Here is a 223,677-nt window from a genome sequence, read left to right on the forward strand (position 1 = left end):
TTTATCTCGGGCAGATGATCACGATGCCGAAGAAAGAGACTGGTCTCTTTCTTTCTCGTTTTTTCTTCGATTCTTCGAGGTGCTACTGCCGATTTGCATAAGATCAGTTTAAGGCCGATTAAACTAAGGCCGATAGAATCGCCCTCGACTTCGGCTCGAATCGAAATCGCTGACTTTCAGCATTTCTTTTTTCTTCAATCACTTAACTTGCGAAAAAGTATGCTGCGAATTCGCCAACGATTTTTAAAGTTCTTTTTCTCTTCTTAATTTGTCTGTCGCTCAATATTTTGTTAGTCTCGTAAAAAATTTGTTAAGTTTCATGGAAGAGAAAGTCCATAAACTTTATTGATTGTTCTTCACTAATGAAAGATAAAAGATACGAATTTCATTGATTACCGATTGCAACTGCGAATTTGTTTGCACAATTGTTATCATTGATATAAATATGTCGAAATGTGAAGTAGCATCAGTGTCAGAATTATTAATCGCGGATTATAAAGCTGTTTAAGAAAAAATTGCGTCGAACATGTTATTCAGTGTAGGTTCATTTTTATTTTCAATAACTATAGTGTTTGTTCAGATTGTGCAATAGGTTATGCATAACCAAAAAAAATGTTTTTATATTGTATAAAAAATCTTAGAATCTAAAAATTATAAAATTAAGAAAGAATTAATTTAAATGATTTAAGATTTGAGATTTTATAATAAAAATGTATGTGTATGTGTGTATGTCTTTTCTAAGATTTGAATACACTAAATTTTAAAATATGAGATTTTAAAATTTGTGAACATATTAAACTATTTAAAGTTAATAATAAATTAATGATTAAAAAGAAAAAAAATAGTGTATATACGTGTATATTAAATATTAATAGAATAATAATTTAGAAAATTTATTTTTTTATTAATATTACAGAAATCTTGGGTAATTATGGTAATTATTGCTGCAATGATACTGATAGTACAAGCCAAATGGTTTCAGCCAAATAATAGATACGGAAGCCACGAATGGAATCCCATCAAAATTTAAATAATTGTTTACTTGTGATAAAATACTATAAGAATACTCCAAGAGAATAACGTTTCGAAAATGAAGACTAAACATGCAGCGATCTACAAAATATACAATGTACTTTTGAATTAAATACAAATTTACATGGATATTACAAAATTATGTTGTTAAATATAAACTTTGAAATTTATTTTATATGTGTTCATATTTTATTTTTACGTCAGATTACATAAATATTTTGTATCGATATGCATCATAAAATGTTTCCAGAATTTAAAAACATTTCTTTTAAAAACATTTCTTCTTTTTTAAATTCGGATTGACATTAATACGTTAACATTCTTTATCAGCTTGTGTGATTGGCTATCAGCTATCAAAGCGTTAAAATCAATGTCAACGCAAATATGTCGAGTATACCGAAATTTCGCAAAGAGACAGACATATGGCGATCGTGACATTGTATGCATATTGGACAGCTGGACAATGTGGAAACTTGTACTTGTATCCAAATGATTTACGCGCATTTCCGCGACATAGACTATACACACATTTCTTGCATATCTCCGCTTTATTCTGTTCCAATATGTTTTGAAAAAAATCAAGGCATTTCTTCATAACTTTATAAAAATAACGAATGAAATTCTCGATTAATGCGAAATTTTCATATAAAGCGAACATGTTAAATATCTAAATTACTTCATAAGTTCACGTGTCGAACCTAAATTTTTGCTGAAATCATAATTTTCGCACGGTTCTAGAGACTGTATAATTCAAATTAAGCCTCTTGAAGGATCCGGAAGTTACTCAAAGACCGCCGACGACGACCTCGAGCTACCGGTTTCCTCCCGAGATTCCAAAATGAGGCGCGGGAGAAATAAGAAGGAGGTAAAAGAAACGAGTGAAAGAGAGGAACCAGATGAAATACGTATGGAGGATGGAAAGAAAGAGAGAGAGAGAGAGAGAGAGAGAGAGAGAGAGAGAGAAAGAGAGAAAAAATCGATGATATCGACGAGAGGGAGGACGCCTTGTAGCCGGACATCGTACGTCAGAGGGTCCCGAGTCCGTGGGAACTCGAGATGCCTGTGAGTCCGACGACGGGGCTCTGCTCGGGGCCCCCCTGGGCCCGTGCCGCAGGTAGATAACGAGGAGCTGCCTAGACGAGTTGGGCAGCCAAGGGAACACGGAGTTACGGGGGGAAACAAAACGAGCGTACCAGCGCACACGGAGACGTGTGAGAGAAGAGAGGGCGAAAGGGTGGAAGAAGAAGCATCGAGCCCTCTCTGAGGTGACACCGCCGAAAAATGCCCGTCGGCATTCCTAGAGATTTTTTCGGCCTTTGTCGAGCGCGGGACTGTACGACGCGTCGCATCGATCGAATCGAGGTTTGATCTTGGATCATAACTCAATATCTTGCGTATCAAAATGTCATAAAGCGTACTTTTTATCTGATATTTGAGATTCATTTTTTTTTTTGCCACAAGAATTTAAATGGAAAAATGATTATTAAATTTATAAAATATTATAAAATATTCGAAAATATTCGCGCGTCTTGAATAAAGCAAATATTTGAGAAATTTTTTGATTTAGTTCCCGATTCAATAATGCAGTTGATTTCACGTAATTTTTCGCGAATCATTGTGCACCTGCCTCCTCGCAGGAGCGTTTTAATGAATGACGAACCCTAACGCGATACGCTGAATGTACCAAATGAGACGTGACCGGAAAACGAGGGGGATCTTGGGGTCTGCCCAAAACTCTCTTAAATGGAATCCACGTGCGCCTGGCGATGCACCCGCGTAACTATTGTTATGCTGATACGCTTTGGATAATCGCAAGACGATAAATCACTTTGTTGCTCTGAATTCTTTTTTAGCCAAACAATAAAGACTCTCAGTGATATTTATCCTTGAACCATTTAGTATTCTCACCTCAGTGATCTAATAATAGAGAATTATTGTACAAATTAATTAATTTTTTTATAATTTTATATTTAGAAATTAAATATCTTTGTAATTAAATGTAAAACTAAAGTTTTGTAAAGTTGCTACAATTATATTTGACATTTAATTACAAGAATAAACATATAAGAAAAAAAAACAGAATTCAAATTTCTAATAAAAGAAAATAAGATAATAAAGCCCTAAAAAGTTATATATTAGGAAATTTATAAGCTACTATTATTATTGTATCTATTATTGTTGTGTCAGTAAATTAAAATAAAAACGTATCTCATTAAAACAATGGAGAGCAAAATTGAAGGAACTCCCGCGTACGATGCGAATCTCGTTGACGTTAGATCCGTTTGGTACTCACCTCGTTGCGTTTTTGCTCTGCATAAATGATGAGCCGGAGTATTTTAATGAAGACATTCCGCAGCTGCTTGCCGGCTCCTTGGCGCACGACGAGAGAAAGAGGAAGGACAACCTTCTTGACTTAGATCTTATTCCTCATCGCTTCAACGTCGTATCTCAATGAACGAACAATACGATTATGAAAATCGCTTTTGCAAATGAATATTAAATTAATGTTTTTATAATTAGAAAAAAATATAATTAAAATAAAATAACTTAATAAAAAAAATAATAAAATAAACGAAAAATAACTTTTTTTTTACGGCTACAAATCTTATTATTGCATAAGTGTACAAATTTTATTATTGTATAAGTGATGATTATAAACTTTATCAATAAAAAATATTTTATTTTAATTGAAATATTTTTTATTTTAATTGTATTTGTATATTTCGAAATCTTTTAAAAATAAGCAAAATAATTTCATCGTGATATACAACGAGTTTAACGGGGATACCAGAAGCTTCCGGTCTTCCGTCTTTGGAAAAGATGTCCCGCAGATCGTACATAGTTGACCGGCTCCATTCCTCAGCCCTTGAGGATCGCGATGCCATGAAATGCTGAATCATGCTCCCTAATTCCTCGATGATCCAGGTTGACTATACGAAGATCTACCGTGATCGTTTCCGATCTATCGTGAAGGGGTCTCCCGCAGGGCAGGTAGCCTCTCGCGCCCGGGAAGGGGAGAAGGAGAAACGGAGACTTCTGTCAGCATGACCGCGATTGTATCTATGCGTTTATCTACGCCTATGTCAGCCACGAGAGATAGCCGAATGTCCCTGTTCTATGTACGAGAGAACATGCGGCTCGTTTATGTAATAGGGAATTCCTACCGTGGATAGCGCATTGGTGGTAGAAGAACGGGTGAAGGAAAGGCCCAGAACAAGGAGAGATCCTATATTTCCCCGATCATAAATCTATTTCGTGGGAGAAGACGCTGATATCACGTGGGGTCCAGGGTAGAGACGAAGGTATATTGTAGCCGATGGTAATTTTGGGTAAACCAGGAATTTCGATAAACTGAAGGAAAAAGCTTCTGATATTTTTATTTCTTCATTTTCATCCTCGCCACGTGTGAATTCTTATTTATGTTCGATACACGTATATCTGGCAAAAATATTTTAGAAAAATTCGATAAATATGAAAAATTTATCTAAAAAAAAAAAAGTCGATGGATGATTATTTTGCTAACTAATAGGATAAAGGATCAAAGTTACGCATATTTTAATTTTGTTTACCACAAAGGTTCTTAACTTATGCAGCTGCCGGAAATTTCGAACGTTGACATGTGACAAATGGTTGAGAAATTCAAAAAATAAAATTAATATTCATATGCACGGTCGAGCTATTTATTGCACTGGTGCAATATCGACAACTCGAACCCCTCGATATTATCCCCACAGGTTACGATAAAAGGGGAGCTCGTGTATCCGGTATTTAATTATTATCACGAACTGAGGGGTGATCCACGCAAGTGTTTGATTATTTATTGTGCAAATACCTAATACTTTCGATATTTCTATTATACAAATATTCAATAAGTTATTTCTACATAATAATAATATTCTATTTTAGATATAAATTTTCCAACAAAATATATACGGTATATTCAAATATTTATAAAATTTAATGGATCGATGGATCGACTCAAAATGCCGTTATTTTATCTCTCTTGCTTCAATAATGTTAATCATGATAATAAGAAAGAATAATTTGTAGATGCGATTTCAAGAGTAGTGATTAAATTATCGATCAAATAAAACATCAATTTGATAATAATTACTGTAGCTACTAGTATATTTCAGAGACTGGCAATAAATTTAGCTCTTTCTTCTTCCCTTCTTTATCTTTTTTTAGCTTTTTCATCTTGTACATATAAGGTGATTCTACTATTATCTTCTTTGTTCGTACCTTTTGAAAAACATGACATGGACGCTAATTTATACCACCAAAATTTATATTGTAAACTTGTAAGTTTAAATGTGTAATTTAATTATTCATACAAATTTCTTTTATTCAACTTTTGCTAACAAAATTATTTTAATTTAAAAAAAAAATGATCACCGTATATGTCGACCGTTTTCTTCTTATTCGAGAATCGAGATTAGACTCTCGGTTGCTGTATGAGAATTTATTTTGTTATATGCTGAATTTATAGGCGGCTACTGTTTATTGAAATTGGAATTCGATTAGAGATTATAAGACAACAACGAAACAACGTTTCATCGTCATTACAAGGCGCTTAACTACCATTCATAAAGCAAGACAAGCCAGACAAGATAGACACGTTACAAAAGATATTTCTTCGGCAAACACAAAGTTATTTCGTGATAGACTCGGCTTAAATGCATTCCAAAAATCACATTTCGAGATTTCAACGTTACATAAATCCTGCACAGGAGAAGATAATGAACTATTGATAATGTAAATAACACAAATAATGTAAATGTTTTCTTGAACGATTATAGGATTTTATTAATTTTTATCAATTTTAAATTTATTTTTAATAGTGATTGTTAAAATAATCAAAAATATAATTGACGAAAACATAAATATAAAATCTGTTTTTGTATTTTTTTACATATATAATACACAAAACTTTTGTTATAATAAATTTTAGTTTAATATTATTCTCTTACTGTATAAAATAGAATTATTTTGATTAGGTACATCTAAAAAAGATGATGAAAATCAGGAAGCTGGGGATTTTGCCGTTCTTCACGTGGGTTTCACGTGGCTTCCTGCCGATAGTTTTTCCGCGTCTAGCCGGGGCATATGTACGATTGCGTAAGAAAACACAGGGATCATACGAAATGGTAGAAGAAATGGAACAGACTGATTTATGTACGTTGCCGGAGCGACGTCTCGACCAAAGTCGACATGTTGAATTGCTGGATAAAACACACTCCCAGAATAACGCATAAGTTAACATCACTTTTATTATATAAATACAGTATATATCAATAAACATTTTCAAATTATATTTTAAAAAATACTATATTGATCGAATTTATGCATTATTTGTATCTCAATAATGTTTAATATATTGCAGAATAAAAATTATAAGATTATAATTTATTATTGATTGCTTATCTTGAAATATATAATTTTATTTGCAATGTAGATAAAAAAAAATTTCTAAGACGAGGCAATCTGAAAAACTGAATCACCTTTCATATTTTTTTTATATTAAAGAGAAAAATTTGTGTTTCGGAGCATTAAGATTGATTAATTCTTTGTAGCAAAATTTGACATTTGTTTTGACGCGATCTTACATCGCTAAGTCAATGCACGATAAAAACTCATGACAGTAATAACTTACTAAATGCCATTTATCTTGGAGCAAGCGCGGACTACGAACATATGCTTTACACGTGATAACGCGCGCGTCGATTATCTGCGCGTTTCCTCCTCAGCCGAAGTGACGAAGTTAATTGCTCGTTTTCTCATCTCGTTAGCGTTACTTCCGCCTGCGTCGGGAAAACAAATGCGCAAGTCCACGTGTTACGAGCTTAAAATTAATACTCTCGTAAGTTATTACGTTGCATGCAGAACATCAAGTTTTCTTGTAAAACAGACAAAGGGCAGACAAAGTGTCTCTTTGCGTACTTTCTGTTAATCGAAAATTTATCTCTCCATAAAAAGCATATGGAGCAAATATGGATAAAAGAGAACTAATGACTGAATCTTAATGTCGAAACTTTAATATTTAATGTTACAATTTACACAACACTTTGCTTACCTGCGTCTTTCAAAAGACAAGATGGAAATCTGCAGTTAGGCAGAAAGAGTAGATTGAACATTCTGTTCTTATTACGTGCTCGATTAACTTTCTCTTCTAAAGCACCACTAAATTTAACGGCGTGTAATTAACCCGCATGAGCGTAACGAACCGCGGAAGTGTAAAATCCTGTTTTATACAGTAAAAACCGCTTTTAGGAACTAATCAAATAAAGCTAATAATAACCATAAAATAAAATTAAAAAAATAAATTTATAAATTAACAAATCGTTAGCTAGAAAAATAATAAACATTACTTTCATTTATGCAATATTATATTAATTCACAGAAATAATTGCTTTCAGAAGTCAAGAAAATTAAAAATGTAAAAAAAAAATCCAAAAATCATAAAAGATTTAAAGAAACGTTGATTTTGATTAAAGAAAAAATAAGATCGATGGTAAATAGAAGAAGCAAATAATGTGATATGAGAATTATTTATTTAACAATTAGACAGGCGATAACATGAGATGGATACGATGTGCTTAATGTAGGCAATATGATTGTGATTATACCGGACAGATACTAAACGGTGAAGTAGCAGGTGGAAAAGATTTGAGAGAGATGAAGAGAGATAAGATATGCCAGGGGTGCAGCCAGGAGGCAAAGAATAATATAGTTGATTCGTCGGATAATAACTATTTTAATTCGCTAACTCGGGGAGATTTCAGAATATTTGCGGCGCTCATTGTTTATGATACATTAATAATAATAATAATAATAATAATAATAATAATAATAGTAATAATAATTAATAATAATATATTTATATATATATATATATATGGCAAGATCATTGGTCAATAAATACTTTACTTAAATCGGCAGCTAAATTTGCCAAATAATTATTTTTACATTCCGAGTAGCGATCTTAATTTGCATATAAAAGGTCAAGCTCTTCAAATTCAATTTTATTCTTATTAGACTTTCGAATCATTTAGATTGTTATCATTTAGACATTGCGTTTTAGTGAAACAATACGTTCATAAATTGAGACTTATTTTTTTATTTAAATAATAAACTCGAAGACACATATTAATTATTTGGAAAATTTAGGTGTGCCTCGATTTAGGTCTAGATCGCACTACGCTACTGTACCAGCCAAAGTCTCGGTCGCATTCTTATGGCCAATCTTTCTCCTCGACGCTAGCAGTCACTATAAAGATAATATAGTGCGCGCAAGTTTTCATCTAATACTATCTATTTTACGCTAATAGTAGATTCTTAAAAGATGTAGGTAACACTATGTACATGACAACGACGAGCACACTCGATCGTCATTTTCGCTTAACAAAATCCTCGTTCCGGTTGCATTCGCGTCTTCACGATCCGCATCGTTAGATCGTATTATTAAATTTTCTTATTAATGTCAGTCCTTCAGTCGTCCTCTGAATTTAAGGAAACCGCATGACTCCTGCCGATCTCCAACGCTCGGTCCTAGAACCAATAGAGGTCCTTGGAATCCTGAACTTGAGACTCGAGTCCTGCAACACGGAACAAGAAAGAGATGCTGTTGAATATAATTCACCATCAATCTATCAATATATTCATTCTTTTCGTACAATATTTACGACTTAAATTCTGTTGTATGCTACATTTCTTTATTTTTTAGTTCTATATCTCGTAGATTTTGAAGCAGCTGCTAGTTTTACAGTTGTCTGAAAGCAACATTCATATCAAGTAAGGCATCAATCTTATGCAAAGGCTCCTGGCACTCCAATAAGAGATCCTTAAACATTATACAAGTGATCAGCTGTTTTAAACTGCTTTCCGATCTGAAAGATGTCTCTTGTCTTTGCTTGAAATTATTTATCGGTGGTAATAAAAGAAGAGACAACGTTATATGACGGATGCGAGGGTGCAGAACTGGTGATGGCACCCGCTGAGCAACATGGACACACAAACCAATGGACGGACGAACGAATGGACAGATGGGGGGGGGGGGGCTTGATGTCACGAGACCGACCAGTTAAGATCTTATGTTCCTGGCCGAATTTATCTCTTATCTCGATATACACCGAAGAGTGAATCGGCAGATCATCGTCGCCGATAGTATTCTTAAATGTTGTAAGAAGACGCGAGGTTCAATCATCGAGTAGTTTCATAGTATAAACATTATTTCATGTAAAATATCATACCTTGCATAAAATACTATTCATAATAAAATACTAAAACCGATCGAATTCTTACATGTACAATCTAATAATTATTTAGAAAGTATAAATAAAACAGCAAATAATAAAAATATGAAATATATAAAACACATGGTGGAATTAAATCGGTGTATAATATTTAAAAGATACTTAAAAATATTTTCTTTTTAATTTTTCCTTTAATATTTTTTTATCAGATTAAGCGAGCCGCCCCGTTTTATTATCGTGCAACAGATCGACGTTTCGACATCGTGAATTGCCAGCACGTGATATGGGGGGATTGAGTTTGTATCCGTCGATGTGTCGGCACGTGTCGGCACGTGGACGTATCTACCTGCTTCAAAGTCAGCAACGTGCGACCTGTGATACGTCGCCATATTGGCGCACGCATATACGCGGGTGAAACACAAAGGATTCGTTCGTGTAAGTGATCGTCGGCAACGCGTGGAACGCGAAGTATTATTTGATCGAGAGAATCACCGAGCTGGAAAATGATCAAGGAAGGCATCGGTGGATAGGAAGGAAAACAGTCTCCGAAAATTATCGCGACAGATCGATCATCACGCTGACGTGTATGACGAATTATTAGAAATGATATATCTCTTTTTGCAGATTTCATAAGTAATCTGCTATTGAAAAAAATTATTATAAATTATTTACACATTATTGAACACTATAAATCATCTACTGATCACATTCGTGTAACACAAATATTTATTTTAAATTAAAATATATAATATAAATATCTTGCATAAAAAATTTGCTAATTAAAATAATGTTGGAAATATGTATGTAACGCTTTTAGCAGTAAATTTGGTAATAGTCAAATTGATTGTTTATTTTTCATTTTATATCCACATGCGCGCGCGTGCCATGCGTGAAACGGACTACTTTATATAGTATATCTTAATTTAGCTATTAAAAAGAATTAATGCTTATATGCGACTGATTATAATATACAAATTAAATGTGACTAATTAATTTTGTCTAAAATTTTGTATAAAAGGAGAAAATACATGCTTTCTCTGCTTAAATTATAGATTATCGTGGCCTTGACTTAATTTATTTAGATTGTTATTTTCTGCGATTGAAATTTTAGTAAGACGTGCGTAACAGTGAAATTCTTGGCAATTTCCAAGAGAACGTTTTGTTTCGCCGGTTTCCTTGGAGTTTGTATGCCTCACTTATTCTTTGTCGGTAGGATTAAAGAGAATTCCTTTGCGCGGGATCTCGCAATGCTCTTTGATATCGCGATATTGAATGTTGGAACATTCATAACAGGTCCGTCCGTCCGTAACTTCGTATTCACTGATTTGTGTGCGTTTGAGGTTTCAAACGGAAACAAAATCTTACCTTATATTTCTTAAGAATACTATAACAGTACAAAACGCGCGCTTCGCGCGCGCCATTTATTTTTTAATATTATATATTTGTATATAAAATATTTACATCACATATTATATAATCTTGCCACTAAAATCTCACATAATTACTAATCTTAACTAACGTTACTCCAAATTTTCATTTTCAAAATTTAATATTTATTCCTGTTCCTCCTGTGTGCAAAGCCCAATGAAAAGATGTATACCTTATATACATATAATTTTGTTATAAACGTTGAAACCGTTATGTTTGAGATAACGATACAATAGTACGCGGCCTTGGTATTTTGTTTACAATCGACAGGTATTGTATACGCGAACACAGCGCGTTATCATTCAACCACCGACGCTCGTGCGGGCGGGTAGCATTACGTATCGCTCCGCGTATCTTCACATTTTCTTTTCGAAACGAAGTCGCGAAGACGAATTCTAGATGACGTTCAGATCATCGATGCGTCTTACGATGCATGTTATAATAAACGTTGCTCGCGCAGTTATGAGTTTGTCGGATACGTATCAAAAGACGACTTGTTTCATTTGAATATTCCAAGTGGAGGAACTGACTCATTGATCAACGCTTATCTTTTGAAGCATAGTGATAATTTATTTTTGTAAACGATACGGGTATTATCTTAACATGATGGAAGGGTTGCGTACTCCGAGGGGTTTTCTTTAATGATCTAATATCGAATATCTTCAATATAAATTCTCTTAAAATGGATATATATATATATATATATGTATAAATTGTAAGTTTATTAAGAATGTGTTCGTTTTAGACGCTCATGCACTATAAACATCATTTTATTTTTATCATTCATATACGTCAAAGGAAAATAAAACAATGCTTATAGCACATGAGCGTCCAAACAAATGCACTCTAAATGAAAGAACAAATGTATGATAATGGAGATTTAGAAAGTTAAATATAATGATTATATTATCTAATGTTTCATTATCGAAAGATACTGTAACGCTTCGTAAAAATTAAATTTGATTTGTAATATGTGTTGAATTTCGTCGTAGCCAGACGTAGCTATTGCTGTTTAGTTGAATTTATGTGCCGCGGCTGGTACATCACGTGTTTATGAGCGCTCCATTATATCACCGGCGTTTGTAGGGGTGGATCGCAATACGCATTGTTTCGTATTTCTTCGCATTTCTTCAATGCTAAATAATACTAAATTATATGTTGTATTTTATGAATGTAAATGCTTCTTAACATGCGTGATTAACGACTTGTAAGCATATCGAAATGACGAATCTCTAACAAAGTATATACATATTTAACGTAATTTATTTCTTTAAATTTAAGAATTTTTATAAACGATAACCCCTCCAATGGGTACGGCCTTGACGTGGCAGAGAGGCTCAGTATTCCGAGGGATTCTCCAACGGAATCCCAAAGACGAAGAAGCTAACAGTACCGTTGCATCGTTATTAGTAACATTAATATTAACATTAAGTAATATTACTGTTATTAATAATGTAGTAACACAGCATAGTCACGAGTCGTTCAATGGCTCTTATGTGGCTCAGTTTTTTTAATCGTTTTTTTAACGATTCGTCATTTTTCTGCCGATTTTCAAGAGAATGAATGAACTGCAGCCAGTTCGTCATGTCGCGCGTTTGCTGTCGCGGAGTGCCGTACAAGTGATCGGACTAAAAGACTTTTATTTAAAATTAGTCCAGTCGTGCGATTATAATAATTCGCGAGTGTTTTTCGCGAGTGTCCTATGCTGCGAGGACATCCGACGATCCGACATCTTGAGGGGAGGAAGAAGCCCAAGAAAGGCATCGGGCACCGACGGAGCAACCTTGGGATAAATATATATTTTTTCTCAACATAAAATTAGTTTCACATTTATTTGAATTATTTATTTAAATTTCGATAATTTAAAACTTATAGTTTGGGACAGAAAAATAGTTTAAAGTTTTATACGCCTTTATATAAAAATCTTTTTTTGAAAATTATTTTATTATTTTAATGAATATCTAATTGAAAGACAAATATGTAGATTCGATATGCGTAAAAATTACTTTTTAAAATATCTATCATTTAGAGCGCTGCTATAATTTGAATGTTCTGTTTCTGTATTATAGAATCATCGTAGCTACGAGACAGATTCACTCCGCTGTTGCGCATCAGATCGGTGAGTGACATAATTTTTTTAATGAGGTTACAAATGATCTGTGAAACTTGCCTTAGATTATTTTTATATATTTAGATTTATAAAAGTATTGCAATTGGATCTTTACAGATTCGTTGCCCCAAAATAGATAGGCTTAAACACTTTGGAATATATATTTAACCCTGGTTTAATCTTAAGATATTTATTAGTTATATCTTTCTCACAAAAAAATAAAAACAAAGATTATAAAAAAGTGCTCATATCTTATATTTATGTAATAAGAACATACGTTTCTTATGTGTTTTTTATTTACCTATTTCTTCTCTTCCTTTTTACCAGGATTAAATATCTAAATCCGTATATACATGAAATTGATAAATACATGAAAGTTATATATGCATATACTATGTATATGTACATATATTCAGAAACTTTTTAATGATATTATAAATATAACACAATTATAGAATGATTTCCGCAATGACAGCCGCTTATGAAGTGCAGAGAGAACTAATCGACATAATGGAAAATCGACAACAATAATTTCGATATATTCGAGTATTGACTTAACATGCCTTTTTTAAAAATGGATGATAAACGCGGCACGCAACTTCCTCACGAAACGTGATTCTTTTATTGAAATTTATGTAAAAGTCAATCGTACTAGAGAATATAAATTAATGTTTTAACATCTATTATCTTATCCTAGTATTAGAACATCTATATAATTAGCGTAGTCATTACTATTAATAAAATAATTGAATAGAAATAAAAAAAATAAATAAATTAATATTACAATTCTGTTCTAAATAATCAAATTTCTTTTAAGATCATAAATCTTCCTCACAATTATTATTATTGACAATGGAATCTTATCAAGAAATGCGATAATCAAAATGGTCAAAATGACACGTAGTAATCCTTGCGACGTCGTTAATCCTTTACACGGAAATCCTGAATAGAAACGGCGACGTGTAATCCTCATGGGAGGACATCCTAATTCAATATACCCTGCGACACACCACAAATGCCGAGTAATGCGCCATAAGTGTCACCGGCTAGGACGATTTATGCGACCCGCGTACATATGCATTTTCCCCCGTACATGCGAAACCGATACAACTCGGGAGAAAATGGCGTGGCAAGGGACAGCTTGGTAAATGGTGTGTCGAATAATCCGGACAATATTACCCGATGTTTGCCATATTACCTCGGAATCACCCTCCGGTGTTTGCGATAAGATACGTATTAGGGCTGTCTAATTCCTGGGGTGAAATTTTGACACTCGAATATATCTTTGAAGATATCAATTTTAATTACACTTAATTTTTAAGTATAATCATCATTAAATCTCTGTTTATCTCTTCTCTCATAAAATACGGATAGTGTCTCCTTAAAAATTTGATAGGTAATATCCTTACATAAATCTTTTTTCTTATATAGTAATCATGTTTGATCTTATATAAAATAAAATAATATGATATGTTCTTATATAAATAATATGATATGTGCTTATTATTGTAAGCTGAAGATCTAGCGAACCAATCTTTTGTCTTTACCATACGAGTAATAAACTTCGTGGGGAACCTCCGTTTCATGAGAATATTCGAGGGAAGGGAAAAGCTGTTTCGACGTGTGCAATATTGCGTCCGACACACGTCGGGGATTCGGAGATTTGGAAGGTTTAATTTGTAATTAATAGTCGCTCATCGATGCATACGAGTTCAAGAGGGGCGCCGGTCGACCAGGCTTACAACGAGTTCAAGTATATTGGATTCCAGACGGTAAGGGGTCTGACCCTTCCCCCCATTGATAAGGGTCATCACAATGCTCGTCCCTTGCGCGCATCCCTCGCCGGTGAAGGGATAGCAAGGGTCGAGTTCTCACTTTTTGCAGAGCGAGGGTGTTCGATTTAATTTAATCTCGATGCCCTTGTTTCTGAACGTCGAGTACGCTCTTCAAGCAGTCGCAGGCGGAAAGGTGATCATCTTCGTTTTACATTCGATGTAACCGGAAACGTAAGAAGATCAAAGAAAAGCCTAATCCAGAAAACTGTACAGGTTATTTAAACTTGACACTTATAAAAATATATTTTTACATTTCTTGATTCTGACTTCAACATCTAGAAATATGTAGAAAATAATAATTTTAATGAAATTAAAAATCTCATCTTACGTCATCATATATCTTTCATATAAAAGTGTATAAAATATAAAAAATAATATTAAATATTATATTAAATATTATATTAAAATATTAAGAATCTCGAGATTTGAGACCGAAGGATTGAAAAGTATAAAAGACGGCTGGAAGGATGAAGAGGATGAATCTCGTATGTTCGCCAATGCGGCGACTCGTCTGGTTCGCTTCGTTCGTAGCGAAGCAGCAGAATTCGAGAGATCGATATAACCAGCAGCCCGCTCGACCACTCCCTCCGTTCGCGGGCTGACCAATCGAGGATGACTGGCCATCCCCGGCTGGCCCGAGGCTCTCTTTTCCCTTCTTCTCGTGCAACGGTGAATTACGTGACGTCACTGTACGACGCCATTTTCGAGGCGCGTGCCAGAAAGCGTACGGGAGCACCGACGGATTACGCCACGCGAGAATGTCTAGGATATGAAGAATAGATCCTAGACCCGAAAAGAAATTTATTATCTTATCTAAATTGGTTGGACCTTCAGAGTTTTCCGGATTCTAGATTAATTGGACTCTGAACTTTTTACAGATTCTAAATTTTTTTGCTTTCTTAATTTTGTCTCTTAAGTCTTATGTTATTTTCACTTCAATTGATGTTTATTTTAAATCCTGTATGTTAAATTTTTGTAGATTAAAACGTAATTTTTGTGTCTTAATAAAATCACCTTAAATTGCCTGAATTCAGATTATACAGTCTCTGGTTTGATAAATATTAAATCCATGATATTCTTTGAACTTGCATACCTTAGAGTCTGGTATCTTTGCTAAATGGTTTAAACCATAGCATCTTTAGATCCTGCCTCGGGTTCGCTGCATTCCGAACACAGTTCATTTATCAGAACGGTAAGAATGTTGAGCTTGTTTATCTAAAACCAGACCACAGATTAAAATCGTACGCGTGTCTATGTTGCGAATAAATAATTCATTTCTATCGCATGTTCTGAAGCCAATCAGTATCATGTTGAACACTATTCTTATTCAAAAGACGATTAAGACTTTTAGAGAAAATTAATTTATTTAAAATAAAATTAAAAAATCAGATTGTACACGTGAGGAAATAAATAATTGCTCTTGTTATATCAAATTTATCTATTCTCTGGAAGTCAATTAGTGGTATTTTCCCAGACTCGAAGTTGGTTTAACACGTTATTATCTCATGCACCCCAAGTGCATTTTAAATTCCATACATGTAACGTTTAGATCTTGCCGTTCGTCGCATATCTTCTAGGTATATTTTTTTCAAATTTATATAAATTTAATGCAAAACATTATTTATTATAAATTGAATTATTTAAAATGTTGTGTGATTATGAAAAAAATTGAGTTATTAAAGTTTAATAATTGAATATGCAATGGTTCATATTTTTCAAAAATCAATTTAAGTTTTCAAGATTAAACAACTTTAATTAATCAAAATAATTTGCTTAGCGATATTGATATCGTCGAATGATGAAATTCACATGACGGCTTCTCATGAGAAATAGCAACGGCAGCCGCAAAATAAAAGCAGTATGATGCACATGTGCGAAGACATCGCCATGTTAAGATACGGACGCGTCATCCGGTAATTGCGATTTATTTCTCTTAATCACTGCGTAAACGGCAGCCAATTTATGCGATTCGAGTTAATTTCGTGCAATTATATAATTACCGAGCGCGGCGGCCATCGCGCAGGCAGCGAACCTAATCGGTTTGCGGAGCAAAGCGCCGTAATGGCGGTACTTAAATTTAAAGATGCTTCGAAGACTTTGCGCGCACCAATTCACCCTCGCTGATTCAACTCGGCGCTCGTTTCACCCTCTATTATTATCTTTCACGAGTTCCTTGATCATGAGTTTCTGTCAAGTTTTTAACATGCATAAGATTGTTTTCACAAATTAATAATAATTAATTATGATTCATTGGTTTTTTCACTAAATTTTATATTTCATTAATTATGTTCATAAATTGTTGTTTTGTATAAATGTCATATATTTACTAATTATTGTATTTTATAAATTAATAATGTATTTATAAATTAATTTTAAAACATCAAACCTGTTCTTAGAATTTAATTTATAAGTGTTAATACTATAATAAAAAAAAGTTTGATAAAATATTCTCTTGGTTTATAAAATAATTTTGCTACCGTTTTTCTTAAATTTTTTTTTCATCTGCATATATAATATTTTGTTTTTAAAAACATAACATTAGCTTTATGACTTTTACTCTTATCCCATTAGATGTTCCATCACTCGAATGAGAGAGAAGTATAAGAAGGATGGTAGAGGGTTGGGATTCATTTTGCGGCACGATTCTTGGCGTATAACAAAGTGAGGGTACAAAATCGATACTAGACTTCCTTTCCCTTCTCGAGATGGATGTCACTGTTTCCGTGCTTGGCAGCCATGCCTTTCGTCCAAGGGAAACGGAATTTAGACAGCCTAGGATCTTGGCAGTCGTAGAAGTTAGATGAGATTTAGAGGATCTAAGAATTTATGTAGAGGTAAACAGATATCATGCAATTCCAACTTGTATTGTAAATAAAGTTCAAAGAGCGTAAAATTAGATCAAGAAATCGAAAAAAATATCAAAATTTGAAAAAGTGGAAAAAGTATCAAAAAATATAAAAAATATAAAAAGAATAAATTAGCAAACGAACGATATAAATTAAACGCTTATATGCTTTATTCTGAAAGTACAAAACGTAGCTGTGGAAACAAAGTTATAAAAATAAAAATAACAAGAATTCCAACACGTCGTTTTTCGAGTATCACAGAAAATTCCAAAGATCATAGACGCGAAATTGTGCGATTACATCAAGGTGAGCGGAAGGCGTGTAAGTTGCATCGGGGTGCAGACAGATGGGAGTGGTCTCTGTAATCACGATAGGCGTGGTTTTTCACGACTTACTGCAGCTGCATCCCGAAGGGTGCACATAGTTATGTGCCGTCGAATTCTGTCACTTTTATCAGAAGATAAATTATTCGATTGATTCGACAAAATAAGAAATTAGAATAAATATTCTCCTTTTTCAAATATACAGAAAATAAAGTACATTCGGATAAATTAAATGATTACATTGTATATTTTAAATAAAAATATAAATATTATCATATAATTACATATAAGTTAAACGCATTTTCAAATTATCTATCTTGTAATATTATAAAAAGTAATTCAGAAAAGATTTTACAACTGCCAAAGTAAATCTCTTTATTTTAATAATACGTATTGAGTCCGTATTTCGTAGAAAACCACAAATTCCTCAGCGACTTTTTTTCGCAAATAAAAAGAAAAACTAGACCACAAAATGGATGGAAATACCATTTTTCTGCGCATAATTTAACGCTATTTTTCTACCTCGCATAATTCACCGACAGAGGAGCGGCGCGTTCAAGGAACGAAGATACGAGCGACGGGATTCTGGCGGCGGCAGGAGCGAGATGTTTTGCGAACGCGTCCGCGGCTTTTTGTCCTGCGGACGATTTTGGTGGGTGAACGCCGAGCCGAAGGAGGACGCCGTATGGATCGCGGCTCCCATTAAGCCCTTATTAATTGCGAGCATCTGAGGGACCGACCGATCTTTCTTGCGCTACCTGCGCGCCATTCCGCTGGCCGTGCAAAGCTCGTCCTGCTGCCGCTCGACACAGTCAAGACACGGCAGGATCTTTGATGCGCCATCAATATGCCGACGATTCGTACGCGGATATATCAGATGAAGCAATGCGGACTGTGGCGGCGTGATAAATTAACAACAAGATTAGGGTATTCGAGGATACCTAAAATAGAAGTACTTAAAGCCTTTTTCTTAAATAATTTTATTAATTACTTTACTGCCCTTCAATGTCTACGAATTATAAAAGAAATATTTAGGAAGAATATTATGTTTAGCTGAGATAAGAAAAGATTATGATATTTCATTTGCTCACTAATTTGATAAAGATAGAATTTTACTGTACGATAAAATTCGCATTGAGATTTTAGTATTCAAAACTCCTTCTTTTCATTATAAAATTATAAACTTTTCTGATATTTTGTATTTTACTATACTAAAAGAAAACGCGATAGTCTCGCGACAGTTTCTCCAACGACGAACGTGAACTGCTATTTAAACTGATAGTTTCTTCTCCCTGGATAAATCATGTAAATAAATAACAGAGAGTTGCCGAATTGCTAAATCATATCTTATCAATATTTTGTATTATTACTCAAAATAAGAATCATTTAATATAACAAATTGAATAAAAAAAAATAAATAATATAGACAGAAATTTAATAGATTATCCTATTTTGTACGTGCTAATAATACTTTAAAAAATTAAGTACAATTAATGTTAATTTTTCATCAATTTATGTAATGTAATTGAAAATAATGTATAATCACGCAATTTTATTTTAAATTATATATATTCACAAAAAAGATTTATATTATAAAATAATTTACATTCGTTATCATATTTGTGATTATTGTAAAGATTAAATCAATATTTTTATCAAGTTTCCTAAATTATATCACCACAAAGTTTTTTATTTTAATAACTGATATAAAAATATGTCAAAAGTAAATTCAAACCAACATTATTTTTATCTTTTCATTAGGGTTTAAAAAAGCAATAAGTATGCTTTTTGAAGCATGTTACAAAAAGGCTTATAATAAATTAATTTATTATTGATGAAAAGTTAAACATATAATAATAGGGGTCTAAAACATCGTGCTGCTTTTTTTAAATACAAATTAAAACAGAAAATATAGTCAAAAATAGTTTAAGTGGCGCATTTGGCAATTCTCCCCCAGGAGAATTACTATTAGGACAAAATTAACCCCTCAGTCCGTTCGCCGGTTGGTGAAACCAAACATGGAAAAGTCTACTTACTTACCGGAGAGGGGTGCGTAGTGGCCGTGAGGATAGGGCGGCGCCGAGGAAGCGTCGACGAGAGACTGCGACGGCGTCGCCGACGTCCACTCCTTGTAGGACGCCGCGGCGTGTGCGTGATGTGCCGCGTGGTGAGACGTGTGGTGGCCGAGACCGCGTGCACCACCCAGCAGAAGACCACTGTAACTCGCCGCCGCTGCCATATTGTGGTGGTGGTACTCGTGCACGGCCCTGAAAAAAAAAAGGAGAGAAAATGCGCGAGAAAATTCGCGACGTGAGAAATGTAAAGAGAATGATCTGAGCGAATAAAAAAATTTGATATAAAAGGTAGTGTACTTTTCGAGTGAGTAAAATTAATTATTGATTACGTAGCGTTTTGGCGCATAGAGACGTACGGACGTATTGCATTCAAATTAACACGTAAAAATAGCGTCGCGTTTCTCAGCATGCCAACGTGATTACGATATGATTAGCGTGTCGTGATAAATGAAACGTACCTGAGTCAGTACCCGATGCCAATCTTGAAGGGATAAGATAAAATGTAAAGAGGAAAGTAAAAGAGAAAAGAGGCCGCGGAGAGATAGTGACGTTTTAAAAGCGAAAACGGAGAGCGTGGACATGTGAAAAATATTGAAAACCATCGGGAGCAGGTAACGCCGAGATCTTTAGCACTGATCCGGCCACTTGCATAAATTACAAATCTGTCACCGTTGCCGCAGGAAGAGAAGGGAAGGTATCGGCAACTGCTTGTCTTCTTTTCTCTCTCGTTTTAATTCTTCCCACCCCGTTTCCACATGTAGCATGTAACTCTTTCAAGTCAAGCGCCGTTTCTTCTTTTTTCACATGTTTTATTTTAACGATGGCATTTGCCCCTTAATGTCAAGATATATTCATTCAATACTGAACGTCTACATAGTGATGGCATTCAATGTTATCATGTTTTGAGAATGTAGAACGAGAATACGGATCAATGCAATTGTGTGAAAGAAAAAAAAAAGGAAATTATGAGAAATTATCGAATGATTAATTCGGCATGGTCTGAAGATCGTGTTTAGAAAATCCTCGTCTTGCTAATTAACGAGCTATGTAGCATTTAATGGCGCGCTCACTAGAAAAATTCCCAGCATGTGGTCTCGGCTTTATGTCTGTACGGTGTGACGAGATGCTGGAGTTACACGCAATTACTCGATGCGCGCCATCAAGAATCAATGAGACATGGATATGGCGCCGATATTCCGTCGCACAACATTGTAAAGAATGCCTATTAAGGAACGGGGGGGGGGGGAAGGAAGCTATGCCATTTATGTAAAACAGAGAAAAGATAGATAAGGAAAAAGAGAGGAAGAGAGAGGAGGAGGGCAGAGAGAGAGAGAGAGAAAGAGAGAAGAGATAGAAAAAAATAGAGAACAACAGCGATTGGTAGTACTGACCTGTGATGGTACTGCGGGTAATGCGGATGCCACGGATCCGTCGGGTACTCGTAGACATCACTGGGATGCTGACTATTCCAAAAGGAAGGGGGAAAGTTCCTCATGGACATGGGGGAGATATTTTCTGCAATAAAAAAGAACACAGTTTTACAGCAACGGTGCTTTTAATGGTCCGCGTGAGAAAACGTGCACCTTTAAGAAATTTCTCAAAGAAAATAGAGAGAAAGAGAAAGATTTCTTTTTATTTTGTCGAGGAAACTCTTATTTTGCTGCTAGAATATTCGAAAAAGAGTGATCGGAAGATTTTATCGATTGTTTACGTAACCCTTTTCGAGCGCGTTCGTTTTGGCGTTTCTCCGTTCTCGGGATTTGATCGAAAAATTTTTCACTAAAATATCACGTCATCTTTATTGTTCTCGTTTAGAAACGAGTCATGTGCTACCAAAAAGAGGACAATTTTTAAAAGAGGCAGAATCATGAATACTGTTGATACTAAATCATTTGATGAATATCAAGTGATGGATACCACCGATAATCCGTTGTTTCTGTCTCCCCCTAAGGGAAGATGTTCTCTCCCCCGGAAAACAAGTTCCAAGCGGTCACGCTTTCACCAGAAACCACTCGTTCTAACTAACGGAAATAAATAACGACATTGGCCGGCTAAATCATCGTAGTTTGTAACGGTGGAGTAAATTAGCAGCCGGTACGCCTCACCTAGCAGATAATCGAAGCGACTTAGTCGAAGATGAAATCGCGTGCGCGCGGGGAGGGAATTGGAGGGCATAAATCGTGGTCGACCTCGCGTTGGTCCACAACCTTCGGGTATACGTTCCGATTGGCCGGGGATGGATTAAAAAAAAAAGAAGGAAAAAGAAGAAAAGAAGAGAGGAATCCAACGTGAGCGAGGACCGCGCGAGAGGATTGCGGGAGGATACACAACAAGCTTCTGGCTTCGGAGTGGTCGCTTGTAAAACAACTGAGCGGTACCCTTCTACCTTCCGCCGATTTGATCCCGTGGGATTCTGCCTGCTCGTTTAGCGAAGTCCTTCGAAATCCGTGGGAAACGATACTGAATATTTTAATAAAGCTTCGTCAGAGAAAATCGATCGAAATTGTTGTCATAATCGCATTATGACTATGTTATTAATAATATCTCAATACGTCATATATGATCATGGTAAACATAATATAATTTATATAGATCATAATATACAATAATATATTATTGATTTATTACAATAAAAATTTCATTGTGCTATTTATTAAATTATCATTAAGAAAATAATGAATTATAAATTTTTTATTAAAGAAATTCTTCGACTTGATGTCGCGACACTGCATTTTTATGGATTACACTTGTCACAAATAGACAGACGAACAAATATCTTTTATTATATAGATTTTGACACGAAAGCAACGTTTTATGATGACGGTGACCAAACCGGTAAATCAACGTCGAAATATCAGGTCTTACATAACGGACGATCATAACGCATGGAGTTACGACTCCCAATAGCGTGGTAATAACACAGTGCGATTAATTAATCGCGTGAATTCGAAGTATCTACAAATGAGCTATAAATTAAATCGATTCTTGCTTATCAGTTGATGAATTTCTATTATGTATATACAAGCGGCAATCACGATAGTATCTCGATCAACATGTATATGCTTATTCGTTAACAGTATAATTATATGTGATATGAACAAGAAAATTAAATAAAAAATATCCCGCTGTCATATGTTTTATTAAGAATTAATAAAAAAAGGATATTTCAATAAAGCTATATATATATATATATAGATATATATATATATATATATATATATATATATATATATATATATATATATATACAGAGCTTTACATATCTTTTTTTAATTATTCGTTATTACAGTTTAACATATGTACTTTTATAATACATAATTAGTTAGCTAATTAAAAAATCATGTATTGTCACCGCAAGTATGATCCTTTAATCCTCGAGAAACGGGATATAAATGGGAATCTCGTGGGACCGTTTGCGGCCCCTCTCTCCTTTCCCGTCTAGTATCTGCCGGTCTCGGTTCGCCGACTGTCCTTTATTTATTAACGCAATTAAAGAAACAGAGTGTCGACCGTCTGCAGCCGGCTTTATTCTTTGCCGATGCCGCAACCGAAGAGAGAAAGGGTATCGCTCTACGTGGAGGAGAACGGGGGGGAGGAGGAGGGGAGAGAGAGAGAGAGAAAGGAACGGGTAGAAAGGGTTGTCGAAGCCTGGTTCGCCAATAAGTACCCGCGTGTTCCTTAGAACTTCAGAAAACGCCGACATTTTAATCGACGACTCGCGAATCTCAATACCGCTTTCGCAACCGTGTCTACCATTCTTAATAGCGAAATCAGTAGTGAAATATATTTTCAGAATAATATGATGTATGATTAAGACATAATTATTAATGATCCTCCATATTGCCATATCCGTTAACTATATCACAATAAGCGTTTTGTATATACTATTGTATATATAAAATTTAATTTTCTCTATAAGGATACTCATCAAAAATGATGTTTCAAAAGATTTCAAACTCTACCATTTTAAATTAAAATATTTATAATTGTAAAAGCACTTTACTAGAATATACATATTAAATCTTTGTATCATCTTTATTTAATTACAAGAGGTTTTATTACGAATTATCACGAATTATGTACCAACCCTCTCATTCGCACAAATAATGCCAAAAATAACCCTCCATTCTTCTATGCAACAAAACAATTTCTGTTTGTTTCAAGCCGGAACCCGACGTATTTTTTCAAGCCAATTACTCGAATTCCTTTTTAATTCCAAGAGTAATCTTTTCTCTCTATCTCACTTTCTACGCTTAACAGTTTCCTCCTCCTCTTCCCCTCTTTGTTTTCGCAGTATGCGCGTTTAGGCTCAAAGTCATTCGGCCCTTGTACGTACGTTACCCGGCATTCCGCGGCTAAAACTGTCTCTCGCGATGTCGCCTCTCCATACTCCAACCCCTCCTCCCCTCCCCGCCCCTTCCGCCTTCCTTTCCCTCACAATGTCTTTCCTCAGCGCTTCGCCATCCCTCTTTTCCCACAGAGCAGAAGCTCTTAATTTACCATTCGTACGAGTCGCAGGAAGTTAACGTACAAGCAGAAGAGAGAGAGATCGAAGAGAGTGAGGAAAGAGGGGCGAGAGGGAAATGGCGAGGCGTAACAATTAGGTCGTGTTGTCTTGAATTCTAAGCAGGCTACTGAACTGATCCTCAGCCGTACCGTGGTCGGGATAAATGTGGCCTTAAACGACACCGATATAGACGAGCTTGCCGATCGCTTGCCAAACCCGCTCGCGTGCTGACAATCTTCCCCCCTCGACCCCCGTCACTGATTCTCTCTCGCAGCCGGGACGTTCCCTTTGCTCTTTTCTCCCCACTGGCCCGCTCTGCCCTGCCCGCGTTTTAAGTCTCGGCACGAGAGTACGAGCGAGCTACAATTGTCACAAGGCTTGTTAGCCTTGTCGCTGCCTAATGGCGTACTTTATTACCCTCCTCAGAAACGTTTTGGCATCGCCTGACTTCATCGAGATCGAAAAAAGGATGGACCTCGAAAATTCGTGAGCGTCAATTTTAATCTATAGCATTTAAGATTCAAAACGTGTTTACAATCGTTGAACACGCATTGTTTTGAACGAGCGATCTTTTTCTAAATAAATTAAAGAGAGGGACAAGTTCATCTATAGCAAGACTCACCCTTTAATTTATCGTGTGCGAGAGCCCTCTGAAAGTGCTCCTCCACTTCCGATGCCGCGTCGCCTCGATAATGCGTGAACACGACGCAATTCGCGTTAACGTACTGCGCTCTGCTCTCGCCATCGTCCGAGTCCTCGGTGGTGGTGCCAGCGCCCACGCCTGCGAGCCGGTGTATTAATACGGAGGTGTTCACGCGACGGTACACATGTTGCTGTAAACCGAGACAATTAATCGTCTCACCGTCTGTCGATCTGTCGTCATCCAATGTTCGCGAGGGTTGCGAGGTGGTGGTTGCGAGGGGCGGTCGTGGTTGCGGCGTTGGCCTTGGGGACGCAGGACTCGGAGCGGACCCTACGGAACCCGCACTACTCGGTTGACCTTGAGGGACGCTTCCGCCGGCGCCACAAAGCTCGATACCGGCTGCTTCCAGAGACCTTTGGTGAACATTCAGCTGCAATAGGAAGCAATTAATCTCGCATGCAACATCATCGATTCTTAGAATTCTGCTATGTAGAGTTTTTGAAAAAAATTACAACACTCATAAGTGTATTTAAATTTCTTGATCTTATAGAATAATGATCTCCAAATTTATAGGTCGTGTCTTCATTCCGTGGATATATACATATTGTTAAAATATATTAATAAAATATTATTGCTTTCAATTCTTTTATATTAATTTATTTATGATTATATATATTGTAGTATAAAATTATTTTCACAAACTGTTAATATTTAAGAAAAGAAAGGAAAATATTATTTTCTTGAACAATTTTTTAAAATTATGTGAAACATTTACAAAGTAATTAAATATTAAACAAATAAATATAAAAATGTATGTAAAAATATTAAAAGTGTAATAATTTTTCTTTAAAATTTGCTTGTTGGATTAATAAATTTATCCAAACAAATCAAAGTCATTTTAAATAATTAGGATCATTATCTTATGTAAAAGTATTATTATCTATTTAGTAAAAAAATTTTGATAACTTTGGACAATATAATTTTACCAATTTTAGCTAATATAACAACTTTTGAGACAAAAACGATTCAAAATGCTTTAGATTGCAATGACTTTTTGTTTTCGAATTATGAATACCATTAAGTATGTTACATGTATGCATGATGATATTTGATGATCTCATTTTTAAATTTTTACAGATTTGCTTTTATAGATTTCAAGATGTTTATGAATTTAGATTCTCTAAATAATTAGATTTCTATTAATAACTTCGATTTCACACGATAAAATAGCGTTGTTAGCTATCTCTTTGGTGAAATGCAACAATTAATGTCAAGAGTGAAATAAAAGTAAGTGGTTAGAAGTGAATGAACTCTTATGAGAGATTTTCGTTGGAAAGTATCATAATTGCTTTTATGCGAATGTTGCACGCGATCGTACTGTTTATCGGTTAACAGGTTAACGATGCCAGTTAACCGGTTATTCATTTAGCACTTGACCAATCGTTAATGATTGCCGGTTTAATTGGTTGATTGATATACAGTTTGCATGGAGAATGATCAGCGTATTGATCGTAATGACGAATCAACCATATAAATAATAGTTAAAGAAGAGACGCGGAGAAAAGCGCCGAGAAATCCCTACAAATTTCGCACAAAAAAAAACACTAATCATAAATCGAGACATATATTCTGATATATAAATAAGAATATTAAAATCTTCTTAAAAATTTTAATCTTGGTTTGATCGAATTTGATGCAAGTGTTACTTATGCTCAACTTATGCTCAACTACTAAAAATCTTCTATACAAAAATTATAATATTCTTGCTTATGTGAGAATATATAGTCTTGATTTAAAACTCTAATCTTTTTTCTATTCTTCGGACGTTGAAATCCGTGTATATGACAAACCACAACAATTGCATAATTTAATTTAAAGTTTTTAATCGCTTCAAACATTTTTTTCAATAATTGTAATTATAACTTTTAATTTCAATTGTTAACACTTCCGAACTGTTCAATATTTACATCTGGGAAAATATCAAATTTCGACAGTAATATAATAACAATGTATTTTCTATGTAACATTTACATGATCGATATTCTAAATTGTCATCATACAGTTTTCTCAATTATTTTGTATCTTTTAAAATGTCAAAATTCCGTTGTCGTCGATCGACGAAATTCTCGAACGGCAAATCGTGCGAGCCGAGGAGAAGCGTGGCCGACGATCGCATTGCTCGCATGGCGCACTGATCGTGATGATGGGACGACAAGAGAAATACGAGCGCGTAAATACCGGCGCGTTTTAACGGCGATAGCCCGGATTTTCCGCGTGACATCGGGGCTATGCGTTTTCTCGCACGCTATAAAGAGAATGTCGACGACGGGAACGGCGACGAACGGCCCATTGACTTTCACGTTGTCCGCGCGCCAGAATTCGACATCGCAGTGGCCCACTAATTCAACCCTTTCAGTCGTTACGCACTCTTCCGCAACGAACATCATCTATGAGGATGATGGCACGTACAACATACTCGGTCTCTGAGAGCTTTTTTTGGTAAAAGTTTAATGAAAATTTTAAAATTATTACAGATTAAAAGACAAGTGATATTTTGATTCCCTTGAAATCGGACAGACATGAAGAAAGGGAAAAACAAGTTAAATTTGGATAGTTAAGTAGATTATAAAATCTCACGTGTTAATTTATTTTTGATTAGTCATTGGATTAATAAAGAATGAATTTACGTTAATGTCCAACAGCGACGTTTTATGTGGATTGACGCTTTTTAGTTAATTCCTCGATTTTACGAGAGCAAAAATGCGCGTCGATGTCCAACAAATCACTGCGAATCGTGTTTTTCCCGGTTACTCGTCAGTGAAGAACGATGAACCGAGTGTTTCGTTTGCTATCCCGCCTAACCAATTACGTGCATGCATCAGCAGTGCACGGAAATAAGCTGACACTGATGTATGCGCCGGTCCGCGGAAGAGTGCGCGGGACGAGGGCGGAGGAGACGATGAAGAGGAGGAAGAAAAAGAAGAACGACTACGCCCGCGAGAGATGCTATCGTTATCTACGCCAATAAACTCGGGCTCGGCCGTTTCATGCCGCAGTACATCACCGCCATGATGCACAAAGCGATGACGAGCGATGACCCGGAGAAGGTAGGCGTCGTCGAATGAAGGTATATTCGCTTGTCATCATAGCCTTTGCGCCTGCTGATTGGTAGGCGGTTCGCGATGAAAGGCGAAGGAGCTTTAAGCTCGGCGAAACACGTCTACATACACATCTATATACACGTCTTGCAGCGACTTGTGCGGTTTACTTTGCACGTTATTAGAGTTAGTGTCAGAACTATTAACTCGAAGCACTATCTCGCATTCGTGTAATTGTTTAAATAACTCATGGCATCGCCTCGTTTGGATTGACAATGCAATATGTGGGTTGATTAAGAATTTAGTAGTTAATATTGATTCACGGTTTCTAATCGGCAAGCCATTATAAAATTTTCATTAAGAATGTAATAAGTAGAAGATTTTTATTAGTACATCTTCTAGAGTCTATTTTATCATCTTATTAAAAATTTCATTTGATTGTGAAAAATATAAAGCAAAGAATAAAGAAAGTAGTTGTCAAGATTATACAAATAGAAACAAGGAATATATATAGAAAGATTACATTTTGATAAAAAAAAAAAAAAAAAAAAAAAAAGGGAGGGGTTTATTGAAAGCTCTAAGAATTTTTAATTTAACACCGTCGATGCCAGTTCGATTGCGCCGCGCGAAATTTACAGCTCGCGAGAGCGCGCAGGAGATTAAATCAAGGAGCAGCGGGTCTTCCATAGATTACCACGGTGGAACATCCAGCGCCGGTTGGCCGCACGACAATGTGGTAATTAATTGAAGCAAGACCGTCCCCGACAGTCCCTCTCTTCCTCTTTTGCTTTTTCTCCCTTCGCTCCACAGCCAACGAGCAGCTCTAGCCAAGAGAGCTGCTCGCGGTCTTTCAAAGCATTCCAAAGCGCGGGTCCGCCCGTTCCTCTCCACGACCACCGCTCGCTTCTTCTTCTTCTTACCCCCTCCCACCCGCCCGTCCGTCCGTCCGTCCGTCCGTCCGTCCGTCCGTCTCGCCCTTCCTGCCGGTGTCGAGTCATTTCACGAAAGGCCCGAGGCCGCACCATCTTTATTTCTTTCCCTTTTGTCTTATAGATCTCTCTACGATATATCGTATAGATCTTAGCTTCCACAGATCGTAACTTCTGATCCTAGACTTATTGGTCTCGAGAGCCTCTATGATTTGAGGTTCATTGAACTAAGTTTCATAATGCGACAATAAAAAAGAATTTTTAGACTTTTTAAGCAAAAAAAATTTGCTGATAATTGTATTAGAATATGAAATACTTTCCTTCAGAGATATAATCAGAGATCAAACTAACTAGTAGAAAGAGGAGACACTAAGAAAACATCCCAGTTTAAAGAAGAAGAAGAAACTTTCCCTTATCCTAATCTACAATTTTTGGATTTTACATTCTAAAATTTCCTTGAATTTTTAAATTCTTTCAAATTTAACTCCTACGTATTTTAATCCTTAATTTTTATAGTTAGCTCTCAGATTCTCAGATTCTTTGGTTCTTGAGTCCGGCGTCATCCTGCCATAAGTTGACACTATTTATCGCTTCGCACGAACCAGCCAGCAGCACGCCGAGGCGGGTAACAGGCGGAGTAATCCCTTGGTCAAACCTGGACCGCGCGTACGCGTTTGCATTTATATCGCGAGCCGGTGATATTATTCACGATGTATCTTCGCGCATTTGCAGCGAAGCGCATTAAGCGGATACCGGCGCGCGATTCTTTCTTTCTTTCTTGCGGCGGAATACCCTTATCAGCGGGTGGCGGACCGTTTACTCATTTGTGGACGTCTGGTAGCACTTAGCTGTTATTATAAAGCAGACTCCAACGGGAGATAAAGCGGGTAGTATACGCTAAAGCGGATGATTAGCTGGACCAGCGAGGCAGGAATAGCGAGTTGACAAGCGTTTAAAGTTTGAGTTAAGAGAAATAGAAGGCAAAGAGCGTGAAGTACTCTCGGGAGATCTCGGGCAGTCAGGATCGAGGGGAATCTGGACTGGAAATCTGGAAAGAATCGGTACTCATAACGAGTACAACTCTAAGTTATTCGGCATTCGAGAAATTTTGAAATATAAAAAAATATAAAAATTGAGAAATGTAGAATTTAGAAAGGACTTGATATCCGAGATATTTATTATATTATGCACAAAAATGTTGAATATTCAGGATAGCCAACAATCAAGATCAAAAGAGAAGAATCGCTGATAACCGAAGCCGATAACGTAATAAACCCTTCTCGTTACTTTCACACACAGCATCGATACATCTATAGGATTCACCACCGGGTGATGATCGATCAAATCAGGAATCCCAGGCATCTAGCGACATGGCATTTATCGCGAGACGCATTTGCAACTGTGGAGACGCGGAGGACACCTCGGTGATGCCGAAAAGAAGGCTGCCCAAAGTATCGCAGCGAGCACGAGCGCATTACACGCGTTTCTGCGTTATCTCTGCGAATGATCGACCAGCATTTTTCGCATTCGCGGAAAGTGCTAATTGAGACGAGCGGTGGAACTGAACCTCGAAGGAATCCCCATGGTTGACGCGTTTACCATCCGCACCGATGCAACATTAGCTGATAATGACCGTCCGTGAGAGTCCGTATAAATCGTTCAATTAATTAGTGCGAGGCGTAAGTATGATTGAAATGACGCGTTACGCCCTGGTTGGAATCCGGCTCTCTATTTATCGGCTTTGCGATTATCCCATCGGATGAAATTCATGCGACTGGCTTATTCGGAGAGTGTCAGAATTCCAGTAGTGATATTTTCCACGTAAGTCCACGATTTTGTCTTTTACGATTCGGTCCACTAAATCCAATTAAATATGTAAATATTCTATTAAATATGATTATGGTGGATAATAAATATTTAAAACATCAAGAAGGTAACTGAAATCTGTAGAATCTCAGATAGGAATTTAATCGTTAGATAAACAAAAATTTCTTGTTATTAATTTTTCAGATTTTAATTTAATGTCTAAAAGAAATATAGCGACGTCTGGTATGATCTTATTGTAATTTGTCGACGAGATTGCGGCATCATCCACCTGGCGAGGCCGCTAATGAACTAAACTTAAAAGCGAAGGCAGTCCGTTCGCTCGGCGGCGTGGCTTATCGATAAACGCGATTCCCGCAGTCGGACTTCTCTCATCTTCATGGAAGATAGGAGAATCGTGTCGATGAATGGCCATGTCTGGCAAACAAATTGCAAGATACGCCATAGCCGCATGGCAGCTTGTTACCGGCTCCCTATACCGTACCTCTCATCTCGTTCTTCATCCCTTTCGCCCTGAAATAATCTCCTTTGGTCTGTTTTTAGATTACCGTCCTTTTCTCGATCGAAGAATCAATACAAAACATAAAAGATACAAAAAAATATAACAACATAAAATACAAGAAATTTAAAATTCTGGAAATCGACGATTTATAAATCGAGACGAAGTAGTAAAAATCTACAAATTCACAAAAGAATCTACGATAAAAGAACATTATAAAAGTTATGAATTTTACTTAATTTTAATCATAAAAGTCTAAGGAACGTTAATACAAGTGGAGGTCCAGGTGTGGATGTTTCGATTTTCGATTTTCAAATATCCCAAAAAATCTAGGGATACTTAGCGGAACGACGTTGAAGAGCGCGGTAACTTTCGCAGGTTGCAGCTTGAACGTAAATATCGCGTTTTTATTGGACAATGTGCTCGACCGCGAACTTTCAATAAGCTGGCGAGGTACATAGTAATAAGCTGGTAATGGTCCTGGTCGGTGAGAGTATAACCCAAGGACGCTGCGGTAGGTAGCCGTCGTTACTGGACACCGTATCGGATCAGGCCTGATAAGAGAGCGCTAAAAGCGCTTCGCATTGCCGCCGCATCTCGGAACCTTCTCACCGTTTCTTGGTGTCTTCTCTTTTTTTTTTTTTTTTTTTTTTTTTTTTTTTTTTCATCAGAGGTCGACCTTCGACTCGACATTACTTATGTTTTTATCTATTCCGGAATCACTAAGCAGCAGCTAAAAGCAGTTTTTAAACGAGAGTTTTTAAGCGACGTCGTACGAAAAGAAACGAATCCATTAATCTTCATTGTCCTAAAAACTTCGGCCATTTAATTTTGATTTAATTAAAATCAAGGATAATAAAAATCTCGACTTCACATGTCCTAAATTACAAAAAGATAAACGCGATATAATAATGCGATACGTATTAATCTTTTTTGTAAATATAAATTACGTAGATTTTTAAAAATATATTCTTTCATTCGTGATAATTGGAGATAGTTACACATCTGCGTTTTTGGAATAATTGCGAGTAGTTTTCGCTCAGGAGCTAGCCACGGCGTGGCACGATTCTGAAAAACACGGAGAAATTACGAGAATGTGTGGATAATAAACTTGCGGGATACTAAGACGTAACCGTTCAGATTTCACGAATAATTCTCGTCGATCGTGTCGGCACTCGCGTTTTTCTGATTCATTATAGCAGCGGTAAGCCGGCACGGAGATCGAAGAACGCGATCCACAGCTACGCGGCTCGATTAATATTGAACGCTCGACGACGACGACGACGGCACGAGGCTACTACCAATCGACCGAGCCTAACTTTTCTCGCATAACTCGGAAACTTCTTCATCGCGTGCTGCAGATCAATCATTTTTTTCCGTGCATCTGATTACCCCCGATAAAAGATATTGGAAACATTCGCTGAATGTATTCTTGCTGCCTCGAGAAGTGGAAAATTTTTTACATCAATATCTATAATTATATTATCTTCTCCCAAATCTTATCATAAATTACAATGATGAAAAATTGTTGAAGTAATGGTCTTTAAAAGAAAGCACTGCAGAAGAATCTGATAGTTATATTAGTGATATACACGTGATAATGATACGCATACTGAATTTTCTGGGACTGCACTGACCACTTTTTCTTTTATTTTTTGCTCGATATTGAGGATGAACTATAGATACCGAAAGCATTAGGGCACAATTTGTCATTAGTACTTTTAGATCCACGTCTCAAATGCGGAATGCATGTCGCTGAAAACGGGCGCGTGCGCGCGGAATAGCGGACACCGGGCGTAGCAATGCGCGTGTCGCAAAGAATGGCGATCCTAGACTAAAAACAGAACAGCGCCAAGGAATGCAACGCATTGCGGCACACCTTGCCGCCGGCAGCTGACAACGGGTCCGGCATGGCTCGCACGGCGATGGACTTACGACTCGATCGTCACGTGACGTGCGTGAGATATGGCAAAGTCGCGCCGATAATTGTCGCATATCCCGACAATTCCGACGACTATCTTGTCGACTACTGTAACGTGTTACTTTCCGCAAAATTCTTCGCATCGTACTTGCAACGACAAGCATTGGAAGATTCGAATAATCAAGTTCGGCCGATTGGTAATTTAGTAGGCTGCCATATTTAATTTATTTTAAAATCAAATTTGCAATATATATTGATATGGTGCGATTTTATTCAATTACATATAATAAAAATTTTATTCTTGTTAATTTTTTAAAAAAATTTTTCACATATATGCATACGATTTGCCAAAGTTTGCCGTTCTGTACGTAGTACGCCAATACTTTACAATGTAAAGGGCAACTAGAGAGCTTGAGAAACCTGCACCGAGTAATGGCGTCCAGTTGCCAATCATAAATAACAGCTGGTCGCGTGGCTTCCGCGATTCTGCGAAGCGTCGGCACGGATTTCGCATAAAGGCGTACGAGAAGCGGTGATTAATTTTCGCGGACACAAATCACGCTCGCCAGGATCACGCACCGATCAATCGATCGGCTGATCGATTGATCGCTAGTGAGGTAAAACGAAGGTAACTGACCATAGGTGTCGACAACTCAAAGTTGCGATGCAATCGATATTTTTTAATTCGTTTAATTTGTTATCATTACTATATTTTAATAATCATAATACTTCTATTTAAAAATATAAAAAGTATTTTTATAAAAGACCATATTTAAGTTGCAATAACAAATTATCATTCGTTATTTATTATTGTTTATATAGTTTTATTAAAAAAAATGTGAGTTATTGCTACACACATTATATATACATTATCAAAAGTTCATAAATTATGTTATAAACTATGCCCACACTTTGTCTCTAAAAATCTTGTGTAAGAATTTGTTACTTTTTCAAAAGCGTTGAACAGTCGCCGCCTATGCTTCTAAGGGAAAAGAAAAAAGGCAAAAGGCGTCTCAATGGCGACACGAGTCCGCTCCGTGGAAACTGGCTCTCGAGGAAAACCTCATTCAATTCAATTCTAATGCCGCTACCACCGCGACAGAGCCGAGCACTCGATCTCGAGATCGCGGCCGGGAAGCTATTGTCCGTTTACGATCATTCCGAATGATGAGAGTATTCTCACTACGTGAAGATGAATTGACGACGAATTGTGACTTTCCAAAAGAAATTAAATTCCGAGAAATCGGGAAACCGTTACAGATAAAATCCGCAGATGAATATAACTATATAATTCTAGATATCCAAGAAATCTTGACATTTGGAAGAAATAACTTTTAAGGAATAGTTTTTAAGAAAATAGCTTTTAATAAATATTACGTTAAAATATTTACGAGGTTTAATATACTACTCAGAATGGCTCGTCTCGAAATTTGGCAATTGCTAAGCGCATGATTGCAGGCTTAAGTCGGCGACGCGTCTCTCATCGCTTTCATTGACATTAACGTACATTCATTACACCCACCGCGCTACCGACCGGCAACATTGAAGCTCGTCGACGTATTAGCGGAATGCTTATGATTTTACGAGCCTCTTTAATATGCGTTTAGCTTCCGCCGGTAGCTCGGGCTCGCGATGCCTCCGGCTCCTTCTCTCTCATCTCGGCTATCTCCGACCGTCGCCTCCTCGGCATGCCTCCGTACGACATTTTCTGCTTAACCTTTGAACCTCCGCGGCCGTCTCGAGTCCAAAGCGGCAAGCGCATTCCAACCAGTAGCGATCGTTAAAAAATCCGATCCAAGTGCCCGGAAACATCTATATCGATCCGAGACGGAAAAGAGCAACCCAGTTATATAGTAGCAACCATTGAGGCGTAATAGATGTGATATGAAAATATTAGAGTTATTATAATATAACCGAGGTTTAGCATTGAAATTATCATTGAATTCGGAGATTCTCGGTATCTTAGACTTATTAAAACTATATAAGACATGTACGCAATTTTTAATTTTCTAAATATGCTCGTTCGTGAAGATATTTTCATATCTTCTTCAAATATAAATATTGTTTAGGACATTAGCTTTTTGTTTATAGTGATGTGTAAACGATCATAGAAGCGATCCACCAAGAGGAATTGTGGACGAAATGCCAAGACTTTTCGCGGATCATTTTTCACTCTTATAATCGCTCGTCTCATCTCGGCTCTCGTGACATTGCACTAACTGACAATGACGAATTGACAGTCCTCGAGTCAATCCTTGAGTCATCGGATAGTGCCAGTGTCTCTCTGTCCGTCGCGTCTGGTGACTAATGAAAATGTCCTGCCGGATCAAAAATGAAATAAGAGAATTATACACGTATTATCTTTCGCGCGATTGCACATCGATTAACGATTAGTGATACATAAAGATAAATTTACTAGATAACAGCCGGTTTATCGAGTAAAAGATTTAATCATAGATATGTAATGAATATATTCGATTCTTAAACATAAATAAATCTTATAATAATAAAAAGAGCGCTTATAAATATACTTACTCGCGATAAAACAGTAAGTTTTTTAATATTTATAATTGTTTCAATTATTATAGATAAAATTTAGTATATTTATAAATAATGTTAAAATAAAAGATGTATCGTCTTAACATTTATATTTTATAAGTTATGTCTTGAAATTAAACTTCCGCAATTTTTTAGGCAAATCAAATATGAAAAGTGACCTGTTTCAAGTTAAAAAAAATATTCTATTAAATATGCTATTAAACAACAGCGTATGATTGCTACCGTCAGATTTGCGTTCTATGCACAAATGATTCCATCAAAAACGCATGTAGACATCCGGTGGCATTGCGGCGCGGCCGCCATGCTTTTTAGAGTGCGCAGACGCAACGTGGTAATTACCAGACATAATTGCACAGCCCTCTCTTTGTTTCTTCAATTATTCGTCTAGACTGGCAGTCGGTGAAAAGAATCTCTCGACCGAAAAAAAACGATATACGGCCGATAAATATTAATAATGTGCGTATGCATATAGTTGTAGAAAAATGTTAAAAAATTAATTCTTTCTCTCCTTTTCATTTGTGAATGATATTATTTCAGTTACGTGAGAAAATGCTAGGAAATTAATAGGACATTAGAGAATTAATAGAAATTTATCTTTATTATTTTTATTTATAAGAATATTATACGAATAAAAACTTGAGATTTTTTTAACCCATTTCTTCTTTTATTTTTTTCGAATACCGCAGTTTAGGAACTTCAATTATTTATTTCGAAACATTAATAAAGGACCGTTTAAGATATCAGGGAGAAATTTCAACAATGTTTATTTTTATCTAGCGTACAATATGCTAAAGATAATTTATTCAACTAATAACTATTAGTATTCGTTAATAACTTTCCAGCTTTCCGTGAAGCTCAACTCTTCAGATTCTTGGAATCCTGACTCTTTAGAATCCACCTTAGATCCACAACTTGTTGAGTCCTTGAATTCTCTCGGATCATCGTATCCTAACGTGCGCAGTAACTCAATGAGTTAATCTCCGATCAATTAACAGTGAATTCTGTGTTTGCGCAGGTACTTAGGTAAGAATTTCAATTAGTGGACGAGGGAGGCGGAGGGAGATAGAGGCGGGAGGACACGATCGAAGACCAAGACAATTAACGGAGAGTTCGCCGAACAGGATCGCACTTCCGGGTTTTAACGAATCAACTACGGATTAATCGAACTCGCGATTTTCCTTGCACGTGCACAGTTTCTTTCTTTCGATCAAACATCACCCGAGTTCCGTATCACACATAATTAAACCGTACACACGATAATTAAACCATCGCTGGTCTCTTTAATTGCATTTGTTATGAGGTATGCCGACATACTTTCATACGTGACGCGAGAAATATGTACTTCATATCTTTATATTTGCTCGACTTTTTCCTCTGATCTAAATATTTCCTACGCGATAAAAATTCTTTCTGTTCTTCTGCTCTTCTGCTCTTTATTACTAAAGCAAAAGAAGAATATAAAAATTAAAAGTTTTTCAATATAGATCATTTTTTTTATTTAGTCGTTCATTTTATTACATTATCGATAGCTGATGAAGCTAACAAAGTTGAGTCTGCAGCAGTATATTTTCTTACGCTTCTCACCAAACAGCCACTTCTACGAGAGGTAAGGATAAAGATGGCGCTTGGAGGAAAGGGTGCTTTGTGATAAGTTTTTCGGCCGTACGGCGAAAATGGGGAAATTCGTTGGTTGATGAAGCGCGAACGGAGGAAAGTTTATGAGCTTGGCAAGAGAGAACGGGCGGCTAATTTTTAAACAAAGCCTAATTTCCACAACTTCATAGCATAGTCTCGCGGTCGTTATTACTTGCCTTGGGATAATAAATGATTATTACGCCGTCGAGGGAAAGAGCAAGATGGGGGTGTGGAGGTTTCTACGAAGGTGGGTGAAACGCTTTGATGTTTTCTCGCTCGAGTGGAAGCAAGCCGAGCGACAAACTCTTCGATATTCGGACGATGAAGAGCACTTCTCTTGGGGAAGTCAGGAGGCGAAAGACCACGGCGCGAATGCTTGGGAGTCCTTCCTCCCATCTATCCCTTTAACAGCTGATTATCCCCTCTGTGTTTCTTCGCGATAAAACTTTCGGTATACGGTACCGACATTGCGCTCATTGTATTTTAACTCTTCTTATAATCCTACCGTTCTCTCTCTTACGAGGTTTCGTTCCGAAAATACACGTGTCTCGCTCTTTGTCGCAGATCCCGCTCTTTCTCTTTTTCTCGCCCTCCTTCTCGCCGACAGGTCGTCAATGAAATAGCTGCGCGACCGGCGCTGCGAGACACGCGAAATTGATGAAAGTATGCGCGCCGAGCGCATTCCGCTCGCGTTTGCCGTCGAGCGGAGCGGAGCGGAGTCCGCACGCGGGCACCTACGACGACGATTCTCCTGCTCTCTTTCTATCTCTACGCTGTTCTTTATTAATGAGGGAACATTCCCGGCGGGATTCGCGTCCCCGCTCGCGGCTGGTTGCGCGGGTCGCAGGAATCCCGCGCGCGGAAATCAACGCGCCCGCGTGAATGAATGAAAAACAGATGCGCGCGAGAACTCGAAAATCCACTCCCTCGCGCTCGTCCTTTGATCCTGAACGGCGCGGCGGGGCGAGACCGGCGGTGGGCTGCCTAATGCATTTTAATGTCGGCTTTCGGATACATCCAATTACGAAGCCGCGTTGCGAGCTATTCACGTCCGGCCAGAAATCTGCATCGATCACGTCCGGCAAGCTGCTAATAAAGCCGAATGCCGGCCAAGTATTTTGTCAAAGGCTTGACGCGCGAGTCGCGCGTATCCGTGTTGATTCACACTGTTGTTAATGCACGAGGTCTTTCAAACGGGAATTCCATTTGATTTTAACCGAGCTGGCATGCGAGTCTCTTCTCGAAGGGTATTTGAAAAGACGCAATTCGGATATTCCCAGATTAATTAGAGAATTATTAAAATTTAGAAAATCGAGACAGTTTATCATCGAAAATTCAACAAGTTATAAAAGATCGGTCGATGCGCATTTCGCTTTTCCCACTTAACTTCGGTAGTAAAGGGTCAAAGTTCCACGGCAAGAGACTCGACACTTCATCTTCCTGGAAGATAAACTGGAGGGTAGTACGAGGCGAGGACGTTGAAGAGCCAGGGAGAGAAACAGAAAGCGGACGCGGTTTCGGCCTTCGGGTCCCGCTGCGCAAAGATGTACGGATAAGGGAATATAAATGGGTCGTGGTCGCAGTCGCAGAGCAAATATAGACCGCCGTAAGACATCGGAAAAGGATTCCCGATGGGCCGAACGGGACTGAATAGCACTGGTATGGAAATGCGATCGGCCTTTAAACGTCGAACCACGCACAGCTATGTTAATTCCCGCGCGTGTTAGCCGAGGTGTAACTTCTGTTTATCTTTGTATCAACCAGATTTAACGAATACGAACGGACCACCTGCGAGAAACGAGAAAGCCAGCCGCACCATTCTCGGTAAAATGGTGTAATTTCCCGTCCACCTCGAGCACGCATTTTAGTCGAGAAAGAATTAGGAAATCTATTAATGGACCGCAAACAGGACAAAATGCAACGATCCATTAAGACAAAAAAAGTAAACGACTCTCAGATATCAATGTACATATATAGATACATATTCAATTTTCTAATTAAGAAAAAAAAAAAAAAATTTTTAGAAACAACCTTCACGAAGAAAAAGAACGTAAACGATAGTGATTATATTTGTCGACTGTTTTCCTTAGGTCTATCTACCTTTATTAAACATTCTAACGTGATATTCCAAATATTTAATAAAATTTCATAATATCTCGAATATGTGTGTACATGTATCTGTAACACGTGAAAAATGTGAGCTTATTTGATTCGTCTCGTACCCGGAGTTTCACACGTGCGCTCATTCATCGCTGCGAGCTCGGCGCATCTCGCCCACCGATCTGATCCGACGTGATGGATTCACTTCACTTCGCGTGAAGTGGAAACTCGAGTGACGGCTACGACCGGCAACTAAGAACGGAAAACGAATACACGGCCGTCCTCCTTTTTCTCGCGTGTCTCGTCGCTACACGGTCCAGCAAAGTATAACTTATGGTAAAAAAGAGCAGACTCTTCTTGTAAAGCAGATACTAAGCTAAAAGCCGACATTAATGATCCCATTTGTATGCGTGGCAAGTACTTTGCGATAATGTGAGATCGTCGAAACGCGTGATCTTACGGAATTGAATTTTTTCACGTGACGCTTATAATTAACCGATGTAATGATTCGTGCGTTGTCATTCATTAGGATGATCGTCTCTCTCTCTCTTTGTCACGTAATATTTTAAGTTTCAATTATTTGATTGTGAGAAAATGCAAGTAAATTCCATGAACGTGGAATCCGAGGAGTCTAAACTCCTAATGGAATGAAGAACACAAAAATGTGAATTTACGAAGGCAAGAATCTAAAAAAAAATCCAATCAAAAGTCAAGAAAGTCGAGAATCTCCGCATTTAAAATGCTGATGATCGAAGGAATCCAGCTTCCAAAGAATTCATATATCTCGCGGAGGTTTGTATCTTTTACAGGAATATTGACAAATTGCGAAGTTTCCCGTAAGAATTGATATTATAAAACGACATTCCTTCTATGTAGATGGTTAAAGATGAAGTACGCTATAAGTCAAGTCCATAACGGATTTATTAAGAAAACGTAAAAAATGAAAATGCTTCGCGAAGTAGGCAGCTGCTGCGACTATTTGAAAGGAATTTTGAGATTAGAGGGGATGCCGTCGTGGCTGATGAATCATTCCGGGCACGCGATTTCTGGCATTCAAAGGAGGCGTTAAGTGATTAAACGACCAGTTGTCATCGATGACATTAACATATTACGTGCTCCGTAGCTAGAGTTAATGTCTTGTATCCATCCAAACTGCCTGCCGTTTGCGCGGAAAAAAATTATATATGACGAAGGTGACAGTTCTTCGAGAAAGCGTTGAAATAATCGTCAGTGAAGAGAAAAGGAGATCTCGGCGTGATAAAAAGTGTTGTTGAACCAGTAGACATTTCTAGACTGAACATGTCTGGATAAATAACTTTCTCGCTAAATGCGAAATACGTAATTGTTACACTTATGCTTTTCGGATAGAGAGAAATATTAAAAAAAGATTGACTAAAACTTTATTACATTTGTAATTGACATGATAGAGGCAATAATCAAACTGTTGAAATAATGACTCTGTATAAATTTTGAGGTTGCTATTTTTAAATAAATCTGCCATTCGATGTTATGAGATGTATATACGATAGAAGATATATTGTATAGATATATTGTAAATATCATTATGTTATATCAACACTTATAGTATTTTTGTACTATGTTCGTGTAAGATTATTTTGTTAATGACATGTTATACAAGATTCTGATAATAAACAAGAATATAAAAAAATTATCTTCTTTTTTATATGAGAGAAAATAATGGAAGTTGTACGTAGTACATAAACGTTAACAATTTTATAAATAGAAAAGACATAATCTAAATTCACGAGTAGAGAAGTTCCGAATTAAGATTCAGTATGTTAAGCTTAAGAGTAAGTTTGCAACATGGTTTGGACTTAATTTGATGGAAAGCACAGTACGTATTAGTGTAAAGTGAGTTAATATAGAGGTCCTCCTTCTATGAGGCGCGAACGCTTCTCTAATTTCTCAGGATAACACAAACGCCGCACGCTGCGATGCGTGCAATTAAGAGCATACGCGAGAGGATTCTAGAAACTTGTGATCATCTAGCAAAGATACATACTGGAAGCTCATTTACATTCATAGATACATAATAGATTAAGAATATTTTGTACAAGAAAAGATTCAAAGAATTTAAATAAGATATTACTATGCGAGCATAAGCGTGACGCTGCGACATATGTCGAACATATTTTTTTATAATATGATGAGTATCTTTGAATTCATGATCCATTTTGATTTTGTTCATCTATTAATGATTCTTGAGCAATCAGAATTTTAGTTCATTAAATATAAAATGTAGATTACTGCGATTGTCATAATTATTTTACATAAATTTTTATATTTCATTGTACAATATTTGTATTTGTTTCATCATAGTCGTTAATTATTTGATTGCGCATAGATTCTGACGTGTACGTATGTAATATTTAATAATTCTGATACCTTTTTTATAAATAAAATTTCAAACATCCGAGACATTATCTATTTCAATATGAATGTTTTCTTTTTTTTTTTTTTTTTTTTTTTTCATAAGATACAACGTCAAATATAAAATCTTTTATGATAAGTATTTCCGTATTTATATACAAAAAAAATTCATATTGGAATAGATAATGTCTTGTTAAAGCAAAAATTGAAAAATATTATAGATGGAGTACTTGAGCAAATTCATAAAATTAAGTTGATTTATTGGAAACATTTGAAACATTTTATTTATAAAAAAGATATCAAAATTAAATACATACGTGAAGTAAAATATCGAAAATTTGAAAATATGGCTACAACTGCTAAGTGTAAATTCGTACGATTTCTAGAAACTCAGTGATATTCGCAGCTTAGCCTAGCCTGTCTTATCCATTTATGAATTTAAAGGAATCTAGAGGAGATGAGGTGACAGGCCCATCTTCCAAAAGTGATTTATGACGACGTGACTACTTACCGGTTAACTTATGGTGTTTACCGATTCAATTAGGGATACAACCGGCGGCCCCTTAAAACGAGATACATTTGTTTCGGCATTAATTTACGAAAACGGCCTGCTGTCATAACAAAACTATAATAGACCTTTGGTCGGTTGGCGCGCCGCCAGGCTTTAGTGGCCGCATAAAATGCATTGGAATGTTTGCCCGCCACATTGTCCTCGATCACATCGTAAATTAAATCTTCGAATTCATTTTAATCGCGATCTCGCGCATCTTAATCGCGACAGGTTGTATACGAGATCGTCTCTTTTCAAAATATAAATTGCGCGGATAAAATATAAATTACGTAACACGTAAATACTCGACGATCGTCACGATAAAATTTTTATGCATTATTATGTATAACGGCTAACGATATTTCTTTGGAAGATACGCATCAAGTAGATTTCTCAGAAATGCTCTTCAGAACTTTTTAAGAAAAGTTTGATAAAGTGTTGATAAAAGTACATGATCTTATTTACTATGAAAATTGATATTTATAATAAGGGTGAGAGTGTTTCGTAATATCATCATACTCAACTTCTATCATCGCGACTAAAACAAATGTTTCATTGTTCCTTGCAAATGCCCGAAACAAAATGTTTGTTAGTTTAAGCTGACAGAGCTTTAGAGCACGTCACGAAAAACGAATGAAGTGTCGGCAAGCACGCGGCGTTTTTGTAGCTAAGACAATGTCTGGGTATTCTTCCTTCAGTACGTCGACGCCGAGACGTCGAACAACGCGTCGACTCTATATTTACATGCCCCAAAGTCAGTGGCCCGCTCAAGTGATTCATCACGGAAACAGATGCTGAGGTCCCAGAGACGTTTCCAATGTTAAATTTTTCGGCCAATCCTTGATTTGCGAATGGATTCGAGGGAGACCAAGCTCTCCGGATCCTTTGAATCGTATCCTCGCATCCTAAGCTCTTTTAGAGTGACGTACATCGAAATTTGGCTCGCTTATGTACCACATATATCTTGGATCTTAAATTCTTTCGTTAAATTACGAATTTTCTAAACGTCATTCTGGACTAAAAGGCTTTCTTGAATCGAAATGGTTGATAGTTCTTGCTACATGACGATTGCGACTGGACAAAAATATTTTTGCCGAGTTAAGCATTCATCGGACGAAAGGTCTGCAACAACACGAAGACAGCAGCTGGTCGGCGATGCGACAAATCATTGGACAGCCTACACGTTGAGCGTCCCGCGCAAAACCGAGGAAGCACGTGCAAGCCGAACGCAGAAATGTGACCAGTGGCGAATCACTAAACTCCCTCTCTTTCTTTGTCTTTCCTTTTTGAAAATCCTTTGAACAAATCACTAAATTTATGAGCTCCTATTTGGATCTTAAACAACTCTAACTCTATCTACTTAAGCAACTTGAACTTCTCGGTATTACACGTTTAAAATTTCATTTCATTTCGTATCCTATCTTGTATTTTGCACGTTTGACAAAATAATTAGTTTATTTAATGATAATCACATATGGATTACACTTAGAGTAATGAACTTGTACTTATCAATCAAAAATTCGAAACAGCACAAAACTATAATTTAAAAAAATGTTTTTCATACGCAAGAGTGCTTACTCAATTTCAAATAAATGAACAAAAAATGAGTGATATAAATTATTATGTTACTTATGGTAATTTTACAGACTTTATTTACATATTTTTCAATATCGCTTGGCCAAATATTTTTCGCGAAGTTTAAATAAACTTGTCGATTGAGAGATAATTAATACAAAATTATTTTTCTTCAACATTACATATCGTTGTAAATTTTCTCAAATATAAAAATTTTTTTTATAAAAAAAATTTATATTATTTGAAAGAAGCATAATGAACAAATTTAGGGAATTTGTGGACTACTTGAATTTCATCAACATATTCTAATTTCACGAGCATTAGAATCACGACTTTTTTGTAAATAAACGGATGCTGCATTTTGATCTGCTAGTTTCAATCCTATGCAGAGAACGAGGAGCTATTAATTAGAAATTGTTCAGCGATATCTAAACGAATGATCGAGTCGCGGACGAGCGACACAATCGTCGGTATCTCTTTGATATGTCAGCTGGCCCGACCGAACCAGTTCTGCTTGCCGTCCAATCCAAATAATATCTGACTCAACATGTGTCACGTTGTAGTCAGCAGCCGGAAAAAGCCGGCAAAATGCTTGTCGATGCATCTGGCGATCGACGATTCAGTTCGATAATTCTTTTCGATTATATATGTAAAAAACAGAGAATTAGATTTATAAAATCCTATCATTATTTTCATTCTCATTAAAGACAGATGGTGAAAAAGTTTTAGACCAAGAACGCAAAGTCTTGTAATAAAAGTTAACGACATTAAGAAATAAATTTTATAAATGTATGAGAAGCAGTTATGTAGCGATTTCTCTATTCAAACTTTCGAGTTAACCAAAATCAACCAAAATCAATCGAGTTTTTCGAAAAGAGAAAAAATTCTTGGATTTTCTCCTGTCACAGATTTTCATCTTTCCCACAGAATATGCTGTATATCAGTTTGCGAAACGCGGCAGGTTAATACAATCACATTCCATTAGCATCTTGTAAAATGAAATTGCCCACTGAAAAGAGAGGAGGGGAAGTGCCGTGAAACAGAGTTCACGTCGGTGAGCGAAAATAGACAACTCGCCGACGCGGGCAGGCGGCATCGAGAGAAGTAAAAGGGAGAAATCCTCGGGAGGGACGAGAGAGTTCCGCGGGGTTAAACAGCCGGTATTTCAGTAATGGAGCCTTATCGTGGAGCTACTGCAGAAGTCCAAGTTCTCGTATTCGTACGGCGACGACAGAGTCGACGGTTCGGCTCGGTGGTCGGATACTCGAGCCTAGTCTGCCGAAGTCGAGTCGAGTCAACGGCGTTTATTAATTCGCCACTTACCGCGCATACCACCGCGGCTCGTTTCTTCCGATAGAGATGAGGAATTAGTCGCGTTTATCCCCTTAACTTACGTGGTTGCGTTAATCGCCGACGGGGAGGAGACCGCCATCAAAACTGCCGATGTCGTAAATATGAGGGACTTGGCGCGAGACATTACCAGCGTCTCTTCATATATTCTGTCGTGATGCGATTAATTGCTTTTTCTGATCTGCGACTAATAACAACGATTATTTTCAAATTTTTTTCACCATCTTTCACAATCGAACGGGTTCTCGCTACTCCTGAAGAATGTGTAACATTTTGATGCATTTTTATGCGTTCCTCGACATAGTAAATTTATCTTCCAACAATTTCTGTTCCGTTAGTAAATATTATCGCGTGTCCGGAAGAATAGATAGATTCCTGGATCTCTTACGAATCTCCTCGGATCTTTAGAGCCAAAAGGTATCTAAACGATGTGATATCATCATGTGTTTCATTTCGAATGCAAGGCGGGACGAAATCAAGAATCTGCGCTTTTAAGTTATAATAACGTACTCGGAGAGATAGCCGGAGTCTCTCTGGATTCCAGACTTCTGGCTTGCCTGGCGTTCGTAGCAGTTAATCTCACGGCGATGGATGTTTCGGCGGGATTACTGGGCGGCCGGTTGTCGTAATTGCGTTTAAATATACCCGAAGGGTATAGTCGCGAGATGCGCGTGAGGTAGAGCTCGCGGATACGAGGACACGCGGAGGTGCAGCGGCGTGATTTGTGGCTTCGGCTTCGTAACAAATAGACGCGCGGGCATTTTCTCGGACACCGGGTGCGCAAAGTGAACAAAGACAAATGGCCACGCCGCGCGACGCACGTGACTAACGACGAGCGGGCTGATAGCTGACGCGAGATTTTTTTCCTCCAAAAGATTCGATCGTCACCGATCCTTCAACCTGATGAACTGATATCCCGCGAGATAAGGATTCCAACTCCTTCGCGCGTGTTACAGATAAATGACAAGATTCAAGTAGCAAAGTTCGCGATTTGAAGAGTCGCGAGCTAGACGTGATCTTTCCATCGCTTGGTATATATTTGACTTCTGTGTGTGTGTGTGTGTGTGTGTGTGTGTGTGTTTTTCCTTTCTTCACTCGAGGCATCTGGAAATCCTGGAATCCAAGGATGCGAACGGCCGTGGAATCGAGGTTACGAGGATAGGCGATCGGCAAGATCGAAAGATTTCCAGGGTCTCTCTGGATTTTTTTTTTTTTTGCTATCGCAACGAGCGACCGCGAGTTCGTCCATGGACGAATGTCCATCTGTCCGAGCGCGATCTGCAATTCAATGCAACCGCCTCGAGCAGAAACGTATCCGCGCTTTCTGACGAGGAAGGCATTACTCCGACGGCACAAAAGAAAACGGCTGCCGCTTCCACGCGCGACACTTCCTTCTCCCTGCTTGTCTCTTCCGCCTCCTTGTCCACTCTTAATATTATTCCCATTTGCCAACAAAACGTGCAACTTTTAATAATCTCTTGGCAATTCTAAAATAAAAATCTTATATACACGATCATCGCTAATTAATATCGCCATGATACATAGCACAATTAACACATCGTCGTATTTTACGTTTTTAGAATATAATAAAATGATATTTTTTAATATTAGACACTAACTGTATAAATAACAGATTTCGAGTTCAATGATGATTTCAATCAGAAGATCACTTCATCTGAGTACGCAATTTATTAGACGAAAAAACTGTAGGAATCTGGAAGAAACGGATAGTATTCGCGAGTGGTTACGACAAAATCATCATAATTCCAGTCTTTGAACAGTTGGATCAGATCAGAAGCAAGACCGATCGCTTTTTGCCCAATGATTGTCCATCGGTGTTGTCTTTACCTGGCACTCGTGACACCCGATTCCCAATACCGGGACGCCGTTTTATCTCAGCCACGCGGTCGCCGATCTCGACTGTCGTTGCCGCCGCCGGGTCACGTATTAATTTTTTCGTTTAAACCGGTAAGGCAAGTTCACCTCGATTTCGCGACGATTCGGTGAAAGTTTTGCACGTCCCTTTTTAGCAGCGGTTGTGCCACCGTGACACTGACCATCGTTGGCCACGAAGGATAAGCTTAGATATTAGATTAACTCGAGATTAGAGTAAATCATTCGATATCAATATCAATTTCAGTGTTTCGCGTAATTTGTCCTGTGAAAGAAGATACCGGACAGAAAACATCTTTACAGAATTAAACATTACGTTTTTCTCAGAGATCGCCGATAATTAATAAACCTGGCAACTCCTTACTCATTTTTAATTTTATTAATCAGATAAAAATATCTCTTCTCGAACATTACTGTGTAACATTCTGATCGTTAAAGATTTATTGGAGAAGCTCGTTTATCCTTGCTACTTCTGCAATAAGAAAAAAAAAAAAAAAAAAAAAAATTCGCAGGAAAGTGAAATCCTCTATGAAAATAGATAAAACGATAAAATAATATTTATTACGTAACGTGTGTGTACACGGGGTCAAACTCGTTCGACGAGAGAGACTGGCAGAAACACCATTTTCCCGTTTAAGTGGCGATAAAAAAGTCAGCGACTCGAACTTCCAGATCCTGAATTTATCGAGACCTCGCAACACCCCTACTTACGGCTCTCTTTCTATCCGTACCGCACCGTTTGATCCTACCGCGGTCGAGGATGCCGTTGCTGTACCGGTCTGAAGTATCATCGTCGTCATGGCGAACGTCCCTCGATATTACCGTGCGTCGTGCGTCTTTTATTTCCAATTTTTCTTTCCTTTTACCTTTCATACATTGGCGTGCCACGAGGAAAAGTCCGTGTACAAACTACACCGTTCGTTTCTCAGCTTAAGCTACCAAGATTCTTTCAACGGATAAACGTCCATATCGAAATGTCCATCGTCACCGCGGATTATTAGTTGCTTAATGAACTCGGGATCTATATAATTTAAAACATATCTACGACGAACATAAGATACTCCGAATAGACATACTTAAAATCGTAGATCTTGAAATGTCACACATGTTTTCATAATTCAAGTATTATTACGGAGCGTGCCAAAACCACCGACGAAAAAAATACCGTCCACAAAAAGCACTGTTGCACAAATTTAAAATCTCTAAAGCGTTCAGAACTATAAATATATAAAAAGTAAAAGAACTTTGAAATCCCAAGTCATGTTTGAATTAACATCAGATTAGAATTCACTTGAGTAGCCAATTATATACATAAATATCGAAAAATCCTGACTCCTGGTTCCTAACTCTTCGACATAAATCTCCAAAACAGCAAACGGTTAACAACGGCTCATCAATTTTCGTGGCTAATGAGTGAAAGAAAAAAGTCGCGAGAGAGAGAAAAAGCAAAGAGAGAAGGTTTCGCCGGCGATGATGTCGATGCTCCCTGCTCGGCCGAGCACGACGGAGACGGCGATCGTAGCTCATAGCTGGTGCAGCGTGCGGTAACAGCGCCTCCTCGACTTCGACAGGGTCAGCCGGCCGGTCGGCCGGCCTGGCTGGCTTTTACGACGCGCGCTTCCATCGACGTGCGGATTGATCGTAATTAATTCGTTTTTCCTTCTCCAACCACGCTGCACGAGCACCGTGGCGAGATATCGAAACTTGCACTCGCGTGACCGCGCCGCGCCGCGGCGAGAATCTCTCGGAAGCGATTCATGCGAAGGGAACAGGAGGCGGGGAGGACTCCCTACGGTCGACCGCGTCGGAAAAATGTTGTTCATCGCATCGGTCAAGGGGTTAAGTAAAGACGTAGCGTAAGGTCTTGCGTGCCTCTCTGGGAACTCCCGATATACCGTGAGCCGCGCGGGGAGCGTTTAAATGTACCGCTCGCTCTTCGCTTCTTCTTTCTTTTACGGGCGAGCGCGCGGTCGTTCCGCGCCGCTTTATGGGCGAATTTTCTGCGTGGTTCGCACAATGGCGTAGAGCCCAAAACCTTGGGATCCTCCAGGAAACGCTCGCGAGAGAACGCTTGAAAATCAGTGATAAAGTTGATAAGAATGATGAACGAAATTTAAATTAGCTTAAATTTAAGAGAAGTTAAAGATGCGCGAGGAGAAGAGACGAGACGCACCACAATGAGTTATTAGTAATATTATTATTGAAGTTATCTATGGGATATTGATATAGTTTTTAAGATAACAGTAACTCTATTCTAAAACTATATGATATCTCGAAGTTTCGGTATAATTTTCAAATTTTACATTTATCGTTTACGTATGTCAAGCTCAATCAAATTATTGGTCCATAAAAAATATAAATTACTGCCGGAATCTTCGAGAAATGCCAAATTAGATTGCATAATAGCTCTGCTTTTCACTTTCCTTCCTCATTAATATGCGCGATCGTTAATCTTTATTCATCGATAATTTAAAATACGCGATTGTAATTCCGCTTCCTCGATTTATTACGATTTTATGAAATTTCATGGAATCAAGCACCGGCTTCCCGTTTCGTGATCAACAGATCGAGTTCCACTCAGGTGCCGGGATCGTTTCACGGTTTTAGAAATCGACGTCGCATTCTGCGGTGATTTTCCGCGACGGGTTGTATAAGCGTTTGCGACAGCGATCTCATGGGTGGAATGCAAAGACGGCAGGCGAAAGGGTTCGTGCTTTAAGAGTGCAGCAGGGACTGGCGCTGGCCGAGAAACTAGTCCCGGTGGAAATTTATTCCGGTGAAGCGAGAACAACAAATTACCGATCGGTAGTAGTCGATCTCTCCTAATACGATGCGACGGGAATGCCACAGCTTGAAACGCGGCGCGGTGTCGACACCGCGGAAGATTGACGACACATTGACAGTCCGCTGGAAAGCAAATCGACTATTCTGACCTCGTAATTAATTAATTTATAGGAGGCGATAGAGGCAGGTGAATCATCGAAATGTCAAAACATAATATACGGTATGTAGACTAATTTTAGGAAAAATCCTAGATATTGAAATGTAAAAACTTTCGATCTATCTTTCGATTATCGACTTATTGTATTGAACAATGTGTAACCTTCTGTTACTTCGTGCAACATAAAAAAGAAATGAATAGAGATAAAAAAGTATAAAATATTTCTTTTCACTTTTCGTCGTTATTCTTTCTCTCCGATAGAATAACAGATGGTGAGTCAGATTGATGAACGCGCCGATTGCAGATCGCAAAGTAGTTGTGTCCTTCGTTCGTTAATCGCGAGGAGAGGCACGGCACCAGCGCGGAGAGGAAGGACACGCAAGAAAAGGAGTGAGGAGAGGAGGAAAGAGAAATATAATAAAAGAAGCCATGGCAGGAGCCTGCTTTAGCCAGGCCAGATCCCGCCGGGACGATAACACGAGGACACATCGCCACCTCGGCGCGACGATCGTAAAACTTGGTCAGGTAAAGGCGCGGTCCGTTTGAGACCTGCTGCTAGGAGGACGGACAGGAGCTGGTTATAGGCTAGGTATTATAGTCCTGGACTGCTGTCGGTCTATCTCGCGAGGGTTGCGCGTCCCGTACGCGTATCCTTCGGGGTGGTCCTGGCGACGACATCGGTTCATTAATCGGCCAGATACCCGAGAAAAATGCGCTTTTACGACTACTCTCCCTTCCTCACTCTATCTCACCTTTGCTCTTCCTCTCTCTCTCTCTCTCTCTCTCTCTCTCTCTCTCTCTCTCGCTCGCACGCTCTATTTTTCCTTTTCTCGATCGCTGCTGATCACGATGTCCCTGCCAGTTTTGTGAAGGAAGCGCCCGATGGCTTATTATCGTTGTCGAGGAGATCTCAAGAAAGGGGAATTGAATAATTATACATAGGATTCGATTAACGCGACACTTAACGATGTCGTTTCGCTCGACAGTCGGAAGTCAACGCTACGAATTACATGAATTTCAGATACCCTGCATCTAAGTGCCCTAAATTCTACATGTTTTGAATTCTAATCGCCTGGAATCTATAAATTCCTCGAATCTTGGATATCTTGAATCCTTACCTCCTTAGAAACTGAGTTCCTCGGATACCGAATTCCCTCGATTTTGAAATCTTCGAAATAATTCTTAAATCCAATAATTTTTTTTATATTCTTCAATTTTTCAATTAAAAATAACGTATAAGGCAAGAGCATCACATAAGCTTCTTTAAACAAATAGAGTCGCATTTGATAGTCCTATTTTCGTTAACTGTCTACGTTCGAGTGTTGCGTGACATAACTTATGGTGCAAGACTTGCGCGTACGATGGTGCAGTCATGTGTGCGTTTGCTACGCTCAAAAGAAACATCGGTCGGATAACGAGAGTGCTAATGAAGGATAGCCAGGTTCTTGGGTGAGCCTCTCCTGAGACCAGCACCTGTCTCTCCTTTGGCATATACGTTTTTCCAATGAACCGTACGCGCTCCGGCTTCTGGATTCTTTTATTCGCCTAATTTCTTACGAATCTCCGCATTATGCGAGATGATATCAATCTATTAATTTCTACACTTACTTCATTCAATAAAAGACTACTTTTCCCCAAAAAGTACTATTTTAAAAGAAACTATTTGCATTAAATTTTTTTCACTTTCGATCGATGATAAATTTAAAGTTACTGATACCATGATATTTAAGTCTCGGAAATTGTTTCAATTTGACTTTTTTAATGTCTACTGATTCGAAGGAATCGTGCAGTTTTTGCGACGCCTCGTGCATCATTCTTCGCGAGTGAAGCCGAGTGCCGCAAACTGAATGCTCGTTCGTTTGCTCGACCAAGCGAGCGAGGGAACGATAAAGCACGGCGTTTTCGGTGCGTCTCGTGAGAAAACGAAGCGCATTTTTAACGCGCGTCACGTCGGTACGCGCTTTCGCACGCGCATGCACGCATACGCGGGTACGCGTGTATGCGCATACACGCGCGTAAAACGCTACGGCCGGCACACTGCGAAAAACACTAGCGCGGCTATTAATTCAGAGGCCGGAGGACAGAGAGAGAGAGAGAGAGAGAGAGAGAGAGAGAGAGAGAGAGAGAGAGACAGAGAGAGAGAGAGCGGAGGTAAGCAAAGAAGCAAAATGAGCGACGCTCCTCCCGGACTCGTTGGGATCTTAAATAAAAGGAAGGAAAGAGGTTTAAATAAAAGTAAATTCGTGTCGCCGCGGTCGCGTGAACTACCCGGGCTCCAACGATATGAGCCGCGGGTTCCCTTCGCTTCCCTCGGGGGAACCCCCTCGCAGAGAACCTGTCCTGTCCGACTGTCGGGATCGGCTTTCCTTACTTTGCTCCTCTTCGCTCGTATCGCGCGCGCGCTTAACGCTCTTGCCGGATGTTATCTCGCGATCGCTACTACGGAGAACGAGAGAGAAGGAGAAGAGAAGAGAAAACGTCGGGACGTTCACATTTCTACAATGTCCCCGGAAGATTGATAGATAAATGGACCAACAATACTTCACGGCTATATATCTTGAGGGAAGAAAAGTGAGAGAGAAAAAGAAAATTTTTTAAGGTAATTCTGATTAATTTTTTAATTAAATTTTACATAATTTCTTTTTACCAATGTACTCACATAGAGATATTAAATGTAAAAATTAGAAAATCTTATAATCTTCAGAACTTTTGAATAAACGAAATTTCAAATTTTTAACATCTAAACATCGATCTAAGAATTCTAGATTATAATTTATATATAATTATATTTATTTTATAATATACAAAAATTTTTTTATTTTGTAAGCTTCTGAGACATTTTTACTTACTGTCTATTTAAGTAGACACTTCTTTCTTTTTCTTTGCTCTTCCCGTTCCAGTCGATAGATTTTAGTGGTTCTCATTTACATATTGAGATTAAATGAGATAATCAGAATGTAACTATCCAATTATCCTTAAATTTATTTTTTCATCTCATATTGCTTTTGAAGTATTCAATGTGCAAGTGACACAGTAAAATCATAAAAATTTTAAATGTTTAAATTGTAATAATTCTAAATCTTTTTTTCCTTCTTTAACTTTTATGATTCAAATTTCATGATATTTCGCGACATTTTATTTTACAGTGGATGTTTCTAAATATATATTCTTCACATACTTTAAGAATATTTTTTGAAATATTAATTCACGGGTAATATCTGAGAGTTATTTTGTTATTTTCGAAATTTTCTCACAGTATTTCTCTCAGAATGCCTTCGTTTTCTTGAGAATATGCTTCCTCGAGAATATTCATGGTGCGCATCACTAGTTACAAACGGTTTAATATTACCTAAGAGAGCTCGGTCCTGGAAAAAAGGAACAGTTCTTTCCCACCAGTCCGGGAAAGATGGCAAAACGACGCTCGACACCCCACGGCGCACGGATGGGTGCACGGATGGGTGCACCGAGGGCAGGAGCACGCCTGACCTCCCAGCAGACAAATTAAAATGATGCACAGACGATTCCACGCGTTACTCGCGAAAATTTCTTCCTTCTTGCTTCTTGCTCGAAACTATTTCAGCATGCGCGAAACTAAGTTGAAATATTGTTTCGTCGACGGTGCTCTTCGAGTTGTAGGAAACAACACTAGGTGATATTCATAAAAAAAATTGAGAAATCGAAAGTCGAGTGATTCGAAAAGTCTATTCACTATATATTCGATATTCAAAGAACTGATTATACAAATATTCGAAAATCGGCAACCTAAATAAGGACTAAATAAATTCAAAAAGATTAAGGATCTAAGTATTCAATCTTTAATAATCTAAATCTCAGAGAAAGAATTTCTAATAAATTTTAAATATTTATATATGAACAAAATATGAAATCTTAAATTATAAAGAAAAAATGTTTTTCTTTTTTCATAATGTATTCAATTTATTTCAAATTTCTATCATTCTATTGTTAATCTGGTAAGAAGCTAAAATGAAGAGCTATATATTTGGAACAATAAAGTCGCTTTAAATTTCCATCATTGTACTGTTAATCTGGTGATAAGTTAAATGAAGAACTTTATATTTGGCGCAATAAAGTCGTTTTCTTGGCTTTAATTTATATGGCATTAAAGAATAGTTGTTCGTCGTAAAAGCGGACACAGTCGATGTGGAATACAAGCGAAACTTGTTATAAATGGCTGCAGTTTTTATCGAATGTGCCTAACTTAATGACTTACGTGGGTCTGTTTTTAATTGCTTTGGGCGATTTAAGTATCAGGGACAGGCGACCAGAGAATAAGGTTATAAAAATGTGAAGATGGACCACCTTTGAATTGCTGGGCATTCTAACGCACTTTATTAACGTCTTCGCACAATCTTTTACTTTAATTATTAGTGATATATATTTTGTATCGCAGCGTCCTTAACTTAATTAGCAACTACAACAAAAAATATCTATTCAATTATTTCTATCTTAGTTTTATTCGATTGTTCAATTTTATTATTTTAAAAAATTTATTATAAAAAATTTTTTATATTATGAATTCAATGTAAATTAACTTTATAAATTTTCATATTTATTACTTTTTATTTTTATCGCTATCAATTACAGATTTTGTTATTTATGAAGATTTTTTTATCGAGTTTTAATTTTCTATCTTGTTATCTCGAAAATTAACAAAATTTTCGGTAAGACGATTGACACTTTATGATTTCAAAATCAAAACAAAAACTCAACTTACCCTGTCATACTGATGCGTTGCTGTCGCCGCCGGGAAGGGTTGGAAAGGCGCCGGCCTAGCTGGGCTGTGATGGGCCGCGTGCGGATTGCCGTGGGGATGGCTGTGCGGGGCCGCATGAGGGTGGGTCGGATGCGGCGGCGGTGGCCGATGGGTCTGATAGAGGTAAGGATAATATTGATACATCACATCGGAGCAGCTCATTACCCCGCCCGGGCCCGACACCCCAGAGCTGGCCTGCAGACTTGCGTACCCGAACGTCGCACCACCCTTTCGAACAACACCACTTCTAAACTCGTCCTCCGTCGATCGAACCCGTAGTCGATTTAAATGTTCGAGATCATCCGGGGTCACTAAAGTCGTTAAATCATCATTAAGAATAATGGTGCATGCTGCAGCATACAGCGATAGCGAGGTAGTTCAATTATTGTCGAACACTTTCTGCTTTTTTGGACTTCTGCTTTATCTATGCTAATTTAATTTGAGTATTCTACATCGCTTAAATATATTAGGTGAACATTGTTGTTACTGTGCCGTTTGTAAAAAAAAATTGAATGGCGTCTATTATCGTTTTTTTTTTAATTTTTACGCAACGTTCGTTAAGGATTCAAGATTTATCCGACGCGAAAAATTATAACACGTATTTCGATAATGTAATACTATTGATTGTTTATTAATCACACTTACAATCCCTCATTTATCAATTGTTCATCAGTTTATGTTATCTAGTATATTATTATTAAAAGTGTTTAATCTTTCAATATTATCGTAAATACTTTGCGCGTTTTGCGAAGGAAGTAAAAGAGATGATTAAAAAAGATATTCACCAGTTAATCACAGTAAGATATTCTCGTCAGTTTCGTTTAGACAGAATAATTCATTTTTATTAAAATACATAGAAATGTACCATAACAAATAATAAATAGTTTATAGCAAAGAATTTTCCTCGAGAATAACTGAATCACAATAAATCACAAAACTACACGTTTGGTAATTTTTCAAGATAGCTGAGGCGAAGAAGAAATTGCATAAATTGATCGTTCTCCTTTTTTCCTCTAAATGTGCGTCGGCTGAATACAAAAAAATTCAGGTAGCTGTCATCAGTTGGATATGTCAAATTGTCAAACATATCTTTCGCTCAAGATTCCACGAAGTTGGACAAGATAAATGAAGGCATCTAATAGCAGTTCTTATATGACGACTTCCTCTTGTATTTCTCTTATCTTACTATTTTCAGTTTTCGTTTTTCAATCTTTCTACTAGTGATTAGTAATCCTCGTAAAATTTTTTTTCTCAGAACTTTTTTCTCATATATCTCCCTTCAAAGCTTTCCTTGAAAATTTAAATCAGTTGTCACCACTTGCGATGACATACACAATTTGTACCATACGTGACATTCTCTTAGTTCAACAAATTCCAATTGTCCACAACTTGCAACTTTTCGATAAAGCCGTACCGTCTCGATCAAGCTACTTAACTTTTACTAACACTTCATTCACACTTCACTTAATTACTAACAAAGACTGCTGTCACCGTTCTCGACACTTCATCTCACGTGTATACGCAGAATCAGCTGCGATTCGAGACAGACGCGCGGCTTGCTTCACAATATATTTCATCCGATTACCATCGATCTTTTCGTGATGATCCGGCCTATTCTCGATGATGTCTCTTTCAACTTTAATACAATCGCGGTCGTCCAATCGCAACGCGTTCAGACTCCTCAACGCGAGAGACAGGCGGCTTTCTTGAAGAACGAGAATGACCAGTTGGCAAACGAAAAGTGAGCCCTCACCCTCGCAACGTGAGCGGAGCGTGTCGCCGATGGTGGTGTGTCTCTCATGGGTGAACACAGACTGAAATCCCCCGTACGCGACCGTGTGTCACCCTCTCTCCCTAGTGCCTGTCGCTGTCTTTTTCTAAAGCCGTCCCTATCGCCGTCGTTTTCGAGCGGAGCGGCTGGTATTCTCTTTCCCCTTTACCGTCACCCCCCAACACGTTGGAACCGCGGCGACAGGATCCGCCTCCTGGCAGTGCCGACATCGGCCAATCGCCGTGCCCGATCGTCAGGGCCAATCGCACTTGGCCTGCCACTACCACGAGCTCTCCCCGTATTGATCCCACAATGAACCCGACTGCAGCTGTGGTATTAAGAAGTTCGTACTCGGGTTAAACCACCCCCGCCTAAACCTCCTCCGTTCTCTGCCTCCCCTCCTCCCGCCGGCTTCTTCGGCTTTGGTCTTCATCCTCCGGTACGACCACCTTCCTTCTATCCCGGGCAACCATCCCCCGTGGCGCGCATAATGAGTCTTAATTAACAGTTTCGCGGTGTTTTGGGAAGCTTAATTTGCCATGGCGAAAAGGAAAGAGAAAGAGAGAGAGAGAGAGAGAGAGAGAGAGAGAGAGAGAGAGAGAGAGAGAGAGAAGAAGGGGAAGGGAATAAGATGGCGTCTTCAGAATTCCTACGAAAATGTTTCTGTCATGGAAATCGTATCTTCACGCAGTACCGACTGACTGACTTATAGTATAATTTTAAATATATACGACATAGTGATCTTCAAAACAAATAAAACTTTAAACGTTATTATATATAGAATGATTAAAAGAAAAGAGGAATAGAGTTTATTAATTTTTAATGCTAAAAAAAGATAATTTATATTTACAAGTAGACATAAAAGTAAATATTTTTTTTCAAATAGTCTCAAAATGCAAAGAAGATTGGAGAAAAATCGCACGATTCTCTTAAGATTAATATATAAAATTTATTACAGAGTACTCCGCGAGACTTCTGCCGCCGCTCGTAAAAAAAAAAATAGATGGGACCAAGATGAATATAAAAGTCTCATACCATTTTGTGATATTCGTAATAATAATCGAGATATTAATTATTAAAAATCATCGTATTAGCCCGGCCCACCGGCAAATGCAAGCGCGCGATAAGATATTCCCGCCCGGCGATCATTGTTGATAGGCGCGTGAGGAATTGTTTACTTCAAACGGCAATAGCTACGCGCACGAGCCGCTTACTTTTTTACGATCGATGACAGAAGTCGCGAAACATCCTATATATAAAATCATTTTGGGAAAATATATTTCAAGATCGAATATCTTTATTCGGCATTTAATAATCACATACAGGCTGTACATATAGTTATTAAAATAAATATTATTAAAAATATTAAAAATATAAATATTAAATAATAAAATATTCTTATATGTATTCGATACTTATATATATATATATTCAACTCTAATCGTATTTACATAATTATATACAGATATTTTATATCAAAATATAAACTTTCGACAAAATGTCAAGTTTTTAAAAATACTTTTAGTTTGAGATCTTAATAAGCTAAAATTAAATATCTCTATAGTATCAAAGAGTAATTAAATTCTATCTCTCATTTATATTGTTTCAATTAGTTCATCCTCGATATCTTCAATTTGATTCGCTTCTCGTCTAAAACGGAAACCAACAGATCCGCCAACCATGGGTTCTATTCTACGACCGTTTGCACCTTGTTGAAGATCCACGAAACCATTAACGAAACCATTCTTGCCTAATTTTTTTTCAGCTTCAAAACGGAAGTGCGGCTTTGTGTGTCGACGCGCTTCTCTTCTCCAGCGAAATCCACCGAAATTCTGGGGGAAATGACTGTACGCACCTGGTGTGAAGGTATAAACATTCAAATAATCGTTTTCATCTACTAGATGCATATCGTTCAATTGAGTATTAAGCTGTGACTCAGATCCGGAAACAACATTGGTATCTTCACTGATATCGTCGATTGTATGTTTGTTGTCGAAGAGATGAAGATTTTCATCGGCTTTGAAGAATAATTGCGGAGTATCTTCTAAGTTATCCTTTAAGATCGAGTCCTGAGAATCGACCTCTCGACGAAATCGATGTGGGATCGTCTGAATAACATTTAATAAAACATAAAATTATAATTATAAAACCATATTTATAAAACTGAATGTATGTTTCTGATATTTTTAAATTGTGATTTCAAATAATTTTGCAAAAATATTTTTAAATGATAAGATTTTCGGAACAAAACATGACAAATAATTTTTAAACAATGATAAAATTTTTAAATATTTTATATAATTTTTAAATAATAATAGAATTTATTGAGAACGATTCGATGTATATAAAGCACAAAAAATTCATAGTTATGAATATTGGAAAACGTATAATTATTTAATAATAAATGAAAAAAAAGCAGAAAATTACGTATATATTCTGTTAAAACTATCAATTTGAAAAGATATTTACAAATATTTTGGTGTCAGTTGACCAATATTGTCCTTTCTTTTTGGCAGCTGTATACGCAATGATGCAAGATAAAGTCAAAATGAGACCAAGCAGTTTCATCTTGATTAGTAATTAAAAAAGAGACTGAAAAGACTAGTGATAAGTTGCACTGAGCACACACTGCGACTGTGTCAAACGAGAGAAGGCTGAATGCTTAAATACGGCTTTTTTCGTTTACGTCACATTCTCGCGGGACATTACCATCTCTTTATTTTTATAGCTTTTGTTTCGTAGCAGCAGACAGCTGCTGCGTTCAATGCCTTCGCGAAACAGAATGAGGGATTCCCGGTTCTCAATTTCTCTCTCTGAAGTGACACTTCTGTGTGACCTCCCGCTTCGATTACGTAGCTTGCTCAGTCGTGTTATTTTTCTTATCATTATCTCGCCGTTTCGATAATATATGCATATAAACATTTAAGCACATATTTACATAATTTTATATTTATAATATCGTTTATTTCTGTATATAAAACTTTTACAGAAAATAAAAATTCATACATTTTCTAATATTTATATCAAATGTAATTCAAATAAAAATCGGAACACACGAAGTCTCAAGTCTAATAACTTTTGTTTTTAAATATATAATATTTGGAATTTTACTTTAAAGATTGATAATAAAAACAATATTTTTTTTTTTATGGAAATATAAACATCTCACAAATACAAAGAATAGAGTAAAACAATGTCCTAAAAATTTTTTCTGAATATTAATATGAAAGCTAACAATAAATATATAATGTATAAAAATATATTCATAATAATGTTCATTCAATGTTATTTCTTTTATTCATGTCATTTTTTCAATTCGTGTTATATTTGTATCAGCAACTATTTACTTAAATTATCTAAATCTGTTATTATATCTATTATACCTAAATAAAAGATACATAGAAAAATTTGTACATGACAAATTCACATTTTAATCTACTTGTACATTTGTATGACATAAATGAAACAGAAAGATTATTAGTCATAGTATTGGAAGTACAGGTGTTATTTGTGTACAACTACTGCAATCGGAAGCTTGAGACATCAGGAAAATACATTCTAAAAGATTGGATAGTGAAAGCATTGCCATCTGCTGCACGAGGGTTTCCCGGCGCGAGCGTCACGTGAGCTTAACTTACAGGCACTCTGGATCTTTTACTGGGGTATTACCCAAAGAGATAACTGATGTAACAGGATTATTGGGAAATTCAAGTACATCCCCGGGAGACTGAAATTCGTATATAAGCGACCGAGACTGGGCGAAGAGGCATCAGAAGTCGTTTCGCACTTCAAGTGAAAACATTTCGTACTCTCACAGACAAATAGTGTCGCCATGAAGCTATTAGCTTTTCTCTTGGCCTTATCGTGCGCTATCGTATACACGAGCGCTGATTTGTCAGGGACGAAATTACCGTTACAATCGACTGGTCCGGTTCTACCATCACATGTAAGTAATTGATTGCTATTTACTACTGAAATAAACTAAAATTAAAATCTATAACTTTACTTTAAATGCGAGTTCATACTTAAAGCAACTCTTAAAATTTTCTTTCTTTGTTCATATTTGTATGAATATTAAAGTATGAGTATTGTATGAGTTGAGTATTAAAATATCTAAATGTTAAAAAATAACATAGTAAAATAAGCTTTAAATAACTCTTTAATGATTTGTCCGTGAACATTAAATATTACTTGCTTGACGTCTAGCGTGACGAACTGATGATACGTGACTATGCATTCATTATAGATTATTATACTATAATTATCTTGCATTTCTCATAACTTACAAGAATATCGCATTTAAAAATTATTAAATCAGTATTTCTTATTTTGAAAAGAATCTTTATAAGATACTTTTGAATGATTTCTATTATTTCTATATACATTTGTATATATAACAAACATATTAATAAATAAATATCTTTAGAAATATGCTATTTAGAAATATATAGTAGAATTTTCAAAGATGTTGATCTTTTTTTATATAGGAATCGCGTTTCCCTCGACAAGCTCGTAATGATCGCACAACGGTGGACATTTACGCTGGATTCAATAAAGTGCCTGGACAACCTCTGAGTGGTTCAAAGCGTCGACCTACTTGGGATCTTAATGTTAATCATAATATTGCAAACAATGACCGCACAACTGTAGATGTCTATGGAGGAGTGAATAAAGTACCTGGACAACGAGCACAATCGCATGTTGGCATCCAAGCTGAAAAGAACTTTGGCAAAAATGGTTTCATCAGAGGTAATGGTCAACTTCAGTCAGGTCCAAGAGGTCATGGTGTCTTTCCTTCAGTTGGTATAACTGGTGGCTTCCGATTCAAGAGAGAGGCCGAACCTCAAGGAACTTCATTAAGCTTTCACGGAACGCAACCTCTGAGTGGTCCAATGCGTCAACCTACTTGGGATCTTAATGTTAATCGTAATATTGCAAACGATGGCCGTACAACTGCAGACGTCTATGGTGGATTAAATAAAGTGCCTGGACAACGAGTGCAGCCGCATGTCGGCATCCAAGCTGAAAGAACCTTTGGTAATAATGGTTTCATCAGAGGTCATGGTCAACTTCAGCCAGGTCCAAGAGGTCATGGTGTCTCTCCCTCAGTTGGTATAACTGGTGGCTTCCGATTCAAGAGAGAGGCCGAACCTCAAGGAACTTCATTAAGCTTTCACGGAACGCAACCTCTGAGTGGTCCAATGCGTCAACCTACTTGGGATCTTAATGTTAATCGTAATATTGCAAACAATGGCCGTACAACTGCAGACGTCTATGGTGGATTAAATAAAGTGCCTGGACAACGAGTGCAGCCGCATGTCGGCATCCAAGCTGAAAGGACCTTTGGTAATAACGGTTTCATCAGAGGTCATGGTCAACTTCAGCCAGGTCCAAGAGGTCATGGTGTCTCTCCCTCAATTGGTATAACTGGTGGTTTCCGATTCAAGAGAGAAACTGAAGATGTTGATGAAATAGAACCCATTAAAGAATATTAAAAGTTCCAGGCTTAAAATGGCTTGTATATGTAGATAAATTTATGAAAAACTGTCGTTTAAGATAATTTTTCTTTAAATTATAAACTTATATTTATTTATATTTAAATATGTATTATTTGTCATATTATATTTACGATATTTGAGACTATTTTGTGAAATATATAATAAATGTATATTTGGTGATATTTTTTAAATAAATAAAATTTTATCAAAATATTTTCTTTTCATACTTATATACTTATTTTATCCACTTTTCAAAAATTTCAAGCTTAATTACTTATTTCAAAAGTGTGTAAGACCCAATTTCATAGAATAATTTTTGATTATATTTAAGTTTATTATGTTTTTAAGTACATTATGTGTTTAAGTACATTATGTTTTTAATTTTTATTATTTGCAGAATAAACTGATCATAATTGCCGAAGTGGCATCTAAGCAAACACTTGACCGTATCAAATTGTATCCAATGTCACCAAACAATGTCGAATCTTGCGTGTAACTTGCAGGTTCAAACGATGAACAAATCCAATAAGTCTCGACAAGCGTGACAAAAGCATCTAGTTTTTTCGTAAGGGATCTGAGAACACGACGATTAAACATTTTCGCCTGTGCACTAGGAACAGCAGTCATTCTGCACGTGGCCACTTGGACAATGGGCGGATACAGGGGAAAGCAGGCGATATATACCCTCCTGGTATCTAATAGCTGGGCATTAAATTTGTCAGTGATATTGCCGGAGGGAGTCGCTCTTGCCCTTGCCCTCTTCGGATCATGAATGGAGCGGGACAACTGAAATATGCCGCCGCTCGTACTTTCATCCCCTCATGATGTCGCAAGGGGTGCAGAAATAAATGCTGGACAATAGGAAGCGAATGTAGAGACACCGCTCGCATATATCCCCACGCTTTAAGATGTTCTTTTTCACCACATACGAGCTAGTCGAAAAATTAGCACGATCTACTTGGTGATGGCGTCATACTCGAAAAATGGATAAAGATTTAAAACTGTAAAAAGACCTCTGGAAATTTATTTAACTTATATTTTAGAAATAAATATTAAAAAATTTCAAAAATCTCTAAAATGTACGAGTATTAAAATATAAAAATAATAATAAATTATAAACAACAATCTTCTCTTGTTCGTTGAAAATAATTTTACAATATTCTGAATAAAGAATCTTTTAAGAAAAATGAACAAGTCTCAAATCTCAAGAAAATAACTTCGCGATAAAGAGCAAGTATTAACTCTGGCCTCCAACTCGATCCGATTTACAGTATCCTCAGTAAATAGTGTTTGAATTGCATATCGAATTATTTCAAGAAATTTATCCGAACAAATCGCCGAAGAAAGACACCGCGATCCAGGGATGCTGCGAACCGCGTTTTTTGATAGATGGGCAGCGGCGGTCTCTCGCCGTCCCACGAAAGAGGATTGTCAAGAACGTCGAAATAGCAAATTAGGAAATTCCAAGAGAATCCATCTCTTTTTTTCTCATTCCCACGATTTGTCCTTACCTTTAATCTTCTTTTGTCATATAATGTTTTTTAGAATTAGATTATAATAAACGCCATATAAATATTTGATACATATATTGTCATAATCTAATTTAAATTTAATTTTAATAATAAGTAAAAAAATATTTTTAATTATTTTTAATACATCATTTTTTTATATGTTAAATCAAACACGATGATTTCATATATTCCTTGTCAGGATTATCGGTCAGGATTAAGGATTAACAAGGCAATAAATATAGATTAATGTGGTGATGATATTAGGGAATGAATGTAATGAGAAAAGACAACTTGGAGAGACAGCTTTATTGTTGCAACGACTAACAATATATCACTAGTACAACAGTAGCGCTGATTCAACCATGAAGATTGCGAGTCACTTATAATCTCAACCATGGCGTGACAGGATCGATTAATCATCCGTGCTCTCATTAAAACGTCCAAAAGAAAAGCTTAACATTCAAATGCAATACGATGGTGAGGATTTTTGGAAAAAAAGAAAATAGAATCCTCAAAATATAATTACAATTCTACCAATCGTAAGATGCATTCTCATTGTGATGTCTTTTGTTCCTCGTTACTGCTCTTTGTCCCTTGCTTTTTTTCCTTTTCTTCATCTTCCTGCTCCAAATATTTGTCCCATTTCTCTAAACGCGCTTCAATTTCCGCATCAGTCTCTGTAATTCTGAAGAGTACATTTCGATATATTGACAACTACATTTTAAATCTCAAATGAATGTATAAATGAATAAATTATGTATAAATTGCAATTAATATCTGCAATCATTATATAATATTTATGCTGATTGACTCAATAGGTTTTATCAGTAATGAATAATTTGAATATAACAAGACATTCAATTTCTATTCAATTAAACAGATGTTAAGCGAAATATGTTTCGATAACAATACATATAGTACCATAATAAATTATATTTTTTATAATTCTGTTTTTTGTTATAAGAGTGACGTATAAAATATGATACAGGAATGGTTGCACAAGCCTGATTCAGATACCTGCATCAGCAACTACCGGTAGTATTGGCCCTCAAGCCGGTACGGTAGGAATCAGCAATGGAGTAACTTACTTGTACTTGGTCTTGCCGTCCCAGATCTCTGCCGAGATCTTCCTCTGACTGAACCAACGGCCGTTTAGAAGCTGCACGCAAGCTTGCGCCTCAGCCGGTTCTCGGAATGTAACTTGCGCTACTCCTTCGGGATGTCTCTGAAGAGAAAAACAAATACAGGATGATCCATAGACGTGCGAACCAAATATCACATTCCAAATTGTTCGATTGTACTGAATCAACAATTCTATTGTCTCAACAAATTGAATTGTTTTGTTAGATATAATATATTAATGTTAGAAAATACTTTAAAAAATATTTAAAATAACTTAATAAAAATTCATTATTTTATAAATTCTATACTATATTGTTACATAAATAATTTTATACTACAAAAATTTAATTAAAATTTACTGTATTAATTTACTGTAATTAAAATTGTTTAATTTCCTGTTGCTGAATAATCTAGACTGATAGATAGATCTACAGTCCAATTGATTTATAAGTATTTTCATATCCGCGATATTTTTTTTATATATTTTATACAGATTTCTTTGTAGGTTGCATTTAGTTATATACAATCCAATATTTAATAAAGCAAAATTTATACACAAACAAATTTATAAACAAATTAATCTGTTTTATTTCTAATATCAATAATTTAAATTATATACTTTGTTTCGTCTCATTTACAAAAAATCGCAATAATTAGTTTAAAATTTCGTAAAATGAATATCCTTTGATCCCTTCTAAAAAAACCATATTTTATTTTACAAGCTCGACAGCAAAAGGCTATGATTCACCGAAAACACATTGGCGGTAACACGTGCTCCAAGGGTGAGAAAAAATGAGATGCCTATGGTAAATTAGGTAGCAGAACATGAAATGTCACGCCTAGCTTTTAGAGTAAATCTTATTTCTCATTTAACATCCAAGAGAAAAAAGAGATGTAATAAAATTAGAGATTATATTGAGTTTCGTAGATTTCTTTTTTGCTTTATAAAAATTGATCAGAACAGAGTCAATTACAGAAAATTTGCATTCATATAATCTTTTAACATATGTTTTATATCAATTCACATTTAATTGTGTAAAAATTGTGACATTTTATTTAATAAAATAAAATCTATATATAAGTCTATATATATCTAATATAACTAATAATTAGTTATTTTATTATTTTATTTCTAATATCAATAATCTGACGAAAAAATCCGTCGCTAATGCGACGCAGCTTCTAAACTCATTCTTCTTTTCTTACAAAGGAAAGGAAAGGAACTTCGCAGAACTTATATAATATTTTTTAGTATTATATAAAATACGAATAAAGATTGTTGAAATAATATATAAATATTACTAAAGAAAATATTATAACAAGGAACTAAAATATAGATACAAAGTATGAGGATAATAAACATAAACACTTAAACAAAGAAGAAAAAGAAATAGAAATCAGTAAAAAAAAGGGGAAATACACGTCGTCACGATGGAATGCGCTTTGACATTGAATAGTTTCACGGCTGAGGCGTAAAGACTGGGAGTGTCTTGCCTCTCGTCAATTTATGGGGGTTAGGGGCAACCCTCTTCGAAGGCGTTTCTTTACTCGTCTATTCCGTGAAATTCAGCTGCTAAAAATACGGTGCTTAGAGGGGAGCCGATCACTTTGAACTCGAAAGAGTGACGACAATCTTAAATAAAAAATTATCTACAATTCATTTGCAATACATGATTTCCCGATAGCCATAGTAAAGTATCATAAGAAATTTTTAATAATCGATATACAAATACTAATAGTATTTATAAAATAGAACTGGGGAATAAAGAAGATAAAAAAACTCACGTCATAGATAACAACTTTTCTGACATCACCGCATTTCAGGCACTCGGATCTGATATCCTGCTGGTATTCCAAGAGCAGCTGGACCTCTTTGTCGAAATCCTCCGGTGTAAAAAGATTCTTTATGACGACGACCCTTTCGCATTTCAGCGGTTCGCCCCGCATGCGCTCCGGTCGCCAATCGAACAATCTGCAAACAAATGAATGAAGGCATAGAAATGATGAGACACAAGCATCGCGTTTAGATTCATCGTAAATGTTGCCTTTGATTGCAAGTCTATGTGCACATAATCTTATCGATAAATAATTTCTAAACTATTAAGAATTTATTTTTAAACTAATTATTTTTATTGACAAAGATATCAGTGAACTGATAGAACTTCTACATCTCTCTTCTACATTCTCCACGCGATGCAGTATCGACTCACTGCTATCGTTGGAGGAAGTGACATTTCTCGAAGATCAAAGATGCCGACAAACGTCGCTGATACAGCACAAATTGCCGGCACAGTACCGAATAATCGATGATCGAGAACAACTCGTCAAAGCTGTGTGTAAGAATAATCGCGATGATCGATAGATCGTGGCTCACGATTCTTCTTCTCAGAATTGCTCGAGAAAATGATGTCGATGGGGAACGTTTATACTGCCAACGTAGATTCGCAACGAGTGTCGAAAGAGCGTGCTGCTGCAAAGACTACTTCCGGCCGATAAACGTGGGCCCGCGCGTTCACCAATAACTGGTTTTCACAAAGTTCAGGGCGTTGACCCTGCGCACGCGACCTACGCCGGATAACGAGATGCTGCTAACGATGAAGACGACAGAAATGCGTCACGATTGAGCAATACAAATATGAAATATGATGAAGCGAAGATATCGGAGAGAAATCAATTTCAAAGATAAATCACGTAGAAAGAAGCGATATATCATAAAACAATATCATAAAACAATGTATTCAAAATCCCAACATCATGTTATCATTATAATCATTTTTAGATTTTATTAGGTTTATTATTATTTTAATTTATTTCAAATCTGCACGAGATCATCGTAAATATGTGTGTGTGTGTGTGTGTGTGTGTGTGTGTGTGTGTGTGTGTGTGTGTGTGTGTGTTAAATAATATGTGTGTATAATAACTGCATCTCTTCTTTAATCACGCAAGAGATATTCGATATCGCTTTCGTCACTCGTGTGAAAGAGTTATTATACAATGAAACGCGCGCGCGTTTCATTGTATAATTACAAAGTCAATGTCATTCAATGCAATCATACGCTTCGATTAACGGGTTAAGTCGCCGCAATTCTCCCTGGAAGTGCGCAGTGCCCGTATAATTTTGGGCTGGCCTGTATGCAGCCTGGCGGACTAAATGCGGGTAATCGCGACGTGCGCAGCTGCCTTTGCCGGAACCGCCAACGCCAAGCAGTCTGGCGGCTGCGAACGCGGAGCCGATGGCAGTGCAATTATAAGGAATCTTTACACACACCGCAACACGTGTTACGAGACACGCATCGCGGAGATACACCGAGGGGTTTTTTTTTCTTAATTATACGGTATCATAAAATCACGCGAACAACGCGCTTCGTGATTCGAAGGCATCTCCTCTCGCGCTGTCTTAAATCGAGCTCCTTGCGACACGCGTTGCATCGCGGTGCGTAGAAACCTTAATAAGATGCACACGCGGATGCACCGTGGATGAAACGTATCTTGATCCTCGGGGTATATACACCGTCTCGCATGGACGCGAACGAAAAGAGAGATGAATGGACCGGAGAAACCGAGGAGAAACGCGATCATCTCGATTTTGCAATGCGAATCACCGGGCACGGTTATGGAGCGTCTTGAGAGGAAGTGACATCACGCTTTAAGTCAATGCGTTATGGGACAAGCGAATTTTCAGGGATAAATATCTATTTGACACAAATACATACAGCTCTATATATATATATATATATATATATATATATTCGAATGTTAATTAATTTACCTGTTTTAACGCACGCATAAAGAGATTTAGTCATGAAATTTATACAAACTTACTTTTCTTGCATTTTTTTCTGTCGGTCCTTGTCCTTTTTTTTCCGCTTCGGTTTCAACGCGGGGTCATATGCGCCCTTCATCTGAAACTTTGCTCTCTGAACCGACAACGTTTTTCCCCGGATTTGCGAGCCGTCTAAAATTTTCAGCGCCAGATCCACAGACTCAACCTACAAAAACAAATATTAAATAACTGAGAATAAGTTGCGGTATAATTAAATATTATCCGAGATTCAACGAGTAGAAACGTCGTGTTATTCGGAAAATTTTTGTGCATCTTGTACCAAAAGTAATTAACGCAGGACACAAAAGAGGCGGCGTTAATAGGCTGCAGTTCCTAGTTATTGTGTCAAAGTAATGGAGTATTGTTACCTGACAATGTGTTCGTGATAAAGTTGATGATAAGTCCTTAGCAATATTCACGATCAATTTAAATACGTTTCATTAGCCGGCTACGCCCATAACAATCACTGATTTTACGCCGAAAAAACAAATTTCAACTTACATGTAAAAGGTTTGGCCATGGATTATATGAAGTGGGCGTGCTCTCTATTCAGTAGCCATTTAATTAAGTCGATCGGACCTTTTACGCAACTTGATTTTTCGAACGAATTTAGTTTGCATAATTCAAATTTTTTTCAATTATTACGAAAATATCAACTCGCAAACAAGTGGTTCACGTAAAATATTTAACGCTCTTTCGTTTTCTTCGGGAATTGTTTGAAGATACTTTTAAAAACTTTCGCCAAGTTTTATTATGTGGAAAAGAAAAATATTGGATCTAACTTTAGCAGTCATCTAACTTTAGCAAAAGAAATAGAAAAATTGTGCTTTTAAAGATCAGAAGATTAGAGATTAGAAAGCTGAAATTAAACATGATTTCTAAATTTAAGCCGACAGGGCTTATATCGCCAAAACTAAGTTATATTTCTTGATGGCTTCAAAGAAATTTCAGGGGCTCTTGTATATGGACAAGTCGTAAAAACCTAAATAATTTATCGTTTACCTATATCTGAGTGCTACACATATTTAAGTATATACGTATAAACGATCGACTATATCCGCAAACATTCTAAGAATTATTTTCAGCCGTTACGCCATCGTTCGTGTTTTAAGCATTAGATATGTCAAAAAGCGTATAATATATGTATCAGAAATAGCGAAATCGTTCCAGCGGCCAATGGTGTCACGCTTATTTACAAAACCCGTAAAACATGAGCGGCTTAGCGCCATTTTAACCGTGACTTCATACCATTCATAGACAGACCTATAAATAGAACAGGAAGTACGTATTTGCCATCTGTCTCTGTTCTTCGAGGAAAGGTATAATAAAGGCAAATAAGAGTATTTTTTTTATACATAATGGAAATTTCCGGGGAAGAGAAAGGCTTGACGAGATAAAATTCTGCCGTTCCTGAATTGGTGGATGAACACGTCGGGACATCCTGCATAATGCAACGGCTGGTCCTTGTTTTATATGCGTTTGGCGTGATAATACGCGATGAAGCAACACGTGACTAGAATGGCGACTGTCTAAAATATGCACACGGAGCGATGTCGTGACGACGGATGACGTAAGGATCTCCCAGACAAGTCTCCCTTGTAACGATGACCTAAAAAATAGGTTCCCTGCTATGCTCGATATCTCGAGGAGATCAAGACACCGAGAGGAGAATATTCTGGGAAGTATTCAAAGGCGTTCATAATGATTTACCGTCGACCCACTTAGGCGAAATTCTTAGATTCGAAACGATCCCCGCTGCCTCCTACCCTCCTGCCCTACTCCAAACCGCTGAAAATAAGGAATAATTCGAAATAAAGAATAATTCCTCGTGAAATTACTACAGATCGAAAATTTACGGCTGTTTCGTATAGCCGTATGATCTTCGTTAAGAGAGTTACGCAAGGAAAAACATAACGGCTACGAATTTTGATGCTTGTTATTCATCACTCATGTAAGAATTTTAGATTCAAGGATATCCGACACGAGAAACAAGAGTCGCGTAAACACACCTTAAGAACCTGCAGACATAAAGGGCCTCGCCGTTCCTTTCATGCATCATCCTGTTCCATTCATGCAACACCCACGCGCCAGACAGCTTCAAGGCTCCATTCTTTTTCTTTTAACACGTCTCGCTTTCGCGTAGCCCTTAACTGGTGAGACGCGAACGGAAAGCGACGTGCCTGTTGACGTCATCATCTCCGCACGGGACTTGCAAAAGTGATTTCAACCAGGAGATCCCCTTTACTCGATACCTATCGCGTGATCTGTCCCACGTCACGAGATCACCATTATTTCTCACCGCAGCTGTTGCCGTTAAATTCTGATACACGCCAAGGTATTTACGCAACGTCAGGGAAGTGGTATCACGCAATTCGTAATAATTATTTTCCCGTATTAAGGTCAGTTTCTCGGAAAGGCCTGATTTAAATAAGAATTCCGCTAAGCAAGATTAAGGAGAAAGCACAGTTACCCGTGCGTCGAGCAGATAACGCGAAATGAAATGGTAATCTGCACGGTCGACACGGTAGACATAGATCATCGTTGTTGTTCGCGCGTAAACGCCCAGCGGTGATTAAAATGCCGGTTTCATGGATACGATTTCAGCCTTTCCAGACCCGTGACTCGGCCGTGATAGTTACCAATGGGATTTTTCGACTTATTGTCAGACCCCTCGGCCCACCCAGATGCAGGCTCCCGCGCGGTCATCTCGCAACACGGCCACACGTTAGATCACTGCAATTACAGCATACCCTCTCGCATCCAGTTCATGTTAAATTACACGCGTCCTCCTCCAGTCCTCGGCGTAACACACGTAACGCACGTCGCGGTCATCAGCGGCGCAGTCACACGTCTTGGAAGAGATATTCTCGGACAAGGATATTCAAATTCATCGTGATCTTTCCACTTGTTAACATTTACAAGCGGCGTATATAAATGTCATAGTTAAAGTGTGCGTCCATTAAGGATTTTCGCATTTTATGACTGTCCGTCTACGTGCTAATTAGTTCTCTAGTTTCCCTTCAGTATAGTTACAGTTACAACGTACTAAGAATACATAAATTAGACAATTACGTGACTGCTTGCGAAGGTGCTTCCCGATAAGATAAGCTTCTTCGAATGCAAACAACGCGGTGTGATTTCTTCAATGACTAATGCCCGCGATTAATTTTACCGCGTTATACGTGGTAACATATCGAAAAATTCAAAAAATTTATAAAACAATTAAACGAACAATATCAAACTGCATTATCTCGGTAAAAAACAGTAAAAAACACTTTGTATTTGTGTTAAAATCGGTCTTTGTTAAAATTTTTGTGTTAAATAACCTACATATTTATATGTAAATTTAACACATGTCTACTATGTTAACTCACCTTAACAAATATAAAATGTAAAATTATTAAAATGATTTGAGAAATGTGTTAAAATAACACAAAAAAAATATTGATTTTACTCTGTAACAGGAGTGGGGATGACTTGTTATTATTCTTTGTGTAGTTTCGGCACAGTCTTGAATTTTGATGTCTCGACATGTTATTTTATCATAAAAATTATGTTAATTGTAACACACAATTAATTTCAAATTAAGATCAAGAGTACATTTCTTTTTTGTTGAAATATTAACATAGTGTCGGTGTTATTATTTTTAACATATCCATATTATGTTAAATTAACACAAAATTTTGAGTGGACCGTTTGGGACATGCGATTTATATTAAATTCAACACATTTTTTTCCAACAGTGTACGAGATGCTGAATGCAAAACGATATATTTGTACAAGATAGCATCTAATATATCCATTTATCTACGTGTAATGTTGATTAATGATAGACGACAAGATTTCGAGGCGCCATGGATCATCATTATTGCGAAATGTCGTGTTTCTAGCATGCTTCGGAATGAATACTGACGTTCCCTCTAAACAACTATAGTTAGCCGACGTCTATTATCATTACTGTATTGGCGCCCGGCCAAATTTCTCGCCGAGATGCATTAAATACTATGGCCGCGCGCGTGACGTGACAATTCATTAAAACATTCAAGAGCAGAGTTAGAAAAAATATTTTCCTTCCGGAAACCTTTTACCTAATCGATTGTATAAATAATAAGGAAGAGGCGTCTTCATCGATCATCTCCGTCGCTTACAGCACCTGGCACCGTTAACGACACTTTAGTACACTTCATAGTCCTGCATATTTCGCATTTCAATAACCGCAAGTTCCATAAGTAAAGAGACAGGTTGAAGTGCAAGGCTAAGGAACGCGCTGAAGAAGATTCGAGACTCACGCTCCAGAGGAGAAAGAAGCTGGTGACGACAGAAGATCATTTCAAATTTCGTTTTGAGACTAAAACTAGAAACTAAAAAAAAAAAAAATCTTCCGGTGCACAGCCATATCTCACAGTCTTCATAACTCATCCTGTTATTTTTAGATGCACGAAGGAACGAAGGCTGAATGATAAGATGTGCTGAACGTGTTGATGTCGCGTTGATTTAAAGACAGCGCAAATGAACGAGAACGTGGTATATGGAACGCTGACTTAACCGAAGGATCATACTGAATTATCATCAAAATGATTACAGTTGGCGCTACGCCTACGCCACTGACATTAAAGATCGCGGTTGTCCCACTAATTTGCATCGCATGAAATTCCCGGGGATGAGTCAGCCAATTACACTTGATGATCGCGCATGTAAGTTTCATTACACTGTGGCCGATTTACAGTTACAGTCTAACAACCGAACGTAACATCGCAAGAAGACGCGCGCGCGACGAATTTTTATGGTCTCATTTGCCTCACGAAATCACGACGCCAATCGGGGAGGTCCTTAAGCGTTATAACGAGAATTTGTCATCGTGTGAAACTTTCTGACGGAGAGAATTTAAATCGGCACATTAGACGGCAGACAGGAAGAAAATGTAATTTAAAATCGATAAAACGTCCCTCATTTGATATGCGACGTTCATTATAAAATAATTTTCTACTCTTGCTAGATAATATATCGCTGTATCTTGCAGCTTTGCAACTATCTCGAGTGGTTACCAGCTAGCACCAGCCGGCTTCCCTTGAGAAGCATATTTCGGGATACGTTTCACTTTGCAGATAAACGCTACGGGAAGCTGCAGGATGTCTCTCGAACTAAGAGTAGAGACTTTTGATCGACAGATTGTGCTGAAATTAGAACAGAATAATTTTCTGTTCTAACAACATAATGGATATACTACAGGCTAATAAAGAGTTCGTTTGATTCTTATCAAAATACCATACGGATTAATTCTGATTAACGAGTCGTTCATTTAATAACCATTTCCTTTGACTTACGAGACGGGCGATGCATGCCTGCATGTCGCTTCGTTTTCATTGTTTCCAATCGAAATTACCACGACGGCCACGACGGTAAAACCGTTTCCATATTAGGCGCAGCGTATTTCCTAAGAGACGACACTACACGTCGTCGGCGCATATACGCGCGGCACATTTTGCAAAACCGGTTTCCGGAATTCCATAAGAGATCTGAAGTGCGCACGAGCGCACGCGGGAGCGCTCGTAAAAATCGTCATTTTGTTTCCCGCCGTATTTGCGCCGCGCCGCGGGTGAGCTCGGCTCGGCGGTACAATTAGGAACTGTTAACGTTTCGATATTTAACTAACGACAAACGTCGCGGAGATTACGATTTCACAAATTGCAAATTCGCGCCGGCGAAGTTGCGTTTCTCCGCGACAAAAAAAAAAAAAAAAAAAAAAACATGAATGGATATAAACATCGCAGACACCGAGACGTCTGCTTTCGTCTTTCCTCCGCCTTTCAACGCGGCTAAACGGCTGAATGAAATGTTATTTAACTCTTTCTCAGAAAAATAAACGAAAGCTGATCTTCCCTCGCAATTTTATTCCTCAAGGCATATCGAGTATCCCACTCTTGCAGCAATTTTGATGATATATGATGCATCTGATCATCTCGTTCGTTCGAAAGCGTTCGATCGCTTCCTTTTGCGGCAAATGCACGTAAGAGAAGAAATCTTCTTACTTGTAAATCTAGTCGAGAGAGCCTCACTGAGACCGAGTTTCAGACACTTTGATTGCAGTGGCAAATGACAATTTACTGGCTTTCCTTTTCACACAATATGACGCCGCATCATGATTAAAGTACATTTTGAAACTCAATGTACTTTAATGTCTCACAAGTGTCATACAATACAAAATCATTTTAACTTAATTTCACTTTTCTAACTGCTCTTGTGGCCTTGAGAGAAATTTAGAGATGCACGTAACGTATGTCGGAGCGGTACGTGTTCTTTCCCCAATATGGAAACTTGATCTAGAATAAAATTACCGCTGTCTCTTCATTTATATTGTCAAGTCTTGAAATATTAAGAGTAAAATTTATTAAGGAAAAAATAAAATACGTTTTGCCTAACTTAAATAATTGTCTCAGATTGTAAAGAATTTATGCTGGATAAAAGATTAATTTGTAAGCTTACCAGCGTAAAAACTTGAAAAAATTTACATACTGATAAGATTATTCATGCGTGAAAAAAATGACTTAACACTTCTAAATGGCTGACTTGACATAACATTATATTACGTAACCGTATGGCGACGGTAATTCTGAAGCCATAAACATGACCACTGCATCTACATCTCCATAATGCCTGATGCAATATCTAGAATTACTTGAATCTGTCAATCGTACCGTTGTGATTTCAGGCATGCAGTCATCAGCCCACCCCAAATTGCAATTCCACGAATTGCAGCATTCCCGGTGTACCTTTCAAAGCATCAGGAATGCGCAAATGAATCGCCATCATAGTAGTTTAAATGTAACAGTCCTCCCTGTCGTCACTCACAAAAACATGGTCTGCATCTACATGATGGAAAAAGTTAAATAAAATTCGTGCTTTGATGTCACGAGCGTACAAAGTATTCTTTAATTCCAACATTACACGCAGTATTACAGTATTTCAGTATCGTATATTACTCAAACGCGACCGAGCCTACATTTAATAATTTTATCGACGTCATCTATTATAAATTATAAGAAAGCATGTCTCTTTATAATGATCGCCATGTGCATAAAAAATATGCAAAAATAACTATTTCTCGTACGAAATAGGGAGAAAAATGTATATTTATTTAAATTATGCAACCGCGATAGTGACTGAGGGCGTCGTACGAAGTGCATAATAGTTATCACGAAATGCAGTCGGTGCATTTTTCAGAGATAAAGTGGAGCACACACGTTTCTGACACACGCAACGCGATAGTCAGATTTTCAGTACGAGCTTCATATTTTTTCCCGAGTGTACCGTATTCAACATATATTTTTCGCGCTAATAAATCTTTCCAATATGATAAGCCGGTATAAGAATAATTAAGTTTAAGATTTGTGAAATCCAATTCGACGATGGCAAATTGTGCTTTTAGCCTCGCGATATCTTTGATTGATTTGCTGACATTTCCTGCTATTCTTGTTACTACATTCTAATCAACTCCATTTGAACCTTAACTCTCCAAAAGATACTATCAGACAGATAGACGTTAATACGCCCAATTGGCAGCTTGCCATTAAACGGAAACGCTCGTCTGGTAGATCTCGTCTCGATGATATTTTAGAAGTGGGTATACGCCCAATTTGAGGTCGTCACACTTTCGTGTACTCTTATATATATGTACTTATATATATTGTATGTATAAGAGTACATGAAAGTGTGACGGTATACTTACACACACACACACACACACACACACACACACACACACACACACACACACACACACACACACACACACACACACACACACACACACACACACACACACACACACACACACACACACACACACACACTGCACCGTTAATTATATTATACATAAAAATCAAATTTATAAACGGCGTAATTACGTTCTCTTACTACTCAATTAATTACAAATTATGAGTAATCACTGAACTGTCATCCAGACATAATTCAATGATTAAGTGGAAATATTAAGAAGCGATAGACAAAAATAGCAAAAGTTATTGCCGAATAATTCTTCCATATAACTCGATTAATTTTACGTTAATTCCAAGTAATGGTTGTCATAAATAACGGACGAGTCTTTGCGTACACTGTGTGCTCTTTGCTTTATATTCTCTCTTATATGACTCTGCACCAAAAAAATAATATATAAATAATATATAAAAATAATATAATAATTCGTCGGTTCCATAGTTCTATTATTTACAAAATTTTCATCATTGATAAAGTGCTCCCGGCATCAAGTGATTCTGAAACCTTCTCTTACTGTTGCAAAGTTAATGCTTATGCATTCTAACTCCGTTTTACGATAGTGATATTGAGTGCAGAGTGTTGGCACTTCAACGTTGTTGACGCGCAGTTTCTCAAACATTTCGCGAGTTGTCGACGCGACTACGTTGCGTTTGTTCAACAATTTCTGGATCGTTAACGCGCAATTATCGTACGCTCTATGCGTATCTAAGTTCCTATATCCTTGAATCTTAAAACATTTAGCGAACATTATGCAAAACGTGAACAGAAATCATTAAATTGTACGCCATGTAAGATTCCGCTATTTCAAAATCGCCTTACAAATCAAGGCAAACGTCAGATAATGAAGGAATGCAGACCTAAAATGATACTGGTCTAATTATGACATTTTCGCAAAGTATAAACGATGGAAAGTCTGGCGTACGAAGGAATGCGGCAAAAATGCAGTTGTTACATACAGTTGCCTGAAAATGAAATATATTTCACGAGAAATCTTTTTGCGAGAATGCCAATCCTACAGGCGAGTAATAAAATAAGCAGAATATACGCGAAAGCGCGAGTAATCCGCAGCTATCTCCGTGAATAATATGAACCGCGTACGAAACGTACTCGCGTTCAGGCAAAATGGAGGTAAGCCAGACGGATTCTCTGTATGACGGATTCGTAGCTCCTTGGAATCGGGAAAACGATCGCGGTGGCGTCTGGCGATAGGGGAGGCGCGAGAGAATTCCGCTCGTAAACTCGGAGCGCGCGAAGGTACGCGCCGAGCGGAATGGAAGCGGCGGCTTCAGTCGGCCGCGAACCTCCGCCGAAGAACGGTCCCCATTGTCGGGATCAACAGACGGTCCGGGGTATACCCTGTTGACCGCGACCGAGAGACACCTTCGATCTTCGAAGAAAGAGGAACCGATCCTTTTCCTCCGCGCGACCTCCGCAAATCTGCGGAAACGACCGATCACCAATGTGCGAAATCGGAAGCGGGGCGAGGTTCAAAGAACGAGAATGAGGACGATTCTGTATCGCGGCTTCTCCTTCGAGTATCTCGACGAATAAACGACGTGTAAAGTAGACATGTGGAAGTGCTGGGTCCTGTTTCTGTGTGTCGCAGGTAATTAATTTAAAGTGTGCAAAGTGATTTAAACAGATTACCTGGACGATCCCCCGACGAGAGGGACGGTCCGGAGTATGGGTGAGTAGGTAAACATCCCGAGAGATTAATCTCGGAGAAATGGGTAATAAGAAAAATGATCATGCACTTATGAGACGTGAATAATTGTCGTTAAATATTTGCGAAATGAATTATCGCGCAAAAAATGTATACGCAGGCAGAGTGCGCTCGAGAGTAATTTACGATGAATAGCGGTATGTCCGGGAATCGATTGCATTGAAACAACAAAATTACGCTAATAAATGCTCATTTAACGGGAGAGGATTGGTGCCTCCCTCCTACGATTATAATTCCCACTACTATAACTATACAATTTAGTATTATTATATAATTAACCCGTATTTAACCCCACGGTTAATCCATCGATGCTCAATGTAATTTTGCTTATTACCGAAATGTGGGCAACATCAACTGAAAACAATCTGTTGTACTGAAATTAACTTAATATCTATTATAATTTCGCAAAAAATTTAATTTTAATTAACTCGTTCACTACTTATTAATTAATATAAATTGCTCGGAAACTGGAACAATGCTTTGCAAACTTGTAATTAAAATTTGAATTATGTTTAATATGATGTAAACGTAATTGTGAGTAATTGTAAGTGTGTGTTTTTCGATGCAGAGACACCATTGAGTTGTCTATTAACAGTTGCACGCTTTGCTAATTGGCAGTCTAATGACAGCTCCAATATAGATCAGCAGTTACGAAGACACAAAGTATTATTGTTATCGGCATTAAAAATTTACACGCTAATATCATCAATAATGTAATGATTTTCAATTTTTGGTCTGTTATAAATAAATATGAAATTACAAATATGACGGCTATATAAAAAACTAACAGTAGCTAATCTGTGTTACATAGAATTAATCTGACATTATATTCTTAAAACAGATTTCCTATTTTCAGAAAAATTTTCAGAAATACATTACTCCGACCTGACCTTATTTGATTCACATTTTTGTCGAGAAAGTTGACTTTAATGTTCTAATAAAGTTTAGTATAAGTAAAAAAATCTTAAAAGAAATGTGAATTGCACTTCACATCAAACATACTCGAAATTTCTGCATGTAAGATTAAACGACTTGCTGGTGAAATGTTGCGCAGACAGTTTCGGGACGCGCATATTTTACCGTACGTGTTCCGATGGAAATCGCGAATACATTAACGATCGAAACACGTGTCCTCGTCCGATAGACATGTATTTTCTGAACAGATGTAGCGATCTATTTTCGCGAGATTGAATCTAGGCGGAAACGATACCGTAGAATCGAATCGTGTCGTTCGAGAATAGCTTCGATCGCAACAATCGTAAAATGCTTACAGTTGTATAAACTCAAAAAACGCAAAATTGGAAACAACACATAGTATGTAGCTCGCTATACTAAGAAATTCCACATCACTAGTCGTATAATTTGATAGAACTTTATTAATAAAAATAATATAATTACTCAACAGTTGATTATACTTGAATAATCATAGTCGTTGCATGTCAAGCATAATTTATATCCAACCATACCTGATATCAACTTTTTCTTCGTAGTGAATAAAAATTAATTGTTAATAAAGGTTAATTGACCAATTATCATTAATATCAGATCATTCGCGAAAGTGGTGATAAATTCTGGAAATATGAGAAGAATGTCCACCCAAGCACCCGAGGTTTAGCCTTGTGCCATAAACGTTGTATGAATGAAAGTGCAAGTTGTGGGTAGACATACACCATAAATATAATTCCCTGTCGCGACTATTGATATCAGTCGATTAGAGCTTGAAAATATCGGATAACTCGCGAGACCTTTCTTCGAAGGTTATAACATGATCATGTAACACTATCGATAATGGGTATTATAACGAGAGTTATCAACTCCGACTACAATTTTAACGTAACTTCACTTTAGCTAGAGTCAGCGTACATTAAATGTTTATGCAAGTTTATCAAGTATGACTCATGATATTTGCAATTCTTAAATATATGAATATTTACATGTTAGATATAGCTATCAATAATAAAAAAAAAAATTATATCTATTTCATATATTTTTTTGTACTCTGCATTTTCTAAATGAAGATATTAATAATTTAGAAATATTCAATAATTCTAAGAAAAATAATAATTCTAAGAAAAATGATGATCTCTACAATCGCATATTTATGCATTCATAAATAAAAAAATAATTTTATGTCTTTTACTTCTCGCGGTTAAATATTTATGGGAAATAAACCGCCGCTATTTCCACCGATATTTTCTGCCGCTAACGCAAAGGTTATTTCGATATCATTATCAACAGTTTGCGCACCTGTGATAAGAAGACGCATATGTTACATTAAGAAGGTACATATGTGCGAATTGACAAAAAAATGTATTATTTCTGACATTCACAAATGTAACGTAAAAAAACGTTCTACCAACTTGTAATAAAGTTATATAAAGACTCCATTTTAAAATAAATTTTTATATAAAATGTATATCAAATAAAGATATCAAAATATAAAAAAAAAAAATCTCATTTTAATATTTGTATCAAGTTGTCGTTATATCACTTTGCGAAAAAACTAGAAAACTAGAATGAATTTTTGCATTAGAGATTTAAATGAGACCTCTCTCGGAAACCTGAATTTCCTGCCGAAATGAAATATGCAACATACGCGCTAGCCATCTCGTTTGTTATGTCTCGCATTTTAAAGCAAGTCGTATATCGCGGTGCCCCAAAGCTGCAACAAACTTTAGCATAGTTGGCAAATCCAAGTGCAATTGGACGCAATAGAAAGCGCAGAAAACTCCGGCACACTCCGGGACATTTTGTAAATTTATATAATAACTTTACAATGTTTTTAAACGAGGAAATTATTAATATCGTAATTACTTTAATTATTTGTATTTACGCGAATGAGGCTTTCCGCCATACGATTACAGAACTCGGGTTCAAATTGGTGCATGCGCAACACTACTTTCCGTTCGATGACTAACTCGATCGCACTAAAATCGATCGCACTATAATTAAGAGGCGTGGAATTGTAGACAGTGCTACTGGTTTTTATTGTTCGTAGAAACCAGTTCTCGCAGAGTTCTGACGTGTGTAAATATACGTTTAAACGCTTCGAAGCAAGCTTTCAGTGCAATCGCTATTGTTTTAATGCGCGCTCCAGGCATTAAGTAACCGATTTCTAGTACTGTATACCCATTTAAATTCGCGGCCTACATTCTTGCACATATGTAACTTAAAGTCAAAATTCCGCAAGCAGCAATTACATATACTTGCACTTGAAATAATAGAAATCTAAACTGTTTTTCGAATATAACAGCGTTTGTAATCATTCGCGCTTTTTTTTTGCTATTAATTTAAGTGATAAAACGAAAGGCATAAAATGGCAATTAAACAAAACAAAAAAATATTAACTCGTTCAATCTTGAATGAAAAGCATTTTTACGTACGTTGTTTTCTTCTGAATGTTTCGTAATCTTTCGTGTACGCTTTCTCTTCTTTTTTATTCATTACAAGATAATTAAAAAAAAAAAAGAACAACAACAACAGTAAAAAAAAAATGGTTAAAGTTGCTTTCCAATTCATTAACCTCGCGTCATTTATTATCGAGGTCAAAACTGATACCGTGATACGTTACGTTATTCCGATTTAAGTAGATCCACGAAGGCCTAATATCACCTTTTCACTTACTTCAATTTGTTTATCGTCGTCGATTTACCAGAAATTGCCATGGGCAATTGGATACGTGCTTCAATAAAAGCGCACGATTCTTTCACACGTAATTGTCGTGCGAACGAGAATGTATTTTCCATATTGGAGGCCTGCGGGCGGAAAGGTTAAATCTCTGGTATTTATTAATAGTCATACGATACTGGTTGTGTATCATAAATGGAATTTATAGTGACATGTGCGCTGTGGAGGTTGATCTACGCGACGATGACTCACGATAGATCTTCGAGTAATTAATTGAACAAGAATGTCAAACAATTATTGCCAACGTATCGCTGCCGCCGCGCTGCTTACACATGTACTTTCGTAATAGCGTAACATTAATATGAGATGATAAACGTTGGCACACACCGGGAAATCCTTCCGCTATGATCTTTCAGAGAATCTTTCATCAAGTTACAAATTACGAATTTTTCTCGAATCGTTAAATCTTCTTGAGAATTTATATTTATTTCTCAGCTCGAAAATTGCAAAATCCCATTACAATTTCTTGAACCATTTGTATTTTGCAATCTCCGTTAACTGACACTTTAATCTGACATCTCAATTACAGATAACAGTACCTATTGTATGCGCACATCGGTATCGCGTATCGTTATCATAAAAAAAATTGTTCCATTTATGCCGGTCTGTTTCATTCAACGGACCTGTCACGCCCTAAAAATTTCAATCAATCAGATCGTCAAATCTTCTGCATGCAGATGCAAAATTGTAACAAAGATTCGCTTTCCTTTCACGATAATAAGACATCGGTGCTCGTTTCCATTGTTTTTTTGTGCGATAAGTCTACAGAAATGTATATTTGAGATGAATACAAAGATGAGTACAAAGATAAAACCGTGATTTATAAATTTATCTCGATAGATTACAGAAGTCGGACGATGAACGGGCGTGCCATTGAAATAGGGCACTTATATTTCAATGACAAATTTGAGAATGTGATAATGTAGCGGATCTGTTGCCAAGATAGAGAATCAAGTAATCTATTTCATGAGACAATGCTCAATAATATATCTCAGCTATGCAACAGCGTGGCGCCTAGTCACGCGTGAATCACAGACGCCATTACATAATATTTAAATTCCGTTCAAGGCCACAGAACGAAAATGTATTCACTTGGAACGAAACGCATCAATTATGTGTTATAAATTATTACAAGTAATTATACAAGAAATATGCGTTTCAAAATATCGGCGATTTACCGGAATATGAAATTCCTATCAAAATAAAACTTTAGTTACCAAAGAATTCTAAAGGAGGAACGGACCTTTGTGAAGTTTGCACTCCATTTTCAATATAATTTACAAAGCTCTAACTCTCTTCAAAGAGTTCTAAGTTGTCTGACTACGTAAAAAAAAAAAAATGTTGCAATTTCATGAGAAAAAATAAAAATCAGAAATATAATAAGCGTCAACTTCATATTTTTATTATACAATAATTAATTAATAATACAATTCTTTTTCATGATCTAATCAGGGTTATGTTGAATGAAAAAGATCAGAATTATCTGAGATTTATATTTCTAAGATTTGTAATTTTTTTTTTTTTTTTAGGTTTATCCTCGGCTGTTTCGGAGTCGTCAAGTCGTTTCGACATTAGTCCTTTGGCTAATCGCTCTACAACATTGCGACAGCATGAACCCGTGAGAAGATTCGCATGTCCCGTGGGATTCTTTCGGCTGAAACGATTCTGTTATTATCTGAGCGCCGGCACAGCACCATGGAGGGACGCGTATTTTCACTGCAAGGATAGAAATGCCACTTTGGCAATATTAGACAGAAACGGAAAGGACAAAATGTTGAGGAAATACTTGATGGGCGAACAGTTCAGTGAGTATCAATTATTTTCACTTCATTTGATTACACTGTCAGACAATTCTGCTTGAATTGATGAATTTTGATAGCGAAATTGGAGCGATGGATCGGCGGAATTTTCAATTGGCAACAGATGGCCTGGGAATGGGGTGTAACAGGTGAAAAGATGGTTTTCCAGAGTTTTGGAAAAATGGAGCCCGGAAGGTCCAAGAAGTATGCATGGCACTGTATTATAATGGATCCCGCGTTAAAATATAAATGGAGTGCGAGAAGTTGCGTGGAACGGAAGCATTATATATGCGAAGTGCCTGCAGGTCGTTTAGGTGAGAGGTGCATTCGAAACATCCAGTAGAAAAAGCTTTCGTATATAAATTTACTGATATAAATGCAACTGAATTCACTCATGATATTTTTCTCCTTTCCAGCCAGAAGACGCAAAAAGTCGGATCCCTTCGCGCCACAAAATCAAATATTAAAATCTAGAAAGAAGGGCAAGAAGTATTTAGACGGACAGAGAAAACGAGATGGAAGAAAGAAGAATCGAACAAATTTGAGAAGAAATTGGACGAACCAAGGAGAGAATCAACAATGGGCCCATGGTGTCAAATTGGGATCGCGGCCACCTTCTAAGTACCAATACTATTATATTAAATTACATTTAACATAAAATTTATGTTTAAAAATTTTTTTTAATATTTTTAAGACTACAAATGTATAGTAGTTATAAAGATATTTAATAATTTTTCCAAATAATTTTTGACAGTATCAATATGCAACCTAGAGAGCGCACACGACATCGCTCGAACAGAACCCATCCACAATCAACCGGATCGAAGGTTGCACAAGTAATGCCTCAAGAGCGAGAATATGGTGCTTTTCTGGCCAACGGACACAATAGTCATCAATCCCGGAACTTAGCGGATATGAATGACGTTTTTTCGCAGTTCCACAATAAGATTAATGATTTTGCGCGCGAAGAGGTTTTGTTAAAGTCGTAAAAAATTCATTGTATCGATAATTAGTTATAATTGCAGCCTCTATTTATTATAGTTCTGTTACACAATGTATACAGCTGAGGGAAAAAACTACTTAAAAGAGAAATTTTTACAACACTACTATTCAACTGCCATCGCGATTTTTTTATTATAATATTATAATATTATTGACGGCTGCAATTATAAAAATAAATTTGTCAAGATTACGAATTATTATTACGATCAAAATTAATCGAAGTAAATTCTTTAAGGTTCCTCTAAATATTTCGAATAGAAAATATAATCATCTATTAATTAATAATCCTATTATTATAGTCATCGCATTCGATACAATATCTAAATAATCTCTGTGTACTTATAAATATTCTCTATATCATTATAGAAATTCATCGTCTCTCTATAACTATCTTTTTCTAGTTCAATGATTATATCTTGCTAAGCAATGTCTTGCACAATATTATTTAATTATAACATGTGAGTAATCTATGAAATGGAGTAATTTACGAATCAATAATCTCACATTGCCGATGCATGTCATCACTTCGCGCAGCAATTCTCGATTAAAAAATATAAAAAGAACAATTTTGCTGAAGTATCAAATTTAATCAGATATAAAGCTAAAAATAATTTTGTTGAGCCATCAAAGTATTTATGCAGAACATTTAATTAGTAAATAAAATATCAAAAAGATTTATATTATTATGATGCTTAAATATTTTAGACAATTTTATTTCGATTCAACAAAATTATTTCAGATCTGTCTGGCTAAATTTTTACATACTTCAATAAAACTGGTCTTTCTAAGCAATTACAAATATCATTCAATAATTAATTTCAATAATTAATTAAACTGTATTAGCGATACTTATTCACGATATGCTAATTTTTTGTAATTTTTATAAATGAATTGCAATCACGTACACATACATACACACGTACAGATAGTGACTCAAAAAGCAAAATGAAACTCTTAAAGTATCTTTATTTTTTGATCCACTCTTGTGTTCGTTATATTTTTTCATTGCTTCGTCTGTAAATATATCAATATAAGACCATCAATATACTCTGTATTTAACGATGTACAATAAAATACTGATGTATGAAGTTTTACAGTACGATCAATATTGCAAGATCAAGAGTAGGTCAAGGATGCACTATATTAATAAGATATATACAAATTAAATTGTAAAACATACATTCCTACCTTGATGTAGGTGCAGAGGGCATCCCCCTTTGGTTCCCCATTGCCATCTTTGTATAGCTTAATCTTATCCTTTCCCCTTTCATCTCTCGCTATGAGACCACACTTGTTAAAAAGTTGTGTGAGCTCCTCTATAGTAATATCCAAAGGTAGTCCGGATACATAAATAGCGGTATTATGTGCCTCATCAACCTCAAACCAGGTTGGTGGTTCCTGAGCTTTCCGTTTAGCCTCTGCTCTCTTCTGCTCTTTTTCCTCTTTGCTTTTCTGAGTAGGTAGAAGTTCTTTCGATTCTGGCGATTTTGACTGTGGTATGCTGTTATCCGTAAAACCATAACTCATTTGATACTTGGCCATAAAATCCTCATCAACTTTTGGAAACCAGGCATTCTTTTCTTTGTCCCAGAAGTATACGCTGCCATCATTTGGATCAGTATACGTATGGGTATCATTTTCAAAACCAAAAGCACCAGCTTCAGACCCAGAATCTTTCTTTTCTATTCCGTCAGAGCTGTCCTTATTTTTGGGGCTCTGATTATCATCTTCCTTTGTTATCCATTTATTATTCTCTTGATCAAATCTGTACGTAATGTTCGTTGCCTTATCAGTATATATATACGTTTGCCCATCAAATTCATAGTTTTTCATAGGATCATCTTGTTTCTCCGCTTCCTTTGTGTTTTCTGTGACTGACGGAGCGTCAGCCATCCTTAATAGCTCATCAAATCAGCCCTTTAATGACCGACCTTGAATACAAAGAAGAAAAATTTAAACATATATTGACAGTATCATAACTATGATAGTAAGCACAATATAAACATCAACAAAAAATACAAATTTAGAAATTGCACGCATGCCTTTATAAAATATAATATTTCTCTCTTTCGCGGGCATTTTGATATAGCTCGTTATTTAATTTTCAGTTCAATAAATCAGCCACAACGTATGATTCAAAATACGAAATAGAAATTTGGAAAAATTAGGTTATAAACGTGACAGGAACTGAGAATGGAAGAATTCTCGCGTACCTACCAATATTCCTCGCACCAGCGAGTTCCACAATGATCGTTGCACCAATTAACAGGTAATACGCGAAATTACAATAATCAACACTGACAATAATTACAATCTTATCAGGCAATTGATAGAAAACCAGCCTACGTGACCGACGCGCGATACGCTTCAGACGCGACTGCAGCAGGTGTCACGTGACACTAGCGCTGCCTATACATCGAACGTGGTATTAACGTGTAAAAATTTGGCGAACTTGATGACCGTTTCAAGCAGTTGCAGACATCTACTTAAGGTCACTTGTCTCAAAAATATTATTGAAATAATGTTTCCGCGTTATTATTGCAAATAAAATGTATGCGATAATTATCAATTTTTTTATACTGCATGTTGTTCATAAATATAATTCACGAAAAAAAAAAAAAATAAATAAATAAGGAACTTTCGTGACTACGAAAGCTTATAATCCGATATCTATAAGACCGATATCTTCAGCGAATATTACATGGGCGGATCGATGTAGTACGCTAAGTATAATGAACACTATGTAATAATGACATAATTGTATAACTATGTATCAGGCTGTTTTCTACTCGTACTTCGGCAGCGAAGAAATACAAAAGAAGCTGAGAAAACTAAGGCTGCGGAAGCGAGGCCAGCCGCTTTTCAATGCCGCTAAAGAAACGCGTCGTGGCGCGTTCTTCAGCTTTGGCGAAAGGTAGTGGCGCGTGTTGCTATTAGAAATTGATTTCTAGTTGCTAGGATACGTGACTTGAAAGCGCCAGCACCGGCGAGCATGCCTGCTTACCTGGCTGTCAGTCGGCTGCAAGTTGCGCGGCGCAAGGTGCAAGCATGGGCCTGCCGGACATAGAGACCATACCCGGTAAATTTGAAAAATATATAAAGAAAAGAAAAAAAAATAGAGAAATTACGCACGCACGCACGCACGCACGCACGCACGAGAGAAAGGGAGGAGGACTGTCGCGCATAGGACACGCGTGACAATATCGCACGAAACCGTTACGCACTTGCGAACTCGTCGATGTTGTGTATTTCCGGACCGCCGTAACGCCGGCCGCGTAATATAATCGATTCCTCGAACGGGCACAGTTCCCCCTGGCATTATTAAAACCCCCGTCGACCGTGTACCCCCTCGTTTCCACGTGTCGCGAAGAAACGAAAATCGATACGTTTCCCTCACTATCGAGCGATCGCCAGTGTATAGTCGCGAGATTCGCAGTTAGTCGCTCGATGATAAATGATAATTGAGTTCGTTGGAATTAAGGCTTGCGATCAAGGATCGCGAAAGTTGTAAAAATGTACATACGCGGCTAAAGTTGCAAAATTCTTTACGTGCACTGTGCACAGCTTATAGAACGAGGAAGTACCTGCAACCTGTGCGCTTCGCAAGCGAGAAATTTCTTTTCCCTTGCGAATCAATGGGGCGCTTTAGTTTACTCGCTTAAAAGCTTGCAAAGTCTCTTATTTAATTGGCAGAGCTTTAATTTTTGCACAGCGTTGAATGTTCTCAATAGCGGACAGTAGTAGCTTAGGAGCATGCTGCTACCAGCACAATCCGGTCGTTAATCGGCTAATGCCACCCATCGGGAGTCATATGCGCGTATTCATATCATTAACTTAACTGGCCGGCGTTATCGCACGCTATTATTGCAATTCGATAAATGAGTTGAGACAAAAAACTCTTGTTCGCCGGGATGCTATTTAACTCGTCTAATTAAGCTCGTGCGATAGTAGTAGCGCACCATCAAATTAAATTCGATACGTAATAAATAGTGCTAAAATTAATTAAATGTATAACAAAAATTATCTTTTCTCCTTGTCTTTTAACAATATTTCTTATAAACATATGATATTCATATGCATGTCATCGTTTACATACGTTTTCATTTTCTCGCGCAAAAAGTAAATGACTATAATTGCTTGTATTTTTCCTGTAATTACATTTCTTTGATGCGTACAATTTGCCACTGTTTGCTTTTGACCTAGTCTTCGTGTATTTTGAATGTTTTACATATGAATGAATCGCTATTCGCGTACAATCGCTATTGACTATTAGATAATATATATATATACTTTGTATGTGTATGTCGAGCAATTTGGCGGCTATTAATCGACCTTTGGGTCAACAACCTCAGAAAATATGCAAACTGCTTGAGGACTATCAATCCTATGTAAACAGAATACGTTTTGCTTTCGCCTCTTCAGAATTTTATAATTCTTTTTACGATTCTTCTTATGATTTTTCTAAATCGCAAAATTATGACATTAGTGATATAAATAATAATTGAAAAGATGTTTAAATCAAAGATTTAAAAACAATATAAGATGAGATTTAAAAACAATATAAGATTGTTGCAATGTCAATTAAAAATGTAATATAAAATTTAAAGAAGCGATAAACTAAAAGAATAAAATATTCCAGAAAAATTTAAATAAAATTTGGAAACTAAATAATTTGCAAAATTAAAAATATGAAAATTTGAAAGTTTAAATTTTAAAAAGATATCTAAAGAATTGAAGAAATACTACTACTTTGAAAATTTAAAGATTTAAGTATTATAATTGTACCTTTTATTATGATTTTATGATGTATAAAAAATTTTTAAGAGAATAACTTGCAATGAGATAGTTTGCGTTGCTTTCCGACGAAAGACAGATGCGTTAATGAATTATGCAAAAGGTCACTGTTTGAACTTTTGATAAGCAAGACGTAAGCGTAAATCTCGAAGGATTTATTGCCAGTTTTGCGTTATTGACCTTTATAAAGGGAGACTGAACTACCACCGTTAATCTCGTGTTAAGATGGCATTCAGTGTCTTAATCAGTTCTTTTTACTTCGCGTTAGCTTTAAACCCAATTTATGCTAAGGCTATGCAACGATAAAATTTGCGCTCAATTATATTTTGTTATCGTAATCAACATACTCATAGTGTTTCAACCGTAATGATTGGAAGTAGAAAATTCTGCGAAAGATTTGGACAATTCCTAGTTCCTTAAAAAATTATTTCTGTATTTATTCTAAGGATATTAATATAATAATTGATTATGTTTAATAATTTTTTCTTTTTGCTCAAGATATCTTTCTAAGGAAAATTTTAAAAGTTAGGCTATCTGTATATATGTATATTACCATATACGTGATAAATCTGAAAACATTAAATATATCTCTATTTAAGTCAGAGATTAAAGATTGCTACAAGTGATTTCGCATGCAATTACGTGCAATATAGATATATTTAAAACGCAGTTATAGCTTTTTTAGCAGTTATAGCAAGAGAATAATATACAACAGTTGCAATTGTACATACTACGGGTACAACATTATAATAATTTTCCTACGGGAATAATAATAATAAAAGTAGTATAATAACGATAATAAAGATATAAATTTGGATATAAATTTTAAATAATTCTTTTTCTGAAAAAGAAAACTTACGTAATTATTATTTTGAAATAAAAATCTAAATGCAAGATTTACTAATCAAAAAATTTACGCATTTTAAAGATAGGAAGCTCGATTCATCTTACCTTCAATATTTAATATATCGATCTTTACACATTGTAGAGACTGGGGCGGTGTTCACGATCGGCCGTAGCAGATTTGCGGACAACATTGCGTCGCATTTTTTCATACGCAAGGATCCGGTCATCATCATCGAATGTGGAGATGAACACTCCGCTGTTGTTTGTCGTAAGTTTTAAGCCTGATTGCCTCATCACGTAGACATACGTAATTAATCACTGAAAAGTCAACGATTCATGTTTAATTCAGTGTAACATAACTCAATACACTCCAGTATTGGATTTAATTTAAACTGTCAAAAATTCAAAATTTGAAATTTAAATTAAACTGAGATTAAATCCAGTTTGAATTATAAGAATCATCATAAATTGGATCTAGATTTGGATAAATGAAATATGCTAGCGCCAACTAATCCTTCAAAACTCAATTCGAAATGGATCTAACTTATCGGAAGACAATGATTCTATAAAGGAGAAAGTGGTAATACAGTCCGAATAGTCTGTCTATTGAATATCGTTAATCAATGTTGTCAAGTGTAGCGTTGAGTTAAATTATGTATTTGTAACGTTACATTGTTTGCAGACAAAGCATTTATTAATAAACAATGACAAGACTACTTTTGAGCTTTCTCTTCTTTTTGTTTCTTCCACAATCTTTTTTCAGTTGCAACATATTGACTTACTTTTAATTGTGCATTTGCATGATGCATTTGCATTAAATTTTTATCGAGAAGACTCTGTTTAAAATAGCAAATTTTAATTACTGCGTTATGAAATTTATAGAACACTTTATAATGCGAGGCTATATGATTCTGTGTGATTTACAGCTTCTGTAGCATGCAAAGGGTATATACAGTTCAGCTATGCTTACATAGGGATATCCACTGTCCAGCAAATCGATATTAAACACGCAATGGTCGGCGTAGCCGACTTTGTTGGTGTTATTAGTTTAACGCGACTTGAAAAAAATATGTTATAGTGTTGCTTCGCATATAAAAAGGTGCGCATTAACGAAAATAAAGAAAAGCTATAAATAAATGATATAGCATCTAAATTTGACAGTTATTTCTTAGACGTTAATATTTCAGCTTTTTTTTTATTTGCGACGCAAATTTTGTTTTGTTCATTTTATTATTATTTAAAAAACATGTTTTTATATTTCTCCATAATCTTTCCATAATTCTTTTCGTATCTCGGTATTAACTTACACTTAATTGCAGAACTATCTATTTAATACTGCAATTAAAATTATGTAACTGTATGTTTATTCCTCGTGCATTCACATTTCTAGATACTCTTAGATCTTAAATTCCTTGAGTGCTCCATGTTATGTAAGAGTAGATATCATCTTAATATTACAAATGGTTGTTTTAAAATTATAATTTATTAAATATATTCTCCAATTTCACGTTTTCAGACTCTGCCTTCTTTTCTGATTCTAATTTCTTTTTTTATTCCAGAAACTGGCAGACTCTTTGTTTTTGGCAGTAACGATTGGGGTCAACTAGGTTTAGGCCATAAAAATCACATCAGCAAACCATCGTGTGTAAAAAGTTTGTAATTTATTACAATAGTAAAAAAAATTAAGATATTTATAAGAGAACCATGTTTTATAATATCAATTATATAAATAATATTTTAATTAATATTAAATAGCACTATTTTATATACCGTTACATATAAATTCTAAAGACATGTTGATGTTTCCCAAAGCTACTCTACAGATTTTGTTGAAAATTTATAGTCATTGAATGTCAAGATTAATTTTTTGCATAAACTTGTTCTTTAATTAAACGTTACTAACGTTAGTAATTTTAATGAGAATATGTTTTAGTTCTAAAACCGGAAAAAGTCACACATGTGGCATGTGGGCGAGCGCATACTTTAATATGTACAGGTGAGTAACAATTAACATTTCGGGATATATTATATCGAAATATTTCGGTAATATATATTTTTTTTTATAACAAAATGCTAAAATTTAAATTTATTCTATCCTATGTATATAATATTTATGTTATAAAATATAAATTTATACTATCTATATTACTCATTTTCTTAATATAGTCAATATCGAAAGAGTTTAAAACATGAGACGTGAAAAATTAGTTTTTGATTAAATAATTGATTTTATAATGACGAAAACTATAGATCATAAGTGCGTGACATCTGAGACGCCTTTTATATGTACGTATATACAGTCGTCATTAGCAGAAAGGTATTAAGCGAGTGTGCCGTTTCTATATGTCTTTGCGTGTCATGAACTTCGGTGAATATTTGCCGAGTCATTCAACTTCAAACTTGTTCTCGTTCGAAGGGATCAACTCGATAAGAACTCTTTTAAATGGCACGCCACTTCTTTAGCTTTCTAAATAGGAATTCGAGATGTTAATTTATTAATCGATTGAAGTTGCTTTAGGCAAACAGTTTGCAAAGATATTCCTATAATTGATTCTATCAATCCTGTTTTAATTAAATACCTATCCGTTTAATTAAATATCTGTCAATAGATTATTAATTACTTTCTGTTGAAAAAAAAAACAAACAATATTTCTTAATTAATAAACACATTGTAGATCAGATATCTTTAAATGGAATTTTCCAGGAGCTCAAAAAATCTTTGCGTGCGGTAGCAATCAAGAAGGGCAATTAGGTCGAGAAAATTCCGTGATAGGTGACAGTTCCAGTTCTCCAATCTTAGTCTACGATTGCGGACTCGCTGGACCTAGGATTGTCCAAGTCGCAGCGGGATCGCATCATTCGATGGCTCTGACAAGTGACGGAGGAGTTATCGCATGGGGAAGCAACTTGGAGGGACAATTGGGATTGTCGGGAATTTCAGGTTTGGTTAACAAGCCTACCAAAGTTCCCATTCCCGAACCAGTAAAGGAGATCAGCGCGGGATATTATCATTCAGCCTTCTTAACAGGTAATGTAATACTTGATGATAACATTTATTCTGACGTGAAATGATAGTTATATAATAGCTTGGATACGTATATACAAATAAATAGAAATATATTCGTGTTTTCCTTCTATGAAATATCTTTTCTACAATCGTTTAGCATAGAAAAGTAAGAAGTAAAATATCTAAGATGTTAATCTAGAAAAAAATAAAATTGGATTCCAAGAATCTAAGTATTTCGGGACGTCACAGCACGCTTTCCACAAGATAAAATCACTCTTCCGCTGCGATTTACTACTGGTTTGTCGTGAACACGAGAGGTTGTAAAATACATTAGCATGTATTTGTGTGTGTAATTTGGCGACACAACTTGTTTCCAGAAAGCGGTCTGGTTTATGTTTGCGGCGAGTCGGAAAGTGGCAAACTCGGGATCAACGTCAACTTTTCTACGCAAGTTGCCCCGAAGCAGATGCAATTGCCGGAGCCGGCACTTCATATCGCATGCGGTGGTCATCACACACTCGTGTTAGCAGGTTGCGATCGATAGATTTTAATATCGATTTTTTTTATTTAATACTTTGCAACGTATTCTCTGGCCCTATTCTAAAAGGCTAAAAATTCTGACTTTTCTATAATTTAACATCGTAGATTATTATAATAACGCAGATTTTTACAAGATCGATAAAAGTCGTGGTATAAATTTTTAGAAAATGGCAGTATTTACTGTTCTGGCAGTAACGCTAGTGGACAACTCGGTATGGGCACAAACAATAATGAAATACAAACGCCAAAACTTCTTCCACGCGGGGCTCTTCAAAATGAAAAGATTATCAAAATCGCGTGCGGTGAAAGTCATAGTGCTATACTTACCGGTAACTAAAAACTCAGCTTTGATTATCGTATTCTTAAATTTTTTAATCTTTTGTTAATAAATTATGCTAATTTTTAACAATAGAGTCCGGCAAACTCTTTACATGTGGTGACGGCCGACACGGAAAACTTGGTCTGGAAGAAAATGAAAATAACGTGCACGAAGTAACATTTGCTGCCAAATATCAGGAACTTTTTGTTTCAGATGTAATTTTGCTTATTTAAAGAATAAATATTTATTACATCTTTATTTTACATCTTTATTGTTTGTTTACTTTATAGGTTGCTTGCGGGGGATGTCATACGATATTAGTTGGTCGAAGACATGAGATGGATTATCAATCACAACGGCCGTCTGATTCCATAGTATATTACGCATAGATTTATAAAAAATAATTATTAACTAATTTTCTCTTAAATTAACAAAATATAAACTTTGTGTTGATTTTAGGAGCAAAGAAAAAACTCTTTACCTCCTTTAAAGCTTCCTGTAAATATGCAAAATGAACATCGAATGGACAATACAGAGAAATCAACAGATGAGAAAGATAATTTACATCATGATAAAAATAGTGAAACATCCAAAAATAATGACATTCGAATAAATTCTTCAGAAGATTCGCCAAAGGAAAATACAGATATTGTCAATAACGAAGAAATTTCTCCGAAAAATGACGAGAAAATTGCAAGTCCTAAACTATTTCCAAAAACTGCTTCATTAGAAAGCTTGAAAGAAAAAGACCAGGTTGACAATAATGAAAATCATGATAATGAAAATATTGAAAGCAAAGAAAGTAATGAGAGTAAAAATATTAATGAAAATAACGAAAGTCAGGAAAATGATAAAAATATGAAAATGGCAGCGACAATGGCACAGGATGTTAAAGAATCATGCACGGAAATGGCTTCAAGAATAGAAGAGGAAGTGGAACAGAAAACAATGACGAATCCTATATTACCACCAAAACCACCAAGACTAAAATCTGCAAGTATCGAAGATACGGATAATGAAACAGAAACTTTAAAAGAGAGTGAAGAGAATAAAAACGAAAAAAATAATGAAGAGACAGAGACGAGCAGCGAACAAACTTCAAGTGCACAGACGACTGAAAAGTCAAAATCAGCGATTTCGAGGGAAGTTATGGAAGCTATTGAAAATTCGATAGAAAAGATCGATGAGGGTGAACATACTGAAGAACCAGAGAAAGCGGAGATGGATGGTACGCAGGACGATACTGATGTGGTGCAATCTCCGGCGCCGCGAACAGGTTGGTGAAACAAGGTCTCTCTTTCGTGTTTTTTCCTTTCAAAGATTAAATAACAGTGGATCAATGAAAAGCAGCGATTGGAGTTTATCCCGTAAAAGAAAATGTTAATTTTTTATTTAGCTATTATTTTTAGAATGTTTAAATTTGCGAATAAAAGTTACACAATTAATTATTGTCTTCTAGCTAAGATGGCAAAGTTATTCAAAGGAAAACGACAACAAGAAGCGCAGAATGGAACTAAAAAGACAAGCAGTACAATAAATCTGAAATCTAAGGTACAAATAATGTGAAACATATATATTTTACAAACAATATATTAAAAAATATGATTTTTTGATTTTATAATTATATATTTAAGATAATTGAATACATTTTTTTTTCTCTTTTTAGTCAAAAACATGCACAATCTTGTGATCGAGAAAACTTCGCAGAGGGATTATAATTCATTATATTTTTATAAAATACTTACGATATATTCGTCGCTGAGACCAAAGTATATGGAACTGGAAATCTCCAAAAAAAGAATATATATTCAAATCAAGTCTTTGTTAATGATTGCATTTACATAGAATGCATCAACATAAATCTTCTACATTCTTTTACATATTGCATCGATTTTTCTTTCTCATTTGATTTCGTCGGCAACGAAAAAGTTTAATAAAAATGCTATGCTTGTATCAATATGTTATTATTAGGCTTTGTAAATATGAGTCACGCATAGACAAATTGATTCCATATAACATACATTTCCGAAAGACTCATAAATTTACATATTATAGCATAAAGTAGACGAGAGCTGAATGTGTGATCAATGTACAGTGATATCTCTGGATAAACATATTTTATTAAAGTCCAATTACAAAATTCCGTTCGCGCAATAACAAGCTTACCCTATAATCATTTTTCATTTTTATTTTCATTTTTTTAAATAGATTAAAAATATTAAAAGTGTGGTCGCATTCCTAAATCATTCGTTTGATTAATCGTCAAACCGTATTATAGCATATCGACGTCGATTAACGCATTCGTAATCGTGATTATCTAAATTTACCCTTTCGATATTCTTTATCTATAGCTAAAACTGCGCTCCCGTTTGTTCAATCGAAATTAGCTTTACGTAGCTATATGTAGCGCTAAAGCTGTTGGTGCAACTGACCTTACTTCTAATCGTTGTTTCACCATACGTTGGTGGCGATGATATACTTAACATACGATCACTAATATTGCACTAGATTTTATGGCCGAGTACGAGTGGGACGTTGAGAAGAAGCATCGCTTTACGCGCAATCTTGCCGCGATTCACCACAAGTGAAAGTTTCGTCCATTCAGATAATTGCCAATGAAGCTTCTCCCTTCATTGCTCTATATTCAAGTGCATATTGCATATCATATATAAATAAGGACGGAATCACAGACATAATAACATATTTAACTTGGGATCTCTTGCGATAGTCAAAATTACCAGGAAATTCCTGATTACGGGGTGTATTCATAAGCACCCGTAAAATCCCAAAAGTTTAGTTTTTTCTTCCATAATAAATAATGGAGAACGCTATTGTATTACAATTCGTTAAAACTATAAAATATTATAATGATTGTATGTTACTTTCACTTCTGTGAAAGATCATGAATACACATATATATTCTTTGGCGAATTTGAATTCCATTAAAAAAATGATACTTTCATGGGTTTCAATCGAATAAGTTCATCGTATAAAATGAGGAAGACTTTCTACATACGAAATATAAATCAATTTTGGCTGCATGTATTTCGTAATTGGTTAATTAGTCTTCTTGACCGTCAAAAGCGAAACTTTGGTGTACGCAGTCAAACAAAACACATTTTATATTACATCATGCTGCATCATACCGCGCAGATGTTTATCCAATATTTTTAAGAATAATATTACCAATTAATGACACCTAGCTTTATTTTTAAATAAAACAAATTATCACGTATTTAATGAAAAATGTATCAATATACCTAAAATTCCTGTAATTAATCATTATTAAATATCAAATATTAATTTTAAACAGTCGAAATCCTTAGCTTCAATTTAAGAGATTTCTAAACATTTTATAATAACTAATGCCAAAGTTTCTTACATTCTATTCTATTTACAGTCTAGAAGTGCAAACTAATATACGCAGTTTATGCTTCTATTTGGTGAAATTGTAAAGCCGAGAAAACCCTAAATTATATAATTGAAAGATTCGTAATCTTTCAGTAAGTTGCATGAAAAAAAGATTGTATAGTTCTTAACATATATACTTTATTGATAATTAAAGTCTTGATAAAAAAATTCTTGCATTTCTTACGCAAGTCTTTGAGTCCTGTATCCCTTTAAATACCTTAAATTAACACGTTAATTAACAATCCAGATTAATTAAATTCTGGATTACTTAAATTCTAAATTTCCTGGATCTTAAGTGCCTTGCATCATAAATTCTTTAAATCCTAAATGCCTCTTAGATCTTAATCGCCTTAATTCCTGAGATTCCTGAATTCTGTCTACGCAATTCTAAATTCTTTTGATAATCGTCGAGCTCCGATTTACCAGAACGTAATAAATAATAAATCGTTACATTGCTCAATGAATTTTGTTACTTATAGTTCCAAGATTAATTCGCTTCATAAGGAATCGAGACTAGGCGTCATTAATTGTCATATGTTATTCACTCTTGAGTACACTTAGCACTTTTAATATTACAATTCACATAAAAAATAATATCCATTAGATCTCTATAACGTCTTGCTTCTCATCAATATCGTTGTTGCTTAGTAAAATATAAGAGTCTCGACCAGACAATAGTCGGTGCTGGCCATTTATCAAGAAGGATGATCCTCTTCTGATAGTCCTTTTACCGAGCTCGATCGCCTCGTGCGCCAGTACCGGGCTATTGTATGCCTTCACGAACACTGTAACGATGATCGTCAAACCGACTAGAATCATGCCGTACGTTATGCAAGGCACAGCGATATCGGCGAAAGTAGTCGCCAAGTAAATCAACCGCCTAATAGATGGTGTGAGCTCTTCTATGCCTTCCTCGAGCCACATGATTGGGAAAACTATATCGGGAAAATTTGAAACCACTGCGATCTTGGGCTGTCGTTCTACCTTCAGATTCATCTGGGCGCGAACCTTCGCTTCAATCGGCACTCCTAATTTCTAAGAGAATAAAAAAAGGGAATTATTATTATTATTATTATCTTATACGTATCTCAGACGTTATATTTTATGTCTCTAGTTATACTTCTATTATACTTAAATAATCCAGTTTATTTATTAATTTATTCATTAACTTTCCATCCATCCTAATCATTAATCTTTCGTTTCGAGCATTTGTCATTGTCAATCTCAATAGACACGCGAACAATAACATCGTTTTTTTGCTAAATGGCAAAAAGATACATCTAGAACTTGTAGGATTTTTTCTATGTTTTACGTACTGGTTGGATTTTGAAATATGTTTCGTGCAGTTTTTCAACTGGCTTGAGTCCATCAACGGCGTCTAACAATTTAGGATCAGCTTTGTAAAAATGTGGAAACGAGAGATAAACTGGCGCACCTGAAATAAAAAACAAGACGTATCATCTTTTAATTAAGAGTTCAAAAAATATCCATAAATTCCATTAACTTTATAAAACATAAAATACTTACTATATTGGCATGGACTAATATTTTGCAAGCCTTGCGGAGGGCAAGTAGCGATCCCGTCCGTGCAGAAGCATTCATCTTCCGTCGGCGCTGTTTCATTTGGCCGCCCAAAAACATCATCCGACGGAGTATATAAATCCGCCTTGATGCCCGTTTTTTTTACTGGGCCACGGTACTGCAATGGCAGTGTCCTGCAGAGATCCTTGTCCCAGACGTGAACGATATCTGCACCGGTTTGGTCCCGTGGCGGAAAGAACGATCCTGCAAGGAGCATTCGAAATTTATTATTATGATGAAACTAAATATTTTATTGCGTCACAATATTAAGCATGTTACTTGCACTAAGCATCTTACTAAGAATAAGTAAAACTTTTATATACCATTCTTTAAAAAGAAACAAACAAAGACTTACCTTCTGAAGCCGTAATGGAGTTACACGGTGCGTTCGGCCAGTATGGCAAGTGATCGAGCCCATTCAATCGATTTATTAAACCAAACTCTTTCATACCCGTGTGTCCAGTGAATATTGTAGATATCTCGCTTAATGTACCGTTTCTCTATAATCGAGATTTGATTTGTTAAATGAATAATGACTTAGCACACAATAAATTATTTCGTAACATGTAATGGACTTATTTTGTACAAGGAAAATGTCGAATCAATGTCTTTGAAAGCGAATTACGTTCTAACACTCGATTGCGTAACACTTACTCCAAGAAGAAGGCCCATTCTGCTCATGGGCCGTCTTGTTTTGGGAAGAAATTGATGACCAAGAGTAACTAACGGATCGTCATATCCAAAGACTAATTCCTGCGCAGTTATAGACACGAAAGGTTTCATATTCGTTGTACTCAAGGCAATAGACATTGCTAGTGTAATGAAGTGAGGGAGACTCTTGCTTTGCGTTGTAAGTGTCTACAAAGGAAAAGTGTACTCGTTTATTTATATCTTTTAATTTTTAATAAAATTTAGTCGATACTTTATTAATTATTTTGATTAATAGAATTGCACAATTAAGCACAACTTTATTACTATATCGTAAACTCACCAGTAAAGGTATATTCGGTACCATCACTTTAGTATCTCCATCTTCAGACATTTCAGGCACAAAGTTCAAAATTTTTTTGTGCTGGTAACTAACAGTTCCATTATTATGAAACACGATGTTAACTTTTTCCATATCCTCTCTGCAACAAATATTATCTTTTTTATTAAAGCGATCATTATCTAGCAAAGATTTATGAATTTATCATCTGTAAAGTAGAATCGCAAAGTTTATTTTTTTACACGCGCTTGTAGAAGCGCATGCGACAGTTTCAAATGATAATGAGTGTTCACGTAACTGAGAGACATTAAAAAAACAGATTTGAATACATAATTATTCGTAAAAAAAAATTCATGTATTAGAAGTTGATCTTTAAATTATACTTTTCAATCGTCTCAATAGAAAATAAATAAATGATCTTACCGATAAACGAACGGACCAACTTCCTGGAGTTTCGGTTTCTCATTGTACTGCAAAAAACCCTCTGTGTTGGTTACGTTAAATATGTAGACTTTGGTCAATCGAATTACACCTGGCTTCTGCCAATATTGAAAGGAGAGCGAACCATTCCATAATCGCAGTTGCTGAAAAAGTGGTGAACCAATATTATTTTTTATATTTATCAGCACGTATGCGATTTCTCTCACATTAAAGTTGCATATATACGTTTACCTTACGTTCAAAGTAATTTATTATGATATTTTATGCAAAATACTCGTTAATCAATCTAAAGAGAAATGCATTCGGAATTTTATAATTTCAGAAAATTGGGTTATTAGCGATCGAACAACATTATTTCTCGTATTATTCATTTTATAGAATACGTAAACATTATGATTTTATTAGTTTCTTGCATTTTCAACGTTTCACATTATTGGATTCATATAATTTCTGGAGAAATTGAAAATAAAACAATTAAAACAAGTTCATACTGTTGAGCCTAACATTTTCTCGAATCATTGGAATAAGACACTTTCAAGATTTTTTTTCTAAATAGATTTTTATTCTATATACTGTTTTTCTTAATAGAAAGGAAATATGTGTGCGGAAAGGGAAAGTCATAAACGGAAACGAATTTCCATTAATGTTGTGAAGGTTGTAGTAATTAAGCATCAATTTCAAAAGACACATAGATTAATCTAATCGCCTTTCCGGAAATTAATTTAATCTCACGAGTAGTTGAAACGTTAGAACTCATGAAGTAGTTATCACAAAGAAATCATAGTCTGAGAAATCATAATTGAAGTCTGAATTTAATAATATTAATTTTTTGCTAATCAATCGAAATTATATCAATAATATTTGTCTTTAAAAATTAAATCTAATTTATTATAATTATTGATAATTTAATTAATTTATTTTTTAAGATATAAATTTTAAGATATTAGAAATAAGTTATGTATAAGTTATGTATAATAATTCAGAAATTTCAGGAGTTTAGATGAAATCATGTAAATAATTATTTAAACAGAAATTGCAATAATAAATTTGATTCTTAATTACTGACAATCACTTGCACTTGCAGACATAAATTATTTGCAGACATGACATACTGGCATAATGTGGTTTTGTATAATAAAAGAAAAGACATTCACGAAAGTATTTACTGCAGATGCAAATACTGCATAAACGCATAGTATAAAAAATATTAAATATTCATTACACGAGAGACTTACTTTATCTAAATGTGTGCTTGCTCTATCTAGATATAATCTCATATCATTGTGGACTTTAAGAGTGAAACAGAATTTAAAAAGTGAAAAAATAAAATATGCGTCGAAATAATTTGTATTAACGGTTTGTAAAATTATGTTTTAGATATTCAATATTATACATTGATTTATATTTCAACAATTTTTCGTTTTTCTTTAAAATAACAAATATGTTTATTGCAATTTATAAAATATTTTAGAAACATAAATGAGAGACATAAATGGCAGACGATTATTAACATATAATTTTAATGATATTGATAAAAATTTAAATGTGCTACAATTTTGTAAAGCCACAGTGATTGAATTATATATTTATCAGAAATCGAACGTTTGCGAATATATGTAAAGTTTCATACTTACTTTCAAGATGAGGTAATCGACCCACGGTATGCTACTGAGCACTATGCCGATCACAAGTGCAAGAAGACCTAGACAGATTGCTGCTATCCTGCCTGCAAAAAAAAAAGTGATAGTAATGTTAACGGTGCAGGTGTCAAAACGCACGATGTTAAATATACGCATACTCAATGCATGTTTGCGCAAACGATTTTTTTTTATGGATGTCGACACTATAGGTATTTCTCATAGAACAAGCATTGACCTACATTTGAAAATTAGTGCCGAGTATCAAGTATTACTGATATTGTGTGTGAGGAAAATTTACACACACAGCCTGCAATTATTAGTAGCACTTTTCCGAAAAACTTACATGTGTTAAATATGAAAAAGTTTTTACAGCAAGACGATGTATAATTTTTATTTATTCTAATATTATTAAAAGTTTTTTTATATTCTAAATGTAGTAAATTTCTTATTAAAAATTATCATTTTAGATACAAAAAGATTGCTTATTTAAGATAATTGTATAAAGTAAGTACTGTTTTGTAAAGTTTTTTAATGATTATGTATTAATTTTCTATATACATGAATAAATTAAGTGGAATAAAGTAAAAACGCTTAGTTCGTACGAATAGTACGTAAATAATCTGGAAAATAGATTACAAAACAAGTTTTTCAGTAGTAATATTTCTGAAATTTTAGAAGTAGGAGATCTCAGTATCAAAGTACTTAATTTATGTTATCTTTAACTATTGCATAAAATAAATAGATTTGTGTGTGTGTGTGTGTGTGTGTATGTGTGTGTGTGTGTGTGTGTGTGTGTGTGTGTGTGTGTGTGTGTGTGTGTGTACATATAATAAGTTTATATGTTTAAACATTTGTTTACTAATTAAAAGATTAAGCCTTAATGATATTTTTATTATATGACCAATTTTTAAATATAATTGCGCTTTATTATATATATAGATATATATATATATATATATATATATATATTGGAATATATAAATAATTTTCAAAGAATCCTACTTTATTCTCATCTTATAACGTTTCTTAGAATTTTGCGAAATAATTAAATGATTATTAATGTAATACTTTCAGTGTTGACATGATATCGCAAAATGTGTTGTTAATAGACGACGTCAATATTTCTTGCGACAAATTACGTCTTCTTAATATGCAATAAAAATTACAGCAGTTGTCCATACTTTTTTTTTTTCTTTTAAAGTCAGTATGTCGACATGCATTTTATTTGCCTTATCATCAATTATTACTAATCTCAGACTAAACTTTTGCAATTATTGCAAAAGTAAACACGTAAGTGCAAGACTAGTTAATTGATATTAACCAATCAATGTTTATATAATTTTTGTTTCACAACGTTTATTACAAAATTTTCAAAATGATGTCTTTGTCAGAGACTGTATCACCCATGAGATAAACGCAAACTGTTATGTAATTGTTACGCGAATAAGCATCATTGAAAATTCTTCATTACGTACAAGTCGGTCAGCATGCTTTCACTCCCGAATTAAATGTGGGACACTAATTATGTAATTTTATTGCCATTAGCCGTGATGCATTGCCACACATCATATTAAAGTGTAATATTATGAAAAATATTCTAATATATTACTTATTTACAAAAGAAAGAAATAATAAAAACACTCTTATCCTACTTAATTTTTTTCAATCAATTCTGTCCTCGTAAATAAGTCTGTATTTTCTTCTTCCCTTCTCATTCCCTTCCTCTTTCTTTCGCTCTTGTTACAAATAAAAATTAAAGTATCTAAATCAAAGAAGCAACAACAATGTTAACGATACCGCTCATTCTTAATTTTGTTAATGAATACAAACCTTCAGAATTTTGTTGATCCAAAAATTCGCCCGTTGGCATTCAACAACCTTGAGTTACACAATATCAGAATCACATTGGCGTGTGTCAACTGCAAGTGATTTATCCTGAAGGGCACCACGTGACCACAAAGACATTTTAGGCAAAAAAAATAGGCTAGATCAAGATTGCTTTTCATAATTCTCCTTTTAACCTTCACATTCAGCAATAATATATTCTACCAACATTTTATAGTCCTCGAATCATTACTTCGTGAAACATCCGTTTGTCATTACTCTCAATTTGTCAGTTAATTATTTTTTTATTTAATACAAATGTTTTCTTTGCAACATAGTTTCTAACTCGACATATTTACTTCATATTTACTAAATGCATGTATTATTATTATTCTATTGACTCAACTATCAATTTACGGACTTATTTTCTCAGAATTTATCTCCCAGTACTAAAAGCCTAATTGAATAAATAATAATCTATTTCACAATTTATATTCTTCCTACTAAAAACATTTACTGTTCACACATACATAGCATGATATCCGCGTTTTCTCTCATGATTTCTTCATCAATTAGTTCGACACGATATCGATGAATATCACTCGGCAACGTTATCTCGCTACGATCATAGTTTTTATTCACGTAACTTTTGCAAAGTTTCTCCTGATAAGCAATAACTTAATTTTTCTACAAGGTCTGAAATTCAATAAAAATTAACATTTATTTTCTATAAAATGAATTTTTTATTTCATTACAGAAGAAGAATTTTATTAAAGAATAAGAAAAAAAGAACAAAAAGTTTAAACGCACAAATTTAATATGCAATAATATTAATGTATAAATACTTAATGTATAAATACTTGCATCATAAAATGAATTATATTGTGATTTTTACTTAATATTTTTCTTAAATAATTAACTTCAAGAGATTAAAAGATGCAAGATCGCCTATCGTAAAGCGATTTTGTAGAAAACACAACTATCAACAACCATAACGTATCGACTTATGGACCTAATAGGAATCAATTGTCGGTACGTGTGATATCATCGTAGGATTGCATAGTGCAAATAAAACTTAGCACGAAGGCAATGAGCATCGCGATTGGAAGGATCAACATCGCAAACGCAACGTTTGTTCGGCAATTTATAGTTCGCATACCATGGAGAGAGTGCAAAATAACTTGCGCTGCTCACACAAAGCTACGGTACGTGGTATTTGTTAACCATGAGTGGTATAAATTACCTCGAACCGTTGCGCAACATATGCGATCTCTCCTTTCTCAGATGCCGGCTACTGACCAGACACGTTGGCCTGAAGTTCGATTTCTTAATTTGACCTCGAGAAGATGTGTGCGCCAAAGACGCACGCCGATCTCGCTTGGCTCGATTTCAATCTTGTGGCAAATTTGGTGGCCGAGTAGTAGTCTACTTGTCAATCAAACGTTAAATCGTTTTACTTATCGGCACATTCGAAGTATCAAGACAGTATCAAGATAACTATCCAAAAAGAAGAATCTAAAAATTTGAAACTGCAATTTTATACAAGATTTATACAAATTCAAAGCTTTATACTAATTTAAGTTGAAAAGAAAAAGTGCATGCTGTTTACGATGCTAAAGATTAATTATTGTTTAAATAGCTATGCTATTGGAATATCAGACGTTATTCTATTATATACAGTATGAAAAAAATTGATCGATTATCGATTGTGATCTCGATAAAATCATGAACAATTTTTGAACGGCTCGTGAGATCAAATTACAATTTCTTAAGAATGTAAAATCATGCAGTGCAGACATAAAGGATCGCCTTTAATCACAGTGGTGCGATAAAAGCCAATTGAATATCACTTATCACTTATCTACTCTAATTACCGGTAATTGTACAAGCGATGCTTAACGGCTCATTGTTTCCCTCTTTACTGAATGTAAGAAGTCGTTCGTTATACTCGTTACATAACTCCCAGTTAACTTACATCGTAATCTTCGCAGACTCTGGTCTTTACTGTCTGCTATTACTTTACTGCTATTACTCTACCAATTCCGCGTATCGGAAATGATGTTATTGATAAACAAAATTTTTTATTATAATTTGTATAGCACATATTTTAAAAAAAAATAACAGTAAAGAAGATTTGAGAATCTTTTAAAAAGGACATGCAAATTCGAGAAGTAGAAAATAAACCTATAAAATATTTAAGATTATCATAAAATAAAGATTATTATAAAATATGAATAATCTGAGATTTCTGTGAAATCTAAACACTGTGAAATGTAACTTGTGAAATGTAAACATTGAAGATTCATTCTAAAGCATCTTTCTGCGTTTCTAAAGTTCAACTTTTACGATTCTTCTATCGCTTTGTTTTCTCAAAGAAATTTCACACTTTCTTCTTCAATGATCTAAAAAAAGAATTGTGCCACACAGAAAAAAAAACTCAATGAATTTTTTTTTCTTTCGTTAAATTTTGTTCTATAAATCTTATCACATTGCACAGTAATAATACAGATGCAAAATAAACTAACATTATTTCCGGTCCGTAACAAATTTAAAAATTCCCGACGAGTGGATACGGACTACGAATCATTTGTGCGAATCATCTGTTCATCGCTATTACCGACCATTCATCTCGCATGGAATATAACCACTATAATGTAAATTACATGATCGCTTCCTTCGCTACGAAAGCTGAAGCCTGTGGTTAAAGTTCGATACCGAGCGATCCCCCCCTTTACTGCGTTCTGCAAATTACCCGCGAAGATGAGAGATAAAAGGCATAGAGCACAAGAAAAAAACATCTTGTTAAAATTCTGCATTAATAAAATGTTTTAATAGATATAGCAACATATATCTTTTAATAATCGATTTGTCCCATCGTAATTTTCATATTCGCATAATTTAAAGCGAACCGTTCCCACGTGTCACTTACGAGACAGGCGAGAAGACATCTCGAACGTGCCCGGAAGATATAGGATAGCGCGCGCGCGTGTGTGTGTGTGTGTGTGTGTAACAACACACACCAGACATTAACCACACATAACCAGATATCAACATATTTTAATCGGCCGCGGATCGACGTCCGCGTTCCTGCAGGTTACAACGAGTAGCCGCACGTAACGTCGCGGATGCGGTAACGTCGACATCGCGATTTCGGAGCCGCAGCATCCACGCGATGCAGGCATGCATACCTGCATGCGTACGCACGCCATGCACAGTTTCTCTCGATATTTCCCCGCGTTTACCAGCCGGCTCAAGTCTACCCTCCCCCCCCCCTCCCCATAAGAGCGCAAAAGCGAAAATTCACCTCCCGACGAAGTGCAATCGCGATTTTGCAACGACTCGAGCTCGACTCGCCGCACTCGTCACGCCGCGAACACCGTACAGATGCAGCTGCATGCTTGCGCGAGAAACCATGTTGTCGTTGCTAGAAAGTCTGCGAAAAAAGCGGACAGCATCGCCCGATACGGAAAAACTTAACAATTAAGAGTAAGATCAAGTTCAACATGTACTGAAAAATCCGAGTCAAATGTAACAATGGAGTTTATCTTCTAAGATTACAGAGTCTTAAGTCAAGATGTCCATAAGAAATAATATCTCACATATTGCTTATGCAAAATAATCCATCTTTTCTAGTTATTTTTAAATTTTACAATAAATATACCCCGCAGGATTTGAAATATACTTACGAGTAGTTTCTGTTGAAAAGAATTCAATTTTTTTATATTTATACTCGAATTTTAAGAATAAAATTGTCACAATTAAAAAAATGTAATGTGTAAAACTTTAAGTTTTACCTTTATTCTGTATTTTTAATACATTATATTTTAATACATTATATTTAATTTCAACGATTTGATAATTTTATATTTGTAATTATTAAATATTATAATAACACAAACATAATTTTGACTTAAAAAGACGTAAAATTTCCAATAAAATAGATACTTATAAAAAATTTGAATATTTGATCCGGATGTGAATCCGGATTTGGAATTATTGCTTTTATTATTCAAATAAGGAGAATGATAGAATCATATAATCGTGGAGAATTCAAAACTAATATATACATAGATTATTCGCAAACCTTGTAAAATATCATCGTATTAAATGATTAATATCATTAATATATATATATATAATGTATGAAATGCCCTTGATAAATCCTTCTTTAATTCGCTGCACATGAGTTTACCATTCTTCTACTGAAATTTCTATTAACGCTGCAATATCATGAAAATGCTTATGCATTAGAGACTTTTCTTTTTTACAAGCTACTTAAAAATTTCGATTTATAAGCAAGAATTACCAAATAAGGATTCCTCAGCGTCACACAGACTGCGCGTACTTGATACTATCAGAGCATAACGCATGATTCTCTTAAACATAAAAACTAGTAGCCGCAACATGGGTAACCTACATATCGTTCCGTCTATTTTATGCGCCATAGCTTTTTTCGTGTAATACAAATTCTTGAAACGAGAGACATGGATGATTACTTTGATGAAGATCGAATTCGCGTATCATCGTCGCGCAAATCATCGTCGCGTAAGTGTCGGTCCACAATAAATATTTAATCTTTAAGCCGTAAGAAATTGATCAATCATAGTCGAGTATTTTTTTCATATTCGATTATAATTGGTCAATTTCTTACTTCTTAAAGCTTAAATCACCTATTGTGGACCGACACTAAAGATTCTGTAAAGATTTGGAAGTTGGGATATTTTCAAGCAATGGCATGCGTAACAACCTATATATATCACTTTCCAATTGCGCCTTGCTAAATGCCGGGAATGTTGACCGAAACGGAACATTATGTTGCATTTCGTTCCAGTTTAAGCCGATGAATTGTTGTCAACATTTCATTTCGATGAAATGAAATGAAATTATGTAAATAATGTTTTCCAAAACAAGAGTAATAAATTGGTTTAAACAGAAACAAAATTCCTACAAAATTTTTTCTTCTCCTTCAGAAATAAATTGTTAATATTTAATTGTTAATGTTTAAAAATATGCGTTATATAATATACAGATCTCACACAAAATTTAAATAATATTTGCAAAAGAAATACGTATTACTAAGAAATAATAAATCGGTAAGAAATAACTACTACTAAGAAATAACAAATAACAAATTGGCTTGCAAGGAAAGGAAAATTATTTACCGACCAATAGAAATAAAATTTATTGACTACTTGCACTTTCCTTCTCGGCAACACTCACTTTGCTTCGTTTGATTATTAAAGTTCCATTCGTAGCAGATTTACGCATTTAATAAGAGCGCGTAAAGGCTTTCCCTGGCGTATAATTTTGCGCAATCCTATTAATGCCGCGATAAAGAAAAAGAAATGGAGTCATTGCGTGCACGCATTTCACGTGCACACTTGACATCGAACTCTCCCTATAATTCTTAAGTACGGTTGGAAAACGATTCCTTTGCTCGCCTATCATGCATGACGCGAGAAACATAGCATTTGTGCTCTAAGATTTTGTAAATGAAAGTACAATTGTAAAAATAACACTGCGGACAACAGAATACTATTCTGCGGCAGCAGAATAAGTCGTTTTCCAATGCACTTCAAGACTTACATGTCATCGACAGATATGGCTTGCTTCTTTTTTCTTAATTGCAAAATAAATTTAGAAAAAAGTTTGCATTATATTTTATTGCTTTTTTAATGTTTTAATTAGAAGCTAAGCAAAATTTTATATCATGCTAATTAAAAATAATTAGCTGTATATAATAATTAAATTTATTTAATAACTAATTAACATTAATTAACATTTTTTTGTATAAACTTGAAATATAAATACAAATTCCAAAATAACCTCGAAGAGCAATGGAATTTATTTTATTCACAGACAAATGTTTAGACATTAATCAGAAACTCTTTAATAAAAATGATGTTATCCCTCTTATAAACGTAGACCTTTTTAAACGTTTTTTGAATTTTTATCTGAATTTTTCTAAATTTTTATAAGTCTGATTCAAATAATTTAAAATCGAAATGTAAAATAAAATGTTTATAAATAAGGTGTCGCAAAATGTCACAGAATAGGAATTCCCAATTAATGTTTAAAAAAAATATTACGTGTGTGGATTATATATATATATATATATATATATATATAAATTGTAAAAATATAAGAAAATATAAGAATATAAGATATAAAAATATAAGAAAATATTACATAAATTATTTGTTTATATGTAATTAATTTCATCAAATAATTGTTATATTTTTTCTTAAATTAGAAGCTTCTCATAAGTCGTATATTAATATTGCAAGAATTTATCAGTATCATTATGCTTACAGTATTATCGAAGTACTCTTTTTTATGGATTGTTATTGATGGATTTTTTATTAATGAGTTTAGTTAGATTAAGGAATGAATAAAACTTAATTGATATTATTCTCAGAATTTACACAAGATAAATTAGGGAAAAAATAGGGATACGTCCACCCGAACCCGCAAATTTATGGATTTGTCACGATTAATGGATCCATGATATCATACTATAGCATACTTTAGCTAAATTAATTCTTTGATTGTGGAAGGCGAATCCGTCTGATTTTATAATTAATATGTCATTTTATATGATAATAATGAAATCATAAATATAAATTTTACTCGATTCAATTTTACATTCAATTTTACTCGATTTTTGTGCACGTATATATGTAATGTGAATAACATGATTATATAAAAAAAAATTGTTTTTTAAATAGAATGAAGATTGACGTTTAAATATTCATTGACGTCACATAATCTAAAACGATTCTTCTAATCACAGATATATCGAAACATGATTGACAATTTAAGAAATCTAAAATGCAAATATCTAATAAAAAAAATTTAAGTTATAAATTATTCAGTATTCTAAGAACTTTGATAGAAACTCCTATGATATATCATCTGTAACAATTCAAGAACATCATCTGTAACAATTTAAGAAATATGCTGACGTGTCTCATGACATGTCTTATGACATGTCTTGTTGGAAAAAAACAAAATTACAATAAGAAATAAAGCATACAAAATAAGTGTATAAGATAGTAAGAAATGTGAATATAACTTTTTGTAGTTTCGTAGTTTTTTTAGTTTTTAGTTTTATTTGTTTGAATATTAAGATTCTCTTACAGTAGATATTGTCAAATCCGTCCAAAAATGAAGAAAAAAGAAAACAAAATAATCAAGGGAAAAACTAATATTCGCTTAAGAGGGTGATAAAAATGGAAAGAATTCTGCAATCACAATTGTAAAACCTTTCACATTTTTCTTTAATAATACGTCAACCTAGATTACAGTCTCCGACCTTCACTTTGATCCCGCCCCAGAATATCATCCATTGAATATCTCCTTAAATTTCCTTAATCATTAGAATGTCTAATGCACCGAACTAATGCTCTTTACGATATCCAGTTCAGACTGTACTTGTTATATATTGATGCAAGTCACGCAAGTCATATATATGTCTACAAGATGCTTTTAAAAGGTCTTATTTAAAAATCTGTAAAGAGTACACAGCATTTTCTTTTTTATTAAATTTATTTAAGCAATGAAGAAATTAAAAAGAAGCTTAAAATATATTTGTTCTGAATTAATATGTTTTTGGTGAAACATTCCAGAAAGGATGGAATAAAAATTTATTTGCACATTGAAGTTCATTGTTATGATATTTCTATTTTCAATTAAATCATAATACACATTATCGACGATGATTGCCAAAAAAGAGTTCTTCCAGCAATATCATTTTTTACTTGCGTCGTTGTCTTAAGAAGTCACTTGATCGTTGCCGATAGCAAAAGAAGAAAAAACTTGACAAGCATCATGAGATAGCAATCAGGGTGTTAATTACTTGCGTCTTATTACAAATCATCAGTATCACACTTCTCGGAAATGATCTTGTTTTTATTCGTTGTTATTCGCTCATGACTTTATGCTAACAAACTTTTTGTAGAAATGAGGAAGCAACTGAGACAGTAGTTCCAAGATCGAGCACTGATTTTTATCACTTGCAGGTCAAGGAAACTAATCCTATTTAAATTGATTTGCTATAAATTATGATCTTCTTCATTAATATTCGCCTCGTGAAATGAACGTAATGTCTGAATTCGCTGTAATCATAGTGAGTATTACAGTCATAAATGTCTTAAGATATTTTTTGCCTTTTTGCTTTTTATAAATATTAAGATAGTCAATAAAATTTTATAATTTTAAATAATTATACTCGATTTTATCTTAGAATTATAAAGTACAAATCAAATCTATGATATCTAACAAAAATTTTGAATTTTTTTAGCATCTTTGAAAATTTAATAATACTGTTTAGGCAATGATAGATAAAAAGAAATTCAAATCTATAAAATGTGTTAATCCTGTGTTATAATTTTAAAATATGTTATAATCCTGCATTTCTATTGGATGTTTATAATCTGTGTGAAATGCTCATGCTTTTTCTGAATTTTAAGAGTCGAGTAAAAGGAATTTCAAATTTACACATCAGCGAATCTAATTAAATGAGTTTATTAATAATTCTTATTTTATAGCAAATTAAATTTATAGTATAATTTATAAAAGTATAATACGAATTTAATTAGGTATATTGAATATATGATTGTGGGCGTTATTTATACACATATAAACTTAGGAGATTTGTGACGCTGAAGAAAACTAATATTAGTTTTTACGTAAAAAATAACTTTTGTAAAACAAAATTAAAAGATATTTTGTGTATATATATATATAAATTTTATTATAATTTTATAAATTTAAATAAAAAATTTGAAAGAAAATTAAATTGTATATTTTTTTATTCTATTTTTTGTTTCGCAAAATATTAAAAGAATTATTTTTTGCGAATAAATCTTTTAAGTTATATGTTTTGTGTTATATGTTATACGCTATTTATTATATACACATAGCTACTTCCTTCTTTCCGAATAATTACTTGACTTTTAACTCTCTAAGATACTAAATTTCTCAGTTCTCAACTATTACTTATATTACTTACATCATTCAAATAGTCATAGATCTTAATTTTAAGACTTTAGACATGAAGTAGCTAGTAGTAATTTTGAATAAATCTCGGCTTCTTCGTATATTTTTATGTTGTACTATTATTAGTCATATTAGTTAAAGCAATTTAAATCTTAAATTATTTAGACATGAGAGTATCGACTACAGGAATTTCCGTTATATGTTATCCTCGTTCTTACACTGTCATTGTTATTAATGATTGCGCACCAAAAGATCGTGTGACGTAACAGTCGTTCATTTTGGGCAGTTCTTCTACTTATTATCTCATGGGTTTGATTGCTTAACGATTACGTTGTACGTAACACGTCATGAAGATGCGAGGACATTCATGGCGTCGATCCGAAAAGTATGCGTTTACGTATCGAGAGAGTGGGCCAGCATCTACTGGCAATGGACCACGACTGGGAAAACGAACAGGGCCGGTTTCATTTTATTTGTGCAACCCTTGGACTCTGGACCTGATTATCAACTATCACATATATATGTATTTAACTACTAAAGTAATATTACTCAAGATATATGTATGTATATCTTGAGTAATATTATTTTAGTGTTTAAATTTCTCCTATTCTCCTTTATATAAGATATACCTTATTACATGAATCCTCTCTCTCTCTCTCTCTCTCTCTCTCTCTCTCTCTCTCTCTCTCTCTCTCTCTCTGAATCATGCTACTAGAATCGGGCAATTTTCTTACAATACAAAAGTCAAAGAAGATAAAATTATAAGGTGCATAAGTTTTAAGAATAGAATGTTACATCGATCATATCCGAAGTATATTATTCCACATATTGCAATTTTCTTCACATAGCTATTGACATTTTATCTCTTTCTTTTTTTCCTATCAGTCAGTTTAACACACATTCCAATTATCCGATAGTCTCAGGTGGATTTTTAATTTTTACATTCAAATATTACGAGCAAGAACAAAAAATCAAATTATAGACTTACTAGATTCGATCAAGATTGAAATGGAATTTTACAATCATTTTTTTCTGAGATTGACAAAGAGATTGTCTTTTTGATCGACGCCTGAAGCCGGCCCTGGCCGTGGGTGAAAGTGATCTCAAAATCGCCAAAGTGACCAGCCCCTTTTGCGTTGTGTCCGGCAATGTCTGTTCGCGCCGGTTATACTTCATGAATAATATTTGCTGCATCGTTTTGCAACAGACGCGTACGAAACACGCGACGATGCGATGTATTTGTTGTTCGGGCAGTTTTGTAACCCTGACTGCATTCCAGGGAAAGGAATTGTCTCAATCAAATTGAATGTAAAGCTATACAAATTGCGAATCTTTTCGCAACGTACTGAAAATATACACGAGTTCCTTTCAACGCGTCAACGCCCAATCTTGCAAATTTATCGCTATTTTAGTAGCAGAAAATGAGTGGAGTGGAAGGTCCATGAGTAGAAGATCTGAAATTTTTGAGGTCATAGTAATCTACAATCTAGATGCGAAAAATCATAGAATTTAATGATGCTAAGTAAGTATGATATCCTCATTGGCATAATGTGTTAATCCATTGATTTGACTGTCACGAACTCAACAAAACGACAAAAATGAGATTGTTTTACAGAATTTTTAATACATGAGCTTGTGCAATCGCAAAATTACGCAAAACGGTTGACTCTGTTCGCAGTCTCCGGTTGGTTTTTTATGGTATTGCACATAAATTTCTTAATCCTAAACAACATTTTTCGCCAGATATAAATCATTTAACATCACGGTCAACTATCACCGCCCATCATAAGCATCTACTGTAATATATAGTAACCTTTCTAATTAAATCAGCTTTGCCTTATTTGACTTCAATTTAATTTAATTATTTAAATTTAATCAATTTTTTATGCTTTATGAAAATTAGCATTACTCTTCTTTAGATTATTTACATTTTTAATTAATTTAATAATATTTCAATAAATAAATAATATTTAATAAATATCTTATTTTTTGTGTTGATCTTGAAAATGTTAAAATGTTGATCTCTGAAATGATGTTTTTGGTTATCTGTTATGTAACTATTCATTTCTTATTATCAATGGACGGCAATGACTTGCCGTCTTGCAACAGGTTACATCAAGAAAGTCGTTATGACAATGATGAAAAATTTCCACACACTTTTACTTTTAGACAATTTGTTATTAGAATAGGAAACAAATCGTTTTGAATGCGTATCATGAAGTTCTCTTCAATCATTGAAGTGCTGTTGTCAAAGCTTCATTAGACCTGTCACGCAGAAATGACGCAACGTTGAAATGTTATTTGTGCGCACGGGGATTTTCCGTGAGATAATTGTATATTTAAAATAATGAGATTTTTCTACTCATACATTATAGACCTTGTAAATTAGCATAAAAATAAATATTAATATTTCAGACTCCCAGAATTATCAAATTTTAGACATTTAAATTAATATGTTTGTTAGACTGTAGTTTGCTTGATGATTTGAAAATATAAAGCCTAGTCTCATAATTCATTAGAAAATATTACATTTGTTGTCCACTTTGCCTCAAACATTTATTATATTTGAAAATTGATTAATGCCTAAAAACTAGTTTTTATTTTACATAAAAACACATGTAAATTGTACAAAACCGAAGAATTTTATATCTACTTAAGATCTATTTAAGACGTTAGGTAAATAAAAACTATTTGATCTTGACCGCGTAAGTACCAACGCTTCTTTTTCCCTGCGGCCTTTCGTCATTGAATTCGAACTTTCGTGACTTTTCGAACGAGCACAATGGCCTGACGAAATTGCTGACCTTGTATTGCCAACCATGTATAATAATGATAAAGATTTTATATTCTATGTAGGAAGTCTATCAATATATGAAAGCTTAATCATATGAAAAGGAATTAGAAAGCTAAAGTTAAATTATAATTTTTGTTGGAAAAATTTCTAAATGTTAAATTGTCTCATTAAATAATAGAAGAATACACAGAAAATTGGCACGCATTTAAAAAATACTTAGTGTTTCCTTCTCAATGTCAATGTTGATTAGCATTAATAATTTATATTGATAATAGATCCACAAAGCTAATCTAACTTATTAATTATTTTCCTTTGATAATGTGAAAGATCGCAGGATATTTATTTGAATTTAGCTAAACGACTCGAGCACCATTTTGTTAAAAAGGTTTAGTAATAGTCAACATTGTCGTTATACAGGAAGAAGATACTGATAAAGCACATTCTTTATAGATGATTTACTTGTAGAAATCAGTATAGAAAGTATTTGATTTCAATACGAGGCATTTACTATTGCTCTCTCGTCCTCAATAAAAATTTTTTTATGCGTCAAGTTTAAAAATCATATGTATAATAGTACAACACAATATGATTATATTATATAAAGATTTTGATTATGTCAAAACTTATTAAATTCTGAAGTTTTTAATAAAAATATTTAAAAGAAAACAGATAAATTACAAGAATTTTAATAAAACATGAGATAGTATATAAAATGGCTGTACAATATAGATCTACAATTACGTTTTTAAATCTTATAATAACGCATTTCCGATGCATAAGAAATAAACCAGTCACTACAAACAATTAAAAATTTATCTCCTTGATCTTATTTTTATGTTGAGCTGCCAAGTAATTCTAACATTTACATAGAATAGATTGTTGTTCACACATTTTTATACTTCTTAGTTTACATAGATAAATTTACATATGCAATGACTTAATTCAATCCGCGGCCTTTCTTCAGTTATATTGAAGCTTTCATTATGAAGATTGATGTAATTTAGTTGATGTAAGTGTGTTAATAACTTCCGCCATAGAGGAAAATAGCGCGATTTTCTACAATAATGAAGACCCATGACCCATAATCTAAGTTTGAACTTGATATTCGCATTATTCACTTTCTCAAGTGTCAAGTACAACATACTAAGATTTTCAAATTAATTTTTAACAAAAATTTTTCCAAATTAATTAAGAAATTATTTTAATATTTCTTAAAAAGGAGGGTACTCAAAAGGAGGATACTCAATATCTCGATTATTTCTTATTAATGAAACTTTGATTATCACGACTTTCTAATTATCAGCGTTGAATATCCGGTTCACCGATCCGCTCATCTAGGATTCGCCTCGCAAAACTTTCAATCTTTGCCTTCATGATGCCTTTCATGATTCCTTTCGAATCAGTTTTCAATGATTCAAAAAAGATTATGTCATCTCGATGATAGATTCCCATATGCGGAATGCTTCTTATCATCACAGAAAGAACATTGATTAGTCCGACGCGATAAAGTGAGTAGAATAAATTAGACAAAATGTGACGTAGTCAAGTGCCACATAAAGCGGCCTATGATGAGAGAGATAGGAAAGGATGAGACCACATGTTTCTTCACGCGACACAACGCGGTCAAGCTCGAGCTCACGCGATGCGATAATAGGATATGTATGCCTGCCTATATAGACACCAACCTGTATATCATAGCTCCATTTAATGACACGGTCCCGGCGCATTGCAAGACGAGCGTATTAGAAAGTCGATAGCCGCAACGACGGCCGTCCGGATCTATGAATGTGGCATAGTAGTGTGGCATAGTAGTGCCTGGCTATGGTGCATAACGATAACAGATAAATGATTTGCGCGGTGTTCACGACGGTACATTGAACGATTTATCACGCTTCTTCAATCAAAAGATTTTATTCACCTTTCGTCCTCGATCGGTACAGTACGTGTGAAAAGCCGTACGGTCTCAGCAGCTTACTTAAAGGTTTCGGCGGTGAAACGTTATGACTCTTTGATCACTCGGTATAATGAGCAAATTGATCTATGCGAAGATTTCGCAGGCGAATACTGTCGATTTAATCGATTAAAAAATCATTAATGGCAACACAGGCAACCGGTTCTTCTCCTCTTTCTATTTCTTTTTTTGCTTGTTAATATTTTTTCTTCTTTATCTTTTTGACTATCTCTTGAGCGAAATGATTGCATAATTTGATCAATGATCAATTAGTAATTTAATTCAGATTTGCTTAATTCATGTCGATGATTATGTGCATAGATACTACATAATTTATTGTTAATTAATATTTTATTAATATTTAATCATTAATTATACATAATCAATCTAATTGATAATTAATTATTAATAAAATGTAAAAATTTTAAATAATATAAAAAATAATCTGTAGTCAAAGAAGCGTTTATTGAAAAAAAAAAAAAGATTTTGGAAATAGAACTGCTGGTTGAAAAAAGAGATTTTGGAATAGTAAGAAGTTTTAAATTACATAAGAGCGTGCATATCTCGCGTGATTTAAAGCGTGAGTGAAAATCATGCTGCGGTCGCCGTTCATACCACGCATGGTAAAAACAAGACAAACAGAAACTTGTATTCTCTTGCGGAACCTAACGGTATAGCAGAATGAAGGATGCACCAGACACAGGATGAGGACGTTCGGAAGAGGGAAGAGGGGACGGCATAGAAAAGACATAGAAGAAGTTTTCTTCTTTTCTCTTCAAGTACTTTAAAAGCTTTAAACACTTAGTTCTAATAGATAAGATCATATTTATGAAAAATGAAAAGTATACTCGAAATAAAAGCATAATGCATTCAAACATAAAAGAATTAAATTTGCACATTTAAATATACAAAGCATCTTAATTGAAAGAAAGTTTCTCTTGCTTATCAACTTCAGAAATTTCAACGCCAGATAAGATACTGTCAGAGAGACTTTAACGCTGGATAATATTACGTTTCATGCTTCTTTCATTTTTTTTCCTCTATACTTACGAAATTATATTGAAAATTTTTTCTTTAACAAATATTTCTATAAGTTACTTATATTTTTACAATTAATTTTAAAAAATTCAGTTTCTATGATTCTTTAAAATAGCAAGCTGTTACGATGGAATGTCAGAGTAAATTACGTTGGCGATAGTAAAGCTAATCGAAGTGATGCGTAGTGCATATAACTGTGCTGTACAACCTGTCCTCTATCACTTGTGTTCCACTGACCCACTGCACTTAGGCCTCCATTATGTTGTACATGGTATTTAACATAAAGATATATGTACAACATGTTTCCTTGATATCAACAAATTATATTCGACAAATTCCGCATCATTTTTTCATAGAAAAAAGATTCATAACAATTTTATCTCAAATTTAATTTAATAAAAAATAATAGAAATTTAATGTATTTTATGCATTAAATTTCTTGCATTTTAATGTATTTTATTACCGATGTATTATATTACATTTCTAATATGTTGGTTATTTACAACTTTATAATCAATAAAAGGAATTTTTTATCTTTTAATCGATTAATTTTTGTACTAATTCAATATTGATATTACTGTTATCTAATACACGTTTAATATGCAAATGTTTACATTAATTTTCTATCTTGGAATATCTATTAACATTATCATTCATCATCAGTATCATTTTCTGATATTCAAAATAATGTTAAATATTCTTCCTATTCATAAAGCAGAAGCGGAACAAAATCTATACGGAATAATGAACATCATGCATTCTAATGTCCAATATTTAAGTGGTTTAATAACGGCGGTTAATTATAATCAACATACAATTACTACTCATCATCAGAAACTGGAATTTAATCAGTAACATTACACGATACATGAACAACGTTATTAAAATTACAAGTTACAATTACTTAAATCATGGTTCTAATAATCACTTTTTCTATTATAGATTTCGATCTATATTTGTCTAATTAATATTTGTTTGCTCTTAAGAATATGAATAACGATAGAGATATATCGCCTCTCTTTCATAGAAGTAAAAACAATAATAAAAAAATAATAATAAAATCAAGTACTATATTTAAAATATTTTTGGAAAATGTTATATTATTTATTTACCAAAAAAATTGAAGAATTATGAAAAGTATCTAGTTAAGTTTTCATAAAGAAAAACGCAAGTACAATTAAAAACTCTAAATGTAGATTTCATTAAAAGCAGCAATAATTCAAAGATATCACGTAATCTCTCAGTATCATTTTGAAATTTCTAGCAATTCCATATGATTTATAATGTCAGTTTATAATGTCATGGTTTATAGTCAGACAAAATATATAGTACAAGATATTTTAAAACTTTTCGCAACTACTAATTTCTTAGAAATTTTAAGAAAAATTAAATAAAATTTTTCAGATGCTTTTTATCTTGTTACTCATTTTAGAATTAAAGAAAAACAATTTCTTCTTTTGACGTTAAGCAAACATATTGATGACTCTTAAAAATTATATTGAAAAAAAGTTTAGAATCTGAAGTAAACACTTATAAAACTCATTATAGAAATAATTATGAAAATATCGAGAATTAAAAACGAATCAATTAAAAAATAAGAAAATAATCAACTAGAAAATAATGCGACAATCGTAAAAAACTTAGTAAGTAATGAGATTACTTACTAAGATGGAAAGATCAAGTACAGCAATTTCTTTTCATTCTCTCACATGGCTTTACAAAGATTGAACATGAAATATAACAGGAGCTATCGCGACCCTAATCGACGCGCTATAATAATACGAATTACCTCAAATCTAACAATCAGCAACTCTTTGGTTTAGTTTATCAAGATAACAAGAATATTTCGACTATCATGTAACGAGAATTGGCTGGTCGACCTTGTACGCAATTCTAATTATGCATGGTCTTTGAATGTGGTGAGAGTTGAGGTTTGATATAACGGCTCTCACTTTGATACTAGTTATTCGTGAACGATAATCGTTGATATAAGGTGATCGCTACTACTCTTTAGTAAAAACAGCACTAAGGAAAACGCCTTAGGCTAGTGATATAAGCAAAAAATAATGTAATTAAATATAATTGTATCACACACATAGACGTACACTTTTAATTGATTAATAAAACGCTAAAAATAATTTTAAGTCATATGTTTGCTTTTTAAAAATATTCCACAAAATATTCTATAATAAAATTTATTTATCATATTATTTATCATATTATAAAATAAATATTTAACATATATTAAAATGTTTTTAATATCAAGAATTAAAATTTTTTTCTATATAATAATTAACAGAGCAGACAAGAATATTATGTGTATATATTCCGATTTTATCGAGAAACTTTTAGTTAAATAAAGTTTATTTACATATTGTTAATATTCTTGAAATATTCAATATTAAAAAATAAAAAATTATAGTAACATAAATATTTCTTCTTACTTTAAATTTACTTTTGTCATTAAAGAATTCATAACTAAAATTAATGAAAATATTGTATTTTAACAATTCGTATTTTTAATTTGTTTATATATTTATATTAAAAATAATTATATAATATTTAATTTATATTTTCATTGTCAATGTATAAAGAAATAACTACATGATCAGTTTTGCTAATAAAATTAATTGAATAATTTTTTTAGAGAGAACAAAAATAAAAGTGAAAATTAACTAGCTAGCAAGAGAGAGAGAGAGAGAGAGAGAGAGAGATAAGAAATAAAAATTTATGAATAATTATCTGTTGTTATAGTGAAATCGAGTATTATTCAACAGTATATAATTTTGCTGTACTTTTTGAACATTTTATCATAAAAACTATCATAAAAACAATAAATAAAATTAAATAAAATCTAATATTCCATGTAATATTTAAAAATGTAAAATATATTCCATCACGTTTATTTATTCACGTTTTCTACTTTTGTATAGCTTTAGAAAATATCGGCAGAAATTAATAAAAAATATTTAAAAAATGATAAATAAAATTTAATTATTTTTCAATGTTTATTGATATTTTCGAAGCACCCGGTATGTACTTTCATAATTCTCACCATGAGAAGAAACTTTGTCATATATACATCGTAATCCTTCGACGATTAAGATTACTTGCATATTCGTGCAAACATTATTAGTAGAATACTTCACAGAGATCAATTAACGCTAAATTGACTACCTTTTCAGATAATAACTAATTAAGGAAAGTGTCGAGTGAACAATGGCAATTTACTACTCATGCTGTAATATTGTTCCGGTCTGGTTGCCGGCACAAGTCCAGCATAAGCATCTAACAACATATTATCGTTAGTCGCGGCAGAAAATTGCAGTTAAGACTCGCGGTTTAGAACGAATTAACCAGAATACGAATTACGTAAGAGTAAACCTTGTCGCTACATAACATTTTATATTTCAAGATTAAGTTCAAGTAATTAACACTTCAATAGGTTTAAGTAAATAGTATAATAAATAATAAAAAAGCGGAGAAAAGAAGATAAGAGAGAAACTAATTAGAATCAGTGATTTCGAATAGAAATTTCCAAACATAATAATTTTCGACTTTAAATGTAAAACTTATTAAAGCAGTTTATTATTAAACGGAGCGATATAATGCGTAAATGTGTAATTACTCACCGTGCCTGAGTTTTCCCCTTCTAGAAATTAGGAAAGATAGCGGCCTCGGCACCTTCTCAGAACAAATATTGTCACCATTGTCAGTTCTCACACCAAAAAGGGCGTTTCTACCGACCTTCATGTATTGCCTTCCCATCGCCTTCGGGGACCTCGTCCCGAACAAGGACGCGATGAACTTCATTTTTAATCGTCGATCGACTCACGTTTTAGAGGAAAACAATCTTTTCTCCGTCGATCGACAAAACAATTGATCACACTCAATGTAACGCTGACGAAACACTCGTTGATTCGGCTCGATGATATTATTTCTATTCAACCGAACGTTTCTTATAAATAATCGCTTGCACAGAAAGCGCTCGTTGTTTCAATCGCGCTTTTATTCGAATCGGTTTCTTGATAGTCTTGGGACGGTCAATTTCCAACTGATGAACGAGACCGTCGATCGTCAACCGAATAAAAGTGGAATAAAAGCGGATAATTGGATAATCCGCCCGAGATAACTAACTAATTACTGTATATTTTAATTGGCGGTTGTAAGCACGTTGATCCAAGGTGAGTGTCGTGTCTACAGGAGATCATCATCAACATTGTTATCATTATCATCATTAGCATCATCTACTGTCACTGCACCGAGCATTGTTCTCGCGGTGAGCACGCATCTGCGTCGTCATTATTGCCGGCGTTATCATCACTACTGCCTCGTGCACGTCATCGCTGTCGTGCCGATAGCGCGATTTCGACAGGTACCACCACACCACGTGTTTCCCTGCGTTCGTATTACGCACTGCACTTTCACACCTGGTCCAGGTAAGACGCAAGTTCCCCCAGCTTCACTTTCACTCGACGTGGTCTCGCCGTCGGTCCTTCATCCTTGGCTTCAGCCTGAAATGCGAAACCGAGTCAAAATTAAAAAATGGGAAGAAGAAGGCGGGAAAGAAACCGTCGATCGGATCGCGAAGAGTAGGATGGTGACGCGTCCCGCGATGTAACTTTTGTCATCGGACATTACGTAAATGTGCAAAGTGTGCATTTATGCCGAAAGAATTTTCAGCGCGACATGGGTCAATATTAAATTTGCTCGATCAAAGTTACGAGAAAATCATTCGAATTTTAACCGCGCCTTTTTCCTACGAACAGTAAATAAAAATCAAATTCCTTCGTTCGAAGGAAATATCTTTTTAAATATCTTTTTACGCGTGAAGGCATCGTTTATAATTTAAGCGTTGTATATTTTATTAAGAATATATTGTTTTAATACATATTTTACACAAATAATATCAATATTAAAAATTATAAGCAAACTGCGAGCATTGGTTTTCTTATCATAACAATAAACGAGAGGTATGGCGGTATCAAACGGAAATATTCAGTAAATATATATTATTCATCGATAAGAAAAGAAGATTTTTCCACGTAGTAATTCTACAAAAAATTGATCGATAATAACAAAGATTCTAGAATGAAACATTCCCTGTGAGAATGCACGCAAATACGAGTAAATAAGATATCACGCAGAATAGAGGAGCAGAATAATTATTCTGAGCATGACAATTTGCAAAATGTATTTAACGTATGTTTAAATGCAAATATATTTAATATTTGCATACAGATTTGAATACACTTAATTATTCTTGTGTATCTGATTTACGTCACATATTAGCAAAAACTTTTTTCTTCCGTTGCGAGTTGATATCAATAATATATTCAAAGACAAATTAATTCTGCACCACAACCACGGTTGTTATTATAGATCAGAAAATGCTAAGAAATTGAGAATATGATATTGCGAAATAAATATATACGGCAATTATTATATTCTAATATATTCTGCACTTGCTCACTTATTTTGCCGAATTTTAAAGTCTTCCATAAATAAGATATTGTTTTACATTTAACAATATATTACATTTAGTGATATATTTTAATATATATTTTAAAAATATTATTCATATAAATGAATCATAAATTTTTATTCTTTTGGCATAATTAATTTTAAATAGATAAAATTTAACATTTAACTTAACCATATAATATTTGAGATCTTATTAAAAACAATCTTTAAATGCATCGTGTACATTCAGAGCTGCACAAACATTATCGACTTTTGAGAATGCGAATAATTTATGAAGGAAGATGCTACTTTAAAATTATTTCTACGATACATAAATACCAGGTCATTAAATGATACCTATTGGAACAGTTAATTAAGCAATTATATTGCTGACGCAAGCAATTATCATAACCGTTTTATTCATTGTAACTGTTTTATTAAGAAAACACCTGTGACAGATTGCTGTAATTATAATAATGAAAAAAGATCAAGAGACAATATAGTATCTCAAGTTCATGCGCAACAAAATCACATTAAGAAACTACGTCAAAGTCGCAAAAAAAATTCAAGCTAAACAAGTACTTGCACTGTAACACTAAGGTACGCATTTCTATGCACGTAAATGTAACCTTGGAATTATTTAGAAATATAATTTATGTATCTCATAGTAGAATGTTTTCTCTTATTTTATTCTTGACATGTTACGTAACTTAATTTAATTTTAAAAAGATTAGTCAATCATTAAATTAATAATTTCAAGGGATCGTCCGCCAGAATATTTCGCCAGAATCAAATTTATTGCTCAGCATTAATAAAGATAACTCTCTGTAAATGACATAAGATTAGTAATACATAATTTGAATAGATGAATCGTTAAAAACATGTAAAATATATTCCATCACGTTTATTTATCTACTTTTGTATAGCTTTGGAAAATATCGGCAGAAATTAATAAAAAATATTTAAAAAATGATAAATAAAATTTAATTATTTTTCGATGTTTATTGATATTTAAATATTATCGAAAAACATACATATGATTTTTCATATGATTTTTCTATTACAACATTTTCTAATTTTTGTTTGTTGTTTTTTTTTGTTACTATCATTTATATTTGTCACTTTTTCTCAATCGAGAGACACAAACTAGTATAACGATTATATTAAAAGAGAAAGTTAGAATAATCTGAAAAATCTGCTATATATCGCCTTTTTCATTCTCTCACACTAAAAAGATAAATATTTATAATCAAATTATTAAAATATTTATTTATTTGATAAAATATAAAATAAACTTTTTTTATTATCTTATTTCATAATTTTGAATTTAAAGTTAATATTAGCTTTCTTCTGTTAACTCTGTAAATTGAAGACTCTAAAAGAAATAATTAAAGAATATAGATATAATCACATTAAAATTAAGATATATTCCTTAGAGGGCAAGGAAATAGCATTAGCTTCAAAATATTACCATCTAATTTCTTGTTCTGTTACTGCAGACTTGTTAGCAAATATTAAATTCTGATCTTTTCGTGGTAGGTAAATTTGATTAGATATTCTTCCTTTTGGAGGCTTTTAATTATCGATTATGAATTATTCTGACTAAAGTGTAAACGGAATAAAGAGAGAATTCTCAAAGCAACAAAGACGTCCGTTTAAAATCGCCGAAACGACAAGAATTCACACAAATTCGTTAGCGCATACATCTTAAATTTCTTCGACAAGTGATTCTTACAGTAAATACGATGACGCAGGTGTAACCGTCATCGTAAACAAATGATTAAAGAAGCTTCCAAGAACATAGACAACGATTTTTTAAAATGCATGGAGGCAGCAGATGTTGATATTAGCAAATCTCTTTAGTAGCTTGACATTAGCGAGTATGCATTTCTTTCTCGCCATTCATTATGTTTGATTGCCATTCGCTGAATAAGCCATCATGGTTAATCAGACTATGCAGATCATGACATTTTACATGAATCAAGTGAACGTACATTACACGCGTATAGAAGTCTCTAAATTGCCACTTCGTTTGGCAAACTCCATAAATTAAGGGAGAGTTACGTAGAATTCCTCCAAGGCCTCCGAAGGTGGCTAATGGTCACGCACGTCCGCTATAAATGCGAGTTGCGCCGGAGCGTTTCGGCTACGTTCGCATAAATCTGCTACTCTTTCTTTCTTTCTCTTTAAGACATGAGACATTATATACTGCGCACGCGGAAAATGATATACGCGAGCGTAAACGTAACCGGACGGACTTTCTGTCTCGTGTCTACAAGGGCGATCGAGAACGGGATTTTCGCGCCACTGTCTCTTATTGCTTAATACGATCTGCGTTACAAAAACCCGTACATTATTCAGCTGGTTTTTGCCGTTTTTGCGCTTAATACGTCAGTAAAGTGGTTCGATAGCTTTAATTATACCTCCGTGGCTTTTAATATTGGAATTTTTATTATTTGCACTACGATCGACATTGTGCGTAAGAATCCTTTCGAATAAGGATAATACCAAGGATTACGGCTGAGCGAGGACGACTTACGCTTGGAGAACTCGTTACAAAATAAATGTCGCGGGAAGAATCGCGCGTGAACAAATCCGGTCGTGCGGATTATTTTAAAAGACGGCACATTTGTTCCGTTAAACGCGTTCGAGTATGATCGCGTTTTTCATTCCTGCTTAACATACCATCACGGCTGTCACGTGTAACCGACGATTGCACGGCAAAACAATGATACTTTGCGGCGACAACGTTTGCGGTTGCAGGTAGTTGATTAAGCTTACGTTTCCTATCGCGGAACGTAATTACCGATGTATATGTGTGTGTGTGTGTGCGTGCGTGCGTGCGCGCGTGTGTGTGTGTGTGTGTGTGTATCGTTAATTGTCGATCTCATTATCGGTCATATTCAATGTTAAGCTATATCATCAATGTGACTTTCGATCAAGGAGCAAAGAACAAGGTAGTAGCTCATTAAGTGTTACATAGGAGAATGTTAATATCTATTTCTAGAAAGTGAAACGAGCGGAATTTCTAGTGTTAACGGAAGGTTCATTGAACGTGCAGGGAACGCCCATGGCATGGTAAATAATCTTAATCTTCGGTGAGAGTAATCCTTTTCTCCGGGTTAAGGTTTTAACCTTCGTTGCAGATAGATTTATCGAATTTATTGAACGAGCTGTTTACTCGGCGGCATTATGAAAACTTGATTTTCGCGCAAATATTTTTCGTACATATCGAACATATTACACAACAGTTAAACGTAATAAATTTATTGTTTAACTGTTATTATCTTCCTGCGATCATACGTCATTTTTTACCGCATAGATCTTTCGGAACCAGATTAGAAGACTTTTTCTTCCTTTTGCGTTTTTCGCTAGCAGGTGAGGTCGTTCTCCTTTCTTTTCCTTTCTCTTTGTCAGACTTACTTCCAATCTTTCTTTTATCGGTAAATAATGGTAATGACCTCAAACACGACGACAACGATCATTCCGACTGTGTGATAGCGAAAAGGAAGTCCGATAGCTGCCTTTCCACTTGTGAATGCAGGTAGGAGTAGAAACACGCGTGACGCACGCTTCCGTCTGTCTTATTGCGCGCGAATGTTAAAACTAGATCAAGCTTTCACGATCTCCCGACATTACCGAAAGAAGTGAAACCACCCGGGCTGATGTGCACAGATGCCCTGACCACCGCTCTGTTACGCTAAAACTTGCTCGGCCGAGCATGCAACGAAACAATCGATGATTCTCCGACATATCGCAAGACTTTCGCCAGGAGATCGTGGAGGAAACTCAATCTGGCATCCACAAATTATTATCGTTGCTTTATGACAAACGTCCTTGCCCGGTTTAAGAATTACATAATGCAACTCTTGTCGTTACGCGCTGCCTTCATGTATCTTCGATCCCTTGGCATTCAAGAACTCTTTTTATTGTACGAATCCTTATTATTATAATAGTATACCTTTTATAAATCGTTTATATTACTCATACATATAAATTTATGTGTGTGTGTGTCTTTCTTTATTTTATTTATTCTCGGTTATTCAAATGAAATCGTGGGTTTATGTAAAATTTAATTTTCGCATTGCTTGTCTTTAATTCTTTTTAATCTTTCATTAATTAGTAATAGATTATTGACAAATATAAAATACTTTTTTAATATGCCACGCTGCCTTTTTTGCGCATTAATTGTTTAATACACTAATATTTGTTTTAAGTATATCTGTATTTATTTTATATGTGTATATTAATAGTTGTAAACAAAATAATGTTTGCGTATTATCGGAACTTTTTATTGAATATGGGAAACATTTATTTAAGTCGCATTTTCTTTCAATGCTAATAAGATTTACTTGTATCATTTACTCTGTTATTACTTGTTAAAAAAATTTTTTGCATAATAAATTACTTGTTTATCGATAAATGTGTAATTTTTTGCATAATAAATTACTTGTTTGTCGATAAATGTGTTAATATAGCTTTATTAGTAAAGCAAAAACAATCTGTTCATTAAACCATTAATCTGTTATACTTTGATTTTTCTACCTTTATACATATAGTAAAAAAATATCTTTTGCTAGCAAATTATAATTAAAAAAATTCTCAAAAAAACTATTTTGCAATAAATAAAAATATTATAAAATTCTATAAAGTTAAATAAATTTCCAGTTTTTAATTTATATTAGTGATTATTCTTATCTTTTAAACAATAATAGATCTTTTGTCTCTGCGATTTTCAATTGTAATCAGAATATTTCTTAATAATAATCATATGTAATTATGATTTGGCTTGTTTTAATTAGATCATTATTTTATGAAGAATATTACTGTGCATTTAATTGCAGTCGATAATCAGGCACTTTAGAAGAGCGCAAAAAATCTTTTGGCTTATGAGCTATAAACGCACCAATTAAATATGAAAATCATACACTAGATAATTAAAGGTTTAAAGAGAAATATCGAGAGAGATGCTATTTAAAAAATTTCCAATCAGTTAGTGCATAATGTGCACATTTTTTTTTTAGAAGTTTGATAAATATAAACAGATTAGATAAAGTGGCATTTTCCTATTAGAAAATATTAAATACGTTAATATTTATCTTTTAATTACATTTTTATTTATTAAACATTAATATTTATTAAACATATCTACGTATCTTCGCTTTATACATATATTAATAATTTTTGTAAACACAATAATGTTTGCGTATTATCTAAAATTTTATTGAGTACGTGAAACTTTTATTTAAGCCTCATTTTCTTCCATGCTGATAAGATTTACTTATATCTTTTACTCTTTACGACATATTTAGCGCTAATTGCGTGTTAAGAACACCAAAGTAAGTATTGATGTCTATTGACGTTACTTCGAAGAAGTAAAAAGAATACAATAGAAAATCTTATTTGCCCGGGAAATATATTTTCTTTCATTCAAATCAATTTTTAAATTCAATCAATCAATTTTTATTAACAAAAGCTCTTTATATATTAGTATACCTATTTCGCGCAATCTTTAAATTCTTTCTATTAAAATACTGTTAAATCCGATAATCGGCTTTGTTCTTTCCATCTAGGCGTAATAAAAATTAATGTGGATAGGAATGGAATCGTTGCGAAAAATTGGGCAAAAATTATTCGGTAATCGCGTCCAACACGTGTGCGCACAAGCTTCGCCTTTTGCCGACGTTAAACTGCTTTCACAGGATTGCTTCAAATTTCGAAATGATCCGTACCGACCGTATTATCTTGAGCAATATTCCTGAAAAGCAATACTTCTGGCTAAGGAAGAACTTTCCATTTTCTTTTTACGGTGCGAAAAACATCGTGCAACTTTAATAATTAAAATTCCATAATCTCTGCTGAAATTTTATGCACTGAATTGTGAACGCATGATAGTAGAGAGTGCATGATAGCTATGGTATTTCCTTATCGAATTTTGATAATTTTAATTATGATAATCAATGAATTATTAAATTGTGGGGAGAACATTAACAAAGCATTTGCTGTCAAATAACTTCCCAAGATTCGCGCCAGATTCCTGAAGTTATACTCGCTCGCTCGCCACGCAGATAATGACATAGCGAAACAACGCGTATGAACAATGCAAGGTAAAGAGGAAAATAATGATTGCCCGTTCCGCATTGTCGAACAGTGCGACGAAGAGTACCTTAAACCGTTTTGCGTTACCGCAAAATAAGCGGTACAGGATGCAACAGGTTTGGTGTTTCGAAACGTCTGATAAAATTTTCAAATTTGAAAATAATTTGGACGTCCAAATGATTAGTTACGCAATTGTTGGAACACTACCTTTATTAATTCGTACTCTCTTGCGGTTCTAACTGAATATGTACAATTTATCATTGTATGACTTTGAACTTTTGATATCAAATTTTCACGCAGTCATTGTACCATGTTCTTTAATATTTTTAAAAGAGACACATTAGCCATAAAGATGAGATAAACATTTTATCTACATTCATAATTTTAACAATATCTCCCTGATAATTAAGTGTTTTCGACAGTCTCTAAACTGCAAGTAAAAGAACGTTCTGACAAAGCGAAAAACAGAGATATGACAAGAGTATTTCTAACATATTATAATATGACAAGAAACAAAAATTATTGGAAACATAGCTTAACAAAATGTAATCTTGCATGAATAATATATAAATAAAAAAAGTTATTGTACGACAAACATTAATTAGTAAATGTATTAATTATCTACGTTAGTATATATGCGCAATTGATGATTCAGATGCACACTTTGTCAAATTCCATAAGAAAAGAAATATATATATATATATATATATACAAGAATTAAAAGAAATATATACAAAAATTGATTATTGCAAAAAATATCCCAATATTACTTGATTTCTAAATTTTTACACAATACACTACAAAGATTAATTTGCAAATTTATAAATTATATCTATAAAACTCACCCGTTAAATTCTTAAAAAAATCAATTCTGCAAGTCTCAAGAGATCATGTGTTTTTAAAATCGGACAATTTCTAAAAGTTTCATCTTCTTCTGTGTAAATGATGTAGTGTGTCTCGATATATATTGAACATTGATTCTAATAATGTGAAAACTGTTGACGAAGTTTCTATTCTCCAAGGACTCGTTTCCGCGATGCTTCTAAGTGGTACACGAGAAATCGGTCAGTGCTAAGCTTTATGGCAGGAGCTGTTAATGTTAAGTAACACGATTACTTTTAATATCATGTTAATAATCAATCTACGGACGATAAATCATATTTTCACAAGAAAGATTTCTCGATACATTATGCTTAATTGTTATGGCTAATTTATCTGCTCTGTATTTAAGTATGTCAAGTTTTATATATATATATATATATATATATATATATATATATATATATATGCATAATATCTAGGTCATATAATTTTAATGCGTTACATAAAATCATACATATTTTATTATTACATACACACACACACACACACACACACACACACACACACACACACACACACACACACACACACACACACACATATTGGTTATATTATAATCTCAGGATTAGTTTGTCTTGTTTAAAAAAAGCAATAGATATATAATAATTATATATTTTTATATTAGTAATCAATGTTCAATTATGCATGATTAGCATATAATAATTTCATTTAGATAAAGCATTATTTTTGTCATGAACAAATCCTTTTCTTTTTCTTTATAGAGAAAGGGAAAAAAGAGACAGAAGAAAAGAGAAAGGGAAATAAAGAGAGAAATAGAGAGAAATAGTAGTTCAAAGGTTAAGATTTTTATATAATGTTAGATTTCTTTGATTCGCTAGATTTTTTTATTTATACATATTTTTATTTTTTATTAAATTAAACTTCTTTTAATTTTAATTTTTGTATAAAATCTGCAAAATTAAATTTTATCATCTTAATCGACTTAAGAATAAATATTTAAAGCATTATTGAAATTTTGAGATCAAATTGTGATGTTGAGATTTACTAAAGATACACATCAATATAAGTCGATACAATCGTAGATACATGTATAATCGAGCATAATAACGAGATTTACACGGATAAATGATATTAATGATTTGGAAAAGAGATAATTCTGAAATAAATTTTTTTTAAGGCGATACATTCTATAAATAAATCCATTATGTGATTATATTATTTGCTTACTGTAATTTGAAAATACCATTTAATAAAATTGTTGTAAAAATAAAGATTTTTAATTTTTATCTATTTTTTTAGCTTTTTCAATAATTGGAAAAATTTTTAGTTTTATTTTTTCAATCCTTTTACTACCGTATTAAAGATTAGAATGTCTGATTCAATGAATTAAACTTCTTTTTTTGTTACATTTGCAGATTATTTCGATTTTATTATATATTTTTTAATGCGTACAATACGATATTACATGACCGTGTTCTTGGGCCACATTCTTCGTCGCTTTCGGATGACAAATTATTCATATTTACTTACATAATACATGCCCAATCGTCGTCCTCGTCGTTTTCGCCGTTGACGTCTTCGTCGTTGTTGGATGTTCCTCGAGTGCACGCACAACCGGGTTCATTAACTGACCAGTAAAATCCGTCTTTATGTAACTCACAAGTTCTCTGAGAAAGAGAGTTGGAAGAACAGCGAAAGAAATACCGGACAGATTTCTCTATCCGGTTCTCTATCAGATTTAAATTATATGTCTTGATCCCGGTCAAGATATCTTCGATACCCTCGTTTTTTCCTCAAAATTAACAATCAATTATGAATGAAGTCATCGAATGTCAAAATAAACACAGAATGTCATTCCATTCGCTGTCTGTCCCGACACGCCGACCTTACTAGGTCGGAGAATATCGAGGCGGTCAATAGATCAAAGAAGGCATTTGTCGATTTATCTAAAGACAATTTGAAAATGATCGAGAATTTGTAACGATCATGATAGTTTTTTAAAGTTCACTTTTCGTAGACGCATCACAAAAGAACGTAACTTTTATTTTTTTTCTCTCTCTCTCTTTGACAAAAATGAAACGACTTGCAGTAACCAGTATCAATCACAGTCGCGATTGCACTCGATGCGAAGATCACTCGTTGCGTCTTCGCGAATAAATCCTGTCGGGCGGTCGCAAGTCCCCTTTTTAATTCGCGGATCGTCGATATAGAAAAGAGAGAGAAAAGAAGAGAAAGAGAGAGAGAGAGAGAGAGAGAGAGAGAGAAAGAGAGAGAGAGAGAGAGGGACACAATAATGGATTATGCGGATTCTGAACGAGGGACAGAAGAAGGAGATAAAGATAAGAAGTAGATTAAGGAAGGAGAAGAAGGCAGGAGATTGATAATAAAGACAAGGCAGCTCGACGTGACGTTTGGTTGTACGCGCGCGGTCCACGATCTGTCGAATAGCGAGCGAGGAGATAGTGCGATGTCGTATTACCGCTAGTAGAGACCACCAGGTGCCCACCGAGTACCCATCGAATGTCGGTGGTAGGGAAAACGCCGCGCCGGGACTCGGATAGCGAACGTATGTGAAACGCCACCGGCTTAGTCGATTTCGCGAAGAAACATCGGTGGACGATTGCATTTAACGTGTTTTGCATACTCGTACCGGAATGTCTTTGAAAACTTCATGACAGTTTCTCACATACTGACATTATGACAATTTTTCACGTAGATAGAAACTTCAGAAACTTAAAATACGCTGTACTTAATAACTTTGAAATGTTAATCAAATTTCTAAAGTTATATAATATATAGTTCACCGCTACACATGTATTAATAAACATTAATTCTAATTAGAAAGTAACTGTCTTGTTATATATATAATAATAAAAGTATCATTCCTTAATGGATTAGCTTAACGAACAAACATGGCTAAAAAGTATAATATTAAAGCGCACATCAAATTTCAAAAATTCCAAATATCCACTATAGTATTTGAATTTTATCGATAAAAATGATTTATAATAAGTCTAATTGACTACGAGTCATTTGGAGGCACTTTTATCAATAAAAGTAGATTCAGAATTTTGGATCTTTTTATTTTAATTCTAACTATTTCATATACATTTTTATACATCATTGATCAGAAATAATTTGAATTTGAAGATAATTCCATTCGAATAATAATAAAGATAATATCAATCCTTCCATAACCATTTTTATAAGACTAAATTATTGAACGCTTTCGCAACAAATTAGAATTGACTTACTACTTATACATATTATTGTAAATTAAAATACAAAATAGAGGAAATCTAATATTTTTTAACAATGTGATATATTTTTTATTTAATAAACCTGTGTCTACAAGAGTTGCATTATAAAATTATTTCTGAATGCTACGTGCAAAGTTAAGTCTATGCTGCTAAAAGCATAGCGCATTTTGCGCTGCTAATTTTCCTCGCAGGTCACGCTTGCTGCTGTTATGCGTATACTCTGATTGATCTGTTGCAGTTGCAGTTTTTTTGCCGTTTCATCTCTGCGATGATAGATCTCATGTTATTTCCTCCTCGTATGAGTATTCTCGGCGCATGCAATATATTTATAGCATAAACAAAGTAGTAGTTATTATCTTTATTTCAACTTTTTGCCACGCTCTACCTTCATGTTGAAATCAATTAATCAATTCCTCGTCGCAATACTTGTGACTGCGATCCGTGCAGAATGATGTTGCAAGCAACGCAAGAAAACCGGAAATAGAACACGCTTCGTATATTCACCGCGAGAGTCTCGTGATTATAGTTTTCAAGGCGACTGAGACGATCGTCGTGCGAGTCTAGGATTAAGGGCAGCGAAACCGCAGAAATGCAATTGAAGGTAGACGAGTTATCCAGGAAAAATCCAGGATGTCATTTGTAATCACATCAAATGTTACGTTGGGATATTAAAAATTACCTATGTGTCGCGCTCAATGTTAAAACGAATAGAACGTACGAGTATAATATCGAAGACAAGTGTCTTGTACACGTAAAATATGAAGTTGCAGCGTCTTAGAAATCATCTCGGAATACACTATGAGAAAAGGTCGTAAGTGCATTTCCCCGTGAAACGTGTTATTTACAATGAGAGGCGATGATGAAATAACAGTTTTGTAAAACATATTGTTTGTTTCGAAGAAATACTAAAGATAAATACTAAAAAATAAAATTACTTATCTCACAATATAAGATTCGATGATTATTCAAATGCTCAAAGTGCATTTATGATCGATAATCCTTACGTACATTCGATAACTCTTTATTAAAAAAAACTTTCATCAATTAATAAAAGAATTTATAGATCTATAGTTGCTGAAAATTAAAAAAAGTTTATTAAATCATTCGCGTGTGATGAGAAGACGTTATTGCTACAGAAAGACAATGCTCGTTATGATAATGAATTACATCCCGTCAAACCACTTTAATGATAAATTAGCAATTCAAAATCTCTTAAAGAACTACTTGAACGACTTCAAGAAACACATCTTTTTCCTCAATATAAAAGTTGATATCCTCAATACAAAAGTTCAAAATTTATTATAAATAAATGACGCTGTACATGGAATAGTTCATAAATCTATTTTATGCAAACATTAAATGGCAAAGATACATCAACCATTTTATCATAAAGCAATATATTTTGCTCTACAAATAAGACAATATGACAATAAGACAATATGATCTATGCTAACAAAAAAGTTGAAAATAAAATTTTTTATCCGTATTTCATCAGGTAATAATATTTCATTAGAAACATAATTATATTGATGATGTGTTTAATGTGTGTCATTTTTGATGTGTTATAATCTATGATGAATTTATCTAAATTATCTAAATTATTATATTCTAAGTCTTATTATTTAAATTATTCAATTTTATATCGCGTCAAGCCTCTCTAAAAAAGATGTCTTAAATATGCTTATCGATACTGAATTAATTATAATTATAAAATTAGTTTAGCAACAAGCAACAATAAAGTGTATTTATTAAAATTGTATTTGTTTAATAAAATTTTATTTAATAATACTTGCACTATTATAAATTAAAAATTTAATAAACTTATATACATAAATAAAAAATAAAAAATTATTTAATATCATTGTTAAAACATTACCTTATTATTAGTATTATACTTATAATATTATATAGTATTATATTTAATTGTTATTCATACATTTAGATACACATATTTGGTATTATAGATAGCATGATTTATAAAAATAAATGAAAATATTTGAAATAGTAATTTTATTGTTAATGTTTATTTCATTATATGCATTTTAGCATATTTATTTCTCAATTTAAATAAAATATAAGACGTATCCTTGCAAGAATTCGATTCATTGATAAATATCTCTATATGAAATATTCAGATTATTAAAAAATCTGTAATTGTGTCTAAAAAAGATGTATTGTTAGTATATTAAATAAATTTGGCAAATATTTCAGAATTTTAATGGTTAAAAAAAAAAAATTGCCAATAATATTGCAATAATCATAAAACCGTAAAACATAAAATCACCAATGAAATATTGTGTAAAAAACGATATAAAATTTCGTATGTTAAATTTCGCATATTTGAAAAAAATTAGTAAAAAAAAGTATCGATTATTATCAGCCATTATTTTAATTTTTTTTTTTGCAAAACGAACATTTAAATATTAGCATTTCTAAAAGAGTTGGACGTTTATATAAAATATTTATGCAAATAATATGTCTATAATATATTTATATATCTATACTATATGTAAATAATGAGTAATCTATGGATCATTAAAAATTCGCATTTTGTTTCATATGTTTTCAATCATTTACATATAAAGACAATTTTTAGGATGTTACATTCGCAATGATACTAAAGTTATTTTTTCCATATGTATGTTCCTCTAATAAATAATCAAGTATAAATAATAAATAAAACTTTTGCAGCAATATGTATGTGATATATTATTGCATTATATACATGCATATATATATATATATATATATATATATATATTTATAAATTGTTTATACAATACTATAATATATTAAATTTATAAGTTTACCGTACATATATGTGTAAACTTATAAATTTAATGTTATAATATTAACTTTATAATTTAATATTATAAGTTGATTAATATTATAAGTTGATTCTTCAGATATATTTTGTATGAATTTTAAAAAAACTTATAGTTGATAATAATCAATATAGTCAATACTTTTCTATTATTCGAGTTTTCGTAGCACCGACGATTCCGACCATCAGATACAATACGCAAATTTAAAAGACATCTTAAAGATATATTTTTCAAGAAGCTTCAAGAATCTTTAATAAAACATATTTTTGAGGTATTTCATGGTTTTTAAAAAGATATCTTAAAGTTATTTTTTATGACATTCTTTGGAGCTTGTACAACTATTTACATTATCGACTGTAATATTTATCGAAAAGCAAAACTTACCGATTGAAATACATAATTTAAGAGAAGTTATGAGAATGTCATACCCGCATTTTAGTTAGTATCCGTCTATATATAGCATGTTATCCATCGAAAGTTTCCGTAGACATGGCTACGTAGTTCAATATACGCGTTTTATGCACATAGAGGCGCTGGTAGACGGATTCTAGCTTAAAATCTAAAATGCGGATATAATAGTTCGAAAGTTTCTCATTGATTTATTGGATAATTCTAGTCTCTGCCTCGTATTTTTCTCTTGTGTTGTGTTACACATTGTGAACACATTTTCATATCATTATAAATTTTTATTTTGTCATAAAATAATTTAATTTATGGGATCTGAAAGATGCCACTAATCGAAAAATGAGAAGCCCCAAAAACGTCATAAATCGAGTCATAAGTGTCGGTCCACAATAAGTATTTAATTTTTAAAGAAGTAAGAAATTAACCAATTATAATCGAATATGAAAAGAATAATCAACTATGATTGGTCAATTTCTTACGATTTAAAGATTAAATATTATAGACCGACACTAAGCATTTTAAGGATAAAGCAGGATTCAGAATTGATCACATCGTTAATTGGTCAATTAAATATAAAATTTTTTCATTGGTGGTTCACTAGAAAATTCCTAAATCAGCCAATGTGAGTGGACGTAATCAATCTCAATATATCAAACTGAATGTATGCAAATTAATATCGAAAATAGCACCATATAGGTTTTAGATTGAAAAATAAAATTTAAATAAAGTTATCCTTTACTAATAAAATTCCTCCATTTTAATCAATATAGTTTAATTTTGATCTCGGTTGAATTCATTTTCTATCTTTATATAATTCTATAAATTAAAAGAAGATAAAGGATAAATTGAACAGAGATCTATATTGATGGAAATAACAATAAAGCAGCCTAATTTATTAACCATTTATTTTAAAAACACCTTTACGCGTAACTGAATTCCAATTGAATATGTCCACTGTTTGACCATGTTGGACACAGCCACTTATAGCAACCGATGTTTAGGAATTTTCCAGTGGACCACTAATCAGAAAATTTTATATTTAATTGTTCAATCAGCAATTAGTATATTATCAATCCTTTTCCTAAATTTTATTTTATGTAAGCTACACAATCGACCAATCTTATTTCGAAACACAATTCACTACTTTTCTGCTGAACATTGCTAGTTTCTTTTTTCTTACTCAAAATTAACCAATCACAAATTCAAGGAACGTTATGACATTTTTCACATTAGATGATCAATCGATTTTCTGTATCTACGTATTATGTAAATCCATCTTTATGTACAGCTTGCAGTAACCAGACTAGTGTAGTATCGGTTACTATACTTACTGCACGTATGCTGAATAGTGTGCCTTTCTCGTCTTCAGAAAGTCGTTTGTATTCATATTCAGGTTCGCGTGTCAGATTTTTTGCAAGCAATATTAATAGTAAGCAGCTGGTAGGTGTAGTTACAGTATGTCTATTGTCGATAGAATCTGTTATTACCAACGTAATTTAGAAACCTGCGGTGATAACGAGGATCGGGTATGTACATGATATTTGAGTTCAATAATCCACTTAAATAGTATGCAACTGTATCCTACATAAACTCGATTATTCATAATCATGGATCAACTAAATAGTATTTGTTAAAATCACTCTTGTAAAAATCATTTTCTCTATCACACATATTGCCACGTTTTTCTTTTTTAAGGTCTTTTTGCAAATAATATCTTTTTTGATAAAATCTTTCTTTATTATTAATAACGTGACGATAAAATACAAATTAAATAATACGATAATATAAATATATATTTAAGATACATGTTCCTAAATTATAAAATATCTCGTTTCTTTTAGTTTTAGAATAATTATAATAACAAAAATAATTGCTATTACGAGCCATTTAAATCACAGAAATATTTTCAAATGATAATTGCCCATAATTATATTAAATATAAGTATATTTTAATTTCTTTATATATTTTTTTATTATTTTATATAATTAGATTCTTTTAAATTTTTTAAAGAAAAATTTAATTACTGGCTTGGACATGGGAATATTCTGCCATGTTTTATTTATAATTTGTGACAAGAATATAAATTTTTTTCCACAGATATTACATTGCATTTCAAAATTGTACAAGCTACCTGTAACAGTGCAGCATCTTCAAGAGACGGGAGTAGGAAGGACAGTGAATAGTTTCAGAAAATATTGTGACCCTGTAGGTAATGCTGCTAAATCTCTAGTTTGCAAATGGAAGAATATGGTGGCAGATGATAGAGATTCTAGTGATAAAGAAGATGAGGATGAAGCTCGTGAAATAGACAGTCCAGATAGTCCTGAAAATCAAGCTGATAAAGGCTCAAGATCAGGTGATATAGAAGAAAGTGATTCCTTATCAGATCAATTATCAGAATCAAAATATACGCATAGACATAAAGAAAGCAAGAATAAATTATCTACGCATAGTGTAGTACATTTGTCTAAGTTAAAATCAGAAGAAAAACAAGAAATGCATGAAAAAAGTAAACCTTCTTCCAAACATCATTCACACGGTGAAAAAAAATCCAAAGAATCAAAAAGCGGTAAAACTAGTTTAAATAAAGAAACTCATAGTTTAACAAAGCATAATCATAGCAAAAATGATGATTCAAAAAAGATTAGCGATAGCAAAACTAGCCAGGTTAATGAGGATAGCAAGAAGAGAAAAGTAAATGACTCCAGTTCCTTAATGAAGGAAAGCAAAAAGAGGAAACTATCAGATAACAAAAGTGATGATGAAAAATCTCAATTATCTATTTCGGAACATAATCGTTCCCATCTGAAATCTGGAACTCAAATAGAGGTGAAAAATAAAGTAGAAAATAAACAGCTTTTAGCAATTAATGATAAACAGAATATTAAATATAACATGTATTTGCAGGAAAAATCTAAAAGCAGTTCTAGTAAACTTAAATCCCATGAATCAAGCAAAACAAAGGACAGCAATGAGAAACAAAAACATAAAGAACATACTAGTCATAAAAAACATAATACAAAAAGAGATTCTAGCCATCATTCTAGCAAGGATATTTCGAAAGTCAGTTCCTCTAGTAGTAAGGATTATGTTAAGAACAAAGACAAAGATAAGAAAAAGGAATACAAGGAAGATAAGAATAAACATGAGAAGACAAAAGAGACAAAGATTAAATTAATCCAAGAAATAAATGGTGATGAAGGAATAGATTGTAATTCTGGTGTGTTGAAAAAATAATTTAATATCATATTATTCTAACGTTATTCTGTGTTATGTAATAATTTTATTATGTCAGAAAAGTAAATTTATGGGTTTGTATCCTATATATATGACAGCTTTTATGAGAACACTATATATATATATATATATATATATACACACACACACACACACACACACAATTTTAAAAAATTTTAATAAATTTTTAAAGTTTAAAAACAGTAAATAATTTATTTGAAATTATTATTTCTGTTTAATTATATTTATTTCATACTTTAATTATAATGTAAACTATTCAATACATTCAAATTGTGTTATTACCTTTATTATATTTTTTAAAGTTTAAAATAAATTTAGCAATTTATTTTATTAAATCCGAGTATTATTAATTTGTAGTTTTTTGATAGAAATGTGTAAAATTGTATATCATATTATTTAAAATATTGTCAGAAGATTGCGTACATCATTTATTTTTGTGCGCTTGAAACTTTTTTACACAGCAAACAAATATTATTTTTTACAAATATTATTTTTTTAAGTATATAACAAATAAATGACAATATATAACTGAATAAGCGCGTATTTTTATCTTGAACGGAGACGCAATAATTTTCATGAATTAATAATTATCAAATTATTAAAGATAAAATTTTTAAGTGAAGAGAAATAATTTAATACGAATTTTATAAAAATTTTTTTATCTTTAGCTTAAAAATTTCTCTTATCGAATTCAAGTTCAGATATTAAATACTATATTTCTAGATAAACATTATTTTATAGTTATATTGACTAATATTAAGCTATTACATATGCAGGATATTTGAAGAAATCATAAAACACAATTAAGCTTTGAATAATTTAAAAAAATATTTTTGAAAAACTGAAATAATTAGCTTATCAGACATAACTCGGTAGTATCATATTTTTTTATTTATTTTAGGTGCAAGTTTTGCAGAAGCACTTGGTATGTGCTCCATACCTCAGCCAAAAAAACGTCAAAATAATTTATCTAATGCAAATCCTAATAGATTAATTAAAACAGAAAGGATGTCACCACCCGCTAACAATAAAAAGATGCCACCTGTGAAAACTGAGCCGGAATGTGGCAATAATTCAAACGTAATTTTTATTAGTTCATTATTTAAATCTAATGTAAAAAAATTATTTCTAAATTAAAAATTTGATTACAGCCACCATCCCTTTTAGCACCCAACTTAAAGTTGGAACCGCTAAATGTGGATCTAGCGTCTACATTACCTGAAATCAGTCCCAATTATAAACCACTGCCATATATTAATCCTATACATCGTAAAGAAGAATCAAAGCCTGTTGATGACATCATTTATGTCAAGAATCAAAGGTAGGCATGCATTTTTTACAACACAGATGCTGAAATATTTTATTTTTAATATATTAGAAATTATATTTAATAATATTAATTATATATATGTATACATATTATTTATTCTTGTCCCAGAACAAAAGTATATTCTGGTAATAAAGTTGGTTATACAAGTGTGCCGTCATTGTATGAAATGTGCATCAGAGTGTTGATAGAAAATATTGATGGTGAGCATTTTTACTTATTGCATTGAAGAAACTAAGCACATCTTCATAGTTTATATTTTAATGATATTAAATGTTTTTGTTATTAGCACTCGAATTTACTGGTGGCGTACCGTATGATATATTAAAGCCAATCCTCGAACGTGCAACAGCTGATCAATTATTTATGTTAGAGCATCATAATCCATACCTCATAGAAGATACAGACATATTATGGCAATATCATTGTAATCGAGAATTTAGAAATAATGAGAGACAAGAAATGGAGTCGTGGCGTGAAATGTACATGGTAAGTCAATTAAAAATTATAAAAGAATAATAAAAAAGTAGACATATTGATATATATTAAACACATACAACTTATCTTATTAATATTATTAATGTTATGTAGCGTTGTTTGGACGAAAGAGAAGCGAAACTGAAAACACTTACTGCTAATATCAAACAATCTATAGATAAATCCGTCCCAGTAAGATCGACTAAACTTGCATATGTAGATAATGTTGTGAAACCACCACGGAATGTATTAAAAAAACAGGCAAAGTATGGGACAGCTAATGCCACTCCTGCTACCGTCTCCAGTGTAAAGAAAAAGTTAGCTGGTGGAGGTGCAACTAATAATGCAACAAATATTGCTGTACCACCACCGCCAATGTCTCGATTTAAAGCATCAAGTATGTATTTATTTTTAAGATTGAATTCGACTATAATTTGGTATTATTTAAATTATGTTTGACATGTTATATTTATTTTAACGAATAATTTTGTGTTTTTATTAGCATCAAGTAGTATGAAAAAGACGAAAGCACCACTCATGGCAAAGGCATTGCAGTTAATAAAAGGTCGTTACAAACGGTAGTGATGGCAGTAATATTTCACGAATATTACAAATCCTTGATCATTTAACCCTACGATTTGTTTATTTATCGCTATAGCTTATCAATTATTTTATTACGAAATAGATTCCGCACATTTTTTACGTAACATTCTCTTTAAATATTCGTGTTCGAAGAATCATGATTGAGGACTATATTCGCGTATAATAATTCAAATAAATAACAACAAAACTAATTGCAATTGAATACAAAGGAACTTATTGTTTATTCATTCCAGTAAAATGTAATACTTTCCAAAACGTAAATAAGTCTAATAATCATGATGATTTACAAATTTACATATAAGAAATCATATAAAAAATACACATATGAAACATATAAGAAATTTATATCAGCTGTACAGAAGCTGACAATAAATTTTTCCTTTTTCGAGGAATTTCTAGATCTTGAAATCTATTTAATTAAAAACTATAGACATATAGATTAAATAAACTTTTAGGTTATTCTATTTTTAAATCATATTTATGGGCTTGTACATGTTTTTAGATTTTCAATTTTTAGATTTTTTTTAATTTAGGAATGTTTTTGAAATTAAATTTTGAATTTACTTTAATAAAGCATTATGATTGTATACTGAATCACGCGATAGCGTATTTTAAATGTTGCTGTGATTTTTCGATTTCATTAGTTACATTTTTACTGCATAAATTCTGTAAATATATTTTGAAAAGGTAACGAAGAGAGAATAACAATTGGCTATATTAATAATCAACTGTCATGTAAATGATGTATGATTGTGATATAAAAAATTCTTATTTGACTAATTCTGATATTATAAATTTAATAAGAGTACAAATATATAAGATATCTCATTAATTTTATTTGATGTTTGTCGTCGAATAAAAAAATACCCTGAATTCTAAATTGATTTCTATGTGATACATCTATATGTATACACACATATACCAACAGATACGCATATAGAACTTTTTGTGCACGTGCGCGCACGTGTATGTATGTAATTCTTTTTTTTTTATCTAATATTAAATCAGATAAAACAAAAAGTTATTTTATTTAATCGTAAATTAATAAATATGAGATATCTTATATTTCTGCTGGAAATACTATGCATACAAATTATATTAAATTTTTTATTTATGTATTTAATCAAGTTTTTATATATCTGTATTTTTATCGCATTGAATATAATCGAATAATATTTAATAATACATGAAAACTTAAAATTAAACACATCTAATTGAAAACGATAAGAATATAGATTTTATTTTTATTCTCATCTTTTTTAACCTTTAATATTTTCGCAGATTGATGTATTTCATATATGTAAAATTATATCTTTAAAAAAATTGTTCCTTTTATATAAATCTTAATAACTTTTTATTTTTAATAAAATGATTTTATTAAAATATAAAATGTTCAATTTATTTATTTTGACTATATATATAAATAATCTGAATAAATTGTATACTTTAATATTACGATAATTTAGGTAGAAAAATAAAAGAGCATGATAACATATTATCATAGAATTATCACATTTTCTTTCAACAATAATAACAATAAAACAATTTTTTATATCACTCTTTGTATCATATAAACCTTTAAGGTATAAATAAATTAGAATATCCGACTATAGCTAATTCTAAACATTTATTTAAAGACAAATTTTATTAGAATAACAAGTATTTTATATAGTTTTCTTCCTTTTTTTGTCTCAAATTAAAGCTTAATTTTTTAATTATGAACTGTTTTATATCTATTGATAAGTTAATGTTTTAGTTAAATTAGTGTTTTAGTTTAAAAGATGGAATAAATTATCATTCAATAAAATTTATTCATCACTATATCAAAAACTTCTAGCTATAGAATATGTAATAATTCTATGTATTTTAAAATGTATGCATAACGTATATATTTCATATTTAAAAATATAAATTATGTAGATTACTCAAGTCTTTATTAGTGCAGTAAAATAATAAAATGTTTACATTATAGGTATAGAACAGAAATATAAGCTTATATAAATTTGTTCATATTTTTTCTTGTAAGGTATACTTTTTAGCTGTAGTAATAATTACATGCATGTAAATTATATAATAAAAATATCAGTTTTATATTTTTGTACAATACATTTTAATTATATCAAATGATAAAGATAGTATAAAAGTATGTTAATATAACCAATATTAAACAAATATAATCCTTAATTAAAAATTGAACATTACAAAAAAATTAATGAATATATTATTGAGAATATTAGAATTTTATATTAAAAATTGATTCAATAAAAATAATCTTATGCAAGATCATTTGTTTAATTCCTATTGAAATATTATTATTCCTAAATAGCGTAGAGAAATATACAAAATATACAATTTATTTATATGTAGATGTATATGTAGATACATAAATAATATTAATATATTAAAATATATTAAAATATTTTATTAGAAATAAATGTAAAGAAATTTTTATGGCCAAAAAATATTGGCTATTCTTGGAAGAATGAGAGCAATACCAACAGTAGAAAGGAGATTTACACTATGATTATCCAAAATCTGTCTACCGCAAATGTGTTTTACACCTTTCCCAGGTCGCTCCACTATAATACCCTTTTCATCTATTCCTAAAAGTATGCATTAATTATCACATAAAATAAAATGACATCTATTTAATTTGATACTAGGGATTATTTAAAAACTTTTCCAGATCTAAAACAAAAAAAAACATAAAGTTCAAAAGTACATTTATACTACCTGAATATTGTAAAGTTGCGCCAAGAATAGAATCTAAGATGCTGCCAAAGAATCCTCCAAATGTCGCGACGACTATGATGGGCCACTGTGGTGCTGCTAGTTGCAGTACGGCAGTATCAACGGTGTTTAATATCATGATATAATATGAAAATCCAATTACCATACCACCAACAATAGAACATATTAGTCCTATCCAAGACACACCACCATTTGTCCCTTGAGAAATAAAGTATAAAAAGTTCATACTAATTCATCAATCTTTTATTAATCTAAATTAACTATTATTAAAAGAAGTTAATTTCCATTAGCAATTTGCAAATCAAATTTGTGTGTGTGTGTGTGTGTGTGTGTGTGTATGTAGGAGAGAAGGGAGGAGAGGAAAAAGAAAGATTGAGAAAACTCCTTTTACTGTCAAAAAATTTACCTGCTTGCTAATATCCCAAAAGGCCATTATTCTTACCTCTTGGGACTCTTCTCCTTGTTGTAATAAGGAAAGGATCATTCGTGCCAATTACCGTACCAAGCTCGGAAGCCCAGGTGTCACCATTACAACATGCAAGTGCTCCTATGAAACATAAATTGTATTTTTGCAATAGCATTATGAAAAAAATTTTTTTAAGAGATTAAAATATTGATCATTACCTATTATACCAATGGATAACCATGAGCTTCGATATTCCTTATCAAAGTCAATTGGCCGTTCTCCACTTCCTACATCCAATAGATATAATAAAGCTAATTGTGTGGCCATGCCACCATTACACAAAACCTGAATCCAGTTCCGTTGGCCACCTTCTTTAAAATCAACTTCGATTTTCTTTTTTTGTGCAGACCGAAATTTTGTCACTTTTGATCCCGTGATGAAGAATGTTATGAGAGCGGTCAAATGAGCAAAACTTGAAAGTGTCAAAACAAAGCCTATAAAGAATCCTAGAAAAATAATTAATTATTTATAGTATCTTATCCTGATTTAGCATACGAAAAATGTATAAACAATCAAAACATTTTCATTTTTTATATCATTTGATTGCTTAATATATATTCTATATTTTCTTATACAGAACTAAAATTTCTATGAATATTTTGTTACCAAGAATTCCACCGCTGACATCTAAACTTTTCTTACGTAAGCCCCAAGATATAAACAGAAGTGGAATTACAATTGCAGCCAACCATCTCCACGGCGAAATTACTGAGTGTCCTAAAATAAAAATAAAATTTATTAAATGTTAAGAAATATTATCATTTAAATTTAATTACAGTTACACGTGCTATCCCAAAACTTCCGGATATCGCTCTTTTAAGAGCAGATTCTTTTTAAGCGGAATATTTTACGAAACGAAAATCCTAATGCGAAAATATCGAGGCTATAATAAGTTTTAAATTATTATTAGCGATTGGATTTATTGGAATCATAAAGTTGATATTTCGCGCGCTCATGCATGATTATGACAAATAGTAAAAGTGATACCACGAATCAGACTCTTTCAGTTGAGATCTTCATACAAATATGCAATGACATTTTTGTTAAAAAAATTATGTTTGCTTTTATACGGATATCCATTTGTACATATAATTAACATCAAAACATATCATAAAATTCATCAATTTACACTTGTAAATAATATTCAGTTCACTATTTTAATTGAAACTGACAGATGTTTCTTATAGTCTATTCTTTGAACAAGAAGTTCATAAAACAAACTTCTTTAATATTTTACGCATTAAAAACATGTGTTTTTTTGGTGCAAAAGTTCATTATTAAAGTCATATCAGTCATTTTTTTGGCAATTTTCATATTTAATAATGGTTTTGTAAGCCTTTTAAAAATAGTGGACATTTTGGGAATTCGTGTTGGGCGAACAGCAAAGACATTTGCCGAACAAACGAATAGACAGCGCATTAAAGACGCAAATCGTTACATGAGCTTTTCATTTAAAGAAACCAAAACTGCTCGGCAATTAGAAAAACAGACGGAAAACGATTTCTTTAAAGAAGAGGAAACATACATTATACTTAAAATCACACATTAAATCAATACTCGCACATTACTTTTATCTCACATCGTCGAAAAAATATCTTGATATGAGTCATATTTCATTTCATACTTTGTATTATGAAAATTGCAAAAATTATAAGTTATTAGACACGGTTATTAGCATGATTTATGTATAGTTCATTTTTCCTCTTTTTCTTTCCAAGTTGGAAAAAAAAGAAAAAATGAATCATACAAATTCAGTTAAAAAGAAAGAACTAGCGTCATTTCTTTTGACATAAAAAATCGATAATCACGTAAAATAATCTTATTTATTAAGAATAAATATTTTATATTAACATTGACTGATTTAACAATAAAAATTATAGGTCATTATATTTTCTTTTTTTACAAATATTCCGTTTTTCGCGCATTTCGCATTTCGCATTTCTCATTTCATAATAGCGACAGAAGATAATCTTGTAATCCTAAAATTTTTGGAAATAATCAAGATAAAGCAAAAAAAATATTAAATCTCATTTTAATTTATATAATATCCATGCAGAAAAAAAACAATGGAGCAATAAAAAAAAGCAATAAATAAGTGGTAAATTAATAATAAATTTCATAATTATATAATTAACGGTGACGTTTATTTATAAATGTTTAGCTTGGAAAACAATATATTTATGCAAATTCATGTGTTTAGGATATTTACAATCTAATCTATAAATTCTAATTAGATTCTTATAAACTTTTTTATTTTTAATTTAATACAATTCAATTTTAAATATATGATTATTTAATAATTGCCAAAGCAAAAAGAGAATTGTCTGTATTTTACGAGTCTGTTCTACCAATAGCAATTGTTTTATTGAAAGATATATTTATTTTGATATATTTTGTAATAATTTTCATTGTTTTCACATATCTAGACTAGCATTTTTATAGTCCTGCCATTGTTGTAGATAAAGCTAATAAATTAGAAAGGAAATATAAAGTTAAATTAGATAAATTAGATAAATTAGAAGATAGATTGAAACACGCGGTTTATATTCTTTTTCATTTTATTTAATAGAAAGATGTCGCTCTATTCGTCTTCAATTGACAGTGATAATTTATTATAACAAAATAAAAGAAATTAACTATATTATAATCTTCTCTCTCTCTCTCTCTCTCGAGCGTAAATTGTTAAAATATTTCAGATTATAGATGAAAAGCTTGGTTAGACGTATACAGGGTGAGACAATAAGTTATTGCCTCATTGTGCATATTGCTGATTTTTACGCTTGTGGTGTCATTAATTCAATTTCGACGGGAATCAGCTAATGGCGCATAAAAAGATATAAGCAGTAAGCGAATTAATTAAATCAAATTGATTAGATCAAATTAAAAATTATCGAAAAAAATTATCATTTTAAAACTTTCTGATTGATCAGTTTTCTTACTCCTTAAATTTTACACAGCTTATGTTTTCCTATAGTCTATTAGCTTAAAATGCTATAATCGACGCATAGAAACTTTCTTGCTTTCACCAAACTTCAGATACATATCGATTTCACTTGTCATCATATTTCTTAAGCACACCTTTCATGAGTCTTCTTTTCTAACCTAAAAATCATGCTCGCAACTATTGTTGGTTGCAGAAAAATATATCGCGATATGATGCGATTCAATTCAGAGCTATTTTATATAAACATTCTCCGATTTAACCTCCTAACTTTTACGAATACATTTAAGATCGTGCATAACGTATACAACACCTTCCGCAGAGTCGGTAGTGTTTGGCCAGAGTATCGAGTAAGCCACGTTCACTATCCAGAATAGCATCGAAATCGGAATGGCGCAAGCACTCAAAAGTACTGGTACCAGCACGCCAGAATGCCGGCTTTCCTTGCGGCTTCCAAGAGAGATCATCTCAAGGTGCACTAATCAGATCGCGACAGGTCGGTTTAACCACTGGAAGGCTGCGCTTTCCACCGGGATATCGAATTCCCTCCTCGAAATACGTAATATATCAACACAAAATATGCGCGCGTGTCTTTCTTCATAGACAGCAGTTTGACCCTCCGACACGCTTGAAGCACGTGGATGGAATAAAACGGGACAAGATGCAAAAAAAAACAAGGATGGAAGGTCAACATGGAATTTCGAAAGAGACGAACAGCGCTATCTGTTATGACTTTGTCTTTTTTGACCGGACATTTTTTTATCTTTGACATTTGCCGTTTCATTTCGAATCGAAAAACATGACAGTTGTATTTATGTAGTATAAAAAATAGATCTATAGAAAAATTTTATACACGCATACATATATATATATATATATATATATATATATATGTATACATATATACATGTACATATATATATATATATATATATATATATATATATATATACACATAAAGATTTGCATGTGTGATTTGCATAATATATTTTCCTGTGATATAGTAATCGTTCTCTTTTGAATCCGACATTCTTAGATCAAACGCATTATATTTTGATTATTTTTATGTTCAATAGCTTGATGTTTTTAAATACTGGTATAGAAATCAATTATAAAAATTAAATATATGAGTAATCAGATGTATCCGATAATTTTGGATCATCCTATACAGTTTCTTGATATGAAAGATGATCACTATAAGTTAACCGTAGGCTGGTAGAGCAGATTATATCGAATTGAAAAGTCACTTTTAAAAGTCAATATTATTTTATAATATATATATATATATATATATATATATATATATATATATATATATATATGGACAAAATACAGAAAAATTCATATGTGTAACATAACATACAGATATCTGAATACAGGATGTTATATTGATAAATTCTTTCTAAAATCTAAATTTAACAGATACAATATTGAAAGAAATATATGTATGTATGTATGTTTCATAAATTGGCAAAATATGAATAAAAAATTTGTGTACAATTATATTTTGGCTATTTACAAACATCTTTATTTTTGCTTTATACAATACAAAACAATGACTTAAATCTTAGCATAATTCTGTTCTCTCTTTACTGTACCTTAGCTTTTTTGTGTTATATTTTACTAGACGTATAAAAGATGTAGAGAACTTACAATAAGAATGGATACAAATTTAATAATTCTAAAGATTATATCGATGAATATACAAAAGCTACTAAATTTACTCAATTAATTATAATAATAATACGATTAAATGAAGTGTTGTACAAAATTTGAATAGTCAAAAATTGCAGTCAGTTACATATTTATATACAAAAAAAAAATGAATTACGAATGAATATTACATAATGACGTTCGTTGCGCTATATTGTCGCTATATTTTCGTTTTGCTAATTTAAAGAATTATAATAAATTATAGTAAAAGTTAATCGCAGCGCGCGAGTAAGCATGTACACTGTGAGCGATTTAATTATTGTGATCTTATACGTATATATTCCTAGAAAAATATTTCTATATTATGTTCAATCAACAATATTAAATATTAACATTTTATAACTGCCAAACCTTTTCAGTTGAGCGCAATGCACAAGTTACAAATCATTATAGACTATTTTTTTCAATTAACTGATTTCTACTGCATTGGAATCTTGCATAGAAAAGATTAGCATTAGTAAATCGCGCAACAGAATCATCGATATTTAAGTAAACAATCAAAAGTATATATTGTATTACATATATGCGTACGTTTGAATTAATCCAAAAAAGCTGTCTTTTTGAACCGCAAAAATCTTAGAAATCTTAGAAATCACACATTTTTTAGGAAAATAATTAGAAAGCATAAGATAAATAAATATTTTTATGCTATAATAAGGTTGCGCTGAGTATAAATTATTGAAAAGTAATATTTGAAAGACAAATCTTTAATCTTAAATTAGCAATCTTTAAATAATTTTAGATAACGCGAGGTATTACATGAAATATATTTAACAATAACTTTTATGATAACAAGTTTAATCTACAGCAATCTACAATAAGAGAAAAAACTGAAGTTATTTAAATAGATTCTCGAATCGTCCCCGATTAGATATGGATATGAGTCACGTAGAAACGAATTACCTAATTCGTCTGAGTTATTCAATACAATATTTTAAATTAAATGTGATACTAGTTTGTAAAAAGCAAAATTATTGCTTACTCTATTCTACCAAGGTTATAACAAATCTTCATAAATTTTTCTCTTCTTCTAGATATAAATATTCTACAATCGGAGACCTATCTTACAATATATACAAAAATATAACAAGGCTGTAGAAAAGTTAAGCATGGTTGCATTTTCTTTGCGACAATCTCATAGCGCTTATGTAGATAACAAAAACAATTTTTCTTATGTGAAATTATCTGAAAGACTTGTCCTACAAATAACATGATTTATGAAAAGTTCTAAGTTTTCCAGATAAAAAAGAGAGATAACGGGCAATACAATTCTCAGAGACTGCTGTAAAAAAGATTCTTACGTTATTAGACTAATCAAATCCTTTGTACTTGTCAGAACTCGCTTGAAACGAGTTTTTACTTACAGATTTCTTTCTAAATAATATTTAAGGGAGTATTATAAATGCTACTTAAACGCGACCAAAATATATGTATATTTTCTGTACAGCGAAATGTGTAGATTTATTGACCATTGTTAGAATGATATATATAAGTAGTGAAACGCGTTATTTATTATATTTCTATATGGATAATCAACCATTAGGAAACATGTATTTTAGAGTATCCACAGCGACTTCAATAAAGAATTATGAAAAACTATATGAGTATAGAACAAAGTCAAAAAGCAAAATAATTTTGACGCGAAGTAAATTATTTACGACGATTGATATTAAATTCTAATCCATACTGACTAAGAATCGCAGATTATGATAATTTGATAGGAAATCTGAGAACTGTAGAATTTCTTACAACTTTTATGTACAGATGGATTCTAGTGTTTCTGGCATCATCTGCTCCCATGCTACTTGTTCTGCGTGTCCATTCATTACTAATTCTTCAGTGAGGGAAATTAGCTTTAAAAAAATTTTTTAAATTAATTTTAATTAATTTCAATTAATTTGTGCATATTTTTGCAAAAATATCCTTAAAACGAACAAAAGTATCTGTAAAGAAATTTTCAGAGATCAAATAATAAAGTACTTACCCCGTAATTTTGTATAATGAAATAAATATTCGCATAAATATTACTCTGAATGCGGCCTTCAATCTGAGCCTGAGCAACTCCCTTTGAGGAACAACTTTGTACCACATTGTAAGCTTCTGACGACCATTTACCTAAAGAGTACGAACAGTATAAAAGTATAATTACATACTGAAGATAAATCATTTAAAATAAATAAACGTAATTCGTAATCTGAAAAAGAATTTATATAATATCAAATATAATTACCATTCTTTGGCTGAATATTCGCTAAAAAAACTTCAATCGCTTGAAAAGGCAAGCTTAAAAAATCGATTAGCAGTGGCTTACAGTGTGAATTACTAAGTTGCCAATAGCCACCATAATCAAGTAGTCGTACTACATTTTTCTCTCCAGATGGATCTGGACGTTCAATACATCCTCTGACCCACTTATCGCTCCAATATACAGCCACATAATCGCTCTCTGAAAAATAATGTATATTTCATAATTCAAATATCTTGATTTTGCTTCTTTTATTTTTCAATGCATATCATTCTTACTGTTTAATATATCCGAAACTGGTATTGATTCTTTGTTATACCAGTGCGTCATTTGATCTTCTAAATTTTGCAAAAGTGGAAATGATGGATGAGTCGGCAGCTGAACAAAGAGCCAATTTGGCTTAACAATATGAGAAATATTGATGTCATTATTAACTCCATCAATCAGAGATAAAGGCCGTTGTATGATATTAAATGCGACTTTCTCGTTTATCTCGGATACTGTAGAGATCTCCGCTAATGTTATTTGCGGAAACCTTTTTTCCGGAAACTTCTGTCTCACCATTTTAAGCGCGACATTAATGCCCTCAACACTTCCTTGTATCGAGCAAATTTTATGATCGCCATCGCAGGGGTGATCATTGACATATATGCCGACATTTGCCTTTGAACGAATACTCTGTAAAAAACTACCATGACGGCCTATCAACCTGCCCACTAAATGTTGCGGTATAGCAAAATCATATGTGGTTGGTGCAGTATTTTCTTTTCTGCACCCGTTGATACTTCCACCTATAAAAAATAAAACTGTCATTTTTTTTAAATCTTATGGCACATTAATTTTTCTTTTAAAATGCTCAACAATTTTTTTTTTAAGAACAAGTAAATGAATATGTAATCGCAGATAATTTATATTAATATTCACCTTTTCCGCTATCCGTGTTACTTCCTTCGCTCCGGGCTTCGTCTGTGACGCTGCCATCGAGAACTACGGAAACCGGGCTATGATTGGCCGAATCTCTTTCGTCGATCTCTTGTCCCTGGGTTTTCATGGTGTGATCCTCAGCTTGCTGCCCATCTTCCTCATAATTATATTTGTCCGCGGTATATTTTTGCCCAGATGGCTCCGTCTCGCAATGCAGCGTCTGCTCCTTCTCATTGACGTTATGAAATATTCTTGTCACATCGTTCTTCTTAGAGGATGCGCTTTGACTCATAGCGATCATTTCAAAGTAACTCGAATTCGGATTGCTGCCTAACTGTACATCTGTATTACATATTGTCTCATCGTCTGTGTATTTCATCTGACCGCCGTTACAAAAGGATTGCGTTGAATTTTTAAAAGGGATATCCATGCTCTCGCTGACCTTCCTTGGGACGCGAATTAATTCTTCCTGTTGCGCGTACTCGCAGCAACCAATTGAGGATTCTTGATTGATTTTCTGATGGGTGTCGGAATTGTAGAGACTAGTATCAACCTCCTTCGCATCATTCAAAGTCTCTTCTTTCACACGATTCGAGTCCGCAATCATCCCTCCTGAATCATTCCATTGAAGTTCACCTCTGTCTATCCGACGGCGTTTGTACCAAAATAGAGCGACGACAAGTGCGACTGCCGGGACTGTCCACTTCACTAGCTGTACATGACTCGAAGAATTCATAGTGCGAGTCCACGGTAGCTGCCGTTACTGGAAATTCGCTGATACTGAAATCGAGATGGATACCAATAGCTCTTCAGTTTTTGCCATTTTAATCAATACTTAAACGATTTATAAAAAAGTAGCTATTATTTCATATAATGAAATAACGATACATAATACTTAGACTCTATACAAATCAATAAGGATATCTCAATCTTTTATTTAATTGTCTTGTTCATATATTAAAACATAATAATAGTTTGTTCTGCTTAAAGCTACGTGAACACCTGCTGATCAGCAATTAGCACACGGAAACAATCTGTGTAAGACGAGACGGCGTGCCGACGCGGAATTCCATAAATTTTCCGAACCAGTTATATCAGAAGTCTTCATAAAATGTGTTAAAAACAATAGCTCAAATTTTGCAACATTGATATTTGTCATATTATATATGCCATATTTTTCATTTTATAACATTAATATCAGATCCATAAATATTAAAAAAAAATCTATTAATACTTTAAATTTCACAATTTTGATCTCAAATTCATAATCAGTGATCATAAATATTTATAAATAAATGATTTATATGCCATTCAACGAGGGGAAAAAAAAAGAAAGAAAGAAAGAAAGAATCCTTTCATAGCATAGAAGACCACGAGGCAATATATTATCTCGAAGTGAGTGTCACATCTTATATGTTACATGTTAAACATACTTTTTTTCTAGAGAGAAATCTAAATGGTTTAAGAAAAAACCGACCTTTCCAAAGTTGAGACTTAATTATATTTACTGTAAAACGTAGGCAAGTTATATAAAATCAATTGTTTCGATATTTTCGAAATTAATAACCTATTGTTGTGCTCTTAATAATTAAGCCTTAAATTAAATTTCTAAGAATAAATCACATACACCGAGATTTATGTAATTTTCATGAATTATATATTTTCTGAATTACATATCTCCCTTTTTTTTATATGATATTCCAATTTCTACATTTCTATGAACTACGTTTCTTAAAGCAAAATCAGATACGATCTGACTTACGTGATTTAAACGATGTTTAGAATTAACTCTTAAATGCTCGCAAACAAAGTGTAATATTCGTAGAGAGACCTAGAGAGAGACCTTCAAGAGACTTGATGTATACAATGAGCAGTAAGTGATACGGCACAGCCTTACAGACTTTAACTTGTCAATACGATATACACATTTAAAGATTATGTATAAATTAAGGATTAAATATTAAATTTTAGATTATTATTCGATGGCAAAAACAATGATCAAATCTCTCGCGATGTCAAATATTCGAAGTGATCACTGAACCTCAGATTACATCATCAAAGTGATCGAACTTCTTATATCATCGTTAGCGTTATGATCTCATGAGGATGCATGTAAAAATATAAAAATATATGAATTTTGAAATTATGGCAATTAAAAGTACAATATTTCGTGCTATTTACTTACGACAACATGCGATCGGTCCATGATCGAACGTCTCCAGCTGGTCGCGATAATAACCGAATTCGTCCTCGTGTAATCGAGATTTGCTATTATAATCATCAAGGAAATATCTAAATAGACTGTAACCCTCGCGATGTCCTAAAGCGAGTCCCGAGGCAATCCCGCACCGAAATTAATTAGAAGTGATGAACTGACGTGAAAGTGCGATCGATGCCAGCATGGCTGGAGTTATACTAGCTGGCTCGCGGATTTTCAACACGTGGTTCACGCTGAGGACCAGTTCGACTGGAACCGTTCGCCGGTTACGCAGGCATGATCGTGTGATGGCATTCAACATCGTGATCAAGCTCCTCCGATAATATATAGGGCCGTGCAAAAGTAGTACGTGTAAAAACTTCTGATAAACTGGTAAAATTTTCTTCATTTTTTTCGGGCAAAATGAAATTGCCTCCCTTAGAATATCAAGCCGTTTTACACGTTAAATATCGAGTTTTGTATTTTCATTAATGATTTTACTGTTATCTTAATAGCGATATGTAAAAGCCGATACGATGTATAGACAATTCAACAGAAACAAACAAACAAACAAACAAAAAGTTATCGCGTTCAAACGAGCGCGACATAATATTCTCATATCTATAATATTTTCATTCAATAGAATATGTATAAATATGTGATATACCTTATCAATACATATTCTGCATTTTAATTGATGAAACTGATAAACAAATTATTTAAATTTAGAAACATTTTGCAAAACTACAATCTGTAATTATGGCTTACTGACGCGATAAATACTTGCAATACGATGATTCAATTGATTCTAATAAGAAATCATTAATCATTTTTCATTAAAAGTTATCAGGCCGATATAAGTTAAAGAGCCATCCAAATTTCAATATAATTAAATATATAAAGATGCAATTTAAAAGGCTGCGATCGAATGGAATGACCGATGGAAATAAGCTTTCACGACTGAATACACACTGGCAGATCAAAAATTTTTTCAGAATAGTAATTAAGTAGACAATAATATATGTAAAAAAGTGACAAAGTGGAACCTTTAAAATTATTATTAATTTATTATAAATTTGAAAATTTGAAAATGATTAACTGATATTTATGTCTAGAAAAACGATACAAAGAATACAAGTCTCAATTGCTTTTGAAATTAAAAAAATCATTAATAACGAATACCAAAATAACATTATAAAATAGTGTAGTATCATCATGCAAAGAAAAAAAAGCATCAAAAGAATAAAGAATTAAGAAAAGAGTAAAGAATTAAGTTTACAAGCGGAAACATTCTATATAAAATAAATTATAATTTTGCTATTGAGAAATTGCATCATTACATAATCAATAAAACACATTCTATTTTTTTTATTTTTATCAGTACAAAAAACAATTATAGTAATTCATCAAAAATTTTTGCATTAAAAGAAAAAATAATGTTTTTTGAGTGTTTTATAATTATTAAAAAGTATCGAATAGTTTTATTAAGCAAATTTCAGTAATTCAGTATCTTAGTCAATACATAATTTGTACAAATACATTTTTCTAGAAAGAAGAATTTTAAATTAATTTTAAATTAAATAAGAAACATCTGTTTTATTGTTTATACTGAATACTTATACTTTTTCAACAATTACTGATTGTAGATCGTTTCTTTTTTATTTTTATCGAGTATTTTTATATCATTATTTAAATTTTATTCATTTCTTCTTTAAGCACTGATAATATATTCAAATTTTGAACAAAAAATTCAGCAATATATAACAGCTCAAAAGAAACATGCTAGCGTTATAGGTCAAACAACGCATACTGGTTCAACGTGCTCTCGGAATGCTGAACCTGTGCCGCGTGAAGCTAATGAAATAACCGGTGCGAGTCAAGCTTAATAAAAGCATCAAGAGGAAAGACGGAAATTGTGGTAAGTTGATAAAGCAAATCTCGGAACTCATCTCGTAATCTTCAACTTCTCATCCAAGAAAAGTCGTACATCCTTAACGTTTTATCCGTTTATATTGTATTATAAAAAGCGAAAGCGAAAAAACTAATAATTTTGTATTATAGTTTGAAATATTTTCTGAAAATTTAAATAAAAAAAAAAAAAAAAATTAATAGCCATTAACAAAGTAGATATGGAGTCAATTATGGAGTCATTTCTCTATTTTTTAAATAAGACTATTAAATATAATTAGCTGTTAAATATAATTAGCTTGTTTTCTACCTCGATAATAGTCATTCAGTGTCTATAAAAAAAGTGCAAAATAACCAATTGATTAAGAGTTTGACTTGTGTAAATTTAAAAATACACCAAATATCAGAACATTTATTTCAGAACATTATTTCAGAATCTGAAATATAATTTGCCATTATAGATATACAGTATAATTTTCTGTGTTCCTAAAAAAGCGATCTTTCCGAAATTATGCGCGGATTGTGTGTAATTCTTAATGTATTAATTCTATATATTAATAAATTTCAAACGAAAAAAAATATTATAGTTAGTCTTCATGCATACATATGTTAAAACTAAATTAAACAAGATTATGCTTAAATTTATCCTAGAACAATTTTAATAACATTAATACAATAATATTAATACAATATAAACAAAAAAGGCTAGATAAAGATATACAGATAATACTTTATTAGTTTAGATCAATACTGGTTTTATATTACTATAAAAAAAAATAAAGTATGAAATCTTAATACGATATAAAAATATAAATTTTGAAACATAAATTAAGAACAGAATTATAGACATAACAAGAACATAATTATAATATAACTATAAAATAAAAGAAAAAAATCTCTAAGAAAAATTGCATAAAATTGCAACAAAATTTTTTTTACAATGTTATATATTATGATAAATTTAATAGCATAAACTAAATAAAACTTAAATATATAAGTGATCCAAAACAATTAAAATCTCATTACAATCTCATTACTGTGTAATTTTTAAATAAAAATTTAAAAATACGTAATATATATCGAAATTTGTAAATATGAAAAAATTTATGATTATTAAAATTATATCTAAAACAATTCATGTCTTAAGAAAAGAAAAATATGATATAATCATGTAGTTAAAAGAAAAGTTAAAAAAAAAAATATTAGAAGAAAAACAAAGATACATAAAGAGAGAATTTTGAGAGAAATATAGTTAACTAAAAACTTTAAAACTTGTTTTTTTCAATGATAAATCTGATTGTTGTAGAGAAGAAAGATAAATAAAATATAACATATTAAAATATATTAAAAGATAATTTAAACCATAAAATGTAAAAAAGGCTTTACCTCTCATTAAAATAATCCTAAATATGTTCTCCAAAAGAAATATTAGCAATAGTATATCTATAATCATTGGATATAAATTCAATTAAACATATATGAAAATATAAAAAATTATGGAATAAATTGTCATGAAAATATAACCCAAAATAAATAACAAAATTGAATAAACAAAATTGAATATTCATATATTATTAATATAAGCATTTTACAACATCAATAAATGTTCAATTTTTTTCTCTATAAATATTTTTAATAATTTTTAATAATTTTTAATAATTTTTATTTTTCTATTTTTGACTATTTTTAACTTTGTCAGCAAAATAACAATAAGAGATGATACATTCATAATCAGAAGATAATTAAAAAAATTAAGAAACAAAAAAAATTTTTTTTAATGTTTAAAATATTATCATAAAGCAGTACAAAGATTTTTTTATTGAATATATGTAGGAAAGCATAAAGTAATCTACACAGAAACAGGATATTGCTTGCATACAAAACCGATGTTCACAGCCTACTATCTATATATAGAACATCTAATCTTACGTACTGGATACATGATCTAATAGACAATATCCATATATTTCTACTATAAGATATATATAAAAAATTGTATCAAAATTACACAGAATACTTAACAATTTCTATGTGCGAAAAGAAAATGAAATAAGAAAATAAGAATTTCTTGACTCCAAAATAAAATACAAAATAAAATACAAAATAAAATACAAAAATAAGATAATAAATAAAAAATTATATAATATCATCTATGCACAACATTCTAACAACCACAAGACACAGTCAGGAAACTTAATTGAGTAAACATATAACACCTTTTCATGTATATATATATATATATATATATATATATACCATAAAGTGTAACCAAGAGACAAGATGAGGTAAGAAAAGGAGAAAGAAGAGGGGAAAAGAGAGAAAGGGAAAGGGAGGGGAGAGAATTTGCTATTACACATATCTGATTAGATGTAAAATCTGCAACATCTGTTCTCGATATTTATGCCGCTCATCGAGCTCCCATTTGTCGCTGGCCGCACGGCTAGTTGTATCTTGCTCGCCTTTGATACTTCTATCTTACATTTATACTTCTCGACCCATATGCAGCCAGAAGAAAGATAAAAGGCGATCGCCGCTTAGAGGCAAGCCGCAAAGGAAACGGCACGAGGCACGCCGGGATTACTTACTTACTGATGTTGTTAATGTTTTGCGAGGCTGCAACTGTTTTGCGATTAATCGCACACTTTGTCTGGAGGCCTCTAAGAAGACTTTCGGCGTGCCGTACGACCAACTTGCGGCGAATTTTCTGCGATCACACGCCACGTGCTAGCAGTGTTTCTCCGAGTAACGAATACCGATATGGCGACAACCCCAATACGTCCGATGATCTTTCTTGGTAACTTCCGTGCCTCGCCGCTTCGAGCGCAGTCTACCGGCCGCTATACGCGAAATCTATAAAAAGCAGCGACCAATTGTCTGCCGCTACTTCTATTCTTTCTGGAAAAACGAGAAACTGATCGTAATATAAAAAAACGGTTGCTACATGAAATAAATGTTCTTCTCCAGCATTTCGCGTACATTGATATGGATAAAAAAAAAAGAAATGAAGAGAAAAGCCGATAGATGATCTAGGGAATTTTCTAACAAGAAACAGAATTGGCTCATTATCTCTGATTAGCTTGAGTAGTTAATTAACAATTGTTAACTGCAAATTAATTACCACATTGACTTTTGCTGTGCGGTAAATATTGCCGCGTCCTGTGTGCAACCATATTCCATTTTATGAAAATTTTAGGATGTGTAAATAACGCGAACAAACCTGATATTATCCGATTGGCTGTCTAATGGTGTATTTTTTAAAGTTCTATAATTTCCCTAGTCAATATCCTATATGATATTGAGTTTTGTAGAATTAGACTTTAATATCTAATATAAAAAGTTTATATGAAAATGTATGCATACATAAATATAAATGTGATATATTATATATAAATATATATACATATAATATACATAAATATATGTACATATAATATACATAGATGTGCACAAGTGGACATTTTTCTATTAGATTTTGTTTGTTACTTTAGCATCCCCTTAATGATTATTTCATAAATAAGAAAAGAAATTGAAAACAGTCTCCTTTACCTTGTAATAATTATCCAAATCTACTCATTCCACTAATGCCAACTGAGAAAATACATATAGACTACATCACTTCCGTTTTTTGTACTACTGGTACATCATTTTTGGTGTATATCCATACTATTTTGGTATACCGACAGTGCAAAAGAGCTATGTAGTTTATATCCACTTTCTTAGTTGGCGCTAGTGCGCAAAAGATTTAAGAAACTTGCAATCATTGAAATAGTCAAATGTTCGAGTTTAAAATTTTAATGACTCTTAATATGAATAATTTTAAACAAGTAACCAAACAAGAAAGACTTTTTTATAATTTTATATTTTTTAATAAATAAATGTTTTTGTAATGTTTTATATTGCATTTGTTTTCTAAATGTATATATGAGCTATTATTGGAATGCATTTATATTTATCGAATAATTTATGATAAACTATTTAATTTATATTTTCTAACAATCAAAGATTGTACATCTTCTTAAACGTTATAAAAAAACCTATATAACTGCTTTCAAATTCTTTTCTATATAATATTTATTGTACAATTTCAATCTTTTTCAATTGATAAACATGTATCACATGATTTTCGTATTTAACACAAGATGGTGCTCCAAGAAGAATCTTGTTTAAATTTCTTCTTATATGGAGTAATGCATTTTTCCCCTTTTTTCTCTTTTTTTTTTTTGCTTGCTCTTGTAAATCATTTATTTCTTGCAAAGAATATAAAAGCAATTTAATTAAATTATCTCAAAATAATACATGTATTTTGATTCAATATCAATAATGAAATTAATATACATTCATTATATTTATAATAGGGATATTTACGATTACGATAACAATGACAGTGAGCACAATTATGATGACAGTGTAACAAATAGCATATAAAAGAAATTGTATTGCGTGCGTCTGTGTATAAACAATAAAAGAGAATGTATATGTAATAAGTTTGAAATTCTATGGGCATAACGTTAGACTAGCGCAGAGGAATGTACGGAAATATCTATTGGTCTAGGACTCGAAGACCTTCGAATAGTGCATGCGGGGTCGTTTGATGCGGGGCGTCGAGACGCAAGGTTACAGCGGTCGTCGGGTCAGCAACACCACGGCCGTCCCTCCCGCTTTTCCCTTTCCACCCTGACCGCCATCCCTCGTCCTCCCGCCGCCCTCACCACGTTCGATATACGTCTGCCCTTCCTTTCTAACCCTCCTCCTCACCGGGAATAAGAGAGAACGAAAGCAAGAGAGAAAGAGAAGAAGAGCTGCCGCCCTTCCACCCGTCTCCCTCGTTGTCCTTTATTTGTCCTCACTAGTGCCAGGGCGTGCCATCTTCGCGAATCTACCGAGATTCTTATTAATAGTTATTGCGACAAGGAATCGTCCTTATTTCTACATAAATACCTCTCTCGGATATTTAAGAAGGAAAAAGCGCTACAACAGATGATTTATAGGCGCAAGCGTTTATAATTTGATAAGTAATCGTAACTTAATCAATAAACATTTAAGTAGCAATAAACATTTACGTTTTTCATATTTTAGGTTCATACTTTTAATCCCTTTTCAGAATTGTATTTAATTCTTTATCAAAGAAATTATTCCTACAAAAAATATATTAATTAACAAATTGTAAATTAATGATTAGTAAGAAGAGATTTTTATTATATCTTTTATATTTTTTTTTTTAGAAATGAATGAAATGAATTTTATATTTGAGAAAAAGAGCACATGAAAAAGAGAAAGAAGGAAAACGAAAAGAGAGAGAAACAGATTCCTAGTTCAATAATTAATTATAATATATTATAATTATAATAGATAATTTTTTAAATTGTATAAAATTATATTTATTACTATGGACGCCATAATGAATCGTAACAATCGGCATCACTACCGCGATGTCGTCGCATTATTTTTTTTTATAACGTTGCCCTTCCATCACGATATTTTACCACCACTTGCACAGACCAATGCGGTAGTCGAGTCGCTTGCAAACAGCCTAGTGGAGGGGGTGTCTGGGTCACCCCCTTTCATGTTAGTCTGTCTGTCTGGCTGGCTACTTTCCTGGGGTTCGCAACCCCTGCTTGCCAAACGTTATACGAACCATGACACTGAAATGCACCGATTGTTTATGGATACAAAGTCTCGTCCATAATAAACATTTCGCATATTCCCTGTCTTGTTAAATAATTTACCTTATTTTAAAAATTAAATTAAACTCTTTTATGCTCCTTTCATTGAAAAATAAATTCATTTTAGTTTCGATTCCATCACAATTTTTATTTTGCATAATAAATACTACATTCTGATAGTTTTCAGTATGTAATTTTCAGTTGATTATTTTACATATTATAATAAATATATCTCTTTTTTGTCAACAATCATTAATCTCAGTGAGAATGAAAGGGAAATTCGATGCAGAACTGATCGCTTTCATGCCAACGCGCGGACGATCACCTTGCACTCTCTCTGACAACGTCTATTAATTCTAATTAATGGAGAAAGTGTAAAGAGCAATTTTAAAATGTTATGCTGCAAAATAATGCATGACGGTTTTATATTTCAATTACTTTTAATTCTATTTCGCGTGACGTCATCGTATCGAAGTTGATTAATATGAAAACATTGATAAGTATAATGTTCATAATTATTAGTTATAAATGGACTTCACTTTTTTAAAAAAACTTTGCTGAAAAAATGCATTTAAATTTTTGTTTAAATTAAAACAACCGATACTAGGATTTCAACATTTATTAATCGATTAATTGTAATGATAAATTATGAATTTTTTAAAAGAAGAATCTGATCAGAATGAATTGCACTGAGAAAAAAAGTCGAAATATTTAGAAGCAAATATTAGCTTGTGACATCTTTTCTATATTTATTGATTATAAAAAAATTTGATCATAATAATAACAAAAATTTGATTGTGATGATGAATTATACATTTCAAATATATATTTCCGTAAAATATATTTAATTCTTCTTACCAATCGCAAGATGATTTGCTATATATGAAAGACATTTTTTTTTATTTTGCTATATTTATAAATAAACTTTATTTCCCATAAATAAATTTTTAGGTATCTTTTTCTTGCAATCATACATCTATCTTAAAACTTTAAAATTTTTGTCTAAAATATTTTTTTGTATAATATCAAATATCAAAGAAATATGTTTCTATTTAAATAGAAAATATTCTATTATATATATTAGTTTAAAAATAGAAATAAAGAAATAGATTTGACGTATAATTGAAAATTATTATATTGATAGACAACATTTAAATTAAAATATAGATAAAAATCTTAAAATAGAAATAAGTTAAGGTATATAGAAAACAATAATCATATATTAACTTCAAAATACTTTAAAAAAAAAGTCTACAAATGTTTTATAATAATAATGAAAATTAATTTTTAATTTTATTTTTGGTTTTGCAATCTAAATACAGAAATAAATAATATTACATGGACTAATATGAGTAAATGCACAATAATTTCTTTTACAAATGAATATGTCGCGTTTATCGTGCTTGGACGGTGCAACGGTTTATCAAGCAGACGACGGGGTTGTGCACCCTCGTTCCATCGACTATAGTATAGGGTTATGGAAGCAGCTATAGCTACTCGGTGGAGGGAGAATCGTCTGCTGGAGGGGGTGTCTGGGTCAATCCCCTCCAGTCTGGGGGTTCGCAAAACCAAACGCATTTCCCGGGGTTCGCAAATCCGTGCGTGCGCGATGTTTCGATTGGAAGTCTCATGACACATTTTTGATCGCCGGTAATGTTTCATAAAAAATGTTACTTGTCACCAGTAAAAGATACTTTTAAATTAAATTTTATTTTATTGTATATTAAATATGTAATATTTTCTAATGCATTTGTTTAGACCTGCCTCTTCTGAAAATTACCTGTTCATTAAAATATGATCACACAATATTAAATATATCAGAAATATATATTAAAATATAAATGTACTGCATCATACATGCATTCTTATAAAATAAATAATACGAATATAAGATAGTACAATGATTAAGAGATTATATAAGAAAAAATAATATCCATAGAGAAATCGATAACGAGAAAAAGCCAAGTCTCGAAGCTTTCTCAAAGTTTTGTTATTTGACTAATGTTAATCAATATAACAAATATTAATCGATGCAGCATATGTCTATTTCGACGTCAATCGCATTTTTCTCGATTGATTCTATTCGCTATTCGTTCAGTTTTTCTGGGAAATGCATAACACCCGTTTGCACCCGTCAAGTAGTAGTCAGGCGTCTACGTATGCACATAATGCACGTGCTTGGAGAAGGTACACGCATTGCAAGTAATAAAACTCGACGAAAATGAGTCGACGAGCATAAAAGTGGCACAATTGGTTCAGTGGGGCGGTGCCCCTGCGGCCTTGGCTCGGGACAGTGAACCCCGTGGCCACGCGAAACGCGTGCAGCACGAGTGCTGCACACGGTGTCCCATGCACTCTATCTCCCTCCGCCCCCGATACCACACCGTGCCCTCCTCTTCCCTCCCTCTTCCTCTCCCGCACGCTGCAGACCTTTTCCCTTCGTCTCCCGCGCTGCACCCGTTTTGCACATATGCAACGTCCATTCTCGGGCGTTTGTCACTCGCCGTAATGCTGTCAGGGTTGGGTAAAATAACAATCCAGCTAAACATTGGCCTTGGTAATCTTGTTAATTTTGCTTGATTTTTTCCTCTTGATACACTTAAAGTAATTTTAAATCTCATATACTTCATTGTAATATATTTTTTAATATTATTGATACAGATATCACAAATACGTACATTGAAGAAAAGGCCGTTATTTTCTTTTTGTTAAATTGTGTTTTTATTTTAAATAAAATAGGAAAGGCCATCTTGCTAAAAATATTTCTAGACTTTTAATATTGACGACATAATTTTATCATCCTATTACGCAAATAAATTCATTAAGAAATACAATTAGCAATGAGCACTTTCATTGAATAATAATTCTCTAAACAAGCATTCTCGAATTTTATATTCTCGAGAAAAAATGGAATAAGGAGTCGCTTACTGAAAATCTGAACGGAACGTCTAGCTAGAATGAATCGAATGGAAACATTGGAAAAGATTGGAGACTGGTAGCAGACATGTCTTGATCAGAGGAACATTAGCCATCTCTGGAAGCTGGCAGACACGTACACAGGACGCGTCTGAATGCATGTATGCGCGAACGTTGCCACGCTCTACAAAGTCGACGAGCAAGCTAGCACGCGGAGAACATTCACCCTGACTGGTGCATCGGCCCTTTGCAGCGTCTCTCAAATGTAAGCAAAACCGTCAATTGACGTCCGAGGTTTCTAGGTAAGGTCGTCAGAGTCACGAGTCTGACTACACATTTAAAACTCGTATCAGACACATTGAGAATTGAAGATTGCGTGTTACTTAAAGATTAGAATTTTTTTCGACCAACTAGATAATCTTAATTTTAATCAGTTATAGTCTTAATCGACTGAATGTTCTAATCTTCAATTTTTTATCCGAAACAAGCTTTACGATACACCTGGCTATCACCTCGCAATTAAATGTCCAGAGTTTTTACAAGCGTTCCGAAGATATAAACAATCAATAATAATTGGTTCTTCATAATATCTCTTTTCTAAAATCATAAATTTATAATGTCCGTGTAAAGATTATCAGAACAAAGAATTTAACAAATTCTAGATTTCTGAAAATTGAAAATTTTTAAATCGGGGATCTAAGACATTCGAGAGAGAGAGAGAGAGAGAGAGAGAGAGAGAGAGAGAGAGAGAGAGAGAAGGTCTAAAAGGTATTCATTTAAGAACATTCTTTTAAAAACGAGAATTCATGCGTGATGTAGGGCGAGATGAATAAAGAGATTTTCCGGCTACATCTAATGGGATGTATTAACACCCGTTTGTCGGACACTGTTCTGTTCGCCGTCGAGCGGCAATCCCTTGGAGATAATCGGCGAACGTTCTTCGGCTTCGTGGTCCCTGCATTTCTTCCCGTCTCCCTGCGTTCGTTCCTCTCTTCGCCTCTTCGCCCGAATCCGATCCAATCTTTCTCCCGGCTTTCTCCGTCTTGCCCTTGCGCAGCTGTTCGCGCGCGCGGCGCGCGTCTTCGCGCAGCATTGGGCATTGCACTCGGCGGCGCTTCTCGAGGGCGGTCTCGCGGGTTGATGCACGCGGAATGCAGCCGAAGGCGGCCGACGTGCACCGGGGACGACCGAAGTGGGCTACCAGCGTCGTGCTTGCAGCTGCAACGGTCATCTCGGGTTCGATGCACTCGCACGCCCAGGCTCTGTGCATGCACGATTCTGCACGAATGACTCAGCCGGCCCGGCGCACGAGGAGTACGACCTTGACCCGGCTGCACGTAGGTGCATCGCACCTTCGCGCTGATACCGAGAACAAAATGTGTCGCCATCCGCACTTATTATTACAAATTTGTAATTTGCGAATTTTTCTAAATTATATTTTTCACTCTATTTCTTTCGCTATTATATCGTTGGTTTATTGCAGGTCTAAACTGACTTTCAGAATTAATTACACATCACGTTATACAATTAAATATTGTATCACACAATCCGTGTTAGGTATAGTTGCAAAAATCTTTTATTGCATATTAATGATTTATTTAATGTCACGTAAACATAGATATAATGCCTTATTCTCGTGTTATCACGAAAGAAGCTAATGCGGCTCGTGTAACCTTCGCAAGAGGTGGATGAGCGAGGAACAATGACATCCACACAGTAAACATCGTAAGAAAGTAGTATATCACGAAAAAATATTAAAAGTCAATGCGCGATATATGACATATAAACACGAACGGATGTTTATCACGAACAACTTAATTTTTGTTGGTTGTCGGAAAGAAAACCTGAATGCTAGCGACGCGTGTCCTCCCATGATCAAAGGATTCGCACTTAATGCAGTTAATTTACGTTTTTGCATAGTTCAAAGTGTGTTGTCCCCAATGGATCAGTTCAATGTCCGTTGAACGAGAATAACATAAAGAACGAGAATAACATAACTAAAAGTAGGGATGTGCGAACTATTCGCAAATACGAATCGCATCGAAATTTAATCTGATGATACAAAGCGAGTCCGATCCGATTCATTTCGAATCAGAATCTGTAATTCAAATTTAAACTAAATTCAAAAATTTCGAATTTTCAGGAAATTCAAATATGAATCACCTATATATCTTAATCATGTTTCCCGTTAAAAAAAAACAATGCAGCTATTTTCTCAAAAATAAAGTAAGGTTGTGTGTATTTGATTTCACGTATGATTTGAATAATAATTATGTTGTTAATTAAAAGTTATGTTATTCGATTAGATTCGGATTTGAAAAAAAAATGAGATGCGATTCACTTCGTCGCATCCTTGCATTTCTCTAACTGAAAGGTCCTTATATGTATATACAATATATACACACACATATACATACACACAATCTGTAATATATACATGTATCTATATATATCTTTTCAGAGTATCTTTATAGAACAGACAGTGTCATCGACACGCCACGGGGTGTATCCATTGTAAAGGTCAACGCATCTATTGTGGATAACCTCATTGACCATCGCGCTTGTCGATCACGGAATGTTTAATTCGTTTTCACAAGCATACAACACGTTCGTGCATTTCAATTGCGTCTACATCGGTCGATACGCGCTATAATGTCGTTCGCATTTTGATCAGCCTATGTATACAAGAGTTAAAATATCTGTTTAAATTTTGCAGCTGTTAAATTTCATATGAATCTTTATATAATCTTTATAATCTTCAAATTTATAAAACTTTGTAATGTCTTCTGTATTAATTCTTAATTGTAAGCATATTTCTTTAAAATATGATATGATATATTTGTGATATATATATATATATATATATATATATATATATATATATGTGATATATATAGTTCTTACATCTTTTAAATACATTTAATTAATTTATCGTATAAACATTATCAGAAAAATTTAATATATGATAATATTTAACAGTCCTTTTTTATCGAAAAGTTTTTCTCTTAGAGCTTATGTTTCAACTTCTATTTTGTTTCCTATGTTATTACATCTGAAAGAAGGTTATCGGCACACATTATTAATATTTTTTCTTCCGATTTCTTTCCATGCGTGTATTTATATATATATATATATATATATATATATATATATATATATATATATATATATCAACGAAGGAATATATTTTGGTCCATGGAAGTTGCAGCACCAACGCGGTGGCGACGCGCTTTTAACCTTGAACTGATGAACGAAAGCAGTCACGATTGGACTGCGATGTCCTGAGTTATTTCTGGAACGTCACCCTCTTCTGGAGGACGATGCATCTCGCGTCGTTGATGCGTTTCGTGTGTTTTCATCTAACTATTCTGTCACACGTTTTCTTTTATCGAACACAATGTCTCTTAGTTTTCGAAATATGCCAAGTATTCATTAGCTCGATACCATAGAAAAACAGTAGCAGATTTATCTTTTTTTATGAAAAATAATTCAAATTCTTATTTTGTATAACATAAAGTAAATAAATATAAGTAATATTTAGATATCTAATAAATATTATAGTACCTATATCCATAATAAATATTGCAGCATTTCTATGTATTTATTTATTTATTTATTTATATTGAATTAATGTTTCTTTCAATTATAATCATTTGATTACGATTTAGTAATCAAATTGTATCCTTGCTTTACTTGCCAATTGATGATAAAAAGTTGTGTGAGAGAGAAATGTTTCATGTAGTTATACAATGGCATAGAGTTATATCGAAGAGTCGGCTGTCTTATCGTTCAAACATTTTTGTGGTCGCGCATTCTACTGTCCGAGTGCAATGTATCTACACAGGAGACGCAAACAGCGAGATTCTTCCAGGGGTGCACGACCTGGCTGGCTAGATACCACAGTTTAACTTTGCTCACTGTCTTTGTTCATGAGGACGACACCCTTTGCGCATAGAACGCTTACCTTCTTGATTTATCTCCCTTTGATTTTAGCAAAGGCAAATTAGTAGTTTCTACATAATTGATGACTGAGAAATCTAATCTAATTAGAAATAAAAACATTTAAAGTTTAGTAGACTTCTGCAAAATTTAAAATACAATAGACAATTATTGTAAAAATTATCATAACAATGTTTAAAAATACGTTAATCAATTTATTATCAATTTATAACAGAAACCTTAATTTTATTCTATTGAATATCAAGTTCAATTTGAGTCTCGAAAATATAAAAAAATTAACATGCTTCAATGATCAAACGGTGATAAAAGCTTCTATTTTGGAAAATAGAGAAATCCAGGTTTGAATCTTAGTTCAGATAATTCTTTACATAATAAGATATATTTTATACAGAAGTTTTAATTGATATCGTTAATTTGATTTGTCGAGGTATTAGAGGAATATATAATTCTAGCTTTGGCTAATTATGTTGCAAACTCGTTAAAAATAATGATGTGTAGTGACAGAAACAAAACCTCTATTGAATTTATATATAAATTTTAAAAAATAATTATTAGACATCAAGTTTCAGTTATGACTGAAACTTGAATATGCCAAAATATCATGTATATTTCTAATTAAAACACGATCTGTAAACGTTTATGTGTTTGTTAAGAAATTTAAGTTATGTAAGATTGACAATTTTAAGATATAATGGATTTATGAACATTTATCTATAAGACTCAAGAACACGAAAGTTCGACTTTACTGTTGTCTCGCCGCTACTGTTTCCATATGTTATCAATGAGTTACGGTTTAAACGGCGCCAATGCGGAAAAACATTCGTCGACGTTTACGATGAGAGCCGATTTCATTTTGGAACAAGGGCATTGGTGCCATCGTGACTACTGCAGCGTAGTGCCGCAGCATCCACTATCACAAGAAGAGTCGTCGCGGTTCTTGGCACGGATACAAGAGAGTTGAATGCACCGTCTAATTTTACGTGCGTCCGCGCGACAGTGTTTTCCTCTAGGTCTAGAGCAAATGCCGTGTTTCTCCACCAGATGTTTTTTTATCAAAAACATAAAAATTTTTATTTACGCTAATTTATCAATATACATTATCCACGATAAAACGAGAATTTCTAGAAACAATGGCATGCCTTTTTTAATATTTATAATCACCCATCCGATCGTTAAAAAAATAAAATAAATGCGTGAGAGTTCGTTCATGATTGCAATAGCATACTTATATATCTTCGCGTAACTTCTTTTGATTGCACCTCTTTGACTCCTTATTGGAAAAACAAAACAAGGAAATATGAAGACAAAATGCGAAAGAAAGTTTTTGAATATTATTATTTTTATATTTTAATTTCGCGTATCATTATATTTTAGAGAATAATTTCTATGTAGCTTTTATGTAGCTTTCAACATTCTCTCTCTTTTCTCTTTTTCTTTCACGTAAAATAGTCATAAATTACCACACCGAATTGTAATGCAGCGATTAACGAATCGCAATTAAATCAATTCAACAAACATAAGATATGTAATCATATAAGTTTTTAATAAAGAAAATATCCATGAGTGTGTGTTAAACATTTGAGTTATCACAAATTGCAAAGGTAGGCAAATAAGCATTTCCTTTATTTGATTTTTAAAAAAAAAGTCCAATCGTTCGAAAGGGTTAATAGAAAATTGGCGATGTACTCGATCATCACTTTGTCATCGCGCCGACCGCAGTCTCGTCGCATCGTCTCGCTCGTACAAGTGACGCCGACAGAGACATCAGAGGTGGAAGTCGCCTCCCCAGGCGGCCGAAAGCCCTCGTCTGGCTTCTGGAAGGAGGTTGTAGGGTAGGGAAGGTAGGAGGTTGAGGTCGTCGGCGCTCACGGGAACGAGGCATTGACCTCTAGTGAGTTAGGATGTCTGCCGGTATTGATTCGTCGGCGGCGATGCAGCGCGGACTCGGGGGCGGCGAAACGAGAATACGGGAATACCGGGACGCCGCGGGTCGGATAGGACGGGCGGGAGGAAGGGGTGAGAGGGTAGGGTGAGAGGAAGCTGACGCCTCGGAGGGACGACATTCGGTGGCGGAAGGGAACCTAGGGACCTAGAGGACTAAGGGGATGGCGCCGTCGGGGAGCAAGGCTTCCCGGACCAAGAGGACTCGCAGTGAGGGACGGAAAAAGAGAAGGAGGGCGCAACGTACTGGGGCAAACTTTCCTCTCGCTTTTCCGTAGCCATAACTCCCTCGTTGTCCGACTAGCATGAGCAAAAAGGGCCGCGAGCTTGCAGACAGGGTGGTTGCCAACCTGGAAGACCCATTAACCCTTTGAGCCGAGCTCCCTTTGTCAATATTCTTTTTTTAAAAGAATATATTTCTTTTGATTTTGAAAAGCTTACTCACTGTAACAGTGGTTTGGTAAAATCGTAACATTTATCGTAACATTTTTCTTATTCTTTCTTGGCATTTTTTTTGAACATCTATTTATAAGTTTATCCACGGAAATAATATTACAATAAATAATGGCTTATTATCATTAATTATTCAGACAAATATGTCTACTTAGAATATATTTTCCTCAATTTTATCTTTAATTTATGATGATAAATAGTATCAATTAAATAATTAAGTCAAATAGCCGTTACTTTAAAATTAATATTGGCAATTGTTAATAGCTTCCTGGATGCAATGCGACGCTTGTTCGGTGTGCGCGCCGGAGTGGAGGCAGCATGCGAGGAAGTTGTGTAAAGGGAGGGAATATTGGTGGGATGTCCGGAGGACACGGAGGACGAAATTCTGCAGACAGGATGGCGGCACTAGGGCGAACTTTCGCTCTCTCACACTGCAGTGCCACTATGCCATTGCCACGTAGAAACGTTAGCCTATTTTGAGTGCTTAGTATAATTAAAGGTATGATAAAGATACATATTTTACAAACATTAAAAAGTCGTTTAAACCATTATTATTAAGAAAGATTTCTCATTATTTAAAACTTATAAAACTGGAAAAGTATAATAATTTTAAATCACCCAGCAGTCAATTTATCACTGATGTCAAACAACATTAAATATTTATTAAAATATATCATAAAAAATACATATGCCGTACAGAAATACGAGGTAAACATAATATTGAAATTTTAAATGAATTGAATCTTCTTATGCAATTTAGAATTTAAAAAAAATCTTTTGTAATAAGAAATATTATTAAATTGTTGCTGTCTTATTAATATTTGTTAAGATTATTGAATCATAATCGACATTATACACTTTCTGTTTTCCTCATATAATTTTAACAGTAAAAGTTTTAATCGAGTAAATTCGTAGATCGCATATTATTTCAACGTGATAACATGATATGCGCAATGTTCGTTTTACGTGCACGCGATGTTCGGAGGCTTTGGCCAGCTGCTGGTGTACACAGTCACGAGGTCATTAAGCTTCAGGGGCATTGGCCAGCAGTAGCCATTTTCGAATGCATCCCCTTAACCGCATAATGGGCACGAAAGTACAATTTTCTCCCGTATAATTCCGGCGTGTATGTATAGATATGCACGAAAGACTTTTAACGCGGCGTGAAATAAGCTTATTAAATATTCTAAAAAGTTCAATTAAATTAGATCATAATTTAATAACTTGCTGCATACAATGTAAGTTTTAATGAAATCGCCATTTTTTTTCGTTCACAGATTTTTCTTTTATAAGTTTCTTGAATTCCTGCAATATAAAAAATATTATTTCAAATTTATTCCAAAATTCTTCCTTTCTTTCATACGTGGAAAATAAAATTTCTGAATTAAAACATTAGAGAAAAAAATTAGAGATTTTTATTAAAACTTAATGCATTAAAGATTAATATATCTTTTCCTGAAGCCTGAAGACAATAGTACCTCCTACGCATTGCTCATGTAATCTTACGCTGCCATAATAATAAAGCGCTGATTCGTGGTCGCAGCTTATTCCAGACAATCCGTCTAGACAGACACCCTCCAAAAACCCACCATCTTTTCTCTTTAGCCTCGGGCTTCACTACGTCTTCGTGGATGCATTCGCGTATACATTCGTCGACCCTTCGTTGTCTCCCCCTTACTCTATTGTCACTACATTATTATTCAATTCCCAAAGAATTCTCAACCGAAATAAAATCGAAAATATGCAAATGTTACCGTTGAATTTCTTTTCATCTACAAGTATTGAAGATCTAAAACATCCTGTATAGAAATAGTAATTTTCAATATTTCACACACCGTAAGGGTGCAAAATACAAGTTTTGTAATACAATTGCATATAATAAAATATTTATAAAAATGATAAATTTCTTAATTTTATAGATTTCTTATGTTCCGTATTTTCAAAAGAATAAATGAGAAATGTTTTACTATTAACATTAAGTAATTATTATTACTGTAAATTAGGTAATAATCGGAGCTAATATATAATGGCTAGTTAGAAAAGATAAAAGCTTTTTTACGACAAATTATACAGCTCGTTCTATGAGACGCATCTCATTTCTCTTGATTTTATTGGTGATTCGCCCATATTTCTACAATACAAGATGCCTAAAAGCAATATAAAATTACTTTTTGTTTAAACATATGTCCTCATTTTCTCTTTTTAATAATAGTATTGTTTTAATAATTTAACGTAATTTTAATGAGTAAAAATATTCACTAAGTTCACTAATTCTTTGAGCAAAGTCAACTGGGAAGAAAAGGATAGAAATGTCGAAGCGTAAAAGAGGGAGGGAGAGGGTGTGGGATTGAGTAGTCGAATGGTACTATTCGTGCAAAAGCCTCGGCTGCGTTTCCATGTGAGGGTGCAGACATGAAGGGGTGAGCAACCCCTCGGTGTCTGGCACATAGGCGTAGTGCATCGCGTATACAATCGGGTAGTGACCGGGTCAATGATACCTGACGAGAATAAACTTTTTTCCACACCTGTCGATTCGTACTAGAGACACAGGTGCACTACCTTGAAAAAAGTCTGAATATCTAGCTATCGTAAAATAATTTTATTTTTTATACTTAAATACAAATTATTTGTATATTCATAACAATGTAACAAAATATTAATAATTTTAAATAAAATATTTGAAAATATCAATAATTGCTGATAAAATTTCAAAAATAAATTAAATTAATAAAATTTCAATTCTAATTTAATTCTAATTAATTTTAATCTTTTCGGCTCGACTTATTAAACTAGCCATATTTGAAAAAATTTTTTAACATTTACATCAAATTTTTTTATATAATATGCTGATGTTAATTTATAAAAAAAATTTTTAATTCTTAAATCTTTCTCTAAATTTTTCTATTAAATATAGTTAATTTAACTTTAATTGTAAATAATACAATAAGTTAAATATAATATGTGATAAATTTGATGAATGTATCGTAATTTCTCTCTCTCTCTCTCTCTCTCTCTCTCTCTCTCTCTCTTCTTCCCTTTAAAGTCAACGTACTGTAACCATCTATACCAGTTCAATGTCTAGACAGATTGACTAAAAGCATTGGTACCCTATCAAATTTTGAACATGCCTACAAGCGGATCTTCTCGACCCTGTTCTCGAGCAAAGTCCGCACTAAAGGGTGTTTCCAGCAATAGAGGGGGTTGTTCATGTCTAGGTGAGGTTCGCCGTTGCGCGCGCATCCGCGATGCAGCGGAGGTCATCCACCTGAAAGGTCGGGGTCACACTCTTGGTCGTCGCCGTTTGTGAGAGAGGGAGCCGACAGGAGGGCAAATCAGGGGGGAGGGGAGTTATATTCGCGCGGGGGTGGCTGTCGCGCGCGATCGGCGAGCATGTATATGTGTGGGCCTGGTTATCGCCATAGCAACCCCTGCGTGCAGTCAAGGCTACACCACGAGCTCTTTTAGCGGGGGTGTAGCACATTGTGCGCCGTCGTCTCGTAAGTTCGATGGGAAGTGGGGGAGGTAGAAGCGACAATAGCGATTCGTAAAACGTCGGATCACCCTTGGCGAGACTTCCAACCGCGACAAGAATCCGGTCACGTCATCATCGTGGACGTCACGTTAAATCCATGGATGCATTTTCCGGCAAAATCTCCATCACGGATGTCGCACATAACGCACATTGTGTCAATTTTGACACTTATTAATGTTTGTACCGATATTCATATTTGGCGATAATTATATTGCCCTTCCGAGGCAATTATGCTCTACGCAACGTAGATAATTAGTCAAAATAAATGGTCGCAATCTTGATATCGGATTTCAAGCCATCAATTATCATCTGACCGTTATATGATGAAGTCAACGATTTGCGTGTATAATTTCCGATGAATTAGTTACTGCACTATCAACTGTGATATCTGGAAAATCAAACCGGAGATAGTGTGAAGTAAAATTACATCGACTTTCTGTCAGGAAAGATCGATTCATTGTCACGGCGATGCATTCGCTATCGGTCGACATGCAATCTGCATGCAGAATGTTGCCCAAGAAATAAAAAAAATATGATTAGTCTATATGCATAATAATGATTAATTCATTTTTAAGATATGTGTATGCGCGAAGGCATTTCTACATAAAAGCGTATTATATTTTTCATCAAAATTTTTACACATTTCGTAAAAACGAAAATTATTGTTAAAACAACGGTCTATTGTTCCTTTAAATAATTTCGAAACTTCTTCAACATCTTCATTTCCGTCAGCAGATTATCATTTTTTCCAAAGCAAATGCTCGCTACATCGTTATTTTTACAGGTTATTCCAAGCAACTCGTTGATAAAAAGTTCAATGCCAAAGCCGGAATGTGATATTGGTATCATACGATGATTTGGAAAAGTAAATTTTTGTGCAACTACAACGCGTCACTTTGTGGTAGGTCGGGAGTTTACATAAGCTCCGCCTCCATTCTTTATACTACTCCGAGGGTAGAAATATACATATTTGAAATTTCTACCAATGAGAATTGCCTTTAAGAAGTAATATAATGAGATATTTAATTGAACATTCCAACGGTAAATATATTCACATGTCTCTTAGCTCACATAGCTCACGATAATATTCTTCATTAAATTATTTATACATTGTTCATTAAACAAATAAAAGTTATAACTTAGCGTTTAAAATTTAATGTTGTAAAATACGGAAGTATAAAAGTCGCCCGAAGCTTAAAGTTAGATACATTCAGAATTTAATGAGACACTGTGTTATCACACTGTCAGAGATAAATTCCTACGCGTGTAACTTCCTCGTAGCATATGATCTATCGTTACGGTAGAAGTAATTACTGGTATGAACCTTAACGATTCGGCTAAAATTATGTAAAACGTTTGTATATTTCTCGCGTCGAAGTGAATATCTTGTGGACCATCGAAGTGAATATCTTGTGGACCTGAACTATATAACAAATAAGTCGCACTTGCGTCGTACTTGTCACTGCTCGCGAGATACTTGATACTTAAAACAGATGAAGGCCACGAGGTTAAGGAAACAAAAACATTGATATGAAATGCATCCATGTCTGTAGATACGATATCAGTCGAGCCGTCCTCTAACCGTCCGCGTCTTCGTCAATGTTAACACAAATTATCGCAGGTGATACGACACAGCTTACGCCGACGTCTACACGACGCTACGGTTTCGTAATCGCGCCGGGGCAGTTATTTATTTTTCCCGTTTAACATCTTCGTCGTCTCATGTCTCGAAACCGACTTATCCATAGATTATCTTAATCCCATCATTCAATCCGTTATGAGCGCGTTTCAATCGATGACGCGCGAGTGCTGCGAAAGAAATCATACTCTGATCAAAGATACGAATCCGATTAAAATATTCGCTAAAATCATAAAATAATTTGATACACTTTACACTTCGTAAATAGCTGTATTTTTATAATAGTACGTATATATTTAGCATATAAATGGAAAATATGAAATCGTATTAAATCATGCGTAGTTAAAATCTTGCAAAGACAGTTTGTGACAGGTCATGGTTTGCTACCTGTCAGTCAAAAGCTTATCAACTTTCCAGCGACATACTTTCCTTATATTAGTTATATGTTATCGTTGCACGAATTAAATTCGATATCTTATCTTTATGTATTAAAAAAAAAATATATCTTATCTATTTAATTTATATAATCACATAATTTAATCTAATATCTGGGTTAAATAAGATTTAAACTGAATATTTAATTTTCTTGTAAAAAAATTCAATCGCATAATATATATGTCAATTTCAAGAAGGATTATTATTTTCGACAATTCTTTTAATAGTATATTTGCTTCTTGTATAATGACATAATTATACAATAATAATCCGTTTGATCGTTAAAAGAATAACAAATATGTTGTTTACAATATAGCTATTTTGTGTGCTAATTTCGATGTACCGATAAATATCGTGCTTTCTCGAATAATGGTATTTAAGTGGAAAAAGATACTTTCTATTGCGATTTACGGATACCGAGAATAGAATAGATATATATCGTACAGTAATTGTAGCGAAAGCAATAGTACTGTTTCTTTTTCTTTCAAAATGCTTGCAATAATGTACAAGGATATTCATTGCGATCAAAAGGATTCATATCACAATTGATATTTGAAGAAAATGGATGAGTTTTGAGCTTATTAATGTATATACGTTATTAATGATATAAATCGCCGAAAACATTAAAATCCTAGATAACCTTTCAGACATCAACCCTGACTTTATTGACGTTTTATCGCGAAGAAATTTATCGCGCTCGCTTTTTTATCAAAGTTTCAAAATTTTATTTTGAAAGTGAAACAACTGCTTTTAGTAAAATTCATGGATGCTGGAATAAATTTGCGCTATTATACTAAATGATATTTTATCTTTATTTCAACTTAAAAAAAATTCGATATCTCTCTCTCTCTCTCTCTCTCTCTCTCTCTCTCTTTCTCTCTCTCGTCATGGTTCTCATTTTTAAATTAAACTCGAAAACGATCGATTAGCCGAAGGCAAGCTAAAGGGTAATCTTACCCAAATTGGTCGCATGTAAATGATTCGTTGTCTACAGAAACAGCAGGCCTAGGTAGCGCCCACGGCGAGCTAGGTCGCTAACTCTTAGGGCCGTGAACAAAGACCGGTTCTCATATGAAGGTCACTAGTTCAATGGCGTCCATATGCACGCGGTGAGCTCCTTCCCGAAGGCCGTTTCACTTTCGTCGAAGGCGACCAAAAACCGTTTCGGTCGGCAGCAACTGTACATGTCTTTCTCGATCTCTTCTACCTCCTCTCCCTGCCCAACATCTTGCCACGGTTTGCCATGGATGCCGATCCACTTGCACTTTCGAGCAAGTTTCAAGGCTAAGAGAAAGAGAGATGAAGAATTCACTGGTTTCGAATCGAACCGAGTTGACCTGTGCAAAGGAGAAAACATAGTGTGCGTGTGCGTAGAAGTAGGTCATAGTATCATATATATATATATATATATATATATATATATATATATATATATATATATATATCAACGCGTTCGTAGCTGCAAGCTACGTGTAATCTTTTCAAGTCTAACAAAAGACTGGTTGATTAAGTAGAATAGCATCAAATTAAAAATTAGAATCTTTGCTAATTAGAATGTTTAATGGTAATAAATTATACGTTTGTCTTTCTGAATTTTTTTCAGATAATTGAATTTTTAGATTAGGTTCTGACATCAAGCAAATTGGATTTTTGGACTTTATAGATAATTGAGTCTTAAAATCATAAAGTTTTCGCGCATGCTTCTTGTATCTGCTTAAATTTAAGACATAGCGAATGGCATAAATTGAAAATCTCGTTTAATACAGAACGTATTGGTTTCTCCACCGATTTGGTCTTGGTGAGTGATAGCGATGAAAGTCAAAGCATGTTTGTCATGATTCGCGCAAAGAGAAACAAAGTTTCACTTTCTTGAGCGGCTCTCACATCGCTCTCGACGTTCGCTGGCCTCGTGACGACTTTTCATGGACCCCTGTTGATCGCGATCCGGTTTCTAAAACTCTCGCCGACGCGATTCGCTTTCGTCGGGTGATCGCCATTGGCGTTTTTTAACGGAGAGAACGAAAGTGGAGAACGATCTGGACAAACACTTTGAAACGTAGATTCTTCACCAGTGAAGCAATAAAATTGTATATCTCATTTAGTATCACTTATGTTTCCTATCTTCGATTTTACTAAGATCTAAATCGAAATGTCCCATAATTTGAAAATTGAAGTATTTATTAAAATAAAATTTGCAAAGGCAAGGATTTGCTTTCGAATATTAAAATAATGATGTATTATTGCGCGACTTTAATTGTTTGATGAATATTGCTATCGTCCATTGAATGGAATATATTGAATCCAGAATGTATTTGTAAGAATAGAACGAAGGACTGGTTCAAGTTCACATAGTTGTGGGGCTTCAAAAAATGTTCCAGATTATTGAAAAAAATTTTCCTTCATAACATCAATAAAATCCACAATATTTAATAGTATATATATTTATTGCATTCTGTATAAGACATTAAAAGGCAAGATAAGCAGGACAAAGGTTATATATTAATAAGAATGTTGCAATGTTATCTCGTTTTTTGTCTATAATCTTTATATAATATGACTGCTTCATACAGCTTTAATAAGTAAAAGAAATATTTTTGTAGACTATTACTGTGGAAACTTTTAATTCTCCTCGTGTAAACTCACATGGAATGATAAAAAACACGCGGAGAAATTCCAAAGATAACTCGAAAACGTGATCCTAATATCTTCTTTTTTTTACCGTTGAATTTATCTTTCTTTCTCATTTATTTATTTTTTTGTACTTCACTATTTCTTCATTCTTTGCTCAGTCTCGGTTCATTATCGTTTCCTTTCATCTATCTACATATTATGTATCTATATGTATACACATACAGATACAATATGCATAAACACGGCACACATACACGTACACGCACACAATTATCCACCTACGACGACCTCTTTTTCTGACGCGCGATAAGCATCCTTTTCCTCATTGAACCCCTCGACTCTCCAGCCATTCTTTCTCTATTCTAACTCATGCGCGCTATAACGTGCGTCTTGTCCCTAACCTAATACAACAGAGTCGCGCTGAGCCACGCCATGACGACGACCGTGCGTTCAGACCGGTTTGATGATTCAGGTTCATCTAGATCTAAACAACTACGAGCCCGGCCACGTAATACGCTACACGGGATTCTCTCTCCTCACATACCTATGACAATGACATGGTACTTATGTACTTCCTCGTGAGAATAGTTTTGAAATGCCGCACGAGGAGAGTCACGGCTGGCGGATTTGGGCTCGCCTTGAACTTGATATTTGCATAAAAAAAGAATTCCCCTTTTGTTGACTGGAATTTACAGCTAGCTACATACAACGGCGATTGATTTAAGGCAAGTGTCTGGCCACCGTCTGGAGCGATTTTTAATTGTTCGTTGTTTCAGCTTTATTATTTACACATTTTAGTTAATTCTATTATATATTAATTACGCCTAATCTTAAATTGAAACTTAAGTGATCAACTTAAGATCAGCTTACTTAGACTTACTTAGAATGATGTGTAATTGTAGATAAATGTGTCATAATTAATTGACAAAATTAGAAAAAAAAGAAATATATATTCTTCTGTTCTTCAACATATATATTGCTTCATCGCATTTATATTTAGTCATTTCTTCCGGAAGCCCAAGTTGGATCACCGAACAAAGATACACAGCACAGATAAAAAAACCTTCGATTCTCTTGTTCAATGAGGCCTTGACCTTCGTCGAACTGATTTAAAATGTACAGTGAATTTACCATCTAAAGGGATTCTCGGCCGAAATTCAGAAGGGTTTAATGCTCACACCATTCTACTTATTATGTCCTATTCTTCTGCGACGCGACTCGACTCGAGGGGAACTCGTCTTAGAAATTACGGCTCGTCCTAAGAATACAGAGACACGACGGATGTCGCTGCACGATGCATGTCCGGTTTAGCTCACAGTGACGAAAAGTGGAATTGGACATTAGGCATGTTTAACCCTTTAGTGGCTCCTTCGAAGCATGCTCAATTTCAGTGTGAATCCTTTATATTGAGTTTCGCGGTGGTTAAAAAGCGGATCTCGTTTTAACCCTAAAATATGATACGCGACCAACGTTCACGAGTGTATGCAAATTTATTATTTCGACTTACATTTAATTTGTTATTTCTATTTAAGCGTTCTGTATTATTTCCGGGACAATTCATTACTTTTCTTATAACTTTGTCACATCATCAATCTTTCTTGATACGTTTTTGAACCTGAATTTTTTCATACTCTCAATAAATAAAATCGTAAAGGTCCTCATAAACTGAAAATCATGTGTACATTTAATTAAATATGTAATATGAATACAAATGCATAGATTATCGAAATTAAATGTGAAATCAGAAACAATCGCTAATGATCTTGGGAACGTTCTTCGCTAGATACGCCATTGCACCGAGATAGATGGATGGTTATAGCGAGTGCGTCGAAGCGGGATGCGGGGGCTGATCGATAAAAGCGGCAGTCGGGTTCACAAGCCTCATTCAAGGACAAGGCCATGTGATAGCAGACGCGCAACCACGGCGCGCACTGAACCACCCCTGCCTATCGCTGTCCCAGGGGCGGATTAACGCGCGACTCGGCCCTCCGTTGATACAACAAAGAATTTATTCTCATCATCATAATGCGTGGCATCCGTCTGAATATAGACATTTAAAACATTCCTAAGCTATAAGGAAAGATAGTTAGGAAGTCATCATCCAGCTCATATGCACTAATTATCTGAATAAATAAAATAACTATGTCGCCATTTCAACAAGTGATAAAATCCTCCAATTAATCAAAAGTTAATTTCTCTAATAACTGAATGTTAACATACATTTCACATAGGCAAGCGAGCACTCGTTCCGAGTGCGAGAAAAGCGGATTTAATGACAAGAGGTTATATCCGGGGGTCGCGTCTTTCGCGCATACGGAAGGAAGAGAGTCTCGAGTGGCGAAGTACGAGAAGTGCGGCAGAGAGAAGGAGGCGAAGGGCGAAGTCTCTCTCGGAGGGAGAGACCGTGCTGCGCGTCGTCTGGCGTGTGGGGTCGTATCGCGAGCAAACCAGCCGCTTTTATACACGCGCACGGATAGCGCGCCGGCACATCGGACGCTATAGGTCGAGAGCGTGCACGCTTTTGCTTGCCGGCGGCTATAGGCTGCCCGTAGGGACGAGAAAGAGAAGGTGAGGAAGAGAGCGAGAGAGAGGAGACCGGATCGGAAGAGAGGGAAAACGGCGCGCGCGAGAGGAAAAGAGATGACGGCGCCCGTCGCGCTTATGCACCACTGAATCCGCGGCGACCGGCACACTCTCACTTTCGCCGGCGCCGATGACGGTTCTCGGGGCATCGTCGGCCTAGCCGCTATCAGAGCATTGTGTGCATCGCGACAATCGCGCATACGTAATCCATCGTGCATACGTATACACGCACGCCAAGTCGCGCGCGCTCGTACGCGCGACTCGCGTGCGGATTTACCGTGCGGTTTTCGTCCGTGCCTGTCCGATCGGGCGAACCAGATAAGCCCTCGTGCGCAACCACGTGATAGCATCTCCGTCGCGTCGTCGGCACGGACGTGTCGCACGGCTTACGGGTTACGCGTCTTGTTTTGACAGCGTGATACCGTGGCTCGCGCGAGACGGGGGTTGACGCGCTCGCCTTTGTACCGGCGATAGAGCGTAGACGGCGGAGGCGCGGTCCGTCTCTCTCGCTCCACCGCGCACGAGGGTAAGAGACACGGGCTGACTGTGAGTGGGGCAGAGTGACGCGCCGGGAGGGAGCGAGAAAGTGGTGGGTGCGTGGGTGGTAGGAGAGAGGGGAAGATCGGCGCTGACTCTCGCGAGGGACGCGTGTGCCGAGAACTGTTGTTTTCGGCGTAGACTGCTAAGAAACGTTCATTCACACGATCGACAGTCCCGAAACGCGCGCGTCCGCTCCACTCGTTCAATTTACTACATCTCGCCTATGTGACGAATTCGACGATTCATGCACCTCTTTTTTTTTTTTTGTACGAATCACGAAAGCGCGAACGATAACGAGCGAAAGCTTCCGCGAACACCTGTCACGCGCCACTATGAGACATTGACCGTGACACTCGACAAACCGGCGGGAGTGCGCGCGAGAGAGACAGAGTGAATACGTGACTCTATTGGTTTCAGGCGAAGTCGATCCTGATCGAACGAGTAGAAGACGATGACAGGCTGCACTTGTAGAAAAAAGTGACTGAATCCAAGTGTCTTCTATATTGCTATATTGCTATGCTTTGTTCTTGATGGATCGAGAAATAGAGTGAAGTGGATTAACAGCAAGCATGGTTTACGGTGCTCGGAAAACTGGACTGTCACTCGACGAAATTGACAAGAGCGAAAAATATATCTGTGACGGGAAGTGACTGGTACAAAGTGTTCTCCAAATTGGATCATCGGCTAGTGAACTTAACCGAGAGATATAAAGTGCATCGGTGGTGAAATATAAACCGATCCGAGGTGTTTACCGAAACCGCTATCGGTAGGGAAAAAGATTAGAGAGGAATGTCTTTATGAGACTCGGTCAGACTGATCAAAGTGCAAGTAACGTAACTTAAGTGCATAGCACATGTATCAACGTGTTACGCGAGTAAAGTAAAGTAGCAGTAAACCGCAACCTTGACTTCGCCCTCGAGAAGCGTTGCCTTTTGCGTGAGCCTCGTGTAACCCGCGACAGCGCGGGTTCCTCGTAACGAAGGTGGCTCACACAACCAGAGATAGAGCCGCCGAACTGCAGGCGGAAGTGCGCAGCGCCATAAGGGTGCTACATGGCTGGTGCCCCCGGCCACCGCAGGGGCACGCGCGGGGCGAAACGGTGTTGATGTCACCGCAGTCTCAAATACGCGGTAATCACGGAAGAAACGGTGGCCCGCCTCCACCGCCACCCGCCACAGTCGTAGTCAGTTCGACCTCCAGCATGAGACCGCCGCCACCACCGCCGCCTCCCAGAGCAAGGACCTCCAACGAGAGTAAAGGCCATCACGAGGAACCCACCAGCTCTATCCCCGATCTCGGTGAGAAATCCTAGCCTCTAGTTTTGTTTTTCCATTCTCTCTTACATACGTCTTGAGGAATATAGGAACTTGGGCTCGAAAATAAAAATGGAAACTTTTCAACAACAATTCTTTCGGTTCGGACTTCTTTTTCAAAAGTAACTTTTAATCTTTAATCATTTAATAATTTTGTATATGCGTTGCAAATATATGTAGATAGTTATTGCTAATTTGCTCTTTGCGATTTGCAATTCCTTACTATCTTTGAAATTTTTAAAGAACTTTTTTGTATTTATTAGATATTCAGTTGTTGTTCTAAATTTGATACGTGAAAAAAGAAAATCGATAATTACATTAAAAATGTTAAACATATAATAAAATTATCTTATCATTATATTATTGTATTGATATGTACATAATGATTTTTCATCGACGTCGAGACATCGATGATACGCATTTCGTGAGTGCATCCACACTTGGTTTACGAGCAACGGCTTACGCAAGCGTGGCTTATGTACTGTTTCGTGATACAAAACTAGCGAGATCATCGAGTCACAAAAACAATTTAAAAAAGGACAAACTTCTAGGAGATCCGGACAAAATTTGCATACTGCGATGCAACGATATAATACGGCTATAAATTTTAAGGCGTCGACTGGTCGGATGTAGACGAGAAATTCTTTGGCGGATAGCCATCTCTCTCTCTCTCTCTCTCTCTCTCTCTCTCTCTCTCTCTCTCTCTCTCTCTCTCTCTCTCTCTCTCCTCATTAGATTTCGCAGAAGCGTTTTATATTCCAGTTAATACGACTGTGTTTACGGTGGTAAGGTTCATTAACGATAAGTCCCGCTAAGCACCGTTGTCTGCTCGTCGCAGTCAGATGTAAAGTGAACAAAGAAGCGATGAGGAAATTAAAGAGAAAATAATGCCGACGAAAAATAGATTATGTCGAATCGATGACCAAAAAGTATTTATACGTTGAATAATAAACAAGCTGTAAGGAAACAACCAGACAGTAATTTTCCTCTATGGTAATTTAATCCCGGAACATGTTGATTTGTCCTCGTAAGTGAGGTGGCAAATGACCAAGGCTGTCTGTGGCGAAAGGATTATGACGCTCACATATTTCTTTTATATTCCGCATCGCTGTTGACTTGAGTGGCTTTGTTGGCGAAAGAAATCGGCACCCATATCTGCGTAGACCAGAATTCGGCAAAGTTCGAGGACGCCGGCGGCGGCCGCGATGTCTACGATCTACATATGTTAATACGATGGTGAAATAAAAAAGAGCCGGCTCTTTAAAAACCGTCCTAAATATAAATTCGACAGTGACGCAGAGGGCGGCCTTGACCGTGAGAAATATTGAAAAGTATTCCGAAAGACCGTCGACACACATTATGCAACATATACATATCAACATTCTTATCTGTACGCAGAGACATCAGTAATCAAACCGAACGTAGAAATTATCCAAGTTGCATGCTAGACCAATCGAGAAATTGAATGTGCGGATACAAGGGCAAGATAATTTCATTTTTAAAAAAAGCGTTATGCGCCATTAATACTGGAAACAAAAGAAGAAAAAATCGATGACCATCTGCGATCTGCGATGAAATTTTAAACTTATCTGAAACTTATCTGAACTTATCTAAAATTAATAAAATTAAAGAATTGAATTCGCGCGAATCTCACACTTATCAGGAGCTATTTAATGTGACAGCACAATCCGCGCCTAATATGTATTAATTTTGTCGACTTGGCATTGATTTAAAATATACAGTGATTTTACAATAATATTCATTATTCTTCGTCGTCGAATCGATGGATGACAGATAAACGGTGGCGACGTCGCGCAATTATAAAAATACGTCAAGCGATCTTGAACGGGGCCACACGTTATCATGGTGACAACGTGCGAGAAATGATAGCGAGAAATGATTTCATGATGGTTAAGTGCGATCGTGTGCACGAAAAAATGCTCTGGTGAAAGGTGTCATTTTTCTCAAAATTTATAATCATAATATATAGCGTGCTCTACAATTTTATTCTATATAATTTTATGTATATTTGATCTTGAAAAAGTTAGGAAAAGTTCATATAATTCGTAAATTCGAAGACCGAAATTAAAACTCAGATTTTTATTGCAAACTTTGAATGATTCTTTAAAGGTAATAATATTATTGCTGACTCAAACGGTTACTCAGGCAAGGAATTTCAGGTAGAGACAAGAGAATGCAATTGCCGTTGTTGATCTCGAGTGGGTCAAGTCGTTATGTTTGAAAATAGTCTGTTTCTTATCAACGCTCTGTATTATCTCCTAACTTGAGGCCAAGGCTCGGTGACGTGATGATTCGATGTGTCATCATATATTTCGACAGACTTAGTGATGAGGGCAAGGGAATTTTTCCACTGAACAGGAAATATTCTCTTCTGGAAAAATGAAAATACTGTTCCCTTCAATATTTATTTCATTAAAAATTTCTTCTAATTATATTTTTCTCTTCTTTATCTCTTTCTCTTTTATTCTTATCTATTATTCTTCAAAGTTAAAGATGACAATTTCTTTTTCCGTAATACTCTTTTCGTTTCAAATGACAAATCTTAGTCGGCTAATTAATTAAATCATTAATTACTTCCATGTTCAATATTTAAATAAAATCATCGTATAAAGTTATTGTTTAATAATTTATAGGACAAAAATGTAGCATAGAAGCTATATTTCCTGTAAGAAGCTCAGAAAAAATTAATCGCGCGTTCGGACATTAATATCGAAGGGTGTGCACCTCGCTGCACGTCGCAACGTGTACCATGGACGCAGACACCCCTCAGTCAAGGTTTGTCTGTGTGTACATGTATAGGTATATCGCTCAAGCACGCGCGCAACATGTGCGCGTCAAGTGCCCGCGTGTGGTATGCGCTATGATAAGAAGGGCAAACACAGTTGAGCCCTAAGGTCTTTATTCTTGATCCTCGTAGGAGGAAAGCTTGTACTTTCCTCGGAAACAAGCTGATATGCTGATAAACTTTCTCCTTATCGGTCGTGTTTAATGAACTTGAAAAATAGTTATAATATCTAGTATGTTACATTTATTATCTTTTACAAACTTTACCTTGTACGTTGAGTCGTTTATGAAATAAATTTGATGCTTTAAAGTTAATTATACTTATTAAATATAATATAAATAATATAAATATAAATTTAATTATATATTTAATTTAATTAATTTTATATACGTTCTTTATGTGATAAATATTAAAACGTTGTAAAAAAAAAATTATTTTTATTAAAACAAATTTGATAAAACTGCAAATGTTTTTTTCAAAAAATATAATCCGAAAAAATTTTTCCACTACGATTCTTCAATTATTTCGCTGACTGCTTCCAGATGTTTTATTTGAAGTCAGTTTTTCCTGTTGACGATAATAACTCAAGAGTTTAAACAGATTTAAGTGATTACGTTTTTCGGTTGATTACGATTATATATGATATAGTATTTTTACTTTTTATCGTATCTTATCATCACATAATGATGAAACCAGACAGACAAGATGATTGTTCCAATTTTTTTAATTTTAAATGGAAAATCAGTATCTGCATATGTAATATGTTGTTTAAGTAAAAGTACGTGTTTAAGTAAAAGTTTACTTTAGAAATATAAAATGTTATAATATAGATTTTAATGTCATATAGCTTTTTATGCGCAATTTGATGACTGTGGTATTCAGTTTTTATATGCGCGTATGTATTAAAAGTTCCTCTCAGTTAATTAATAAAAAAATCTTATTTTCACTAAACTTTTTTCATTAAATGTATCCAACAAATTATTTCATTAATTATTTTTAAAAAAACTCAAGCAAGTCCGTTTCAAGGATTAAAATTTTATCATTTGGAATAATGTTTTATACAAAAATAAAATTCATGCAACACATTTAAAAAGTTAATCAATCAAATATTATAATAATTATTCAATTCTATTTAGTTGAATAGGAATAAACTAAAAATAGGAATACGTAAATAAACGTGTCTAGAAAGATGTTATTCTTGTACCGATTCGATGCGTGTCTCCCCCCCCCCCATCTTTCTCTCATTTTTCACTCTCTTACTCTCTCGCTCTCACGCGAGTTACTCCTCAATTGTTCCTTTCCGATGCTATTACCACTATCATAGTACTCTCACTGTTAAAGTGGATCGAAAGTGGTAGAACATTGATCAAGAGTAGTCATTCGAAAGGTTCGCCGTCTCGTAATGATCCTCGTATGTAATGTACCCTAGGCAATGTAAAAGAGGGTGAAACGACCCAGTCATTCTTTCTTCCTCCGTCCTCCTTCACAATCTTTATTGCATGCAATGTCGTATCATCGGTCGTGTCCCTCCCTTCAGTTTTTACACGGGGGTGTGTTTCTGCGAAAAGTAGAAATTTTGCATTTGAGGGGAGAGTTTGCGTGAGGTGCAACTCCCAGGTACCTAGTCGAGACTTTCTGGCGCAGTAGCAGACTTCCGGTTAGACTCACCAGAGGTGAATGTACATGCATCACTTTAATTGCTACTCCGCCATAATCGCTTTCATGTTTTCTTGCCTACTGCAAGGAGAAAAATAAATAGTGCGAAATTTTGTTCAATCTTATCTATCTTAGATCTTATTTATCTAAATCCTTTATTGCATAATTATTGCTTCAAAGTATATGAGTATTTGTAAACAAAATGTTACATAATCATTATAATTGTATATTGCTATTTTATTGCAAGTTTCTTCGAGATATTTGGACTTGAAAATTTTTTTTTTATAATAAGATTATTAAATCTTATAGAAGCTATTTAAGTTTGGAACTCGATTTTTATTCTTTTTTTCTTTCAAAAATATTCAGTGATACATTTAGTAGAGAAAAAAATTTCTCAAAGAAAAATTGGTCAAAATCTAGATATAATAAATTAAAATGTCCAATCGTAACTAATTAAATGCAAAAACAATTTTACCTGAATATTTTTGCGAGAAGATAAACGGAAACATATCGCGATCGCGATCACTGTGAAGGTTGAGTTCGATGATCGACCTCCCCCTCCCCCAAGTTTAAGGTCCCCAGCGATCCTGCGCAAGGGATCTATCAACAACAGTGGCGGCATAGAAAGGAGGGAGTGAGGGCTGAAGAGGGGTGAAAGTACCACCTCTACGCGTTTTGCAGTGGTGATAGAACCATGCGATAGCGTTTTTACCCCTTCCTTACTGCATCGTCGCATTCGAGACGGCGATCGCATAGCGTCGATGAGGCACCTCTTTACGACAACCACCCCCGCGATTTCCCAGGAAAGGTGCCGTTTGGCGATGCCATTGCACTGCACTGGGTGAGGGTCATTACTCCGAGCAAGGCGAGCCGGTGACCTCGGCGCCAACGCCCGCGATCGATCCAACCCCCGTCCGACGGGGGTGCAATGCACTCGACGTGCGCTGCTGCCTTTTGCGTTAACTCGTCTTGTAAGTACGCTCGCGAGGTAACTAGGAGCCCCTAGCGTTTGTTTCGGGTAACTACAAGAAAAAGTAACCCTCCAAGGGTTAATGTTCTTGATAATCTTATATCATAATTTACTAATAATAAATGTATTATTACACGTCATTTCATTAGCATTAAAACTAGTGCAAATATATATAATCTTTGACATATAGACATCAAAGTTTATTGTACATTGTCTCGATCACAAAAATTTTCATTTTCAGTGAAATTCTTTTCTTGTAAAAATTGCAAGTGGAAAGAAACATTACTTATAAAAATAAATCTTACTTCTTCGTTAATATATAAATATACAATGCACACAACGCATAATCATATTATCAAATATTTTGTAATAAGTCTTGGGTCTCGTTTCATTCCTTTTAAACGAATGTAAAAGATCGTCACGTGGTTATACTGTTATATAAAATTACTCGTGTAAAAAGTTTCGCGTTACGTCGCGCATGTCGTGTTCTCGTCTTACCGATCCCGACAGATGCATCTTGGCATTTTGTAAACATATCTCCACTATAGCCTCAAGTTTTAGGCTGATGCATGAATTGCATAAATTTGTGAGCCAACAGAAAGCTGCTAACGTTATAAAAATCTGTTACGTATCCGCATTTTTGTAAAAGAATTATGCTTACAAGACATTAAGAAAGGCAAAAAGAAATAAATCATACTGATCGAATCTTTTACAAAATATCTCTTAAAAAATAAATTAATTTTTCTTAATTTAATTAATTTTATTATTTTTAATAAGTAATTAATTTTATTATTTTTAAAGTTGAATTAAAGGATATAAATCGTACTTACAGCATGTAAAAATACAGATTGCACGGATCTCACGGTTTCTGGCATTTTAGATCATGTCAAATTCTCTCATTGAGTGGCATGGGAACGAAGGTTTGTTTGTTTAGTGGTGACGAATCTAGAAAGCCTGAATAAGGAAGGAAGTAGAAGAAAAAGTTAATCTATATTCTCTCGTAAACTTTGCCCTTTATACATAGAAAGTCACAATTTAGTCAGATTTTTTTAAGATATAGACTTTTTAAATAAAAAATTTTTAAATAAAAAGGAGGATTACATTAATACATTTTTTCATGTTACTTACATATATCAACTGATTATTGAGCATATATAAAAAAAGTAGTTTTTTGCTTATAAAATATTCAAATTTTTGAAGTCACAATAAATAGTGTTTGAATAATATAATAGTAAAAAAGGGATACATCTGAAACCATACAAAAAATGCAGTTGCTCTTCATTATATAAATCTCCGGAAATGATTCTATGGAGAAATGATAAAAAACATAGAATAGATCGTAAAAAAGGAAATGGATTTTTTGTTTGTTCGCGCTATGGTCTTTTCGTTATACTTATTGTCACGCGCACACCCTTTCGTGCCAACCATTACGCACGTGCGCGCAAGATTCTCTTATCGATATCCGGTGTAATCAATCTTGAACGATACATGTCGCGAAAGGCTCTGTGAAAGGCATATCTCTCGACTGTTAGAGGAAAAGATAGGATAAATAACATATTTATCAAAGCTCACTCGGCTATCATCATACTAAGTTTAACACCGAAAGTTAGATCACATTCTCAATTTATGATAATAAATTATGAATTATCATAATTAATGAGACATTATTAAATCTGTAAATTTTAGACGTTTAAGATTACGTTTAAGATTAGATATTTGACATATGTGGAATCTAACGTCATTTTTGGGACAGCTGATCCTTCAGGCATCAGATGATATTTGCGAGCGTTTGGCAGTTTGGAGTTTGTGTGTCAATCTCTTGACCTGACTCACAAAATTCAGAAAAAGGGTTCGACCAGATGCAAATCTATCAATAGAGATTCAATCCTATGTATCCGCTTGCGTCGGATCTTAGTCCAGCTGTCAAATTCATGCATAAAGAATGTTCCGTCATCCTGACGAGAATTTACGTAAATATCCACGAGAAGCCACCAGAATACCGAGAATTAGTCATCATCGTCAATTTTGAAAAGGGTTGATCCAGCTTGACAGAATGCATCTGCCGTGATGTAACTTCCTAGTTCGCACATACATAATACACGTATTTCGAAAAATAGACTCGTATTGCCCTTTGTATGGCAGAATATTTTAGAAATAATAAATATCTATCTTACACTTTTTATTTACATTCTACGACGTCATACTTCAGTTATTAATTAATTACTAACGACTTTAATTAGAAGAAATCTAGACAGAGAGATAGAGAGAGAGAGAGAGAGAGAGAGAGAGAGAGAGAGAGAGAGAGAGAGAGAGAGAGAAAGTAAAATATTCTACCGATGACATGATGAAGTTTGAAGGAAGCCGATCTTGGGCAGCAGCGGTTTCAGCAATTAATTGGACATGAGAAGCCCGTACCGTGCCAGTTAAGGGTTAATAATGCGATTTTTAGAGCCTCGGCAGATCTCAAAGAGCATTGGCCGTCGTAAGAGGCCACGGCGGTGCATCGGCCTGTATATCAGCAACCGACGGCGGTGTGCTAGTGCGGTTACGCGTTGTGTCGGTGTGGCTGACAGAGCGGTGCTGCGCGCGATGCAATCTGCGCTTCTCCTCTCAGGCCTATCTCCCCCTCTCTGCGCCCATCCTCCAGACCCGTCTCGTCCTCCTCTAGCTCTTCGTCGTCACCGCGCCGCCTGTATAAGGGCTGCGAACGGCATGCGGGGAGGCGACGGCAGGATCGTCGCTGGATGAGAGTTAGACGGAGGGAGGGGCGGGGGGAGGGGGGAGGGGGGGTAAAGGGTGGAGGGACTCTCAAGGTCCGCGTCGTGCATTGATCCTACTCGGTCACGGACCCGACTTCTCTTTCTCTCTCTTTTCTCCCTGCTTCTCGATGACTATTTCTTCCTCTTTCCGTCCACTTCCCCGTCTGTGTCCTCTTTCTCCCTCCTTCTCGCTCTCATCTCCTCTTTCCTTCTTCTCGCGTTTGCTCTCTCGTTCCCTCTATCTCTCTGTCACTCTTTTTCTCTTTCACTCTTTTCCTTCCTTCTTTGCACCCCGATCATCACCGAACCCTTTTGAAGGGAATACGGTCTGTCTACTAACTGAAGGGCTCCGCTTTCGAGTCTGAGGATCTTTGTTTTCGGCTCTTGTATCCGAACTTTCCGCTTATTCGAATAATGTCCTCGAATTTCAACAAAATGTTCCACGAGCTGAATTGAGGTTTATAAACAAAAGACTTTGCTTTTTGAATGATGTGGCTTCACATAGTTCAATTAACGACTCTACACTTCTCTTTTTTTTCTTTCGTAAAAGAAAGAAAAAAGCTTATCTAGTCTGCTTATCTAGTTCAAATATATTTGGAACAGGTAACATTAAATAGATCTTACAAAGTTCTATAATTAGTCAATAATATTGCAAGAAAATTTACGTTATCAATATTTTGCTATTTTTGTAATCTTATACATTTTATTTTCTATAAGCTATTTTGCTATTTTTGTAATCTTATATATTTTATTTTCTATAAATAAGTTCAAAAATTATAAATTGAACAGAAATTACTCGATCCATTATAATGGCTACGATTGCTTGCTTGCTGTCAAGTTGAACATTGCATGTCGAAGTGTGCAAAAAGAATTGCACGAGACAAGAACGCGATTATGTCCGAAAGAGTCCTGTTGCGATAACTACGCGGGTAAACGAACCCGGTTCTTCTTACATTCTCATTTTGCTTTATCTGTGTATAGGGTGATCGAGAAGTCACGCTATCAAGTAACGTCTAACATTAAAATGTGCAGTAGTAGATGTGATAGTGTTCTTAAAGCAACCTATTAACTGATATAATGTTTATAAAACAACATAAAATAATATAGATTTATATATAATCAGAAATATATTTTGATATATTGTGCTATTTAATTTTCCCTGAATTATACGAAATAGTTTATAGAATTACGAATATGTGAGAAGAGAAGAAAATTTAATATATGGGAACAGTAATTTTCCTTTTTCATTATATTCCATTTAAATTTCAGATATACTTTCAAAGGCACATTTTATCAATGTGACTTTGAAAGCTGATATAAGATAAAAAAGGAGAAAGGATGAATAAAAAGAGAATGTATATAAAAGTCGCGAGATATCTATCATGATATATTATTATTAATTGTGAATTAAATTCAAGATAATAAATTCTTTTTGTGAAATTTTATTCTATTCTTTTCCGACATTATTTATTTTTGTATTTGTATTGAAATCTTTGTGTCCGAAATTCCTAATAAGATTATAAAAGGATTAAGTGTTTAATTGGTTCGAGATTTCTTTCGTTAAGTGTAATTCGAGGAAACATTCAAGATCCCAAGATATTCAAGGTTGTAAGATCTCGAGGGATAGTTACCAAGGAAACGGTTGTGTTTATCGGTCCCGACCTTGGCCACGCTCGCGTAACCACCCCCGTCGGTCAAAGAAGAAGGTGGATCATCCCTTGTCGGTTACTTTCCTCATCCTTTTTTTGGTCAGGCAGCTAAAATATTTTCTTTCTCAAAAAATTTTACTTTTCATCGAAGAGTCAATCTCCTTGTGCGATAATGCAATTAAGATTAAACTAATAATTCGTGAATATCGTGGAATGCGATGATAAGGACAAAAGAAAAGAATCAAATTCATTATCCTTTGTTTAATACAGATGAACTGAGAAGAGTTCAACTAATAATTTGCATAACTTTTGAGAAGTTTTAAGTTTGTTTGCTATATATATATACATATATGTATATTGTAAATTTTTTTCTTTTGAGAATTAGATGAAAAAATTCAAAAATAATTGTTGTATGATATAACTGTGTGGAAATGCATAAAGATATTCATACATTACATTTTATGTTAGTTAATTTGCAACAATTATTAATTTTTTTTTATGCAGAATTAATCCTTTGTAGTATTCCATTTGTCAGATTCGGAAAAAAAAACTTTTTTTTACAATAAAATTCTACAACGAATATCTTTTTAAATATTAATGATCAAAAAAATGTAAAAATTTCCGATAATGCGATAAAAAATATTGCATATTGTTAAACGCATTTCTATTCTATTTACCTATCAAACATATAAATCTGGAGCAGATTTCTTGCTATTCATTGTACGCAATTCTGAAATTCAATGAGCAATACGAAGCCCAAAACACATTTGTGCGCGATCAAAAGAAAAAGGGTTCCCGAATTTACGAAATAAAAAGTTTGAAAGGGTACAAAAGTTTACCTGAATCTTCGGCAGCTGGTTCAAAATACTCGCACATCCTCCTCGGATAAAACCAACAAAATTTTCGTATGTCTTCCCATTCTTTTTTCTTTTCCGGAAAAGAGGAAATACGAAAAGGGTTATAGGTCTATTTTGGGATACAATACAGGCTAACCGTCATTGACGTTTTGAGCATATATCTCTTCTCATGTTCATTGATCACGTGAAACTCAATATGTCTACCACTCGAGATTTTTTAAAATCTAATTCCCTTAAACTAATAATTAGATCAATCTATCATTTTTTACGAAAATTTTAAAGATATTTTCAAAACATCGAAAATTAAATGATATGTCTGTTATAATTTATATTGTGAAATTTTTATATTATGAATATTTATATATTGTTATAATTTATATTATATGTTATGCTATAATTTGTATTATAAAAGCAGAAAATCTATTGTAAAATATTGTAAAAATAAAAATTCTAATGTTTTACGTAAGTCCGATTTCGGCACTGTATGATATGCAACAATTCGTTGTAACAAGGTCGAATTTTTTCATGGTGTAAATTAATGTCAATATTTTGTAGTAAACTGAGGTCAGTATCGTCCTTCGTAACAAATTAAACGATCGTAAACCAATAATGCTATTTAAGCCTCGAATCATTGGACCTTCTCAGGACTGATTTACGAGCAGCGTAATTCACAGAAGTGCCACCAGTAACCATACGAAAATATGACAGCTATTTGTATACAAGTAATCTATTCTTCTCGTATTTTCAATAGAGATCGCATAGCTTTTGAGCGAGTCATTTTTTTTTTTAGTTTAGAACCAATGTTACGAGAAATGATCAAAAGATATGTAAAAAAATATCAATATTAATAATATTAATAGTATTGTCAATAATAGTGTCAATATTAAACTTTCAGTCGAAGTAATTCTTGATACATGAGACAAAGAGAGAAAATGAACGAGAGAGAAATAGAGAGAAAAAGAAAGAACAACGAATAGAAGAAATGACGAGAGCAGAGAGGCAAGACGCGCGGGGGAGGTAAGGCAGGCTGCAAAAGTGCAACGTTCGAGCAAGGTTCGCGCGATGCCACTGACCCATTAATACATATAGAGCCTGACTGCACGTCGCAATTTGCATCGGTCGGTGAGACACCATTTGAATTGCTAAGACTCTTTGTGACGGTATAATACGATGACGGTTTTGGTAACGCACGATCGACGGTATGCATTGCCATACTTATATTGGATTTCTCTCATCATCTGCACCGTTCGTCTTAAAAGCCAACCATCGTCACGTTTGTGAATTTAAACAGTGAAAAAAAAGTCCGACGTTGACTTTTAAAATGAATATCTGAGTATCTCCATGACCGAGTATTTCTGATATCTTAGATTAGGATTGTCTACTATGTTTGTAAAAAAAAAGGTATTCAAACTGACGCGATGAGTTGGAAGCATCGCGATTATCAAATCATGATCGAGAAACTAAACTTGGATTCGTCCTCGATTGCCCGCGTCGGTGTCCGGTAACAGTCGATCGGGCAGGCAGTTGCAAAAAGTATAAGCGAGAAAAGGGGAGAGGTAACAGAGAAAGGGGGAGGAGGAGGCAAACGATAGAAGGCTGTACGAGTCGTTGAAGGTCCTCGACCTACGCTGTTAAGGACAGAGACCCCATCTAGGGACGCCCTTTTGCTTGCTTTTTACTTTCGCATGCAGCTTTGCGAAATTCCGCTAGTTTACGATAAACTAAATCATCAAATTTTTTTTAAGAGATCCGTCTCTGCTTATAATTTACGATTCCTATCATGAGACCGGAATTTTATACTAGCAATTATATATATAAAACTAATTTCAAATATATATATATATATATGCTACATTTTTCTATGCAGCAAATTAAGTATTATGTTAAATTTTTTTCAATTACATATACTTGTATAATTTCGAATCTGAATACAAATATTAATATTTTTCATTACTACATATCTACTATGTATCTAATACGGAGTTGTTATGCTAAAAACCTTTAATATTGCTAGAGCTACATTTACTATCAGGAGACTCAAAAGGGTTAAAACAAATCGATCACTCGGACGGAGGTACCGTAGGGTCTTCGACCTCTTGTCGTGCGGTGAAGGTCCGCGGATAACCTACTCCTTGGTTACTGCACTCGATGTCGGTGACCGGGACGTCGATCCCTCGAAGGAGGCGAAAGACCTCCGTGGACTCTTCGGGACCGCGAAATAGAGGACTACGGAATTCACACGGTGTAATATAGAATGGAAGGGCACGCGGTTAGCCTGCAGTACTTTCGAATTCGACCTCAAATTGACGATATGCTCCAAAATTCGTGGAAACTCATAGACTTTAATAACAGCGTTTTTAGACTTAAGTAAAAGTAACGTGAAGCTTTTTATTTACCTAATCAGATTTTGTAATTTTGTAATAATTTTGTAATAAGCTGATCACTTAAAATAATTTATAGTCCAAAAAGTGCGAATTTAATGTTTTTTCTTCTTCATAATCAAATATGTTACATATTTAATAAATCTATAGACTTTTAAACCACAAAGAAGAAAATGTTCATTTCCTGTTTCCAGTATTTTTATAAACGATGAATTTAAAGAAAAAAAAAGATGCTTGCGAATTTGCTGTCTATGGCATGCCCTTCGATTCTCATTCAAGGTCCACAACGGGGGTGCAGTGAACATCGGCTCTTCGGGGTTTCCATAGCGACCGCCACCAAACTACCCTTGCAACGCCCACCCGAGGGCTGCGTTTCTACTTTCCACCCTCTGTCTCGACCGATCGAGAGCTATCGCGCTTGCAATCGTCCTGAGAGTAAACCATATAGATCTTACAACGAGACATCGCCCTTATCAGAAATGATGTATCAGAATTATTGTTATCAAAATTTCCTTACTCAAGAACTTTAATTAGCTGCCTACTTTTATTCATTAAAGAAAATCTGTATTAAAATTATTCAAAGAAGATCGTATATATTTGCATAAGTTTATATGTATGAATATATTTACATACATAAATATATCCGCAAAACAAATGTATATTTCTACGTACTTTTAGATTTATTTTTAAATCAAAGAATTCGATATTAATAGATAAAATATTGTATATATTTATATATAATGTCTGACGTAAGACACATAAAAATGTTAATAAATATAAGACATTATATATGTATAATATGCGTACATACACATATATAAATACATATTTAAAACATGATTTTTCAAATACACTTTATTTACGATCTTCGTTTTAAGATGTTGAAGTCCTAAGCTAAATTGAAGAACGGTGAAGAAAACACGTCAGTCAATCCGATGTTCTCATCCCACGCCAGCCTGAATGTTGCACTTTATCGATTGGACGGTAGACGTGCGTTGCTATGACTACGCGAATACACCGTAAAACTACCTTCGGCCCTTGCAACATTCGCCCTTGCGTGGTACGCGACTTTTATAGGGCGGTTTACGATGTATTCCCGCATACTTGCGTTGCGCGACTGCATCGGCAGGACGAAGGGCCTGATAATGAACAAAGACATTGATGCAAGCTTACGTTGCTTCCAGTCGAAACAACCTTGTCAAACCTCTGTAAATCAACCCTTTCTGTTTTAATATCTCACTTCGAAGTAACGCTTCCTATATATACATACACGCGCGCGCGCTCGCGCATATATATATATATATATATATATATATATATATATATATATACGTACACCATTTATCTAATTTAAAACTATGTCATATTGTGGAGAATATCTTAACTTCCATTTTTAGAAAAATTAAGTCAGAAAGATAAGAAAGTACTTCAATGAACATCTTTTCATGAAAAGACAATTTTAATAAGTAATGTAATTAATCATGCATAATTAATTAAGTAGAATGAACAATTTCGCATGGAAAGTCACGGTAAAGTGACTTGACAGTAAAATTTGGAAAATTATTTGTCCCAATTTTCAAAGTTCTCCACTTTCCAGACAGGGTGACGCATCTCTCTCTCTCTCTCTCTCTCTCTCTCTCTCTCTCTCTCTCTCTCTCTCTCTCTCTCTCTCTCTCTCTCTCTCTCTCTCTCTCTCTCTCCCCCCTCTCCCCCCTCTCCCCCTCTCCCTCTCTCTCCCTCTCCCTCTCTCTCCCTCTCTCTCCCGACTCGCGGTCCCTCGCGACGTGCAAAGCAAGGGTCGGTTGACTCTCGTCACCATCCCTAAAGCGTCTCGGAACAAAGACGATTCCTAATTCGATCGTAATGCTTTGTTCGTTCCACTTAGAGACACGTGCGGCGTATTTCGTTTTGAATTTTCCAACCTTTCGTCGCTCGCTATTAATCATACATTATACCTCACCCAATTTTGTATAACGTCGATGGACACTTTGTTCTAAATTTTTTTTTAGTAAAAATTTAATAGACAACGCCACCATTTATCATAATCTTTGTAACGTGCTTTTATATTTGTACTAGTACTTTTAGGTAAAAAAATAATGTAAAAATACAGCTTATATATACCGAAAATTCTGCAGAATATCATTCAAGAATAATAAATATTCTGAATAAATTAATAAAACAAGTAAAAATAAGCAACAAATTAATAAAGTCGATCTGTAAGAGCGATACCGCTATCAGAACGAGTTTCTTTCCACATTATGATGGTGCTTAGCAAGCATTATCGCCATATGTGGGCCTTCGTCGATCGGCAAAGATACCGGAAGAGAGGGCATCGGGATTCCGGGGGGGTGATTGCGCGGGACAAGGTCGTCGTTACCCTGACAACGGTGTAGTCGACGGCACGTGCTGCCTCCACCTCGGTTCCTCCTCGTCTACTGACCCCAAAATGTGCGCGCGACGATCACTTTGGACGTACTCGTGGGATTTGGGTTACTGTCACGGGTTAGATAGGAAGTGGCGGAGATAAAATATAGCAAAGGAAAATATTGAATCGATTCCCATCTTGCGGATTTATTGATATTGCGATGCGGCAGCGTTTCGTAATATTGCGCCGGAAGTGTACGGCAACACACGACAAGATCCTCTCGCTACTCCCAAAGTAATCGCAAGATATTAATCTATATACACTCAACTAATTGGAAAAATAGATTTAAGAAAGGGATCTACGTTCGTTTCGCTAAAGGTCCGATGATAATGGAATGACGACCCGCGTGTAATCGATCAAATGCTTCTGAAGAAAAATATAGCTGAGTAACTCCCCTAGAGTATTATATACTATGTACTTTTTTCCGCATTCAACAATAAAATAAAGGTACTTTTCTTTCAATATAATACAATCTTCATACACGTAGTTAGAATATGTTAGAATATTATATTGAGAGAAAGAGAGAAAAATGATTTTATTTGCAATGAAATCTTAAGAGAAAAATCCGATCAAGAGACATGTCGAGAAGAATTGCTTCTACCAAAGAAAAATGAAATCTGCGTTTGTCAAGCAAAATGTGAAGGTGAAAACGTTCGCGGGATAGCTGGGGTTGCAGCCGATCTTTTTCTTTGTCTTGGGCTCCACGTGTCGCGCAATATTTCGGTGGGGCAACGACGTTTCGCGGACAAAGAGCCTGGTCCTCGTGATGTATAGTCGTTCGGAAGCCCGGAATCCGGCGAGCTCGGTGAAGGCTAAATGGGGTGAAGGTCTCCGGGGTTGAGAATCGTGCCGGGACTTTAGGGGCGGTTAGTGGAGAGGAAGATCGAACTTAGCTGGGTCGGGGGTGGTGACGGCGCGTCCTAAGCTGGCAACTCGTTTCCGGATCCTACATCTATTTACGAAAAGGCTGGATATAATCTCCCGTGTTTCCGATTTTACTTTCTCGCCACGTATCATGCTCGCATGATACTCGGCCTACATTAGAAGATTCGATTTGCAGTATATAAAAAGAATAATAATAATAATAATAATAATAATAATAATAATAATAATAATAATAATAATAATATATTTTGAACACATACTGTGTGATATGTTAAAATAAATCTAAAGCGTTGTATTTTTCGAGTAAAAAGGAAAATAAAGTTCTTTTTGATTGTGTTTTTCAAATCGAAATGTTAGATTACAATTAGAGAATGATTGCTGATTACTGATGACTCTGTAGTACGAATTAAACTTTATGAAGATATCCCTAACCTACGGCAAGCGGTATCACAGTGTCAATCGCATGTAGATGCACGTTTCCCCTCTATAGTATCCAACGCTTGTCACAGGATGATACCATTGCATCGCTTTAGCAATATATTTGTAGGAAACTATATGGGTTCCCTTCTCTGTCGTAGTTATCCGCCCTCCTATCATTTCCACTTTTGCCCTATCATACTTTATGCACGGACGCATGCATGTAACTGCAAGCATATAAACTCAAGGGATGTATCAGGGGTCAATAACCCTTACAAGCTAATGGTATAAATATTATATTTCTTGCGATATTAGCCTTATTTACAACTTAAAATATCTTCTGCTGCTATAATATTTATAATCCATTGTGCCCATTCGATACCAGGTAAGGGTAAGCAATTAAAGATATAAATCGACATCCAAATTTAACAATTTTTTTATAATTGATATTTTGAAAATATCGAATAATAATCGAATAATTACTATATTGTACAGATATTTGCGCTTTGCATGCTCATATTAGCTTTGATTTGATTTCTTAAAAAAATTTCATATAATGTAGAAGTATTACAAAATAAAATTATCTCGCTTGTCAATGTCACGCTCATGCTAAAAAGTAATCGGAAAAACCACGTGGCCGTTCATTCGTCTGGCATACACGTGAAACCTGTTGCTGCGTGTGAAGTGACAGTAGTATGCACGTTGAAAGGCAGATGTCGCCCAGCAATACGATGCTAGCAGACTCTATTGGATATATTGTAAAGCAGAATAGTCTGGCGAGCTTCTCACGCGTTTTCCCTTCTTTCCGCAGTCTGAACTGTACTGCCACCTACTACTTCAATCGACCTATCGAGAGAGAGTAGTCTGCCCGCGCGATACGGAAGTTATCTACTTGACTGACTTCGGTCAGTTTGATCGTGTGTGTCTTTGATCTTTACCAGTTGCGCGAACAATTTTCATACTATTCAAAACATATATGTCGCCGTTTTGTTTACGGATGTAAACTTAGCGAATAAATATAAAAAAAAATATGTAATTACTCTAATTTAACTACTCTTATATCATACAACCATTTATTAAGCATTTTTTTTTTTAAATTATAAGTAGAGTGAATGTTATATTATGTAATTCTTTCAATATATAACGGAAGATTAATTTGTTTGTTTTATCCGTTTATTTATTTTTCTCCTCACAGCGGTTCTTCAGATTATAGATTAAATTATTTTATGTGAAAAAGATTGGAGATATTGTCGTTTTAAAAATAAAGAGCATCATTCATCAAAAGTTTCTTCATAAAATTCAGTTTAATTTTATTAAAATCTTTTATTGATTATATAATTACATAGTTTTACATAGTTCTTTCGATCTTTGAGCACATTATGGTAATTTCTTTCACGCCAGGTCAATGCGCTCTCATACCGTACTCTTTTGGTATTGTTGACGAAGTGAGAGGGTAGACAGTACGGATTAAGTATCCTTACCGCAAAAGCATGTTGCGCAATTGCATTGCTGCGAATTGCGTGGTAACGGCATACCACGCTCCGCGCCTGTGCGAGTCTCATTTTAGCTAAGCGTACGGCCCTTTATAGCTTTGCTATATATCCACAATCACGAAGCAAGTTGTAAAGTGTAAAATGCGCAGGACATTTATTCAAATCGTATCGACTTTTACGATAGGCATGATGCAACTTCATCAATAATTGGAGAGCGATTATTGAATCTTAATTATTTTAATCTTCATTATTTTTAAAACTAAAATATACTGGATATCTTAATTAATTAAAACCACACACACACACACACACACACACACACACACACACACACACACACACACACACATCAATTACTTATACGCGTGTATATGTATAAGTATTAGTTTTAATAATTAAAAATTGTTAATATAAATATAAACAATTTAAAAAATTTTTAATATATAATATTAATTTATTATTGAAAAGATATTTGAATATTCATAAAAACTATAACTATTCAAATTGTAAGTATTTATATATAACAATTATTTAGTATGTGTAGCTACTTCTTATTTTTTTATTGTTGTATTGTCTCATGTTTGAAATTTATTTTGCATTTAATATTCATAATTCTTATTATATGGAATAAATGACATGCGACAATCTTAGCGTTGTTTTCTCTTTCTTTCAATCACTGATACGATCATTCTTACATTACACTACTAATACAGCTTCACTGTACAGTGCGCAGTTAATAACGTGAAAGTTGATGTAAGGCGCGATAGAATTTTCACTTTACACAAGAACAATTTCTTTTCTTTTTCCTTTCTTTCTCATCTTCTTGGTGTTCATACAAGCATATTTAAATTTATTGAAGTTCATCCATGCTTTTGAATCTTTTCTGTCTTCCATTTTGAATTTTTTAGAAAAGAATAAAAGCTTTTTTTTAAACAACAGAAAAATGCAACATTCAATTAAAAACACTAATAGATTAATTTATGTAATACTGCTTACGTAGAAAGAGCTTACTACTTTAACTCTAAAATGTTACAAAACAGTTCTTATTTAAGTAAACTATCGCAATATTTATTACCACTACAGCTTATTATTCTTGTGATATTTGAGTAAATATTTAGCTGCATATTTATTTGATATTTGGAATTTCATTCAATGCGATATCAATTAATCATTTCGCGTGGTTGGCGCATGTCTTGTATTGTGATACTTAATCTGTACGTTGACAAATAAATCCCAGGCGATTTAGCTAGATCTCGCAGACGCGATTACAGGATGCATCCGCGAATCTCATCTGCGTAATGCGATGCATGCAATTACTCACGACACGTGGCGACTCGAGTGATCATTTCGTTGATCAACTATATGGATTCCGATGCATTGGTGTGCATACGATATCAGTGCGCCGGCTGGTTTGTCCATGCTTGTGTGATGGTATTTGCTAAACGCGGCTGTGCGTGTGTGTGTGTGTGTGTGTGTGTGCGTGCACGTAACCGATTCTCGCACACGAGCGAAGTCAAAGTTCAGTCACTCCGTAACCTCCTTTCGATCGAAACTATTACACACTAGCCAGCGACTCTCAACCGGTCGGATTTTTTTTTTTTACTTTCATTCTCGTTAAGCTTCGCAATATCGCATCGGCAATCGTTAAAACGCTTTTACCGCTTTGTTGCAACCGTTTATTATCCCGTGACGTGACTTAAACGAGACGTATATCACCGAAATATCTTTCACATATTCGTACGTTCTCGAATATATCCGTTTCTATCATATCCCCCCTCTCCCCCTCCCCCCAATCTTGACGATTGCCATGGTACGTGTAATCAGACAAAGCGTCACACCGTAAATACCGTTGTTTCTTCCAGTCGCAGATTTATCGTATTATTGAGAGCGACCAAATTTTTACTCCGCGTTATAAAATCAAATCGTGCAGTTTCTCAAAGATGCCCCTCCCTCATTAGGTTAATATACCTGATGGAAACGCTTTCACTCTCTTTCGCTTTCGCGGTGAAAACAGTAAAACGTAAGCGACCGTGCGGCCTGGTTTAAGCCACAAGACGTAACGGATGAATGTATGTTGCGGAATATGACGCGTACGTGTATCACGTAATGGAACAACTTACTTGCAACATTCTGAGCAGTTAAGATACGCTCTTCATCATTAATTTGTGAAGCTGCATAATCGAAGATGCGAAGATCAGTCAACCCAAATACAGATTTAATCGTGACACACGTTTCACTGCGGCACTAAGAACGTTAATCCGAACGTTAATTCGTTCTATAAATTGAAATGATTTTATCGGCTAGGATTGATATTATTGGGATACAAATTACTATCGCCGATTATGAACTCGATGTGCAACGCGTTACTTTAATGCAACGAAACAGGCGCAGAAACTTAGAAAATAGACACGAGTCAGTGGCACTATCGATGACGAAACCCATCGCAAATCACGCACTAATAACAAATGCGTATTCCAAATTGTGCCCTGTGCGTAAATTTGTAACGTAGCTTAATCTCGCGAGATTCTATCCCGGAAATTGTGCAACTTTTGCAATCACAGGTTACTCTTTCGCGTTGTCCGTTGTTTTATTAGGAAATAAAACTTTACTTCCCAATTTCGTCATTTCCAATTGCATAAGGAACGATGTGTAGAGTGACATAATATGCAAGATAATCGGATAATTCGACGATTTAATATTTTTTTTACATTCACAGTTTAGAATGTTTAATCGATGAAATCAAAAGGGAAGTTTCGTTAATATTTATTTTTTTATATTCCAGAAAATAGAAGGAACGAATATACAGAAATCTCCGATGATTCACGTTTTCGTAAGACAGCAAAGATATATTGACAATGTTCAGCCTTTTAAAGTTATAGACAAGTACAAGAGAAACTCGGTGCATGCATGAAGCACTGTCTAAGTATCTGTTTTTCAGGTAATGCTCAAGTTTATGACGTTTAACGTTGCCTTCGTCGTCGTCGTCATCGTCGTCGTCGTCGTCGTCGCGATCGAATAAAACCACGTCTCCTCGCGCCCATTATCGGAAGAACTTAAAATTCATCGTGCCACCCCACCTTTTATCGATCCGATCAAGGATTGATAGAGCTCTCTACAGCCCCGTTACGTTGGTCGGAACGCGGTGCTGGAACGCGCGAAAGTAAAAGTAGGCGGGCAGCACGCGTTGAACTGCTTGAAACGCGTCCTCGAACGGTCGCTGCACCACGAGGAGTTACCCCGGCCTCTGTGTTGAGCAATCAGTCCGGTAACTGTAGTTTCAGTTTCGCTTCGACTCTCAGAAATTTCTCGAATGCTTTTCGAGATACATCCCAAAAAATTTCAACATCGTAATAATAACGAGACTTTGTTGTAGCAAGCAGTTTCGCACGGTAAGACTAAAGAGATTCGGGTGCCTTTAGAAATTTACTTTCCTCCTCGTAGCCTAACCGTTGAGACGCTTTTAATAAATTAAATTTTCATCAAGAAATTTGAGAATTTAGCTATTTGCCAGAAAGATCCGTATTAATTTACACGATTGAGTAAAACGATACAAATCGACCGTTACATGTTTTCTAAAATTGTATATATTTTTCAAGATTCAAGATATAAGTTTTTTAAATCGTGGATTTCTTATCTCCTTCTCCCTGCCTCTTTCTCTCCCTCTCTCGCTCTTCCATTCTCCCTCTTTTCCTCCTCTCTCTCTCTCTCTCTCTCTCTCTCTCTCTCTCTCTCTCTCTATCAGATCTTCTAGACCTTGAAACGTTTACTTTCCGACGATACCATGAGTGATTGCCGTTTACAGCGGAGGAGGTCCTGTTGGACACACCGTTTCGCGAACAGTATCCGCGCACGGTGGGAGCTTATTCGGTCGTTGGATTGCGTTGAGCAAGCCGAGAGCGAGCAGCAGTCACCTCGATAGCGAGTGTTGAACCCGCGGGAATCTAGGCCGGCGCACTGACATACCGCGTATACGAAAGGCGAGCGTATTAACACACGCGAGTCGATATGTATGTATCAGGCCAATACAGCGTGCACGTATATACGATATGCGCGAACGAATGGGGATGGCAGGACGGTCAGATTTTTAGAAATGGATAAAATTTCTGATTTGTTTGTAAAAATTTCAGACGCGGGTTAGGCCAGCTGTCATACAAATTTATTATCTGCCTTACGTTTCCTCAAACTCTCCGAGATATATTGATAAACTTACACAGATCACTTCGGTCACTCAAGGCTGAATTGATTAATCAGTCGTTAAGACTCGGTAATTGGGATGAATTAATGGTCAACTGCATTATGAGCAAGCAAGTTCGAGGCATGCTGAAGGAGAGTGCGAAGAATAGCGAATGTACGTGTGCGTGATGCGTGCCAGTAACGCCGAAAGTGTCCCACTAACGCGAGAGAACAACGACCTGGCGAGTCTCTCTCTCTCTCTCTCTCTCTCTCTCTCTCTCTCTGTCCCTGCTCTCCTCTCCTCGTACCCTGCCCTGTCCTCTCCGTCCTCCGCACTTTGCGTCATCAAACGCCTCTAATAACGCACTGTCGTTGTCGCTCGACTCGATACAAACCCGACTCGTTTCATTCGCGAGAATCAGCGAGAATTTCGCTTTGCGCTTTGAGAACACTTTCATTGTGAGAGTAGCATCACACGAAGTATGGAGTATGATATTTATATGAAGTGAACATATGAAGAGCGAAATTATGATTATTTTGGAAAAAAAAAAAAAAAAAAAAAAAGCGAAAAAAGTACGAGTTCAATCTTTTTCGTATGAAAATATCTGTCAGTTTAAAATTGAGAAATCAATGCGTCTAAATGATTTTTGGTAGTATAATAAAATCGAGATATGACGATTCTCGTTTGCCGATTGGTGTATCATTTGCGAATCGGTCATTAATCCGAGAAGTTGAAAAGCATTTATTTCTCTTATCAAAGCGCATTTGTCGAACGAGTCACTCTCCCTATCATCAAGGTAACAGGAAATCACTCGTCAAAAGAGTTTGACCATCACGATCGTAAGTCGCGATTCTACTTAGAAACGCTTATTCCGGCTTTCTCAATTGGTGGAGGGTAGATTCATGGTGTTCGATCGACTATTATGAAACGGCGAATTCATGCCGGAGTATAGCGCGGACGTCGAACTCGTGTCCGTTCGAAACGGCGTTACGAAATCAGGAACTTTCGAGTCCACGTGTGTGTTTGTTACACCACACTGAATTTCTAAGAATATAATCTCAGAGTGACGATTAGAATTATTAATTTTACGGTGCAGCTGATTATCGCGAGCGTCATAACGCAGACCGTCCCGATCTTGCGTCAGATTTCAAAATCTTCAAAGTTATCTTTCGAAGCTGACTTAGACGCTTCGATTTCTCAGACGCTAAATGAGAAAATGAATACCGCAAATATTTATCACTTCTGAAGCATTCTATGTGAACGGATTCTGTTCGATGCATCGTTTGAGCTCCATCTGCGCTAGAAAGCACCAAGGATAAGTCCGCCCACGAACAGGCGAAGCAGTTCGTAGTCGCGAAACGGCAGTGTTGTGAAATTCATTAGCAGCTGAATACAGACACATAGACCTGATCATGAGAGATCCAATCTTGTTGCTAAAACTATTGCTTAGATAGCGCAGGAGGAAATGAATATCATATAGGACAACTCATTAAATACTGCCCGCCTTACGCATTTACGCATTCACGCGTAAATCCGGAGAAAGAAAAGTAAAAATATGCGTAATATTGATCTCGATAGAAAAATCATATTCCCTTTACTACAAGATATTCGCTCTATCGATTACGAGATGTTTAAACATTTCGAATTTAATAAAGTGTAATTCGTCAGATTATCGAATCACCTTCTCTACTGTAAGAAACGCCATGTACTTTCGCTAGAAGAATCGAGGATTGAGAAATTTCGCAATTAAATTTCACTTTGGAACTTAAGTGCCGTTTTCTTGCGTTGCAATATTATTGGTATCGTTTATTGTTCTCGTTATCGGTCATTGCTTCTATTTTACGACACAACTCAAATATCTTACAATAACAGATCATTACGGCGAATATTCTGGAATTATACAAGTACTAGAACGGCACAAGTTATATTTTGCCGATATTAATAGTTTTATCACTACAATTGAGAGTTTTCTCAAACTTGAATCAGATGAGAAAGTATTTGCAATAAATCATTGGTAATATGTAATTTTGTATATCTGACACTTTAATAATACGTAAATATTATCTTTAAATCTTCTTTGTGCTTGTGTATTTCGTGCTTTTAATACAAATTTTATTTTACATAAATTTATAAATAATATATAAATTTTATTTTATATAAATTTTTATATATTTTATAAATATAGACAAATACATGACAAAAAAATAAATTACTTCTAACGTTTGAGATATCGTCATTCTAACAATAAAATATTACTAATTAAAAAACCTAATTGAAATGGTATTTAAGAAACTCTTAAAATTTGAAATCCTGAATATTCAAGAATCTTAGCATCTGATTTTTTGAAAATTTGAGAATTTGAGAATTTGAATTTAATAATTTTTTTCTCATTTTTCAAAACGATTGGAGTTAGTTTTGCCAAGGTTTTCAGGGGAAAGACAAGTCAGCTGCCTTTTGGTATAGCGAGGCTGTGAAAGCACCCTAAGGCGCAAAAGCGAACTGTGCAGCCAAGCCGCTCACCCCGTCCTCGACGACGGTGGTTCGTCGTCCGCACGCGGCCTTCGGAAATGGGGACGTTCGCTAGCAGTCTCGTGGATCCGAAAGAGGAACGACGATAGCGACACTGAGAGTCAGAAAGAACGAGTAGGAGATAACAGGAATGAAAGAGAAAGATATATATCGGACGGAGAGACGTGAGAAAGATGAGAAAAAAAGCAAGTTCGCAGTTTCGTCGGATATGGAATATCCTCGCACAAGGGGACAATTTTCGTTTGGCATTTCGTTTGCCAATTATTTCTCAAGGGAAAGAAAGAAGACGGAGAAGGTAGAAGAATATAAATTTGACACGTGTACACACATGATATATACACATATCCGTTTCTCCTTCTACGGAGCAGAGTGCTGCCCGCCTTGCCATCGGGGCGCAATGCACTCTCGACGAGACCTTGTCCTGGCCAGTGGCTTTCAACGGATTATACTGTTTTCTGAGGCGAAGTGTCGGCGACGTTATGCGGTTACGCATCGCGTGCAATTTAAATTGTCGTTTTATACAATCCAGGGCGTGAATTATGACGCGCGAAACCACGTCGAACGGATTCCGAGATCAGTAATTAAATCGTCTAAAATGAGATATGGATGTTAGCATTAATTGTGTGATGAGCATACATAGGTCTGTGATATTTGTACCCCCTCTTTTCCTGTCCCACCCCTTCTTTGCACTTCTTCCACGATAACTCGCTACGAATAATTTTTATGAATACACAACATGGCTGGATGGCGTAAATATATTACGCGACAAATATGCCGTGACAGAGTAACGACTCGACAGGGACGCGGGTGTCCGAATAAATCAATGGCGACACCGAGGCCGAGATGGAAAAGTAGGGCTGAAAAGCTGTGCGGAAAGAAAGAAGTTTCCATTTTTTTGTACGAGTCACGGTTGCGACAGCGCAAGTCGCTGCGACGCGAAAGTTGTCTTTCGCCTTCGCATTATCGCATTGTCGATGACGTTCGTCCATGTGCGTCTGTGCCCGATGTCCTTTCAAACCCCTTAATCGTAAATGGAATATGCGCCCCCGATTTCGAAGGCCGATCGGGCAATGCACTCGGTGTCGGTCAACGGAATGATCTGTTCTATCGTTCTTAAGGCACTCTCACACCAAATCGCTTTCTTCTCGTTGGATTCTCCTCTACTAACTTATTCTTATTTTTATAATTGTTAAAATAGCTTAATTAGAGCATAAATTGCATTTATCTTTTATCTATTAAAGGATTATAAACCTTATTTATCTCTTTAACAGTTATGAGTAGAGATGATTCTTTGTATTCCTTAAGCAAGCTTTCAATAAATATTCTTTTATTATTTTTTTTATTAAAATATCAAACGTATATTACAAACGTGTAAAAGCATTTCTTGACTAATGAGTAATTAATGAGTATTTAATATTAAACGCAAATAACTTCAAGTCAGTCAAGATATCATGTTAGATAATATCATATTATGTTTACCTCTCGTTATTCTTTTTTTCTTTTCTTCATCTCAATCAGTTAGTCCATATTATAGTTATATGTTGATATTCAAGAAAACATGTATCGTGCAACTGAATGCACAGGTTGACTTGGCTGGTTGAGTGAGTGAGCGAAGATGACGTCAGAGCACGGTTGCAGCGCCCTAGATCGAGGGAGGTCACCGTGTGCCAGGCCGATGGCCCGCCGAGGTCGTACCCTCGGTCTCTCCGCGCCGAGTACGCTTTTCGTCTAGCCGTTTCTAGGCTAGGTTGGGTTACGTCTCCAGAACGTGGGAGGCCGTTGAGTGCAATCTCGGAAATCCGATATATCATCTAGTGTATAATGCTCTAGGTCATCCAGATACTCCGAGAAGTCCTGGCCACAAAGTAACTAAAAAAACGATCGTTCTACTCTCCCTTATCGGGTCTAATATCATCATCTCTGGATCTGGAATTTTTCTGAATATACGATACCCTATGTATAAAATTCTAAGAAAGCCAAAGAGTTTTCGAAGTATTTTACAATTTACCGGGAAATTCTGAGAAACTCGAAAGAGCAAGCGAAACTTATGGATAAAACGGGGAAAAACTTGAATTATTAAAGATTCGGGGATTTTAGTTAAAAATTCAACAAAGAATTTGATTTTCGAAAGATTAAGCACCGTCTAATTTAAGCTCGTTCGCTGTATCTATCTGTAGCTGAACGATCCTTGTCGTAGGTTACGTATGTACGCGTTTGTATTTATAATAAAAAGAATGCGCCCTGCCTTGCGAAGACGATCGTCATGCACGATTCGCACGTGGTAACCGCGGTAAAAAAAGGGTGAGGAGAACCTTCTGCCAGTAGAACAACGTACCGCCGTGAACTCTCGGCGACTCTGTGCCACCGCGGAATCGCGTGTCACGTACGTCAAGTGCAAAGATGCATTCACTGCAGATGCTCGCCCGATGTCTTCAATCGATGTCATAGATCGCTGCGATCTGTCCGCGTTTGCAGTTTACGAAACTGGCGAACGATTCTTTATGCTTGTTCACGTATTTTTGCGATTAGAAAAATTACTCACTCATTTGTTGATTAATGATGACTCATGAAAATTTAATCAATAATCTATCCATATTCTTTATAAAAAAAAAAAAAAACAAATAAATTATATTTTATTTTATTTTGCTAATTAAATATAGATATTTCCGGACATGCGATTGCGGCGGGATCGTATATATAATTTGTACTTTTGTGACTTCATATACACATTTCGCTCTTCCACGCATCGATTGCTATTCGATTGCTGGAAGCGCGATATTTTTGTCAAAGCTGAAATTATAACGTCACATTATTAAATTGATGATCAATTTAATATTACCGATGCCAATAAGTGTCTTACAATTGAATTTATTGCAAATAAATATTATATTTCCTATTGTAATGATAGTTCATTAACAGCGCAAAGACACAATTACATTACCTTGGAATCCTACAAATTAAAATCCGTAAGGCTTTAATTTTCATATCGACTGCATGCAGGCGATGATAGAATTCCACTTATCCACTTTAGTATATAATTATCGGAATGTGCAATGCGCGCGGGAGAGGAAAGAGATCATGACGAAACGTAATTGAGCTATCTTTTTTCCCTACTGAAGTTACACTAGAATTTACGCGTCACTTATAATGACGCTCGACATATAATTTTCCCAGAGAATGGGCGCTGCCAAGTATTTGCTTGTATATCTCTACACGCGTGTCTCAAACTACACAGGTCGCATTAGCATCAATTTAATTCCTTGAGCGGGTGTGACGGTATACAAAGTGCAACCATTTGTCATTTGGGAGGTCTTAGAATCACGAGGCCATTGTTGCGATCGTATCCTTTCTCTGACTTCGCTTTTGAATCATGGTCGTCTCTATCGTCATGGAATTGATTATTAAACTTTTAACGAAGGTATATTCAATATAAACGAAATTAAAGACAGAGAGAGAGAGAGAGAGAGAGAGAGAGAGAGAGAGAGAGAGAGAGAGAGAAATTAAGAACATAATGCTCAGAAGTACATAATTTCAAGTGCGTACAGTAAGTGAAATATAATTTTAAACTAAAATAAATTTCTGCGATTGCAATCGCAATCCTCGCATGCGGCGTTTGATTTATGAACGATCTAGCAATTTCCAATATAGAAACCAGTCGTCTCTTTTTCCTACTACGCTCTACATACGCTGCGGATATAAACGCTCGGATTAACTCCTTCGTCCAAGCGAAACCCGTCTTGCTTAATTTCATTTTCTTCATACTCACTCTCAAATGCATCATTTGTCTGGAGTGTAAAATATTTTGATTTTACAACGTTAAATCGTGTAATATTTGATCTCCACGTACAATTATATACGTTGAAGAGACACTAATAAAAACATTTATTATATAATTAATAAACCTTACTTGTTTAAAAAACAAAATCGGATATGTGAGAAAGCCACAATTTATAAATTAATAAATGAACTGTCATAAATCTAGCAATATCTCGATGATAAAATATTGCTACTAAAAATATTAACAACATGTATATTTATATTCTAATTCTAAATGACCTATGGAGAAGTATCTGTATTTGCGGGAAGTTTCAATAAAATCTGCTTCAGATATCATTAATTATCGATAAGCCGACGAATATATCGCTTCGTTTTCATTCAATCATCAGATGTATAATCGCATAATTCTATCTTTAATATCTACCCTGTATAAAAGGCAACGGGGGTATTAGCGGAATCAAGCGGTACCATATTAGTGAAGTCTGGATGCGCAAAAATAGCAAAGGGTCACCGGCCCAAAGTGCGAATCTCGCCGAGAAGAGCTTGGCGATCAATTGTTCGAGCAGATCATGTTTACCTGCGCACGCGGTTACATTCCGTGACGAATGAACCGCGTATGCAATTTCGATGCAGCCTGTCCTAGTGGGCGGACATTCACCCTCACTAGTCGAAGATTGCCGATCAGAGGCGAGGCTTCGCGAAGCTTCTGAGGATTGGCCGGGTACTTGGTTCTGTTGCGAAATTTTTTTTGTCTAAATCTAGATTTAGAGCTTTTTTCGCGCGTTCCTCTCGGCGACGTGGCAATTGTCGTCCTCAACGACAATATATACGCCTGCACAACTTGTCGCAGAAGTCAACCGCAAACCAATCGCATATCGCCTTTTTCCCTTTTCTTATTTTTAAATATCATTATTTCTAAGATCGAATCTGACCGACGGATTCTCATAGCGGAAAAAAATGCACTTGACTTACTTCTCGCTTTGAGGCCTTCATATAACTATAATTAAATTTATTAGAAACCTTTTGTTGCAGCACACCACGATCCTTGCATCTTGCATTTAGATTTTATTGTGTATCTCGGACTAAACAAAGATATGCTACGACCCGCCTCTGAATATTCCAACACCGCGCTCTCGGCTCTGGCGCGATCGACCTCGACGACGGAGAACGGAGGACGTTGCACTTTGACCGTATCTAATATAAGATACTGCACGCGAGTATAAATACGGCGACTAATAGGGTTGACGAAATCATTAGCATTATCGCGTCGACATTTTCGTCGACGTTCTAACACTCGTCCGAAAAAATCCTTTACAGAAGGCTGAACCTAATGTTTTATATAAACATTTTTCTATCTTTTCTTTCAAAATAATCATTCAGAGTTATAAATTTTCCTTTTCTCTGTCGGCCTATTCAATAAAGTTTTAAGTAAATCACAAATAAATATGAGTTTTTCAAAGATAGGTTTTATATTTTTTCTGCTCTCTGATATCAAAAAACAGTTTGGCGTATTATCGAAAGTTTATATTATACGTATACTTTACGTGCATAACTCTAGAGTAGGTTTAAATAGCTATTATTCTTGCGCAGGCGTGAGCGGTACGATTGCAACGCGTGAAGACCGTTATGTGTACAGTGAAAGGATTTCATGCGTTTGAAATTAACCGTAACGGTTATAAGTATTACGAGGTGATAATGTCGCGTGCGCGCGTTATTATTTGCTTCTTACTGACAACACCCTGATATTAATTGCCAGGATTGCTCTAACAACCGAAGTAAACACGAGGATAAAATAAAAATAGAATAATCAACCAGTGAAATAACAAGAATAAAATAACGAAGTGCACAATTAAAAAGTAGAATATTTTTTTGTATTTCTTTTGATAAAAGAATTGCATTTATTAATATACAAATTATTTTCGATTTATTTTCGTAATATTTTGTTGGTGACGATAGTGTTTAAAGTTCCTAAAGGTACTACTTTAAACTTTTCTTCTGGCATTCTCTATTGTTATCGGTTCACAGTCGAGCATTTCGATCAGACTTTCGCGAAAATGTATCTTATCCGTCTCGTCTGTATCGCAATTAACAATGTTACTACATCATCCGGGCCACCTAAGGCGGCCCGTTTTTATCAGCGGAACAGATTGGCAGGCGTAATGATAGTGTTACTTATCGTCGTGCAACTGAAACTGGCTGGTACACAGCGTTTCGACAGTCGCATAAATCCGCGGTTCGATCGATCGATAAACGCGGCGCGGCAACGGTACGGCCGAATCGTTGCGAGGCGGTGAAAACGCACTTACAACAGCCTGGCAGCCGACGCCGTTGACAGCCAGGGTGAAGGAACTTTATCTGACTGGTAGCGACTATCCGGTAGCGTAACGCTGGTATAACGTAACGCTCGCTAACGCATTACGTATAGAAGCATTACGACGTCTGGCTTTCTGCACTTTCGGCCTAGTTTAGGCGAGACATATCCTATCTACCTCTCTGAGAATTTCTTCGCCTTCTCCTCCGTCTCCTCCGTTCGGCGAGGCCGATTCTTTCAATTTCTTACCGCCGTTTTCTCGCGTCTCCGGCAACAAGAGCCGATCTGACCATGCAACAGGCTTATGTCACGCTGGATCTATTTGAAGCTCGGGAACACGCGCCATTTAAATACGCGAATGGAATTTCAATGAAAATTCAATGAAACGCGATATAGAGTGGTTAAATACGATGTTATGATTACGGATTTATTTCGTGAAACCGTTGAAACGGTTTATCTCTTTCGTCATCGAAATCAACTATGTATCTGTCATCGCTATAGATTAAATTTATCGCGGGTAGGTATGTTTACATGTCAATTGATTATAAGTTAGATTGGTCTTGTACACAACTTGTACACATTTTTATCGATACAGTATATATATATATATTTTTCTCCTGTCAATTAAATAGAGCAGATCGAGAGTATATCGCGCGTAGGAAACAAATTCATGTTATGAAACATGATACATACCTCCTTGCGGAGGCGACGTTGTCAAGAATGTTACGTTGTCTAACACAGTGCGTGCAGATGTAATTGACTAACAAACCAATAGTGGAATGTGCATTGTCAGCTCTACCCAACGTCTGCAGATTCACACCGAGAGCTTTCTTGGTCAAACTGTTGTTCACGCCACGACATCCGAGCGGCCATGTGTTTTGCCTGTACGTTCATATATGTCACATTGTTGATTGAGAATGGCGCTGATTGTGCAATAGAAAATTGTAGGCCGAACAATGTTGGTCAGTGTTGAAGAACGTGAGAAGGAGAGGAAGGTGATAAAAATACTTTCTCAGGAATATAAAAATAAAAATTATGAAATAATCTATAGATAGCTATATCCTACATGCGGATTTTTTTTTTTTTTTTTTTTTTTTTTTTTAACAGAATATATTTTGGTAAATATGTAAGACTACTTACTACTTTTGGATTGAGTGAAAACTATATGGAGTGCTGAACTTATTATTACTTTACTATCGCTAAAAGCTTATTCGTTTATCGCACGAAATCCAATGCAAAGCTGTTTGTTAACATGCGTATCTTACCTCGTTTCTAAGTTTGGATGTAGGATAGACTTTCCCGACCTAATCGTTCCAGTCAACCTACCTCGGTAGCCTACACTCTTATAGTTACATTGCGAAAGAAGTACAAGTCCCAGTTACCCACATTCTGTGCCAGATATTGACTGCTAATTAAACAATCGACGATTTCAATGTTCCTATTTCGAGATTTCTCAGAGCTTACAATGCGCGCATTAAAAAAATACTGACGAAAAAATAGTACGAAAAAATTTGGATTCTGATTGTGCCAAAAAGAATGAACTCTTTTTAAGTAACTTAGTCATTTTGTGCCCTTCTTATGCGGAAAGAGTGCATTGCATTTATATATTTACCGATACCATTATAATTCTTCAATTCTTGCTCGAATGATCATGCAAATATGCTATTTTATAAAAATTACATATCTGTTTCTCATCATTTCTCGTGGGTAATATAAAATATAAATTATTCGCATACTATGCACTATATGTGCCTGCAGTGCACATTGCAAATGCATAGCGTGAGACAAATAAGTTGATAAGGGTGATAAAAATATCCGCCGTGGTATGAGATTTGTTAAATGAATAGAAACAGAAATGTGAAGCTAGTTTTCAAATCCGTAATCGACGAGATATTCAAACGTCCATGCACTTTCTCAATAAGCATCGCACGTGGGAGTGGACTGCAAGTTTCGTAATTACAGGTTTACTTCTAGGATATTATCTTGCGCGCGAATCAAACGGTGCAAGCTGCACCTGAAAAATTTCTCGCGGACGGTGGGTAGCTATTGCAACGCGGAAAGTGTCCCACGCAAACTCCGTTAGGCAGCTGACATTGCATAGACATCTATTCTGACCGGCTGCATATCTCAGCCAGCTGTCCATTGTCTGCGTACAAGTAGGCCTGCACGAGAATGCAATAAAATCGTCTCCTGCCACCGATACGCAGACCGCGAATATAAGATGTATCTACTTATTCCAGCAGGACAAAGAGTTTCACAATGCATTTCTAATTTTATACATTTACTATACTTTATACTACTATGAAATACAAGTTTTATATTCTTTATAGTTTGAGCAGAGTCATTAGTACAAAGTCTTTTCAAAGTCCTTTAAACGTAATGCATTTGCATTCCCTTTGGATTGTTTCTTTAAATCCTTACATTTTTTTTTCGGATATTTTAGTTTTTCTTTATTACAATGCTTTACAAAAAAAGCAGTTTTCTTAATAATAAAAATATATTAAAATAAATAGTAGCCTCGTCTCATTAATGATGTCTTTATACAGAAATCAAATTTTTTTTTAATAATAAGTAAAGTGTCTTAAAATTGTAAACAATGTACAATCTAATAACAAAGAATTTACGGGTTTTAAAATTTCCTATGTTAAATGGAAGAATTATAAAAATCATAATATTAATAAATTTTTATTAATAAAAAAAATATAATTAATATTCAAACTGCAGGTTATAATTATATTATCTATATTCTGTATTATTATTTAATCAATTTGTCAAATTTTTTTTCATATGCGTCTTATTGAACATCTTTGTTAAATACATAGAAAAAAATTTCTTTTTAAAATACGATAGTACTAATTAATAATATTCGTCTGATGAATAATAATTATTTTTGAACGAATAATCACACGAGATATCACACCAAGATATCGAATAGTTAACTCATTTTTCATGAATACGATGAGTGACATACTTGTTAATTTTGACCATAATACATTTAAAATTTATAAACATTATATTTAGTTCATGATTGTAATTCTTGTAATTTTGGATGTTACACTACAACAATTTTTTTCAAGAAAGTAAAGAATAGAAAGACTAACGATAAATAAAAAATAAACTAACATTTTTCAATGTTAACAACGACTAACATGTTTCAATGATTACGTAAATCAATTTCCGATTAAATCACTGAATACTATGTAATTATATTTACAAACCACAAGTTAGGGTAGGTTAGGCTTTGACTGCTTTTAGATTACGCTGGCATCCGTGCACCGTTGCTCGCTTCGGTCCCACCACTTACCTGTGATTCAACTTGTATTTTCCGTAGACGTAACCCACGTGTTCGTGCTGCACGCATACATGCGTATCCGTTAGCGCAAGGGTTAAACAGCTTTCACTCTCTAAGTGTTGGTGAGTCAACGACAACTTGGCAGGGGAACGCACTATATTCTTCGATTGTATATCACATCCAACAGGGCCGTAACAAGATTAACCCTTCGAACATTTTTCAATCGATTTGATTTAAATCAAAGATATTTTTAAATGTACAAAAAAAAAGATGCATACTTCTCTCATAGATACAGTAATCTACATCATTAATATTTAAGCAAATTTAATTACTGGTTGTTAAGTTAGGTTTACTCCAGTGTAAAGTACAAGCTTTTGAAGTTGGCTCAAATATAAATACGTAGAAATGTAAATCCATATTGTATGACAATCTCCTGAATCTCCTGAAGAATTGTGTATATAAATTGATAGATTCAAGGATTGAATTTAATTAGCAAAATTTAAAACAAGTCATTTTTACAACGCGTGTTACATGGATAATGCAGTTTGAGGAATTGTCAAAGCACAATGAAACCTAGGTCGAGTGTTTGTCGACCAAGATCCTTGATCCTAATGACGGGTCAACCGTGCCAATTGGCCGTACGAATAAAGCGGTTTTGTCCCGAGGATATGATATGATCATAGTTTAATCTCTGACTTAATAAGATCTGTTTCATTGCTCGAAAAACAACGCGCATTCATATCGTGCATACTATCAATTTACTACAAAAATTTTTAACATTCATTCAAATTATTATTAAGATTATTAAAAATTGCGAGTCTTTAATCTATAAAATATAATAGCTTATATTTAGAATAATAGATTATAAAGTAATCTATTATTCTAAATTTAGCAAGTTGCGAATGTAAATAAATTGAATAATTCGTAAAAATTAAAAGTTACTAACTGATTAACATACATACGTAGATCTGGAAAAATATATGCAGAGTTTATATCATCGCATATTTTGATTTTCGGTTTTCGAAAACGAAAACGAAAAATTCTTCTTAAAAAAAAAATGACTTACTCGGTCTAAGAATATAAATCGGCCGATTTTGAATTCGATGTTTTGAATTCAGAATTAAAAATTTTTTGGATTGGACCAAAAGTTAATTCTTGAGAGTGAGTGACGGAGCGCGCGGGGTGGACGTAGCGCTTCGGTGATCCCCGGCGGGCTCGACGCGCAGGCGCCACGGTGCGGCGGCACACCACGCTGCGAGAAACTCACTCGCGTACTGCATCGCACGGCACACACAGCGCACACCAACTAATCAACGAACCACGAGCGCGGGTCAGCGCCGATTTGTAGGTAACAACCACGCGGTCGTGCCGATGGTTATGGTGCGACAGCAATAACGCAATAACGCGCCGGTGATAAGCGGTGCGTTGACAAACGGACAGTGATCGAACTACCGATACCCGGATCACAACGGTTGATCGAACTGTGATCGCAAAATCGGCAGACAAGTGTGTGCCTATGCCGTTACGAGTTCGTTAAGTGCGATTTGATTTAGCACGCTCGCTGTAAGTGAGAAAGGGGACTGTCTCGCGTTACTCGCATGTCCCGCGGCGTGGCATGTTCTCCGGCCGTTCATTGTTTACGTTCGGGTGTACGCGTCAAAGGGAGCTACGCGTCGGGGGTTCATAGCGCGATTTTCGAGGGTGCAATTCTCGCGACTTCTTTTTCCGTTGCCGGGCAATGACTGTGCAGAAGGTCAAGCCACGCGGTACCGCGGCGGAGGAGCAACAACCCTCGGCGTCGGACATCCTCTCACCGTCGGGCGAACCTCACGAGAATGACAAGGAACAATCATCGCGAAATTGCTACCGCGGGACCGGTCCACAGGACAGCGAAAATCTTCTGGGATGCGTCTTGGCCGGTGAGTAAAAGGTCCAATGAAAGGGAGAGTTTGCCCTCCGGCAATGTGTGTTCCTTCCAACACGTTATCTTACGCGTCGCCTATAGGCCTTAACCGCTAAATGCACCTAACGGACCCGTGGAAAAATTCCTAACGTAATACACGGATCGCTATTCATATAGGAAGGAATGGAGAAAGAGGCGTTTTCACTTTCCAGCGCGGGCAGGAATGTAGGTCGCGGGGCCCGGGACGAGGCCGAGTTCGTTGCCCTCGGTCGGCGGCCTTCCACTCGGTGCTCCGGCAATTTTTCTCTCTCTCTCTCTCTCTCTCTCTCTCTCTCTCTCTCTCTCTCTCTCTCTCTCTATCTCTCTATCTCCCTCTCCTCTTGCGATTCCCTCTTCCCCATCCGATTACATCTATACCACACACGCCTCTTGTTCGTGGTGTTGGTATTAGCCTAGATAGTGCGAGAACCTCTCTAGTCTCCCACCCTCTTTCACGCATACACACGCGCGAACGTTTCCTCCTCTCGCTAGTCTCTCTTTCTCTCTCTCTCTCTCTCTCTCTCTCTCTCTCTCTCTCCGTGATTCCCCTTCCATTTATTTCTCTCGCTCTGTCTCATTCCTCCTTCTCTTGGCGAATCGCACGCTCGCGATCTGCGCTCTCTCTCTCTCTCTCTCTCTCTCTCTCTCGATACCGACAGGAAAGTGGGTCGACGGGGCCTTGGCGCGAGGCTAGTTCGTTCACCCTGCCTGCCCCGTAACTGGGGCAAGATGAAATTAACCGAGCAGTCCGACCCTCCGTTCCCCTCTCTGTCCCGCCGTTCGCCAAGTAGAACCATGGTGAACTCCGCGCGACTCGTGTGGCCAATCGCCGGCGGGCCGGTTCAACGAACTTCAACTGGGTCTCCCCACCTACCCCACCACCCGGTAGCTCTCCCACTCCAGTTTAGCTATTCGACGACTAAGCTTCCCCACCTACATCCACTAGCGAAGGTCACCAACACAGCCAACAATGTCTTGTCGGCGTGTTGAAGATTGGAGCCGAACCGCTCACATATACATACAACACCAGAGACATGCGTGACGCGTGACTTCGCGAAAGTGTGTGCAC

The 223,677-nt window shown here is 34.6% G+C and overlaps 11 protein-coding genes and 2 long non-coding RNA genes across 25 annotated transcripts in view; 7 read left to right on the plus strand and 6 right to left on the minus strand.

Annotated features, from left to right (window-relative positions):
* Window positions 1–7,564: 7,564 nt before the first annotated feature.
* vg (transcription factor vestigial) lies at window positions 7,565–56,928 on the minus strand. 5 transcript variants are annotated; one of them, XM_089079197.1, is made up of 6 exons: window positions 55,052–56,927; window positions 25,031–25,481; window positions 21,293–21,416; window positions 19,867–20,093; window positions 15,751–15,816; window positions 7,565–8,627 (listed from the first exon to the last, which is right to left on the minus strand). In XM_089079197.1, exons 1-5 carry the CDS (start codon window positions 55,250–55,252, stop codon window positions 15,752–15,754), a joined length of 1,068 nt encoding a protein of 355 aa, XP_088935323.1. In that variant the 5' UTR covers window positions 55,253–56,927; the 3' UTR covers window positions 7,565–8,627; window position 15,751. The 5 variants fall into 5 exon arrangements, with proteins under 5 accessions (XP_088935323.1, XP_011640750.1, XP_088935322.1 ...); XM_011642448.2 differs by lacking the exon at window positions 15,751–15,816 and having other exon boundaries at window positions 19,863–20,093; window positions 25,031–25,189; window positions 25,271–25,481; window positions 55,052–56,926; XM_089079196.1 differs by lacking the exon at window positions 15,751–15,816 and having other exon boundaries at window positions 19,863–20,093; window positions 55,052–56,928.
* Window positions 56,929–58,140: 1,212 nt separating this feature from the next.
* On the minus strand, window positions 58,141–59,611 carry LOC105429464 (uncharacterized). The gene is made up of 2 exons (XM_011642450.2): window positions 59,331–59,611; window positions 58,141–58,969 (listed from the first exon to the last, which is right to left on the minus strand). Exons 1-2 carry the CDS (start codon window positions 59,427–59,429, stop codon window positions 58,457–58,459), a joined length of 612 nt encoding a protein of 203 aa, XP_011640752.2. The 5' UTR covers window positions 59,430–59,611; the 3' UTR covers window positions 58,141–58,456.
* A 991-nt stretch (window positions 59,612–60,602) lies between these two features.
* On the plus strand, window positions 60,603–62,572 carry LOC105429465 (uncharacterized). Its single transcript, XM_011642452.3, has 2 exons — window positions 60,603–60,807; window positions 61,349–62,572. Exons 1-2 carry the CDS (start codon window positions 60,694–60,696, stop codon window positions 62,354–62,356), a joined length of 1,122 nt encoding a protein of 373 aa, XP_011640754.2. The 5' UTR covers window positions 60,603–60,693; the 3' UTR covers window positions 62,357–62,572.
* Window positions 62,573–64,161: 1,589 nt separating this feature from the next.
* Window positions 64,162–87,194, minus strand: barc (RRM1_TatSF1_like and RRM2_TatSF1_like domain-containing protein barc). Of its 4 annotated transcripts, none has more exons than XM_011642455.3 (6): window positions 87,013–87,193; window positions 85,988–86,730; window positions 68,815–68,981; window positions 66,778–66,964; window positions 64,959–65,095; window positions 64,162–64,555 (listed from the first exon to the last, which is right to left on the minus strand). In XM_011642455.3, exons 2-6 carry the CDS (start codon window positions 86,690–86,692, stop codon window positions 64,423–64,425), a joined length of 1,329 nt encoding a protein of 442 aa, XP_011640757.2. In that variant the 5' UTR covers window positions 86,693–86,730; window positions 87,013–87,193; the 3' UTR covers window positions 64,162–64,422. The 4 variants fall into 4 exon arrangements, with proteins under 4 accessions (XP_011640757.2, XP_011640756.2, XP_088934949.1 ...); XM_011642454.3 differs by having other exon boundaries at window positions 87,017–87,192; XM_089078823.1 differs by lacking the exon at window positions 87,013–87,193 and adding an exon at window positions 86,842–86,991.
* LOC148936068 (uncharacterized) lies at window positions 71,621–74,797 on the plus strand. Its single transcript, XR_016139728.1, has 2 exons — window positions 71,621–72,069; window positions 72,559–74,797. It is a non-coding gene; the product is annotated as an uncharacterized LOC148936068 (long non-coding RNA).
* On the plus strand, window positions 77,857–85,887 carry LOC105429466 (uncharacterized). 2 transcript variants are annotated; one of them, XM_011642453.3, is made up of 5 exons: window positions 77,857–78,194; window positions 83,528–83,803; window positions 83,878–84,111; window positions 84,214–84,418; window positions 84,552–85,887. In XM_011642453.3, exons 1-5 carry the CDS (start codon window positions 78,158–78,160, stop codon window positions 84,784–84,786), a joined length of 987 nt encoding a protein of 328 aa, XP_011640755.2. In that variant the 5' UTR covers window positions 77,857–78,157; the 3' UTR covers window positions 84,787–85,887. The 2 variants fall into 2 exon arrangements, with proteins under 2 accessions (XP_011640755.2, XP_088934950.1); XM_089078824.1 differs by having other exon boundaries at window positions 84,570–85,887.
* Window positions 87,195–87,655: 461 nt separating the features above from the next.
* Window positions 87,656–96,445, plus strand: LOC105429469 (X-linked retinitis pigmentosa GTPase regulator). The gene is made up of 12 exons (XM_011642458.3): window positions 87,656–87,878; window positions 90,582–90,707; window positions 91,999–92,091; window positions 92,373–92,435; window positions 93,144–93,467; window positions 93,824–93,976; window positions 94,151–94,315; window positions 94,399–94,520; window positions 94,596–94,679; window positions 94,765–95,581; window positions 95,765–95,856; window positions 95,972–96,445. Exons 1-12 carry the CDS (start codon window positions 87,848–87,850, stop codon window positions 95,993–95,995), a joined length of 2,094 nt encoding a protein of 697 aa, XP_011640760.2. The 5' UTR covers window positions 87,656–87,847; the 3' UTR covers window positions 95,996–96,445.
* dsb (scavenger receptor class B member debris buster) lies at window positions 96,406–133,823 on the minus strand. Its single transcript, XM_011642457.3, has 10 exons — window positions 132,909–133,823; window positions 122,606–123,487; window positions 102,361–102,452; window positions 100,709–100,869; window positions 100,289–100,427; window positions 99,952–100,155; window positions 99,653–99,797; window positions 99,244–99,501; window positions 99,033–99,151; window positions 96,406–98,751 (listed from the first exon to the last, which is right to left on the minus strand). The coding sequence occupies exons 2-10, from the start codon at window positions 122,784–122,786 to the stop codon at window positions 98,317–98,319; spliced, it is 1,734 nt and encodes a 577-aa protein (XP_011640759.2). The 5' UTR covers window positions 122,787–123,487; window positions 132,909–133,823; the 3' UTR covers window positions 96,406–98,316.
* Window positions 133,824–139,145: 5,322 nt separating this feature from the next.
* EloA (transcription elongation factor elongin A) lies at window positions 139,146–143,926 on the plus strand. Of its 2 annotated transcripts, XM_089078869.1 has the most exons (9): window positions 139,146–139,394; window positions 139,967–140,698; window positions 140,777–141,089; window positions 142,029–142,207; window positions 142,279–142,448; window positions 142,566–142,657; window positions 142,744–142,943; window positions 143,046–143,328; window positions 143,434–143,926. In XM_089078869.1, exons 1-9 carry the CDS (start codon window positions 139,326–139,328, stop codon window positions 143,511–143,513), a joined length of 2,118 nt encoding a protein of 705 aa, XP_088934995.1. In that variant the 5' UTR covers window positions 139,146–139,325; the 3' UTR covers window positions 143,514–143,926. The 2 variants fall into 2 exon arrangements, with proteins under 2 accessions (XP_088934995.1, XP_025074647.2); XM_025218862.2 differs by having other exon boundaries at window positions 139,967–141,089.
* Window positions 143,927–145,446: 1,520 nt separating this feature from the next.
* On the minus strand, window positions 145,447–150,159 carry LOC105429472 (transmembrane protein 19). The gene is made up of 6 exons (XM_011642461.3): window positions 150,006–150,159; window positions 147,358–147,468; window positions 146,910–147,197; window positions 146,728–146,832; window positions 146,268–146,483; window positions 145,447–146,137 (listed from the first exon to the last, which is right to left on the minus strand). Exons 1-6 carry the CDS (start codon window positions 150,157–150,159, stop codon window positions 145,983–145,985), a joined length of 1,029 nt encoding a protein of 342 aa, XP_011640763.3. The 3' UTR covers window positions 145,447–145,982.
* Window positions 149,365–153,439, plus strand: LOC148936069 (uncharacterized). The gene is made up of 2 exons (XR_016139734.1): window positions 149,365–149,594; window positions 150,015–153,439. It is a non-coding gene; the product is annotated as an uncharacterized LOC148936069 (long non-coding RNA).
* Window positions 151,193–161,460, minus strand: spoon (A-kinase anchor protein spoonbill). 3 transcript variants are annotated; one of them, XM_011642463.3, is made up of 6 exons: window positions 161,269–161,460; window positions 154,575–155,354; window positions 153,929–154,441; window positions 153,636–153,851; window positions 153,390–153,520; window positions 151,193–153,258 (listed from the first exon to the last, which is right to left on the minus strand). In XM_011642463.3, the coding sequence occupies exons 2-6, from the start codon at window positions 155,308–155,310 to the stop codon at window positions 153,160–153,162; spliced, it is 1,695 nt and encodes a 564-aa protein (XP_011640765.2). In that variant the 5' UTR covers window positions 155,311–155,354; window positions 161,269–161,460; the 3' UTR covers window positions 151,193–153,159. The 3 variants fall into 3 exon arrangements, with proteins under 3 accessions (XP_011640765.2, XP_011640764.2, XP_011640766.2); XM_011642462.3 differs by having other exon boundaries at window positions 161,265–161,460; XM_011642464.3 differs by lacking the exon at window positions 161,269–161,460 and adding an exon at window positions 156,760–157,969.
* A 24,064-nt stretch (window positions 161,461–185,524) lies between these two features.
* The window catches only part of E75 (ecdysone-induced protein 75), a 90,498-nt gene continuing 52,345 nt past the window's right edge, over window positions 185,525–223,677 (plus strand). Inside the window, exon 1 of one of the 2 annotated variants that reach the window (XM_089080510.1) lies at window positions 185,525–186,270. In XM_089080510.1, coding sequence (XP_088936636.1) covers window positions 186,078–186,270 — 193 coding nt within the window. In that variant the 5' untranslated portion in view covers window positions 185,525–186,077. Of the gene's footprint in view, window positions 186,271–221,965; window positions 222,586–223,677 lie in introns of those variants that run through there. The other variant, XM_011642466.3, reaches the window with a different exon arrangement.

This window comes from Pogonomyrmex barbatus, unplaced genomic scaffold, assembly GCF_055798465.1.
Source record: "Pogonomyrmex barbatus isolate J1 unplaced genomic scaffold, ASM5579846v1 scaffold3, whole genome shotgun sequence".
Lineage (NCBI taxonomy): Eukaryota > Metazoa > Arthropoda > Insecta > Hymenoptera > Formicidae > Pogonomyrmex > Pogonomyrmex barbatus.

Coding starts and splice junctions, on each gene's coding strand:
- dsb (XM_011642457.3), bottom strand. CDS start 122,786: ATGAAGTTCATCGCGTCCTTGTTCGGGACGAGGTCCCCGAAGGCGATG. Junction 102,453..122,605: donor AAGGGGAAAACTCAGGCACG/GTGAGTAATTAC, acceptor TTTTTTTTGCAG/GCAGGATAGCAGCAATCTGT. Junction 99,798..99,951: donor GAATGGGCCTTCTTCTTGGA/GTAAGTGTTACG, acceptor TCTCGATTATAG/AGAAACGGTACATTAAGCGA.
- LOC105429464 (XM_011642450.2), bottom strand. CDS start 59,429: ATGAAACTGCTTGGTCTCATTTTGACTTTATCTTGCATCATTGCGTAT. Junction 58,970..59,330: donor CAACTGACACCAAAATATTT/GTAAATATCTTT, acceptor AATGTTATTCAG/ACGATCCCACATCGATTTCG.
- LOC105429469 (XM_011642458.3), top strand. CDS start 87,848: ATGGGCCTGCCGGACATAGAGACCATACCCG. Junction 92,092..92,372: donor CAAACCATCGTGTGTAAAAA/GTTTGTAATTTA, acceptor AATATGTTTTAG/TTCTAAAACCGGAAAAAGTC. Junction 95,857..95,971: donor CAATAAATCTGAAATCTAAG/GTACAAATAATG, acceptor TTCTCTTTTTAG/TCAAAAACATGCACAATCTT.
- spoon (XM_011642463.3), bottom strand. CDS start 155,310: ATGAATTCTTCGAGTCATGTACAGCTAGTGAAGTGGACAGTCCCGGCA. Junction 154,442..154,574: donor TAACACGGATAGCGGAAAAG/GTGAATATTAAT, acceptor TATTTTTTATAG/GTGGAAGTATCAACGGGTGC. Junction 153,521..153,635: donor GAATATTCAGCCAAAGAATG/GTAATTATATTT, acceptor CGTACTCTTTAG/GTAAATGGTCGTCAGAAGCT.
- LOC105429472 (XM_011642461.3), bottom strand. CDS start 150,159: ATGATCTCTCTTGGAAGCCGCAAGGAAAGCCGGCATTCTGGCGTGCTG. Junction 147,469..150,005: donor CACTACCGACTCTGCGGAAG/GTGTTGTATACG, acceptor TTTTTATTTTAG/GACACTCAGTAATTTCGCCG. Junction 147,198..147,357: donor TGTCAGCGGTGGAATTCTTG/GTAACAAAATAT, acceptor TTATTTTTCTAG/GATTCTTTATAGGCTTTGTT.
- barc (XM_011642455.3), bottom strand. CDS start 86,692: ATGGCTGACGCTCCGTCAGTCACAGAAAACACAAAGGAAGCGGAGAAA. Junction 68,982..85,987: donor CCCTCTGCACCTACATCAAG/GTAGGAATGTAT, acceptor TTGTTTTTGTAG/GTTGAGTCTGTGGATCTGGC. Junction 65,096..66,777: donor GAAAAGTTGTTATCTATGAC/GTGAGTTTTTTT, acceptor TTTTCTCTTCAG/AGACATCCCGAAGGAGTAGC.
- EloA (XM_025218862.2), top strand. CDS start 139,326: ATGTCTATTGTCGATAGAATCTGTTATTACCAACGTAATTTAGAAACC. Junction 142,449..142,565: donor ATTTATGTCAAGAATCAAAG/GTAGGCATGCAT, acceptor TTCTTGTCCCAG/AACAAAAGTATATTCTGGTA. Junction 143,329..143,433: donor GTCTCGATTTAAAGCATCAA/GTATGTATTTAT, acceptor TGTTTTTATTAG/CATCAAGTAGTATGAAAAAG.
- LOC105429466 (XM_011642453.3), top strand. CDS start 78,158: ATGTGGAAGTGCTGGGTCCTGTTTCTGTGTGTCGCAG. Junction 78,195..83,527: donor CCTGTTTCTGTGTGTCGCAG/GTAATTAATTTA, acceptor TTTTTTTTTTAG/GTTTATCCTCGGCTGTTTCG. Junction 84,419..84,551: donor GGATCGCGGCCACCTTCTAA/GTACCAATACTA, acceptor AATTTTTGACAG/TATCAATATGCAACCTAGAG.
- vg (XM_089079196.1), bottom strand. CDS start 55,252: ATGAGCTGCTCCGATGTGATGTATCAATATTATCCTTACCTCTATCAG. Junction 25,482..55,051: donor CAACGCATCAGTATGACAGG/GTAAGTTGAGTT, acceptor TTCCTATTGCAG/CTGAATGTTCACCAAAGGTC. Junction 21,417..25,030: donor CGCACACGATAAATTAAAGG/GTGAGTCTTGCT, acceptor TTTTTATTGCAG/AAAATATCTCCCCCATGTCC.
- LOC105429465 (XM_011642452.3), top strand. CDS start 60,694: ATGAAGCTATTAGCTTTTCTCTTGGCCTTATCGTGCGCTATCGTATAC. Junction 60,808..61,348: donor GTCCGGTTCTACCATCACAT/GTAAGTAATTGA, acceptor TTTTTTATATAG/GAATCGCGTTTCCCTCGACA.